The following is a 288358-nucleotide window of genomic DNA, read 5'->3' on the forward strand; positions in this document are numbered from 1 at the left end:
TTAACCTGGACATACAGTACCGACAGGACGAGCCGACCCTCCAGGAACCCCAATCGGAAGCATCCCAGTGGTCGGACACCTCGGAGTCGGACAATGCACCACTGTTGCCTCCCCAAAAGGGTACAATAATTCCGTCTAAATTTAAATTCCAGATAGGAGATAAGACCACAATTATTGACCAAACACGTCGTAACCTAGCACGAAAAACTATAAGAAGAAAAAACCCAGAACCACGAGGCATGCTAAAACCCCTCTGGTCCATAATACCAGACGGCACAATTGTCGATTACACCCCTCACACCATTACCATAGACACTCACAATCGCAAAAATACCGTGATACGTAACAATGACATAGCAATATCATCAGAAACACGCCCTGCCCCACAAGAACCAAAACTACGCCTTATAAATTTCGTAGCTTGCGAAACAATTGGAGAATATAACCGGAACAAACGTAAAATAGAAAAATTCTGTTTTAGGAAAAAGCACAGCTGTTGAAGACATCCCAGATGGGTGAAAACTCAAAGAACCCAAGGCAATCCGCACAACCCAACATTCAACAACCCCGCAAGCGAAAGGTCAACAACGAAGAAACGAGTTCCACAACAAAGACACAACAACTTGAGACGTCTACACCCATCGACGATGTACATCCGTCGCACTCAATGCCAGGTCCGTCATTCAATGTATCCCCGATCCTCACAAGAACAACAGGAGGAAAGAAAAGTTTCAAAAAGAAATCCCCAGGGAAAACACAAAAGGGTAAACAATCATGCATACATAAGAAGGCAACTGTATCAGCAGCCAGGAGAACGGCCAACACAAAATTAACAAAAGCTAAACTCGCAGCCCTGAAACAAAGCTACGCCTTCCAACTAAGTCAGAACCAAGTCAACTTCAACGAACTCAGCAAGAAACCCACGACACGCGTGTTCAAGGAACGATCCCCAGGACACACAAAACCGTTCGTAATAGCCACGTCGTCATCGGCAGCCGACTTCATGCTCGCCCCCAAACGGAGCACCGTGTCAACAATCGCGAAATCACCCCCAATGCGAAACATTCGAAAGTCTGAAGCAGAAGCCACAGTCAAAAAGCTGAACGTAGAGAAAGCCATAGCCAACATCTCATTATCCCCATCAGCGGACGACTCCACGCAAGACCCAAAAGACAAGAACACTACTGTCATCGATCTCGTCGATACTTCCGAGGACAGTCCCCCACAAGTCGCACTAAACATCAACCCGAACTGCACTACTTTCGGACAAGACATAGTCATACTATCCTCAGACTCACAAGACTCATTCCATACCGCCTCCGTCAACTCTGCCCCCACTCGAAACGCACAGCACTCAGACTCCATGGACTGGACCCCCGACGTACCAGACCCCGAATGGGACATAAACACCCAGAACATCACAACCAAGGATACTAACGAGAACTCCAACTATTAACTGCAAATCTGGATTCTCCAAGAGGGGGGGAATGTGGCGAGACACCTACTCACACCGCAACCAAGACCTACAAGTATTAATATGAACTCGTACAAAAGACTATTTATGTTACTATATTATAAATTTTCGTAGTTGTAAATATGTTGCACGCTTTGTTAGTTCAGTTACTGGTTGTACCAGTCATCATTCGTATGCTCCAAACGGAGCGCAAGTGAGAAGCGCACATGGTGTCAAGAGAGATCTTAAACAAGTAAAGAGAGAGTTAATTCTTATCGCGCCAGCCTTTTACTGCCTTAAGCCTAGCAATGCAACAATCTGCACAACGAGACATTGTGCACACAACAATTATTATTATTACTATTATTATTATTATTATTATTATTATTATTATTATTATTATTTTTATTATTATTATTATTATTAGTATTATTATTATTATTATTATTATTATTATTATTATTATTATTATTATTATTATTATTATTATTATTATTATTATTATTATTATTATTATTATTATTATTATTATTATTATTATTATTATTATTATTATTATTATTATTATTAATAGTATTAATATTATTATTACCATTTTTATTATTAATTTTAGTATTTTTATTGGTGTGTTTATAATTATTATTATTATTATTATTATTATTATTATTATTATTATTATTATTATTATTTTTATTATTATTATTATTATTATTATTATTATTATTATTATTATTATTATTATTATTATTATTAGTATTATTATTATTATTATTATTATTATTATTATTATTATTTTTATTATTATTATTATTATTATTATTATTATTATTATCATTAAAAATATTATTATTATTATTATTTTTATTATTATTGTTTTTGTCGAGCTTTGATTTCAATATACGTCATTTGATTTCAATATACGTAGTTATCAATCGAGTTAAACTCACCAGATTTTCTAATTACGTAAAATTATTATTATTATTATCATTATTATTGTTATTATTTTTATTATTATTATTATTATTACTATTATTATTATTATTATTATTATTATTATTATTATTATTATTATTATTATTATTATTATTTTTATTGTTATTATTATTTTTATTATTATTATCATTATTATTAATATTATGATTAATATTATTATTATTATTTTATTTTTGTTTTTGACGAGTAAATTGATTTCAATATACGTAGTATAATCAATTGAGTTAAACGCTCCATACTTGCTAACTACGTAAATTATTATTATCATTTTTAGTGTTATTATTATTATTATTATCATTATTATTATTATTATTATTATTATTATTATTATTATTATTATTATTATTATTATTATTATTATTATTATTAATATTATTATTATCATTATTATTATTTTTTTTATTATTATTATTGTTATTTTTATTATTATTATTATTATTATTAATATTATTATTATTGTTATTATTATTTTTATTATTATTATTATTATTATTATTATTATTATTATTATTATTATCATTATTATTATTATTTTTATTATTATTATTATTATTATTATTATTATTATTATTATTATTATTATTATTATTATTATTATTATTATTATTATTATTATTATTCTTATGTTGATCCCTGGGGAAAAACACTGGCGGTTAAATACTCTATTTCGAGGCTTCTCGATTTATGTCAACTGAACTCAAACTCGTTCTCTCTTCTTTTCACGCGCGTTTTTTCTAAAGCGGCGAGGATTAGACTGAACTTAATTTAGTTATCAGACAGTACCTGCTAACTAAAGAAACAGTAATGTTCCGAAGAACTGAAGTATAAATGAACAAATGCAACGATTTATGGATATATCTACATATAGTTTTAAGAGTGTTTATAATAGTAGGTTCTGATGCTTAGTTGCGATCCCTAGGGATTGAGTTTCTATCAGTGTATGTCTGCTTTGTATTCCTTGTGGAATGCCTCCATAACACACCACCACCCCCCGCTGGTAAGAGTTTTGGGATCAAAATTCTGTCGGATCGTAAAAGTCTCTCGGGCTGATGTCCGAGAGAGTGCTGGGTGTTCCTACTTCGTGCTCTTCAGTTGCGATGGTGGCAAGGGGTTAGCCCCTACCACTTGATTGTCCTCGGCCTTGTTTAGAGTGGACTCCAAAGTAATAACCTCCTCAGTTTGCTTTCCTGTTGAATTTAAGCTATCTAAGTAGACTACTTCGATGGGGTGGTCACTTTGTTCTTGCTTTCGAGGTGTGTTGTGACGCCGGATGCGCTCTACTATTTTGTCAACTCGTGGCTTTACATGGTCTGGGAATTTTTGTCGGATCTGCTGGAGAGTTCATCAAGTCGTTGGCATCTGAGGATGCTGTTATCTTAAAGGTTGGTCCCAAGGGAGTTTCGCGGATGTTGAATGTTCGCGTCGTTAATGACGCTTGCACTTTTTTGGGAGTTGCTTTGATGGATGACTTGTTCTCCGGTGAGCTGAAGTACAGGAGTTTTCTTTTCTCCGATTTGGCTTGTTGACTGTGTTTCAGGGCAGCTGCTTTTGACTTTTGTGCAAAAAACGTGGTTGTCCTGCTGTTGTCTGCCTTTTTGCTTCTTCATCTTGGATTGGGCTTTGATTTCAATTGTTTTGCCTGTTTCTTTTGGTTTGCGTTGGCAATCTTGAGTACTTCTGAATGCCCAGAGTTTCTCGATTCACTGGATTCGGGCAGTCAGGCTGGGTTAGGGCGGCTCTGGTAGCTTGTTCTTCAGGAACGCGCTTGGGGCTACGCAGCGGCGCGTTCTCTGAATCTGATGTGTCCGGCGATAGTGCCCGCGGGATAGAGTCTTGTGTTGGCTCATCATACTTGTACTGGATATTTAGTTCAGGTTCTGAATCGTGGTCGAAATCCCACAGGTTTCCCTGGGGGAGCACTGGTTGTTTCAGTTTTGTCTTGTCTGGTTGTTTTGTTTGTTGTAGGCTGATTCCAAGCTTTGGTAGGACGTCTCGTCCCATGAGTTTTGTCGTGTTTTGTTCCACTATGAGGATTGGGCATCTTTTTGCGCACCAGCTTCCGGACGTGATATCGATAGGGATTACACCTTTTATTTTTATTTCTTTGTTATTAAAGCATCTGTAGTATTTGTTTTCGTTAAGATTTTCAATTTTGACGTTGGGGTTTTGCATCATGATTTTGTTGGCGGTTGTTGGGTTGATGAAGCTGTGGGGCGATCCTGTATCTGCAAGCCAATCAATTTTTCCCGAATTTTTGCAGGTTGTTTGTATCCAGATTTCATCAATTTCCTTCTTGGTTAGAATGATATTTCTTACTGGGCTACTAAATATTCGTGGTTGTACCAAGTTTATATTTGCCCAGTCTTCTGTGAGTTCTTTTAGGTAGAGTGGGATTCGGGGTCTATTGACTCCAACTCGTCGTCTACGTTTGTTTGTTTTACGTCTTGGCTGTGTTCGGTAACGTGTCGCACACGTCTTGTTTGATTACTCCATGGGGATTGGTTGTATGTTTGCTGTGGGACTCGTTGAGGTGGTCGTGGCCTTGGTCTTTCTGGCTTTTTCGATCTAGATAACTTTGCAAAATGTCCCATCTTTTCACATTGTGCTTGTTTTGCTGGTCAGCTATTTTTATGTCCGTGGGTGAATGGAGCTCCACATCTCCAAAATGGTTGTACTCCTTGTGATGTTTGATGTCGTTGTACGTTTGTTTGTTGACGCATCCGTGGAAGACTATTCTGTTGTGTTTTTACGTTTAATTGATTCCAGTTGGATGGGATAGAGCGCAATGTCTCTCTTTGATTTTCTTGGCCTCTCTCCCGTGAGAGGGCAAAATTCAGAACTTGAGCAGGTGTGCGAACCTCGGAAAGCAGCTCCATCTGGATTGCTGTGTTATTCATTTTTGCAATAAAGAAGTCCTTTATTAAATCTTCTTCGAAGTTCCCTAGGACTGCTTTGGAGCCGAGCTTGCGTAGTCTGCTGAAGAATGTCTAGAGATTCTTGTTTGAATTTTGTTGTACAGTGATCAGCTGGAAGCGATCAAATGTTATATTTCATGATCGTGTAAACGTTATTCCCAATTCGTAGATGAGCTTGTTTGTGGAACATCTAACAATGAGTGTGTGGGGGGTTACGTTGGTGATAGATTCGGTTTGCTTCTGATCCGAGGGAGAAATATACAAGGCTTTTGACCTTGATATCTGCTTCATCCCAGGAGTACCGATCGATCATGGGTCCTCGGTTGCGGATGATTCTACATTCGTTTACCCTGTCTACGCGGCGCCTCTCATTACGTATCTGTTTTTTGCCAGTTTCTTCGTCGTTCGCTCCCTCTATTACTTCTTCATAAGAAGGGATTGTGGGGTAAAAGATGTCCGCGGCAGTGGGTTTTCTTTCACCATGACTGCTAGTTTGAACGTAGACAGCCATGACGGCCATTCGTGAGGTGGGTTGGCGCCTGATTCTAAATATAAGGGGACGTCAATTGGCGACTTTAGCGACTCCACCATGTTATGCTGGTCCCTGGGGAAAAACACTGGCGGTTAAACATTCTATTTCGAGGTTTCTCGATTTATGTCAACTGAACATAAACTCGTTTTCCCTTCTTGTCACGCGCGTTTTTTCTAAAGCGGCAAGAGTTAGACTGAACTTAATTTGGTGACCAGACAGTACCTTCTAACTAAAGAAACAGTAATGTTCCGAAGAACTGAAGTATAAATGAACAAATGCGACGATTTATAGATATATCTACATATAGTTTTAAGAGTGTTTATAATAGTAGGTTCTGATGCTTAGTTGCAATCCCTAGGGATTGAGTTTCTATCAGTGTATGTCTGCTTTGTATTCCTAGTGGAATCCCTCCATAACGATTATTATTATTATTATTAGTATTATTATTATTATTATTATTATTATTATTATTATTATTATTATTATTATTATTATTATTATTATTGTTATTATTATTATTATTATTATTATTATTATTATTATTATTATTATTATTATTATTATTATTATTATTATTATTATTATTATTATTATTATTATTATTATTATTATTATTATTATTATTATTATTATTATTATTATTATTATTAGTATTATTATTATTATTATTATTATTATTATTATTATTATTATTATTATTATTATTATTATTATTATTATTATTATTATTATTATTATTATTATTATTATTGTGGACACCAAACCTCGTCTGTGGTGAATGCTTGATAACTTTGCTAAAGGCGTTGAAAATACTAGCGCAATAAGAATTAACTCTCTAACGAACTTCTCTTTCTTTGCTTAATACACCAAGTGCAGTTAGCTATTGCGCTCCGATTGGAGTTGTTTGAGAATGACAACTGGTACAACCAGTTAACAAAAGTAAACAATGCACTTAACGTATTTACAACCATGAATGATGATATATAAAAACACATAGAGTCTTATAAGAGTTTATATTATTACATTTAGATTCTTGGTTACTGTGTGAGCCAGGTGCTCACCACATTCCCCCCTCTGGGAGATGCCACCAGAAGATCAGTGTTGGGATTCTTCGCTAGAGGCGTTGTTTTTAGTGTCGCGGTCGTATGGTTCCCGTTCGGGTACTTGGGGAGTTGGGGACCAGTCCATGGGTGTTGAGTTCTTGGGTTGGAGGGTCCGAGTGGGTAATGAGTGAACAGATGCAGTATGGAAGGAGTTACTTGACTCTTGGGAGTCAGATGAGAGGATTATGATGTCCTGTCCGAAGGAGGAGCAGTTGGGATTGATGCTGAGAGGTGTGCTTTGTTGGGGTTCGTCTGAAGTGTCGACCAGATCGATAATTGTTGTCTCTTTGGTGTTTGTCTGGAGTAATGAGTCGTCGGTTGGGGAAGTGGGTGTGAGATTGGCAATGGCCTTTTCGATATTTAATTTCTTTACCGTTGCTTCGGCTTTAGATTTGCGGACGTTGCGCAGCGGGGGTGACTTGGCGATTGTTGAGGCTGTGCTCTTTTTGGGAGTTGAAATCGTAAAGTCCGCCGCGGAGGAGTATGCTGCAATAATGAAGGGCTTTGAGTGCCCAGGGGAATGTTCTTTGAATATGCGGGTTGTCTTTTTTTGCCCATTTCATCTGTGTTGACCGGGCTTCGGCTTAGGCTGAGTACGTAGCTTTGTTTTAGTGCTGCTTGTTTGGCCTTTGTTAGTTTCATATTGGCTGTCTTTCGGGCTGCTGGCACGGTTGCCTTTTTTCGAATTGAGGATCGCTTGCCCTTTTGGGTTACTTTCGGGGACTTTTTCTTTAGCTTCTTTTGTGCTGGGCTTGGTTGTGCTTTAGTCATTATGGGGCATATGTTGAGTGTTGCCTTTGTTGCTTGGGTTATGCTCTCGTCCTCGTCGATAGGGGTTGACGTGCCTTGTTGGAGGCTTGAGGAGGATGGTCCTGGTGCATCTGCTGTTGCTTTTCGATTACGTGGTTCGCTACTTGGTTGCCGCTCCGCTGTGGCTTCTTTGCCTGCTTTCTTTATGGGTTGTCCCGTTCGGGTCAATTGGGCTTTCTCGGCTAAACAGAGTTTTTCTATTTTACGCTTATTGCGATTATATTCGCCTACTGTTTTACAGGCAAAGAAGTTTATTAGGCGGAGTTTTGGTTCTTGGGGTTTTTGTTCTTGAGGTATCGGACGTTTTTCGGAGGATATGGCTATGTCACTCTTGCGTATTACGTTGTTTTTCCGATTATGTGTGTCGATGCTTATGGTGTGGGGAGTATAATCAGCAATAGTGCCATCTGGTATTATTGACCACAGGGGTTTTAGTGTTCCTCTCGGTTCGGGGTTTTTTCTTCTAATGGTTTTACGTGCTAGGTGTGTTTGATCAAATATGGTTGTCCTATCTCCTATTTGGTATTTAAATTTAGACGGAATTATTGTACCCTTGTGTGATGGCATTAGTGGGGCATTGTCAGATTCCGACGAATCTGACGTCTGGGATGCCTCAGATTGTGGGTCCTGTCGGGCCGGGTCCTCCTTTCTGTATTGTATGTCCAGGTTGACCTCTGAGTTAGTGTCCCGGTCCCATATTGCCGCCGGCGTCAATGTGAGGTTTTGGAGTAGTCGTTTGTCTAAGTGGAAGGATTTTATGTTGTTGTAAGTTAGGTTATTAGTGTTAGGGTTTGTTAGAAGCTTAGAGAGTTCTGTATTTTTTGGTCTACCGAAGTGTTCTTCGAATGGGGGTGTTTTAGTGACCCTGTTAGGGATAAGTCTGATGGATTCGATTATTTCGGAGATTTTCTCTGCTATGGTGGTGTTGTCCCATGAGGGATCGATATTCATAGTTGCTAGTCTTCGCTTTAACGTTTGTATTAGGCGTTCCACTATGCCTGAGGCTCGGTGGTCGTGGGTGGGGGAGAATATGAGTTTTATATTTTTTTTTTGCAAAAGATTTCAAAGGCTCTGGATTTAAATGCCTGTGCTTGGTCGCAGCGGATACTGCGTGGTATGCCATGGAACTTGCAGTATAGGCTAAGGATTTCTATTGCTGTCTGAGTGTCGCAGTTTGTGTGTACTACTGCTGATGGGTATCGGGAGAGCCTGTCTACCGCGGCTAAGATATAGTGTTCGTTGTTAGTGTTTTTTGTATCTACTATTGGTCCTGCGAAGTCTAGTTGTAGTTCTTCATTGGGTTCGCTTAGCTTAGGTAGTTGACCTAGTTTTGATTTTGGTATTAATGATTTTAGGTTCTCACCTTGATCCAGGCATTGTCTGCAGTTTTCTGCCCTTAGAGCGATGGTGCGTTGTATCTGGGGGAACCAGATAAGGTTCGCTAGTCTGATCATCCCAAGTTGGCCCGGGTGGGTGCGATGCACGGCATTAATAACTAAGTTCTGGAGCTGGTAAGGGATAACTAGCTTTCCATCATATAAAAGGCATCCCGATTGGGCCACGGAAAAGTCGTTTCGGAGACTGTAGTAATACTTCGATACTAGTTTTAGCTCTTCTCATTTGTGGGATTTTACAACGCGAATGATGGACTGTAGGTTCCTGTCTTTTAAAGTAGCCTCAGCCAGGAATTATTCGCCAAATACTCGAGATAAATTGCGGCGATAATCGGGAGGGGTTTCATTCTCGAATTCGAACAGGGTTGCACGTTTGGCTTCGTCGATTGGCTCTCGGCCTTGGCCTATATTTGAGGATGGTGGGTTTCCGTCCGTTTGGGTGGCTACAGAGTTGGAGATGTTAGGGGTGGGTGAGTTCATTGCTTTTGTTTTGTTAGGTTTCCTGGTACGTTTTACTATTGGTCTATCGAAAGTGTTAAGATTAGGTTTGTTTCTTGTACCAACGTTAATTTTAGTGCGGGGATTTGTGTATTGATTGGGGAAAATTCTGTAAGATAAAGGTGACTTAAGGTTGTTTGAGAATTGGGGAAGGTTGAAGTTGTTTAATTTAGGAAGATGTTCAATGTTGTTCAAAGTTAGATTGTTTTTGTACGCGAAATATTGATTTTGAAAAGTTGAATTTGATAACGAGAAAGAGTGCGACTGTTTGTGTTTAGGTAAATGGCAAAAAAGCGTTCGCTTTATTTTGTGCTTGTTGAATTTCATCTATTACGTCATGTGATTTGTGTGTTTGTCCGATTGGAGCGTTTTGATTGGTTGAAATGTTGTGCTTTCTTTCTTCGTTGACTAGTGTGAACGTAAATTCTTTTATTCTATTTATGACGAAAAGTTCATCATCTAGGCTTATTGGAAGGGGTTTCAAATGTGGGTTTCTGCTTAAGTAATCGGTAAAACCCATGTCTTTCCCCGGTAAATGCTTGATTGTGAAAGTGTATGGGAGTAGTTTGTCTACCCAACGTATTAGTCTGCTTTGTCGCGATTTATTGGCCCGGTTGGGTTTTAATGCTGAAAGGAGAGCTGTATGGTCTGTGATCAGTTCAAATTTGGATCCTATTTGATAATATTTGAAGTGGTGTGTGGCCCAAAACACGGATAAAAGTTCTAGTTCGTTGGTACTGTATTTCATTTCTGCCTCGTTTAGGAATCGGCTAGCGTACGCGATTGGAAACCATCCTTCTGGGTATTGTTGTTCTAAGAGTGCTCTGAGGCCTGTGTGGCTTGCGTCGCATTTTAGGCGTGTATTTCGCTGTTTATCGAAGTGTTTCTTTTCTGTAATATTTGAAATTTCCGCTTTTATTTTGTCGAGGGCAGTTGTGTGTGAATCTACCCATCGTATCTTGTTGTTTGTTATGTTTTCTTTTTTGAGTAGGGGTCTTATTGGATCGAGTGAGCTGGCTAGGTTTGGTATAACTTTTATGAGCTGGTGTATTGAGCCCATAAGGGAACGTAATTGTTTGAGTGTGTTTGGGCGTTGGAGGTTGAGTATGGAGTCTGTCTTTTTTACAGTTGGGGATATTCCCGATTGGGTAGTTTTGTATCCTAGCCAAGTTATTGAAGGTTTTGCGAAATCGCATTTTTCTAGTTTGATTGCTAGACTTTCCTTGTCAAGTCTTGATAGGACTCGGTATATGTCTAGTTCGTGGTCACTGGGGGAGCCCTTTGTTATGATTATGATATCGTCAAGAACTTGTTGTCGATATTTTCTAGGGTTTTGTCTAATGTTTTTTGGAATGTTGCAGGCATATCACTAAGGCCATAAAATCCGTTTATGAATTGGTATGTTCCTGTTGATTTTCCCCCGAGGATGTTGAAGTTGCAGTGTTTTCTAATTTCTGGATGTAGTGGAATTTGGCTATATGCATATTTGAGGTCTATTTTAGAAAATAGGAAGTTACCTGTCTCATTCTTGTTGTCGGAGATATATTTTGCTACTGAATCCATTAGGTTGTCAATAGATTGCATTTGATATTTATTCTTTTCGATGGCGTCGTTTAGTAGTTTGGAATCTAATGCTAGTTTGATTGATTGGTCGTGTTTTACGTTATTACTACGGGGCTTATAAAAACTTTGTCGGAACATTTTTCTAGCTTTGTTATTTGGTTCGTGTCTAGTAAGTGTCGAATTTCTTTGTCAACTTTGTCCGTGAGATGTAATGGTACTCTTTGGCCCTTATGTTGGTATGGTGTGATGTCTTGTTTTAATGTAGATTTAGCAATGTGATTTCTGGATTTGCCCAAGCGGGAACACAGGTGGGGGAATTTGTTTATGATTTTGATTTGTAGTGCGTTGTCTGAATGGATATTGTGTATATGTGTATCTTTATTTTGGGAGAGTGTGACGCCAAGCTGTCCCAGGATGTCTGGTTCACAGTGTTTGCGTCTACCACTAGTATTTCGTGGTTGGTTGCTACTCGATGTCCTGACCTAAGCTTCAGTTGGATTCTTCCTGCAATTGGGATCTTGATGTTGTTGAAGCATCTGTATTTTGTTTGGCATCCAGTCGGGTCTCTCCATTTGCTGGATTTGCATTGTTGGAGTATTTTTTTTTGCTTCCGCCTTACAGACGAAGGTTCTTGGGCTGCCTGTGTCTGCGAGCCAGTCGATTTCGGTCGTATCTGATGTTGTTTTAATCCAGATTTCGACTGAGATGTTGGGGGAGAGTTTGTGTGGTTGGGCGTTGTGGAATGTTTTTGGGCTGATTAGGTTGACCGTGTTCCAACTGTCAAACACCTCTTGAATGAAGAATGTGTTTTCGAGGTCAATGGTTTCGTCCATGGTATCCGATTGGGTGTCCTGGATTTGGGTCGGGGTTCGTTGTTGTTCGGGTAAAGGTCTGATGTTACATACTCTTCGGGTTTGGGGGATGTTCTGTTGGGGTACATTTTGTTGGGGTTTTATTTGTTGCGTTTGCCACAGTAATTTTGCGGATTGGCACACTCCGCTATAGTGTCCGATTTTTTTGCAGAAGTTGCATTGGACGCTCTTGGCTGGGCATATTTGCAGGTGCTCTGGTGAGAATTGTAGTCCGCATCGTCGGCAAGGGTTGGGGGCGTTGGGTGTGCGTTGTGTTTGGGTGTTCCGAACGGGTAAACGAGGCCGTGGGTTGTATGCTTGGTTTCTTTGGCTAGACATTATATTGGAGATTTGTTCGAATGTGTGTAGAGGGTTGCGATTTAATTGTGTGTTGATCACTTTATGGTTTTCCTGGCCGCGTTCGCGGTTGAGTGCGATATGTAGGACTTGTTGGGCTGTTCGCGTTTCCATAAGTAGTTCTCTTTGTATATCGGTGTTTTTCATAAATGCGATAAAAATATCTTTGATGAGGTCTTCTACGGCTGATCCTAGGCGGCATTTTGCGCCTAGGGTTTTGAGGCAACAGTGGAAACTTTCCAGTTTTTCGTTCTGCTTTTGTCTGCAGGTGAAGAGGAGAAAACGATCGTAAGTTATATTACGTGGCTTTGTGAAGGAGAGGGAAAGTTCATGTGCGAGTTCGAACAATGTTATGAGTTCGATGTCCGAGTGGGGGAATCGTTGTTGGTAGATCCGTTGACCTTCAGTTCCCAGGCTGACATAGATGAGGCTCGTTACTTTTAGGTCCGCTTCATCCCATGGGACGCCGTCCACTATTGGGCCTTTGAATGCGATTTGTTTGCATTCATTGTCCCAGTCTACTTTCCGTTTGTTCTTTCTTAGGTCTCTCTCTCTGTGTGTTGTGCCTGTGTTTCTTTTTCTGTTGGGGGTTCGTATGTGGGTTCTGCTGGGTGTGTGAGGTCCTTTATTGCTGGTTTGTGCTTTAATAGGGAGTCTACATTTATTGAGTTCTTGGCCATTATTGCCAACTTGAGGGTTGCAGACCATATGGGCCATTCTACTGGGGGTTCCATGCCGCTTTCCCAGAAGAAGGGAATGCCGACTGCGGATCATGCGATGGTTACAGTTGCTGACTGCGCCATGTTGTGGACACCAAACCTCGTCTGTGGTGAGTGCTTGATAACTTTGCTAAAGGCGTTGAAAATACTAGCGCAAATACTGCCTTATCTAGCATTGAATACAGTTGTGCGTTGATAAATCTCTTTTCAAAAATAAGCTTAAAAAACCATCATCTAGTAGATCACGTATCACGTGGCGCAGTCCAGGAAAAAGGAAAGACAATTCTAGGTCTCCAACCTTTTTGGGAAAAACCCAGTTCAAACCCACCCATACCATGGGAGAAGTAGAGAAGTCAGCTGAAAACGGCCATCGTCGCAAAGACAAATATTGAAATTGACGACCTCTTAAGAGAGAAACCGACGACAGTCATTTATCCCCAGAACCTGTAGAGGAAAAGCCAGTACATAACCCAACCCATACGATGGAGAATGAAAGACTTACAAGATATAATCAGGCAGCAGCGAAATGGAAAAACGATTGCAATATTTTTGACAGGATAGGTCTGCTATGCGGTGACAAGCCATGGGACATTGCCAATAAGAAGGCAAATTCAATGGTTTACTTAACCATTGGAATAGAAGGACGCAGAATGCATACCAAAAAATACCTTCACACCAACGTCGAGAACATCACGACACAACAATTGTGGGAAGAACTGAAGCTGACGTTCATACGACCACGGAACGTCACATTTGACCGTTACCTAGTGCTCACAAGACGCCAACAAAAGGGAGAAACCATGGAACAATTCAAATCCGCTTTTGAGATCCGCACTAGAATTTTGCCAATTGGGAGCTTTGGAAGATGACTTGCTATGAGACATCTTTACAGCCAACATGACCGACCCGGAATTTCAAAAAGAGCTCTTAAAGGTAACACTAGATCCAGAAAAGGCACTCGAATTAGCCATCAGCATTGAACTCGGCCGAAAGAAGCCAATTAGCTATACAAGCAAAAAATACTACTGACCCCTCCATGGTATCAATCGTAGGAAGATCCGAGCCGGTCCTAGCCATATCGAGCTCCAGATATCGGGGAAATTACAGAGGCAACTTAAGCCAGCCTAGAGGCAACTACAATCCGCCCAGAGGCAATTCAAATCAGTCCAACAGACAACAATTCCAACAACATAATTGTCGGAACTGTGGACAACCCTGGACGCAAGAACATCGGACTATGTGTCCAGCCATCGGACAGACGTGTAGAAGATGCAATAAACCCAACCACCTAGCTAAGGTCTGCAGGTCCAACCTGAACAGATACACCAACAATCGCAACATCAACGAAATAATTGAATCATCAGAAACCCCGAATGAAGAACAAATAGATATGGTTTCATTAAACACTAAAATAGAAAGCATCAGAACAGATTCAGAAGGCGACAACATGGTCAACTTAATTATACAATAACATAGAACATTTCCTTAATAAATATATGTCCATATACGGGGTACCTAGATCTATGCAAATGGACCAAGCTAGATGCCAAACAGGCAATATAATTAGAGAATTGTGCAACAGAAACAACATAAAGATAATATTTGCACCCGCAAACGACCATAGATTGATAGGACTCGTTGAGCGATTAATTCAAACGGTCAAACGAAGACTAGGATGCCTCAAACTAGATCCAAAACAACATCCGTTTAATATAAAACTGTCCCCAAGACAACTCGCCCAAGAACTAATATATGTCGAAAAAAAGCAACCAATATAAGCCGTTCGAAGCGCACTTTGGGCGCCGTGCTAACACCCCGATAACTAACTTAACGTCTACACCTAATAGTAACAATTTAAATTGGCTAAATATACAACCTGACTATTTAGATGACAACATCGTGGGAGAGGACGAACTGATATCCGACGAGCGTTGGGAACAAGAGGACCTCAACAGCGACGAGGAAGTGCGCACATCCAAAGAGAGTATGCATACGGCAGCTAAGAACGACACAGGCGAGGTCCCTCGATCATTCCGGATGACTCCCCATTCAACGTTGGAACCGGTCGCTGAATCCAGCAAAGGTCTTCAACTAGCTAGGAAAACAATTACTTCAACACGCAGCAAGAAACAACTCCAAGGCCTGTGTGAAGCAATACCAGAAGATGCAGCGCTAGTGAAAACCTCTAAATCGACCCTAGCCATTAAGTGCCCGGGGCAAGATAATACCGTTCTACACATGTCAGACTTAGCTAGATTTGGTCACCCGCACAACTCCGAATTCCATCAATCCAATTTGCTGCACGGAAGACGGTCATTAACCATCACGAAAAGTTACAGCGAACAATGAACGTCCACCAAAGGTAACAAATGACAAAATTAAAAGGCGAACGCACCATCCGAAAAAAGCAACAAGACTCTCCCAACGACCCCAACTTAGGAGTCCACCGCACTAATGTTCCTCCCAAAAGGAAATACGTCCAATCACCCAAAAAGGGCGCGCAAAGAAAATACATAGAGAGCAATCCACATCCACACAAGAAGAGGACTACGAAGACGACACAATCCCAGCTCACGAAGCAACTGCCGAAGCTAATCAAAAAGACGTGCACTACGAACAACAAGAAACGGTAGATATTGATGAAAGAACCCATGGCAAGAAACCAGGACGTAGTAGTAGGCCCACAAGGAAGCCAAGGAAATACGGACAGACGGAGACTCTATCCAAGGATGAAGACATTGATGAAGCTCATACAAGCACCCCGATCAAAGGTCCTAAATGTATCGCAAGTTTTCAACCAGGTCCAAGTGCGCAGGACGTTTCCACGCAAAGACAAATAACAACCCTCGAGAGGGCCACCCATTCCAAGGTCTAACGCAAGACGGAGCGGAGACCAAGTGCTAGAGATATCAGTATAATCTCAAGAAGAAAGAGAGAGAGAGAGAGAGAGAGAGAGAGAGAGAGCTAAGCCCTCACGAGTTATAGACTTAGATCTTTTTAACAAACCTCGTTATTCCTCTGAGGGAAAATGTGGTACATGGTACTGCACTTATAGACAACCTCATTTCATGATGCAGCAAATTAAAAAATCCTTCCTGTATTATGTAAATCTTAACATTGTTAAACACCTGCAATCGTCCGGCGACTGTGTCTTATGTTTAATGTTGACTGGTACCACGTACTTAATGTGCACACTGCCAAATGTTTAATTGCAGTTCTGCCTTATCTAGCATTGAATACAGTTGTGCGTTGATAAATCTCTTTTCAACAATAAGCTCGATTCATCATCTAGTAGATGACGTATCACAATTATTTTTTTATTATTTTTAGTATTATTATTCTTAATATTATTGTTAATATTATTTTTATTATCAATATTATTATTATTTTTATTATCATCATTATTATTATTATTATTATTATTATTATTATTGTTATTATTATTATTATTAATATTATTATTATTAATATTATTATTATTATTATTATTATTATTATTATTATTATTATTATTATTATTATTATTATTATTATTATTATTATTATTATTATTATTATTATTATTATTATTATTATTATTATTATTATTATTATTATTATTATTATTATTGATATTAATATTATTATTATTAAATTTATTTTTTTTGTTTTTGTCGAGTAGTTTGATTCCAATATACGTAGTATAATCAATTGAGTTCAACGCACCAGACTTGCTAACAACGTAAATTATTATTATCGTTTTTAGTGTTAATATTAATATTATTTTTATTTTTACTATTAAATTTATTATTATTATTATTATTATTATTATTATTATTATTATTATTTTTATTATTATTATTATTATTATTATTATTATTATTATTATTATTAGTATTATTATTATTATTACTATTATTATTATTATTATTATTATTATTATTATTATTATTATTATTATTATTATTATTATTATTATTGTTATTATTATTGTTATTATTATTATTATTATTATTATTATTATTATTATTATTATTATTATTATTAATTTTGTGATACAGCAGTATCCAGTGTGCAGGAGTTAGCAACCAAGCATTAAACTATTTATCTATGCACACGTATTGCAAATGTTATCTAAATGCTGTCTTTGTACATACGTTACCAGTTGGTGTGAATTAGTTAAAGTGTTAGTAACACATTGGAACTGTGCAGACGAGTTAAAAGATAGATATGATACAGTCGCCTCGTGGCCTAATAAACGTTGCTGCACAATCCGATTTTCCTTTGCAAGTTACTGAGAACTATATGAACCAGGAGTTAGATAATACTCATACTTCATCTTTACACTTGAATAACACAGAAATAGATAACCAAATGGTGTGGTCAAATCTTATTCACAATAAATCCATTAATCACACCCCAATTGTTATATTTGGATACGCTTCTTATCATGGCGCAGTCAGCAAAAACTCCATTAGGAGTAAACCTGTTTTAGGATTCAGTAGCGACACCCCCGAAGATTGGAAACACTAAAGATTTTCCACACTAAAAGTGGCGATAATGGCACGCGATATCATTGAAGTAGACAAACTACTCAAATTGAAATCCCAACCCAGAGACTTATTCTACCCCACACTACCCACTTACGAAGAGGAATTTGAAGGAGAAACGGAGGACGACGCAAGAAATAGAGAGCAGAGAAACAAAAGAAGAAGAGTAGATTTCAAGAACGAATGTAAAGTAATTAAGCGAAAACGAGCACTAGTGGACAGAATACCGGGGGACGAGGTGGACAGAAGTGTTGGTACAAGTCGAAAGCCTCATTTACTTATCACTTGGAGCGGAAGCTAGAAGAACTTATCACCAGAAAAACCCTCACACACAAATAAAAAAATGCACCACACACGAATTATTACATGAACTCAACATCACATTCACAATCCCACGCTACACCACTTTCGACAGGTTCAAATTCTTTAAATCTATGCACACGAATCATTAGAAACATTCTTTAGCAGAATAAGAGAGGCAGGCGCACTATGCAAATTCAAAGATCTGGAAGAGGATCTAGTAAAGGACCTTTTCATATCAAACATGAATAACACATCCATCCAAATGGATTTACTCTCAGAACTAAGAACGCCTCAACAAGTGCTTAACTTCGCCATCAACAGGAGAGGGGACAAGCAAACCAACAAGAAATACTAAGAGCTCACACAAACAACAACGGTTGGTCTCAAGTATCATACATCAGATACGGACCAAGACCTCCCATTCCACAACTCACTCTACAACAACCAATGCTCCCTACACCAACAATTGGAAAGATAGAACCATGTTACAAATGTGGCCAACCATTCATAAAGAACCATCTGAACATGTGCTGGGCTCAAAACTTCACATGTAAGATATGCAAAGAGATTGGCCATTTCACATCAATTTGTAAAGCACCAATGCCCGAACGTAGGAATCCACCGTTCAAACAAGACATCAGAAAAACACACCAACAACAAAGCACACCACAAACAAGAAGAGTACGGCATATAAAAGAACAACAACAATGCGAAGAAGAAAAAGAAACAGAAGAGGAAACAGTTGACGCAGAAGCCGCACTCTACATGAAAGAGCTAATGGAAGATTGGTCATCAGTGATAACAATCAGACCAACTGGATTTAATGAAGTAAACAACGTATCGTTAAATAAAGAAGCTGGAGGAGAATTCTGGGTAAAATTGAACTGCAATAACATAGAGTTAGACTGGCTAGCAGACACGGGCTCGACAAGATCGTTCATGCAGTATTCAAAAGCACAAGAGATTGTAAGTAAAAACACGCAAAATAACAACATTCAAAGAGAAAACAAGATACAAATGTTTCAACAACCAGGATATGAAGATAACAGGCGTACTACACACAACCCTCAAATCGGGATCATGGACTGCCAAAAATTGCAACATCCTACTGATGAACAACCTCCCCCAAAATGTGATGGGTAGAGACATTCTCCAACAACTAGGAATTCACCTCACAGCCACAAAACCAACTGGTAAGACGATTGGCCTAATATCAGATTCATCAAGAGAACAAAATATCATAAAATGGATTTTCAAAAAATATCCACACTTATGCACTCGTCTAGGCCGCTCAAAAAACCATACGGCAAAATCAACATTCAAGGAAAACTTCACCCCATCACAACACAAGGGTAGACGAGTACCCCTACATTTAGTGGAACGCGTGGAACAAGAATTAGAAAAATTAGTTCAGGACAAACAAATAACAACACTCGAGAAATGCTCAGACGAGTATTTAATAAATCCAGTAGTAATAACAGTTAAAAGGAACAAAAGTGTCAAAATAGCCCTCGATTCAAAAGAATTAAATGACGCAATACATAAAAACAAATACCAATTGCAAAGCATCGACCACCTTATAGACGCAGAAGCAAACTACGTCTCCGAACGGAGCACAGAACAAGGAATATTTTATTTGTCGAAAACAGACATTAAATACGAATATAGCCAAATACCATTAGATCCACAGCTTCAAAAACATTGGAATTTTAACATTCGAGGAGGAAAGACAACAGTTACATACAGATTCTTAAATGTTTTCTACGGGCTAACAGATATGCCAGCAACATTTCAAAAAACCATAGATGTCACAATAAAAAACTGCCACAGCAAATTTGCATTTCTCGACGATATCATAGTAATCACAAAGGGTAGCATAGCGGACAAGAACTTGACAAGGTACTATACCAACTGGACAAAGAAAACCTAGCAATAAAGCTACAAAAATGCAAATTCGCCAGAAAAACGAATAACTTGGTTGGGTTACCAAATAATACCAACTGGTATAAAACCAACGAAAAAGAAGTGTGAATCAATAATAAACTATAAATCCCGAAAACACTAAAACAATTCAGATCGTTTATGGGATGAATTCATCGCCTAATAAAATTCACACCCAGACTAGCGCAACTTTCCAAACCACTAAGACCACTATTATCGAAAAACAGAACAAAAGCACAAAATAAACTATATTGGAAAGAAGAACACACAATCGCATTTGAAAACATCAAACAACAAATAATAAACATCTCGGGGAACAAACGTTTTGACATAAACAAAAAGACCAGAATAAAAAGCGATGCCAGCAAAAAAGGATTAGGCGCTTGTCTAGAACAAAATCACGGACATAAACGGAAACCAGTCGCATATGCAAGCAGATTTTTGAATAGACTAGAGAAAAGATACAGCACATACGAATTAGAACTATTGGCCATAGTGTGGGCACTAGAACACTTCAAATATTACCTGTATGGAAATAAATTTACTCTACAAACAGACCATCAAGCATTACTCTCAGCACTTAAAAACAACAGAGGAATTAAAACATATCAAAGCAGATTGTCGAGACGTGTAGACATTTTACTACCGTTTAATTACACGATAGAACATATACCGGGGGAAAATATGGGGTTTGCTGACTACTTAAGCAGACATCCATCCGGCACCCCTGTACCAACAAATGAGGACATCGAAAAATTCTTCATAAACTTAATACATGAATTAAAGCACGCTATTTTAAATCAAAACTTTACTCCACTTGGTTCAATTAAACAAACTGATAATTTTAACCAATCGGAGAGCAACACTCAAAATGAACGAAATGACGTCACACACGATAAACGAAACACCCGCACTAAAGAAAGCGCTTTCGCCATATTAACTCCAAAAACAAGTTGTTTCATTCTTCTTAATCTTTACTAACACAAATTCAACCAAAATTGATTGCCATTACAACTCGTTCTAATCCTAAAACAAACACGTCTGATAAACCAAATCAAAACACGCTATCGTGCCCCCAACAAAGAATCTCCCAATGTAGACACAACCCCCAAACAAATTAATGTGCGATACAAGCACACAAACTGATCCGGACTCAAAAAAAGGCAAAGGCCTTAGTGCACTTGATACAGAAAAACATGTCAATTTGTTTACGGCAACCGACAGTACAAATACCCCTGAATATTGAATGAATTTTATGAGAGTGTTTAATGAAGAGTTTATTGCCAAAAATTCTAAAAAGGATCTGGGTCCAATTATTGATTTGGTATTAAAACAAGATTTGTTAACGTTAAAGAAAATGAAGCCAATTTTTATAAAATTTATCGTGACTTATCTGTTACGCCAACAGGCTGCCTATTATACGATAACCGACTGGTTATAGCAGCCAAACTGCAACCAATGGTCCTCGAAACCATACATAGTAAACACCCTGGTCAAGTGGGAATGCTTGCGTTGGCAAAATTAGTATGGTACCCTCACATACACAGTGAGATCGTCGCACAGGCGCAGAGCTGCAAACACTGCATTGATAAAGGTAAAAACCTAAAACCTCTCATCACAAAAAAACAATCTAGGTACACAACCCACATTAGTAGAACCAAACGAAGAAATCCAGATGGACTTTGCAGGTCCAATCCCATATAAGAACAGCACACAAAACAATTACATTTTAGTAACAGTCGATAGACTTTCAAGATACCCACACGCGGAAACTTTTAACAATTGCGATACAAACACTGCAATAGAATATCTCGAAAATTATTGCAAAGTACACGGAATACCACGCTCCATTAGATGTGACCAAGCACAAGCCTTCAAAGCAAAACAATTTGACATATTTTGCAAAAACAAAAAATAAAACTAATACTCGCACCAGCTGGCGACCACAGAGGTACTGGTACGGTCGAAAGATTAATACAAACCATAAAAAGAATACTATCTGTATTAGACATTGATCCCAACTGGTCAAACACAACAATAGCCAATAGGATAACAAATTTAATAGAAAACATCCGGCTAATACCTAACACCACAACAAAAATTTCTCCAGTCAAAGCATTATTCGGAAGAAAACCAAACACTGAAATATCAGACATCACAACAAAAGCATCACATAAAATACTAACATACAAAAACTTAACAAAGTATTGTTTAGACAAAAAGCTGCTCAAGCGAAAATGCCCTCAAAATGGAGGAAATCTGGAAGCGGGAAGGAGAGTCCGAAGACGACCTAGACTTCAGCTACAGAAGTGGAAGTGACGACGAAGGACCACAAACATCTCGCAATGCAATTCAGCACCAACCGGCAATCAGGACCAACCAGAAGTCATAACCAAAGATGACTCCGAAAACATGCCCCTAGCACTAGCGCCCAGAAACAGAGATTCACCACGTAAGATATATCCATCAGAAATCCAATTCACAATAGGTGATAAAACAACAAAATTCATAAAATCACGCAAAAATATCGCACGATACTCACTCGCAAGAAAAACAAAAGAACCACGACACACACTTGCACCACAATGGAACATAATACAAGTCGGCGCAATCACGGGATGTACACCACACACCATAACAATAGACACACCTCTTAGAAAGAACACAGTAATATAAAAAAGTGATCTAATCATAGTAAACGAACAAAAACCAATCCCAGAAACAACCAAAGAACAACAAAAACCAAGACTAATACACATGGTCGCATGTAAAACAATAGGTGAATGTAAAAAAAAGAAAAGATTAAAAATTCTGTTTAGAAGAAGCGAAACAATTGAAAGGAGCAAACAAAGTACAACCAATTGGTAAACCAATACATCAACAACCGAGCACTAGAAACACACGATCCGCAAACAAGTCAATCAACTGGAACCCAGCCAAGGTAAGGAGAGTAGCTACACAAAACCAAAGGAAGCCATTCCAGAAAACAAAGATCCCTACAACTCCGAAAAATACGACCAACTGGCTAAAACAAGGCGGAGCAAAGAAACGACCCCGCACACCAAAAGTAAGCCCAGGAGAGATATTTGAACAACACTCAAAATTAGTGGCTTTTCAAAACAGCGAAGAATACGAAACCAATAGATCTTTTATTCAGCTCGACATAGATTCAATCCAACAAACTGATCACACGGTGACATATGAGATCGAAAGCGACACCAATACACCTCAAAAAATCATAGCGTCAAGCGATCCAAACGAGTTTATGGTAACCTCTCCGGACAGTCCACCAGTCCCGAACAACTAAGAAAAACTCGACAACAAAGTAAACGAAAGCGTCCACTTCGTATCCAGTAGGTCAACACGAAAGATTGACAGAGCTGTCAAAACGATTCAAGCCCTACAAGATGACACGCCAAAACACAACAACCCCCAGGTCAAATTTTTTGATCCAGACAATAACGAACAGGACGAACAAGAGCACTCCAAGGCTATACAACGGGAACAAGATAGACTGGAAAGGGAACAGGCAAACATGATCTCAATAACTCCAGCACCACAGCATACTACACAGGTCGAACTCGCCAAAGCTCACACATTCGAAAAAATGGACAACCAAAAGACTGACGACACAAACAACACGACAACCAAGAACAACATAAATGACTCACAAGAACTAACCGACATCCCACTAGAAGAAACAATTACAGAAGATGCGAACACAAAGAACACTAAAGACAATGAATTCCAACTAGTAAACATACTCCAAACAAAAACTCAGAAATCTATCACAAGCAGCACCACCTCTCAAGAATACTGCACGCCGCCTCTATCTCCAAACAGTGATATATCGGACATAAACACAGCAAAATTAGAAGAACTAAATGAAACACTGTAACACAGCGTTTCTTCTCAGAGACGAGAAAATGTGATACAGGAGTCCAGAAGTTAGCAACCAAGCAATAAACTATTTATCTATAAACAAGTATTGCATATGTTATCTAAATACTGTCTTTTTACATACGCTACCAATTGGTGTGAATTGCTCACTTCAAGCAAACTGTCAGTTATTCAGGTAAAGTGTTAGTAACTCATTGGAACTGTGTAGACGAGTTAAAAGATAGATATGATACAGTCGCCTCGTGGCCTAATAAACGTTGCTGCACAATCTGATTTTCCTTTGCAAGTTACTCATAACTATATGAACCAGGAGTTAGATACTACTCTGACTTCATCTTTACACTTGAATAATAGATAACCAACTGGTTTCGTCAAATCCTTTTCACAATACACTAAATCCACAAATCACACGCCAATTGGCATATTCGGATACGCTTCTTCTCATGGCGCAGTCAGCAAAAACTCCATTAGGAGTAAACTTGTTTTGCGATTCAGGAGCGACACCCCCCGATAAAATGGAAACAATGGTTTTCCACACTAAAGATGGCAATAATGGCACGCGATAGCATTGAAGTAGACAAACCACTCAGCTTCAAACCACAACCCACAGACTTAAATTACCCCACACTACCCACTTACGAAGAGGAATTTGAAGGAGAAAGGGAGGGCGAAGCAAGTAATAGAGAGCAGGGAAACGAAAGAAGAAGAGTAGATTTCAAGAACGAATGTAAAGTAATTGAGCGAAAACGAGAAAGTAATTAAGCGAAAACGAGAAAACGAAAACGAAAGATGGAACCATGTTACAAATGTGGCCAACCATTCATAAAGAACCATCTGAACATGTGCAGGGCCATTTCAAAAAGATTGGCCATTTCACATCAAATTGTGAAGCACCAATGCCCGAACGGAGGAATCCACCGTTGAAACAAGACATCAAAAAAACACCCCAACCCCAAAGCACACCACAAACAAGAAGAGTACGGCATATAAAAGAACAGCAACAATGCGAAGAAGAGGAAACAGTTGACGCAGAAGCCGCACTCGACATAAAAGAGCTAATGGAAGATTGGTCATCAGTGAACACGATCAGACCAAATGCATTTAATAAAGTAAACAACGTATCGTTAAATAAAGAAGCAGGAGGGGAATTCTGGGTCAAAACGAACTGCAATAACATAGAATTAGACTGTCTAGCAGACACAGGCTCGCCAAGATCGTTCATGCAGTATTCAAAAGCACGAAAGATCTTAAGCAAAAACACAACAAGCAAAATAACAACATTCAATGAGAAAACAAGATACAAATGTTTCAACAACCAGGATATGAAGATAACAGGCGTACTACACATAACCCTCAAATCGGGATCATGGACTGCCAAAAATTGCAACATCCTACTGATGAACAACCTCCCCCAAAATGTGATGGGTAGAGACATTAATCTGAGTGGACCACCACAATTATTATTGTTATTGTTATTATTATTATTATTATTGTTATTGTTATTATTATTATTATTATTATTATTATTATTATTATTATTATTATTATTATTATTATTGTTAATATTATTATTGTTATTACTATTTTTATTATTATTATTATTATTATTATTATTATTATTATTATCAATATTATTATCATTATTATAAATATCATATTTACTGTTAATATCACCATTATCATTTTTTTAAATAATATTTTCATTATCAACTTTATTGTTATTTTTTTATTATGATTGTTATTATTATTATTATTATTATTATTATTATTATTATTATTATTATTATTATTATTATTATTGCTATTATTATTTTTATTATTATTATTATTATTATTATTATTATTATTAATAGGAGTAGTAGTAGTATTGTTATTATTTTCTTTATTAATATTATTATAATTCCTTTTCTTATTAGTAGTATTTTCATTATTATTATTATTATTATTATTATTATTATTATTATTACTATTATTATTATTATTATTATTATTATTATTATTATTATTATTATTATTATTATTATTATTATTATATTTAATTTTTTATTAATTATATTATCATTATTGTTATTATTATATCTATAATAACTAATATTTTTTTACTATTATTATCATTATCATTAAAATTATTATTATTATAATTATTATTATTACGATTATCACTACTACTAGTAATAATATTATTAGTATCATTGTTTTTTTTAATTTTATTTTTTTAAACTATTACTATTATTATTGATTTTTTATCATTAATAATATAATCATTACATGATTATTCTTATTATTATTATTATTATTATTATTATTATTATTATTATTATTATTATTATTATTATTATTATTAATATTATTGTTATTATTATTATTATTATTTTTATTATTTTTATTAATATTGTTATTGTTATTATTATTAGTATTTTTTTGTTTATGATTATTATTATTACTATTTTTATTCCTATTTACTCTTCCTTGAATTTTTTGTTATTATTTAGCTTAATTTTAGTGATAATATTCTCGTTAATTTTATTAGTCTTGTCACACCGTTATCTATACTCGACAATCTAATGTCCGGTAGATGCGAGATTGTCCACTGGAGCAATTTAATCTAGGTCCGAATAGATTGGGAACAATAGGGTTAATAGGATTTGTACTAGGATAATTGTCAACACCGACTAGCTACGTATGGAACTCTTGATATCCTTTTTCCTCCATATCCGTTTGTACCAAGTTAGCGTTCTCCGAACTACATCTTATAAGTGCTCGATAAGATATGTCAAAAGAAGCTGACACACTTATGAGCACACTTATGAACATATATATATTTATATGTACATATATATATATATATATATATATATATATATATATATTTTGTTATAATATATATATATATATATATATATATAACATATGGTGTACACGTGTTTATAAGTAGTACTTCTAAGTGAGTGGTTACTAAACTTATCTCCAGTGGAGAATCTCCGTATCACACTCAACCTCATTTAAATGCCCTCCGAAGGAATTGATTCGAAATCCCTTAAATCATCGTGGTTCAAATCTGAAACTGACTCCGTTTGAGGTTTGTTCGATGGTGTGGCATAGACTGTTACTATCGAAGATCCTGTGGTGTGCTGGGGCGTTGATTGGTGGCTGGTAAGGTTTCCCAGCTCTACGTGAGCTTGTATCGGTGGAATAGATCTTTGAACAAGTTGAGTTCTACTGGAAGTAGTTGCTGACCCGTTTTGTCCTGTTTCTTGAGGAATCGGTATTTGTGATCCGTTGGATCCTGCATTCTTTTCGCTACGCTCCAGTATTGTTTTGTTTGCTTTGACTACTCCATTCGAGTCTGTCTGTGGTATGTCCTCTTGAGTGTAATCCATGGTTTTGACTTTCGGTAAATATAGATAGATTACTTTTGCGTATGATGTTGGTTCACTCTGGTGTGGGGTTGTTTTACGCGATAGTTTTACTCTACTGTTTTATCCATTTTCTTGGTTAATTTTGTAGAGATTAAATGGTTTGTCTTATTTGTTGGCGTTACTGGTGAATTTGATTGCGAGATTTGCTTAGAGGTTTTTGGGACGTCACTTATGTGTATTAGCCTTTATTCTATGTTCGCAGAAATTGGGGATACCTGAATAATTTGTGCGGTGTTGTCCTCGTCAATTTTTTCTGAATCTAATTTAAGGAAAGATCTCTTGACTGGACTTATGGCCGGTTGGTTGCTGGTTGATGAAATTTTAAATTTTTTGTATTCTGACTTGGAGATGCGCTTTTTTCTGTGTTCGGTTGTTTTCTTAATTTGCGGTTGCTGATTGATATATTTAATCTATCGGCCTTTGTCTTACTCTGTGCGTTATCCATTACTGCAGCTTATGAGTATGTTTGGTTAAATGAATTATAATGAAAAGGCTGTCTTTGTTCTTCTGTCGTTTTCTTGGTCGTTTTTTAGTTGATGTGTGTTGTGGTTCCTTATCCTTGCTGGTTGTTTATGGGTCTCATCTTCTAATTTGAGGATCTTGTTGTGGTCCCATCATGTATTTTGTTCTTCTTTGTTCCATTGTAGATATTTTTGTCTAGTGTTTGTTCTAGATGGCTGTGTTGGGTTGGCCGATTTCTTCTGCTGAGCACAAGTTTCTTCTAAGCAAGTTTTTCTTATTTTTTTTGTAATGGTTAAACTCTTCTACTGTTTTCCAGGCCACCACATCGTTTAGTGTTGGTTTTTTCTCGATATTAGTTTCTGAATTAGGTGGTGTGAGTGCTCGTTGTTCCTTGACTAGTGCTAATATTTTTTTTCTTTAGACTGTATTTTTTCTAATGGTGTATCTATTGTTATTGAGTGGAGTGGATATTCGGGTATCTTCTATTATATTCCATAATTGGGCTAGAGTAAGGCGTGTTTTTTTTATTTTTGCTCGATCGAGCTTTTAGCAATATTCTTTTTATCATAGTTTTTTTGTGGTTTTGTTTCGAATGAAGAAAATGTATACAGCCGGTTTTATGTTACTTGTTTGATTAGCTAGAGGTTCATCGTGGCTAGATGTTGACTCGTTCTCAGTTCAATTTCCAGTATGTCAGATGATACAATGCCAATGCGCGTTGATGGACTATCAACGTTTTTGATACCTAAATTATCTTCACCTGATCGATCCAGCTTTCATAACACTGCTTGGGTAAGCAACGGTTTTTTTCAGAACTGTTTTGCGTAAACAGTATGATTTTAAATTTTTGTAGTCAAAATTACTTGGGTTTGGATTGATTAATAAATCGGGTAATTCAGTTTTTGGCTTTCTTCCGAAATGTGCCTAAAACCGAGTCATTTAGTAGTTGTGTTAGGTATTAATCTAATGTTTTGTATTACGCAATTTTCGAACTAAGTGATTGGTTTGACCAATTCGGTCTATTCACAATTATGGTCTGTAACATAAGATCAAACGCTGGTGCTAGAAATGGTTTTATGGTTTTGTTTTAGCAGAATATTACAGCAGTGATGAAACATTCTGCCAATGTTTATCCTGATAGTCTGCCTACTGTAACTAATATGTAGTTATTTAACGGTTTGGTTAGCGTTAGTGGTCCAGCAAAATTCTTTTGGAGTTCTTCATTTGGTTCTTTGAGTTATTGCAAAATTTTTATGATGTATGATTTTGGGATTATAGGTTTTGACTTTTTACCAGTTTTAATGCAATATCTTCATTTTTGTCGTCCGCAACGAGTTTTGTTGAAAATTGGGGAACCAAAATCAGTTCTGATAATGCTAGCATTTGCGTTTGACCAGGGTGTTTCTGGTGTACCGTATTGATAACTAATTGTTCGAGTAATCTGGGTATTACAGTGTGTTTGTTGAAAATGATTCAATCCGTTGGAGTCACGCTTAGGTCTCGTTTAATTCTGTAGAAAGTTGGGCTTATGAATTTCAGGGTTTTCCCGTCTCTTTCTCTGAATATGTTTAGGTCTGGGTTTATGTCCTTTCTTTTTGCTGTCACGATTAATTTCTCGTAAAACACCTGTTTCATTTTATCTCTGTAAAGTGGTGGGAATGGTTTGTCGCAATATTAAATAGTGGTTCGTGTTTCGTGAGGTGGAGTGCGTTCAGTCCCTTTTCTTTTATTTGATGTCGATTCTGTTTGTCGAGCTGTGGATACTTGGTTCAAGTTGAGCGGTTGTGGGTATTTGTTTCTGTGGAGAGTCTGTGTGATTCTCCACTGTGTTTTTGTTTGGGGTTATATGTCTCTTTTTGATTGGAATATCGAAGGTTTCTTTCTTTGGGCTATTTCTAGTAGTGATAGCGATGGTTTTAAGGTAAAGAAGTTTGAGAAATGTTTGTTGAGTTAGGTTTAGCTGAATGTTTATGTTGAGTTCTTTTAGCAGGCTGTGAATTAAGAGAGAACGACTGAAATTTTAAGTGAAAATGGCAGAAAGTGTTTGAATTAAGCGTATTTAGTCATTGCGTTGTTCAATTGTTAGTTCTTTGTTTTGACTGGTTGGATTACTCCACATTAGTCATTCTTTAAAAAGCTCTGTTGAATTTGTTCGATAGTGTTAATGACAAACCAATGGACTAACTTTGCCAGTTGCATGCCAACATGAGATAGTCTGCAAATCCCATGCTTCTCAGCTTTTTTATGTAGATGTACTACTTCAAAACGAAACGGCTAAATTCTTGCTGCCGAACGTGTTAGTCAACCTTGATAAGCTTCCTTGTTTTTGAGGACTAACAGGAGTATGTAGGAATTTTGTTCCATTAATGTTTTTTTGAAGTGTTCTAGGAAGGATACTACTGCAAGAAGCTATAGTTTGTTAGTACCATATCTTTGTTCCAGTTGGTTAAAAAAGCGGCTAGCGTTTACTAATGGTTTCTAATCGAAGTTAATTCAGGTTCTAAGCACGCGCCTAAACCTGATTTGCTTGCGTCGCAACGTACTCCTACTTCTCCTGATACGTCGAAATGCTTTTTTGCTTATGTTTGATACTTCAGTTTTTATTTTTTGGAATGCAATGTTATGTTTTGGTTCCCATTTTGGTTTGTTTCCTGCTTTTTTATTTGATTGAGATAATAAAGGTCTTAGTAGTTAAGATAGAGATGCTATATTTGGTTTAATCTTTATTAGATGATTGTTACATCCTGTGAATGATCTTAGTTGTATTAAAGTTTCTGATGGCTACAATTGGAGTATTGTTTCACATATCTTTGTTCCGGATTTCCTGCCGTCAGGTGTTTTTCGGCAACCATCCCTGTTTGAGAGTTTTTCGCCGGTTCTTCTTTTTGTAATTTTATCGCTACGTTTTCTTTTTCCAATAAATTTAACATTTTTTTTATTTGTTTCTCGTGTTTTGTTGGGGATTCTTTTGTGCGTAATAGTTTTTCGTCTAGAAAAGTACTTTTTGTTTTAATTGATACCAAAATTCAATCAATAGTTTTTTGAAATGATGCTGACATATCCATTAGTTCGTAGAATCCGTTAAAAATCTGTAAATTACCGTTGCCGATCCACTGAGTATGTTAAAGTATCAATGTTTCTGGAATTGTTCGTCTAAAGTGATTAGGCTGTAAGCGTTTTTAAGGTCTCGGTTTGAAAAACTATGAGTTCTCTGCAATTGTTTTTTGTTCCGAAATGTACTTTGCTACTGAGTCTATGCGGTGATCTGTGCTATGCAATTGGTATTCGTTTTTGTGTATTGCGTCGTGTAGCTTTTTAAACTGTAGGGCGATTTTTAAATTTTTTTCATTTTGATTGTAAAGAGTGCTGCGCCTATGAAGTTCTTCGTCGGAGCATTTGTCCAGTTTGATTATTTGTTTTTCATCGATTAGTTTTTTCAATTCTGATTCTAATTTTCCCAATAAGTGTACGGGTACTCTTCTCCAATTGTGCTGAAATGGTATGAAGGTTTCCTTCAATATTAATAAAGCCACATGACTTTTTGATCTGCGTAGAAGTGTGCATAGAAGTAGATGTTTTCCTGGGACCCATTTAGCAATGTTTTTTTTCTGTTTCCTTAGTCGAGATATTGTTGATTTTCCAGTTTTTGTTTGGTTTTTATGCTGATATGTGGAATCCTATTTTTTGTAGGATATCCGGGCCCATGATGCTGTTAAGTTTTTCGCCATCGTGTGTTAACCATGTCCCTGACTTTAGCGGATCACTCTTTCTATATTCTTGTCATTGTTATTGTAGAATTTGTATTTGTATGATTCGTTGTTTGTTAATTGTTAATTGTTGTTGGTGTGTTTTTTAATTTGTTGTCTAAATCTTTTGCGTTTTTATATTCATGAAAAATCTAGGCGAATTTTTGGCTGCTAACCAATGTAATTCAATGCATTCACAATCTCGTTCTTGATTTATTTTTAGGTTTTTGGTACTTTAAAATGTTTTGGAAGTTAGCTATTCATCGGCTAATTTTTTTATGTAGAGAGTTGCCTCTGCATCTATTGGTTCGTCTTCTTGCCCAGTGTTTTGTGTTTCTGGTTTTTAACGTGTCAAAATTTTGTTTTTGGGGAGTTTTTGTTGTAAACAGTTGGTTGTTGATTGTTAGTTTGTTAAAAATGAGAATAGTTTTGTTTTCTGGATGCTGTACAAACTTTGCAGTGGTTGCATGTTGATGATTTTGCAGGACATATTTGTAGATGGTTTGTATCGAATTTGTTTCCACATCTCCGGTAATGTGTTGTTTCTTTGTTGCATTCTATATTGTTGGCTTTGGTTATTTAAATTTTGAAATCTTTGTTTTGTTATTTTTTGTACGTTACTGGAGACCAAATGGTTGTGTTGTCCGCTTTCAAGATTTCTTGTTGATTTACTTGACCCCGTTCTGTTTACTGCGTAACTGAGTACTTGCATTGAATCTGATATAAGCTCCATTTGGATATTTGAGTTTTTCATGTCAGCAATGAATAAGTTTTTTTCACATTATCGTTTAGATCTCTAAAACCACACCGAGACCCGAGTTCTCATATTCGACTGTAAATTGTTTCGAGTGATTCATTTGATTGTTGTGTTGTATTGAAAAATTAGACATAGTCGATTGTAATATCTCTTGGTTTCGTGAATGTGATGTTTAGTTCTTGTACTAGTTCGTTTGTTGTACATTTATCTATTCTTGTGTGTGGCTTTCATTGATGAAATATTCTTGTTGCATCGGCACCCAAAGATAGATAAACGAGACTTTTCACTTTGACATCTGCGTCGTCCCAAGTGACTCTGTCTACCATTGAATTCAATTGCTAAGCATTCGTTCAACTGCTAAGCATTTGAACGAATTCTTAGCATTCGTTCTCCCAGTCTACTTCTCATTTTTCGTTACATTTTTCTCTTGCACTGTATTCGTTTTCAGTTTCAATTTTCGTTGGATCCTCCTATGTTGGTAGAGTGGTAAAAAATAAATCTGTTCTTCCCAATTTTATCTTGAGTAGTTTGCCAACATGTAATTTTTCTCTGGCCACTTTTGCCAGTTTTTGTTTGCCCAGCCAATTCGACCGCTCTGTTTGGGGTTTTGAGCCGTTGTTCAAGAACGGAGTTAGGCTTGGAGGTGTTTTCTTTTCTTACTGCGCCATGTTATATCGGAATCTATATTTGCTAAATTGCTGTCTGGTAGATTCAGGATTCTGCTCTGTAGCAGTGTTTATTTGTGATCCGAATGAATCGGGAGCAAAAGGATTAATAAGATTTGAACAAGAATGTTTGTTAAAACCGACTGGCTCTGTATAGAACTATTGATATCAACTTTCCTCCAGATCCGTGTGTACCAGGTTAGGGAATTCCGCGAACTATTGATGATAAAAGCTCAATAAGATATGTCGGCGGAGGCTAACAAAAAACAAGGTTTGAAATGTGAATTATTTTTTTTGTTTCCGCTGGCCAACTTTACTGTTCGGTTTCAATACATGCGTCTGCCATGCAAGTATGCGATTCATTGGTATAATGTGATGAGTCTGATTTTAAACATAAATGAAAGTCTACAGTACAACTGGGAATGAGTAATTGCTATGTAAAAAAGAAGAAATATATATATTTATATATATATTTATATATATAACATATGGTTTACAAGTTCTCAAAAGTAGTACTTCTAGATGATCCACTGGATAATGTCCGTTTCACAAGTTTTATTGTTTCTATTATTAATATCAATTATATTAATGTTGTTATTACTGGTATTTTTGTTCATTTTTTTAGTATTCATTAGTTATTCATTTTTTAGTATTCATTAGTTATTCAATTTTCTTATCATTATCATTATAATTTTTACTATTATTATTGTTTTTATTTTTATTATTATTATTATTCTTTTCTTTATTATTATTATCATTATCATTATTATTATTATTGTTATTATTTTTATTATTATTATTAGTATTATTATTATTATTATTATTATTATTATTATTATTATTATTATTATTTTTATTATTATTATTTTTATTATTATTATTATTATTATTATTATTATTATTATTATTATTATTATTATTATTATTATTCTCAGTATTATTATTGCTTCTATTAAAATTTTTGTTCTTATTATTTTGAATTTTTTTCATATTAATATCATTATTATCTTTATCATTAGTATTATTATTATTAATCATATTTTTATTATTTAATATTAGTAATGTTTTCGTTTTTATTTTGAATTTTCTTATTATTGCGATATTGTTTATTATTTTTGTTATAACTATTATTATTATTATTATTATTATTATTATTATTATTATTATTATTATTATTATTGTCATTATTATTATTATTATTATTATTATTATTATTATTATTATTATTATTATTATTATTATTATTATTATTAATAATGTTTTTTTTATTATTCTCATTATTATTTTTGCTATTATTATTTTTGTTATTAATATTATCATTATTATTCTAACTATTATTTTTATCATTATTATTATTTATACTTTTGTTATTATTTTTGTTACAATTATATTGTTTTTATTGTTATTATTATCGTTTTTATTATTATTATTATTATTATTATTATTATTATTATTATTTATTTTTACTATTAATATATTTTATTTTATTATTTTTATTTTTAATAGTAAAATTATTATTATTAATATTATTATTATTATTATTATTATCATTATTATTGTTGCAATTATAGTGTCAATATCAAATTGAATGAAGAGGTGGTGAATATGCTTACAATTCTAAGAAGTAAAAAGGCAAGCGCGGCAAGAGTTATTTGAATTGAATAAGATTCATGTTAAATAACAAGTGCGCTGTTTCAATCAAATCGGAACATAGGAAAAGCTTTGATTGTTGGGGAGTTCGTGATTCTATAAAACGTTCGCGTGGTATTCCGGCGCTCGACATGAACGCGACGAACAGGTGCTTTATCAGGTCGTCCTCAGCTGTTTCCAGACAGCTTCTGGCTCCTAGTGCTTTAAATCTGCAGTGGAAGGTTTCAAGCTGTTTGTTTTCTTTCTGTTTGCATTTCAACCGGAGGAAGCGGTCGTAGTTTGTGTTGCAGGGGCGTGTAAAAGCAAAGGAGTGTTCATGCGCTAATTCGTAGGCAGACGTACGATCGATGTTAGAATGGGGAAGCGATGTTGATATATGCGTTCGACTTTTGCTCTTAGGCAGAGGTATATGAGACTTTTGACTGTGGTGTCGCCTTCGTCCCGGAGGATCTCGTCTACTTTTGCTCCCTGAAACTCAAGGCTTTTGAATTCATTCTCCCAATCCAAAATTCTCATCGTTTGCCTCTGGTCCACGTCTCGGTGGTATGCTGATGTTTAATTTGCGATTGGGGGTTTGTATGTGGGTTCTGCCGTGTTCTGCCATTGGCTTTTGGTTTTTGCCGCAGCAGGGAATTGACGTTGATGGATTCATTCCCATTAATTCGAGTTTCAAAACGAATGCTAATTCAGGCCATTCTATGTGTTGGTCCAACCAGCTGAGAGAGATTGAATGTTGACTGGGTTGTTGCTGAATTTGAAGGCCTTCGTTTGTTTGAGGGCTCCTGACTTGACTTCTGAAGGGCGTAAGGAGGTTGTTTTCCTGGCAGTGGAGAGAGTTGTCCAATTAGATATTCCTTTTGTTGGCTTGGGTTGTTTGCCTCTTTTGGCTTGGCGAGTTTGCTTGTTGGAGTCTTTCTTCTGCAGGGTTCTATTGGTGAGATAGAGTTTGAGGATGGAGCTGAATTTTTGAGGGAGGGTCCAAGATTGTCGATGGGTATAGAGGTAGTTTGGGTTGGATCCGACTTTGATGATGACGGGCCAGCTTCTCGGGTTGCCTTCTTTGCACAAGCTTTTTCGGCTCAAAAATGTTTTCAATTCGTTATTGCGAATACACTTGCCAACAGTTTTGCGGTCAATAAAGTTTACAAGGCTTAGTTTGGCTTCAGGAGACTTACGGCGTGTTCTGTTTGCTATGGATGAGTCATTTGACCGTATCACCGTGACTTCTCCATTTTGTGTGTCAATATTCACAGTGTGTGGGTTATAATCGACTATGGTCCCATCTGGAATAATTAACCAAAGTGTTGTTAGGCTCCCTCGGGGTTCTGGATCACGTCTCTTCAAGATTTTACGTGCTATGTTTTTTTTTTGTTTGATCAATTACCGTGGTTTTGTCTCCTAGTTGAACGGTAAATTTTGAAGAAATTTTTTTACCCTAGTTGATTGATTCCAGTGGGCGTTGTCGGAGTCTGATGTTCCGGATGGAGCTCCAGGGAAACAAAACAGGATTGTACATTGGAAAATCTGACAAAAAATTAGCGGCAAAAGACTTAAGTTGCTTTTATGAGTGGCTGTGTGGCCCGAGGTTCGGATCTGATGAATCTTCCCGGTTTGGGCTACTTTGGGAGATTGAATGTTGACCGGGTTGCCGCTGAATTTGAAGGCCTTCGTTTGTTTGAGGGCTCCTGACTTGACTTCTGAAGGGCGTAAGGAGGTTGTTTTCTTGGCAGTGGAGAGAGTTGTCCATTTAGATACTCCTTTTGTTGGCTTGGGTTGTTTGCCTCTTTCGGCTTGGCGAGTTCGCTTGTTGGAGTCTTTCTTCTGGCAGGGTTCTATTTGTGAGATAGAGTTTGAAGATCGAGCTGAATTTTTGAGGGAGGGTCCAGGATCATCAATGGGTATGGAGGTAGTTTGGGTTGGATCCGACTTTGATGATGACGGGCCAGCTTCTCGGGTTGCCTTCTTTGCACAATCTTTTTGAACTCAAAAATGTTTTTAATTCTTTATTGTGAATACACTTGCCAACAATTTTGCAGTCAATAAAGTTTATAAGGCTTAGTTTGGTTTCAGGAGACTTACGGCGTGTTTTGTTTGCTATGGATGAGTCATTTGACCGTATCACCGTGACTTCTCCATTTTGTGTGTCAATATTCACAGTTTGTGGGTTATAATCGACTATGGTCCCATCTGGAATAATTAACCAAAGTGTTTTTAGGGTCCCTCGGGGTTCTGGATCACGTCTCTTTAAGATTTTACGTGCTATGTTTCTTTTTGTTTGATCAATTACCGTGGTTTTGTCTCCTAGTTGAACGGCAAATTTTGAAGAAATTTTTGTACCCTAGTTGATTGATTCCAGTGGGCGTTGTCGGAGTCCGATGTTCCGGATGGAGCTCCAGGGGAACAAAACAGGATTGTCCATTGGAAAATCTGACAAAAAATCAGCGGCCAAAGACGGAAGTTGCTTTTCTGAATGGCTGTGTGGCCCGAGGTTCGGATCCGATGAATCTTTCTGGTTTGGGCTACTTTTGAGAGAATGAATGTTGACTGGGTTGTTGCTGAATTTGAAGGCTTTCGTTTGTTTGAGGGCTCCTGACTTGACTTCTGAAGGGCGTAAGGAGGTTGTTTTCCTGGCAGTGGAGAGAGTTGTCCAATTAGATACTCCTTTTGTTGGCTTGGGTTGTTTGCCTCTTTTGGCTTGGCGAGTTCGCTTGTTGGAGTCTTTCTTCTGGTAGGGTTCTATTGGTGAGATAGAGTTTGAAGATGGAGCTGAATTTTTGAGGTAGGGTCCAGGATCGTCGATGGGTATAGAGGTAGTTTGGGTTGGATCCGACTTTGATGATGACGGGCCAGCTTCACGGGTTGCCTTCTTTGCACAATCTTTTTGGGCTCAAAAAGGTTTTTAATTCTTTATTGCGAATACACTTGCCAACAGTTTAGCAGTCAATAAAGTTTATAAGGCTTAGTTTGGTTTCAGGAGACTTACGGCGTGTTTTGTTTTCTATGGATGAGTCATTTGACCGTATCACCGTGACTTCTCCATTTTGTGTGTCAATATTCACAGTGTGTGGGTTATAATCGACTATGGTCCCATCTGGAATAATTAACCAAAGTGTTTTTAGGGTCCCTCGGGGTTCTGGATCACGTCTCTTTAAGATTTCACGTGCTATGTTTCTTTTTGTTTGATCAATTACCGTGGTTTTGTCTCCTAGTTGAACGGTAAATTTTGAAGAAATTTTTGTACCCTAGTTGATTGATTCCAGTGGGCGTTGTCGGAGTCCGATGTTCCGGATGGAGCTCCAGGGGAACAAAACAGGATTGTCCATTGGATAATCTGACAAAAAAACAGCGGCCAAAGACGGAAGTTGCTTTTCTGAATGGCTGTGTGGCCCGAGGTTCGGATCCAATGAATCGTTCTGGTTTGGGCTACTTTTGAGAGATTGAATGTTGACTGGGTTGCTGCTGAATTTGAAGCCCATCGATTGTTTGAGGGCTCCTGACTTGACTTCTGAAGGGCGTAAGGAGGTTGTTTTCCTGGCAGTGGAGAGAGTTGTCCATTTAGATACTCTTTTTGTTGACTTGGTTTGTTTGCCTCTTTTGGCTTGGCGAGTTCGCTTGTTGGAGTCTTTCTTCTGGCAGGGTTCTATAGGTGAGATAGAGTTTGAAGATGGAGCTGAATTTTTGAGGGAGGGTCCAGGATCGTCAATGGGTATGGAGGTAGTTTGGCTTGGATCCGACTTTGATGATGACGGGCCAGCTTCTCGGGTTGCCTTGTTTGCACAAGCTTTTTGGGCTCAAAAATGTTTTTAATTCTTTATTGCGAATACACTTGCCAACAGTTTTGCAGTCAATAAAGTTTATAAGGCTTAGCTTGGTTTCAGGAGACTTACGGCATGTTTTGTTTGCTATGGATGAGTCATTTGACCGTATCACCGTGACTTCTCCATTTTGTGTGTCAATATTCACAGTGTGTGGGTTATAATCGACCATGGTCCCATCTGGAATAATTAACCAAAGTGTTTTTAGGGTCCCTCGGGGTTCTGGATCACGTCTTTTTAAGATTTTACGTGCTATGTTTCTTTTTGTTTGATCAATTACTGTGGTTTTGTCTCCTAGTTGAATGGTAAATTTTGAAGAAATTTTTGTACCCTAGTTGATTGATTCCAAAGGGCGTTGTCGGAGTTCGATGTTCCAGATGGAACTCCAGGGAAACAAAACAGGATTGTACATTGGAAAATCTGACAAAAAATTAGCGGCAAAAGACTTAAGTTGCTTTTATGAGTGGCTGTGTGGCCCGAGGTTCGGATCTGATGAATCTTTCCGGTTTGGGCTACTTTTGAGAGATTGAATGTTGACCGGGTTGCCGCTGAATTTGAAGGCCTTCGTTTGTTTGAGGGCTCCTGACTTGACTTCAGAAGGGCGTAAGGAGGTTGTTTTTCTGGCAAAGGAGAGAGTTGTCCATTTGGTTACTCCTTTTGTTGGCTTGGGTTGTTTGCCTCTTTTGGCTTGGCGAGTTCGCTTGTTGGAATGTTTCTTCTGGCTGGGCTCTATTGGTGAGATAGAGTTTGAGGAAGGAGCTGAATTTTTGAGGGAGGGTCCAGGATCGTCGATTGGTATGGAGGTAGTTTGGGTTGGATCCGACTTTGATGATGACGGGCCAGCTTCTCGGGTTGCCTTCTTTGCACAATCTTTTTGGGCTCAAAAAGGTTTTTAATTCTTTATTGCGAATACACTTGCCAACAGTTTTGCAGTCAATAAAATTTATAAGGCTTGGTTTGGTTTCAGGAGACTTACGGCCTCTTTTGTTTGCTATGGATGAGTCATTTGACCGTATCACCGTGACTTCTCCATTTTGTGTGTCAATGTTCACAGTGTGGGGATTATAATCGACTATGGTCCCATCTGGAACAATTAACCAAAGTTCTTTTAGGTTCCCTCGGGGTTCTGGATCAAGTCTCTTTAAGATTTTACGTGCTATGTTTCTTTTTGTTTGATCAATTACCGTGGTTTTGTCTTCTAGTTGAACGGTAAATTTTGAAGAAATTATTGTACCCTAGTTGATTGATTCCAGTTGGCATTGTTGGAGTCCGATTTTCCGGATGGAGCTCCAGGGGAACAAAACAGGATTTTTCATTGGAAAATCTGACAAAAAATCAGCGGCCAAAGACGGAAGTTGCTTTTATGAATGGCTATGTGGCCCGAGGTTCGGATCCGATGAATCTTTCTGGTTTGAGCTACTTTTGAGAGATTGAATGTTGACTGGGTTGTTGCTGAGTTTAAAGGTTTTTATTTGTTTGAGGGCCGCTAACTTGGCTTTTGAAAGACGTGATGAGACTGTTTATTTTGCGAAGGAGAGCGTTGTGCGTTTAGATACTCCTTTTGAAGGCTTCGGTTGTCTTTTGCTTTTTTTGGCTGGGCGGATTTGCTTGTTCGAGGTCTTCTTCTATCAGTGTCTTATCGGTGAGATAGAGTAAGAAGCAGGAGCTTAGATATTGGAGGAGGGCCCAGGAATGTCAATGGGTATAGGCGTAGTTTGGATTAAATCCAATTTTGATGAAGATCTGCCAACTTCTTGGGTTGCCTTCCTTGCACGTGCTTCTTGGGATAAAAAAAATGTTTTTATTTCTTTATTGCTGTACACTGGACGACATTTTTGCAATCAATACTGGTTATACGGCGTAGTTTAGTTTCAGGAGATTGAGAGCGTGTTTCGTTTGCTCTGGATGAGTCATTCGAACGTATCAGCATTTCTTCTCTATTATGTGTGTCAATAGTCACAGTGTGTGGGTTAACCTCAACTTTGGTCCCATCGGGGATGACTGACCAAAATAGTTTTAGGGTCCTTTGGGTTCTGGGTTACGTCTCCTTAAGATTTTACGTGCTAAGTTTTTTTTGCATAATCACTTATCGTGGATTGTCTCCTAGTTGAAAGGTAAATTAAGAAAGAATTATTGCACCCTAGTTGACTGATCACAGTGGTCGTTGTCGGAATCCAATTTTCTGGAGTTTCCGGACAGAGTTCCTGGGGAACAGCGTTGTCCATTGGGCAGTAAGACATAAAATCAGCGGCCAACGACGAAGTTTGCATTTACGAATAGCTTGGTGTGGCCCGGGGTTCGGATCCTATGACTCTTGATGTTTGGTTTGTTTTTGAGGGACTCAATTTTGACTGGGTTATTTCTGAGTTTAATAACCTTCGTTTGTTTGAGGGCAAGCACTAACCTGGCTTTTGAAAGGCGTGTGGAGACTGTTTTTCTCGCGTAGGAGAGATTTGTGCGTTTAGTTACTCCTTTTTTTGGCTTTGGTTGTTTGCCTCTTTTGGCTGGGCAGATTTGCTTATTGGTGGTTTTCTTCCGGCAGTGTTCTATCGGTGAGATAGAGTATAAAGCAGGAGCTGACATTTTACAGGAGCGTCCAGGGGAGTTGATGGGTTTGGAGGTAGTTTAACTTGGATCCCATTTTGATGAAGTTGGGCCAGTTTTGGGTTGCCTTCTTTGCACGTGATTTTTCGGCGAAAAAAAACTTATTTTTTTTATTGCTGATGTATTGGCCAACAGCAATGCAGTCAATGAAATTTGTAAGGCGTAGTTTAGGTTCAGGAAATTTAGGATGTGTCTCGTTTGCTGTTGATAGGTAATTCGAAAGTATCACCGTGTTTTCTCTATTATTTGTGTTGCTAGTCACTCTGGTGGGGTATACTCGACTATGTTCCCATCTGGTATGATTAAGCTTCAACTTTGGTCCCATCTGAGATGATTGACGAAAGTTGTTTTAGGATTGCTCGGTGCTCGGCCTTCTGGATTACGTCTTTTTAAGATTTTACTTGCTAAGTTTCTTTTTGTTTGATCTATTATCGTGGTTCTGTCTCCTCGTTGAAAGGTAAACATAGAAGGAATTGTTGTACCCTAGTTGTTTGATCCCAGTGGGCGATGCCAGAGTCTCATTCTCCGGAGTTTCTGGCTAGAGTTCTGGGGGAGCGGAGTTGCTTGTAGTGCAGGTTCAAGTTGGTTTCAGTGTTGGATTCCCCGTCCCAGATGAATTCAGGAGTTAGTGGTGATTTTGGAGGAGTCGTTTATCTAGGCAGAAGGATTTATTTTTATTATATGAAAAGTTGTTTGGAGTTGGGGTGGTCAACATGTTGGAAAATTTGCTTTTACGTGGGCGTCCAAAGTGTTAGTCAAATAGTGGTAATTCTGTGATCCGATTCGGGCTTAATATTATTGATTCTATTATCGTCGCAATTTTATGTGATAGAGATTTGTTGTCCCGAAGGGGGTATAGGTTCATGGAAACAAACTGCCTCTTTAAAGTTTGTATGAGTCTGTCATCCAAACCCGAAATTCCATGGTCTTTTTCAGGGGAGAGTATAAGTTTGACGTTCCTGCTTTTATGGAACAATTCGAATGTTTTTTATTTGAATGCCTGTGGTTGGTCGGATCGAATGCTTCGTGGTGCACCGTGCAAAACGCGATATTGTTTCAGGAAAGTTTTGGCCATTTGTGCATCCTTATTTATTGGTACTAATGCTGCGAGTAATCAGGAGAATCTTTCATCAGATAATAGAATATTTTGGTTGGTATTCGGTTTTGTGTTATCTGTTATTGAGCCAGCGCGCACTAATTGGATTTCTTCTTTTCTCGGATTTCATTAAGTTGGTGAGTGTTTCAAGGTTATATTTTGGGGAACAAGGTTCAAGTTTCTTACCTTGAGCCAAACGATATCTGCAATTTTCTGCCTTAAGCGCAATTATTCTTTGTATATGTGGAATCGAAATTGAATTTGCTAAACGAATCATTCCCACTTGTCCCGGAGGGGTTGCGGCGTACTGCGCTGATAACTAAATAGGGTAATTGATGAAGAATGACAAGCTTGTTGTCTTAGAGTAAGCAACCCGATGGGGCAATTCCGAGATCATTTCGCTAATTATAGAATTATTTGTTTGGCAGTTTGAGTTGTTCCAGTTTCTCTCCTTTACTAATTTGATGATTGTTTGTAACACCTTATCTTCCATAGTAGCCTCGGCTAAGCATTCTTCGTCGAAATTGCCAGTCATGTTAGTTCTGTTTTCTGGATAGGGTTGGTTCTCGTATTCGAATAATGGGGGATGTTTACTGTCATTAATCGGGAGCGGCCAACGCCTATGTTGGATAGGTTAGTGGGATCTATAATTTGGGTTCCTTTGCAGTTCATTTCAATGTTGGGGATAGTAATGAGGCAGGAATTTGATGTCATGGCATTGCGTTTTTCGAGTGCTCTATAACATTTGACAATGGGGATTTTGAAAGCCTTATAATTTGGTTTGTTTCAGGTGACTACGTTAAAGTTGTTTCGAGAGTTTGAGTAATTATGTTTTAATGAATCTGAGTGAGAATAAAAAGAAGTGAATGATTTAGCAGGCAACTGTTTTTTACGCAATTTATGGCAAACTGCGGGTGGTAAATCTTATGTTTGATTAGTAATGTTTATTGCGTAATCTGTTTGCTGTGTCTCTACAGATGGAGAGTTCTGATTGGCTGCAATTGTGTGTGTTTTTTTAATTTCTCCCTCTAGAGTGAACAGAAATTTTTTAGTTCTGTTTTCTACGACTAAGTCATCCTATTTAATGGTGGGTTGATGTTTACAGTATGGATTTCTACTTAAATAGTCGGTGAAGCCCATGTCATTACGTAGGATGTGAACTATTTTAAACGTGAAGTGTAGTGAGCGATCTATCTATCTTGTTATTCTGCTTTGAAGGGATTTGTTGAACCTATCGGATTTAACGACTGACAGAAGAACTTTATGATGATCGTTATTGGTGATTAGGTTAAAAGTTGTCCTCTACAAATCTATTAGATTATCGACTAATTGCATCTGATACTTGTTTTATTTTCGATTGCGTCGTTTAGTAGTTTGGAGTCTAGTGGACTTTTGATAGAACTGTCGTGTTTTACTGTTAATACGACGGTGCTTACGAATACTTTGTCAGAGCTTTTTTTTAATTCTATAATTTGGTTTGTATCAAGAAGGTATTTTGTTTCTCTGTCAACTTTGTTTGTGAATTATAGTGGAACCTGGCGTCTTATAAGTTGGATGAGGTTGATATCCGGTTTTATTGTGGATTTGGATATTTGATTTGCCTATTTGTGAAAGTAGAATTTTTGGATTATTCGTAATTGAAAGGGAAGGCGCTGTTGTATATAAATTTTGTGCCTACCTTTTTTTTGTGTTTGTGTGAATCCTTGTTTAGTCAGGACATCTCTGCCTACTAGGCTCACTGTTGAGGCAGCTTACACGAGAATTTCGTTGTCTCTAGCAATCAAGTCTCTTGAAGTGAGATTCAGACGCATGGATCCCATAATTTGGATTTCGACTAAGTTGAAACATCTGTATTTTGAGGATGTTTTGTTAGGTTGTATCCAAATGGAGTTTTTTTTGCAATTTCGGAGAATGGGTTCGGCTTGTTCGAGTTCGAGTTCGAGTATTCTGGTCTGTAGGTTTGTTGCCTCTGTCGACCAGCTCCTGCGTGTTGTCCCTTACCCTAGGACAATTCGCGGAACATCCTGTGTTGCCAGTGTCTGTCAAGTCGTGTCTTGAAGATATCCAAGCTTTCACTTGACACGACGTGTTCTGGTAACTCGTTCCAATCTTTAGGTCATCAACTGAGAAAAACTTGGGATTTGTTTACAAAGCTTTTTGGACTGTCTGTGTCGGCGATCCATTATAGTTCTTGGTTGTTTGAATCTAATTTTTATCTTTAATTGAGAGGTAAAGTTTAGAAGGGGAGTGCTTTAGATTAATGAAAATTTAGAATCATTAAAACATGCAATTTTGATTTCCGCATTGTAGGCAAATTTTAATACATGATTCAAAAGGAGCCGCTGTACGGTTAAGCACTTTATTGTCGTCGGCGTATACTTTGACGGCATCAAGCAAGTCATTAAGAAAACAGAAAAACAACATGGGGCTAATTTTGAGCCCTGTGTGACTGCGCTAGTTACTGGTAAACGGGTAGGCAGGCAACCGTCAATGCTTGAGAACGACCAGTTAAATACGATGAGATAAGTTTTAGGAAATTACCCCTTATGTCTAACTAGCAAAACTAGGAGTTTAGAATTGTCAAATCACTTGTGCTCAAAGAATAGAAACGATAATACCAGTGACTTGTGTTCCATAAAACAACACTGTGAGTTAGAAAGTTGATGTCTCACGATCGAGTAATGATTTTAGTTGATGATTCTCTCAAAAGCTAGTGAAACCGTTGATGGATTGCATTTTTTACTGATTGGTCTATAGAAAGATAGGTAAACTTTCTCGTCTGGTTTGTGTATTGGAATTTTTTATCGACGCAGTTTTGCAATGAACTGGAAAAGTGAAGTTCTCACTTTAATAGAATCAAATTAAAGATTAAAAAAGCATTTTTTCTTAGAAACTGTGCTAAGGAATTTTTCTGAAAAATTGTCCAACCGAAAATCGGGGCTCGAACCACTCTATATCGTAAATGTCAAAATTTATTGCTTTATGGGCTCTATCTGACTATCTGAGTAGTCATTAAAAACGTGATCGCATTTCGTTAAGACCGAACGGAGGAATACGTTAAAGGGTACTACTTTTTCTTAGGGAGTTACCAACTTGCGATTCCAGCATCGCTGAAGATAGCACTGGTCGCATCGAGTCCGCATCTCTCTTATTAAGATAATTTATAATTTAAGTGAGCTATAATAAGAAGGGTAAAGCAGTCACTTCTTTCTCTTGTGGGAACAAAAAGGAGGTAGCGTACATTAAAGTCCTCAAATCACTGATCAATATTGTATGGCGAATCGATCTTGTTAGCAGCAAAAAAATCGGTTCTTGTGACGAAACCGAACGGCTGAAAACTGGAGAAGGGTAAAACATACTTCTCTTCGAATTGAGTTCCAGCCATCAAGAGGTTTATTAAAATCTCGTAATTAAAATGCGGTGTCTTTCGAACTTATCAACGCTGTTTACAAGTGAATTTAAAATAACAAATATTTTTCCGATATTTTCTGCGTGTGGTAGGTGATGAACATAAACTACAAGTAGAGGAATGCTCAGGGAAAAGGACGCATATTAGATGGTCTTCGTAAAGTTTTCACGGGTGTAAAAGCGGTCGAAGTTTTAGAAAGAAAACAAGCTCCACCGTGCAAGCAATTTGAACAATCGGATCTTGGAGCTATACTATATTTGGATGTATATTTTTATAATTGTTATTATATATTATATTTTATTTGTAATGCATTCGGAAGATCCATGTTTATTGTCAAACCATGTTTCAGTTTGGCGCGGCTCCTGGAGCCTAAAATATCGCAAGTTCAAGATACAGTGCGTTCTTGCGGTAAATTTAAATTTTTATGGAAGACATTTGATAAAACAAATTTTATTCCTTGCTCCAATCTGGGGATCCGCTTTGTAAAGTTTCTCCTATTTTAATCTGAAATCTTTCGATTCCAAAGAATCCGTGCTATTCAATTTTTTCAGTTCGTACTTTTAGCAGAAGGTACATTTCGGGGTCATGTACTTCGTATCAGCTGATTTCATTCAGACAGGAGTCATCAAGCATGTTTAGTCTAATCTATTGTAAATAGATAAGCCACCAACAATTAATTATTGCTGTTAACATCAATCAATGCAGTTCTAGTTGACTTTTCCAAATCCTTTTCAATATTCGTATTTTGTCCTCATATTCATCTATTTGTGTTTTGGAAACGTTTGAAAAATGTAGAGCTTGGACGATCACTGACCAACCAATTTTCACCCAGTGTTAAGGAGAATATATTTTAATTGAAAGTTATCTTTTTAATCCTTTGATGTGAGAGATCCGAAATCAGTCAAGTTGTCGCTGTAGCTTCCGATGCTAAATTCTTACCCTTTCTCTAATCCTTACTCGGCTAAACTCTATAGCTTTTACAGACTTGTTCGGTGTAGTTCGTCAAACGCTGGTCGCTAACGTGCACTAGTTTTAGCGCAATCCATTTTAAGAATCGTTATGTCAACTAGCATAGATGATGATTGGTATATTCCAAATAGCGATGATGAATCTTTGGAGACAATTGAACTATCGAAAGAGCAGATTTTGGAATATATCCTGGAGTTGGATGAAACTGGAACTCTTACTCTAGAGTGGAAGTGCCCGGGAAGGAGGCCACCTACACCCAGAAAACTTTCTGAACGAGAGAACTTGCCTGTTAAATCTGAAGTCAACCGGATTGCTGTAGGCGTTCCTAACAACCAAAAAAGTACTCATTAAAATTACTGTTTGCTGCTTTACCATTTTTTGACTAGTGTCCCAGAGTCCTGAATGCAGAGGAGAGAGCTCCTTAGGAGAGCGAAGCTGATCGTTGTCCTTAGATATGACATGCACGCAAGCACAAGCGGGCAAACGTTGCTTTCCCAATATTAATTATTCTTTGTTCATATTTGTTCTTAGCGTAATTTGAGTAATTGCTGATTGTCGATGAATGTATTAATTGTTTTATGACGTAAACTGGTATTCTAAAGTAAAAGTCTAGTCACTGCTAGCCACAAAGCCGAAGAAGCTAAAGAATACTCCTATTTTTAATTGATCTCTGGGTAAGTTTGTTACAACTGTCGCGTTAAACTTTTCATGCAATCATTGTACGGTAAACGGGATAAAGATAAATCCCGAGGGCATTAAATTGCTGATCAGGTCTCTTAGAGTCTTGTTAGTCCCGTATTATCCCCCCCCCCCGTGACGAAAGGCTCCCTTAGCTTAATCTGGCTACTACTTAACACCAAACCTCGTATGAATGCTATCCGTCAGAAGTTAGATGTTTACATAATGATTCTTTAGGCGCTGGGGGAACGGCTGGCAGCAAAACTGCCAAGAATGTCTCGGCAAACGATTTTGACTTTAACGATATGGGTGACATTTCGGACGCAGGTAATAATGAAAAATGTAAAGACCGTTTTGAAGTTCTATATTACAGTGTTCTGCAATAACAATTTTTTTCCGCTACTTTTCAGATAGTCATTAATTCCCGTCACAAGTCCAACCGTCTCAGTCTAATTCAGTTGTTTGATAGAATTCGACGATAGAGAAACTAGACTTGAATTTAAATACAGAAATAAAAAAAAGACGCAAAATTTACATTGAACCGTTAAAATGGTTTTGCCTCTATCTTCTTTAATGAAAGTTGCTATTGTTTTTCTGCTTACTTGATTAGAAAATAATTGGTCGTGTTATCTAGGAAATGCCTTTTTAAAGCAAACTTTACCTTGAACTGTAGCAACAAAACAATTGGTGGCATCGTAAATGAAACTATTTTTGTGTTATTGAAGATTTTGTGCTTGTTTGTTTGGTTCTCTGTGACGGTTCTCTCTTGGAATACGTAATTACAGCTCTTCATATCTTTTGAAATCATAAAGGGTGCTGAGACCCTGTACATCATATCTATTGCATTAAAATACGCTGTACGAAATTTTTAATAAACAGGAATTTGGGAATGTTATCAGCTGTAATTTTTCAAGGGAAAATTTCCTTCCTAAACTAACAAATACCTGCATTATAAAAATTAGTTTTTCGCCCTTTTCTGTTCAATTGTATACTTAAAGCTCAGAACAATAATGCTATGTTTTTACTGAAAAAACCTGCAATCTTTTTCGACCAGCTATTTTACTGTTTATCTCATACGTTGCCCAATAGGCCCTTTTTATAATGTTTTATTATAATTTATCGAAAAGCGGTGTTTTTGATTTTGTCGTTTCCCCCGACTGATTTCAATACTCACTTATTGTTCTTCCTCTCCGGCTTATTATCGGTGTGCGCCTTATATTTGATTATGCTTATTGAATATACTAATAGAGCAAAAAATTTTCATTGTTTATGTGCTCACTCATTCATAGGTTTAGAACACATGAAAATTGGTGGCCTTCGAGATCCTTTCGACTTGATTTTTTTTCTGCAGAAAACTGTCAGGCCTGTATCAGGTCTGTAGAAATCTATCATGCAAAAACAAAAATTTAGTTCCCTGGTTAAAATTACCTTTAAAAAGGCTTTTGTCAAGCCTTAAATTTTCATCAGTTCAAATCATGGTATCAGATAATCATTTGGAAAACATTTTGGACGTATAACCCCACAGTTGAGCTTTCAATTCCAACAAATACATTCAATTAGGATGTTCATGAGCCGTGGAATTGAGTCGTATGCAGTTGATTTTCAGCTCTTCTTGCTCAATGGACAAGACAACGTAATAATTGCTCAGACAAAATTTGTAAAATTATATTAGTCCTGCGGTCTTGTTATATGATTGTTTGCTAGACCGATTTTTCGTCTGACTCTTTACTTTTTGTCCTCAAAAACGAGATTAAACAGGTAAAGCCCTGACGGCATTGAGTGACTGAGCAGCTATCATACAGCCTTACTAGTATCTAAGTATGCGCTTCAAGGGGAGGAGACAATTTGAGGATCCTGTTTTGAGGAGACAATTTCATGGTGTAAAGGGCGGCGGCTCTTAATCCCAAAAAGTTTGACCGCCCTCGGTCAATCCACCCCCTTTCAAACTCCCCCGTCAACCCTCCTCTACCTGATGGTTTGGGCACTCCTTTTGTCTATACCTCACAACCCTCCCCCTTCGTTTGACCCTGTCCCCACTCTGCTAACCCCCAACCTCTAATGTTTGCGTCCCTAAGCTTCAACCCCACCCTATCGCTTGACCCTCCCTGCTCTGCTCACCCCTTCTAATGTTAGCATCCTCAAGCTCCATTTGACTACTGCTGAAGCCAACTGCTCGCCGGTAGTTTGAGAGCAATTTGCCAGACTCTTATCGTTCATGTTTAAATTTCTATTTTTTTTCGAGGATACATGATGATAAAGATCGTTGTTTCAAATTTCTCTTCTCCTTCTGTGATAGTATGCGAATAAAAATTAAGTTTGCAGGAGCTCTGGCTAGGAGCTTGAGTGAAATATCTTGGATAGGCCATCAGAAGGAAAACTCGTCATCCAATTTTTTCGCTTAACGTTCAAACTTTGTCATTGTCAACATCTAGTTTTCTCAATGGGTGTTGTTTCATTGAAATTTGCCACAAGGGTAGTATTAGCCACGATTGCTTGATTTTAAAGCGGTTTATGTCCTCATTTTTTTTATTTCTTCGGAAAAATAAGGATTCGTTCTTCAAGAGATACTGCGATATTGAACCTATATTGCATCATTTTATGCCATGTGTTGCCACATAATTTGTAAACATAATTTTGTGTTACATATTTTTATGAACTTGCTTAATTGTAGCACCAATTTTAATCCAAGAGGGCCTCCGGATTTTGTGAAAATTCATACACCGAAAATTGACGTTTCAATATCCTGTCTCTTTGATGCTATTTGCGTGATGATAAGACCTCGCTTGACCATCACTAGAGCTAAACAAATCTGAAATGCAATTGTGTGATATCACGTGAAGGTTCAAGGTTCAATAAAAGATGTGGCCACAGAAACCGAAAAAGAAAACTGATGTTAACAAACAAAAGTCTTGAAATGTGTTTAATAAAAGGACAGGTGAGAACAAGAAGCTATTGGTCTTATGCTAAAATCGAGCAGAAACCATTTTTCATTTGCCCTCAAAGTTCCTAGCAATTATTTAAATCCTGATGGTTTTCTTTGCATTTTTTCCATATGACAAAATGTTTGTCTGACCGTTTTTTGGACTGAGCACTTTTCATGTTACTTTTTCAACTTAACTTGATTTTTTATCGTGTTAAATTGCGGTTTTATGCAGGTTTAATTACGGTAATGCCCCGCCGCCTGCTTGGGGTAATTTTGAGCGCCGATATTAGTGAGTTATGTAACTATTTGATCGATTTCAGTTGCCGTGACAGTTGGAAGTGCAGGAGTGCACAAGAAGTTTGGAGCAATGTCTGCTTCTGGTAACAGGAGACACAAGTTGAAGAGTACTGACAGTGGAGGTAGTGGGTCTTCTGCTACTGTGACTGTTGAGAAAGTGATGAGTGATCTGATGCGACAGGAGAAAGAGGACAAGAGGAACATTGACGAGGACAGAATTGCGAGAGGTAAGCTGATCAGATCAAATTTAAGAGGTATTGTTTTGATTGCCAATGGAATCCTCAAAAAATAACACTTAACGCACAAAAAAGTTTTCTTAATCGAACGAAGTTGGAAGCAATTACTGTAAACGTTCGTGGCTTTTTTTTGCAAAATTTTTGCTTGACCGTTTGTGCGTTTTTACTCTAGAACATTTTATGACTTCTTAAGATTGAGTGACTTTTTAACGCTTGAGTTCTTCATTTTTAGTGAATTAAGTTGCCCCTTTCTTTTTAAAAAAATTGTTGCTAATATAAAAGCGATTATGAGCGAAAAGGAATAACGGCCAGTGTAACTTAATGGTTAAGATGTTGGATTGGCATTTTCGAAGTGCGGGTTTCGAACCGCAGTGGGTCCGGCGTTTTTCGCAACCATAAAACATTTCTAATTTACACCCTCTCTAAATTAAATTGCCCCCCCCCACCCCGCCTGTCACTCGAGAACAATTCATCTAACATCAGTCGGTTTACGATTATTTAATTATGCAAAACTTTGCATCCAACCTTATGCTATCAATCCGGGATCATAATTGAACATAATTTTATAAGAGTTGATCGATTTAGGATTGACTGCTCTGGCTGATGATGAAGAGATAAGGCGAAAGAGAGAGCATAGAGAAGAAGCATTCCGCCAAGTGGCCAACAGTGTTGTCTCCGTCGCTTCATTACGTCAGCAAAATGCGGCCAAAGAGAAGCAGAAGAAAGTAGCCAATGAGATAACACCTGCGGACCCAATCAGTAGAACCCAACAGCAGCAACAGGAACCTCATTCCGCTCCTTATTCGTCGTACTCAATTGCATGTCTTTCGGCCACTGACGACAGAAAGGCCACTTCGAACTGTTAGTATTTATTATAGCTGCAAAGTTGATAGCTGAGTTTAGCTATATTGCTGTGATCTTTAGTTCGAAAGGATTTACATTGTATTATGGCGTTGTCTTTTACAACTCGAAGATGACTATTGGTGGAGAATCGAAGAGGAATTATGTTGCTCTTTTAATCGGTGAGATATCGTTGAAACGGGATATCTAAGTCAAGCCTTACGTGAAAACAAATGTTTTGGTCAATCTGGTGAACCAGTGTCATAAGAAGAGAAAAAATTAGAGTGGTTTCTGTTCAAGCATTATCCGAAGGTAGCAAAAAAGTAAGAGCAAAAGAAGTTTCGCTAAGCGAGTAGAATTTTAATGTGCAATATTTTAAAGCACTTAAGTTACTCGAATTCTTTTGGCCGGAATGTTTATTCCCGCTTATATTGATAAGCAATTGGACGTTTTGGATTCTTTCCGTCTCTTATGAGTACATAGTTGACTTTTAGATGCAATTCGTCATTTCAACAACTTTGTATCGGTTTTTGTTCAAATATTTTAGTCTCTGGGGATTTTTTGTTCGGAGTGAGTGTTTATGCTGGCTCTGTTGTTCATGGTTCGAGGCGATTAGTTGCTTGTTGCATCTAAATTTAGTCGAACTGTCAATTTTTGGATGCTTTCTGACTATTTTCTGTGCATTTCTGATATTTTTCCAGTTTTCTATTTCAACCCATGCTATATTTTTTCTATTGAATGAAGCAATGAATAGGTTGACGTTTTAATTGTTTTTCTGTTTATTAGAGTTGATCGTGTACCAGAGGCCAATCAAAATTAATAGTTAAGGGCCTTGAAGAACAATTTTTGGAACGTCGAGCAATTTATGCAGATATTTAATAGCCGCCCTCATCTTCTCAGCCGGCTATTATTGCGCTCGTATTTTTTTTTTTCTACTTCGTCAAACTTTTTTTCGCTTTACCATTTTGCCGCTTTTTCGACATTTTGCGTGAAATCTTTTTGACTTCTCTAGGCTAGTTTCTCTCTTCTCTCATTCTGCTAAAAGTGAATTTGAACATCAGTTGCTAAGCAAAGCAATTCAAAATGAACAGAGTCGGTATAAAAAATTGAAGTCAAAAATAGAAACGGGATAAACAAAAATGGAAACGGGCCCAATTTTAGATGCCCGCTATTTGAACGTCGTTCCTATAAGTCTTAGTTACCACCTCTAATGCTTATCGGTGTTGATAGTAGCCCCTGTAGCCTCTCTCTAAGAAACAGAAGTATGTTCAACTACGAAATGCCATCAAAATAAAACGGACTTAATCTTTTTTATTCAATATATTCTATTCGTTCAATCCCAATCATGCTTATTGGAATCAACGGCGGCTATTTTCCGGCAATCTGCCGGTTATGTTTTCTTATTTTAAACAGTATTTGTTATTTTCTTTTTCCCCTATTGTCACATTTTTCTTAGTTTCAATCGTTATTATTTCGAGTGTCATATTGCTAGTCATTGTTTCAATATAAATGGTATAGAATGAACGTCGAGAATAATTTTTCAAATTTGCAGTTTCCACATTTTTTTAACAGCGACAAAGCGGTAGCTGGGGGGTCTCTAGTTTTTGGTCACTCGTGACTTACCTTACCTCATTTTGGAACATGACCTTCCTAACTTTCAAAATGATCGTTCTTTTTGTGTGTATTAAGAGAGGAAAAACGGAAGTTCCGGGAGTGAATAAAGTTTGAAAAAGTTGTATCGGCGGAGAAATTTGAAAATACGAGAAAGGAGAGAGTTTATTTTGTTCCTTCCTTCTTTTCAAACAGCGAGAATTGTAGATGTGAAAAAATTTTCTTTCCGTTTTTTGTTTGTGTCGCTTTCTTAAGTTTTTTCAAAATTTTTTGTTGTCCCTAAGGTTTTTGTAGACTCATTGTTTTGCTAGCGTTTTAAAGCTTTTTAATAACCGCCGTCACTCTCTGAACGGCTATTATTTAGGCGCTCTCCTTTTTTTAAATTTGCTTAACTTTTTTTCGTTTCACATAATTCACGATTTTCACGCTTGACTTTTGGCTTCACTTTATACCTCACTCACTGTTTCAACTGAATGGACTTTAAATTCTTTCATGTATTGAATTACGTATTTTAGTGAATACGGTCAAAGTCAAGAGCAAAATCAAAAGAAACAGGATAAACATGTAAAGCCCGATCATTAAGTCATTTTGCATTAGTTTTTCAAATTCATTAAAGCGGTTGGTAGCTAGCATTAGTATTATGACTAAGAGCCTTCAGTTTAGAAGCTGAACAAGGAAGCTCGGTAATGTGGCAATTCAATTAAATTCTTCGAGAAAGTGGTGTCGAAGCCGTTTAAACCATAATTTATATCCTTAAGGATTTTAATAATATCAATTGTGCCTTATTTTGAGAAATATAATAGTTTAATATATTAAATTATAATAAAATATCAATAACGCAATAGTGTGTCAAAGCCAGAAAACCATAACTTAAGCCGTAAAGCCACAAAGAGATTTAATTTTAAATCTTTAGAAAGAAACAGCACTCTTTCTTTGCTGACACTAAGCTATAAGTTGACAAATTTAAGTAAAGAGTAGTCAAAGTTCATTAAGCCGATATTTGTTTAAAAACCAAATATTTTTTAAAGTCAAAACGACCATAGGCTTTCACGCGAAAAAACTAGATGCACTAATTTAGATTTAATTAGCAATCTACTTCGACCTATCACTACAGAGCTTTGATTTGAAATGTTCCGTTCTTTATTTAATTAATATAAAAAGATAGACTGATTTAATTTCTAAAATACCGACTGATTACAATCCGAATTATTTTTGGGTTGTAAGAGTCCAAGATTGGTCCAAAACTAGACCTGTTAATGCTGTTCGACCATTAGGGAAACTTATTTTTTCGAATGCTTTAGATATAGAATATTTGTTTGTTAAAAAATAAAAATAATGCTGTGTTTTTGATAATTAACGAGAAAAGTTAGCAAAAAACGGCGAAGTTTTAATTACAGAGCACTCTCAACGGAGGTTGCAGTAAAGATAGCCCCTTTTTGCGTCTACAAACGTTGTGTTAGTAGTGTTTGGATGTGTACTTTCTGCAAACTTAATCAAAGTGGACTAATAAACTTATTTCGTGCTGTTTTTGATGAAGTCTGAATTTTGAAATATTTAGCTTTTTGACAAAAAAATTAAATAATAATAGTCGACAATACTTTTTTTGTCTTTAAATGCAAAATCATTAACAATTTCAAAAAAAAATTTAACACATTTTAGCAAAATTGACGAAATTTTTGGTGAAACATTCCGGAAAATGTAAATAAAATCCCCGGAATTCACTCTATTTTCTCAAAAAGTTAACCTCGATAAGTCCCTGTAAAAACAGAAAATCAGAAAAATCTTTTTAATTCCAAATTTTACGCTGGACAATCTTTCTAATGATACCAGTCTCAACTCTTTACGATGAATATATCGATCGGCCAAAATTGTAATTGTCTGAACAAACAAACCCATCTGAGTATATAGTTCTTACCCCCTCTAGAGGGGTGGGAACAATTAAGTCTTATTATAGAATCTAACCGAATATGCAGAATCTACACACCAAATAAAAACACTTGACACTTGGAAAAATTCTGTCAATTTCTAATTCTCTTATTTTTTCCTTTTCTGTTTCAATTCCAATGTCTGTCAAGCGAGTCAACGGCGGCTATGTTCCGGCAATTTGTCGGCTATGTTTAGTTATCAAAAGAGCTTTTTCATTTTTTGTTTCCATTGATATTATGGATTTTCAGGCTATTTCAACAATGTTTGGCACACTGTATTGTTTTATTGCGTATATTTTTAACTGACTTGAAGGCTGATGCTCACAGGTTTTTTATTATCAATTGAATTAATCGCTTCAAAGCAGTCTTATTCTATCAAATTTGACAAAAAATAGAAGTTTGTTACATTTGTGCTTTCGAAATTCTTTCCAAGCTCTTTGAGATGACTAGGGTTTTCCTGATATATATTGACCAAACAAATTTGTTTAGTTATTAATAGCCGCGAAGCGATAGCGGCTATTATTGGGGACATCGTGGTTCTTTAATTCGTCGTCTCCATCGATGATTCTTACGACCTGACTTCTTGGAATTGACCTCTTGGAATTGACTTTTTCACTAACTTCTATTGCTTTGCAGTTAAAATTTGTGTGCGTGACGTCATTTCTGCTTTTAGGCCAATTGTGTGACTTACCTCACTCAAAAAAATGACTTCTGAACTCACTTATGGAAGTTTAATTTTTAAATTTTATGAACATTTTAGTTAAAGATCAATAGTGTGCATCTAAGTAGTGCCAAACTTATACGCCCTAATTCTTGAGTATTAGTCTTGAGTTTTTGATTTCGAATATCAATTTTGAAAAATCTCTCTGAGCACTTTTTCCCTATAGACCGTATGTGTCATAAAATTGACAGTCCGAATTTATCCCAAGTGTTCTATTTAAGGACTGGTGGTTGATCTATCTCTTATTTCTTTGGTTGTTTCAGTTCATGCATGGCCACAAGCGTCTATCGCGGCTATTTTCCGGCAATCTGCCGGCTATGTTTGTGATATCGTACTATAAGAAAAAATAAAAGAATGTTCGCAATTTCCTAGATCGGCCTAATCGTTGAGCATATTTCTCCTATGTTATTTAAAATTGTTGTTTTCTCCGCTTGGTTTCAATCATGCGTACTGTGTATTTGGTTCAATGGTTTTGACGAAGACGATTTCGATTGTTTCAGGAGTTCTTCCAGCTATGTTTTATCAATAATATTTCGGGTTATTTTTGAAGCGGAGCATTCATAAATGTGTTTAGCTGCCTATCAAAATTTTGATCTGAGAAAAGGGTGAGCAATTTTTGAAAGGGAGCGAGAAAAGAAGAGGTAAAAAGGGGAAAGATTTTTTCGTGTTGCATGAAAACGATCTGTTCCTTGAGCGCAATTTTCGTAAGAAGATTATTAGACTAGGCTGCTTTAAATTGTTTCATAGTGGTTATGATCATTTTTGTAGTTTGTGGTCTTTTTCTGTTATATTCAAAACTTTTAAACTACTCCTGTGACTTCGACGCGTTTTCTTATCTGTTTTTTGTCGTTATCTTTTGTTTTTTTTACAAATGGGTTGAATGTCAAGCATAGTTATTTTACATGGTTTTTAATTCGATTTTCCGTACTACCAAATTTCGGTCTTCTCGATTTTTCATTGGACCATTTGGCTTGGTCCTTAAAAAGTGATCAACAGGTAAAGCTCGGAAGGCATTAGGTTCTCGTAGAGCCTTTTAGCTCACCAGTCTCCAAGTATGCGATTCACAATAACTTTTAGATACGTATACTCATGGTGTGAAGGGCGATTTTTAACAATTGACCCCCTCGCCTCATTTCACCACTCCCACATCAGCCCCCCTCACTTCACATCAGCCCTTCCGTAGGGCCTTGCGCATCGTTCAGACCCTGAGGATGTGACCTCATGCAGCCAAAGACCCCCATCGTTGCCCCCATCAGTCCCTTCGATGCAACCCACGCCACCACTACGCTCACCTCACGCCACTTCATTTGACTTTAAGCTAACCTGACTTAAAGTAACTACCTACTGACGAAGCCAAACGCTCACCGGTCGTTTCAGAGCAATTTTCTCGACGTTAGTCGGTGATGTTTGTTTTGTTTCTTCTGACACTTCGTCAATTTAGAGTGGTGATTTGAGTCACGATGGCGTTTTAAAAGGAGCAAAGAGGGAGCACTTTTAGGGCGTTAAAATATTTCAGTTTGCAGAGTGAACTGAGAAACAGCGTTTGAACTATTTTTTTCGTGCGCGCAATCGCGTCTATTTTATTTTATTTTTCTTGATTTTTCTTACAAATACTATTTAATATAATTTAGTGTTCTAGCGGTGCTAAATTCGAGTATTTTTGAAGCCCTCATGAGCACTGGTGGGATATTTTGACTTTGACATTATTTGTTTTAATAAAATAGTGAATTTCTGCTTTACCCTTGGTTTTTTGGCATTAATGAGTCATATTATGTATGTGAGCTGATTGTTAATGTTTTCATTGAGTTTGACACCTATTCATAAGATATCGACTTTGATTCTGTCCGTTCTTGGCGTTTTTGATCTCAGGTTTCCTAATCCTAATAATGACAGGGCTAACCGGCTTGCTATTGAGGCATAAGAGCGATTCTTAGCTCTATAATTTGTTTTCATCATTGCTTCAAGTTTTCACCGTGCTTTTATTTATTTTTACCCGAACTTATAAGTCCGCAGCTCTTTAGGCAATCCTCAACTATGGAATTTGTATTGTTATTTATTTTCCTGATTTCTGTTATTGTTTTATCCAAATTTTTCTCTGATTTCCATAACTAATTTGCTTGTCTTGCTTTATACTTTCTTATGGATGCGAATTAAACTAGACCTATTTGTTTTCGAAAACGGCCTTTGGTTTTGTAAATGAAATTTTCCAAAGTTAATTAGTAAGTTAAGTTACATATCTAATAAGTGTATAACCGAAGGAATTCTACAATATTTTATTTCAGCTACTACAAAATCGAAAGGGAACGATATCTTCACTTTGTCAGTGGGCACCGTAAACAGTAACCCAGGAGTAGGTGGAACTGTGGCCTCAACTAGTGTAATCAATCAACAATCCCAACCGCCTTCTTTATTAGCCAATAGCATCTCAAACGCACAGCTCCAAGAAAGTGTACGTGCCACAGAGTTCTCTATTTTTTTTTAGCCTAATAGCGGCTTAAGTGCTAGTTCCATTCCAATTAAGCCTAGAAGTTCTGGCTAAGTACTTCGTTCAAAACATCCTCAATTTAAATTTAAAAAAAAACACCCTAGTGCATTGTGTTTTGAGAGTTTAAAACCGCTACTCCAATTTATGTTCTTAAGTAGCACCTACTATATACTTGAATTAGGCTGTCAAAATCATCAAACAAAAAGAACTGAATATATAAAAGGCAAATGATAATGGGGGTCAGAATCACAATCGATCCGACTTGAGTATGACATTTTAAAGTTTTGAGGAAATTAAAATACGATTCGCATTTTTAACTGAGGTCATGTTTACTGTAAAAAAAACAGCGGCTAAAGATCTGTCCAATAAATGGTCAAATAGAGGTGATTTTGGTATACCGATGTCATCCAGTTATAATTCCTATCCGAATTAGCAATTTTTAACAAGACTGATTATATTTGTGTTATCGCAACGGCTATTGAATCTTAATGTCCAAACCGATTGTGTCTTCACAACACTAGCTAGTTTAAAAGATCTTGATTCAAGTATCCTTAACCGCGAAAAATTGTTTTGGCTTTAATTAGCATGTGTGAGCAAACTAATGCACTGATTATCTTGATTTCAATAGTCTGGTAAGAAGCGGGACTGGCATTCTCAAGTTACTATTATACGATTATCAAGTTGTCGAATAACAGTTATAGATGGTCAAATTATTGTGAGGGGGGGGGGTGGGGGGGGGGTAGATAGTGGGTAGTTCGATGACAAGGGGGGTAGTTCCGTGACTCTTATCCTCATAAAACTGAAATCAGGGTTGTTATTTAACTCCGACGCCATCGGGTTTTCAAAAAGTGTTAATTGTTTCAGCTACAACAACAGTTGATGCCCAACAGTTTTGTGTCCGCCCTGGACAACCTCCCCACCACCCTCTTCAGTGCCTCTTCCTTAAACCCATCAGCCATGGCCGCTGCCCTCCAATCATCCACTTCTCTCTTACCCACCAATCAATCTCTACCCACAGTACCCCCCACTTGTACCTCGTCCCAGGGTATTCTATTCGCATCTAACACCCACCCTTCACAACATGTGAACAACCAGTTGGGTACCTCAGTTGCAGCCCTGACCAACCAATTGCAATCCCAGCCGCATTTCTTTGCGGACAGTGACGCGTCTATGCTTACCAATGCATTGTCGGCTGTGCAATCACACGATCTATTAAATTTGCCAAATTTTCCCTCCGATTTGACGTCATCTTTTGACAGAGGAGGTGATGGAACAAACTGGAATTAATTTGGCCTCTTCGTTTTCAGCAACTTGTTCTTTAGCAACCTTATGCAATATTTTAACATTTATCCTTCTCTAATATTACTATGATGTTTATATTAGTTCGTTTATATTAGTTGGCAGCTGCGGGAAAATTAATATTTCTAGAGTAAATTATAAAGGTTGACACACTGATCGTCTGAGATGATTTCGGTATTTGAAGAAGTGCCAATTTCTCTGAGAGAATTTGTACAATACAAAAATGAATATAAATCGTATCTCGTAGAGGACAGAAAGACGGGGTCATAGAGCCCAACAAGATTGAGCCTCTTACAGTTCTCATTCAACGTCAGGTGTTAGTAAGCAGTTTTTTTTTGTTAGCAGTTTTTTGATCTTGAATAAAATCAGAACAGAACATTTCTGTTCACGCGGCTCGGTTGTAAACGTCACCTCTCAATTCTTTAAAAAGAACAACAATGTCACTCATTACAGTGTGTTATTGCTATCAATTTGTTCATTGTCCTGACGCGTAATTAGTAAAATTTGGGGTGGTCTAACGCAAAGAATATGGCGCCCTTCACCGATTACAGTGTAGGCGTCCTTCTAGGAGTAAAATAGTGAATTTAAAGGAGGTTCGGAGGTTCGAGACTGGGTTGGGATGGATCCTATATCTGTACAGTAGACCGCCCCAATTTTTTCTTTCATGGATCCATTACAGTTTACAAAAACCACTTTAAAAATTTTAAATTAATAATTGTTGATGGTCGAAAATAAAATCAAGGAAGGACGAAACTGTTCTTTACTTTTAATAAATTGATGATGCTGATGTGACTTCAGATATAGGATGTGATTCTCTTCTAGCCCTCCCCTCTCAAGATGATGTCCTCATTGATGGGTTCGGCCGTTTCTACGGTCAGCTTACTCACTCAAAGCTTTGAGGGCGCAAACTCCAAACTTAAAAACATGACGGCAGCCACAAACAACAATATATCACAGAGTCAGCCAAATGTCAGTGCTGCAACAGCTTCCAGCAATGCTTACTCCTCAGTTAACAGGGCCAGTTTTTCAACAACACCCAATCTTCTTCCAGGAATGCAACCCAAAACCAACATCCCAGTGTCTGGCAATAACGTTTACATACCATATCAAAGTGCATATTGCACTACAATTGCTCTGGCGCAAAAGGTACCAGATATTTCAATTACGTCACCCCCCGATGGGGAAGCAAGGCCAGCGACTGCGATTGGACACATGACTGTGGACAAAGCAGGTTCTGCTGCCAGTGAAGCACCAGAGATGCCGGATTTGTCAAGTCTGTCGGAGGAAGAAAGAAAGGTGATCGAGGCTGTAATGAAGCGGCAGGAAAACGAAGACAATGCAGCCAAAAATCAAATCGAGTTAGTGTTGCAACGGCTCTTTGTCTGCCAGCTGTTGTTAATTGATCTGCAAGGAAGTGGTGCAATTTTTTTTTAGTCCTGCATGTCTTAAGCAATTTTTCGTGAGACCAAATTTTTGCCTGAACATTCATTTAGCCTTGAGAAAGAGGACAAACTAGTAAAACTCGAGGGCATTAAGTCGATGCCAAGCTCTATTAGAGGCCTACTAGTCTCTACGTATACGATGTACTTAAACTGCTCAAGAGACATAATTCATCCTATGAAGGGCATTATTGTAAATTTCACCGCCATCCTTCATTGCCTGATATTTTTCTCGCCTCTCACTTTTTTCACGCCTTAAATTAAGCCAGCCATTGCCGAAGCCAACCCCTTGTCAGTCGTATTGAAGCAATTATTCAATATTTTTGTAGGTTAGAATTTTTATGGGCTCCGTCATCTTCTCAGCGGGCTATAATAATGGGCCTAATTCTACTTGCTCTCGAAAAAAGCTTGAAGCAATTATTGTCGCTTTCTTCTGGAACATTTTTTCGATTTCACTTCTCGTGAGACTTTTTCACGCTTTCGTTTTACTTAAGTCACAATTTTCACCCTTGACTTCTGACTTACCTCACTCACTGTTTCAACTGAATGGATTTTAAATTCCTTCGCGCATTTAATTTTGCAATGTAGTGAATACGATCAAAGTCAAAACTGCAAAATCAAAAGAAACAGGATAAACCGATAAAGCCCGGTCTTTAAGTCATAGTGCATTAGGTTGTCAAGTTCATTAGGGTGATTGCAAGATGATATTAGTATTAAACTTAATAGCTTTCAGTTGTTAAGAAGCTGAATTAAGTAGTTGTAGAATCTAACTGAAACTGCACACCGAAGTCGGAATATTTTTTGAACTTAGGAAAAAGTTCTTTCAATTCGTTTTTTGCGCCAGGAACGTCAACGGTAGCGATTTTCCGTTTTTTTTTCTGTTTCAAGCCCAATGTGCGTCAAGAACGTCAAGGGTGGCTATTTTCAGGCTATCTGCTGGCTGTTTTGTGATTTGAATTGCGCGCATTCAGAATTTGACTCTTGCTATAATAAATTCGATTTTGAGAGATGAACTTACATAGACCTTTAGCTTAGAGGTTTAAGTGCCCGATTCTCATCCAACAGGTTGCAGGGTTGAACCCCAACGACTTACTACTTTTCGCACCATAGAAGTTTCTATAGCGTATGCCTGCCCCCTTCTAAATTGGTTGCCTCGCCAGTCGCTCGAGGTCAATTCGTCCAAAATTAGTCGGTTTATGTTTACTTCTACTTTTTAGTTGAAGGATGCAGGCCATAGTTGCACCACCGCGCGTCGTTGGGGAGCAATTCGTCCGGCTTTTGATGGTTTATGTTTTACAATTACTTCTACTTTTTAGTAGAGGGATGCAGGCCATAGATGCACCACCGCGCGTCGTTGGGGAGCAATTCGTACGGCGTTTGTCGGTTTATGTTTTACAATTCAGAGTTTGAATTTTTTTGGGGAACGCTGTCTTTGTTATTTTCAGTATTTTTAATTGCTCTGGAATTAAGTGTGGGGCAATTATTGAAAACATGTATCTTTTTGGTTTGCCAAAGTTTTTGAGCTTTGTGCTAGAACATTCTTGGATGACTTTTTCATGCTTGAGTTTTTCATTTTTGAGTGATTTGCTTCTTCTAAATTGTTTTTGGTGCTAATTTGTTGCATTTACTTTGTCGAGCAAAAAGTGTGTGTCACTATACATTCGATATATTTTGTTTAACTGCTCACGAATGAAGTTTGAAGCACTTGTTGTAAATGTGTGTCTTTATGCAAGTTTTCTGTTTGACCTTTTTTTTTCGCTTTTGATCTAGAATATTCTGTGACTTATGGAGTAACCTTTCCACTTTTGGCTAAATGGTTTTCCCAATCCGTGTATAGTCCGTTCTGGGTCTAGCTAGTTAATTCGTAATTGAAAAATCTTTGAATTGTATGCGAAGACTTGACCTGCTGTTTTGTTTTTACTTTTTCGATCAAAGTTTTGTTTCGCTTTACCTTAGATCACAGCTTGTTCAACATTTTGCATGAAATATTTTGGACTTCCCTAGGCTGGTTTCATTCTTTCCTCATTCTGCTCAAAGTGCTTTTAAACAGCAGCTGCTCAGCAAAGCTATCTAAAGTGAACAGAATCAGCATCGAAAAATTCAAAATAGAAGCGGGATAATCCCATAAAGTCCAATTTCAGATCAGATATAACCGGACATGATTTTTTGTTTCAGCATGCAGAAGCAAGAGCTACGAAACTTGGAGCACCAGATCAAGTCTCTTCAGGAAAAGACGAGGGAAATGGGTCTTGAGGGGGCTATATGTGAGATATGTCACAAGACGAAATTCACACCCGATTCCTCTTCTGCCCCCTCGACTGGGAGTGCGATTGTTGGGGGAAGACGGTGCCACTACTGCCAGCTCAAGTTCTGCACCAATTGTGGACAAAAGCAGACTATGCAATCCAACAAGGTAGGAATTCAAAGAGATTTTCAAAATTGTTCAGAGATAACGGCTGGAGAATATTGAAAAATCGGGGTCAATTCAAAAGTTTTATCAATTGCCACGCACTGATAGCATAGGGATTACTTTGATCTTATTATGGATCATTTTATTGTAGTGTGGCTCGTCATATTGTCTCATACTCATGCGAAGTTTGTGTGGTAAATTAGAGAAAGTTAGAAAAAAGTTATGAGTCAGTTGTCGGTTTTCGAGCTCAAGTTTTTCCTCATTCGAGGTTATTTGACTTCTTTTTCGGATGTATTTTTCGGTTGATTTTGTTATAAATCGAGGTTTTTCATTAGTGTGCATTCATGCCAATGCTTACGTAGAGTCAGATTAAAGTTATGAGATCTGACAATCATAATTCTTTGAAATAGAAACTACGGGCTTATTTTTGAGGGCTTGTCATTTTGTCAAGGCAACATGACGGGGATCGGTTAGATAACGCAGATTTAAAATTTGGCTTGCAAAATCTCCAACTTGTTTTCCATCAAACTATCGCACTGTTTTGGGGTCTATGCAGGTGCAACTAATGTGAAAATGGACCAGTACTGGATTCGAACCAGCATTCTTACTTGCAAGCCTAGTGTGCTACCCATTTATACCAAGTGGTCTCAAGCTCTCGAACTTGGGCATCTCTTATAACCTGTACTCACGTTCTTTCTTGTTTCTCAAGGCTTCATTTCTCTAGCTAAATATACGTTGAACAAGTAGAGTTTCTTGTCAGGCTATGTCACGCTTATCTTATGCACAATTTACATTAGGTTCTTCTCAACTTTCTAACAACAAATTACCAAACCAAAACAGCGGACACAAAGACGCACAAATATCTGGACTATGATCTGGAAAAAATCTCATGAGGGGTGAATTTGTTCGGTGACCTCTCCCTGAGACAGGCTATACTCAGAACATAAAAAAGACTTTATCTAAAATTTTATTATCATCGTATATTGCAAAAACATACTCAAATAGTTCCGTAATCATTGTGCTGTTTCCTAATGAAAGTATCCGATCAAACGCCTTGTTTTCTCAGCCAGTGTTTACAACAGTAGAAAACATTCATAACGGTAGTAGTTTTTTCACATGCGGCATTTTGACATTGATTTTTAATAGCCGCACAGCGATAGCTGGGGCTATTATTGGCCTTCTCTTGGTTTTTTTTATTTCGTCGTCATGATTTTTGTTACGACCATATGACGTCGCAGCCACTTTTTGTTCATTCGTTCATGCAATTTCAACTGAATTGCATGTGTGACGTCATTTTTCGCTCTTAGTGGAGCGAGTTTTTTTGTTCATGCGCGTGATTAAATTTTTGGTCACAATTGACTTACCTCACTCTCAAAAATGACTTCCTCACTTTTAAATGACTTTTATTTACTTTAATTCAAAGAGATAAGGTCAAATGGGTGTGTGTCACTCTAATTGAAGGTTATTTGAGATCAGCTAATAGAGGCAGCAGTAACTTATACAGATTTTTAATCAAAATATAACAGATCAGCCTTCAATGAAAAGACGAGTTTTTTTGGTCTGTCTTTTTTACTGTTTTTTTAAGACTGCCGATCTACAAATCTATTGCGGCTATTTTCTGGCAATCTGCCAGCTATGTTCTATTTTTTTAAAAAAAATTTTTTTGATCTGATTTTTTTAGAAATGGTTTTCCCAATTCACTCATAGTCCGTTCTAGGACTAGTGTTTTGTTTAGCCAATGAAATTTTTTTAAATTGTACGTCAGGACTTGTCCTGCTATGTTTTTTTACTTCGTCGAATAAGCATTTTTTTTGCTATACCTTAGTTCACAGCTTGTTCGACATTTTGCGTGAAATCTTTTCGACTTCTCTAGGCTAGTTTCACTCTTTTCTAATTCTGCTCAAAGTGCTCTTAGACATAAGTTGCTCCGCAAAGCAAATCAAAATGAACGGAGTCAGTATTAAAAAACGAAATCAGAAATAGAAACGGGATAAACCCATAAAGCCCGATTTTAGACGCCCGGTACTCGAAATTTGTTCTTAGTTTGCATCTCTAATGCTTATTGGCATTGATACCTAACCCTGTGTCTCTCTACAAAACAGGGGTATGTTCAGCTCCTAAATGACATCAAAATATTTTGCACTTTAACATTTTTTTTGTACGAAAATCACTTTTTCTCTAGTTTTTTCTTTCAATCCGAATCTTGGTTATGGGAATCAACGGCGGATATTTTCCGGCAATCTGCCGGGTATGTTTCCATTTGGTAGTTATCTACACAATCTGAAGTTAGTTTGCTGACTAGTTCTCATTACAGCCTTTCTAGTCTCTTCGTGTTTTATGTCCTTAAGTTACCTGCACTGATCTCTGATTTGGACTTTTAAAGAAGGGATCAACTCTAACCGTTTAATCTTTCTTTTGATCTTTAAGTAGTTTAATCGATCTTTTTCATGCTGCTAACTATTTCGTTCGCATCGCGATTGCCACTTATTAAGTGTAGTGTATATATGACTGACGTCGCTTAATGGTGCTGGGGGTAGCTTGGGATATCAAAGGGGAAGTATTAGGGGTATAATGCATCTTCCCCTTTTCACTCCTAAGGGTTGTATGCTGCTTTGAAAGAGACCCACGACTGTCTTTCTCTTCCATTTTGGCTCTTAAGTCCCGCCTTCTTCATACCAAGTGGTGTTGTAACAATTGTTTATTATTGTACTGTGAAGCATTGTTTTATGCTTCCCTTTTTCCCTCTCAATTGTTGTTGTCACTGTGTTGGCTGTTGTATGAAGATAGTTAAAAATGGCAGCTGCGCTCTGATGATGCGCATGTTTGTCATACGCTTCCTTTGGATGACTCTTAAACAGGTTGATACACAGATCCGTTTTTGTAAAGAAAATAACCAAAACATGAAACAGATGCTCACATGAAAATTTGATACCTGTTGACTGATAACCGGATGACTGTTTGCAATTTGCACCCGTTACTCTTAGATGTCTCTGTGATTGCTCAGATTGATCTCTACACCATATTCAAAAATGGTCGAGAATAAGAATTAACATCCAAATGAGCAAGCTAGCCCTACGCCAAAAGTCATTACATCCCATGTTGAGATGAGATTAAAGACGGAAAAACTTCGGGTTCAGATCTCTCCGTCTAAGTCAGCTATGAGGCTGGATTGAATAGACGCTGCCATGCACGAAGTGTATCCGATTGGCACAACTGAACTGTTATCAGGATACATCAACCCTCTGCTAAGGTCATTCTTGAGCTCTCTGTGCCAAAACTAAGAACTACCGTCTTGAATGTGATGAAAGCCCGTACTAAGTATACCACATATTGAATAGCAAAAAGGCCCAACTGACCTCAAGATCATAGACCTGTTCTAAAGACCAGTTAGGTAGCAAACTGGCTGGACATAATAGCAATATTCAAACATAAGCGAGCACTCTTCTCAAAAAATCCGGCGTCCTTGCGCTTATCCCCCAAAAATTGATGTCCCCTGTTAGTCCACCTGACTCGCGGAAAACTTTTCACCCACCACGGTGTTGATGCAGAAAGGTAGCCCCACCAAACTCACAAGTTGAAAGGCAATCTCTTACTTTAGTCAGATCTTACTTCATAAAGACTGTGCTTACTTTTCTTGCCTTGAATGACTTGTGAAAGAGTGTACTTGTATTTGTGGATGGTGTTTGTATGCATCATTGCGTGTATGAGTATGTGGGCTAGTGTTTTATGTGCGTGCTCGCGCGCCTCTGTATGAGTGTGTCGTGGGATGTTTTAGGTCGAATAACCTGTTTGAATGATGAACTGCATTTTGACTTAATTCAACTTTGTTTTTACCTATAAATTTTCTCTTTAGGAGATACATTAATTTTATTTTGTCTGACTGATATTGAATGGAGTTTCTTGTCTTCTCGTAATCTGTAAATGCAATGGTGTTCATCAACTGCTCAAAAACGAAGTTTTTTATTCAAACCGTTCCGTTTCTGGTAGATCATTTTTTAAAAGTATTTTTCGCTTGCATTTCGTCGTTTTCTTCTGAGTTTCTCTGTCTTTGTGAAGCAGTGGTTAGAATTGTGCTAGGGCAATTCTTCAGACATAGTGAATAGCCTACGTCAACCTCTCAGGGGCTATCATTTAGGCGATCTCCTTTTTTACAATTCAAAATCTCACGGATTTGGAGTGTTTTGGTTCGGTCTTCTTTTAAGATCTGTTCACAAATTTTCATGCTTGTTGAAGTCAAATTGGAGAAGTTATTTTCACTCCTAAACAGAAAGTTGGGCAAAAAATCGAGTGGTTTTGCGGTGTGAATTTTTTTACCTCAATTTCAAAGTGGAGTGAGAAAACGGTGTTTGAACAAAAATTCGCTTTCTCGATAGTGTTTTTTTGTTCACATGGGGGCACTTTAAGTTTTTGCTGTTTTTATCAACCTTTTGATGGAATTTTTTTCTAAGTTGTTTTACTAATCTTTTACTTGTCAATTCTAGCTGTAGTCTCTTGTTTAGTCTATAAAATTTTGCCGCGTCAGGACTTGTCCTGCTATGTTTTTTGTTCCGTCGTCTGACGCTCTCTTTTGTTTTAGATTTGTTCTAGAACATTCTTCCGCTTGATTGTTCAGTGATTTTTTTACGCTCGATTTCTTGCTCTTCGTGTGACCTAAATTAGTTGCATTCGGAAATGTCTGTTGCCAAAATAAAATCGATTGTAAGATGATTGGTGACAAAAGGCCTTATAATCGATTGTTTAAGTTTTCCAAATTTTTGGCCTTTTGTTTTTATTTCGTGTTGTCTTAATACTTAGTATTATTAATAGCCGCCCTCATCTTAGCCGGCTATTATAGCGCTCGTAATTTTTTTTTACTTCATCGAACGAAAAAATGTTTCGTTTTATCTCATTTTGCCGCTTTTTCAACATTTTGTGTGAAATCTTTGACTTTTCTTGGCTAGTTTCTCTCTTCTCTGATTCTGCTAAAAGTTATTTTGAACATCAGTTGCTCAGCAAAGCAATTCAAAATGAACAGAGTCTGTATAAAAATTGGGGTCTTTCCCATTATAGCCCCCCCCCCCCCCCCATGAAAGTATAGCCCCCCATTATGGTATATTTATCATGATTGGGGGGGGGGGGGGGGGCTATAGGTTATCTGACCACTAAGCTGGGGGGGGGGGCTATAATGGGAAAGACCCAAAAATTGAAGTCAGAAATAGAAACGGGATAAACCCGTAAAGCCCGAATTTAGATGCCCGCTATTTGAACGTCGTTCCTATAAGTCTTAGTAATCATAAGCTTATTGGTATTGATAGTAGCCCCTGTAGCCTCTCTCTAAGAAACAGAAGTATGTTCAACTACGAAATGGCTAAACCAGTAAAGCCAGTAAAGTATTCAGAGTTTTCTAGTGTACTGTTAACTGGTTATCGTCCTATTTGCCGGCTATAGGCGGAATTTTATTGAATCTAATGAAACTGCGAACCAAATTAGAACACCTCGAAAAAAATTAGACTCGTCAATTTTGCTTGTAGATTCCCTTATCAAAGTTCCCTAGAGTTTACTGCTAATTGGTTTTATTGTTAATAGCCGCTGTCAGTCTCAACGGCTACTGTTTAGGCGCTCTCCTTTTTTAATTCGCGTTACCTTTTAACCACGTTTTTCGTTTTTCATAAGTCACGGATATTTCACGTCTGACTTCTGACTTACCTCACACACTGTTTCAACTGAATGGATTTAAAGTTCTTTCACATTTTGAGTTACCCAATGTAGTGAATATGGTCAAAGACAAGAGAGCAAAATCAGAAGATCAAAAGAAACAGGATAAACATATGAAGCGAGGTAATTAAGTCAGTGCATTAGGTTATCAAGTTCATTAAAGCGATTGATAGCTGGCGTTAGTATTATCCTTAATAGCGTTCAGTTTTGAATCTGAATTCAGTGTATTTTTAGAATCTAACCAAATATGCAGAATTTGCGGAACCAAATAAAAAATTTTGACATTTAGGAAAGTTCTATCTCTTATTCTATCTCTTATTATTTTATTTTTTGTTGCAATCCGAATATGCGTCAAGCGGGTCAACGGCGGCTATTTTCCGGCATTTTGTCGGCTATGTTATTAAAGTTAGAGCTCCCTAATTTAGAGGCTGAATTTGTCATTTTTATTAAGTCGAATGAAACTCTTGTCCTAATTAGAACAATTTTTCACACTTAGAAAAAATAGGCTGTCGTCAATGTTCCTCTTTTTTGCAATTTCTTTTTCAATCCGGGTCAGTGGGTTTAACGGTGGCAATTTGCTAGCTATGTTTTATTTTGTTAATAAAATGATTTTTTAATTGCTCTCCAATAAAGTTGAGAACCTTAATTTTGCTGCTAGATACTGCCAAAGGCAAAATGGGTGTCAAGCGAGTGAATGGCGGTTATTTGCCGGCTATGTTTTTAATTTCTGCAATCTTTCTATCTTTTTTGCAATCTTTCTAAAATTTTATTTCACCGAAAATTTATGTGAACGGTCGTCATGGGAACAAGAGTTGATTAAAGCTTGCAGAAACGTGTTTAGTGGCGAGTCGTGTTTAAATGCTGTGCTCTGATTTGATTTAGTGACTTCTAATCGCTTATCTGATGTTTTTTTTTGAAGTAGTGTTGGGGTGAGTGTTGGAGTTAAATATCGAGGGATCAATATCGCTTTTTTGGTGGATATTACGAGGGAGGGGTTGCGTGTCCATGAGAGGAGAGGGGAGGGGTGGCTGTTAAGTGTTGAATGAGGCTAAGAGGGTATCCATATGCAATGTAGGCTGTTGTTGAATTGAATAATACTATTATGACTACTACTGCCTTTGTTGGGAGAGGATTGGGGGGGGGGGGGGGGAGGGGTGTAGTGGGGTGACAATTCCCTTTCCCGCTGGTGCTCTGTTTGCTCTCTTTCTCTCTCAGTATCCGTTCAAATTGGTGGTGTCTGTGTCACCGGACGAGGGGATCAATACAAGCAGAGATATTAGAAGGGTAGAAAAATAGAAGTTAGATGGATAGAGAAGGAAAAGGAGTGGAAAGTAAGGGAGAGAGAGAGAGAGAGAGAGGGAGAGGAGGTTGGAAAATAAGGAAGGATGGAAGCAACTCAAGTGATATATTTTTGTGTAAACAGAGCACTAATATCACAATCATCGCCACCAACTATGAAAACAACACCACCCTTTATATTTAAATTTTGTATGCCGCTCTTAATATATTTTATATCTCTACTACTATTGCACCCTTCAATCTGATCAAATTAACTGCATGATTATTTCAAATATCAAACAATCTTGACCTGAACCATGCGTTTGCAAAGAAACCCACCCCCCCCCCCCCATCCCAAAAACTCCCAGTTGTATTTTTGCTGCTGTCATGTTGGTTCCACAAAATCTATTTCATTCTGAGTTTTGGTCAAGTTATCGGAAAGTGACTACGTGAGCTTTACTAGTTATGCTATATAGATAGATAGATATGTACTCTATGTATTTGTACGTACGTATCTGTGTATGTGTGTTTCTGTGTGTGAAAATAGGGGGGGGGGGGGGTGGGGGTTGAGTATAGTGTTGGCGTATTATTGGTAACAGTTACAAAAATAGAACGCCAGTCCCGATTAGAGTGAGAAGGAGAGCGATGGAGAAGGGACGATAGAAAGGGTAAGGGAGCAGGAATAATTCCATGCTTATTTGTATACCGATACTAGGGCTGCTGTTCTAGTTGCGTTACCGCCCAAGTGGTTTCCCCCCTCTCTCCTCATTCTCTATTGTGGTATCCATCCATTCAATCTGCCCGCTATGCTACTGGTCATGGAAGCGATCATACATACTCACACACATACACCTATACACATACACATGCGTGCATGCGTACTCTACAATAAGACTTTACTGTGTCGCTATCTGTCTATCTATCATTGTTAGTATCTGGGGGTGCTGGTCTGCTCAGCAGATAGGTTTTGTCGGCGTCCGTTTCTGACAACACTAGTTATAGATAATAGCGGTGTAGTGGTGGTACTAGTAGTAGTAGTACTACTAGTAGTAGTATTGATATTAGTAGTAATAGTTAGTACTAGTTGTGGTGTTATTACTAGTGGTGAGGTAATAGTAGTATTGATACCCATAGTATTAGTAGTAGAAATATTAGCAGTAGTGATGGTAAGAGTGAATGTGGTGAGATCTGCTGGTGTCGTTTCTTTCCTCCCCTAATTTTTGCTTCTGCTTCTGCAATATGATAACGTGCGCCTGGCTATTTCATGTTCACGCTTTGCTAGTCAACCAACCATCCCATATACGAAACACATGTTCACACTTACCAACCTGCACCCACGCACACCTACACGTTCTACCCCACCCCAAAACCCTGTTTATAGCGAACCCCTTCGCCCACTGTTGCTGTGCTCATGATCACAATAATCATATAAGTATTATAAGGCGGTAAACTAGTCCGAAATGCCACCCAATTTATGGTACCTCTGTTTCTCCCAAAACAAACAAAATGAAGTGCCTTATTTGATGCTCATGCTAATAATTATGTCAATTTACGGGAACCACGTAAAGTGTGTGGAAATGAACACTATTTTTGGCTATTACAACATTCTCATGGCTTAAATATTTTGGGACCCCAGTGGAACTAACTTGTTACAGATTGCTAAGAAATGTCAAATCTAATTGAAGCATCTTGCCGAGAACTGGGTAAATCTTGATTTCATATTGATAAGGTCTTGGCAAGATTTTCAATAGAATTTTGTTGATACGACATTGAAAGATCTTTTCAATTTTGACTTTTGAATGAAATATGAAAACCGCTGGTATGCTTCCTCCAACCTTCAACATTTCCTTCCCTATTGTACGATTTTGTACAGTTGAAAGGATTGTTAGCATCTTTGTATATGTCCGACATACGCACCAACACGCGCCAAAAATGGATCATTTCAAGCGACTGGCATAACAAGTTTTTATCTGCAGCTCTTGAAAGAATTTGATAATTATTTGCATCCTGTTGATGTTTGTATGCAATGTTACTCAATCATTTTTTAACACGTTTGGCTTTTTCGATATTGAGAAATGGGCTGAACTGGTAAAGCCAGAAGGCATTGAGTTGTGCATTAGAGATTCTATAATCTCAAAGTTTACAGTCTGCAGTCCATCTAAATTTCTGAGGAGGCGATAGAACCCTCTAATGACTTTTTTGACAACCCCCCTCGCACCTCGCCAGTTGTTTGAGAGCAATTTGCTCAACGCTATTTGACTATGTTTAATAGCAGCCCTCATCTTCTCAGCAGGATATTATTGGGCTCCTATTTTTAGTACTCGAAGACGAGTAATGATGACCTATTTTTTATTCAATGACTTCTAATTTTAGATGTGCTTTAGAAGAATTCAATTGCTGCACGTGAAAAGAAGTGCTTAGGTCAATCTGCTGAACAAAAGAAATAGTATGTTTGGGAACTTTTGAAGCAAATCTTAAACTTTTAGATGAAAATGTAAGCTATTTTGGCCTGTTTATGTTGTCTTTCGATTCTGTTGATTTTTAAAAAAAAATCTGTTAAAGAAAATGGATACTTTCAATCAAATTTTGGCCTATTATAGTTTATTAATTGCTCTTGAACGCAGTAAAGCTTGTTGCTAATATAAAATCAGGAGGTCAGTGGTTCGAAACCCGGTGGGGTCAAGGTTTTTTGCACCCATAAAGAAAAATTGATCTATACTAAAGACCATGAATTAAATTGCCTCGCCTGTCGTTCAAGAGCAATTCTTCCGACATTTGTCGGTATATTTTTTTAAACTTTTGTCTAATTTTATTCTGCTTTTAAGCTTTTCTTTATAGCTTTTCTTATCCACTCTTTAATCTAAAGCTATTATATAGGTATTAAGGTGTATTGTTTCTAAGAGTGGGCTCTTCAAGTTTATACATAGCCATTTTTACTGAAAATAAATGTAAATAGGTAATTGCTATCTGGGTTCCCTTTTTGATGATTAGCATATTTCGGACTAGCTTTGCGTTTTTCATCGACTGAGCAGCAGAATGGTTTAAAGATTCCCCGGAATAATTGTCGTTGGTAGCTTTTTAACTTTGTAGCGTTTTTTTTAATTTCTCCGTTCCCTTTCCTGAGTTTTCTATGTATTGGCGTGTCTCCTGCTTTTTTTTATCAGATGTTACTCATTTATTGAATTGTGATTTTCTGTATTGCAAGTTGATTCGCCGATAGTTGTTTTGGAGTCGCAACTTGTGAACGTTCATCAGATTTTTTCCAGATATCAGCTTTGACTTCTCATGTTTTTCACTTTCCTCAGTTTTTTCAAAATTATTAGTGAATTGTTTTGTAGGCTCATTTCAGTTAGTGATTTGATGGGCAAGTCGTTAGTGAATGTCTGCTTCGAATCGGTTCCGGAGTCTTCTCGCTATGTTTTTTTTGTCGATCAAAAATTTGTTTCGCTTCACCTCATTTTTGCCGCTTTTTCGACATTTTGCATGAAATCCTTTTGACTTCTCTAGACTAGGTTTCTTCTTCTGTCATTCAGCTCAAAGTGTTTTTAAACAACACTTGCTCAGCCAATCGAACTAAATTAAACAGAATTACTATCCAAACAAGGAATAGAGACGGGATGATCCCAAAAAAGCCCAATTTTAGATGCCCGCTACTTGAAGTTTGTTCTAATAATTCTTTCTTTCCATCTCTATTTCTTATTGGTATCAATAATAGCCCATGTATCCTCTCATTAAGTAACAGGAGTATGTCTAACAACAAAATGAAATCAGAATAGTTCGCACATAAAAAATTTTTCTTAAATCGATCAGTTTTTTCCGTTTTTTTTTCTGTTCTTTCAATCCCAATCGGGGTTATGGAAATCATTGGTGGCTATTTTCCGGTAATGTTCGTTTTTTCTGCGAGCTGTAAGAGCCTCATATTTTGCTGTGATATTGGTTTTTGTTTTGTTCGCCTTATTGCTTCCCATTTCTGACGGCGCAAACCTCTAATTTATTTCACAATTTTATTATAACGCTCTAAATTTAAAGAACTGTTTACCGTATTATTATAACTATATCATTTAAACTTGGAGTCTTCACCGTCTAAGTATCTGTCTATCATACGCACTCGCAGTATATAGAACTCCCTGGTAGTCGGTTGCAAATTTAACCTTTTTTTGAGGGCAATGTTGAGTTAAAGCCGCCACCAACTTCTGAAACGGCTGTCATTTGGGGTTCTGTAAATTTTCTAATTTCGAAGAACTTGGATCGTTTTTGGCTCTTTTTTTCAAGTTATTTAGAAGTCAAATTTAAGAATTGATTTTAAACATGCCCAAGAGGTGAATTGAGCGGAAAAAAAGTGTGTTTCTCAACGTCATATAAACGTTAATTTCATCTGTTTATGCCTTTATCTATTGCTTTTTCTCGCCTATAGTTTAGTCGTTGTTGACAGGTCGCAATCTTTTTCCAGGAGAGTGTAGATGCAATTTGAGTTTTTGTAAATTGGAACCCTCCTCTTAACGAGGGTGGCTGGCTTCCCTAAGCTAAAGGTATTTGCAGCCAGAGTGGACCCATCGAATATTATTCGAGAGCAATTTGTTTAATGGTTGTCGGTGGTGTGTGTTGATACAAAAGCGAAGAGCGTCTGTAACTTTGGGACCAAATATGGAATTTTAGTTTGCTCGCGTTTTCTATTTTATTCTTATGCAGAGTATTGACAGTCAGTAAATTTGTTCTTTTGATACAGTGGAATATACTTGAAAATGGTGCTATTCGTTTTCAAAGAATTGGACATCATTTTTCAAGGGTTGGTGAATTTTTCATTTTTTTGTTTGTTTTTAATTTCCTGTTTGCTCCCTAAGCCGCAGGTGGCTACTAACGAAGCCAACCCCTCACCTGTCATCTAAGAGCAATTCACCCGACGTTACTCCGCATGTTTTCTATTTTTTTAGTCAAAGTTTTAAGAGTTTTTTTTAGAACCACCGCCAGCCTATCAACGGCTTTTATTTCGGCGCTCTTTTTTGCAACCCAAAGAACAACTTGTATTGTATTAAGGTACTGTTTTTTAAGACCCGTTAACACTATTTTTCGACTTTTTGAGGTCACTGAGAAGTCAAATTACAGGGGCGATTTTAGCTACGCTGAAGTAGTAAAAGGAGCGAAAAAGCGAAATTTGGAGCGTAATTTTTCAAACTTTCTTTAAAGTGGAGTGAGAAAGGTTTTCGAGGAAATTTCTCTTTTTAAGAAATTTTTCTCACGTGCTGCAATCTGATTTTCTTTTTTATTGTTTCTTGAGTGCTATTTAAATGCTACAATTGTGTTCTAATAGTGCTATTTACAATTGTTTATATCCCTCAATGAGCAGCTAATGCCTTTTTTTGACTTTGGCTCATTAATAACTGGTCTCATCGGTTGCTAAAGAGGCATAATTGATTTGTTTTAAGTGTTTCAGTTCAAAATTATGGTTTCTATGTCTTTGACACTTTCTGTTTTCAAAAAGTTTTAGCGAATGTTTCAATCCTCCCCATTTTGTTCTTCTTTTTGAAAGATTGAATGAGTGGTTCGAGTTCATATCTAGTAGTTTTCATGACTTTCAGACTAATGCTGTTCAAAAAATTATATACGAATTTTGTTATACGAGTTCTGTATATACGAGTTTTGTTCTTGCCCGTTTTTTTTTTTCGTTGTCTTATAAATTAGACTGTCTTTTGAGAACTATTCGTCGGGTGGTAGTCAGTTTTTGTTAATTTATAACGAATAACTGTTTAGCATTGAATCCATTTGTTTATCAAAAATTATAATGCTTATTGAATTTCGCTTGCATTTTAGTTCGTCTTTTCTGCATCATTTCGCTTGCATCTTTTCTTTTGACATAAGGCTAATGTATAAAAATAACTTTTTTATAAGAATTGGACAACGTGCGGTGGTTATTTGGATTTTCAGATCTTCTTTTCTGCTTTGTTATATTTAATAGGTGATTTCATAAGTGGTTTTTTTTCTCAAACGAAGTTTGCAATTATATTAGTCCTGTTGGTCTTTTTTGATGCAATTTGTCGCTTGACCGATTTTTTGTCTGACCCATTTGACTTTTCGTCCTTAAAAACGGAATAAACAAGTAGCGCCCAGTGGGCATTAAGTTTCATTAGAGGCCCTTAGCCGCGTTTAGTAGTCCTTCAAGTGCTTAGTGTAGTGAAGCTACTGGGAAGGCCGTAGTTTAAGATTGAAAGGTAATTTTTAGGAGTTTTTGAGCAATTTTTGATGTTTTTCGTCATTTTTGGAATTTTTTGTTGGACCACACTGAAATTGAGGCTGGTTAAAGTTGATTAAGGTCTTTTGCAAGACATGAGTACTTTTTTTGTTCATTTTAAGAGCTATATGTTTTGCTTATCCAATCAAAAATTTGCCATTTTTTGATTTTTTTCAGCCCTAGGTGTCAAGGAACATCCTCTAGCGTTAGATAATAGGTTACTGCATAGTTTCTAGTGGTAAGGGAATGCTTTTCAACATTTGAGCATAACGAATTTTAGCGTTTGCCCCCCCACCCCCCTCATTTGATTTTTCGTTCTCAAAAAGGGGATAAACAGGTAGCGTCCAGCGGGCATTAATTTTCATTAGAGGCCCTTGGCCGCGTTTAGTAATCCTTTAAATGATTAGTGTGTTGAAGCTACTGGGAGGGCCGTAGTTTAAGGTCAAAACTTCTATTTAAGGATATTTTGAGACCAAAATGTTGCAATTTTTCGTGTTTTTCGTCATTTTTTGTTGAACCACACTGAAATTGAGGCTGGTTAAAGTTGATAAAGGTCTTTTTCAAGTTATAAGTACTTTTTATGTGCGTTATAGAAGCTGTATTTTTTGCTGATCCAAACAAAAACACGCAAATTTATTCAAATTTTCACAATTTTGAGCTCTTGAAAGTTTTTGCCATTTTTTGTGTTCTTTCAGCCTTAGGCTTCAAGGAGCCTCCTCTAGGGTTGGATGATAGGTTACTGCATAGTTTCTAGTGGTAAAGGAATCGTTTTCAACATTTGAGCGTCACGAATTTTAGCGTTTTTTGGTTTGCCCCCCACCCCCACTGTTGCCTCCATCAGCCGCCCGGTGCACCCCCCCCCCGCTCATCTCACGCCCCTTCAATTAAGCTACGTTAGTACGTTGTTATATAGTTATTTCTGTTAACGAGAATAATGCTCATCGTATTTAGGGTTCCGGTATAACGTTTTTTACAACAATTCATGGGTTTTTAAGAGCACTCGGACCCCCGCATCAAAAAATCTATCTTCTCTGAAGAAAATCAAGGATATCATTTCATAGCCTAACTGATTAATAGCCGCCGTCTGCCTCAAAATACTTATCTTTTAGGTGCTCTCCTTTTTGATCACGTTTTTCGTTTTTTATAAGTCACGATTTTCACGTTTGACTTCTGACTTACTTCCTGCACTCATCATCAAGCGTGTCAACGGCAGCTATTTTCCTGCAATCTGCAGGCTATGTTTATAGGGCGTTTTTAAATTCCTTTTTGTTGAGAAAATGATGATTTAAAAGGCCAGTTTTCCCTATAATTTTTTTCCTAAATTTCTAAAAAAAAAATAAGGAAAAGTTAACCTGTAGTTCTGAGTTTGTTTAGTTTTTAAGATTCTTCATTACTATTCTTCCGTATGCAGCAGAAGGCTTAGTTACCATAGCTTCTCTTTAAGATCTTTTTTTTGCAGATATGAATTTAAAGCATTCGAAAACAAGGATGCTCGTTATTGTGCGTTCGCACATGATCTTCCGACCCGAGCTCATCTACAATTTTGACTTAATTGTCAACCAAATGAGATAACAAAAATAGCTGCTTGAGTTTGAAAAATCGTTTAAGAAACTAACTACTTATTGAATTACCTAATGCCATGCCTCATTACAGCGCTGATAAGATCTGTCATTGAAAGAACTACGAGAAAAAAACACACAACAAAATAAGCAAAAACAAAAATTTCACGGCAAAAACTAAATATCTAAATTTGAACGCACCTAGTAACAACGCAAAATGCAATCGGATAAAACCTCAACTAGACAAATTTACTTTGTCCTTACTATACAGCAGATGGAATTCTTTTTAAAAATGAGACTAGGTATCGAAGCCGACAAAAGGAAATATTGGGGCGAAATTCAAAAATCAATCAAGATTTTTTAAACCAAATAATTTCTGAAGTCTTAAAAATCCTTAGCTTTTAACAAAATAAATTTTAATAAATTTACTAAACATTCACTATGAAACCATTAGGACCTGTCGTTGGTTAGACTAAGCCATAGGAACGGACTACAGAATCAAAAAAACTCAAAAAATTAAATTTGCGAAAACACAGATTATTGAAGTCAATAAAATCATTAGCTATTGTCTGAATACTATTTATTCTTCCTTCTGTTTTCATTCAAACTAATTCAGCTACAATTATACTGAAAGATTAAATAAGTTAATTTGGACCACATTTGAAAATCATTGGGATCTGTTATTACGCGAAAGAAAAACAAGTACACCACTAAAACTTTTATTTAAACGCATATTGTCCACAAACAAAACCTCAGTTACGACATGATATCACTAGACATTTAACTTTATCACAAACAAGAAATTGAATGGGACCTCTCAATGATGACAATAAGTTACAAGTTGACGAAAAGAACAACAATAACTGAAAAGTTTGAAAAATCGTTGAAAATGTATAATATCATAAACATAACACTATTCGCAATAAAATGACTGCCTATTGTAACCTCAATCCTTGAAACCTCAAGTACAAGCTTCTGAGACCGGCCAGCATTTTACGCCTACCTATAGATTTAAAAAAAATTGCAAAAACCGCAAATTCAAGAAAAATTGAGCGAGAAAAGTCTCGAAGCCATTAAAAAATAGCTTTTCGGTAAAGACATTTCTATTATCACTTAATTTTGCAACAGCATGTCATTCTTTTCATTAATTTGACTTCAAAAAAATCAACAAATATGACCAAATACCTTAAAACCACGAAATTTCTGAGAAAACCTGTAGTATCAACGCTATTAATTTCATTTGCTTTCAACGGAAGGCAGTAAAAGCGCTCGATGGGAGCATAAAAGTTATGCCTCGATGGGACAAGGATGTTTGTCATTGTCAAGTCATCGATACGATAAGACTTTACAATAAATTATTGACTATGAAAATAACAACAAATACAGGCATAACCAAAAATTCAGTAGAAAAGTGCGAGAAGAATGTAGAAACCATTTAAACCATAAGCTTTTCTTTGGAAACTTTATCTAAGATTAATTGAACGTCTTCTCTAAGCCAATGGGAATTGTCAAAATTAGGATACTAAAATAAGATTTCAAAAAAAACTAAAATTACGAAAAGATATATACAAAAATTTAAAAAAATTTGAAAACACGTGCATCGAAGTCAAAAACCAGTAGTTAGAAGATAATACCGCTAACTAGATAAATTTGTGTTGAAATGGAAGGAGAGGGGTTCTGTCATTACTGAGACTGACTTCTTACAACTCATGAAAATTGGTTTCAGAAGAACCAAAAACATATCCAAAAATTTTCCAAATATCCAAAAAATTAATGAAAACTCTTGCATCGAATTCATCAAAGCAATAGTTAGAAGATAAAGCTGCAAACTAGATTAGTTTTGTTGGAGTAGAAACGAAACAGTTCCGTTAATAACTGAGACGTTCGTACAGTTCACGAAGATAAGTTTACGTTGGTTAATGTTCAAAAATTTTTTTCCGAAAAATAATTTTCGAAGTAAATTCAATTAACAGGCAATAAATTCAATAGCTTTTAACAGAAGTCATAGATACTCTCAGTTATGACTCAATAGAAGTGTTTCATGTGTTTTTCATGTATGGGTAACAATAAGATATCACATTAGGTCTTATGACTGTGGAAGCAACAACAAATACAGGCAAAAACCAAAAAAATCATTTTAGAAGTGCTAGATGAAAGTGTCAAAGCCATTCAAACCAAAAGGTTTTCTCTGAAAACTATCCTTAATCCATTGAAAGTCTTTTTTAAACCAATGGGAGCTATAGATATTAGGGTATTGTGATAAGATTTCAACGGGAATCAAAAATACGAAAATATCCAAAATTTTTTAATTTGTTTTTGAAATCTTGTGGCATCAAGTCATAAAACCAATAGATAGAAGATAAAACCGCTAAACAGATTAGTTTTGGTTGTAGTAGAAGGGAGGGGAGTCCTGGCAGTACTGAGACTGACTTACAGTTTACAAAAATAAGTTTCTGATCGGTTAATATTCAAAAATTCAAAGCCATTAGCTGTTCAATCAAAGCACTAAATAGCCTCACTAATGCTCATTACGAAACCTATTGCATTTTTAGTCAACGAGTCTATGACATTGGGCTCCAAAAATATAGTAAAACCTCAAAAAAACAATCAAAATTTCATCAAAAATTACAAAAACTCGGAGTCGAAGCCAAAAAAACACGTGCGATTCCTTCAAAACGAGTCTTTTGTTCATTAGGCTTCAATTGACTCTAAATCAGGTTTACCATTAAGCAGACATCGATATGAAAAGTGAGCAGTCTTTAGGTGACCTAAAAAATATGAAGTTCTCTAAAAAAAACAGCTCTCAAATCTTCCTTGAGACCAGAACTAATTTTTTATCACCTTTCGTGTATTAGGAATACAAAATTGATTCATTTTGAGGCGTGAAATGTACTTTCGAATTAAAATTTTTATAGAAAAGATCATAAATTGAAGAAAAATTACACTAAAAGTGAACGAAATCATGCCAAATATCACGTGTTCACACAAAACTTCAATCCTCGATAACTCGAAAAAACGAAATTCAAAAAATCTTTTTAATTTCAAATTCTACGCTGGATGAGCTTTTTAATGATACCACTCACATTTCTCTACGATAAATATATCGATCGGCCAAAATTGTCTGGACAAAAAAACCCATTTGAGTATATAGTTCCTCTAAACGTATTATTTTTTCTCAGTAATTAAGTTCGCATGACTCATGATTGTATATTTGCTTAAAAAATTTTGGTATAGGCTTGAATAGTTTCTATACATTAAGTTTTTCAGGTAAAAGAGTGTTTTAGAACTGGTTTTTACCTTTTAAGGCTTTATTGATTGCTGCTTATTTTTTTCAGAAATGTGCCCACTTTTCGTTTCCCCGATAAAATGGATTTGAGTTTTGTGCCAAGATCTGTTAAAGGTTGTCAGGGTGATTGGGGTACCAGTAAAAAGATCGGTATTAACAATTTTGTAATTGCCTGGGAGGGGGTAGGGGTAACGAGAAAGATGCAAGATATGCATGGGTAACAAACAAGTAGAGTGTGACAGGAATTTATTAATTTTGATTCCAATTTGCTTTCAAATGCCACCACTGGTTTAACCTTTACCTGGATTAGTGAATTATTAATATTGCTTTGATCTGTGTTAATCAACTTAAACGATACAAAAACTGAGCTTTGTTTAAATTGAGACAACTTGATATTTACTGCATGTGGTAGAAGTTCGCTACTAAATCTCTTTTAATCAATTATACTTTCCTCGTTTTCCACCAATTATATTCTCTCTTGCTTTAAATATTATTTCATACTGATGAATATTTTTGCAAGTATTAATGTATTTCACACGTTTAACAACATAAATATGGTCTCTGATAGATTTTTTTGCTTTGCACGCAATACATTATAGGAAACCCAATGTAAATAGTGTGAAACAATTCCCAGTAAATTTAAATACGTTGCTTTTCGTTTCAACGGGTTGAATATTTTTCCATGTTTTATTATTAAATCCACTTGAAGCTTCGGCCCGACATTTAAGGAAACGTTCATACTAAATTATTCTTCAGCACAGCACTAATTTAAAATTTTAATACATTTTTCAGAATATTTCATTTTGCCTTTTCAAATGCTTCAAACAGAAAGCGTCTTCTAATTATTTGATCAAAACAACAAAGAAACGCTTTCACTGCTAACAATGGTTGCGAAGAGAAACGTGAAAGTGGTTGTTCGGATATTTTCAGGTAATTAAAAACCCATTGCCTTTGTTTCTATTGTTGTTTATTTTCACTTTTGTCTCAGACCTGATATTCCAAATATTTCATTTCTGCTTTTTCATAGCTGCCCTTTACACAAAGAGGGTTTTTCAGAAATTTGCCCGCTTCTTTCATCGTCAAGTATTTCATGTTGGCTGATTTGCTAATACGGTTTGTAATGTTCGAATGCTCGTTAATGTGCATTTGCATGTAATGTCCGGATCCCCTTGCGTTCTGAAAATTTTGATCAAAGAACGCAGGTACTAATCTTCCGGAGCAATGAGATGATTAATTTCCCTCAAACAAAATTTGTAGCATGGGTGCCAGTACTGTCAGTCTTTTTAATGCGATTTTTTTACTACCGATTTTTAGAAAATTTGTAATAAAACCATTTGAAACCCCTTAGGTACCCCCTTTTTGAAGCACTGTTTAATTCAGAGCAATTGTTCCGAGATTAGTCGGTTACGTTTTCACAGTTTGCTGTTTTCATGTTTAGTGTTTATATAAATGACCTTCCAACTGTGCTTGAAAACCTAATATATCTTCGCCGATGACACTAAAGTTAAAGGAGGTTTCAACAATTTGATATCTATTCAAAACGGTTTGGACAGAGCAATCAAATGGTCTATACAAAACAAAATGGACTTCAATGTTACAAATGGTTTCGAAGTTAAGAGAGCATGAAAGTGATCAAATTTTTTGCACAGGATATTGAAATTCCACTCAAATCATATGTGGCAGATCTTGGATTAATTCCTCACACATGATTAAACTGGTCAGATTATATTAATCAACGAATCTCAAAAGCGCACCAAAAATTCATATTCTTGAAAAGAAATTTTCCTTATTCCACCAGCATAAGATCGAGAGTAAACCTTTACGAAGTTATATTTTGTCCATTCTCACTTATGCCTTAAATATATGGTTTTCGAATTGGCAAAATTGCAGCAAATTGGAGAAAATTCAAAGACCTGCACTGAAGTGAGCATTGAATAATAAATTTTTCTCAGATGATCAATACAAAGAAAGCGTTAGTAGACAATGTTATTCCTGTAAATAACTAAGTTATTCCCACAATCCCACAATTTAATTATAATAATAATATTGTAGTTTAATTGTTTCTCAAAAATCTCATAGCACAATTGTTACCTTATTTTTGATTTCATAACACATTTCAGCTCTCAAAACATTTCTTGCTGTTCTTTACAAAAGGTAACAGGTCCCAAAAAATCATGGAATAAATTGATTCCAAATAATTAAGTCTTTGCCAAAGATTTTCAAAAATGGATACTTAAAAAAACTTTTGCGAAAAGTACTAGAAATGTTGTGATCTCATGTTGTGTTTGACACAGAATTGAGTAAAAAATATATATACCTTGTTTTCGATTTCATAAGATATTTCAGCATCTAAAAAGTTTGCATTACTAAATAAATCAGATTTAGTACTTCTTACAAATTATATACCTGCCGTCTTGTACATTCATTCGCGAACCCCGTTTTTTGACATTGAAAAAATGTATAGACCAAGAAGTTCCAAAACCACAATTTAATCTTTAAGATTGGTTGAAGAACTTCGTCATCTGAACAATCTGAAGCAGTTAAAAATGTGTCGAAGTAAATTTTTAAAAAAAATTCAATGTTATCAGAAATTCTAGCCTTCTTTCTCAGTTTAAGACAGTTTACGAAAAGTAAAAAGGAATTGTTGTGAAAAGGAAAACTGCCTCCATTGAAACTACATAAGCTAAGTGGCATGAATTATATCATGCCTCCTCGTGTACCCAAATTCATGTATGTTCTATAACTTTGCTCGATCCTAAAGGAAAGAGAAAAAATAATGACGAATTTCAATTTCCAAAAAGAACACTTAAAAAAATCGATAATATTATCCAAGAAATTTTGGCGTAGATTTAAATGGTATGATCCATTAAGACTTTGACATAGAGCAGCCCTAAGTTGATAAATTGTAATTGCCGATCCCGGAACATTCTATTGAATGAATATGTTCAGTTTATTTGCGTTGGTATATTGTAAGAAGCAATTAATTTTGTTAGGGGGTATACACAGGCGCAACTACGGAGAAAATGGACCAGTACTGGATTCGAACCAGTGTCTATTGTTTGCAAGCCTAGTGTGCTAACCTTTGCACCAACTAGCCTTAAGCTCTCGAACTTGGGTATCTCTTATAACCCATTCTCATGTTCTCTCCTGCTCCTCATAGCGTCTTTTCTCTAGCAAAGTATATGCTGAACAAGTAGATTCATCTCAAGCTTTTCTTATGCACGATTTACATTAGATTGTTGTCTGTCAATGTTTCTAACAGAATTTATCCAATTAAGACAATTTGTTCCCTGCCCCTATATGAAATAGAAAAAAAAATTTTGAGCTCTGATAGATCTGTTTTAAAGAAAAGAATATTTCGACAATTTTTAATAGCCTCACAGCGATAGCTGGGGCTATTATTGGCATTCTCTTATGGTTTTTTATTTCGTCGTCAAGATTTTTGTTACAGCCGTTTGGTGTCACAATCATTTCAAATCTGATTTTTGTTCATTCGATCATGCATTTTCAACTGAAATGCGTGAGTGCGTCATTTTTCACTCTTATTAGAGATTTTTGTTCATGTGCGTGGTTACGTTTGTGGTCACACATGACTTGCCGCGCCCTCAAAAACTTCTTGACTCTGAAAGTGAGTTTTCTTTACTTTAATGCAAAAAGAGATAAGGTCAAGTGAGTGCGTGTCACTCTAAATGAATGTTATTGGAGAGCAGTTAATAGAAGCAGCAATAACTTATACATATTCGTAATCAAAATATAACATCTCAGAATTTAACAAGTTTATCGTTGCTCGGTTTCTGTTACTATCTTTTTGAGACTGCAAATCTACGAAGCTATCGCGGCTATTTTCTGACAATCTGCCTGCTATGTTTTAAGAGTGGTTGATAACTGTGGTTTATTTTAATCCAATATTAATACTTGTTTTCCTAAGTATTCGTATCTCTCATTGCTTGTACTTCCAAGGAGCCTAAAAATTATAAAGGTCCTTTATATTTTGTTAAGTTTTTCAGGTGTCAACAAAACGATAGGAAATTTTTGTTTAAATTATTGTTTAAATAAAGATGGTTGTTACTTCAAGTCTGTGAAATATTGAATTTTGAATGTGGCTGAGTGTAAGATTTAGCAACTCTATTGTTTTAACAAATGTTAGCACTGTTATGGGACAGTTTGAAGCAACTGGAAAGAAACGTAGATCTTTACTGACGGAATAAGATAACTTAAATAACCTGAACTGAATTGACTTCTAATTTTCGGTGTTTTGCACTCTGGCTTTTGCTCGGTGTGATGCGAATACCGGAAAGGACCCCAGATGGTCTTTGTACCGATGCTCTAATTTACTCTGGCTTGGAATTTATTCCTCTAAAAGTCAGTAGACTAAATACCTGCGGCTTGGGCCAGAGGGGAGGTGCACCGGAAATGATAAAATAGGATTGCAGCAAATAGTTCAACGTTTAATATTGGTGAAAGTATGAAATAGCGCATTAGTACTACCTAAAAGTACCTGAATTTGACCAAATTGACACGAAATAACATTGACATCGCGTAAAACTTAGAGCTTGATAATTCCTGAAAAGAGTGGAATTTTAAAAAAATCCGGGATTAATATTTTTAACGCTTGGTGGCCTTTCTAATGATACCGCTCATATCTTCCGGTGTTTTTTTCTGAATATTAGACTGTTGTCAATTTTTTGTTACAAATTCAATCCCAACGGTCAGTGGAGTGGACTGTGGTTATTTTGCTGCAATTTACCGGTTTTATTTAATTGTCAGCGATTATGTCGCAAGGTGTGTCAATTATGCTTGCGTAGATGGTTACTCATCTCATTTTCTTAGTATAAAAATGCACTATCTAAAATAGCGATAGCGGTATGTTTTTTTCGAGAGGCAATGCTTTAAGAAATTGGTTTTTTAAACCTTCCTCTTTTTTGGTATATCAGTTGCAGCTACACAATTTAACAATATTATTTACTTGTACTATAGAGTGCTCGTGATTTTCTCTTGATTTGATGCACAGCTTTTTGATTCTTGATGTCTCGGCAGAAATCAGCTAGGAAGCCCTTATTTGTAAGTGAAATGAATAATTTGGATTAAATGAGAATTTGGGAAGACTTTATTCTAACACCCAGTGGATCTTTGAGTTTTTGTAGCCTTTAAAATCAAGTTCTTACTGACACAGGGTGTTGTCTTTTTTGATCTGGACCGCTTATGCTTATTCTGACTGCTTAGATTTGATTTGCTGACGTAACTTTTCTTACGCTTAGGTTGTCCAATTTTGTTTACTCCTCAGCCGATCGGGGAGTCATTGAAAACGTCTTACTTATTCATCAGATTTTAGATATGATTGATCTTAGTAAGTGTATTGGTCTATACTGACCTCCGTCATATTTTTTCTGTCTTTATACCCCCAATCCAGCTCTAGCCGATAGTCCACTGCTTCCACTGAAAATATATTGTCCAGTTTTATGAAATGTAATTGAAATATGATTTCCATAAATTCTACTTGTTTCATTAGTTCGACAGAGTTTTTGAAGTTCTAGTTTAGTTTTTGAGATTATGGACGGAAGTTTGTTTTGTGAAAAATTTTTCAAATTGAGGAAAGTATGAAAAATTCCAAACACTTCCTTTGGATTTTCTAATCAAACTTTACTGCAAAGACTGCATCTGTAATTAATTATTTGGGGCACATTTTGGATATTGTGATTTTTGATGAACTTGATCGCTCTTGTTTTCTTTTGTTTTCTTTTACCTCAGTTGCTGATTCGTCCCTAATCTTAAGCATTTCAGCTCTCTCATTCACAATTTTGAGCAGCTGAACTCAATTTGCGACAGTTTACGACTATGTCATTTGAAAACCTTGTCCATATAGGATTAATTTCTCAATTTAAATCATTGTTATCACCCGAAATATTTTAATATTTTGAATCCCGTTACTGCCTCTCCCTTCCCCTTTGAAACAGGCTGTAATCAACTCCAACCCCACCCGCGGCGCTAAAGATCAATGCAACTATCAGAAATTTTTATAAAGGATTTTTTAAACAAGATCTCCTCACTTCGGCTGTTCTTAGTTTTCTGTTTTTAAATAGCCGCGTAATCTTACCTGGCTATTATATCGCTCAGAATGTTAATACGTCAAACGTTATTTTTCGCTTTACCAACTTCAGTAACTTTTTAATAGCCGCCCTCATCTTTTCAGCCGGCTATTATAGCGCTCCTATTTTTACAATTCAAAGAATTTGAATTGTATTTGGGCGCTGTCTTTTTTTACGACTCGAAGAGGAGTATTGGAGAAGTCCTTTTTTTAATCAATTTTATTGGAGTGATATTTGAAGCGGGAAATGAAACGCGTGCAAAAATTTGGAGTGATTTTGGCGCTGAACAAAAGTGGAGAGCGGAGCGAAAAGAGAGTGGTTTTTGTTCATACCGCTGTTTTTGAGAGAGCGAGAAATTCATGTGTGAAAAAATTTTCTCTAAGCGAGCGAAATTTTTTTGTTCAGGTGCGGCATTTTAAAGCAGTTTTTTTTCATTTATTTTGGTTAAGAGGTTCGGTTATGATTTTGTTTTAATTTTAGGCTGATTTCGGTAGTGGTTTGAAGGTTTTTGGAAATTAATATGAATTATATGATAATTCGGATGTTTTTAATGTATTTTGCTGATTTTTGGGCTAATTTTTTTGCGTTTTTTTGACGATTATTTTGTTTTACTGGCTCAAATGGGTATTGAAGAAACCCCTTCTACTTGAGCATTTTTATGATAACAATTGGTTACAGTTTTGTGGGTAAGAGTCATTTTTTTGTTGAGAAAAAAAATGGCAAAAATTGGAACTATTTTTCTTAATTTTGTGCAATTTTTCGTTTTTTCTGTTTTTAGCTAAGTTTCTTTGCCTATTGTGACTTGCCTATTGTTTTGCGAGTATCTGGATACACTATTGGCTGATGGGAATTTTTCTTTGGATTTATATGTTTTTGAAATATTAAAAAACTTAGTAACTTTTTCCAGTTTTTCAGTGAAAGTTGTTTTTAAGAGCTTTTTTTTCATAAATTTAGCCTGAAGTATTTTTTCAAAAATCACATAAGTGGTTTTTGTAAGTACTAGTTGTTTTGTTGAATTTATTTTGGCAGAGATTGTTTTTTCGGGATCTCAATTTATAACAAAATTTGATCAAATTTTTTATCATATTTTAACAGATTTGATTTTATTGTTTTTACTTTTTTGTTTCATGACTTTGTTTCAAGATAATCATAAATTAGTGGAGGCACGTTTTGTTTGATGAGTAGTGTGATGGCGTTTAAATGGATTTTCACTTCCAGTCGTTTCCGGAATTCTTCAGGCTATGTTTTTTTTTAAGATCTGTTCACACATTTTCATGATTTTTGAAGTCAAATTGGAGTAGTGATTTTGGGCACGCCGAAACAGGAAGTGGAGCGAAAAAGCGAGTGGTTTTGCGGCGTGAATTTTTTTGCTCCAAATTTAAAGTAGAGTGAAAAAACGGTGTTTGAACAAAAATTCGCTTTCTCGCTAGTGGTTTTTTGTTCAAATGCTGCAATTTGACTTTGATATTTACTGTTTTTTCGTTTTTTTTTGGATCGGATTTTTTTTCTAAATGGTTTTTCCAATCCATTCATTGTTCATTCTAGGCATATATTATTGTTTGAACCAAATTTCTCTTTCTCGCTGGTGGTTTTTTGTTCACATGCGGCATTTTGACATTGACTTCGTTTTATTTAATCTTTTTTTGGAAATGGGTTTCCCAATTCACTCATAGTCCGTTCTAGGTCTAGTTTTTGTTTAGTCAATGAAAATTGTTCGTCAGTACTTGTCCTGCTATGTTTTTTTAATTCGTCGTCTCCATCGATGATTCTTGGGACCTGACTTCTTGGAATTGACTTTTTCAATTTCAGTGACTTCTGCTGCGTTGCAGTTGAATTTTGTGTAGTCATTTGTTCTGCTTTTAGGGCAATTGCGTGGCTTATCTCAGTAAAAAAAACTAGGGCTTTTTCCTTATAGAAAGTATGTGTCTCATAAAAATGACAGTCCGAATCTAACCCAAAAATCCTAGTGGTCTATTAAGGGACTTGTGGTCAATCTGTCCATCTTCCTTCTTTAGTTGTTTTATTTCATGGAAGGCCACCAGCGTCTATGGCGGCTATTTTCCGGCACTCTGCCCGCTATGTTATAAAGATATGTTTGCATTTTTTCCGATTTTTGTTAATGAAAAGTCTAAATAAATTAGTGGTTTTAGTCACGCTGGAGTAGTATATAGGCAAAAAAGGGAATAGGCTTGAATTTTGTTTTATAGTCAAACTGACTTCATAGTGGAATGAGAAATTGGTGTTTGAGCAAGTTATAGGGCTTGGAAAGCTCGTTTTTTGATGTGCAGTAATTTGACTGCAATTCTGGCTTCTTTCTGTCTTTCTGCCTAACTAATGGTTTGAACTGTTATCCGTGTTTCTAATGTACAATTTTTTAGTTTGGGAATTTATAAACGGGCAGTTGATTTTTTACACTTTTTGTTGATATTTTATACAGACTGTTGGTTTTATGTTGATTTGTTGAGTTTGCTTGTTTTTGTTTTTTTCTGTCTTGTTTCTTGGGTTCATTAATAAATGGTCACTTTAATGAGACGTAATGGAAGCTTTTTAATGGTTCAACTTTAAGAAAAACAGGTTTTGTCGTTTTTTTGTTCTATTACTTAATCTGATTAATGACAGGTCTAACTGGCTCTCGTATATGGCTTAGTTGTTGTTTTTTTGCTGGTTAAATGTTTCTTCGTCATTGACATTTCTTCTTTCCGAGAGAATACCAGTGATTTTTGAGCTTTGCCGCTTTTGTTATTCTTTTTGTTGTAATGTCACTTAGTCGCGTTAGTGACACTCTTTTTGGCAATTTAATGAACACTTTTATAGTTTCAATTAATATCGAAAGTTTGTTTCGTCATTCAGTTAATTACAGGTCTCACTGGCTCTCATGTTAGATATACGAGAACATTTTAATAGGTTCAATTCACATTAATCTTTTTGATCACTTTGACACTACTTCCGTTCTTAAAATATCGGCAATTTTTTGTTTTGTCTGTATTTTTTTTCTTCTGTTGCCCGGTGACTTGCTTCTCGTTATTGAAGGAAGTCTCCTGGCTCCCTTATGTGGCATAGTCAAAAGATAGTAGTGACTTTTTGTTTATTTTCCTTGTTTTTATTCTAATGAATGCCGGGTTTCATTGATTTTTTGAATAATTCAAAACAACGCAAAATTTGTTTTGGTTTAAGTTGGATTCTATTTCTTAGACTTCCATTGAGACTCTTTGCTATTTTGTCAGAAATGCAGTTATTTTCCCAATTTACACCGTGCTTGTTAATGTATTTGGTTTCTTGTCGCTAAGTCTCACTATTGACAGATGTCATTGTTCCTTCTAATTGAAACGCGATTGAATCTATTTGTGTTCTAATTTGCTGCGAATTGTTTGTTTTTTTTTGAAACCATTCGTTTGAAAAATCATATTAATGAGTTTTTTTTTGTCTGCATTGTATTTAGTTTTGCTACAATATTTTTTGATTTTATGTGTATCGTTTTTGAGTCCTTTTAAGCGAGCATTTGTTTCTTGGTTGAACAATTAGAGGTTATGGTGCGTGTTTTAATGATTTTTGGGCCACTTTTGCTATTTGAATGTGCTATCTGTTGTCCTCTTACTGTGTCTCTTAATTGATTTCTACAATTGTGGTGTTTACCGTCTACGTTCTTGTTTTGTAAATGTTTATTTAATATCTTGTTAATAGTTCCAACCTTTTGGTTATTTTTTTTAAAAAAATTCAAAAATTGTTTTTTGAGCTCTTCGTAATTTTCTTTTAATATCGTGTTTGCAATGTTTTGTTCTATGGCGACTTTTAAAAGTTGTTCTTCTACATAGATTGGCCGTCAGGTTTTAGGTTTGTTTAATTGTTTGAATTGAAAAACAGGACTTGTCCTGTTATGGTTTTTTATTTCATCAATTTTTGTTACGACCATACAATGGCACGGTCACTTCAAATCGGCTTTTTGTTCATGCATTTTTGAGCGAATTGCGTTTGTGACCTCGCGTTTCACTCTTAGTGGAGCGAGTTTTTGTTCATTCGTGTAATTAAAATTTTGGTCAATTGTAACTCTCTCTCATTTCGTTACTTTAATTCTAAGAGATGAGGTCAACTGAGAGTGCCACTCTAATTGAAGGTTATTTAATTTAGTCCACCTAAAAGAAGCAGAAGTAAGTCATACAGATTCTTAATCAAAATATAACATCTTAGCAATTTATAATTTAAAAAACTCTCTGCGTCTGTTTTTTAACATCTTTTTGGAGTCTGCAAATCTACGAAGCTATCGCGGCTATTTTCTAAGGAATAGCTATGTTTGGCAATTGGATGATTTTTTAATTGTTTTAATAGTTTGGATGTTGTTTGCGGGGTTTTTGACCACAATAGGAAGTGAAGTGAAAAAATTGAGTGGTTCGCTGCTTGAGATTCTGTTCATTGTCCTTTAGTTCATCGATGAATAAATTTTCACGTTTGGCTATTTACCTCCAATTTTTAAAAGTCGAGTATGTATTTTGATCACTTTTCTAACGGCGATGTCCAACTAGTTTTCAAAAGCTGCTCAAATGGTATGAAACTGGTTGAGTGAGGGCATTATTTAATGTAGATCCTTTTGACAAAATGAGCAGGAAATTTAGATTTCTTGAATGTCAGTTCATATTATTTACAATTTGTATAGGGATTCTATTTTAAATCACTTTTCCGCTTAAACTAAAACGTAACACATTTTTTTCAGCTAAACTGCTTTCAAATTACACTGTCAAGAAATGTTTCAAGAATTTTTATCCTTTTATAAGATAATCGTTTCACATTGTATACTTCTGAGTTTAAATCAAATCAATGTTACGGCAAAATGAGTAAAAAAAAATTGTGGCCTATGCTTACGTTAAGAACAAGTCTACTGGGGGGCGCATTTTTGCAAGTGGGTCATTTTTTTAATTTTCCAAGAAGCTTTTGTAATAATTTTTTCAGACTACGTTTATTTGTGTGTTCACGCTATATGAATCTTAAAAATGAAAAAAAAATCGTGTAGACATCCTGCATCATGAATGGTTATCTCAAAACAATTGAACAGTATTTTTCAAGTTTGCCGAGAGATATAGCATTATTACTCCAGCTCTCGGCAAACTTGAAAAATATTGTTTAACTGTTTTGAGATAATCATTCATGATGCAGAATGTCTACGATTTTTTTTTCATTTTTAAGATTCATACGATCCATTTCAGCGTGAACATACAATGAACGTAGTCTGAAAAGTTGACTCAATGCTGCTCAGTTGTAATACAACCAAAATTATAATTTTATATTTCCTTTGTGAGTTAACACCAGGTAAGAAATATGAAGGAATGGTTTAGTGCAGGAAAGAATTTTTTAGAGAACTAATTATTGAAAAATGATTTTTAACTTTACCCACTTCTGTCAAACTTCAAAATGGAAATATCGCAGTGGTTTGACCAAAAACGTTGCTTGAAATTAGGTACTGGAAGTAGCCCGGTGCGTTTGCGGGTTTTGATCAATTGTTTTGCATGAGGGTTTGGAATGGAACACTGTGATAACGCACATTGTCGATTAAATCACACTTTTGATTTTACGATTACTTAATAAATAATCTCAAAATTCTTTTCAAATAAAAATTATTACTGGAGCCTCAGATGACTCATTCGAACTGTCCACAGTGGTAGAAATCCACCTTTTTTCAGTGGAATTTGGATAATGAACCAACAGATTCCCTATTTTGTGTCGTTTTTTCTCAACATTTTGCTCTCATTTTTTGCTTCGTTTTCGAATCTGAAACCTATAATTTATTGCTAATGCTGTTTGTCGTCTCGCTACTCTGAAAAAAATTTTTGTAACATTTATTTTTCTGTAGCTTTAGTATGCGCAATTTTGTAATCATTCTAACTTTTGTGTCCGTGAGTTTTTGAGTTTCTAGTGATCTAGATTGCTCTCATTTATAATTTAAAGAAGTTGAACTAAATTGGTAGTTTGGTGGAGTGATTTTGTTCACTCGCGTGATTAGTTTATTGGTTACAATTGACTTTTTTTACTTTATTTCAAGGAGACACAATCAAGTGAGTGTTTTTCACTCTAGTTGAAGGTCGTTTGAGGGGGCTAATAGAAGAAGCAATTAGTTATATACATTCTTAATCAAAATGGAACTTCTCAGCAGTTTTAAAAAAAGAGGAAGTTTTTTGTCTGTTTTGTGAGACTGCAGATCTACAAAGCTATCGCTGCTGTTTTCTGGCAATCTGCCAGCTATTTTTTTGCTGGATTTCTGCAAATTAAAATAAATGGCAAGCAACAAAATTTGTACTGAAAAGCAATTTGAAACAATTGCAGCATCAAGTTGACTTGGGATTAAATTTTAGCAAAGATTAGTCTGTCCTAAATTTTGTTTTGTCGGAACAGAAGAATGCGGATGACAGAGGTGGGAACCTGATGTGCAACCACACATACCAATCCTCCTTGTACTTTGTAAATATTTATTTGGTTTTTATAGTGTTTTTAGTGCTTCCTTATGTCGTGCGCGCCCGCTTGTAGCTTGCAAGGTATTCTACTAAAAACAATTTGGTTTTCATCCGCTGTATTGTATAAATCTACGCGTTTAGCAATAGTCAAGTTGCTTGATCTGTTTTCCCAACGCTTAGTTTTGTCTAACGCTGAGAATTCTTCCCAATCAAGAGCTCATTAATGGCGTTGAGAAAGTGGTAGATAGGTAGTACCACAGTAACGTATTGTTCCTCAGGATAATTGGGCTTGGTTATGTTGTGTTGTATGTTGTGTGAGGAAGTGATAATGTAGCATTGTGGGGGTAATAACTTGTGTATAAATCGTTTTGACGACCCTGCTCTTCTAAATTGAACCTAGAGATAACTTGGCCTATTATTCTGTTACTTTACTTACTACTAATAGTAACAGTAGTAATGGTAGTACTAATGTCACCACCATTACATTTCAGTATATTTCCAATCTATTACCTTGTCCCTTTGGTCTCTTTCAAATCTTTCTCTCTGCCGCTAGTCTTCTCAACTTACACCCCTTCCCTCAGCAACTCCCCGCCCCTCCCCAAGTTCAAACTCACTTCTCTCTCTTTCTTTCTTGGTTTCGTTTTTTTAAGTTTACTGTGATTGGAGGTTGTGTGGGAATTTAGTGTTGCGTGCATAATTTTATGGCTCCTTAATTTTTTGACGCTGAGCCTTATGTGGTGTTGTGGTTAAAAGTCAGTACAGCCGTGGGCTAAATTGATGTATTCTAATGGGAGTTTATTATTATGGCAGCAGTAGCAGAGGCAGAAATAGTATTAAACAGACGAGTTATTACTTTGCCCACATTTACAGCTCACATGCCTGCCGGTTAGGAAACTCCCCTCCGTTTAAAGAACTATTTATTTTCTTACCTGACTACGATATATACCCTCTCCGCCCCTTCCCACCCCTCCCCTCCCCCTTTTGCCCTACCCTACCGTCTCCGATTTTAACACTTTCTCCATTTATATGTCTTGATGCGTTCTTAGTTCCCACTGAAAGATTTTCGCCCCTCTTCCTGTGAACAAATTGTGAGAGCTGTTTTGTTCGCAGTACTAATTTGTCTCTAATCTTATTTCGACTGACTTAGGGCCATTTTGAGCTGAAGTTGTACACATATTTAGTTACAACGGCAACACTGTTTTTTTCAATTTGAGTATTGATTTTGCTTTTCCTACATCATAACTTAGTCCCTTTCACAGGGAATATTAAGTTTTGTGAGGTAGTATAACCTAGCGCATTTTGTGCAAGCCATGAGCCAATTAGCTAATAATGCTCTTTATTTGTGAATATTTTGCTTCCAATAAGGAATTGTTGCTAGGTATTAATTGCAAAGAGAATTTGAACTGATTTTTGTGCGCCGCTGTTTACAAGACAAGGCTTTAAATGATATTGGGGCTATCTAACCCGAAGAGGGCCCTGTTCATCCCGTTGTTGATGTTGTGACCATGTTTGTTGACGTATGGCTTTCTTTGTCCTGTTTGATTTAGTCATGGTCAAATCCATTTCCAATTAGCCCAATCCATCTTGTTATCTCCTCTTGTCTTCTCTGTCTATCTATCACTACATAATTATACTCCATCTTTCCCATACCCCTCGCCCTTTCCAAACAAAGTGTTGCCCATGCCTCCTTTTTGCTAGCCTTTAAGTATCTATTTTCAATAAACAAAGCTAGCAGATACTTGTACGCGTTTTCCTTATCTGTCGCTGTGTTCTCTCGTTTATGTGAGTAAATTGACAAGCGTGCTGTTGGCCAAGTTAAGGTAAGTTTATATGAGTTGCTGAGCAAAATTGCAGACGTTGGTTATTATTCAAGTTTGGAATCGTCAGTTTTTTTTAATTTACGTCGAAGTTCATAGCAATTATTGTAAAGGTGTGTGTCTTATGCGAAATTTTCGCTTGACAATTTTGACTTTTCGAGTGACTTTTTTGCCCTTGACTTTTTGCGTTTCGCGTGATCTAAAATTCTCTCTCAATCACAATTTCAAGCAGCAGAATTCAATTGGCGGCAATTTAATACTAAAAGTCAAATGAAAAGTGCGCCGAATCTGGTGCCGTTTTTTACTTTAAAATCTTAATAGTGGTATATGTTAACCTGTAATGTGGTTATTTGAAGCCCACTATTGAACTTCTTAGTCCCATTTAGGCTCCCCCGACTGCAGCAGGCTGCAATTGATAAGAGCTCCCTCTAGTCGTTCGAGAGCAATTCTTCCGACGTTTTGTCGGTTATGTTTGTCTTACTGATTTGGCTTTTGTCCGACTCTCATTTTTCGCATGTTCGTCAACTCTTTCGCGATGAAAAATTAACTCATTTTCAGGACTAGGTTGATCAATTTTTTTGTGGTCATGTCAAAGGTGAGTGAGTAAGAAACATAATAACAGCTATAAGAGCACGCTCCACCCAATTTTTTTCTTATTTTTGAATTTCCCCGCCAAGTCGTTCACAACTCGGTTTTTAAAATATCTCAGAACTCAAAGCTTTTCCAAGGACGCCAGCTCATCACACTAGCGACTAATTTGAATTTTTCGGCGTCACAATAGAATTAAGATTTTTTTTGATCGGATCATAGATTGGTGATAGAAGCAAAATTACTAGCGAAAGTTCCCTTCTTTTCTCTTTTTTTCAGTGTACCGCCGCATCGTTTGTTGGTCGGTTTTATTCAAGTATCCCGGAGAGCAACGTTCTGTAGATCAATTATTTTCCTTTTTAAAATGTTTTCAAGATGGCTCTTATAGCATAAAGGGGGGGGGGGTCACTGCATTAGTAGTCAAAAGCAAAAATTCATTTTTTAAAAATTAACCCCCCCAATGTTTGATATTTTCCCTAAATATCACACAAGCTGCTGCACAAGGCGGTTGCCACAGAAATTTATAACTGGAAAATTTTAACTTTTAATTTCTTGTGATTTTTTTCCAAAAAACTGACACTGATGATATTCTCTCCAATCAAATGGTTAAGATAATAGAAGATATGAGAAGATATCAACAATTACCTATACTGGATATCTAAGATAACCTAGGAGATATCAAATTGTATTTATAAGACTGAAGTTCTTACACATTAACACATTCAATAAATTTCACTAATGATGCGCAGCGAAAATCGTTGTAACTAAAATTTTGTTCTCGATTTAATATTTTGCCCAAAAAAATCAGCGAAGACCCATAGATAAAGTCCTTTAGCTAAAGCAGTTTTTGATTGATCCCACGACCGCTGGCGTTGGAGAGCAATTTGTCCAGCATTTTTGGTTATGTTTGCTAGAATTGCCTTGATTTGTATTGTAAATTGTTTAGTAATTAAGCGGAAGTCCTTGTACTATCAGAAATATTAGAGCTTATGGGCTAGCTGCTGAACAATTAGCCTGAGCGCTGGTCCGATTTCCAAAACCAGGATAATTTTTCTAAGATTTGGTCTCATTTACTTCCGTCCTCCCTGTTTTGTTGATTTTAAAGATAATTTTAATGTAGTGTCAATTCTAAGCGCTGGATTGTTGTTCTGCAAAGGTCAAGGAAAAGTGCACCGATCCGATGAATTTTATTAATTGCTCTCGATCCTTGTTTGAAGTATTTTTTCTAAACGTGTAGGTTTTATGCAAAATGTTTACTTGACCGTTTTGTCTTTTCGAGTGACTTTTTCGTGCGCATGATCAAAATTTCTCTCTAATTAACAATTGTCAGCAGCTGAACTCAAGTGGTAGCAATGTACTGCAAATAATCAAGTGAAAAGTAAGCCAAAATGGGGGCATTTTTTAATTTAATTTTTTAGTGGTTATAGGGGTACATAATAACCTGTAATGACGTCATTCGATGTGCACTTAGTGCATTTAGTTAATCCTTCCCGACTAAAACTGAAGCAGGTTGATATAGAATTGAGCTCCCACTAGTCGTTTGGGAGCAATTCGTCCGAAGTTAGTCGGTTACGTTTAAATGTTTCATATCTTTGGACCCATTTTCTTAACACGAACAAAATAATTGCCATTGATTGTGTTTTCTGACGTTACATAGGTTTGTTTGAGGATTTATAGGTGCGCTTTGAGAACAACATTGGATGTCGAGATACTTTAACAAAAAGTTTTTTACAGCTATTCCTAAAAATTTCTCTTCCTTGTATTTAAGGAAATGATTTCAATTTTTGGTAGTAATTTTACCACAAGAGTTTTAATCAAAATATTAAATTGTTAAAAGCAGAATTTGGTATTCAAATTATAATGCACACAAATTTCTCAATAATGAATTATTTTGCTCCGAACTTTTATGATACTTATACAGTTCTAATAGGTATGAATATTGAAGAATGCTCAAAATCTACTGGTGGAGATAAGGAGGTGTATGTAGGTTGCCCGTTTGACCCAAGAGGGACAAGTCTTAAAAAAGGACAATTTTTGAAGAAATGGCGAACAAATTTTGCACCAAAATTTTTTCTCCTTCAGACTATTTTGAACGAAATAATACAAATGGTTGTGGGCAGGACATTTTTAGTGTTAAGTGTATTAAGCGGTTATTAAATTTTAAGTGTTACAGGGTTGGTTATAGTGTTGAAAATGAAAGTTAAATGAATTGCTCAAAAAACTTTCAGATGAGCAAATTAATGCAAATTGTGTGACTGTTCTTATTGCATCATGTTTAAGAAGGTGTGGTGCTCCCATTATTTTTACGGTTGCTGATGAACCATTTCTCCTTATTTTAGCGGAATTTCCATGTGGTTACTTTAAGATTCCTTAACAGCAATGATAAAAATTTTTTGACTATTTTCATTATTTTCTTATTATGGAGAAGATTAAGTTTGTTGTTTTTTTTTCGAAAGATGTCCTTTGTTGCTTTTTCGATCTGTCGGAAAATGATCGAAACTCATTAATTCTACACCATATTTGAAAAAAAACTTTAATTGTTGAGTTTCAATTGGTGTACTTGAAATATAGCCCCTTTCAAGTAATGACACAGTATGCTTGGTATTGAGTATTGAATTGTTTTACTATCGTGGCTGAATATGGTACTGGTTTGTTTGAGAATTGTTGTATGCTGCAGTGATAGCTTTCTGATACCTTTCAATCCCAATAATTGTTTGAATGATTGGAGGCTAGAATGTGTCTGTTGCTGCTGCTGCTATTTTGTGGCTGGCACGCAGTAATGGTCCCTAATTTGATGTATTTATCTGTCGTGGTCTAATGAATACAGTACAGTACATATGATTTGGTTGGTATGACCGTGATATATCCTTTTATGGTAGTACCAATATAGATAGATGGTTAATATAGTATTTTTCCTCTTTCTTTCTCTCGCACTTATTATGCAACCGATTTTTTATGCACGATGTGTATGTATGCATGCGTGATGCGATGTGGTGTGTGTGTGTGTTGAGATGGTAGTTTGTTCTTCCCTGTGCTTTTGGCCATTTAGGCGGCATCTTTTCTTTTTATTGCATTTGAAAATTTGAAGCCTTACTGTCTTTGTGAGAAGAGATGTCTTTGCTTTATTATTTTTGACTCCTTACTAACCTCGCATTTTTTACCACCACAAAAGTACACCAGTGTGAAATCATATTTTGTTCACCCCCACCCTTAGCCTAGAGTTATTTCACCCGTCTCGAATTACGTACCCGCGCAGCTTACACTACTAGAGCCTACTAACATGATTTGGGATAAATTTTCATATTGCACTATAAATTGTGTCTCTTTTTTAGTACGAACTTTGAATTTTTGCCTCATTAATTCGACTCTAGCATAAAGTTCATTCAAATTTGGTCTGTCTGCAGGATTTGTTATTGTTTGTATTTATATATTGCTTTGTTTACTCATAATACTCCCAAATAAAGAGTAGGCTTTTTGAGCAGCGGGCTTTTGATTGTTTGAATAGGGTTGCAAAATGCGTTGGTAGTGGTAGTGGTGGTGGTGGTGGTGCTTTAAGGTGACTGATACCAGCATAAGCACCTATTGTGTGTACGTGTGGTAGCTTCTGCTAGCCAAATAAGCTAGACGGTCTCTGTCATAAGTCTAGCCACCTACTAACTTTTCCCTCTTTTCCCCCTCTCTCTCAAAGTCGCTGGGGTGTAAAGACTTGTTGTTGGTGCTGTTGTTTGTTGTGTTGTTGTTGTTGTTGTTACTGCGGTTCAAGTTCATACATTGTCGCTCTCTTATGACCATTTCGGTTCATTTTTGTTTCTAACTCTTATGCTCTCTCTATCTTTCTCTGTCCCCTCCTCAAGCGGGTGAGACGCAACTTTGCGGGTGTGGGGGTATGCGATGGCTAGTGTTATGACAAGTGCATTCGTTGATTAGTCCGTAGTCTTAACTCACCCTCACCTCAACTAACCCTACCACTCGTCCAGTCCACTGTAACCTCTAACACTTGTCATGCATTATAAAAACTAGTTCTCTCCTCGTCTACAATTTGCGCGTATTAGACTGCTGGTGGTTGTGGTAGTAATAGTAGTCTAGTGTCTTCCTTGTAAAGTGGATAAAATTCGATTATGGATCAATTGAAAATAGAAGAAGAGCCTGAATCGCCCATACAGAAGAGAAAAAGAGCAGTAGTGGTAGTATAAGCACTGCTTTTAGTCTTGCTATTATCTACTCGAAGTGCTGTCTACACCTCCCCCTTGTTTGTTATTAACACAAAATATGGATCTACCAACCCTAAGAATGTTTCTCTTTATTTGCCCTTCTTAACGCCCTTAGCCCCGACCTGACTGCTTGCTGTTTAATATTTTACGACACACAGGACAGCATTGTGGGTAAAGTCTACTGCGCAGATAAAAAGGTAATTTGCCTGACAATTTTGATCTTAAAAAGGGCACTAATTGTTTTTAATATATACATTTTCACCCCGCCCAAAACCCTGTATCGCTCATTTTGATTGGTCATTATATCTTTTAATAAAAAGTCAAAATCGGGGTGAACGGATAGAGGTAATTAATAGTAATATAATCTAGTACAATAAAGCGTTTTATTGGAAGATTAATAGGTTTGAAATCTTTCATACGTTAATGCAGGCTTAATTAGTCCGATTTTTGTTCCGACCCCACTTGTGGGGGAAGGAACTATATACTCAAATGGGTTTTTTTTTTTTTTGTTCAGTGAATTTTGGCCGATCGATATATTCGTCGTAGAGAAATGTGAGTGGTATCATTAAAAAGCTGGTCCAGCGTAGAATTCAAAAGTAAAAAGATTTTTTGAATTTCGTTTTTTTCGAGGAGTTATCGAGGATTGAAGTTTTGTGTGAACAATGGGATCTTTAGCATGATTGTTCACTTTTAGTACAATTTTCTTCAAACTAAGATCTTTTTTACGAAAACATTAATTCAAATTTCTATAAAAAGAATAAATTTTGAGTTCGTAAAAGTTGAATGCAAGGCGATAGAAAGACTAGTTCTGGTCTCATAGGGAAGTTCACTATCAAAAAAAAATCGAACTCTAATTGAGAGCCCTTTTTTTAATAAAACTTTTCTCTTTTTTGCTTTTTTAAGTCACCTAGAGACAAGTCACATTTTATATGGACGTTCTATTAATGACAAAACTCCTTTATAGTCGAATGAAGCGCAATGAACAAAAAACGTCGTTTTCAAGGAATTGCTCATGTTTTTTTTTGGCTTCGATTCTGAGTTTTCGTAATTTTGAATGAAATTTTGAATTTCTTTTTGAAGTTTTACTATTTTTTTTGGAGTCCTATGGTAGGGATTCATTGACTAACAGTGCAATATGTTCCATAATGAGCATTAAGTGAACATGTCTATTTCATTGAGGGGGTGGCTAATGGCTGTTAAGACTTAAAAAATAATTTTTCGAATTTTTTTTTGAATATTAAAGAATCATAATCTTATTATAGTGAATTGTAAGTCAGTCCAGGGGTGAGAGCACCCTCTTCCTTCCTACTGCAACCAAAATTAAACTGGTTAGCGGTTTTATCTTCTATCTATTGGTTATATGACTTCAATGACAAAAAATTTCAATTTTTTAAAATTTTTTTTGGATTTTTACGTATTATTGGTTACTTTTGAAATCTTATCACATTATCCAAATATTGACAGTTCCCATTAGCTTAAAAACGATGTTCTGTGGATGACCAATAAAAATTTTAAACAAAAATTTATGGTTTAAATGGCTTCGACACGTTCTTCTTGCACTTTTCTACTGATTTTTTGGTTTTCTCCTGTTTTTTTTTGTTGTTTTAATAGTCATTATACTTACTGTGATCTCATAATGAATACCTATGCATGACAAACATAAATGTACTGCCACCGGGGCATCTTTGAGCGTTTTTATTGACTTCCGTTGAAAGCTATTGAATTTAATGTCTGTTAAAATAAAAATCATTTTTCGAAAATTTTATTTGAACAATAACAATTCCTAAATTTTTCTTGAACTGTTAGTGAGTTTCAGTATTGACTGGACCCACTTGCTTTTTACTGCGACTAAAAATATTCTGTTTAGCTGTTTTATCTTCTAGCTATTGGTTATATGACTTCAATGACAAAGATTTCAATTTTTTTAAATTTTTTTTTTGGATTTTTTGAATTATTGGTCACTTTTGAACTCTTTATCACATTATCCAAAGATTATTGTAATCCAATTGGCTTAGAGAGGACGTTCAGTGGATCACAGAGAAAGTTTTCAGAGAATAGCTAATGGTTTAATTGTCTTCGACACTTTCTTCTCGCATTTTTCTACTGAATTTTAGTTTTTGCTGTTTTTGTTATTGTTTTCTGTCATAAGACTTATTGTGATGTCTTTTTAACTATCTATGCATGACAGACATCATTTTCCTCCCTATGGGTTATATCTGAGCATCGTCATTGAGCTCCGATGAAAGATTGAGTTTACTGGCTGTTAAGGGTTTAAAAATAATTTTTCGAAACTTTTTTGAAATTCAACCATTCCTAATTTTTTTTCGTGAATACTCTTGGTCATTGTTGGTTCTAACAGAATCCATTTCCGTTCTACTATAGCCAAAATTAATCTGGTTAGCGGTTTTATCTTCTACCTATTAGTTTTAAAACATCAATGCCACGAGAATTCATATTTTTTTTGGGTACTTTATTTTGTTTTTCGATCCTTTTGAAATCTTATCACATCATCTTACTGCTGAGAGTCCCTATTGGTTTAGGGAAGAAGTTCAACGGATCATAAATAAAGTTTTCAGGGAAGAGCTTATGATTTGAGTTGCTTCGACATTTTCTTCAGGCACTTTTCTACTGAATTTGTGGTTTTTGCCTCTCTCTGTTGTTGTTTTCATAGTCATTAACTTGATGTAAGGTCTTATTGATGAAATACGATTGGCAAAAAAACTTATTGTCCCCTCGAGGCATCATTTATTGTATATACTGGCTTCCGTTGAAGGCTAATGAATTTAATGGCGTTGATAATACGTGTTTTCCCGCAATTTTCGTGCGTCTAATGTATTTGTTTATATTTGTTGATTTTTTGAAATTATATTGATAAAAAAGGTTTTCCCATTGCTCCTGAAAAATTAATTTAAAAATGAAGAGTGTTTAGTGAAAAGTTCATTTTTTAATGCCTTCGACCCTTTTGTCGCTCAATTTTTTTTCCTGAATTCGCTGTTTTTGTTCTTTAGGTAGCCGTAAATTGCTCACAGATCTCATAGGCTTGTAATTGAGGACTGAATGAATGATGTTGCTCGAAACATTCAGTATATAGCGAATAGGTTCCTTTCGTCAAATTTAACTTCTATTCATCAATCAGATGTCCCATCGAATTTCGTGTATTTCAAGAAATAACATATATATTGATATTATGTGCCACTGTTGTTTCGTTTTTCTGAACGTTTATTGAATGGCCATTTTTTGCGTTTCTTTTTCTCTTCCTTCAGAACAATCGCGTAATAACAGATCCCAATGGTTTTTAAATGTGGCCCAAGTAAACTTATTTAATCTTTCAGTATAAATCCTTCAACTGAAATAGCAGAAATAACAACTGAATTAAAAATACATATTCAGATGATAGCTATTGATTTTAATGGTAGCAAAGGTTTGTGTTTTCGCAAATCGTTTGTAATTTTTTGAGTTTCTCTTTAGTTTGTTTCTATGGCATAGTCTGACCACAGACGGGTGCTTTTGGTTTTGTAATGACTTTTTAGTAATTTATCAAGGATTTTTTTATTAAAAACCAATGTTTTTTAAGATTTTTGAATTTTCTTGGTGCAAAAAATGTTGATTAATTTTTAAGTTTCGCCTCACTGTTCGTTCTTTTTGTCGGCTTGTTACCTAGTCTCGTTAAGAAAACTTTTCATCTGCTGTATAGTTAGTAAAAGGTAAACTTGTGTAGTTAAGGTTTTATCTGACTGCATTTTGACGTTGTTACCAGGTGCTTTTAAATTTAGATATTCATTTTTTGCCGCCAAAATTTTGTTGGTGCTATTTTTTTTCTAGTCTCTTCAATGTCAGGTCACGATGGTGCTGTAATGAAGCATGGCATTAGTAATTCAATTAGTAGATAGAATGTGTAACGATTGTTTTAAACTCAAACATCTATTTTTGTTATCTCTTGATTTGGTTGACATTTTAGTCAAAAATGTAGATGAGCTCGGGTCGGAACATCATGTGCGAACGCACATTAACGAGCCGCCTTGTTTCCCATTTACCTTTGTTCAGATTTTACAGGAATGTGCCACAATCCATGTATTATAAATTTTTCTCAAGTGAATCGACAACGAGGATATTTTGATCAAAATTGATTTGCTTTTTCTGTTGCTCTAACAAATTTGCAGCAATTAGTAGCGGAGCCTTCTAGTCTCTAAGTATTCACCGAAACTGCTGAGCAGACTTAAACTCGGAGTGTGAATAAAAAAAATTCTTGGGAGTTTTGGGTGTCATGTCCCTCATCCTCTCTAAGGGGCCTCCTCCATGTGCTGAGAAATTTATGATCTGAAGGGCAAGTAAGAGGTTTATACCACCGCCTGCTCCTTTTACCCTTCCTCCTACCATTTAAGGGTGCATTGGTTTTTGACCATGTGTGCCTATTTTTGACCTTTAGTCTAGATTGAGATCTAGTAAGTCTCATTGTTCAAAAAACCAGGTCTCAAAGATCAAGAATTCAGCGAGAATAGTCTAATTTAGGGTAGAAGGAAGTTCGTTCTTGCTCAAATATGAAAAACAATACGAATGGCAATTTAGTCACATTATGTCGTCGGCGATCTTTCGACTCATAACTGGATTTTGTTTGAGAATTAAATCTTTCTTCCTTTCTTTTTAATGAAGTTTTGGTTGGCTGTCGAGTAGCGGCTAATTCTTGGCTGAGGGTCTGCATGTATTGTTCTAGAGAAGTTTTAAATTGCTCTTCGATACCAATATTAATTTATGAAGGAGGTTCCATATTCTCGAAAAAAATTGATATTGATTGGAATATTAACTTGATTAAACTGTTTTAATTGATTTCCTATTTTTCGTTTTCCTTGTTCTAGTTCGTCTCAAATTTTCGAAAAGAACTGTAGTAACGAGCACTGATTTTTTTTGATAGATCTGAGCAAAAATTGAACTGATCGTAAATATTTTCCTTTAACGGAATTTAGAATCAGCAAACAACGATTATAACGGCAGTTCTTTTACCTTATCGGTAGCAATAGCAAGTGTACGGTTAATATTCATCGTTGCTGTGCTAGCTTTCTGGTTCGTTATAAGTTGAGACTTGTTTCAGCTGATTTGGTTGTGCAATCTTTGCAAGAAGAAGCAAGACTTGTTGGCCAAAAGTGGGAAATGGATGCGCAATCCTTCTTTGCCTGATCTGGATCCTCTTTTCCTCCCTACCCAACCACAGCAAACAGATCCAGCTCTGTCCCAACAAAACAGTCAAGATACTTCCGGAACCAACATGCCCGGGGGAAGTAGTGGTTCTCAACAGACTGGATCCCAAGGACAAATGACTCAGGGTTCCTCCTCCAATTTTAATAATAACATGCAAAGTGGAGTTCCCGGTTCCATGATTGGGGGTAACTCTGGCAACTCTATGGCGATGATGAACCAGAACAATCAGTACATGGGTAGTGGCTCTAATCTGCCCTCTGGAATGCAGTACCAGAACCCAATGGGAGGTGGCAATTTGGGCAATAATCCCCAAATAAATCAGTCACCTTTCCCAGTGCCTGGATCCCAGCAACAGCAGCAGCAATCTATTGGTCAGAATTCAGGTATGGGTGGGGGAGGAGTGGGGATGGGTAACAATAGTCAGCAACTGCCAAGTGGGAATTCGATGGTTGCTCCTAATCATCCTGTCAGTCAGAACCCGAATCTGAAGTTGCAGTCTGATTATGGAGGCCATCAGATTCAACCCAATCCGAACAGCAACATGTCCAACTCTCAGTTCTCTGGTCAAAGTCCAGGAGGCGATGGATTCTTCCAACAGCAGCAACAACAAGGCAACCCTAACTCTCAAAACATGAACTTCGATTTCAACAACAAGGTTGCCAATAATTATAATATGAATCAGTCTGGTACCTATAATAACCAACACTCCATTGGGCCCAATAGTAACTTCAACAGAGCCACGACGGGAGGTATGGGTACAAATGTCAATAATAAAAGTGGCACCGGTTTATACGTGTCACCGTCTCCTACCAGTAATTTTGGATCCCAGCCAAATTTATCGGCACAATATGGGACAAACAACGCCCAAATGCACAATAGCAATAGTAACCTTACCTTAAATAACCCCAACATGGGCAATGCTAGTAACCAGCAGTTCAACATGACCCAGTATCCACAACAACAACAACACCCAAATCAACAAATGCAACAACAGTCCAATTTTCCAAATTTCGGAGCTTCCAGTTATCCTAACCCAAATCAGGATTCCAACTTAACAAACAGCAACATCGGCATAACAAGCTCAAACTCCAATTTGAACTCAAACCAAAATCTCCCGAATTCAAATCAGAATCAGTTAAACTTGACAACTGCCTCAACAAATCAGAACCGCAAATCTTCGAATCAACTACAGACGCCGACATCTTCAGACGGTAGACGACCATCGGCTGGAAATTTATTCCAAATGCTCGGACAGAAAATCTTACCAGTTGTGGGTGGAGCGACTAAAAATTTAACAAACACAACCAGTCAGCAGCAAACTAATCAAAACATGACGAACATGAATCAGCAACATATGATGCAGAATCAGCAAGGTATGATGGGAAATAAAAATCAACAAAACTCTAACCAACCTTGGATGGGGCAACAACAGCAAAACCAGCAGGGAACTGGATTTTTTCCTCCGAATCAGATGGGATCAAACCAGTTTGGCAACGTTCCCCCGATTCCTGCCAGGCGAGGAATTCCCTACAGAGGAAGGGGTTTCTACCCCAAAAGGGGTGGATTCTATCCTGGCTATGGAATGCAACGAATGAGGCACTCTTTACCGGCTGATCAGGTTAGATCAAATATTTTCATCAAGTTTCAAATATATCAAAGCCACGAATAATGAGCAGGCAAAGATTTTGATGCTCGTTTTCATTTTTATAGCTGCGAAGCTGTAAGCTGAGTGTAGCTATATTGCGGTGCTCTTGGTTTTTTACAATTCAAAGAATTTGAATTGTATTGGGGCGCTGTCTTTTTTACGACTCGAAGAGGAGTATTGGAGAAGCCCTTTTTTTAATCAATTTTATTGGAGTGATTTTTGAAGTGGGAAATGAAACGCGTGAAAAAATTTGGAGTGGTTTTTGTGCTGAACAAACTTGAAGAGTGGAGCGAAAAGAGAGTGGTTTTTGTTCATACCGCTGTTTTTGAGAGAGCGAGAAATTGATGTGTGAAAAAATTTTCTCTAAGCGAGCGAAATTTTTTTGTTCACGTGCGGCTTTTAAAAGCAGTTGTTTTTGCTACTTTTGATGGTTACGAGGTTTGATTATGATATTGTATTAGTTTAGGCTTGTTTTAATAGGAATTGAAGGTTTCAAGTAGTTAATTCTGAGTTTGATGCTAATTTGGAGGTATTTGATCAGTTCTGCTGATTTTTAGACGAAATTTAATATTTTTTTGCCTGTTTTTTTTGTATTAATGCTTTAAGTGGGATTTGAATGGAAGCTTGTTACTTAGGGAGTATTCAGCTACCAATTGACTAAATTTTTATAGGTGTAAATCATTCTTTTCTTCGGAAAATTGACAGAAAAATTGAGAAATTTTAAACCATTTTTCTTATTTTTTTGCAGTTTTTTTCTTAGTCTTAGACAGGTTTCTTAGCCTATTATGACTTGCCCATTGTTTTGTGAGCTTTCCATTGCCCTAATTGGAAAGGAATTTTACTCGGCTTTATGTTTTCTTGTACTATTAAAAAAACTCAAGTTTTAAAAAAAACTTAAGTTTTTATAGTTTTTTTTTGTTCAATTGGTTTTTGAATGCCGTTTCTTTATTTCCTTAATTTTTTATCGCATTTGTGGAGGCTCAGGGTTCACAATTGTTTTCCAAGTTGTGTAGCCAAAGGTATAGTAAATTTGAGTTTAATGCTACTTTGTAGATTTTTGATCAGTTTAGCTGATTTTTAGACGAAATTTAACGATTTTTTGCCTGTTTTTTTTGTTTTAATGCTTTATGCGGGTTTTTGGATAAAAGCGTGTTAAGAAATATTCCGATATCATTTGACTGAAGTGTTCTTGGTATAACTTATTTTCTGAGGAAAATTGACAGAAAATTTGAGAATTTTTAAAACCATCTTTCTTATTTTTTGAAGGTTTTCTTTTTTAATCTTAGGCAAGTTTCTTACTCTTTTTTACTTGTCCATTGTTTTGCGAGCTTTTCATTGCTCTAATTGCAAAGGAACTTTATTCGGCTTTATGGGTCCTTGTACTATAAAAAAATTCAAGTTTAAAAAACTTAAACTTTATAGTTTTTTTTGTTCAATTTGTTTTTGAATGCCGTTTCTATTCTTCCTTAATTTTTTTTGGCTTTTTTGGAGGTTCAGGGTTCACAATAGTTGTTCAGTTGTTTAGTCATAAGGATGGCCAGTTTTCTCCTTCGAGTCGTTTCCGGAATTCTTCCGGCTATGTTTTTTTTAAGATCTGTTCACACATTTTCATGATTTTTGAAGTCAAATTGGAGTAGTGATTTTGGTCACGCCGAAACAGGAAATGGAGCGAAAAATCGAGTGGTTTTGCGGCGTGAAATTTGATCTAATTTTAAAGTAGAGTGAGAATAAGGTGTTTGAACAAAAATTCGCTTTATCGGTAGTGTTTTTTGTTCACATGCGGCAATTTCACTTTGATTTTTACTGTTTTTTCGATTTTTTGGATCGGATTTTTTTCTAAATGGTTTTTCCAAACCATTCATAGTCCGTTCTAGGTCTAGTTTTCTGTTTAGTCAATGGAAATTCTTTGAATTCTACGTCTGGACTTGTCCTGCTATGTTTTTTGTTTACATTTGTTCACACAGCAAAGCTCAAAAAGTCAAATTTTCTGAATGACTTCTTCCTCTCACTAACGGCAGTGGTGCGCGTGACGTCATTTCTCACTCGCTTTAGCGAAAATTTTTAGGTTATTTGCGTGATTAGATTTTGATCATACGTGACTTACCTCACTCAATAAAATGACTTTTGCACTTTAAAACTTTAGTTTTAATTGAGTTTGTTTAAGGTCAAAGGAACTCATATGTGTAGTAAAGGTCCCTAATAAGAGGCTTCTGTGGAGTGACTTTTAACAAGCTTTATTATTTTATCGCTGAATGTTTTTAGCCTAGTTTTTTGAGCGGCGTCAATTTTTTTTATCAATTTAGATCTGTATCTGTTTCTATCTCTATGTGGCTCGGAGGTCTATTCTTTCGCAGCTATTCCGGCAATCTGCCGGCTATGTTAAACTCATTTTATGCTCTTTTGCATCACAAGCATAATTGAGCCTTAGTATTCTATCGTTTTGCAACGAATTAAATTGGAATATTACGGCGATAAAGAAGTGTGATTAAAAGCCGCCGTCAGCTTCTCGACGGCTATTATTTAGGCGCTCTCCTTTTTTTAAGACTCGAAGAGGAGTATTGGAAGCCTGAAGGTTTATTTTTACCGGAAGGACTGGTCGTTCAGACGGCGTTTTGACCTAAAAGGGAAAGAATAAAATTGTCGTATGAACTAATTTCTGAGCGATTGAAGTTTTCTGATCATGTGCTGCGTTCAGGAAATGGCTTTTCGACTTTGAAAAGTGTTTTGACATTGGTGCATGTAGATAACTGTTTTGACCTTTTTTCGTACATTTGACCCATTTTTTTTACTTGTAATTTGTTTAATAGCCACCGTCAGCCTCTCAACGGCTATTATTTAGGCGCTCTCCTTTTTTAGTTCGCTTAACCTTTTGATTACGTTTTTTGGTTTACACAACTCACGGTTTTGACGTTTGACTTATCTCATTGGTTGCTAAAAAAGGCTTCAATTAAAGCAAGTCATAGCTATTGCTTTTTGTGACTTATTTGCTTGTTCATTCTTTAAAAAAACGGAACAAGCGTATAGTGATTTTTTAGTTTTGCTAGTATTTGTTGTACTTATTGCTGTCTTATCACTTAATCTCATTGATGACAGGTCTCAACGGTGTTCATTATAGACTCAATTAATTGATGTAATTGTATCCTTCAATTGCTTTGGCGTTCTGTGACTTTTATACTATGTGTTTTCAAAAAGTTGCAGCGAGTTTTATTGCGATTTTTTTGTGAGGCTGTTTTTGTCTTATTTAATATAATTAGTGAGATGACCCATCGACATTTAATGACAGGTCGTTAATGAGAGATAGAGGAATATAGTTGGCAGTTTCAGTTCATCGCAGTTGTTTTTGAATGTTGATCCTGTCTTTTCAAAAAGTTGAATTTTTTATCTTGCTTATTAATAGCCGCCCTCAGCTTCTCAGCCGGCTATTATAACGCTCCTATTTTTTTTCGTCGAATTTTTTTTCGCTTTACCCATTTTACCGCTTCTTCGACATTTTGCGTGAAATCTTTTTGACAACTCTAGGCTAGTTTCACTCTTTTTGTCATTCTGCTCAAAGTCCTTTTAAACAGCAGCTGCTCAGCAAAGCAATTCAAAATGAAGAGATTCAGTATAAAAGATCAAAGTCAGAAATAGAAACAGGATAAACCCATAAAGCCCATTTTTAGATACCGAGTACTTGAACTTTGTTCTCATAAGTTTTAGTTACTATCTATAATGCTTATTGGTATTGATACTAGACCCTGTAGCCTCTCACTCAGAGACAGGAGTATGTTCAATTACGAAATGTCCTCACAATCAAAATTTTTGTTGATATTTTCTTTTCTTTCAATAGAGTTATGGGAATCAACGGCGGCTATTTTCCGGCAATCTGCCGGGTATGTTTCTTGTTGTTCTTGTTTTGTTTTATTGCTTAGTCTTTTTACTAACAGCTCTCATTTGCCTTTAAATGATTGTCAGATCATAAATTAATACAATTCTTCTCCTGCTATGTGTTTTTAATTCGCTTTAACCTTTTGATCACGTTTTGCGTTTTACTTAAGTCACGATTTTCGCGTTGGACTTCTGATTTACTTCACTCACTCTTTTAGCTGAATGGATTTTGAATTCTTGCATGCATTGAATTATGCGATATATTGAATGTGGTCAAAGTCAAAGGAGCAAAATCAAAAGAGACGGCATAAACCGATTAAGCCCGGTCATTAAGTCATTGAGAATAAGGTTATCAAAGTGCATTAGAGTGTTTGCTAGCTAACTTTGGTATTAAGCTTATTAGCTTTCAGTTTAGAGGCTGGATTAAGTATAGTTTTAGAATCCAATTGAAACTGCGTGCCAGATTAGAACACTTTTGGACACTGAAAAATCTCAACACAAAAACTCGGTCAATTTATCTCTTCTTTTTTTCTTTTTCGGTTTCAATTCTGATGTGCTTCAAGCGCGTCAACGGCGGCTATTTTCCGGCAATATACCGGCTATGTTAATATTAATGTAAATGGGAGTCAATGGCGGCTGTTCTCTGTAATCTGCTGCGTATGTTGAAACGATGAGTCGGTTGTTTTGAAATTCGAAGTCTGGTGCAGTTGCGATCTTTTCACCCTATATTCTTGTATAAATGGGGAGCTGTGATTGAACTTATATCTGATAATGGAATGTTTTGATACGAAAAATTTCTACGCCTTAGTATTATGCAGTATTAATGAATGAGAAGAATGTTTGCAGAGGTACATGCGAGGCGGCATGGGATCAGTTTACGCAGGATACGGTCGAGGCTCCTCCATGCCTACGTCCCCCAGTGACATGCACAGTACTCGCAAAGTGTCAGCACCTAGCTTCCCAATGGGCTACCAGGACCAATTTGGAATGCCCACAGGCCACATGTACAATGGGCCAGTGTCCAGACCTGGTAGCATGCCAGATAGTCCACTCCAGTCTGCTGGGTTGTCCAGGCCAATTTATCCGATCGCAGGTATGGCAAAACTGCGTGGGTTCGAATTCCACCCCTTCTGCTGCAGGTTTTAAATATCGAAACTTTTAATGCAATTCTTTGCTTCATCGTTTTTGGCTGAATAATCTGACTTTTCGTTCTCTGAGACGGGATAAAATGTTAAAGCCCTAGGGTTTTAATTTTGTTTGCAGTCTTCTAGACTTTATCTGAAGAGAGGCTTATATTGATGGTATGATGCAGAGGACAATTTCTGTAGTTTTGGGCCCTCGTTTTTGCCTTAACCCGACCCCTCCCTTATCGGTTGAGGCTAGTCAAACCAATCCTCCTTTTTGTTAAATCAAAAATTGTTTCCTTGATTTTCTATATAGGAAGTTTTCTGTAATGAGGGTAAAAATGTGGGTATTACTCCGTTAAACGGTTTTCTCTGAAACAAAACAATATTGGTTATATTACTAAGACAATTTTGGAATTTTTGGATTAGATTTATCATCACTTTGTTCCTAGTGAGTTTTTACGGTGTATTGAAGGCGATATTGAAATGGACATACCAGAGACTGTAAGAGGAATGCGTAGTCACAGGTCCGCGAGTGGCAGAAGGAATCTACCCAAAAGGGCAATGCTTGACAAGAATGACTCATTCAGCTCAGATCTGTCAGCGGGTGACTGGAGGCCTGGCATGGCTAAGAACACAGTGCCAGTGCACTATTACCATCGGGGCAAGAGGTTTGTCTGTAACCATTACTAGCGACATGATTACCGCCTAACTTGATCGATTCTTTTGAGCTTAAAAACGAGCCAAAACACTTAATTGTTCAAAAGTAACTGATATGAAAGATGACATTGAGAGCATTAGATTTTAATCTTTACTTTTAATCTTCATGATGTACATATAAAATTGTCAGAACATTTTATGCTCGCATTTTATGCCATTTTTTACTAATGCAAGGTCAAATTTTTGGTCAAGTAATTTAATGATTTTATAATTTTACATATTGTTATATTCTTAACTTTACATTGCCTCTTTTACCATTTGCATTTTATTCTTATGTGTATCAGAGGAAATTAACAATGTTCTTTTTTTGTTCATGTTATTAACAGTTTTAACAAACTGATGGAAAGGTGGAGCAAGTGTGGTACGTATAATTAATTAATTTAGTTGAACAAAAAGGTACAGGAGCCCTAATTTGATCTCTTTGATGGTTGTGCCCGTAATTAACGACCACGTCGGCAATTAACAGCTCGTGTATTTGGATGAACTGTATCACCCGCTTTAAACGAAATGGGGTGCGAAAATGTACCATTAATCAGGATCGACTTGCAAGTATGCTATTTTCCGTAAGTTGGGTTTACCCGAATGTATCTTGTAATGATTTGTTTAATCATAAGTTTGCAAAAAAACGGTTATTTTTAGCCATGAAGCGATAGATGCTCTTTGAAAATTTGCGTAAGTTTGCTCAATTCAGCGTTTCAAAGCCATTCAAGTCGGATAATGTTGTCTTCTAAGGTCTTGAAGTCTTACTGGTTTTTGGATAAATTGAAAAAGAAGCAAATGGGCATTGGGATGTTGATGTTTAGGTCCAACTCTCTGCATTCTACGTTGCGTGACTCCCGGATGAAAGCAGTGACTGGACATGAGTTGTTTGGCATCTTCAGTCGATCCTTCAGCAGTAGCGGAGAAGAGGACGAGTTGAGGTCCACCACTGAGATATCAAGTCTCGCGGACGAGTTCTTCGATGACTCCGACTACAGCATTCACTCCGATTCCGGTGAGAGAGATTATTTCTGCTTCCTTATCATTTGTGTTTAGGGGTCTAAGCTAGTGCAATTATCGTGAAAATGTACCAGTACTGGATTTGACCATAATGTCCCACATACAAACCTTAACACTAACCGTAACACTAACTGGTCGGAAGCTCTCAAACTCTCTTGTAACCCATTATCTTGTCCTATCTGGAAAAAGTCGGGAAATCAAATTATTAATAGCCGCCCTCATCTTCTCAGCCGGCTATTATAGCGCTCCTAATTTTTTACAATTCAAAGAATTTGAATTGCATTGGGGCGCTTTTTTTATAGCTGCGAAGCTGTAAGCTGAGCGTAGCTATATTGCGGTGCTCTTGGTTTTTTTTGTTTCGTCGTCTGACGCTCTTTTTTCGTTTTACATTTGTTCACACCGCAAAGCTGAAAAAGTCTAATTTTCTGAATGACTTCTTCCTCTCACTAACGGCATTTGAGCGCGTGACGTCATTTCTCACTCGCTTTTGCGAAAGATTTTAGGTTATTTGCGTGATTAGATTTTGAGCATACGTGACTTACCTCACTCAATAAAATGACTTTTGCACTTTAAAACTTAAGTTTAATTTGAATTTGTTTAAGGTCAAAGGAACTCATTTGTGCAGTAAAGGGCCTAATACGAGGCTTCTTCGGAATGAATTTTAACAAGCTTTATTAATTTATCGCTGAATGTTTTTTACCTAGTTTTTTGAGCGGCGTCGATTTTTTTTTCAATTTAGATCTGTATCTGTTTCTATCTCTATTATATGGCACGCAGGTCTATTCTTTCGCAGCTATTCCGGCAATCTGCCGGCTATGTTTAAGATCTGTTCATACATTTTCATAATTTTTGAAGTCAAATTGGAGTAGTGATTTTGGTCACGCCGAAACAGGAAGTGGAGCGGAAAAGCGAGTGGTTTTGCAGCGTGCAATTTTTTGCTCTAATTTTAAACAAAAATTCGCTTTCTCGCTAGTGGTTTTTAGTTCACATGCGGCAATTTCACTTTGATTTTTACAGTTTTTTCGATTTTTTGGATCGGATTTTTTTAATGGTTTTGCCAATCCATTCATAGTCCTTTTTAGGTCTAGTTTTCTGTTGAGTCAATAAAAATTCTTTGAATTGTACGTCAGGACTTGTCCTGCTATGTTTTTTTTACTTCGTCGAATAAAAAAATGTTTCGCTTTACCTAATTTTGCCGATTTTTCAACATTTTGCGTGATATTTTGACTTCTCTAGGCTAGTTTCTCTCTTCTCTCATTCTGCTAAGAGTCATTTTGAACATCAGTTGCTCAGCAAAGCAATTCAAAATGAACAGAGTCAGTATAAAAAATTGTAGTCCGAAGTAGAAACGGGATAAACCCATAAAGCCCAATTTTTGATGCCCGCTATTTAAACGTCGTTCCTATAAGTCTTAGTTACCATCTGTAATGCTTATTGGTTGTAGCCCCTGTAGCCTCTCTCTAAGAAACATCAGTATCTTCAACTACGAAATGCCATCAAATTAAATCGGACTTAAAAAATGTTTTTGTACAAAAATTTTTTTTTTCAATATCTTCTATTCTTTCAATCCCAATCATGCTTATTGCAATCAACGGCGGCTTTTGCGGCCATCTACTGGGTATTTTTTAATAGCCGCATAGCGATAGCTGGGGCTATTATTGGCCTTCTCTTGGTTTTTTACGAATCGAAGAGGAGTATTGGTTTTCTAAGGTTTTTTAAACAGAAGTACTATTGAGGTTTTAAAGGAAGTACTATTTGTTCAGACGGAGTTTTGGCCTAAAAGCGAAACAGTAGAATTGCCATGGGAACTTTTGCCATGCGAAACAGTAGAATTTCCTCTGGCTTTTTCTGAGCCAGAGGAAATTTTGTATATTGCGCTTTGATCAGTGAATGACTTCGACTTTGAAAAGTGTTTTTTTTTACAGAATGCCGCATAGAGAACCATTTTAGCCGTTTTTTTGTACAATTAGCCTAATTTTTTGCTTATTTATTTATTTAGAAATAGTTTTCAATAGAAGCTATTTTAATATGCGAATTTCTGATATTGATACCACAGTGTTTTTGAGAGTCTGTTAATGCGTTTTAAGTTCTAAATTAGCACATGTTTCCCAATTTATTAACTCTTTTTGGCTTTTTAAAATTAGTTTCTGCTATTTTAGATCTACTCTAGAAAGCAATTTCTTTTTCAAAATTCAGTGCATGAGACAATAAATAGTTGATATTGCATGCTTTGAATGCATCTTGATACCGTGAGGAATTTTTGTTTTCTAGAATTGTATACATGCTTGCCCGATTTTGGCAGTTTTTTTTGTCCAATTCTGTTTTTTTTTGGATTAAATTTCTAGAAAAAGTTTTTTTGTGCACTGTCAGGGATGCTTTATTACTTTTTCTAATAATCGAATAATTTTGTGATGTTTAGTATTTGATATTCTGCAAGAGTTTTCATAAGTGCAATTTTGAAAAATTTTTTGACAATTTTAATGCAAAATATTTGTTTTCAATCTTTGATCTATATTTCTAATTTTTAATCAATACAGGTATATAACTATATAATTTTAGGCTAAATAATGAAATGTAATTGTTTTACTAATTATTTTTTTCAATTTGATTTTTAACTTCTAAAAACTAACCAAGTCTAACTTCTAAAAACTAACCAAGTCTTTTCGTTTTTATCTGTTTTTGTTTCTGTCCCTATTCTCGGCATTCTAGCATGTATTGGTGTATCATTTTCTTGACACCTATGGTTCTTATGAGCTCTGCTTTTGTCGTTTGATAAACATAGTCATTTCAATAGTCTTTTTCTGTGGTTTAATAATCATTAATAGTCTTTTTCTGAGGTTTTTTTTGTTGGCAATTGATTTCATTTGACATAGTGCGGCACTGAGAATTTGCTTGAAATGCGGTTTAAACGTTTTGACTGATAATTACTTACTACGAATGGTATTGGGGTATTAGTTTTTGTTTTAAACGTTTTTTGCCTGGATATCCTGTTTCTTTTGTCTTTTTGGTGATTAATTTGTAAATTTTTAACTTCTCTGCTGATTTTCCAAGTCTTTTTGCATTTTTTGGCTCATTGTATTGTTTTGTTGATTTTTTCGTTGATTAAACTAAATCCTCATGACTGTGGGCCTTTTGTACTGTGACGTATACGAGTTTCATTTTCTACAAAGTTGCCTCTTCCTATGCAGTTTGACAAAAAAAAATTGATAAATTTTACACAATTTTCTTATAATTTTTTCTCCTTTTCAAAAATCGTTTCTCCTTTTTCTCCTTTTTAACAAGATGTCTGTGAGCTCTTTAAAGCGTGACTGATACTTTGTGGTGTGATAACTAATTATCATTGCATAACACAACAGTTTCCGTTTGTATGTGTACTTGTACTACATGAAACATAAATCTTACTTTCCTAAATTTTTATGTTTATTTATTTATTCCGAAATTTTTTTTCGTTGTTTGACTTAAAATTGTTGTTTTCACTGCATTGATGCTTTCTAAAATGAGACATTAGCTATTCGAAAAACCAGTTTTTTGGGTGGATACGACTTCAAGTCATTTCCGGAACTCTTCCGGCTATGTTTTTTATTTCGTCGTCAAGATTTTTGTTACGTCCATATGACGTCACAATCAATTCAAATCTGCTTTTTTTTATTTGTTCATGCAATTTCAACTGAATTGTGTGCGTGGCGTCATTTTTCACTCTTATTTGAGTGAGTTTTTTGTTCATACGCGTGATTAAGTTTTTGGTCACACCTCTCTCTCAAAAATGACTTCCTCGCGTTGAAATCGACGTTTATTCACTTTAATTCAAAGAGATAAGGTCAAGTGAGTGCGTGTAGCAATAACTTATCTAAATTAAATTTGAGAACATCAGCAATGACACCGCAGAATTTATGTGATTTTTTTACTGCTCATTTTTGTGATTAAGTTTTCGGTAATGTGTGACTTACCTCGCTCTCAAAATTGACCTCCTGGCTCTAAACTGACTTTAATTCAAAGAGATAAGGTCAAGTGAGTGTGTGTCACTCTAAATGAAGGTTATTGGAGAGCAGCTAATAGAAGCAGCAAGTGTATGTGGATTTGTAATCGAAATATAAAATCTCAGATTTATTAAAAAAAATCTCTTTGATCTGTTTCTGTTAGTATCTTTTTGAAACTGCAGCTCTACAAAGCTATAGCGGCATTTTTCTGGCAACCTGCCAGCTTTATTTGTTATAATTGTGGTTTCTGTGTAATCACAGTGGAACAGCATTAGGCCTGTTCTTAGCTGCCCTTTTCCCAATAATTTTTTAATGATGTTTGTGAATGTATGGCTTGTTTTGCTTGCCTTCGTTTGGATGAAGGTTGGGCCGAGTCACTGATGGATGATGACGTTGTATCTCTACCTGCTGGTGTGTTAGTTCACACCTCTGCCGGTACAGCCACTGCCTCAGGGGGACACGCGTCGCCCTCTTTAACCTCTCTCAGGGTACAGCTCAGTACACCACCCCAACCCCCGCCCCCTACTATTCAGTCACTTCCCTCTATGTTATAGTAATTTTAGATCACAAGTCAATGTATTTTCACACAATATATTTTTATATCTGTAATGTTAAGTTTTCACCTCTGCCGCTCAGGAGCTAGGAATTTTAGCCGAATGGGGGTTTACCAGAATGAGAAAAATTGGTTCAATTTGAGTAAGATAAATACAACAAATGGCGAAATAAATCAGTCGCCGTCTTCGCTTGATTATCTGGTGGCGTGTGCTCGGTGAACATTCAGTACGCTATTCAATCCAAAATTTTACAAAAAACTGGTTTTTATATAATGCATTTAAAATTGACTATTGAGAGCGGTATTTTTTCCCATTCTGCTAGACGCCCATTTGGCTAAATCGCCGTGTTCCCACGCCCCAGAAGTGCTGTATTTCCCATACAGTAGTGTACTATGTTAAAGCTCGTATTTTGTAGTTGGTGATCATACTGAGGTAGCCGTAACACAGTAGATCAGAATATTTCTGCTGCCAAAAATAGTTAACCGGACCAGAATTGTGCGAGATTGTTTGTTTCTATCACAAGACTTGAGAGGATTTTCAGATGCACCCAGTATTGTAACGAAAAAAATGGCGAAAAGTAGGAAATCTGTTCAGACTTTCTGTTAGTCAGTTGAGTTTTTGGACTTAAAGGGAGTGAATGGTCTCCACAATTCCTCTGATTGGTAATTGATGTTGATTTCAACGAGAGCCATTTGCACGCTTCATATTCTGCATGTTCTTACACCTTGTTGGAACCAAAATTACAGACTGTGGAAAATCGCATGAATTAAGTACGGTTGACTTCGGATAAGTCAATGAGAATTCTGGGCTTTTGTCAAGAGCCGCGTAGCGTTTCAATCAATATTTAAGGCAGAATTTCAAATTGACTTCAGCTTTAACCTTAGCATAGCAAGGTAGCCATTTTCATTTATTCTCGTTGCGATAACAACAGTTGCATAACTTATCTATCGAATAACGTGTTAGCGACCAATGAATACTACAAAAACCTGAAACAGTAGAGAAGCGCTGCCCTGCCTTAAGAATATATTTTCCCACCACTCTTCTTATAGCTACAATGACCAGGAAAGAGTGACTGAAAAAGATAATCTAATCAGATGCAGTATGTCGTAAGTCATACAGCTGTTGTAACCGCCATGAGAATTGATTAAAAATATTACCAAACGGTTGTTAGCTCGCTCTCGTAAATTATTCAACAACTCAGCTCCGACTCGGAGTTCTCGATGTCATAACTTCTCGATGTCATAACAACCGTGTGACTATTCATTAAAACACTTTATTATTCTGAACGTCAGAAGTAAGTTAGCACCGCTAGCTTTACGAAGTAAAATTCTATTTTGACACAATTTATTTCCACTCTCAACAATATTTTGTAAACAATCTTTATGCCATCGATCCCCTATGCTAGCGCACTTGCTTACCTTTGAGATTCAGTTAACACGAAATGGTAATTTGCCAGAAATCATAATGTTGAGTTGACGCGCTTCAAACAAGTTTCAAAGCATACTGAACGGCAAAAGTAAGTTAGCACCCCCTATTTTCACGAAGTAAAAATTCAATATTTGAGGCAATTTTACCCCAACGTAAAATCACGTCCTCTTACCTACCTATGAAATTTAGATAAAACGCAACGTTCACTTACCAGAAATCCCAATGTAAAGTTTCACAGTAAACATAAAGTCGTCACAAGATGTGATGTCTTTTCAGGTTTGTTCAACTATTGCTAAGTTTGTACTTGTGAAACATTAGAGAGAGAAAAGATGTGATTAAATTGAGATCTTATGACAACTTTCTTTTTACTTTGAAACTTGGATGAAGTTGATCAACTTTACTCTGGGATTTTTGGTATGTGAACGTTTCGTTCTATCTAAATTTTCTAGGCAGGCGGAGGGACTAGTGTAGGATCAATCGATTTAAAATTGCTTTCAGAAGTGATTTTACGTTAGGGTAATATTGCCTCAAATATTGAATTTTTACTCCGTTAAAATAGGGGGTGCTAACTAACTTTTGACGTTCAGTATATAAAAGGTCAATACAGTTAAACTTCTAGCAGTTTAATATCTCGGTCTACAGACGTTCGGTTATTTCAAATCTTGCACGTGTTTGTTCTACGTGAGATAATTTTGCATATTTTGTTAGAAACTTCGATGCTTGAGTTTACTTTCTTGATTGTTTTTCTTTCTGTCGAAATATTGTGTTTATAGCCTTCTGTGCACTGGTTACCCGATCCAGAGACTAACAACCTGATTGGGCGAATGGTGTTGCCCCGGACACGGACGGGTGAGCTTGGTCTGAAAGTGCGAGGGGGACAGGTGATCACTCCTGGACATTTGGGTGCATTCGTAATTAGTGTAAAGCCAGGCTCTTCTGCTGACTTGATTGGCATGCTAAGACCAGGTAGCGTCAACGCAACTCCTCTATTTTAAATCAACAAATTTGTTGCACCCTTAAGAATAATGTTTTCACACCCACACATGCTCGCGCAAATTTTACGCATAATATCATATCACAACACATAATTTGACACCAACTCTCATTGGAGATCAAGGTCTTCCGAGGCCATTGTAAGTAATTTCAAAGTTGATAAGTGACGAGTTACGGGGAAGTCTCATTTCGTTTGAGACGAATCAAGATAATTCAAAACTTTTGAAAAAAAAATTATTAATAGCCGCGTCCTCAATTCTAGGCGGCTATTATAGCGCTCCTAAATTTTTTTTACAATTCAAAGAATTTGAATTGTATTGGGGCGCTGTTTTTTTAAGATGTGTTCACACATTTTTCAATGACTTCTATCTTTCAAAACGGGATAAACAGGTAAAGCCGAGAGGGCATTAAGTTTCATTAGAGGCCCAAAGTGGGCGTTTGTAGTCCTTCAAGTGCTTAGAGTGTTGCAGCTGCTGGGATGGCCTCAATTCAAGGTTAAAAGGTCATTTTTGGGCTCAAAATGGTGCAATTTTTCATGTTTTTTTGTGATTTTTTTTAGTTTTTTGCTTGATTAGTCTTAGTTTGAAGTTTTTAAAAGTTGATGAAGGCCTTTTGCGAGACAAAAGTACTTGTTATGACAATTTTATGAGCTATATGTTTTGGTACTACAAACACACAAAATGACACTAGTTTTTGCAATCTTTTTCAAGTTTTTTTTGTCATTTTTTGCGTTTTTCCAGCTTCAGGGGCCAAGGAATCTCCTTCTAGGTTTGATAATAGGGCACTCTATAGTTTCTAGTAATAATGGAATGTTTTTCAACATTTTAATGTCTCGAATTTAGAATTTTTTTTTATAAAATCTGAATTTTTTTTTTGAGGTTTCCGAAAGTTTTGTCAAATTTTGATATTTGTCCATTCTCAAGAGCCAGGAAACCTAATCCACGGTCTGAAAAAAGTTACTGCATAATTGTTAGTTTCAATGGATTTGTTTTCAACAATTTAAACTTTCGAATTTTGAAAATTCTCTGTTTTTAATTTTTTTTTAAACATTTGTCTTTTATTCAGTTTTTCTTGCCTGCGTAGCCAGATAACCTCATACAAGGTTTGATAATTTGGTATTAATTAGTTGCTAGGGGTAATTGGATGGTTTTCAACATTTTAAAAGAACGAATTTCTGTTTTTTGAAATTTGAAATATTTTATAAAAGTTTTTGCCTATCGATCTTTGAACCAATAATTTTTTTAAGGCTTGGAATTGTTTTACTAGATAGTTTTTAGAGACACTAGAATGATTTCGTAAGAAATGATTTTTAAGATATGAATATCACCATTTAGGCAACATTTCATTAAAATTTCAATTGGTATCATTTTTAATTTCTGAAAATTTTCGAGTTAATCGATCTTCAAGGGCCAATGAATTTTTTCAGGCCTTGCAGATATAATGCTGCACCAATTTCAAAAACAAAATTTGGTTTTGAACAAATTTTTGAAATAGGTATTTCTAAAGGGATCAAATTTTGCTTTCGGGGTAAAAGCTTCAAAGTTTTATCAATGATTCTATATTCGTTTAGTTTGTTGGATTGTTTGTTTCTCAATTTTTTGAGATGTTTTTGTTTGTGTTTTGGCTGGCATAGTTGAATTGATCTGCTGGTCAGGTAGAGTAATTCTAAGTTTTTTATTCAATTCTTTGAATTGTATTTCAGGACTTGTCCTATGTTTTTTTTTACTTCGTCGAACTTTTTTTTGGCTTTACCCATTTTGCCGCTTTTTCGACATTTTGCCTGAAATCTTTTTGACTTCTCTAGGCTAGTTCCTCTGTTCTGTCATTCTGCCCAAAGTCCTTTTAAACACAGACATTATTCCAAAGACATTAATATCACGATTTTTAGCAACATTTCATTAAAATTTGGAATATGTTTCATTTTTTTTAAAATTTTTCCGTCATTTTCAAGTTAATCGATCTTCAAGGGCCAATGAATTTTTTCAGTCCTTGCAGATGTAATACTACACCAATTTCAGAAACAAAATTTGGTTTTGAACATATTTTTGAAATAGGTATATTTGAAGGGATCAAATTTTGCCTTAGAGGGTAAAAGCTTCAAAGTTTTATCAATGATTATATATTTGTTTAGTTTGTTGGATTGTTTGTTTCTCAATTTTTTGAGATGTTTTTGTTTGTGTTTTGGCTGGCATAGTTGAATTGATCTGCTGGTCAGGTAGAGTAATTTTAAGTTTTTTTATTCAATTATTTGAATTGTATTTCAGGACTTGTCCTGCTATGTTTTTTACTTCGTCTAGCAGATTTTTGTTTCGTTTTACCGTGACTTCTTGGAATTGACTTTTTCAATGACTTACCTCACTCAAAAAAATGACTTCTGAGCTCACTTATGAAATTTTAAATTTTATGAACATTTACTTATTAAAGGTCAATAGTGTGCATCTAAGTAGTGCCAAACATATGCCCTAATTCTTGAATATTAGAGTTTTTGATTTCGAATATTAATTTTGGGATCTTTTCCGTTTGTGCCTCACCCCAAATTTTGCACGTGCATCTGGAGGGTGCAAATAATTTGCGCCCACTAAACTGAGGTGGCACAAACGGAAAAGATCCTAATTTTGAAAAGCCCTGTTAGGGTTTTCTCCTTATAGAGCTCATGTGTCTCATAAAAATGACAGTCCGAAGCTAACCCAAAAAGTCTAGTGGTCTATTAAAGGACTGGTGGTCGATCTGTCTATTTTATTTCTATAGTTGTTTCAATTCATGTAACGCCACAAGCGTCTATCGCGGCTATTTTCCGGCAATCTGCCGGCTATGTTTGGATAAGGCTGGAGCATCCACATCAGTCCTGTAGATTTTTGTATAGTCGACTTCAGTCCATCAAGAAAATTGCTTATTTTAGGGTCTTTTTGCTGGAGCCATTTGGACGTAGATTTATCTGTTTTCAAAAATTTGTTTTTTTATCATGCTTTTTCTCCCTGTAAAGTTAATTTTTGGTTGAAAGCTTCATTGAGTCCTTGAGTTTAAATTGTTTTACTGATCTATAATAATTTCCAATAGAATTAACAGAAATAAAATACCTTTCATAAATTATAGTCAACCGCGGTCGTTTGAAAGATATCTTTGGGGGTAATGTTTTCCCATATCAATTCCGTTTCCAACTACAGCAAGTAGGTCTGTTTCGCAGCTTCGGCAATCTGTCGGCAATGTTTTGCAGTTGTTAATTGTGTCTGCATTTTTCAGGAGATGAGGTGTTAGAATGGAACGACCAGCCTCTTCGCAACTTGAGCAGATCAGCCGTGACAGATATTGTACTGGAATCGAAACGAGATACACACGTGAAGCTCGTTGTCTGCCGAAGGTGCGCATATATAAATTAGTACCACACAAAGCATGCTGATTAAGCTCTGATATCATATCTTTACACTGATTTGCAACTATCTCGAATTGGTTCTGAGTATTCATTCTAAAACGGGCTTAATTTAAACTTGATCTGCTGTGATGAGATTATTTCAAGTTTTTTTGTACTCTTTGAGTTTGCATTTGCAGAACTGACCTGTCTTGGTGTTTCTTAATCGTTATAATAACAGTTCAATTCGTAAATTAGTGCTAGCACTACTGCAATGACTAGCCCCCCACCACGTTAGTTGAGGTTCTAGTCAGCCTTTGTTCCTACTTATGAGTACGAATTGATCTGTTATGTTGTTTAAAAACACGATTAAGAACACCAAGGTGTTGTAGTTGTTAATACGACTTTTGAAAATCTACAACAGGGTGGGAAATTTAAAATTTTGTCAGTTGCTATGGAGTTAACTGTAACTGAGGTTCTGTTGCAGAGACATCGATGTGCCAGTGGCGCTCCCATTTGATGACCCAATGCCAGACATGGCTGCTGGAGGGAGAGGAGGTGGGGGTGGTGGTCGCAAGGCTCTCATTGGCCAGAGCAGACATCTCTCACTACAGGTCACAACTAGCATTTCACGTTGTAGCATATAGATGGCTGATGAAAACATTGTAATTAATTAATTGAGTCACAAACCAGAAATGAAATTTGGTTCCTGTCACTCAGAGTACTGATTGCAGCTACGTTTATATAGCTGCAAACGTGTAAGCGGAGCGAAGCTATATTGCGGTACTCTTGGATTGCTCCCGGAAGATTTTTGAAGGAATTATTGTAAACATGTCTGTCTTCGATGGAAAACTTTTACTTGACCGTTTTCTTAATTTTTTTTTAGCTCGATTGAGCGGGTTGACCTCTGGTCAATAGAAACTGGATAAACTGTTGGTATAGCCCGAGGTCATTAAGTCTCTGAACATATCTCTTAAAGGTTTCTGAGGGTGAATGGCTCAGCAAAGCTGCTGAGGAATGCTTGAGGAGGCCAACATTCATGATTTGAGGACCTCTGCGCTTTTATATTCGCCCTCAGTGGCTGGCCTAACTATGCTAAAGCTAGCTGCAACTAACGCCAACCATCGTTTGAGAGTAATTCATCCGACATTTGAGAGTACTTGTTTCCTCTTCTTTTGAAAACGAAATGGGAGAACTATGCTAGCCTCACATTTTTTGTTTAATTGCTCTCCAACGAAGTTTGTAGCAATTATATTAGTCCTATCAGTCTTTTTTAATGCGATTTTTTGCTTGACCAATTTTTCAATAATTGACGACATCTAGCAGTTTATTCGAAGCGGTATCTTTAAAAAAAAGATGTTCAATCATTTTGTTATCTCCATACAGTACAGAAATACGATAAAAATTGGGTTTTTGGAAAAAAAGTTGCAACATTTTCCTAGCCGATTTTTTATGAGTTTCTAACCCGTCCTTCACATGTTTTGAACAACTTATTCGTCAACGTTCAGCTGGTTGTAAATCCTTGTTGAAGTCATGATAAAGAGGGAGAAAATCATTTGAGATCTATCTTTTAGTGGTTAATTGTTCCAAATTTTTTGAATTAAATTTCGAAGTTTTTACAAATTTTTCGAAAAGAATTTTAAGATATTGAACTTTAAAACTCAAAGTTTAAGTGTTAGCATGCGCTTTGTCCGCATGCATAATTGACTTAAAACCAATCAAAAATGACTCATTTTGCATATTGAACTTTTTTGGACTGAACTGAGATTTGAAAAAGAAATCAGATGCTTTATTTTACATTTTTTATATTTTGATCACCTTTTGTGCCGCTATTGAAATAGTCTTCCATTTTTGTGTCTTTTTTTGAACTAACAACACTTATAAGTTGTTAGGAGAAACTCCAAGAACTCAGACAGCTATTATTGATTTCCAGTTTCTTAAAATCGATTGTTTTTAGGTTCAGACTTTCTTTAAAAACAAATTTTGATGATTTCGAGGTCAATTGGTTGTCGAGTTTGAGAGGAAAGATCAGGTGGTAGAACGGCTTAGTTTATCACACTGAGGGCGCACAGAAAACGAAAAAAACATTACGTTAAGGGCGCTGATGGCTCAACTTGAGATAGAGAAATCAGGTTTTCGCGAGTTTTTGTTCACTAATCGTGCTTTGACTGCTGCTATAAGTGGTATCCCTTTTCAATATTAGACTCCCTTACGGCTCTTACTAAAGAGTAAAAAATGAATTCCAGTAGCGCTTGGTTTTAACTGTGTGAATCACTTAGGATTCGGGAAATTTTCGGGAATTAGAATTTCGAAATTAGGAGTTCGGGAATAGCCGCACAGCGATAGCCTGAGCTATTATTGGCCTTCTCTTGGTTTTATCTTTTTTCGTCGTCAAGATTTGTGTTACGAGCATATGAGGTCACAACCCCTTTTAGTCTGCTTTTTGTTCATTCGTTCGTGCAATTTCAACTGAAATGCGTGCGTGACGTTATTTCTCACTCTTAGTTGAGCGAGTTTGTTCATTCACGTGATTTAGTTTTTGGTCACGTGACTTATCTCACTATCAAAAATGGTTTGTGTGCCTTTCTAATTGAAGGTACTGACAGAGCAGCTATTAGAGGCTGCAATAAGTTTGAGATTCTTAATCAAAATGTAACATCTTGGTTTGTTTCTTGTTCTATCTGTTTGAAACTGCAGATCTGCGAAGCTATTGCGGCTGTTTTCAGGCAATCTGCCAGCAAGGTGTTATTATTTTTGAGCTCTTATATGACTTCAATACTTGTTTTGAAAAAGCTTGAAATTTAACTCTAGTTCTATTCATAGCCTTCTTTTGCGGCACGCCTGGTCATCATTAATTAGAAAAAGTTTTTTTGAAGAGGTTTTTTTGTGGGTTGAGTTCCACTTATGCTCATGAAGATCACCTGCTTGGACACGACACATTTTTCGAAACAGAATATTTTAGTTTTGAATTTTCTGACATGTTTGCTATCTATTTTGCTCTGTTTTGCTTCCTGATGTTGATAGATTCGTTGAGTTTTCATATTCAAGCATTTTGAAACAACTCGGATTTCAGCTGTTCCGTCTCTGTTAACAATTTTAACGTCGTGTTTTCACTAAATGAAATATAAAAACTTTTTTGAACTATTAAAAAACTTTTAAAAATTGTTTTTAAAGAAATATTGATTAACTTTTTGTCATTCTGTCCAAAACAAACAGTTAAGAGGTCTGAAATGCGTCTTCTAGTAAAGCGTATCGTCTCCCAATTGACCCTTCTTGTACGTAGCTTATGGTTCTATCCATTTATTTTTTTTTGATTTTTTAGATTTGATGATCTACAAACGTTGAGTTTTTTTAGATTTGATATTAACTATAACATGTTCCTTCAGGAGTGTTAAAACCAAAACCGCAGCATAAAGTTATAAAATTTTTCAAGCTGTCTTTATAGCTTCTCCAGTTAGAATCACAGGTTCTTAGGTATATAAGCTACCAAAACTTCCTTCTTGTTCAGTGTTTTCACATAGAAAAACATCTCAAGATTTGGGGAAGAAAGTTGAGCACTTTTTGATTTGATTGTCTATTTTGTATTTGGAGATTTGGCGTTGAGTCACAACACGTTTTAGGAAAACTTTTTTTGCTAGGAAACTTTGGAAATATTTTGTCATACTTTAGCTCAACAAAGTATTTCGTACTCAGATTTTCTGGTTCCTCTGATAGCTCAAATGTTTTTCCCTGTTTTTTTTCTGTTTCAAACTTCAGCTACATAATTAAGTTTTTTGTAGAAGCTGGATAAAAACAATGTCTGGAAAAAATAGTTTCTTTAATATAATTTTTGTTATATTGATTTGATGTTCTGTTTTCAAACGCAAATGTGGGAACATGCCGTGCCATCTAAGCGAGCCCTCTTGTTTTTTACATTTGAAGTGTGCTAGAAAATGATGTCAAATTCAGATGTACTCTTTATTGGAATTATATGCGGGCTATTCTATTTTGGAGCTAGACAAAGCAACCTAGCGGTTATGACTTAATAGCAGCGTCGTCTTCAACTCGCTATTGTTGCGTTCCTATAATTGCTCCGTTTATTAATTGCTCTCAATGGACGTTTGTAGTAATTTTATTAGTCTGGATTTTTTTAAAGACGTTTCCTCTGACCCTTTTGTACTTTGGTCCTCATAAACGTACTCAGATTAAAACTTACACGATTAAAACTTCGACTGGTCAGATCTTAACGATAAAAAATTTTCCTCAAAAGATCTTACAAAAAATTGCATCTTACACGATAGACGATCGGGAGTCATTGAGAATGTGTTAACCGTCTGCTACTTGTATGTACTATCAATAACTAACAGTACGAACTCTTATCTGATTTGATAGATGTTGCGTGCGATCATATTTTCGTTTTGGTGTCATATCCATAGCATGCTAGATGTCATTGACCTCATGCAAAAGGTTGCGAAGCAGTATGAAGCGGTTTTAATTGTTCCAGTCATATTTTTAATCAGTAAGCAGGAACGTTTGCACTTCGGGGTGTTAGTTTTCAGCCAATATAACTCATAACGAGCTAAGTTTAGTGGGATTTTTTTAAAAATAGCTCCAGAACCAAGTTTGAACCAAATATTGCAAATGTGCTGGTCTTTTGTCATGCAGTTTTTTCCAGTGATTCTTACCCCTTGACTTTTGCATTATCAGTGATCTAAATTTTTCTCTCGTTCACAAGTGTCAGCGGCTGAATTCAGGTCGCTGCCAATTTCACTACTAAAAGTCAAATAAAAAGTACGCCAATTTTGGTGTATTTTTTTAATAGACGCCGTCAGCCTCTCAACGGCTATTGTTTAGTCGCTCTTTTGTTAAATTTGCGTTACCTTTTGAGCCAGTTTTTTGTTGTACATAAGTCACTTTCACGTTGGACTTCTGACTTACCCAACTCATTGTTTCAGCTGAATGGAAATTCTTTCACGCATTTGAATTACGCAATCTAGTGAATACGGTCGAAAGAGCAAAATCAAAAGAAACGGGGTAAACCGATAAAGCCCGATCATTAAGTCGGAGTGCTTTAGGTAATCAAAGTTCATTAGAGCGGTTGCTGGCTGACATCAGTATTAAGCTTAATAGCTTTCAGTTTAAAGTCTGAATTAATCATTTTAGAATTTAACTGAAACTGCACAGCGAATTAGAACAGATTTTGAAAATTTGGAAAAAATTCTGTCAATTCTATCTCTTCCTATTAATAGCCGCCTCAGCTTCTCAGCCGGCTATTATAGCGCTCCTATTTTTTTAATTTGTCGAAAAATTTTTTTTGCTTTACCTTAGTTAACAGCTTGTTCAATATTTTGCGTGAAATCGTAGCTTTTTCTCTAGGCTAGTTTCACTCTTCTTTCATTCTGCTAAAAGTTGTTTTAGACAGCAGTTGCTAAGCAAAGCAATTCAAAATGAAGACTCAGTATCAAGAAACGAAATCAGATTTAGAAACGGGATGAACCCATAAAGCCCATTTTCAGATGCCCGTTACACACTTTGTTCTTAGTTACTGGTACTAGCCTCTGTATACTCTCATTAAGCAACAGGGGCATATCTAACAACAATTTGAATAATGAAATCAAAATAGTTAAAAAGCAAATTAAAAAACTTTCTTACATCAATCTGTTTTTCCGTTCTTTTCTTTCAATCCCAATTGGGGTCATGGAAATCAACGGTGGCTATTTTGCAACTATCTGCCGGATATATTTTCAAATATTTTCAAGCGTTTTACTTTTTAAATGTGCACAAAGTTTTCAGCGTTTATATTTGTCCTTCGGTCTTTTTTGCGATACGTTCAAGTTTTCATCCTAAAACCGCGATAAGCTGGTAATTCCAGCAGGGCCTCAAGTCGCTGAACAGCTCTCTTAGAGCTACAGTGGTCTCTTACTATACATTTCACCGATCTTGCTTTATAGACTAAATCATGGTGCAAGGGCGATCTTTTGGTAGTTTGGAACCCCTTTGAAACTCAGCCCCTCCCACGCACTCTTATTGCGCCCATTGCTTACCTCCCTATGCCTAAGCTATTACCAGCAAAGCGAACTGCTCGACGGTCGATTGAGGGCAATTCGCCCGACATCAGTCGGATACGTTTAGTTGCTCTCGAGCGAAGTTTGAGGCAATTATTGTATTCTAGTGTCGTATATTTACGTGAATTTTTGTGCTCGACCGTTCTTTCTCTTGAGAATGTTCTTTGCTCGCTTAAGCTATTGCTCTTCTCGAGTCGATTCTCCACGCTTTCCTGTTTATTCATAAGTCCTGTTTATCTAAGTTGCTCTTATTTAGAATTTATGCTGCTAACTTAATTCGCGGCAGTTTAGTGAAGTTTTAGTTAGCTCTAGTGTTGAGCACTTAGAAGGTAAATCTGCTGAGCTCTAGAAGGCCAGTCTGTTGAAAAAATCCAAAGCACAGAGAACAAGAGAGCAGTTTGCTGTTTGCGTTCACGCATTCAGATGGTGCTTTAAAAGTGGGTGCTTAAAAGTATCGCTAAGTTATCACATACGTCTTCTCCAAAACAGCTTTTTATATATATATATTTCCTGCTTTATTAACAAAAAGTTGTTTTCACTGATGAGTTTACAATAGATTGTGCGTTGGGGACCCTTCAGAGCGGTTAATAGACTTTTAGAAGAGAGGTTTAGCTATTTGTTTGTCAGGTTAAGTCTAATTTGCAGCTGTATTGGTCAGTGTGCCTGCTATTTTTGTTTTTTTATGGGCATTGCTTTTAATAGCTGCGATAGAGAGCAAAGTTTTTTTTGGTCTCAATCTGTCTGTTTGTTATTTGAGACGACAGGTTTATCAAGCTACAGTAGCTATTTCCTGGTAATCTGTCAGCTATTGTTATTGTTTTGTCTGTTGTTTTTGTTGTTCCTTGATTGGTCCCAAGTTGAAAAATAAGATTGTAAATTGAATGTCATTTTTGCAAATTTACGCTACAGAAAAAAGTTGGTATTGGGATCGAATAATACCCAGCGTGAGTCTAAACCGGAGAAATTGACAATGACGCAAAATTGCGCTCAAATATCCCTAGATGTACAGGAATTCCAAGATGTGCAGGAGTTTACATTAAAATACTGAAATTTAATTTGTTGCAGGACTCAATAGCTGCGTCGGTGGGTTCGAAACTGCAGCTGAAACTGTGGTATGACAAGATGGAGTCCCAGTTGATTGTGACAGTGATCGGGGCATTCGAGTTGACTCCGCGTGATGACGGTTCACCCAGAAATGCATATGTCAAACTGTATCTCTTACCTGACAGAAGGTAAAGTTACTTCTGCTGACCTTTCCTCGAATAGATTACTAGAAAGAAAGCATTTTAACAAATCTGATTGGCTGAGAAATTGAACAATATAATTTTAACGCACTCTATTAACCATGACCTAACTAAATCAGAATGATCAACTGCATGTCTCACATTTAGACATAAGATTAAGAATACTCAAAATGCCACCTTTTTTGGTTTAACGCGATTCCTGGGCAGATTTAAATTCGCATTCAATCTTGAAACAAAAATGGGAGATGGTGAAGTATTCGATCCAATCAGAAAATGGAAAGTCTAATTCTACGATAACACAAAATTCCATGTGTGATATAGGTTGCTGCTATTGGATTTGATTTTTTATCCAAGGTGTGGGTGACATACAACTTTTTCGCCGTTCTGGAATTAAAAGTCGTTACTTTATTAATTGCTCTCATAAAGAAGCAATTATTGTAAACGTGTCTTTTTTATGCAAAATTTTCGCTTGACCGTTTTGACTTTTCGAGTGACTGTTAAGCCCTTGACTTTTTGCGTTTTGCGCTAATCGCATTTATGCTACCACCTCCCCCAACCCCCCCCCCCCCCCCACTGAAGCAGGCTGCAATTGATTAGAGCTCCCACTAGTCGTTCGAGAGCCATTCTTCCGACGTTTAGTCGGTTATGTTTCTGCCATTAATAACTAGTATCCAACAGCAGTAGCGTACGTTTCTTTACAAGCGTATGTGATCTTGGGGTCCGATTTAATTTCAGATTCATTATAGTATAGTTTTATCGGCCATTTGAATTATTAGACAGTTTTTCAATATAAAAGGACGCAGAAATAACTTAATAATAAATGAAATAATTTATGCATTTCAGCGATGAGTTAGTTGGACGAACTAGAACAGCCTTGCACACTTGCAAACCTATCTGGAATTCGACGTTCGCCGTGGACGTCACCCTTGAGCAGATGCAACTTGACCATGAACTGGAGCTGACTATTTGGGACCTCTATCTCAAGTTCCAGCGTAGACAGTTCCTAGGAGAGGTTAGTCAGTCATTTGTTAGCAGACTTATCGAGGGGAATTCGTTTGACAAGGATCGTGATTTACTATTGGGGGGGGGGGGGGGCAGATCTAAAACTAAGCTAATGATTTGTTCTATTCATTGCGAGTGTTTCAATTCACATCCTGACTACTCTCAAAATCGTTTATCGATGTTCTAACACCTTTCATAGGACATTAAATTTTAAGATGCATAGAACATATTTCATCTGACTGTCTTACGCAAAAAATATATGAGATTTGGGTTGATTTCTTGGACACTGCCAGCTACAATTAATCCACCTGGCTGAAACAGGGTAATCTAGAATCGAAAACCTCCTGACGTTTGAGAGCGACTCGTGCGACGATAGTCGGTTATGATCAGCCATTGCTATCGATACTCAACTACCTTGTGAAACTAGCAGCTATAATTAAATCTGTGTAGGTGGTGCTGAATTTGGAGCGAGCACTACTAGATGACGAGCATCACACGTACGAGTTGCAGCCGCATGACGAGCATGGTCCATCTCTGCCCCCACCGACTCCTCCCCCCTCCGTCCCCGGAAAGAATCCGCCAATGCTAACTAGTTAGTAGAGCATACGATTGTGGCGACACTTGACAATTTATGCCGTCAGTTTTAAAGAGAAGATAGTTGTGATCTGACAGACTTTATATGATCGTGTCCGGACAAAACAGTCCCACAGAAAACATTCCCAAATTTTGAAAGATTCCCAGACAAAATAGTCACAGACAAAATTGTCCCAGAACTCCTATTCATCGTAGTTCTCGAACTTCATTGTAGTTATTTTCTGTACCAACCTTTTTTTGATTTTAAGATTTGTTCACATGTGGCTCATCTAGAGAGAGTGGGCAAAAAATTGGTTATTGAGGTCTCTTTAATAGCTCTGGAACGAAGTTTCTAGCAATTATTGTCAAGTGAAAACCAATTGCAAGTGTAAACACGTTTCAAACAATTATTGTAAACAATTGTAAACAAATTAGTGTGAATTTTTGCTTGACCGTTCTACTATACGAACATTTTTTGATTTCAAGGGGGGTTCGAGCCCCTCCTTGGTCCGAATTCTTTGCACCCATAAAAAGTTCAAGGCTACAGGCCCCTCTAATTTAAGGTGACCCGACTGTCGTTCGAGAGCAATTTGTCGGACGTTAGTCGGTTTATAGTTTCATGATGAGATAATGATCGGACAATTACTTCAATTAAAAACATTTTTTGTTGTGTTTAGGTATTGGATGGGATGAATACTTAGAGGATTCATATGGTAAGTTAACTTGATTGATCTTAATTGTCATGAAGGATTAAAAAAGTTATTCGTAAATTGAATTTGTCTAGTATCATTTAATGTTCTATTGTGGCCCAAATACCATAACCAACAACATAGCATTGCATGGTCATTTGAAGTTGAGAATAAATTAATACCGGCTACAAATTTTTGGGCGAGGGGAATAAGAACTGTTTCCCCGTGAATAATTATTTTTTCGTAACTTTTCTAACTAAAATAGTGCGTGTTAGACACTCTTTCAACGCTGATATTTTCCTAGAGCCAGATAAGAGATGGTGCTATTCATTACAAATAATGAGTACAAAGCTAAGTTATAAAAGCGTTCAATTAGTACATTTAAGGGTTAATAAATTGTGATATTCTACCCGGAGGAGGTGTTTTAAGGGAAGTCGGGTGGTGTTTTAAGGGGAGCCGGGTATTCTACCCAGCGAGGCGGAAACAGTTCCTTTAGGTCTAGGGTTTTGGTTCCCCTAAGCTGATGACCTTTTGTGGGTGATGGCTTTGGTTGCTTGGCTGCGGGTGTACCTTGTGGTGATTGGTCTTTTCAGGCGAGATCAGCTGGACTGCAGTTGATAAGTTGCTCAGCAACCTCCGTGGTATACCACTGCCTGATTTGGGCAAGCTTCAGGGCCTCATGCAAAGTGTGTACTAGTCTAATCCCTCTGGCTCACTGTGACTCTCATTCTAATCCCCTCTAGAGTTTTATCGTTTATGATCTGATAGGTTTCGGAAAAACTCAATTACTGGACTACAACTTTGTCCGATAAGACAGTTTATCTGGTCTCATACGATGCGAATTCATGAAATCAGATGCTACACGCTGAAAATTTTAACACTATGTTAAGTTCTCATAGAGTAAAGAATTCCGTTTTATAAGATCTCACCGCGATTCAATCTAATCAGAGCTTACACGATTAAAACGTCGACCGGTCAGATCTTAACGATAAAAAATTTTCCTTAAAAGATCTTACACGATTTAATAAAATTGCATCTTACACCATAAAAGATCGGGAGTCCTTGAGAATGTATTAACCGTCTGCTACTTGTATGTAGTAGTAATAACTAACTGTACAAACTCCATATCTGATTTGAATTGATGTTGCGTGTGAACATATTTTCAGTTGTTAGTTTTGGTGTCATATCCATCCGAGCATGCTAGATGTCATTGACCTCAAGCAAAATGTTGCGAAGCAGGAGGAAGCGGTTTTGAATTGCTCTCAAACGAAGTTTGTAGCAATTATATTAGTCCTGTCGGTCTTTTTTTATGCGATTTTTCGCTTGACCGATTTTTCGTCTGAGGCTTTTGACTTTCCGTCCTCAAAAACGGGATAAACAGGTAGCGCCCAGCGGGCATTAAGTGCTCTTAGAGCCTTTCAACTCACTAGTCTTCAAGTATGCGATTCACAGAATCTGTTTTGGAGACTTATACATTTGGTGCGGTTCTTCGAGAGGGAGATTGCCCCCACTACTGCCACCCCATGAGACCCCTCCACTGTTGACCCCCCTCAGCGCTGTTACCGCCACTCTACCCCACTGTTGCGCCACCCCCTCCCCATCAGCCCTTAGTGCACGCCCCCCCCCCCCCCCCCCCCGCTAGGGTGCACAATCCACCCCTAGGTGGAAGGGGGCAGTGTTTTGTAAATTTTTGGACTTTTTCGATTTTTATCAGCCCTCGGTGTCACGGAAACTTCTCTAGGTTTTAATAATAGGTTACTACATATTTTCTAGTGGTAATGGAATGGTTTTAACCTTTCAACATCACGAAGTTTAGCATTTTTTTGAGAAAACGTGCAATTTTATAACTATACATTTATTTTTCCTTATTCAGGTTTTTCCAGACCCAGGGGCCAGAAAACATCCTAAGAGGTTTGATAATAAGTTACTGACAAATTTTTATTGGCCATGGAATAGTTTTTCAACTTCTTGATGTCACAAATTTTTGCAATTTTTTTTTATAAAACTTGTCTTTCAAGTTTTTAAAATTTTTCGTCCTTAGGTTTTTTCAGCCTCAAGAATGAAGGAAACTCCTGTTGGCTTTGATAACAGATTACTGCATAGTTTTTATATGTAATGGAATGTTTTCAAGATTTTTAGTATCAGGAATTTTCCCGCACCGGGGGCCAATTGAGTTGAGTTTTAGCAATGTAATGGAATGTACTGCAAGATTCAAAATCTTGAGTTTTAGCATTTTTTTTTACAAATTTTGCTTTTTTTGTAAAATTTTGATATTTATATTCATTATTCAGGTTTTTGAGCCTCAAGGTTCAGAGAACATCCGTTAGGGTTTGATAATAAGTTACTGGAAAATTTTTGTGGTTTATGGATTAATATCACAAGTTTCATCAATTTTTTTGTAGAACTTGTAACTTTTTAAGTTTTCTCAAATTTTTTGTTCGTTTCTAAGTTTTTCTAGCCTCAAGAGCCAATTAACATCCTCAAGGGTTTAATTTGTTACTACATAGCTGCTAAATGTAATGGACTATTTTTCAAGATTTTATTACGAATTTAAGCAATTTTTTATATGCATTTTTTCAGGTTTTTGGAATTGTTTCCGGTACCAGGAGCCCTGGCACCGCCTCCAAGGTTTGATAATAAGCTGCTGTATTGCTTCTATACTTAAAGGGATGATGATCAATATTTTTTATAGATTTTAATTTCACAATTTTAAAACATTTGCAATTTTGCAAGGTTTCCGGCACAGGGGCCCTGAGGGCTCTTCTAAAGTTTGACAATAAGCTGCTGCAATGTTTATAGACTTAAGGTGATGTTGACAATGTTTTTTACGACTCCAGTTTCAGTAATTTTGGATAAAATTTGAAAAAAATGCAATTTTTTGGAAAATTTTTTATCATGTTCCAAGTTTACGGAGCCAGTGAAGCTATTTCAGTCTTGAAACAGGTGTACTAGATTTTCTCTGGAGACAATGAAATGGTTCTTAAGATATTATTATCTTGAATTATAGCAAGATTTTGTAAAAGTTTGCAATTTTTTCTGAAGTTTTTTATATAAATTTTGTACTTTTCCGAGTTTAACAATTACCTGCCAACGAAAATTAAGTCTCAGAGATGGGTTATTTGACAGAACTTTTGAGACAGAAAAGGGTTTTGAACTTTACTGCGAAGTTGAAAACTTTTTTTCAATTTTGCCTTTTTCAGTTTTTTGTATGATTTATTTACTTATAAGGGTAGAAAACTAGAAATTGCAGAGTCAAATTTGATCATGGAAACTATTCCTATCTCTTTGTCTCTGTCTGTTAGATCTTCTTTCCTTGTCTTTCTCGTTCAAATTTTTTCTCTCTCTCACTATCTCTTTTTGTTGATTCCGCACTTCAGCTGCTGTTATGTGGCGTAATATCATCATCTCTGATCCTCATCAACAATGAGTAATAGAAGAAATGTTTTTGCCACAAATGAATTAACAGGCACTTTTTAGGAAATCATTGTTAATTGTTCTCAAAAGCAATTTGTAGCGATTTTATTAATCCTGTTTGTCTCTTTTATGCAATTTTCGTTTTGCAGACTTTTTGTATGACCCATTTGATCTTCTTCTTCAGAAATGAGATAAAGAGCCCAGTTTGTATTAAGTTCTGTTAGAGCCGTTCAGCTCACTAGTCTTCAAGCATGCGGTTAACAGAAACTGCATTGGAAACTTAGCATTATGGTGCGAAGGGCGGTTCTTAGAAATTGATCCCACACCGCACCCACCCACCCATCGCCCCCCACATCAGTCCCCAAATCCAATTTTGCACCTCTGCTGCGGCGCACCCCCGCTGTGCTCACTTTACGTTCTTTCAATGAATCTAAAGCTAGCCTCACTAAACCGTGGCTACTGACGAAGCCAACCGCTCGCTGGTCGTTTGAGAGCAATTCGCCCGATGTTAGTCGGTTTATGTTTATTGTTCCAGCCCTATTTGTATTCAGTAAGCAGTAACTTCTGTTTTTTGCGGTGTTTGTTTTCATTTCAGCCACTATAACTCGTAACGAGCTAAGTTTAGTGGTATTTTTCTAAAATTGCTCTAGAGAGTTTGATGCATTTATAGTAAACGTGTTGGTCTTTTTTATGCTAGCTTCTCCAGTGACTCTTACGCCCATGACTTTTTGCTTGATCAAAATTTTGCCCATGCACAAGTGTCAGCGGCTCAACTAAATTAGCTGCAAGTTCGGTACTAAAAGTTTTTAAAAATGTGCCGAGTTTGGTGTATTTTTTAATTTTAAATTTAGATATAATGGTATATAATAACCTCTAATGACCGATATGGATTTCTACGAAGCTCCCACTTTTTTTTCGAAAGCAATTCTTCCGACGTTGGTCGGTAATGATTAATGTGTGACCTCATGTCTTCACTATTAATTGCTTGGTAAGTTTTTTGATAACCTCACTGTCTGAGTTCATTGGTCTAAAGCAATTTATTTGGATCATGCTGGTCTTTTTATTCATTTTTGCTTGATCGAGTTTGCGTCTGACGCTTTTGATTTTTGGTTAAAACAGGATAAACAAGAAAAGGAGAAAATTAATATGCTGATCAGCTCTTTTAGGGTTCTGCTAATTTCTTAAATGCACACTCAACGAAGCCGCTGAGAAGACGTGAAATCAGAGGTAAACTCCTGTTGACCCCTGTTTTCTGGCATTAGTCGGGTGTTTATTAATAGCCGCACAGGGATAGCTGGGGCTATTATCGGCCTTCTCTTGGTTTTTTATTTCGTCGTCAGGATATTTGTTACGATCACATGACGTCACAACCACCTCAAGTCTGCTTTTTGTTCATTCGTTCATAAATTCAACTGAATTGCCTGCGTGACGTCATTTTCTCTCTTAATGGAGCCGGTTTTGTCGATCATTGCCGTGATTAAGTTTTTGTTCACACGTGACTTACCTCTCTCAAAAATGACTTCCTTACTCTGAAATTGACTTTGCTTTAGTTTAATTCATAGAGATAAGGCCAGGTGAGTGTATGTAACTCTGAATAAAGGTTATTTGAGAGCAGGTGATAAAAGCAGCAATAAGTTATGCATATTCTTAATCAAAGTTTATAACCTCGGCCCCTAGTGAAAAGAATAAATTTCTTTTGTGATCTGTCTTTTTACTTCTTGCGAGATCGCAGATCTACGAAGCTATTGCGGTGGTTTTCTGGCAATCTGCAAGCTACGTTCCCTTTTGATAATGAGTCGTTTTAGTCAATTTTTAACTTCATTGTTACAGGATTTGTTCCGGTAATTTTTTAATGCTTCAACAAGAAAATTTACTGTCACAAAACGATTAATTGTTTTAATCTCAGTCTGGATCTTGGCATCTACTGAGGTGATGTAATTGTTATGTTTATGCTGGAAAGCTGAGCGCTGTCATTTTTTGGTTGTATTGGTTTTCTTAGTTTTGTCGTCTCATATTTTTTTCGTTTCTACTTGTTTTGCTGCTAAAATCAATTGAGCGGTTTTTTTATGAACTCATGTTTTTTTAACTTCTTGTATCTGCGGGAAGGGCATTGAAGATTAGCTGTTTATTTTGGGCTAAATTTTTCAGAGCTTTCTAACAGAACTGAGGAAAGCGTTTAATAGTTTTGTGCTGGTCGCTTCTGCGTCAATGCTGTATCTTCTGCTCTCAATTAACCATAGCAATGCAGTCGACTATATTCGCGAGAAAAAACACCATCCCAACATGAGACCAATCCCAACTTTTAAATGTACAGTTGCTTGATTAATTGTTGTTTCAACCGGAAAATTGTAACAAAGTTGTATTAAATGAGATGTCCTTGTGAAGATTATTTGAACCTGTGATAAACTTTGATCAATTTTTAGTTAGTATTAAAGTTTGATGTCGAAGTATGGCATTTCCTGAGTGCGTTCCTAATAGATGAGTTCAATTTATGACTGCGTTTACTATCATTGTTTTTTGGTGCAAATGAAGTAGAGATTTAGAGAGAAATTAGTCTATTTTTCAGTTTATTCTGTGCATAGTATTCGCAATGCTGCTTGTAATGTTTTTGGTTTATTCTTTCTGTCCGTGTGTTAACCATGTGTCTGACTCTTTGTGTATTTAGTTAAGAAAATGTCCTACAAATCACGTCGGTGTTAACTTTGTTTCAGGAGTTATACTCAATGGGGGAAACTTGGCTAGCAATTCGATTGCAGACCTCAGAGTCCTCTCGGACAAGTTGGCACGAGACGGAGTGTCAACTATTGGCTTCCCCGGACGAACAGCGGATGCAGGGGAGGACGAAGACGATCCGGAAATGGGCTACGTGGGCAACTCCGCTCGCTTCCTTTCCAGGAACTTTGAGCGCTTCTTTCCATTGCGAGACTTGAAGGGATCCAGATTCGTGTCAAGTTAGTAAGCCTTAGGTCAAAGATTGACTGATTTGTACTTAAGTGATTGCGTCTAATACGAACATGTTAAGAGTACAATAGACCGATTGATGCCTTCCGACCCATTCAGACATAAATGCATTAAAACGAGGCCGATTTGCCCAGTGAAACCATTTAAAACGTATGTCAAATATCAGTAGTCTAATGTGCTTAAGTTAGGAGTGTGCGTTTTTTCTGTCGCGTTTTCGTCTCTAATTTATTCTAGATAAATTATGTTTGAACGGTATAATTGAACTGGTTTACTCGTACTCCTATATGGGACAAAAATCATAAACATCAATAGGTTAATTATGCGCGCGTTCACTGGCCTTCTAGGTACACTGGAAGTGTACAGGAAATGACGTCGTTTTTATCGTTTATGAGAGGCTATTTCTTGGCTATAAGATCTGTAAAAAAAGTTCCAGAACAAAACTCTTCTTCTAATTGTAATTTGAATTGGTACAGAATTTTAACTTTAAAGATTCGAGCTTTCTACTTCAACATCTTGGTGGAAATTTATTTCAGGTCTGGCTAATCTGTACAGTGGTGAAGGGTTCCGGAGTGGGGAAACAGGACAGGACGGACTTCCGACAGCCAGGGGAGGATCAGGAGGAGGAGGAACAATGACAGTTCCCAATACTCCCAAACACCTTCGCAAGAGTTACATAGGGGGCTTATCAAACCTGTTTCCCAGACGGAACTCGATTGACTTGTTGGAATCCACTGCAGTCTCGGGTCTGCATGGACATCCACTGACTCCTGCCAGCAACTCGCCTCTGGACGATAGAGGACATATCCCACATGTATTACAGCACCATAGAGACCACTTGTATGGTACCATGAGAGACTCGGCATCACCAGGTGCATACGACGAAATGCTCGACAAACAACTCACTTCGAGGTCAGCCATTAGTTTTATTATAGCTGCGAAGCTGTAAGCTGAGCGGAGCTATATTGCGGTGCTATTGGTTTTTTATGACTCGAAGATGAGTGTTGGTTTTCTTAAGGTTTTTTTTTACCGGAAGTACTATTCGTTCAGACGATGTTTTGACCTAAAAGCGAAAGTCAGTGAAATTACCGCGTGAACTGATTTTTTCTGAGCGAGAGAGGTTATTTGATCATGCGCTGCGTTTAGTGAATGACTTTTTGACTTTAAAAAGTGATTTTTGACTGAATGGGACATATAGATAACCGTTTTTAGCCGCTTTTTCGTCCAAGTGGCCCAGTTTTTTGCTTGTAATTTGGTTTTTGTAGAAATATATTTTTTTCGATGCTATATTGAAATGTAAACCTCGGAAATTGATTCCACAGCGTTTTGCAGAGCCTGAAAAGGCGTTTGAAGGTTAAAATTGGCACATAATTCGTGATTTTGTTGTTAATTTTTGGCTTTTTTTGCTGTAATTTCTTCGTTTTTGGATCTTTCAGCCGTCTTTTTGTCAAAAATCAGTTAATATAGCAAGCTAATTTTGATAATTCATGTACTCAACGCCTCTTTCTACCTCGATGTAATTTTGTTTTCCAAAATTGTACATATGCTAATCCGATTTTGGTAGTTTTCCTCCAATTTTTCTCAGTTTTTGTTTGTATTTTGATTTCAATTTCTAGAATTAGTCTTTTTTGTGCAACATGAGGAACTTTAAGTTTGTTTCAATAAAATTTCAATTCTTTTTTTGGCTCTAAGTTTTTGAAAAACAGTTTAAATGTTTTTTTCATAACTGCAGTCTCAAAAATTTGTTGAACATATTTTTGCAAAGTATGTTTGAATTCTGTTTTTTTTTCTATTCAAGAGGGTGGATGTTTGTCTGGATGACTCGTTGTCTTTTCTATGTCTCGAATGCTGGACAATGAAATTTATTCATTTTTCTTGTATTTTTTAGTTTGATTTTTAACTTTCAAAAATCCAGAATTTGCCTTTATGTTCCGGTGTTCCTTACATTGTGTCCATATTCTTCATATTCTAGATTGTATCATTCTAGTTTTGTCTTGACACCTACATTTTTATTCGTTATATTGATTTTTTCAGTTGTAAAATTGAGCGATATCAGCTTTATTTTAGATTTTCGTCATTTCTTTGGTTCGCAATTGATTTAAATCAACAGGGCAGTACTGAGAGTTTGCTAGAAAGCCTATCCAAAATATCTATTTATTGCTTTTTGTAATTTTCTTCATGCTTTGGTATTGTTTTTAAACAGTTTTTTATTATTCTGCTGCTTATGTGTTTTCTATGATTAATTTAGTTTTCGAATTGGTATGAAATCACGTTGCCTAGAATATATACATCAAGGAGGAAGTATGTGTTTTTTTCCTAATTGCAGGGATTAGAATTCTAATTGTAGTGGTTTTCTGATTCTTAAATTTGAATTTAATGGGGGAAATAATGAGTTAATGGTTTAATACAAAAGGTAATGGCTTCAGCTGCATTAGCCGTTTTTTGGTGAAGCTTTGATGCTTCGAGTCGCTTCCGGAATTCTTCAGTCTATGTTTTTTGTTGCGTCGTCTGACGCTCTTTTTCGTTATACATTTGTTCACACAGCAAAGCTGAAAAAGTCAAATTTTTTGAATGACTTCTTTTTCTCACTAACGGAGTTTGCGCGCGTCATTTCTCACTCTCTCTAGGAAAAGTTTTTGTGTGATAAAATTTTGATCACAAGTGACTTACCTCACTCAATAAAATGACTTTTGCACATTAAAACTGAAGTTTAATTTGAATTTGTTTAAGTCAAAGTAACTCCTATGTACAGTAAAGGTCCCTAATAAGAGGCTTCTGCGGGATGAATTTTAACAAGTGGTGAAGGGTTCCGGAGTGGGGAAACAGGACAGGACGGACTTCCGACAGCCAGGGGAGGATCAGGAGGAGGAGGAACAATGACAGTTCCCAATACTCCCAAACACCTTCGCAAGAGTTACATAGGGGGCTTATCAAACCTGTTTCCCAGACGGAACTCGATTGACTTGTTGGAATCCACTGCAGTCTCGGGTCTGCATGGACATCCACTGACTCCTGCCAGCAACTCGCCTCTGGACGATAGAGGACATATCCCACATGTATTACAGCACCATAGAGACCACTTGTATGGTACCATGAGAGACTCGGCATCACCAGGTGCATACGACGAAATGCTCGACAAACAACTCACTTCGAGGTCAGCCATTAGTTTTATTATAGCTGCGAAGCTGTAAGCTGAGCGGAGCTATATTGCGGTGCTATTGGTTTTTTATGACTCGAAGATGAGTGTTGGTTTTCTTAAGGTTTTTTTTTACCGGAAGTACTATTCGTTCAGACGATGTTTTGACCTAAAAGCGAAAGTCAGTGAAATTACCGCGTGAACTGATTTTTTCTGAGCGAGAGAGGTTATTTGATCATGCGCTGCGTTTAGTGAATGACTTTTTGACTTTAAAAAGTGATTTTTGACTGAATGGGACATATAGATAACCGTTTTTAGCCGCTTTTTCGTCCAAGTGGCCCAGTTTTTTGCTTGTAATTTGGTTTTTGTAGAAATATATTTTTTTCGATGCTATATTGAAATGTAAACCTCGGAAATTGATTCCACAGCGTTTTGCAGAGCCTGAAAAGGCGTTTGAAGGTTAAAATTGGCACATAATTCGTGATTTTGTTGTTAATTTTTGGCTTTTTTTGCTGTAATTTCTTCGTTTTTGGATCTTTCAGCCGTCTTTTTGTCAAAAATCAGTTAATATAGCAAGCTCATTTTGATAATTCATGTACTCAACGCCTCTTTCTACCTCGATGTAATTTTGTTTTCCAAAATTGTACATATGCTAATCCGATTTTGGTAGTTTTCCTCCAATTTTTCTCAGTTTTTGTTTGTATTTTGATTTCAATTTCTAGAATTAGTCTTTTTTGTGCAACATGAGGAACTTTAAGTTTGTTTCAATAAAATTTCAATTCTTTTTTTGGCTCTAAGTTTTTGAAAAACAGTTTAAATGTTTTTTTCATAACTGCAGTCTCAAAAATTTGTTGAACATATTTTTGCAAAGTATGTTTGAATTCTGTTTTTTTTTTCTATTCAAGAGGGTGGATGTTTGTCTGGATGACTCGTTGTCTTTTCTATGTCTCGAATGCTGGACAATGAAATTTATTCATTTTTCTTGTATTTTTTAGTTTGATTTTTAACTTTCAAAAATCCAGAATTTGCCTTTATGTTCCGGTGTTCCTTACATTGTGTCCATATTCTTCATATTCTAGATTGTATCATTCTAGTTTTGTCTTGACACCTACATTTTTATTCGTTATATTGATTTTTTCAGTTGTAAAATTGAGCGATATCAGCTTTATTTTAGATTTTCGTCATTTCTTTGGTTCGCAATTGATTTAAATCAACAGGGCAGTACTGAGAGTTTGCTAGAAAGCCTATCCAAAATATCTATTTATTGCTTTTTGTAATTTTCTTCATGCTTTGGTATTGTTTTTAAACAGTTTTTTATTATTCTGCTGCTTATGTGTTTTCTATGATTAATTTAATTTTCGAATTGGTATGAAATCACGTTGCCTAGAATATATACATCAAGGAGGAAGTATGTGTTTTTTTCCTAATTGCAGGGATTAGAATTCTAATTGTAGTGGTTTTCTGATTCTTAAATTTGAATTTAATGGGGGAAATAATGAGTTAATGGTTTAATACAAAAGGTAATGGCTTCAGCTGCATTAGCCGTTTTTTGGTGAAGCTTTGATGCTTCGAGTCGCTTCCGGAATTCTTCAGTCTATGTTTTTTGTTGCGTCGTCTGACGCTCTTTTTCGTTATACATTTGTTCACACAGCAAAGCTGAAAAAGTCAAATTTTTTGAATGACTTCTTTTTCTCACTAACGGAGTTTGCGCGCGTCATTTCTCACTCTCTCTAGGAAAAGTTTTTGTGTGATAAAATTTTGATCACAAGTGACTTACCTCACTCAATAAAATGACTTTTGCACATTAAAACTGAAGTTTAATTTGAATTTGTTTAAGTCAAAGTAACTCCTATGTACAGTAAAGGTCCCTAATAAGAGGCTTCTGCGGGATGAATTTTAACAAGTGGTGAAGGGTTCCGGAGTGGGGAAACAGGACAGGACGGACTTCCGACAGCCAGGGGAGGATCAGGAGGAGGAGGAACAATGACAGTTCCCAATACTCCCAAACACCTTCGCAAGAGTTACATAGGGGGCTTATCAAACCTGTTTCCCAGACGGAACTCGATTGACTTGTTGGAATCCACTGCAGTCTCGGGTCTGCATGGACATCCACTGACTCCTGCCAGCAACTCGCCTCTGGACGATAGAGGACATATCCCACATGTATTACAGCACCATAGAGACCACTTGTATGGTACCATGAGAGACTCGGCATCACCAGGTGCATACGACGAAATGCTCGACAAACAACTCACTTCGAGGTCAGCCATTAGTTTTATTATAGCTGCGAAGCTGTAAGCTGAGCGGAGCTATATTGCGGTGCTATTGGTTTTTTATGACTCGAAGATGAGTGTTGGTTTTCTTAAGGTTTTTTTTTACCGGAAGTACTATTCGTTCAGACGATGTTTTGACCTAAAAGCGAAAGTCAGTGAAATTACCGCGTGAACTGATTTTTTCTGAGCGAGAGAGGTTATTTGATCATGCGCTGCGTTTAGTGAATGACTTTTTGACTTTAAAAAGTGATTTTTGACTGAATGGGACATATAGATAACCGTTTTTAGCCGCTTTTTCGTCCAAGTGGCCCAGTTTTTTGCTTGTAATTTGTTTTTTGTAGAAATATATTTTTTTCGATGCTATATTGAAATGTAAACCTCGGAAATTGATTCCACAGCGTTTTGCAGAGCCTGAAAAGGCGTTTGAAGGTTAAAATTGGCACATAATTCGTGATTTTGTTGTTAATTTTTGGCTTTTTTTGCTGTAATTTCTTCGTTTTTGGATCTTTCAGCCGTCTTTTTGTCAAAAATCAGTTAATATAGCAAGCTCATTTTAATAATTCATGTACTCAACGCCTCTTTCTACCTCGATGTAATTTTGTTTTCCAAAATTGTACATATGCTAATCCGATTTTGGTAGTTTTCCTCCAATTTTTCTCAGTTTTTGTTTGTATTTTGATTTCAATTTCTAGAATTAGTCTTTTTTGTGCAACATGAGGAACTTTAAGTTTGTTTCAATAAAATTTCAATTCTTTTTTTGGCTCTAAGTTTTTGAAAAACAGTTTAAATGTTTTTTTCATAACTGCAGTCTCAAAAATTTGTTGAACATATTTTTGCAAAGTATGTTTGAATTCTGTTTTTTTTCTATTCAAGAGGGTGGATGTTTGTCTGGATGACTCGTTGTCTTTTCTATGTCTCGAATGCTGGACAATGAAATTTATTCATTTTTCTTGTATTTTTTAGTTTGATTTTTAACTTTCAAAAATCCAGAATTTGCCTTTATGTTCCGGTGTTCCTTACATTGTGTCCATATTCTTCATATTCTAGATTGTATCATTCTAGTTTTGTCTTGACACCTACATTTTTATTCGTTATATTGATTTTTTCAGTTGTAAAATTGAGCGATATCAGCTTTATTTTAGATTTTCGTCATTTCTTTGGTTCGCAATTGATTTAAATCAACAGGGCAGTACTGAGAGTTTGCTAGAAAGCCTATCCAAAATATCTATTTATTGCTTTTTGTATTTTTCTTCATGCTTTGGTATTGTTTTTAAACAGTTTTTTATTATTCTGCTGCTTATGTGTTTTCTATGATTAATTTAATTTTCGAATTGGTATGAAATCACGTTGCCTAGAATATATACATCAAGGAGGAAGTATGTGTTTTTTTCCTAATTGCAGGGATTAGAATTCTAATTGTAGTGGTTTTCTGATTCTTAAATTTGAATTTAATGGGGGAAATAATGAGTTAATGGTTTAATACAAAAGGTAATGGCTTCAGCTGCATTAGCCGTTTTTTGGTGAAGCTTTGATGCTTCGAGTCGCTTCCGGAATTCTTCAGTCTATGTTTTTTGTTGCGTCGTCTGACGCTCTTTTTCGTTATACATTTGTTCACACAGCAAAGCTGAAAAAGTCAAATTTTTTGAATGACTTCTTTTTCTCACTAACGGAGTTTGCGCGCGTCATTTCTCACTCTCTCTAGGAAAAGTTTTTGTGTGATAAAATTTTGATCACAAGTGACTTACCTCACTCAATAAAATGACTTTTGCACATTAAAACTGAAGTTTAATTTGAATTTGTTTAAGTCAAAGTAACTCCTATGTACAGTAAAGGTCCCTAATAAGAGGCTTCTGCGGGATGAATTTTAACAAGTGGTGAAGGGTTCCGGAGTGGGGAAACAGGACAGGACGGACTTCCGACAGCCAGGGGAGGATCAGGAGGAGGAGGAACAATGACAGTTCCCAATACTCCCAAACACCTTCGCAAGAGTTACATAGGGGGCTTATCAAACCTGTTTCCCAGACGGAACTCGATTGACTTGTTGGAATCCACTGCAGTCTCGGGTCTGCATGGACATCCACTGACTCCTGCCAGCAACTCGCCTCTGGACGATAGAGGACATATCCCACATGTATTACAGCACCATAGAGACCACTTGTATGGTACCATGAGAGACTCGGCATCACCAGGTGCATACGACGAAATGCTCGACAAACAACTCACTTCGAGGTCAGCCATTAGTTTTATTATAGCTGCGAAGCTGTAAGCTGAGCGGAGCTATATTGCGGTGCTATTGGTTTTTTATGACTCGAAGATGAGTGTTGGTTTTCTTAAGGTTTTTTTTTACCGGAAGTACTATTCGTTCAGACGATGTTTTGACCTAAAAGCGAAAGTCAGTGAAATTACCGCGTGAACTGATTTTTTCTGAGCGAGAGAGGTTATTTGATCATGCGCTGCGTTTAGTGAATGACTTTTTGACTTTAAAAAGTGATTTTTGACTGAATGGGACATATAGATAACCGTTTTTAGCCGCTTTTTCGTCCAAGTGGCCCAGTTTTTTGCTTGTAATTTGTTTTTTGTAGAAATATATTTTTTTCGATGCTATATTGAAATGTAAACCTCGGAAATTGATTCCACAGCGTTTTGCAGAGCCTGAAAAGGCGTTTGAAGGTTAAAATTGGCACATAATTCGTGATTTTGTTGTTAATTTTTGGCTTTTTTTGCTGTAATTTCTTCGTTTTTGGATCTTTCAGCCGTCTTTTTGTCAAAAATCAGTTAATATAGCAAGCTCATTTTAATAATTCATGTACTCAACGCCTCTTTCTACCTCGATGTAATTTTGTTTTCCAAAATTGTACATATGCTAATCCGATTTTGGTAGTTTTCCTCCAATTTTTCTCAGTTTTTGTTTGTATTTTGATTTCAATTTCTAGAATTAGTCTTTTTTGTGCAACATGAGGAACTTTAAGTTTGTTTCAATAAAATTTCAATTCTTTTTTTGGCTCTAAGTTTTTGAAAAACAGTTTAAATGTTTTTTTCATAACTGCAGTCTCAAAAATTTGTTGAACATATTTTTGCAAAGTATGTTTGAATTCTGTTTTTTTTCTATTCAAGAGGGTGGATGTTTGTCTGGATGACTCGTTGTCTTTTCTATGTCTCGAATGCTGGACAATGAAATTTATTCATTTTTCTTGTATTTTTTAGTTTGATTTTTAACTTTCAAAAATCCAGAATTTGCCTTTATGTTCCGGTGTTCCTTACATTGTGTCCATATTCTTCATATTCTAGATTGTATCATTCTAGTTTTGTCTTGACACCTACATTTTTATTCGTTATATTGATTTTTTCAGTTGTAAAATTGAGCGATATCAGCTTTATTTTAGATTTTCGTCATTTCTTTGGTTCGCAATTGATTTAAATCAACAGGGCAGTACTGAGAGTTTGCTAGAAAGCCTATCCAAAATATCTATTTATTGCTTTTTGTATTTTTCTTCATGCTTTGGTATTGTTTTTAAACAGTTTTTTATTATTCTGCTGCTTATGTGTTTTCTATGATTAATTTAATTTTCGAATTGGTATGAAATCACGTTGCCTAGAATATATACATCAAGGAGGAAGTATGTGTTTTTTTCCTAATTGCAGGGATTAGAATTCTAATTGTAGTGGTTTTCTGATTCTTAAATTTGAATTTAATGGGGGAAATAATGAGTTAATGGTTTAATACAAAAGGTAATGGCTTCAGCTGCATTAGCCGTTTTTTGGTGAAGCTTTGATGCTTCGAGTCGCTTCCGGAATTCTTCAGTCTATGTTTTTTGTTGCGTCGTCTGACGCTCTTTTTCGTTATACATTTGTTCACACAGCAAAGCTGAAAAAGTCAAATTTTTTGAATGACTTCTTTTTCTCACTAACGGAGTTTGCGCGCGTCATTTCTCACTCTCTCTAGGAAAAGTTTTTGTGTGATAAAATTTTGATCACAAGTGACTTACCTCACTCAATAAAATGACTTTTGCACATTAAAACTGAAGTTTAATTTGAATTTGTTTAAGTCAAAGTAACTCCTATGTACAGTAAAGGTCCCTAATAAGAGGCTTCTGCGGGATAAATTTTAACAAGCTTATTAATTGCTCTTGAACGAAGTTCATAGCAATTATTGTAAATGTGTGTGTCTTTTTTTATGCAAAAATTTCGCTTGACAATTTTGACTTTTCGAGTGACTTTTACGCCCTTGACTTTTTGCGTTTCGCGTGATCTAAAATTCTTTCTCAATCACAATTTCAAGCAGCTGAATTCAATTGCCGGCAATTTAATACTAAAAATCAAATGAAAAGTGCGCCGAAACTGGTGCCATTTTTTACTTTAAATCTGAAGTGGTATATATTAACCTCTAATGTGGTTATTTGAAGCCCACTATTGATTTTCTTAGTCCCATTTCAACCCACCCCCCTCCCCACCCCGACTGAAGCAGGCTGCAATTTATTAGAGCTCCCACTAGTTCGAGAGCAATTCTTCCGACGTATAGTTGGTTATGTTCAATTTATCGCTGAATGTTTTTTACATAGCTTTTTGAGCGGCGTCGATTTTTCAATTTAGATCTGTCTCTGTTTCTATCTCTATTATACGGCACGCAGGTCTTCTTTCGCAGCTATTCCGGAAATCTGCCGGCTATGTTTCCATTTTTTATCTGCCCTCGCTCTCTCCTTTTTCTCGTTGTTGTTCAGCTCGTTATTGTGTGTAAAATTGCACGTGTGTATGGAGCCGTAACTTTTATATACCTCCTCAGGTGGAGGCATAGATCACCTTGTGTATCTAGGTGTGTGTGTATGTGTGTGTGCTAAATTTGAAAATAATTATTATTGAGGTGAAGCTGTAAGCTTAGCGTAACTGTATTGAGACACTCGCGGATTTTAACAATCCAGGAATTTGCATTGTTTTGTTGCATAGTCTTTTTTTCGAAAGAAATTCACCTGATTGATGCTTTATCTTTTGAAACGGGATAAACAGATGAAGGCCGGAGACTTTAAGATGCAGTGAAGTTCCTGATTAGCTTTACTAGTCTTATAAGTGCTAAGTTTGATGAAGTTGCTGGGAGGGCATGATTTCAACCGTATCCCAAGACGATTTTCGACCCCAAAATATTCGGATTTTTTTCTGCCTTCATTGTAATCTTGTTCTTCGTTTGGTGGGACTTTCATTTGATCTGGTGTTTGAGTCAATTTGTTAAATTTCTAATGATCAAATATGTTTCTTACAAGTTTGTCGTTTTGCTATGTATTCGTCTTGCTATGTATCTGTGCTTCTGACGCTTATTTTTTTTGCATTTATTTGTTCAATTGGATCTTCGAAGTTCGAAGCAATTATTGAAAACAAGTTGGTATTTTGTTCTTCCGACCGTTTTGACTTTTCGTGCGACGTTTGCGCCCTTGACTTTTTCTTTTTGCGTGATCAGCTGAAATTAAGTGGCGGCAGTTCACTAATAAAAGTCAAATGAAAAGTGCGCCGAAATCGATATATTTTTTACAATTCAAAGAATTTGAATTGTATTGGGGCGCTGTCTTTTTTTTACAACTCGCAGAGGAGTATTGGTTTTATTAAGGTTTTTTATAGCTGCGAAGCTGTAAGCTGAGGGAAGCTATATTGCGGTGGTCTTGGTTTTTTTGTTTCGTCGTCTGACGCTCTATTTCGTTTAACATTACTTGTTCACACAGCAAAGCCGAAAAAGTCAAATTTTCTGAATGACTTCTTCCTCTCACTAACGGCGTTTGCGCGCGTGACATCATTTCTCACTCTCTGTAGCAAAAGTTCTTTGCGTGATTAGATTTTAATTACAAGTGACTAACCTCACTCAATAAAATGACTTTGCACTTTAAAACTTAGGTTTAATTTGAATTTGTTTAAGGTCAAAGGAACACATACGTGCAGTAAAGGTCCCTAATAAGCGGCTTGTGCGGGATGAATTTCAACAAGCTTTATTACTTTATCGCTGAATGTTTTTTACCTAGATTTTTGAGCGGCGTCGATTTTTTTCAATTTAGATCTGTCTGTTTCTATCTCTATTATACGGCACGCAGGTCTGTTCTTTCGCAGCTATTCTGGCAATCTGCCGGCTATGTTTTTTTTACCGGAAACACTACTCGTTCAGACGCTATTTTAACTTTAAAGCAAAAGTGAGTAAAATTGCCGTGTGAACTAATTTTTTCTGAGCGAGAGAAGTTTTTTGATCCTGCGTTGCGTTTAGTGTATGAATTTATGACTTTGAAAATTAGATTTTGACTGAATGGCACATATAGATAACTGCTTTTTAGCCGTTTTTTTTTTTCGTCTAAGTGGCCCAGTTTTTTGCTTGTAGTTTGGTTTTTTGTAGAAATAAGTTTTATTGCTATATTGAAATGTAAATCTCAGAAGTTGATGCCACAGTGTTTTGCAGAGCCTGAAAATGCGTTTCAAGTTCAAAATTGGCACCTATTTCGTGGCTTATTAGTTAATTTTTGGCTTTTTTTAAATTAATTTCTTCATTTTTGGATCTTTCAGCCGTCTTTTTGTCAAATTTCAATTAATATGGCATCTCCCTTTTGATAATTCATATACTCAACGCCTCTTTCTACCTCGATGTACATATTCTTATCCGATTTTGGTAGTATTTTTTTCCAGTTTTTGTCAAATTATTAATTGACTTTTAAGTACTAGAAATAGTCTTTTTGTTCAACATGAGGGACTTTTGTTTTGTTTCATTAAAAATTAAATCAGTTTTTGGCGTTAAGTTTTTGAAGAACAGTTAAATTTGTTTTCATAAATGCTAAGTTTTTTGACCAGTTTTTGCAATATGTTTCAATGTTTCGTGTGTTTGAGTTTTGCTTTTTTTCTTTTGTTCTGTCCAGGACGATGGATCTTTGTCTCGGACTCTTTGTCTTTTCTATGCTTCGAATGCTGAGTAATGGAAGGTCTTCGTTTTTTATTTTTTAAATTGTTAACTTTCAAAAATCCAGATTTAGTCTTTTTGTTACGGTGTTCCTTACATTGTGTCCTTGCTTTTCACATTCTAATTTGTATATTTCTAGCTTTGTCATGGCACCTACATTTATATTCGTTTTTTTTCCAGTTTCTAGAAAATTGAATGATTTCAGCTTTTTTTTTAGATTTTTGCCATTTCTTTGATTTGCAATTGGTTTCATTCAACATAGATCAGTACTGAGAGTTTGCTAGAAAATCTTTTCCAAAATTGCCACTTATTAGTATTTTTTGCAACTTTCTTGCGGCCTTGGTGTTGTTTTTAAACGACTTTTTCCCTCTTATTTTTTTTCTGTTGTTTTGTCTTTTCTATGATTTCAGTTTTGGAATAAATATGAAATCATGTTCTCGGACATATATACAACAAAGAAGGAGTATTTTTTTGTTTTTGTCTCAATCGCAGTGTTTTGAAATCTTTCTGTAGTGGTTCTCTGTCTCCTCAATTTGAGCATTCTTTTATGAAAAATTTAACTTAAGTTTCTAAGTTCATTGTCTGCCGTTTGCTTTCGCGATCTTTTTGAGACTAGAATCATGATTTTTTGAGGGCAATTCATAGCCCTGTCAGTTTTTTCAGCTTATCAGTATTTTGACCATCCTAATGATTTCGGACATTTTTAACGTTACCAAACGTTTTCAATAAAAAATTGTGCTGCATTTTGTTTCTTTTCGTGGCCGTGGTGAAAGTTTCACCAATATTTATATCAGACCTGGTGAGGTAATGAGTTAACGCTTTATTACGAAAGGCAAAGGCTTCAGTTGCAATTACGGTTTTTTGTGAAGTTTTTACGCTTCGAGTCGCTTCCGGAGTTCTTCCGGCTACGTTTTTAAGATCTGTTCACACATTTTCATGATTTTTGAAGTCAATTGGAGTCGTGATTTTGGTCACTCCGAAACAGGAAATGGAGCAAAAAGTGAGTGATTTGCGTTGTGCATTTTCTCAATCTAATTTTCAAGTAGTGTGAGAAAACGGTGTTTGAACAAAAATTTTGGATCGGATTTTTTTCTAAATGGATTTCCGAATCAGTCCGTGGTTTATTCTAGGCGTAGTTTTTTATTGAACTAATTTTCAATTTCTCGCTAGCGTTTTGTTCACATTTTGACATTGATTTTTTTTCATTTTTTTGATTTTTTTAGAAATGGTTCTCCCAATTTACTCGTAGTCCGTTCGAGGTCTAGTTTCTTGTTTAATCAATGAAAATTCTTTGAACTGTACGTTAGGACTTGTCCTGCTATGTTTTTTTCACTTGAAATTTAGTGGTAGACATTAACCTCTGATGACGATATTTGAAGCCCCCTCAATGGATTTATTTAGCCCCCCACCCCAGAGTGAAGCATGCTGTAATAGATTTGAGCTCCCACTATTCCTTCGAGAGCAAGTCTTCCGACGTTAGTCGATTATGTTCTTTACTTTCAGAGAAATCGACTTCGATGACCTGGATGGACGAGAGAAGTTGTCACCGATGGATATTTGGAAAGGAATGAAAGGAGTTTCCTCTCAGTTGCCCTACATGGGTATGAAAGACAGCCAAATATCTCAGTCAAGAAGGCAGTCGGAACCCTTCGTGAAACAGGATGAAGATCAAATGGAGTACCAAAACTACGCGAGTGGTCGAATTTCTGCAAGACGGAAGAACGTCAGTGGTGGCGTTCAATCTCGTTTGATACATAGAGCAAACATAGGCGATGATTTTGTGCCGAGTGATCGTGACGAACGCTTCAGTGATTTTGATGAAAGGTTAAGTGATAGGGAGAGAGTGGCAAGGCGGGGTCCGGGGTTTGATGACTGGGATACAGTGAGTGAGCGTGGTGCATTATCAAGGAGCCACAGGTCCACAGGTGGAGGGTCAGGGAAAAGACGCAGAGCTTCCGAGGCTGTCAGAAGAAACAATTATTACAACAGGTTCGCAAACAAGGGTTGTTTCTACTCGCTCTCATACAAAGTTGATGGCAACTTTTTTTTGGACATTTGGGACTTTTTGGCAAGTTCATCTGATCGAATTGACTAATCGTGGAAAGAAACTAAGAAAAAGTTGACCTGACACAAGATCAATAAGTCTTAGCGCAATAAATCTTGGTGTCAAGTTCAAAGTTCACTGAAACTTCTGGGACCGCATGTAGAGCGTGATTTTTGAAATTCTGAATAATAGTGGTATTTTTAATAGCCGCGTCAGCAATTCCAGGCGGCTATTATTGCGCTCCTAATTTTTTTACTGCGTCTAACAGATTTTTGTTTCGTCTTACCGTGACGTCATTTCTGCTTTTAGGTCAGATGCGTGACTTACATCACTAAAAAAATGATTTCTGAACTTACTTATGGAACTTTAATTTTTATGAACATTTACTAGTTTAAGATCAATAGTGTGCATCTAAGTGGTGCCAAAATTTATGCCCTAATTCTTGAGTAGTAGTCTTGAGTCTTTGATTTTTAATATCAATTTTGAAAAAGCTCTTTTAGGGTTTTTTTCCTTATAGACCGCATGTCATAAAATTGACAGTACGTATCTAACCCAAAAAAACTAGTGGTCTACTAAAGGACTTTTGGTCAATCTGCCTATCCTGTTTCTTTACTTGCTTCAATTCATGGAAGGCCACAAGCGTCTATCGCGGCTATTTTCCGGCAATCTGCCGGCTATGTTTAATCAAAGCAGAAGAATTTCGGTTAGACTCAACAAGCAGTACAGGGAGTGGTCATTTGAGGACTCAGAATTAGTTCAGAAACTGAAATAACTTGCTGAGTTTTTCTATGAAAGTAAAAACTAATATATAATTCAAGACTTACCGTTAAAACTTTATGTCGGGATTTTATTCGCAGAGTGATGCATGAGTCGTTCTTTGGCAATATAGCTGAAAAGAATAGGTTAAAAAGGCTGAATATTCGTTTCAGAAATGACGGCTATTTTTCTCCAATGGGATCTTCCGATCGTTCCACGCCTACCCATCTATCCACAGCGCCCATCCGAGGAGATCCAGGTGCCTCCTCCTCCACCCTGACCCCTCCACTTCGGGCAGCCAGCCAAGGGGCAAACTCATCCGGGGGCAGCCTCCAAAGCAGGAGGTACAACAGACACCCGGGTGGTTGGGACGGGGGAGGGGGAAGTGGGAGGAGCAGTGACATTCGGAGACGTAATACCACTGGAGGATCTCCCAGAAGTGGAAGCAGGATCAAAGACAGAATAGCTGAGGAGGATGACGAGTTTCCGAATCGACCATTAAGGGATCGAGGTAATGCTTTTTCTGTCATTACTTACTCTAAAGACGGCTCGAAAGAGCTGTTCGCAGCAGTCCATAGCTGTGAGAAAAAAAGATAGATGTGAGAGACTGATGCGCATCTGTTCCCATCTAAGATATGCGGCCTCCAGCAGGTCTGCTCTGCACTTAGCATGGATTCCTGTCGGCACAAATGACCATTTCAGTAAATATTTGTACACATTGAACATTTCTCCCTCGCTGTGAAATCATTGAACTCGAACCCCAACTTCAAATCTCCAAACTGTTCTGTGAAACTTGATCTAAAATTCGGCAAAGCCTCCGCCAAATTTTTGATTGAATTATTTGAAGTATTTATTGAAATGCTCGGCACAAGGAAGCTCAAAAAATTTATGGAAGTCGTGTGGTTTTCGTTCAAAATTTTCGCCTGACCGTTTTGATTTTTCTGGTGACTTATGTCCTTTACTTTTTGTGTCTCATGTGCTCTCCATTCACATATTTTAGCAGCCCTACTCGTTTGGAGCCATTAAATTAGTCTTGCGGTCTTTGTGTATGTAATTTTTTGCTTGATCAGATTTTCTTCTTACTCTTTTGACTTTTGTCCTCAGAAATCGGATAAACTGGTAAAGCCCGGAGGGCATTGAATGTCCTAGCTCCTCTCTTAGACCCTATAGCATTACTAGCCTGTAAGTATGAGATTCATCGAAACTGTTGAGGAGATAAACGTGTGGCTTGAAAGGGGGATGTTACCGACGCCCCCTCTGTTGTTCCCTCAAACTGACCACTCACCCAGTCCACCCTCCTCTACCTGGCTATTTAGAACCCCGCCCACTCCCTCGTCTACCTTCCAACCTGCAACCCGAAAAAACCCCACTACTACGTTCACACCCCCTCAGAAAATTAGAATAGTTACACAAAAAATATATAGAACAGTTATACCAAACGTACTAGAAAAATCACGTCCCAAAAACAATTTGTAAATATAATATAATCAATTGAGTTATTGTACAACAAATCAATTTGGACTACATTTTTCCAAATTGATTTGGAATTATTTGATTGAATTATTTGAAGTATTTATTGAAATGCTCGGCACAAGGAAGCTCAAAAAATTTATGGAAGTCGTGTGGTTTTCGTTCAAAATTTTCGCCTGACCGTTTTGATTTTTCTGGTGACTTATGTCCTTTACTTTTTGTGTCTCATGTGCTCTCCATTCACATATTTTAGCAGCCCTACTCGTTTGGAGCCATTATATTAGTCTTGCGGTCTTTGTGTATGCAATTTTTTGCTTGATCAGATTTTCTTCTTACTCTTTTGACTTTTGTCCTCAGAAATCGGATAAACTGGTAAAGCCCGGAGGGCATTGAATGTCCTAGCTCCTCTCTTAGACCCTATAGCATTACTAGCCTGTAAGTATGAGATTCATCGAAACTGTTGAGGAGATAAACGTGTGGCTTGAAAGGGGGATGTTACCGCCGCCCCCTCTGTTGTTCCCTCAAACTGACCACTCACCCAGTCCACCCTCCTCTACCTGGCTATTTAGAACCCCGCCCACTCCCTCGTCTACCTTCCAACCTGCAACCCGAAAAAACCCCACTACTACGTTCACACCCCCTCAGAAAATTAGAATAGTTACACAAAAAATATATAGAACAGTTATACCAAACGTACTAGAAAAATCACGTCCCAAAAACAATTTGTAAATATAATATAATCAATTGAGTTATTGTACAACAAATCAATTTGGACTACATTTTTCCAAATTGATTTGGAATTATTTGATTGAATTATTTGAAGTATTTATTGAAATGCTCGGCGCAAGGAAGCTCAAAAAATTTATGGAAGTCGTGTGGTTTTCGTTCAAAATTTTCGCCTGACCGTTTTGATTTTTCTGGTGACTTATGTCCTTTACTTTTTGTGTCTCATGTGCTCTCCATTCACATATTTTAGCAGCCCTACTCGTTTGGAGCCATTATATTAGTCTTGCGGTCTTTGTGTATGCAATTTTTTGCTTGATCAGATTTTCTTCTTACTCTTTTGACTTTTGTCCTCAGAAATCGGATAAACTGGTAAAGCCCGGAGGGCATTGAATGTCTTAGCTCCTCTCTTAGACCCTATAGCATTACTAGCCTGTAAGTATGAGATTCATCGAAACTGTTGAGGAGATAAACGTGTGGCTTGAAAGGGGGATGTTACCGCCGCCCCCTCTGTTGTTCCCTCAAACTGACCACTCACCCAGTCCACCCTCCTCTACCTGGCTATTTAGAACCCCGCCCACTCCCTCGTCTACCTTCCAACCTGCAACCCGAAAAAACCCCACTACTACGTTCACACCCCCTCAGAAAATTAGAATAGTTACACAAAAAATATATAGAACAGTTATACCAAACGTACTAGAAAAATCACGTCCCAAAAACAATTTGTAAATATAATATAATCAATTGAGTTATTGTACAACAAATCAATTTGGACTACATTTTTCTTAACCCGAAATTTTTTTCTTTAATTGTGCATTAAATGTCACATTTTGTAAGGAAACTTTCTGAAAATGCTATTCCCGCCTCCCTTTCAGATTGCTCAAGCAGATAAATAACAGTTTGACGTTTAAAGTTTTCCATTCTTTTTCATGTTACACCAAAGTAAGTTCTATATAACTAAGGCCATCCAGTCAAGAGAGTGCTCTTCACTCCTCAAAACCACTTCTAGTATTCGATCCCTAAATTTAGTAAAAGTCGGAAACTGATCTGAAATAACGTACTGGTAAAAATTTTTTTAGCAGTCTTTAATCTATTATAGTTTTCTTGTGAAGAAACACGTTTTTAACTCTCAGTTTAATGGTTTCTGACGATTTAAAATGATATTTTGATTAAGAGTCTGAATAGGTGTGGCTGAATAGTGGCTATGATTCCTGAAGAGCCTTGAGTATTAACTTACTGATTTTATATAGAATCCTACCTCTAAATGAAAAGGTTGCTTTAACGGCACTTGCTTAAATTGTGTTTTGTATCTGATCTGGACGTAATTCAATTGTCGTGGACGCTCAAATTTTTTTAGGCAACATGTTCCGGTCGTCAGCCTCTCAGCGGCTATTATCTCTTTTTTTAAATTCGCTTTACCTTTTGATCACGTTTTCGTTTTACGCTTTTCACGATTTTTACGCTTTTCACGTTTTTTCTTATTTTCATTCTTGACTTCTGACTTACGTCACTCACTGTTTCAACTGAATGGATTTTAAATTCTTTCAAGAATTGAATTACACAGTGTAGTGAATACGGTCAAAGTCAAAAGAGCAAAATCAAAAGATCAAAAGAAACAGGATAAGTATATAAAGCCCGGTCATTAAGTCATAGGTCATTATGTTATCAAAGCTCATTAAAGTGATTGCTTGCTGGCATTAGTATTGTGCTATGTAGCCTTCAGTTTAGAAGCTGAATTAAGTGTAATTTTAGAATCTAACCTAATATGCAGAATTTGCACACCAAATTAAAATAATTGACAATTAGAAAAATTGTGTCAATTTCTCTCTTATTTTTGCTTTTTCTGTTTCAATCCCAATGTGCGTCAAGCGGGTCAACGGTGGCTATTTTCCGGGTATTTGCTGGCTATGTTTTGTATAATTGAGCTGACATGTGTTGATATTCATCTTTATTCGCTCAAATTTTAAGTGTTCACAGAAGTGTGATGAGGTTTTTTGAGCCGACGAAAAAAAATCAAAAAAATTATAGATTTTTCTACGTATTATTTGAGTGGATTTCTTCAAGAAGCCAAAACAGATAACTTGTCAACTAAACAATTTTTGATTTTTTCAGTTTATTATTTTGGAATTTCTTCAGTTTGGCCCAAGTGATCAAAACTCTTGCTCTTAACTGCACCTGGGCAATCATTTTCTTGTTATCGCGTGCAACACCGCCATGATTTTTTAAAAAAGTTCTTGTAAATTATTTTTTATTATAGAAGGAGGCAAAAGTAGTCGGGACTCAAAGTACAAGCGAAGTGTGAGTCAACTATCGCCCCCCTACTCGCCTCCACTGGAGAGGGAGAGAGATGGTCGAGACAGAGCAGGAACAGACAACAGAGCCAACAGGGAGTACTGGGACTCTTCTGTGTATCAGCCTTCCAGAACCAGATCAGGAACCACCTCAACCAACGCCTCTTCCAACTATAAGACTACAGGTGACGACTACGACCACGTTTCTAGCCCTCCAACTAGACCCTCAGACTTAGGGGGAGGGTCTGTATTTGGAGGCAACAGCGCCGGTGGGGACAGAGAAACGAACAAGAAAGTTCTAGATGCTCACAGTATCTTCTCGGAGGAGAGCAACGTCTCTAGTTTGAGTGCTCAGTCGGCGCCTGTGGCCAAAACGACCTCAACAGTCTCAGTCTCTGAGCATAAATTGGACCTGATTTCGACTAACAGTGCGAGTGCATCTGCCAATATTAACACTCCAAACTTCACCAATGACGACAACCAATCAAAAGAGTAAGTACCCTCATAATCCTTAGTCATTATATTTTTAACCCCCTGGTGTTATTAATTGCTCTCAAACAAAGTTTGTAGTAATTATATTAGTCCTGTGGTAGACGTATACTCATGTGTGAAGGGTGGTTCTTAGAGTTTGACCCCCACTTCACCCCCCCCCCCCACTCGCCGGTCGTTTCACAGCAATTCGCCCGACGTTAGTCGGTTATGTAACATGTTAATGTTATTCTGAGTAAAAGTAGAACATGCACTTGTGGGGAGATAAAGGTTGTATACACACTACCGTGGGAGATAATTACTAATTGTGATCCGGAAAATGGATGAAGTTTAGGAAGAGCGTTGAATTTTGTGTTTAGCGGTGCCTTGAACACTTCGCTCTCAGAGCACAGACTGACTGCCTCACTGAACGAGGAGGGACGAAGTCTCTCTTTCAACGAAGAGGATGTCTCTATCATCAATGAAGACGGATCTGTCGAGAAGCGCAAGGTCAGCGATCTCGGTACCTCAGGAACTGGAGGCCTCAATGATCAGGTCAGTTGCAATAATAAAAAAAAATGGTACACTTTCTGTAATGCGTTTGCTGGTGAAAAGTTGAACACGACGTTGGATAGTATTTCACAATCGTTATTTGTCTTGTTTTTGCATAACTTTCTTCAGTTGCAAGTTTTATATCCATTGACTCGAAGTTTTGCTTCTGTTTCAATGGCCACAGTCATCTCAAACGGCTATTATTGCGGGCCTAAATTTTCTTTACTTCGTCAAACAATTTTTGTTTTGCTTTAACAAATTGTGCCGCGTTTTTTGAAATTTAGAGAAATATTTTTGACTTCTGCAGCAGCAAGCCGCTCAAAGTGTTTTTAAACAGCGGCACTTTGAAGCAGTTTTTACTTCATTTTTGTGGGGAAATTGGTGTCAAATTGCTCTCAAATAAAGTTTAGCAAATTTATTTGTCCTGTGGTCTTTTTCAATGTGATTTTTGCTTGACCGATTTTTCGTCTGAAACATTTAAGACTTCTCGTCCTGAAAAACGGGATAAACAGGTAGCGCCCAGAGGGCATTAAGTTCATTTATAGCCTTTCATCTCACTTGTCTCCAAGTATGCGATTCACAGAAACTGTTTTGGAGACGTATAATCATGGTTTAAAGAGTTTGACCCCCACCCCCCCCCCAAACACACACACACACAACTTCGCCCCTCTCATTACCCTCCCCCCGCCCCCAATCCCCAACACTGCACATCGTTCAGGCCCTGAGGTCGTGGCCACATGCAACCAACCCTGTGCATCAATCCCCCTCTGCACCCCTTGCCCCGGCTATGCCCCCCTCTGCAACCATTAAGCTAAAGCTAGCCTCACTAAACCGTAGCTATCTACTGACAAAGCCAACCGCGAAACGGTCGTTTGAGAGCAATTCAATCGATGTTGGCCGGTTATGTTTAATAGCCGCACAGGGATAGCTGGGGCTATTGTTGGCGTTCTCTTGGTTTTTTTTATTTCGTCGAGATTTTTGTTACGACCATATGACGTCACAGCTTCAAATCTGCTTTTTGTTCGTTCGTTCATGCAATTTCAACTGAAATGCGTGCATGACGTCTTTTTTAGCCCTCGTTGGAGCTAGTTTTGTTGTTCATTTGCGTGATTAAATTTTAGGTCACACTTGACTTACCTCACTCTCAAAAATGACTTCCTCACTTTGAAATTGACTTTTTTACTTTAATTCAAAGAGATAAGTTCAAATGGGTGTGTGTCACTCTAAATGAATGTTATTGGAGAGCAGCTAATAGAGGCAGCAAAAACTTGTACAGATTTATATTCAAAATATAACATATCAGCCTTCAATGAAAAGAGTACTTTTTTTGGTCTGTCTTTTTTACTGTTTTTTTGAGACTTCAGATCTACGAAGCTATTGCGGCTATTTTCCGGCAATGTGCCAGCTATGTCTTGAATTGTTCTCTCATTCACAATTTTGAGGCGGTAAACTCAATAGGCGAAAGTTTACAACTAAGCGAACGATGAAAATTGGGCCTAATTTCACTTCTTATTAATAGCCGTACTCATCTTCACAGCCATCCATTATAGTGGTCCTAATTTTTTTACTTTGTCGAACAAAATTTTTTTTAGCTCTACCTCATTTGCCATTTTGTCGACCGTTTCCATGAAATCTTTTTGACTTTTCTAGGCTAGTTTTTCTTTTCGCTCATTCTGCTCAAAGTGCTTTTAAACTGCAGCTTCTCAGCAAAGCAATTCAAAATAAACTGATTCAGTATTTTATTTAATGACATCAAAATTGTTTACACTTTAAAATTGTTTTTTTTTTTTTGCTAAAATCAGTTTTTCAGTATTAATTTGTAGCAATTATATTAGTCCTGTCGGTCTTTTTTTATGCGATTTTTCGCTTGACCGATTTTTCGTCTGACGCTTTTGACATTTTTTCATCAAAAACAAGATAAACAGGTAGCGCCCAGCGGGCATTAAGTGCTCTTAGAGTGCTCTTTTTCAGCTCAAATTGTTTTGGAGACTTCTACTTATGTTGTGAAGGGCGGTCCTTAGAGGTTGAAGACACCCCACTGTTCACCACCCCCCAATTGCCCCCCCCACCGCGCTGTTGCCCTCCCCACCCCACTGTTGCCCACCCCCTCCCCAACAGACCCCCGATGTACAATCCCCCCCCGCCTCCCGTGGCTACTGACGAACAACCGATCGCTAACAACACGCAATTTTATACTAATTTTCAAATTTTTGAAAATTTTGTCATTTTTTGTTTTTGTCAGCCCCAGGTGTCAAAAACCTCCTCTAGGGTTTTATATTAGGTTACTGAATATTAGGTTACTACCGATCGCTAACAACACGCAATTTTATACTAATTTTCACAAATTTTTGAAAATTTTTGTCATTTTTTGTTTTTGTCAGCCCCAGGTGTCAAAAACCTCCTCTAGGGTTTTATATTAGGTTACTGAATATTAGGTTACTACCGATCGCTAACAACACGCAATTTTATACTAATTTTCACAAATTTTTGAAAATTTTTGTCATTTTTTGTTTTTGTCAGCCCCAGGTGTCAAAAACCTCCTCTAGGGTTTTATATTAGGTTACTGAATATTAGGTTACTACCGATCGCTAACAACACGCAATTTTATACTAATTTTCACAAATTTTTGAAAATTTTTGTCATTTTTTGTTTTTGTCAGCCCTAGGTGTCAAAAACCTCCTCTAGGGTTTTATATTAGGTTACCGCATAGTTTGTAGCGGTATTGGAATGGTTTCAACATTTTAACATCACGAATTTTTGCTTTTTTTTGACAAAACGTGCAAATTTTTCCAATTTTTTTGACATTTATTTTTTTATCCACTTCTTTCCGGACGCAGGGGCCAGAAAACGTCCTTAAGGGTTTAATAATAAGTTACTGAAAAAATTGTATTTGCCATGGAATAGCTTTCAATATTTTAATTTGACAAATTTTATTTTTTTTAAATAAAATTTGCATTTTTTTCAAGTTTTTGTTGGTTTTTATGGTTCTCCAGCCTCAAGACTGGAGAAACGTCCTCTAGGGTTCAAAAGTAGGTACTGTAAAATTTTTAAGAGTAATGAATTGTTTTTCTTGATTTTAACACCACGTATTTCAGCAATTTTTTTTTACAAAACTTGCAATTTTTAAAATTTTAACATTTATTGTCAGTTTATTATCGCTATTATCAGTTTACTTGTCATTATTGTCATTTATTCTGGTTTTTCAGCCTAACATAAAATATCCGGTAAGGTTTGATAATGAGTTACTGAAAATTGTTTGTTGGCCATGGATTAGTTACAACTTTTATCACAAATTTTAGCAGTTTTTTTGCAACTTCTTTTTTATCAATTTTTTTGAAATTTTTTGTCATTTTTTTTGGCTTCTACAATCTCAACAGCCACATAACCTGCTCTAGAGTTTAAGCTTATGTTACTGCAAAGCGTTTAGATGTAATGAAAGGTTTTTCGAGATTTTAAGATCAGCTATTTTTAAAATTGTTTGCAATTTTTTTTCAAGTTTTTTTGAATCTTTTTGAGTTTTTATCTTTTTCTCCGTCACCAGGGTCCTAGGGACCTCCTCTGAGGCTTTATGAAACATCTGTTGCATAGTCTTTAGGTTCATGGAGTTGTTATCAATATTTTATTTACTCCATCCTTAGCACTTTTTGATAAAATTTAATTTTTTAATTTTTGAAAAATTATTATCATGTCCAAGTCTATGGATGTTTTTGAACCAGTAAAACTTATTAAAGCTTGATATGGCGATACTGGATAGTCTCATGAGACAATGAAATGGTTTTGAAGATTTTAATGTTTTGAATTTTAGCAAGATTTTGTTAAAAATTGCGATTGTTTTCAAATTTTTCGATTGTTTTTGTCCATTTCTGAGTTTAACTATAATTACTAGCCAACGATGTTTTTCAAGTCTTGCGGCTATATTTCGGTGATCTGCCGGGTATATTTGGTGAACGATGTGTTATATTAAGGTCATTTTAAACTGCTGTCATTTTAAACTAAAGCCCGCCAGTCCTGGAGCAATTGCTCCGACGTTATTTGGTTGTTTCTATGTTTTTAATAGCCACACAGCGATAGCTTTTCATTGCTCACTGTTAGTGGAGCGAGTTTTTTCGTTAATTCGCTCGATTAAGTTGATGATCACACCTCCTCACTCTCAAAAATGACTTCCCCACTTTGAAATCGACGTTTCTTCTTTTTAATTCAAAGAGAAGGTCAAGTGAATGGGTGTCACTCGAAATGAAGATTATTTGAGAAAAGCTAATAGAGGCAGCTATGTTTTATGCAGATTCTTAATCAAAATATACCATCTCATCCTTTAACGAAAAGAGGAATTTTTTGGTCTGTCTTACTGTTTTTTAGACTGCTGATCTACGAAGCTATTGCGGCTATTTTCTGGCAATCTTCCAGCTATGTTTTTGACTTGCGTCGACTATTATAAGTTTAATATGTAAGATCAATCGGCCACTATTAGAACAGTCGATGTTGATTTTATATGAATAAAAAGAGCTTTGCTCAGAACTTCAAAGCTTTTTGAAATATTGCAGATTTTTTATGACGTCTGACTTTTTTGTACGTTTCAGGGATCTCTTAGTGACGGAGGGGTAGAAGCAGTGGCTGGTCTCAATGGTAACCAGGACGAGTCTCAAGGAGGAGCTAACGATGCCAACAGTGCTGCCAACAGGAAGAAAAGGAGACAAAGTGCCGCCAGCAAGAAGTTTGGCGCTTTGGCCAGATTCTCAAAGAAGAGCAACAGTCTCAATAGCTTAGGTAGATTAACTATTTTAGTTTTTTGTTCATGGCAACCTAAGTAACTTTTTTCCACATCTTACCCCGAGCTTCCGACCTAGCATAACTTAAATTTGAAATAAGTTGCTGAACTTAATTCGCTGACCAAAGAAGAAAAATTTCAATTTAATAGGTTTTGTCATAATTGTGCGAAAATTGCATTTTTTTAACTATACTCTTGTTTTAAAAAAGTTATATGCCTAGTATTCTACTAGGAACTGATTCAACTTACTGACGGTAATAGATAGTTTTGTCAGAAACAGGAAATGAAGCGGGTGGTAACAACTCCGCTCCTAATCTCAGTAACTGTAAATATGGTGGCCGTGAATTTGATACTCTGAGCAAGGTAAGCGAGGATTCCCGCGAGAATGACAATCAAACAGATGACAACTCCTCCAGGAGATCCAGCGAATCTGGACCTGTGATCAGAATGTACAGAAAGTTATCTCTGGTCGGCTCAGATCTGGCCAAAGAGAGGGCACAAAGCAAGAAAGGTCCAGAAGTTTTTTGTGGTTTTCTTGTTTTTGTTGTGAATCGTAACCTTACATTAGGATTGAGATATCATCTAAAGACGCTTGAAAACTGGGATTTATTGTATTGTAATGAACCATTTCCTCATGAAACTAATTTTATCTTGATAATTTTGTCATATTCAATCATAACACTGGCTTTGAAATTTTTCGTTTGATTTAACAGTGATCATTAGATCCAGCCGGCACAGAAAATCAAGTGCCGTGCAGGTAAAGAAACTTCGAAAGAAAATCAGGCCAAAGTCAGCAAAACGTAACGTGTCTTTTCAAAATGTGGGCCAAATATCGAATAAAGCAGTTCGAAATGTCATACGTAACAGAGAATATCAGAACAGATCTTTCAGCGGTGAAACTGAAAATCGGACATTCGCAGCCTGTAACTTAAAAATGTCAAATGCTGCACAGAAAATGGCGACAGATGCTGCGAGTAATGAAACTATGGGGAAAATAGCGAATGGCCTATATGACACGCGAGGAGTTAAAAAGATAAGATGGGTTTCACTCATCCTTGATCGATACAAGCAGACTAAGAACGTCCACCAAAGACAAAGAATCCGCCAATACCATCTGCCGAAGCCACCCGAGAAGCTTCTGTTTGATTGTAGATATTCATAGTTAATCTATAGCTGTCTACAATAGATATGTAAAAGCTATTACCGGGTTGACACACAATTTTATTTTTTCAGCGGCAGTCATTCAAGGATCAAAGAAAATAGGGATCTTTTCCGTTATTGAGCCCCTCCACCATCGATGTCAGTGACCCCCTTCAGCAGTAATAGTATAGCGTGAAGTTCTATGAGTTCCGACGGGTTCGTTCTTGGAGCATAGTAGGAACTTATTTGAAATGTTTGATATCTTTTGATATCCTTGAATGAAGCGTGAGAATTGTCAATCCGGGTTGTGTGATGAAGAGCCTTTTGTTCTACATTACTATGTCATGTGTTTTTTTGTTCAGATCCAGCATTTGGTCTTAACTATCACTCCATGCTTTTGTACGAATCTGTAATTGTGCGCTCTATTGAGTTATGTGATCCGGAATCCTTTTGAGGTACCTAAAACATACATTCAAAACACTCACTTCAAAATTACTATTGGCTTATATAGCTCTTATTAAAATCGCTCTTCTTGATGAACATATTGCTTCGCTCTCGCTGCTGCTATCGACCACGCATCAAATAACAAAACGGGAAGCTATAATGTTGATATTATTAGAGTTCTTGCCATGAAATTATTGATCGCCGACGGCAATTGTTTATCGCTCTATTGTAGTAAGAATTGATTTTTCGCGAGAAATTTGAAATAATTTTTACAGTCGTTTGTCTTTTTATACAAAATTTTTGCAAACCTTTTACTTATCGAGCGACTTTTATCGAGCTTGTTTTTTAGTAGCGATAGCTAGGGCTATTATTGGCCTCCTCTTCGTTTTATTACAATTCAAAAAATTTGAATTGTATTGGGGCGCTGTCTTTTTAAGATCTGTTCACACATTTTCATGCTTTTTGAAGTCAAATTGGAGTAGTGATTTTGGTCACGCCGAAACAGGAAGTGGAGCGAAAAAGCAAGTGATTTTGCGGTGTGTGTTTAACTCTAATTTTAAAGTACAGTGAGAAAACGGTGTTTGAACAAAAATTTGCTTTCTCGCTTGTGGTTTTTTGTTTACATGAATTTCACTTCGATTTTTACTGATTTCCAATCCATTCATAGTTCACTCTAGGGCTAGTTTTTTGTTAGAACCAAAATTTCATTTCTCGCTAGTGGTTTTTTGTTCACATGCGGTTTTTTTACATTTTGTTTTTTAACTTTTTTTGATCTGATATTTTTAGAAATGGTTTTCCCAATTCACTCATAGTCCGTTCTAGGTATAGTTTTTTGTTTACTCAATGAAAAATCTTTGAATTGAACATCAGGACTTGTCGTGGTATGTTTTTCATTTCTTCAAGATTTTTGTTACGACCATATGACGTCACAACCACTTCAGATCTGCTTTTTCTTCATACGTTCATGCAATTTCAACTGAAGTCCGTGCGTGACGTCATTTCTCACTCTTAGTGGAGCCAGTTTTTTGTTCATACGCGTGATTAAGTTTTTGGTCACACCTCACTCTCAAAAATGACTTCCTCGCGTTGAAATCGACGTTTATTCGCTTTAATTCAAAGAGATAAGGTCAAATGAGTGCATGTAGCATTAACTTATCTAAATATAATTTCAGAACATCAGCAATAACACCGCAGAATTTAACAAAAAGAAGTCTCTCGTTGCTCTGTTTTTGGTTACTGTCTTTTTAAGACTGCAGATCGACGAAGCTATTGCAGCTATTTTCTGGTAATCTGCCAGCTATGTTTATTTTGCGCCTTCTTTATAATTCTTTTGTCCATAATCTTAAGTAGCTGAACTCAAATAGCCCTGCTACAAATTTACAAAACGTCAAATGAAAAATGAAACGAAATTCTTTTTGAAACGAATCTTGTTAATAATTGCTCTCGAACGAAGTTTGAAGCATTTTTTTGTAAACCTATGTGCCTTTTAGAAAATTGTTGCATAACTGTTTTGTTGTAGAAAATTCGTTGTGACTTTTACCGCCTTGACTTTCCGCGTTTTGAGTGATCTAAAGTTCCCTCAATTACAATTTCAAGCAGCTGAACTCACTTGGCGGCAATTTAATACTAAAAGTCAAATGAAAAGTGCGCCAAAACTGTTGCCATTTTTAACCTTAAATCTTAGTGGTATATATTAACATTTAATAAGGGTATTTGAAGCCCCCTAGTGAATTTTTGAGCCCCCCCCCCACCGACTGAAGCAGGCTGCAATTGATTAGAGCTCCCACTAGTCGTTCGAGAGCAATTCTTTCGGCGTTAGTCGGTTTTGTTTTCACTAATTATCAGATTTTTAGCTGAACTGCTGGGTTAATTTTTGATAAAAAATCAGCTTACCTCACTCTTTAAATGACTATCACTAATTTTAAGGTAATCTGAGGTCTATCTAAACCATTTAAAGGGCAGTAAAGGACTTATATAATTATCGCTGTTGTTCATAATAAGGCCTTGTGAGTGGGGATGAAATGAGCAACCGAACTTATCGAATTGTTAAATAATTCCTATAGATTGCATTGGCACTCTCCGACTTTTCGTCAATTTAGCTGACAGCTATGTTTTTGTTTTGAATAGCCTGTTTGAATTTTTGATTGGTAAAAATTTTTTGTTGATAATTTCGTAATGGGGATTATTGGGTGTTTTTTTTCACATGAGTGAATTGTCAAAACATCAACAGTTACTATGTAATTAGTTAGAAACACTAGGCTGCGTAAACCGAGAGCAAATGAGTTGAGTTTTCGTATTGTTGCAACGGAGCCTTGACCATAACAGAACGTAATCGACATCAATTCTGAACAATAGTTCGGACTCGTTGATCAATTCATCTATCAATCCGAATTGTGCCTTTTAATTGATTTGTGTCTGTTTTTGGTAACAAAGTTAATTACATCAAAATGTTAGACATTTATTATGCGTATGTGTGTTAGATCGTAAACAAAAGCTGGCCATTCAGAGGACGGAAGAGGTGGGATTCCACACAGAAGAGAACTTCTTGGAGAGGATGGGAAGTCAGGAGAGCAGTGATGTAGCAGTCAGGCAATCCGTAGCCTCTGATCCGTAAGTTTAATAAAGTGTCCCGAAGATGAGGTGTACAATTCAAGACAATTAGGGGCCAGATGGCCTTGGGTTGTAGGCAAGAGGCTGCGGCTCGACGAGCTCAAAGTTTGGACAAAGGTTTGATCGCACTCTTCCTTCTGGCCCATACTTGTTTTGGATCAAGGACCTCAACCTGGGCCAGCAATCAATGTACTCACACCAATTTTTGGTTCCTCCGAAACAAAATTTTGAGATAATACTTTTTTGAAACTATTATGCGCTATTGTTAAATAATTGTTAACTCCACTTTTCATCAGTTAATACGATGGCAATTTGTGTTAACTTTTCTCCAAAACAGTGACTTTATCTCAATGAGTTTATGCTGTCAGTGCTATCAAATTTTTTCTTTATATGTCTAGAATTGTCCATCAATTTAGCGTTTTCTGCAATTCAGTCTAACAAAAAGCATGAGTGCTTTAGCTGAACTAATTTTGGCAGATTTATTTTTTTCCACAATTTTTCTTTTAATTTCTAATTTTTAATAGCCGCCCTCAGCTTCTCAGCAGGCTATTATTGCGTTCCCTTTTTTACTTCGGTGAGTAAAAATTTGTTTCACTTCACCTCATTTTGCCGCTTTTTCCACATTTTGCGTGGAATCTCGTTGACTTCTGTAGGCTAGTTTCATGCTCCGCTCATTCTGCTCAAAGTTCTTTTAAACAGCAGTTGCTCAGCACAGCAATCTCAAATGAACAATCGAGTCATAAAAACGAAAAAAATAGAAACGGCGTAGAGCCCAATTTAGATGACCGGTACTTTGTTCTTTTAAGTCTCAGGTAACATCTAATTTTTAATTGCATTGACGATAGCCCCCGCATCCTCTCATTAAGTAACAGGAGTTTGTCTAACAACAAAATGAAATCAAAGTATTTCGAACTTCTAAAAATGTTTTCATCATTTTTTTTTCTAAAAATGTTTTCAATAAACGTACATCAATTTTTAATAGCCGCACAGCGATAGCTGGGCTATTATTGGCCTTCTCTTGGTTTTTTTTATTTCGTCGTCATGATTTTTGTTACGACCATATGACGTCACAGCCACTGTTTGTTCATTCGTTCATGCAATTTCAACTGAATTGCATGTGTGACGTCATTTTTCGCTCTTAGTGGAGCGAGTTTTTTTGTTCATGCGCGTGATTAAATTTTTGGTCACACTTGACTTGCCTCACTCTCAAAATGACTTCCTCACTTTGAAATTGACTTTTATTTACTTCAATTCAAAGAGATATGGTCAAATGGGTGTATGTCGCTCTAAATGAAGACTCTTTGAGAGCATCTAATAGAGGCAGCAAAAACTTATACAGATTTTGATCAAAATATAACATATCGGCCTTCAATGAAAAGATGAAATTTTTTTGGTCTGTCTTTTTTACTGTTTTTTTAGACTGTCGATCTACGAATCTATTGCGGCTATTTTCTGGCAATCTGCCAGCTATGTTTTACATTTCTTCTATTCTGTCAATCCTAAACAGGGTTATGGCAATCAGTGCCATGGCATGTTTTACTATGTAATGGCATATGATCTGTAACTGAGGGAGCATAAAGTATTGGGGTGACAATCGGAGAAAAGGCGTTTTTTCCTGAATAGCTTCAATATCAATAGCTGAGCGGAGCTCTATTGCGGTGTTCGTGGTATTTTTGGTTTTGTCGTCATCCGTTCTTTTTTCGTCGTTTTTGCCTTTAATCACACAGCAGAGCTGAAAGTAAAATGTTCTGAATGACTTTTTCCTCTCACTAACAGCATTTGCTCGCGTGACGTCAGTTCTCTCTGCTAGTAAAAGATTGTTGTCATTTGCGTGATTAGATTTTCATCATGCGTGATTTCCCTCTCAGGAAAATAATTGTTGCACTTTAAAACTTAAGTTTTTTAAAACTTAATTACTTTTGTTCTTTAAAACGCTAATAAAGAGATTTCTGCGGATTGAATTTTACAATCTTAGCGTTTTACTTTGTCGATGGATGTTTTAAACATAGATTTTTGAATGGCGTCAATAACTTTTTTTCAACCTATATCCGTATCTGTTTCTATCTCTATTATAGGCACGAAAGTATTTCGCAGCTATTACGGCAATCTGTCGGTTATTTTTTTAAATAGGTGTCATATCAATAGCTAAGCGGAGCTATTGTTGGCCTGGCCATCTCGGTTTTTTATTTTGCCTATGCACGCTCACTTCAATTCAGCTTTTGTTTATTTATGGCCGCACAGCGATAACTTGGGTTATTATTGGCCTTCTCTTGGTTTTTTTATTTCGTCGTCAAAATTTTTGTTACGACCATCTGACGTCACAACCACTTCAAATCTCTTTTTTGTTAATTCTTTGAAGCAATTTCTTTTGCAATTTCATTTGAAGTGCGTGCGTGACGTCATTTTTCGCCCATAGTGGAACCAGTTTTTTTGTTCATTTGCGTGATTAAATAGTTGTTCACTCGTGACTTGCCTCACTCTCAAAATGACTTCCTCACTTTGAAATTGACTTTTATTTACTTCAATTCAAAGAGATATGGTCAAATGGGTGTATGTCGCTCTAAATGAAGACTCTTTGAGAGCATCTAATAGAGGCAGCAAAAACTTATACAGATTTTGATCAAAATATAACATATCGGCCTTCAATGAAAAGATGAAATTTTTTTGGTCTGTCTTTTTTACTGTTTTTTTAGACTGTCGATCTACGAATCTATTGCGGCTATTTTCTGGCAATCTGCCAGCTATGTTTTACATTTCTTCTATTCTGTCAATCCTAAACAGGGTTTTGGCAATCAGTGCCATGGCATGTTTTACTATGTAATGGCATTTGATCTGTAACTGAGGGAGCATAAAGTATTGGGGTGACAATCGGAGAAAAGGCGTTTTTTCCTGAATAGCTTCAATATCAATAGCTGAGCGGAGCTCTATTGCGGTGTTCGTGGTATTTTTGGTTTTGTCGTCATCCGTTCTTTTTTCGTCGTTTTTGCCTTTAATCACACAGCAGAGCTGAAAGTAAAATGTTCTGAATGACTTTTTCCTCTCACTAACAGCATTTGCTCGCGTGACGTCAGTTCTCTCTGCTAGTAAAAGATTGTTGTCATTTGCGTGATTAGATTTTCATCATGCGTGATTTCCCTCTCAGGAAAATAATTGTTGCACTTTAAAACTTAAGTTTTTTAAAACTTAATTACTTTTGTTCTTTAAAACGCTAATAAAGAGATTTCTGCGGATTGAATTTTACAATCTCAGCGTTTTACTTTCTCGATGGATGTTTTAAACATAGATTTTTGAATGGCGTCAATAACTTTTTTTCAACCTATATCCGTATCTGTTTCTATCTCTATTATAGGCACGAAAGTATTTCGCAGCTATTACGGCAATCTGTCGGTTATTTTTTTAAATAGGTGTCATATCAATAGCTAAGCGGAGCTATTGTTGGCCTGGCCATCTCGGTTTTTTATTTTGCCTATGCACGCTCACTTCAATTCAGCTTTTGTTTATTTATGGCCGCACAGCGATAACTGGGGTTATTATTGGCCTTCTCTTGGTTTTTTTATTTCGTCGTCAAAATTTTTGTTACGACCATCTGACGTCACAACCACTTCAAATCTCTTTTTTGTTAATTCTTTGAAGCAATTTCTTTTGCAATTTCATTTGAAGTGCGTGCGTGACGTCATTTTTCGCCCATAGTGGAACCAGTTTTTTTGTTCATTTGCGTGATTAAATAGTTGTTCACTCGTGACTTACCTCGCTCTCAAAAATGTTTTTCTCACTTTGAAATTGACTTTTTTTACTTTAATTCAAATGAGATGGGGTCAAGTGAACGTGTGATACTCCAAATGAAGGTTGTTGGAGAGCAGCTAATAGAGGCAGCAATAATTTATACAGATTCCTAATCAAAATATAACATCTCAGCCTTCAATGAAAAGACTATATTTTTTGGTCTGTCATTTCTTCTGTTTTAGATCTACAAAGCTATTGCGGCTATTTTCTGGCAATCTGCCAGCTATGTTTCATTCGTGAAATTTTAAGACTTATGTGCGTGACATCAATAAATCCCATTTTTACGCTTGAACTCCGACGTACCACACTCACAGTTTCAACTGAGTGGGTTTTAAATTCATTTTGAAGTTTTACTTAATGGAACGAATATTGTCAAGGTCATAAAAGCAAAATAAAAAGAAACGAGATGACAAGCAAATAGTCCTAGTCCATTATCAGAGTTAATTAGACCAACTGCTAATTGGTATTATCTTCAGGCTAAATGGCCTCTTTGGTCTAGAAGCTAAATTCAGCAGAAAGTTATCAAATTGACTAAAAATGCGCTCTCTAAATTAGAAACTTTTTACCTTTTTAAAGATGTCTATCAGTTTATCTTTTCTTTTCGATCCCAATGGATATCAAGGTGGTCAGTCGCTATTTTTGGCAATCGGCCAGTCCAATGAGGGATTGGCTTAATTTTATTGCAAAAGCCCACTTTGTAGGATGCTACAATCGCAGCTTCGTCTGCCACCGGAACACAAGCTGACCAATTTCGTAGAGGAGTTGGGTCCAGGGCAACTGGTCGGCAGACAGGTGCTGGGGTCTCCTTGCCTTGGGAGTATCCAGGTGGGGTTTTCAGTCAAGAAGGGAATCCTGGAACTGGAGATCATACGTGCACGAGGTCTCATGGTCAAACCCGGAGCCAGGAACTACCCAGGTACATCCAGCTAAACCTAAGCATGCTGTAGATATCAGTTAGACACGATATCCTTTTAATCGGTTCATCCTTATAATTTTAAGTTGGAAAAAAGATTCCTTTTGGGGAATCGTTTGGAAAAAGGGAATCGTTTCCTTCCAAAAAAATTGCTCACGGGCGAAGAGGGAGTGAACAATTCAGAAAAACGAAAAACGGCTTTGCGGCCTTGAAGTGTTAATCAGATGATCACTTAATCTTCCGGTGACATTGTTGAACTAAAATAAGCTCATATGGATTGGTAATACTAGCAATGGGTATATAATATGAAGTGTTACACAATTAGTGATTTATTAATTGCTCTTGAACGCAGTTTATAGCAATTATAGTAAACGTGTGTGTCTTTTTTTATGCAAAATTTTCGCTTGACGGTTTTGACTTTTCGAGTGACTTTTACGCCCTTGACTTTTTGCATTTCGCGTGATCTAAAATTCTCTCTCAATCACAATTTCAAGCAGCTGAACTCAATTGGCGGCAATTTAATACTAAAAGTCAAATGAAAAGTGCGCCGACACTGGTGCCATTTTTTTACTTTAAATCTTAATAGTGGTATATGTTAACCTCTAATGTGGTTATTTGAAGCCCACTATAGAACTTCTTAGTCCCATTTAGGCTACCCCCCCCCCCCCCCCCCCCCCACCGACTGAAGCAGGCTGCAATTGATTAGAGCTCCCACTAGTCGTTCAAGAGCAATTCTTCCGACGTTTAGTCGGTTATGTTTTTGATTGGCAAAAGACTATGTGTTATGTTGTTAGCTCCTTTCGTGAAAGTGTACCTGATGAAGGGGAAGGTGTGTGTGGCCAAAGCAAAGACAAAGTCAGCCAGGAACACCCTGGACCCTCTCTACCAATCCCAGATCACATTCGAAGAGGATCCCCAAGGAAAACTGATACAGGTAAGCTGACTGTCGTCGATACGCGCATAATTAATAGCAATATCTGAACTATTACTGGCCTACTCTTGGATTTTTATTTCGTCAAGATTTTTGTTATAACCTTATGATGTCACTCACTTGAAGTCAGCTTTTGCTCATTCAGTCATGTAATCTTTGGACAGATTTGCGTGTACGTGACGTCATTTTTCACTCTTATTTGGGCGAGTTTTTTTCTTCATTCGCATGATTAAATTTTCGGTCAAACGAACTACTCACTCAAATGGACTTTTCCTATCTCAAATTGGTTTTGTTTACTTTAATTGAATGCACTGATGTCAACTGAGGATATATAATTGAATATTATTTGAGGACAGCTGTACAGTGCATCAATTAAAGACATTACAATTAGAAAAAAAAATTTAAATTGATTTAAGCCTCGTTCTTTCGTAGAACCTTGAGGATCAGGGGCTACAAAGCTATCGCCGCTGCAATTTTCTGGCAGCTATGTTACCCAAGTATGTGTCTTTTCTCATATTGACAATGACACTTAACTGAAAATTGCTGAGAATTACATTAGAGAAGCTCTCTTCTTGCAGAAGCTTTTTGTTGCGAGCAACAACACTCTGGCCACCTGACTCTGCAGTGTAGTCAACTCAGCCGGCTATTATAGCGCTCCTATTTTTTTTTTACTTATTCGAACTTTTTTCGCTTTACCCATATTGCCGCTTTTTCGACATTTTGCGTGAAATCTCTTTGACTTATCTAGGCTAGTTTTACTCTTCTGGCATTCTGCTCAAAGTCCTTTTAAACAGCAGCTGCTCTGCAAAGCAATTCAAAATGAAGAGAGTCAGTATATAAAAAAATCAAAGTCAGATATAGAAACGGGATAAACCCATCAAGCCCATTTTTAGATGCCCGGTACTTGAACTTTGTTCTCATAAGTTTTAGTTACTATCTATAATGCTTATTGGTATTGATACTAGACTCTGTAGCCTCTCACTGAGAGACAGGAGTATGTTCAGTTACGATATGACATCAAAATAAATCGCACTTAAAAATGTTTTATACAAAAATCAATTTTTGTTGATGTTTTTCTTTCAATACCAATAGAGTTATGGGAATCAACGGCGGCTTTTTTTCCGGCCATCTGATGCCAACTGAGGATATTCAATTGAATATTATTTGAGTACAGCTGTACAGTGCTTCAATTAAAGACATTACAATTAGGAAAAAATTTTGAAATTGATTTAAGCCTCCTTCTTTCTTAGAACCTTGAGGATCAGGGTCTACAAAGCTATCGCCGCTGCAATTTTCTGGCAGCTAGGTTGCCCAAGTATGGGTCTTTTCTCAAATTTTTTATCAAAAATATTGACGGTGACACTTTACTGAAAATTGCTGAGAATTATGTTAGAGAAGTTCTCTTCTTGCAGAAGCTTTTTGTTGCAAGCAACAACACTCTGGCCACCTGACTCTGCAGTGTAGTCGACTCCATTAAATGGCGCCCGCTTGTTGTTGTTTTTAATTGCTGTCGAACAAAATTTTTTGAGCAAAATTTTTGCTTCTTTAACAGTGGCCTTTAATCCCGTGATTTTTTGCGTTTTGCTCAATCTAAATTTCTCTCATTCATGATTAATTGCTCTCGAATGAGAAGCAATTATTGTAAACATGTGTTTGTCTTTTGTGCAGATTTATCAATTGGCCGTTTTTGCGCTTTTTTTGTACAATTATCTTTGACTTTTTGTGATTTTTTCACGCACTTCTTGATTTTTGAGCGATTTCAATTGCTGTCAATCCAAAATAAAGTTTGTTGTGCAAACATAACCGATTGTTAGAGAGATGATAAAGATGATGATAGGGCCGTGATAGTGGATTGCTCAATGCGTCTGTCGGGGTGGTGGAAGATGAATCAGGAGCTGAATCAGGATGTTCGTGATTTTTTCGCGCACTTGATTTTTGGGCGATTTCAATTGCTGTCAATCCAAAATAAAGCTTGTTATTCAAACATAACCGAATGTTAGAGAGATGATAAAGATGCTGACAAGGCCCTGATAGTGGATTGCTCATTGCGTCTGTCGGGGTGGTGGAAGGTGAATCTGGAGGTCGGTGTTCGAACGCTCCCTTCATCTGATGTTTTTGAATCCATAAAGAAAAATTTATCTAGGCTACAATTAATTGCCCCGCCTGTCATTCGAGAGCAAGTTTCCCAATCTCCCACTAAAGCAGGCTGATATATATGTGAGCTCCCTGTGGTTGTTCGAGAAAGATTCTTCCGACGTTAACTGGTTATATTTTAATCCTATCGTCGGTCAGTGGGGTCAACGGTGGCCATTTCCGGCAACCCACCGGCTGTTTTTATTTCTATTGACTCTGATCAATTTTTTATAGCTGCGAAGCTGTAAGATGAGTGGAGTTATATTATGGTGCGCTTGGTTTTTACGACTCGAAGAGGAGTATTGAGATTCTACAGGTTTTTTTTAGCAGAAAGCAAGTTTGTTCATGACTTGAATTTTGACTTCTTTCTGTTCCAGCGTTTACCTCCCTTTTTGATTGTTGTCTTCTGCTTTCGAACGTTGGACTTTAACAGTAGCTTTGTTTGTAATGTATAGTAATTAGGAACTGCTGGTAATGTTCAAGGTGAAGAGGTCATTTTGAGATTTTTTATTCCTATATAAGTCACCCCTAATTATCTAAACTACACCGCACAACCCCCCCCCCCCCCCACCACCTATCTACCCCCCCCCCCAACACCTACCTACCCGCACCCCCCCCCTCCCCAACTTACATCCACTTACCCCCTTCCTTCACCTAGCTACCCCCAACTACCCCAGCACTACCCACCTCCCCAACCTATCTACCCACCCACCCCACCTAGCTCCCCCGCACCTAAAAATTGTCGGCATTTTTAAAATACTTTAATGTGGTTTGTTGGGCTACTTTTGTTTTTTTTCTCTTGTCTATTTTGATGTTCTGATTTCGGTAAGGTTAGGTTAGAGATTATAATGCACAATGATTCGAGTCGTTTCGGGTATTCTACCGGCTATGTTTTTTGTTTTGTCGTCTGATGCTCTTTTTCGTTTTACTTTTGTTCACACATCAAAGCTGAAAAGTCAAATTTTCTGAATGACTTCTTTCTCTCACTAACAGCGTTTGCTTGCGTGACGTCATTTCTTACTCTCTCTAGAAAAAGTATTTAAGGGGTTTGCGTAATTAGAATTTGATCATACGTGACTTACCTCACTCAATAAAATGACTTTTGCACTTTGAAACTGAAGTTTAATTTGAATTAGTTTAAGGTCACAGGAACTCATATGTGCAGTAAAGGTCCCTAATAAAAGGCTTTGTGAAATGAATTTCAATAAGCTTTATTCATTTATGGTTGAATGTTTTTACCTAGCATTTTGAGCGGCGTCGATTTTTCAATTTAGATCTGTATCTGTTTCTATCTGTTATACGGCACGCAAATTTTTTTTTTTTCGCAGCTATTCCGGCAATCTGACGGCTATGTTAAAATTGTTTTTTTTTACTAGTTTAGATAACTTTTAGAGTATGAATCGATTTGCTGCTTACAGTTTTTCGATGGAACGATAACAGTCCGAGCTTCTCTTGTGTGTTAAGAAATATCTTTGTGCTCCTGTTATCTGAGAGTTTATTGTAGTTGAGGAAGGTATGTTTTGTAGGGGTAGTTTGCTGTTTGCTCAAATTGAAAGTCAGAAGAGCAGAGCTATAATGAGCTGATCGTTTTCAGGTGCAGGTGCAATTTTTAGTGTAGGAAAATTTTCTTAATGCAACGACAGTTCTTATTGCTTTTGTAGTAGATACTAGCAGTCCCGATTTTCTGTATATATTGTTAGTTTTTGTTGAGTAAAATTGGTTTGGAGCTTTTTATAATTCGAATCTTCTGTGCATTTCTGGAGTATGGGGACAATTTTTTCAAGTGGCAGATTGGTTAACCGTCGCATTTGACCTATAATAAAAAGAAGTCAAACTGGTTACTCAAAACTTTCGTGACTTGTTCTAATGACGTTTCTTTCGCTCTTTATTTCACGTTTGATTGAGTAATTATGGTCGTACTAAAAGAAGGGCAGCAAAGTACACCTCTACTGCAAACCTCATTTTTCAAGGACCTCATTTTTCCCTAATTCCATTTTTTTAAATGCTTATTTGTACTTACTTTGGTGCAGATTATCTGGAAGCACAATTCTGGGGTTTTAATATTTTTCTTTGGAATGTGAATACTGGCTTAAGGTGTTAAGTTTATACCAACCGATGTTTCGTTTCCGGAGTCTTCGGCTATGTCTGTTTAATTTACAGCCACTGTTTTAAATTTTTGATACTTGAATTCAATGGCAATATTTACATACAACCTTGGCGACAGCAAAACATTTAAACATCTCTCTGAATTCATCAGACCTTAATTAATATTTTGTTCAAAGATTTGTTGTTGAGGATATTTGTAGGTACGCAAGTGTTATGTTCACGAGGAAAAGGAATTATATATTATCCTGGTACTATTGGGCTGCTGTCAACATTTTCTATGTATAGTTAACCTGTTATTTATTGCAATTTCAAAAGTTCGAGGATAGAGCGTTTGTTAAATTTTAAGTCATTTTGCAATGCTATATAGAATTGAATTATGGGGTGTTCGTAGTCACAACTGAATTCGTCAAATTTTACTGCATGCAGTTTTTTTGTCTTTTATTTATGAAACAATGGGAAGCATATTTTTGTATAGATCTCAGTGTGGGGAGACTACGGGCGAATGGACAGACGCTACTTCATGGGGGTGGCCCAGGTAGCTCTGGACGAACTGGATCTGAGTGGGATCGTGATTGGTTGGTACAAGTTGTTCACGACCTCCTCCCTCGCCGAACACAGACATCATCAAGCATCATCATCATCATCAACTACAGCAGTCTCTTCTACCACCATTACTACGGACACCCTCGCCACAACTAACACGACCAGTGCTGCTCTTGTTACTACTCCTACTAGATAGAAGCACCCCCCCCCCCTCCCTCCTCACTACACGACACAAACAACGTCGGATAGAGTATAAACAACCTCGCAGACCCTTGGACGGAAACTGTCACTCAATACAATACGACTTCTACAGTTAACCAGCAAGTCGTTCATTCTGCCTTCGACCAAAAAGAAAATTTCTATATTCACTCTGCGAATTGAGAAGTTAAAATGCATTATGTTCTCCTGTCATTTAATCAGGCGGGTACCGAAATGAATGAAAGCATTTTACAGAGTTGCGATTGCTCAACGATGGGAATCTTACTCATGTATATTATGTCATGTCGTGCTGTGTTGAATGGTTTCGTCTGATAACATTGTCTTTTCATCGGTAAAATCCGAAAATATTGGGAGTATAAGAATGGCTGCAGTGTGGACGAATAATGAGAAAATCAGCGTACAGTTTCATCATTCTAGAGGCCTAATTTATCAAATACATCAGCATTCGTGTACTTCTCATAATACGCAGTTTACACCTACTTAGTACGTACAATTTGACAATTGATTACGATAGACGACATTACAAGAGATTATTCAAGTAGAAAGATACAAAAAGGGAACAAATTGGCGTGAAGTAACAGACGAAAGAAATTTCTGGATCAGGATTCAATTTGAATGTGATTTTTTAAGTTCATATTTGCAATTATCAATTTTCGTTAATACATTCAATTGTATTGGGCTCAATACTAATTTTCCATTGAGTTTACTTTCATATCATCCGATAAGCTTCTATGTCAAGACAGCAAATAATTGATATAGTTGATTTTAGTGGGCATAATTCAAAGAGCAAGGCCTATTAATTGATGTGTTTTGCAGCCTCGACAGCAACATTTATTCGGCGGCTAAAAACTATTTCCGTGAAAACTCTGTTTTCAAAACCATGCGTGAAAAAACTAATGCGTGTTTTGCAATAATATTGTTTCACAAACCTGATAAGAACAAGGGGGTACTAGCCACAACAATTCTTGCATTGATAACGGCCTGATAACAAAACAACAGAAAGTACCAGAGGGCTAATCGTTTAAGATATCATGTGAACATTTTTTGCTTTACGTTTGAAATAATAACAAGCCTCGCAGCAAACTAGTTGCTTAAAATTTTCTGCGTGAGTTTTTTAATTTACAAGGTAAAACAAGGATTTTAAAAAGTTTTTGAAAATTAGAAAAAAAACATGGTAACTTGACAAGATGTTCTAAGTTTAGTTTCGGAACATATGACAGACCGGTTGTCTCGGTGAATTTCTCTCCAAAAAAGTTTCACAGAACTGCTAATAGTTTATTCAGTTCTAAAAATTGAAGTGCGATAAAATTATTCTATCGGTGAAGTTGTGTTTCCAGCGAATAAAAAATTTTACCCAATAAATTGGGCGATAACTGGAAACTTAACGTGATTGGTTTTCATATATCAGCCAGTAATGCAACGTTGAAAAACATGATATGCCCTGAAAATGAGATTTATGTTTGCTTTGGTTCAGGTTTAAATTAATTTTCAACCATTGTTTACACAAGTTGGTTTTAAAGAATCCCATCCAGAAGGTCACTATAATAGTTTGTGCACTTTCCCACAATAAAAAGTTATGAAATTTTCTATCAGGTACGTCGCAATCATTTTCCTCTATTGTTCCGACCAATGAAAAGTGGGTTAGTTCAATCTTTCTTCGAGAAACGTTTTGAATTATTTTAAATTAAACTCCCGCACCGTGAATTCCAATAATTTTTTATTGATCGGGTTCGGTATCCCGCTTTTCACCCCAAATTGTTTAACCCCTATCATTTTACTCCGATTTTTTGACCCCTCTATCAATTAACACCTCGGTCATTTCAGCCATTTTAATTTTTTTTAATGAAAACAATCACTTCCGCATGCCTCAGCGCGCGGTGCGACTTGAAATGAAACTATCACAACCGAACATTTGATTAACTTATTTGCCAATTTATGACAAGGCATGACTTAAATGTCAAGTTCTAATCGGCGAGATGAAACAATTGAGGGGTGAATGACATGGGGTTAAGATATGCGGGGTCAAATTAATCTGGGTGAAAAGAAGTAGAACCCTCGCATTCTTGCCTAGTGAGAAGTTGAGAACTTTTTTTGCAACTTTGACAGATTTCAGAAAATCTGTAAGAACAGTAAAATATTGAAAAACACGTTCTGATGTTGAAAAAGAGTTGCCCGAGAGAGGAGTAGTTAAATTAAAAGAAAAAAATACCCGAGGTATCTCTTACCTACATGCCAAAGAAACTCGATAGGTGGCCCTTCATTTTCAACTTAACAGTGAACTAATAAAAGGTAAATAAAGAGCTTGTCATGTCAACAGTTTTTCACTATTTATGGAACAAAAATATCTTTAAATAATTTTTGTAAATGATATCTATATCTAATTTATTTAATCTGAAAAAAATGGGAATGGGTGTTTAACTGGCTTCGATTATTTGGATCTTTTCCGTTTGTGCCTCCCCCAGCTTAGTGAGCGCATATTATTGGAACCTCCAGACGCACGTGCCATGCTTTTACATAATGATTTACTACGTAATGGCACGTGCTCTGTAACTGGGGCGCGCAAACTACGGGGGGGGGGGGGGGGCTAGGCACAAACGGAAAAGATCCGATTTTTTTAAATCAAGAAAGTAGCTGGAAGTTCCAAGACGATGGGAGGATCAATCAAGTATTGGTGAGTATTTCGTTGAGTATGTTCTTTTTTTGCTCATATTTCCTCTGCCAATACAAATATCCAAAAGAATTCAATGAAAATTTGCCTAGAGCACCAACCGTTTTGCTAGTGCTTTCAGCAGAGGAAAGGCTATTCTCAAATTAAACAAAAAACTTGGAAAAATAGAAACAAGTTGAGGGTCGAACCATGGAAAACGCGTGAGTTTAAGATGTTTTCCTTTGAGTAGATCAGAGTACTTTTTTTTTGCTTCATAATAGTAGAATGTTGAAGCAATTTCATGTTCGACAAAAGCAAATTTGTCTAGTCAATTGGTAGTCAATTTTGAGGCGTTCATAAAAATCGTAAGCTCTTTGGACTGAACGTTTCGACTGAAATTAAAAAGAATACTCGAAAGCTCTGATTGATCTGATTTTTTACTTTGTAATTTTTTGTTGACGCACTGACCAAATCTTTGACAAAAACAATAGGGAAAATAAATTGATGAGGAAAAACGACAGATCTGCTTTGCTCAGTGGCTCCTGAAAATTTGTTGTTATCTCAGTTCGTACTAAACGTTTAAGAAACAGGTCGTTCTGAACGTTTAAACGCATTTCAACAATCAATCTGTTCGTGAGTCCTATAAATGTTTTCCTTTGAAATGCTCTTCAACTATGAATTAATTGTTAGTATACAACAATTCACGGCTAAAAACCGCAATTCTTGCTTAGATTCATTGTTTTCAACGCTGCCGCTTCGCTAAAAGATGCGGCGGCTTTGTGGCCAATAATATTTTCTCGCGCTAATCACCAAAATTCTTACATTTTTTTATGGTGAAAACTTCGAACCAGGTAACCACATTCGACCTTTAATTATAGCCATTAGGTAAAATGTGCACAAATTAAAACAATGCTCGCAGAAACCAAAAAGCATAAAAATTAAATGATTTGTAAATTTATAGCTTAAAATTAACAACTTAGCAATTTTAAATATTAGTTCCGTGAAGGGACTGAATGTTTTCCATTAACAGTTTTGGAACAACGTTTAAAAGCAGATCATAACTAAGAAGCTGAAAAGCTAGTCCATTCTTGTTTAAATGCTCTTTAAACCCCAACGGTCGCCAGCTTCACTTTGATCTTGTCAGATACTGCAAAGCTAGTCAATTGTAAATTAAGTCGATGTTGTACAAATTGAACAAAACGCCGAAGTTGCCAGACTGGTTACTCGTAATTGAAGAATTAAGGGTACACCTAGGAATTTTTTAGGGTAAATGAAGCAAAATTAATTATGAGCAGCGGAGAAACATTGGAAGCCGAAATAGAAAACTTGGAGCCAAAATAAAATGAAGCAAAGTTAATCGGGATACTGAAAAAAAATGAAAAAAGAGGTGATCTATGCGCCTGCTCCTTTATTGATAAAATTGTGCATTCCTCAAATATAAAACAATTGATAAAATCTCCGCACTCACAGAGCACGTGCCATTACATAGTAAATCATTCCATAAATAATAGCACGCACGTCTGGGGTTGCAAATAATATGCACCCACTAAGCTGGTGGGGGGGGGGGAGGAGAGGCACAAACGGAAAAGATCCCGTGCAATGTGACTGAGAGCATAGAATATCAACAAGGAGGCTCTGTAATGTGCGTTGGCACAAAGTTCCGATCCCGCTCATCCGCATTTTTGAAATAAAGGTCTACCAAATAATGAACAAAATGTGTTTAAACAAAAGGATTGCCTCCAACGCAGATAACGCAGAGGAGAAAAATGCCACATTAGTTTGATTCAATCAGCTATTATTAAGAAAGCAAGAAAAGACGAACAACAAAATTAAACAACAAAAGCAACAAACATTAATTACATCCAAAACTTTGTCCAGAACCAAAAACCAAAACTTATTAGCAAGATCAAAATAGTGTCAGATAAAACTGAAACTTGTTTCTCACTAGAAAAGATATGGGACCACTCCATAATAAGGCTCGGTAACAATTAGACAAAAAAGAACAAAAAATAGCAAAGTTAAAAAATTGGCATAAATTTTTAAAAACAAATGGTTTCAAAGTAATAAAAGCCATTAGCTGCAAAATGAAATAATTAAATAGGCTCGTTTATTCATCCAGAAGAAGCGCTTGAGACCTTTAGTTAACTAAATATGTCTTATGTCTACAAAAAGAGCGTCAAATTTAGATAAAAATCAAAAATTAGTGTTTACCTGTATCGAAGCCAGAAAATTTAAAACGAAATCTTTAAAAACATTAGATTTTGTACACTTGAACCTTTGTTTGACGAGAACAATGTCATATCTGACCTCTAATAAAGGAGACTACGTATTAAACAGACGAAAAATAAAAAAATGTTTTTAATTTTGAAAATTGTTTTCGAAGTCATGAAAGCTGTCAGCTATCTACTCAAATCAGAATTTAGACTCCTTTGTTCCTCCATAAAAAGCCAATGAGACCTGTCAAAAACCTGGAAATTTTATACGAATAAAGAGACAAGATGAAAACTACAGTTAAAACAAATATAAAAAATTCAATCAATGTCTTAAAGAAAGGGGTGTTCAAGCCGTGAAAACCATAATCCATTCTTTTAAAGATTTTTATATGTTCAATTGTACCTTATTTTGAACGCCAAAAATGTAATATGTGAACTTTCAATAGTGTGATAATGTGACAAATTGAGAAAAAAATACGTGAAAAATGGGCCAATGCCTAAAAAAATGAAATTGTGAAGTCTAGTAGTATCAAAGTCAGAACACCATAATTTAACGCGCAAAAAAGATTAAAATTTAAAAAAGTATAAAGAAGAGGAGGAAGAAGAAGCATTTGTTTAAATTGTTTTGCTTTAATTTACAAAAAAAGCGATATTTTGTTTAAAAAAGGCCGACTGATTACTATCAAAATTGTTTTTGGATTGTAACAGTCCAAAATTGGACCAAAACCAGCCTTGTTATTGCTGTTGGTCCATTAAGTACACTCCATTTTTCAAATGTTTGAGATCTAGATAATTTGTTAGTAAAAAGATCAAAAATAAATGCGTCGTTTTTAATAATCTTAGAGTAAAATTAGCAAAAAACGGCAAAATTTTAATTCCAGAATACCCTCAATGGAAATGGAAGTAGGAATAGCTTTCTTTGTAGTCTGCGATGATTAAACTTTGTAGTTGTTTTGTATTTGATATCTATGTTCAAACAGTTTTTTAAATAAGTTTGCTGCTTTTCAACATAAAAGTTTTAATAAACTTAATGTACTTTTCTTTTTGCTTCATTTTCTATTTTCTCTCATATTGTTTTAAAATATTTGTTGTTCGATGCAATTAAGTGATTGACTGAAAATCGAATGTTAGAAAATGGGCCTCATGTCATCGCGACAGTTTTTGGTAGCCACAACGACAATTCACTATTAGAGCGATTGGGCTGCAAATACAAAGCCCGGCATCAACTGAAGCATGTGTATATTTTCGTTGTAGTCAATGAGTGGATGTCAGGAGAGCTCTACATAAAAAAGTATGTGGAAACTACGAAAAACAGTATACACACATCAAAACTTTTTTAGCACAAAACAATCAAAACCCTTTGTACAGTTACTCTCCAATGATCAATCTGCAAAGATCAAATTGCTGCAATAAGTTAGACATTGAAAGTATGAGTTTTGTAATAATTCTGAACGATCATTCTGAGAGCAGGCTAAAATCAACAGATTTTTTACCAAAATTCTTAACAAAAAAAATATTTCTATCAAGTGAGAGCTACTGTCCATCAAAAAAAGGCATGACGGCATTGGTGGAGAGCACTGCAATGATGTGTAATCACATGTCATTTTAAATATGTAACACGGAAATTAAAGTGCGACCAAAGTCGGAGCGAACCTGTAAATGCTATGACCACAATGGTCAGCCGCAGTACTTCAGAAAAAAACTTGATTAGTTCTCAAAGAAACGCCTTTCACAACCAAGTTGCTGGTTAGGTTGTCATTCAAACTGACTTATTTCGATACATACAAACATATTTAGAAAGTCACAAAAAAGAACCACCTTTTTTGAGCTTTGTCAAAACTAAAAGGAGAAAAGACAAATTTTTTTTACCTACCAAGAGAACTGTGCTTTTAGAGTGAGAGTTGACAGAGATACCTTTGCATCAAGTAGTTTTTGGTCAATTGAAACATAACACTTGGCAACACTTGCACAGAAAACTCTTAATAACTAATTGTTTGATCGTCTTGAGTATCTATTCCAGAAAGATTCTTTTTACTATATTGACATCTGGTTAGGAACTGTTTGCTTTTCAAATTATTGAAGTGAAATAACAGCTCCGACGAAACAGAAGTTGAATCCAATTAAGCCCTTAAGAGTATAAACACTTCCTTCTGGGACAAAAAACACACAATGTGTATATTTGACTGCTCCATATTTAAGTTACGCATATTCATTGAAAGCTTGGGACAACAAATTTTTCCATGCTGGTTGAAAGTTGCAAAAGTGTCACATAAAAAATACCGATCAGAATTAAAATTTGACGCATTTTTCAAAATTTTTGTTGAAATAAGGCAAGAACAAATACAATTTTATCTGCTGAAGCATAACATGGTGGGCCCGGATCACTTGGATTGACAACAAATTTATCCAAACTGGTTGAAAGTTGCAAACGTGTCATATCCCTATTCAAAACAAGTGATTAAAAAATACCGATCGGAATTAAAATTTAACGCATTTTTCAATATTTTTGTTTCACGTATTTTTCACGCATTTTTCAATACAAGTTTATCTGCTGAAGCATAACATGGCAGGCCCGGATCAGTTGCATTGTAAAATTTTTTTAACATAGCGATGGCTCATTCTTACCAACTCTTTAAAAGCAAAGCGGCTACAATGGACATATCAGAAACACTTGATTTTATTTCCCATCCGATGCTCTTACAGAAATTCAAGGTAGTTTCATTAAATCAAAAAGAAAAAATTTATTTAGAAAAATTTAACCAATAAGTTTTAATAAGTACCTGCTACTGATGTATGCATTAGTTGGCACCAACTTAAGCAAGTCATGCAGCATAGAACTGTACTCGGTCCGTTATTTCTTAAGTTATACTTTGACGAACTCAAAAATTCATTGAACCCTAATAGACAGAAAATTGCTTGCTCTATTTTGGTCTGAAAACTTCTTTGAAATCTAATACAAATACACATATTAGGGAAATTTTTGCTGGCTTTTTAGTTCATACCCTTAGACTGTATGAATTCAACTTGAACGCAGAGAAAAAGAACACATCAAATTAGATAGGACTAAAGTTGTAGGACTAAAACCAATGAATTGTCGGCTTTGGTATTCGAAAAAAGAATTGTTATCGGAAAAAAGTGAAAAAAAATTGACTGGCAGTTTAATTTCCTTCGGAACGTTTTTAATCAAATGCGTTATTTTTTTTGAGTGACCTTGGTCATAACAATATGCTTACAGTAACCGAAACACTGCTGAACTAAAATGGTAATTCAATATTATAGAACACCACGTTAAGTTTTAGCAATGTTTAGAAAAGATCGCAGATCAAACGCAAATGAGTAAAGAGGCAACTTCTGTAACAAAAAACATAGCTTCTAGAGCTTCTAGAGTGAGAGACGACAAAGTTACTTTTTGAACAAGTAGTTTTCAGTCGGGGTTTGTCAAGTGTGTTTGGTTCAAGTGCAACAAAAAACTTGGCAAAATTTGTTTAGGAAAATCTAATGAAAATTGTTGCATGCTCACCTCAAAAAGAATAAGAAACATTTTTTTAAGAAATTTTCGTGCAACCTAGATAATGCTTTCGTAGAGAGCAATTTATTGACTTCAATGAATGATCATAGCAAATACAGTAAAAAAAATTATGAGAAAGTCTGCTTGGATTCAGTCATTGTTGAATCCGATCTACCTGTAGTACTACCGAACAAGAAAACTAAGCTGAACGATCTGTCAGAAACGCATACACGCTATCATAACTAATGAGGAACTAACTGATGCATATTTTGTTTTGGAGTCTTTAATTGAAATTGACCACTCTGCTTATATTTCCGGTTGAACATCAGAAACAAAGATGCAAAGAATAGTGATTTATACTAATTTCATTGGGGCTAAGAATAGTGACTTATATTAAGTGCAAAAATTTAGGAAATTTTGTATTCTCAACCATGACATACGTGGTATTCTTTCTGTATCAGTGTAGGAGATAATTTTCAACTGTTTGCCAAAAATAAAACTCTCACACTTCAGCAGCCTGCCTCAAGCGAGTCAAAAGTCATTTGTCTAAAGAAAACAATGAACAAGTTGAAAACAAGGTTTTCCAAATGTCAATTGGATTGGGAATGGAAGACGTTAAGAAGTTCTTTTCATCTAAATGAAACCGATCAAGAGATTCGAGTATCAACAAAAATGTTTCTAATATTCAACAGCAATTTTGGCACTTGCTTAGTTTTGTATTATTACGACTACATAACTAACCAGAAACCAGCGTTTAAAAACATTCTGGAACTTCAAAGTGCACATTACCCACCAAAATAGTCGATCAGATTCTGAGGTAATTGATTCCCAAAATTATTACAACAAATATTTGTCATGCCCCGCTAATAAATGGAAAAACATACCCAGATACTTACGAATGTTGAGCAGTAAAAACAATAAAACTGATGAAACGCTTAAAAAGTTTTTTGACTTGGAATGTTTTAGTCCTTCCGAATTCAAGCATTCATATTGTGAAAATTTTTTTGGTGATTGAAAGTTTTCAGAGCAAAAATTGAAAGTCAAAACAGTTGACAGCAATCACTTTTCTAAATAAATAATATTGAGAATTTTTTCTGCCCATTAGTTAAAAATGCAAAGGCTTGCATATATAATACATTTAGTCTAATTAAATTGTGTTTTCTTGTTCTTCTTTGGAGATTCTATAAACAGGAATATGCTTACAATGAATGCCTACTAAACCAGTTTTTGTTAGAAGGTTTTTGTAAATATCACAAACGGCTGAAAAGATATTCGGTAACCTTGAAAAAATTCAAAAAGCTTGATTAACTTTGTACAATGAAGTTTTTGTTGCACCAGCTGTCTATATCTTAGGTGAAAATCTCCCTTTAAACTATTGAGAAAATTAACCGTGAATCATTTGTTTTCAAAAATCTTGAAGTGGGTTGAATGCTCCCTGCAATACGGGAGTTCATCTAACTCAGCCTTTAAAACCGAGGCCAGCTCCCTCCTGTGCAATTGAAGACAAGGTGGTCAAACGCTCCTAGTTAACTTACACATCAAACAAAAGTTTGCGACAGCAAATATATCTCGGCCAGTTGAAAGTTGAATTTGATACTTGATAGTTGTCTTTATTCATAAAAGATGCATAATTTCTATTATAAATAAACCTCCCTTAGTCAATGACGCTTTTTACAAAATTTTTGAGAAAATAATTATCATTTTTATTTTCTGGAGCATAAAATAAATATTCCTGAAGAGTTCGGATTTGGAAAACAGCTTTGTTTAGCTATTCCATACAACTACTAACAATGTCAATTACAAAGAAAGCATCTTTATTAGAGTTATTAATAAAATTTAATTCTATATCTGAATTGAAATTCCTACAAAATTTGAAGGGCGTGTGATTTATGTCATTAGCATCTATTTTAATTTAAAACTAACTTACCAATAGGTATCCACGAGTACGTGTTAATGATGTATATTCTAGTTGGTACCATGTTAACCAACGCATGCCCCAGGGGTCCGTATCTTATACTTTACTTTTTATATCATACTTTAACGATATCAAAAATTCGTTTAATCATGATATCAAGTTTTTTTTATAAACACATATTTGCTTGTTATTTTTTGAGAGACTATCGACCAATTTTCAATTTTAAAAAAATAGAAATGAAATCAAGGATTCAGAGGTCTTAATGGGCGTCAATTAGATGGTCATTAATTAAAATGAATGAAAAAGCCTTGGTATAACAATTGATTATAAACTCCAATTTCAAACAACTGTTATTACAATTTAACAGAGAATGGCAGTGGGAATTAAACCATAAAAAAATTGACGATTCAATTCCCAACTGAAGTTTTGGAAATTCTTTTTTATTTCGGTTTCGATTGTATTGTTGCTTGCATGTTACTCAGTTCTGTTAAATACATCCGTCTAATAAATAAATCCGAATGATTGAATGCCTACTGATCCGGGGATTGAATTTAAAAGTTTTTAGGTCCGAATAAACGTGTTTATATTATATCAATAATTAATATTTTAAGAATTCAACAGCAATACATACGCTATATTTTGGCATAGGCTAAATTTTGTGTTGCTACGGCTACATGGTATATCAGAAACTAGACTTTAATGTAGAGAAAAATTTTAGAAAATCCAAATACCACACAAATAATTTAAAAAATCGCGTTCTGGGATCGTCGATTGACAGGTGTTTTTTTGAACTATAGGGCATTCAGGTGGTAAAAAATTTTTATTTTTCTAAATAAAATTTGGACAGCGCACAGTAATCACTTTACTTGACCTTTAATATGTGTAAAAGGTAATCCAAAACCTATTGAAATTCAAAATACACAATTAATTTTTATGTCAACATGTAACAGTGACCATTGTTTGCTGCACCTGCTATCTTTACCGGACAGAACACTTTTTAAAAAAATTGAGACACCTAATCGAGAACTATTTGTGTTCTCAGCAGTTTGAAACGATGTGCATGTACTCTGCAATATAGTAGTTGATTCCAATTTAGCTTTTAGGACCACCCAAAAATTGCTAATCGGCAAAGAGAAACATAATCTGCTTAATTGTTCATAAGTTACGTATATATTGTACGAATGTTTGCGACAAGCAATTTTACCTCGACAATTAAAAATTGTAAATGTGAGACGCCTCTATGCTAAAAGTATGTTCTGCTAAGTCTTTTAAACTACAGAACTTGCGTTACTGTTTTTTAAAATGAGTTTTAGGCTCTAAAGCCTTTTCCCAGTTTTAATAGGAAAAAAATGTCGAAACAAATGTCTTATTAACTTTTAAATCATTGCAAAATAAGTTCAGATTAGGTTCGATTTTAAAAATATCTTGTACAGCAATGCCTCAGTTTTCCTAATCATTCCAACGCGAAAAAAAAGCGGCTTGATTGGACCTATCGAAAGCAGTTCATCCTTTTTCTGCAATAAATACCTCAAGGGATTGAAGTTTGATTGGCAGTAATCTAAATTGAAAACTATTAGGTATCAGCAAGTACAAGTTAGTGATGTATGTTCTACTTGGTGCCAAATTAAGCAAGCGGTGTCTGGGAACTGTTTTTAGTTGGCTACATTTTAAATTATACGTTCAAAATCTGAAACACTGATTAATTAAAACTGGAAAAGCTTGAATATACCATACTTTGATCAATTTGAAGCGCCTTTGTTTTTTCTTTTTTAGGTTATCAAAACTTTCAAACACGATTTTTTAACGGGCAAACGATTACCCCGGCAAAATTTTATATTGCTCGATTATTTTTTGTTGATCTGGTACAATTACTGTTATTGCTGAGCTTAGAATCTGTACAGGAGAAAAACTGCCCGTTTCACAAATGAGAACATTGATCGCAAATCATTTGCTTTTCAAAACGAAGAAGCGGTGCCGGTTCTCTGCGATAAGTGTGTTGAATACATTTAAGCCACTAAAACCATACTCAAGTCCTGATAATTTATCTCAAAAACGTTTCCCTGCCACTGCTACTAATTGAAGAAATCTGATTAAATATCTAAGGTTGTTTAGCATTAAAACAACAAAGCACAAAAACTAGAAACAACTAATCAGATAATTTCAGACGTCTTAACAAAAATAGTTCAGAATGTAAATGAGATTAAATAAACTTGGAGGAAATGAGAACCAGATTATATTGAATTTGAACCACACTTCTGGCAAATATCCATTGACTTGGAGGTTTTTGTAGTCGACAAAAAACTGTTAACAAAATAATGTGAAAGCAATTAACTTAGCCTAACAATTGATAATCTAATGAACTCTACTTTCAATCTTATGAACAAACAATCATAAAGAGAATGGCAGGTGTAATTAAACCATAAAAACAGGATTCCACTCCCGAGTAAAGTCGCTGGGAACTCTTTTCCTAACTCGATTGTGTAATAGCATTTATAATACTTCGCTCTGCTGAAAATCATTTTGTTGAAGATTCGAAACGCAACATTTTATGTATTGGTTTTCGTATTGTTTAATATGCCTAGAAGGTAATCCAATACCAAGAAATTTAAAGTGCAACGTTATCTTTTTTGCAACCTACTAAAGTAACTTTTTATTGCTACATCTGCCATCTATAACGGAAGGATTTTTTTACAATTGAGACACCTGAGTGAGAAAAATATGTTTTTTCAACAGTTTGAAAATGTACAACATAATAGTTGATTCCAATTAAGATTTTAAGACGACGCAAAAATTGTTACTTGGCAGTGAGAATCATAATGTGCTTAATTGCTCATAAGTTCACGTATATATTGTACGAATGCTTGCGACAACTATTTTTACCCCGATAATGTAAATGTTAGACGCCTCTGTGCAAAAAATTTGACCTGCTAAGTCTTTTTAACTACAGAGCTTCTGCGTTACTGTTTTTAAGATGAGTTTAAAGCCCTAAAAAAATTTCCACGTTTTAATCGGAAAATAATGCCTAAACAAATGTCTTATTAACATATAAATCATTGCAGTGTAAGTTTAGAACAGTTCGGATTTAGAAAAACATTTTGTAAAGCAATGCCGCAGGTATGATACCAAATTCAATGCGAAAAATAATGCGGCTTTTCAGGTCTTATTTTCTAGGATTTCATTCTTTTTCTTCATTACTCAAGGGAAAGAAGTTTTAGTCATTGGCTGTACTATAAATTTGAAACTAAAACGAATCAGCAAGTATAAGATAGTGATAAATGTTCTAGTTGGTGCCAAGTTAAACAAGCGGTGTCTGGGAACTGTTGTTGGTTTGCTACTCCTTAACCTATAAGACAAAATTCTGAAATACTGAATAATTAAACCTGGCACTGCTGAATATACCATACTTTTAGTCAAAATGAATCGCCTTTACTTTTTTCATTAAGCAATATCTTCAAACACGAAAAAGCTTAGATGTATTTTTTCATGTGCAAACGATTCCAAAAAGTTTTAAATGTTATAATTATTTTTTTTCGATCGGGTACAACGACTGTTTTTGCTGCACTTCAAATCTGTACCGGAAAGAAGAAAACTTCGCTTTGCACAAATGAGAAACCTGATCAAAAAAGATTTGCTTTTCGAAACAATGAAGCGGTTACAAGTTCTTTGCGATAAGAGATTTGCATACAATTACTCAAGTTTTGAAAATTTATCTCAACAAGGTTTTCCTGTCTCAGCAACTAATACAAGAAATCTACATAAACATCTAAGGTTATTTAACAATTAACAACAAAGCAGAAAAATTAGGTATCAATGAAGAAGATATTTTTGTGGCTCCAATCTTGCTGGTTCAGCGGAATTCTTAGTTCAAGTTTGACACATTTTTTGGATTTTTTGGGAATTTATTGCATAACTATACCAAAATTTTTTGTGAAGCATATCATAATATGTCTAGAAAAGTGAGAATTTTCACAAATTTTGGTTTCACGATGCTTTTCATTAAATCTTTTACTAAACATTTCAAATAGAAAACGATGCAGTTTTTTTTCAATTTGTCATTTCATCTGGTTCTGTTTTTGCTTCGAAACTAATACTCGAAATGAAAGATGTGTAGTTTATCCAGTGGCTAAAATGGATTTTGAAAACGAATTAATCACTTGGTGTCAGCAAGGTAAATATTAATGTTGCCATTTGTTGGAACCAAGTTAAACAAAGCTTGCCCAAAAAATTTTGTTTAACCCGATTATTCTTATTTTTTCTATAGCGATCTCAAAATCTCATTCAATCCTGTTACAAAATAAAAAAATACAAAGATTATTGTTTGTTATTCGTTATTTATTATTCACAACCTTGCAAATAATTAGATATCTCTTGTAGACAATATTGACCCCTGGGCAAAACAAGTCTTACCGAACGTCTTAACAAAATTAGTTCACAGTGTAAAAGAGATTAACTAAACTTGAACGAATTGAAAACCAGATTATATTGAAACTGAACCACACATCTGGCAAAAAACTATTGATTTGGAGGTTCTTGTAGTCGAAAAAAACTGTTAACAAAATAATATGAAAGCAAATACCTTGGCCTAACAATTGATAATCTAATGAACTCTAGTTTCAATCTTATGTCCAAACACTCTTAAAGAGAATGGCAGGAGTTATTAAACCATAAAAAAACGATTCCACTCCCAAGTGAAACTTCTGGAAACTCTTTTCCTAAATTGATTGAGTTATAGCATTTATAAATTTTCGCTCTGCTGAAAGTCAATGTGTTAAAAATTCAAAATGCAACATTTTATGGACTGGTTTTCTTAAATTTTAAAACGCCTGGAAGGTAATCCAATACCAAAAATTTTAAAATGCACCACTATCTTTTATGTCGACCTACTAAAGTGACTTTTTGTTGCTGCATCTGCCATCCATAACGGAAGGAATTTTTTTACAACTGAGGCGCCTGAGTGATAACAATATGTTTTTTCAACAGTTTGAAAAGGTGTGCATGTACACTGCAACATAATAGTTCATTCCAATTTAAAAAAACAAGTTATATCAATTATAAATCAAGTATTGAAAAATCAAGGATTTGGAAGTCTTAATAGTCAACCATGAAAATGTAAAAGAAAAACGTGAATATAAGTATCTTGCAGAAGATTTGATAGAAAATTTCAAGTTTAGACTCTTGTCAGAAAAGTTTTACACAAAATTGCAATAGAAATTGAATTATGTGAACAATAAGTTTGAAACTCCAAACTACGTTTTGCAAAATCGTTTCTTACTCAATTAGGTTATCGCATTATATCTACTGGGATCTGCGAAATTCAAATTGAAAACAATTTTATCTGGTTATTATTGGGGCAATTAATGTGGGGGACAATTGAGGTGCAATTGATCCAAGCAACAGCTGAAAAATGAAAAAAAAACTAATCGAATCTCTACAAATGTGAACCATTGAAACAACAAATTGAAGGAACCTCTATAAAGATATTTATTCGAATCTGTCTCTTCCATCTTATTGTACTGCGCTCAATTAATTTTGAGAAAAGTTTCTTCTGGTAATTAAAAATTCGACAGAGCACAGTAATCAGTTTTGTCATATGCTCAATTTAAACTTCAGGCCGATTGCCTAAATCAGCAACTGCTTGAATATACTAAAGTTTTATTGAAAAGAAAAAAATCTTTTCTTCTGCGTGTATAGGTCTTCAATATTTTCAAACAAGAAAAGGTTCGGAATTCATCTTTGTTTTTGGCAGAAGATAGTTATAAGTACCTCAAACGGGTACAGGTTAACGAAAAACGTTCAAATTACACTTTATTTTTTGTCGATCTGGTACAATGACTGTTATTGCTGCAATCGAAATCTGTACCGCAAAAAATTTTTTAAAAAAATTGAGCAACCTGATCAAGAATCAAACAATGAAGTGGTTGCATATTCTCTGCGATAAGAAAGTTAAGCCAATAAAACCATGGTCAAGTTTTGATACGTTATTGAACAATTTTTTTTTCTGTGCCACAGCTACTAATTAATGAAATCTACCAAAATCTCTACAATTTTTTAGCATTAAGAAACAAAACTCAAAATTTAGGAAACACTTAAAAAGATGTTTTTGTGGATCCAATCTTCCCAGTTCACCGGAGTTCTTAGTTCAAATTCGAATTGTTTTTGTTTTACCAATTTTTTGGGAAAAGTTGGCCCAAAAATATCAGGTTTTCTTCTGAAGAATAAAATAATTTGTCTAGAACAGTTAGAAATTACACAAACTTTGGTTTCAAGATGCCTTTCATATACTTGTTCAATAATCATCCCAAGTAAAATGAATGCAGCTTTTTTTAAAATTGTCAACAGCATTTGATTCTTTTTCTCCTTCAATTCAAAAGTTATACAAAAAATGACGGGCGTTAGGTTTTTGCAAGGGCAGAACCATTATCTGAAGACCAATTAATCAATTGGTATCAGAGAGTACGTGTTTTTTAATGAATCCACTAGTTGCAAACAAGTTGAGCAAAACCTGCCCCAGAGAACTGTGCTCAGCCCAATCATTCTTAGTTTTTGTAACAATCTCAAAAACTCATTGAATTCTAAATCAAAATAAATAAATACGCAGATTATAGTTTGTTATTCGTTCTTTGATTTCGACAACCTAGCAAATTAAGAGATTGTTTTGTAGATATAACAGATCACTTAGAAAAAAAAGTCTATCTGAACGTTTTAACAAAATTAGTTCCCGGTTTACAAGAGATTAACTAATCTTGAACTTAGAGAAAAACGGATTGCATGAAAATTGAACCACGTTTCTGGAAAATAATCAAGGATTTGAAGGTACTCGTAGTCTACAAGAAACTGCTAACAAACTAATTTGAATGCAACTACCTTAGCCCACCAATTGATAATCCAATGAACTCAATTTTCTATCTTATGTACACACAATTTTGAAAAGAAAGGCCCGAGTAATTAAACCGTAAAAACAGTATTCAAGTCCCAAATCTTACTTCTGAAAACTTTTTTCCTAACTCGTTTGTGTTATAAATGTAATTGATTCTGATAAGGAACTAATCAATTGGTATCAGCAAGGTAATTAATAGTGTGTCCATTGTTGGAAGCAAGTTAAACAAAGCTTGCCCAAGAGACTGTGGTTAGCCCGATCATTCTTTATTTTTCTATAACGATCTCAAATACTCGTTGAATTGTACTTCAAAATAAAAAAAAAATACAAAGATTATTGTTTGTTATTTTTTATTTATTATTGACAACCTTGCAAATAAAGAAGTAATTCTTGCAGACAATATCTACCGCTAAGCAAAATACATCTAACCAAATTTTCTAACAAAAATAGTTCACAGTGTAAAAGAATTAACTCAATTGACCACTTTTCCTGAAAAAAAACTATTGATTTAGAGGTTATTGTAGTCGACAAAAAATTTGTTAAGGAGATAATGTGAAAGCAACTACCTTGGCCTAACAATTAATAATCTGATGAACTCTAGTTTCAATCTTATTTCTAAAAATCTGAAGGAGAATGGCAGGAGTAAATAAACCAAAAAAACAGGATTCAACTACCAATTAAACCTTCTGGAAACTCTTTTCCTCACTTGAGTGTGTTATAGCATTTAAAATTTTTGTCTATGTTGAAAATCAAAATGTTAAAATGCAAAACGCAACATTATAGGGATTGGTTTTCTAAACGATTAATATGCCTAAAAATTAATCCAAAACCAAAAAAATACTTTCAAACAAGAAATCGTCCGGAATTCATTTTTGTTTTTGGCAGAATGTTTTTAAAAATATCACAAACGGGTACACATTAACGAAAAAGTTATTAATTGCACTTTATTTTTTGTCGATCTGGTACAATGACTGTTATTGCTGCACTTGAAGAATCAAACAATGAAGTGTTTGCATGTTCTCTGCGATAAGAGAGCTATACCAATAAAACTATGTTCAAGTTTTGATACGTTATTGAACAACATTTTTTTCTATGCTGCAGCTGCTAAATAATGAAATCTACCTAAATATCTACAAATGTTTAGCATTAAAACAACAAAATTCTATCTGAACGTTTCAACAAAATTAGTTCCCGGTTTAAAAGAGATTATCTAATCTTGAACTTGGAGAAAAACGGATTGCATGAATATTGAACCACGTTTCTGGAAACTAATCAAGGATTTGCAGGTACTCGAGATAAGAGATTTGCATAAAATTACTCAAATTTTGATAATTTATCTCAACAACGTTTTCCTGTTACTGCGATTAATTGAAGAAAGCTGCATAAATTTCTGAGGACAATTAACATTTACAATTAACAATTAACAAAGCAGAAAATTTAGGTAACAATGAAGAAGATATTTTTGTGGCTCCAATCTTGCTAGTTCAGCGGAATTCTTAGTTCAAGTTTGACACAATTTTTGGATTTTTTGGGAAGTTAATGCATAACTATGCCAAAGTTTTTTGTGAAGCATATCATAATATGTCTAGAAAAGTGAGAATTTTCACAAATTTTGGTTTCACGATGCTTTTCATTAAATCTTTTACTAAACATTTCAAATAGAAAACGATGCAGTTTTTTTTCAATTTGTCATTTCATCTGGTTCTATTTTTGCTTCGAAACTGATACTCGAAATGAAAGATGTGAAGTTTATCTAGTGGCTAAAATTGGTTTTGAAAACAAATTAGTCACTTGGTATCAGCAAGGTAACAATTAAAGTGTTCACTTTTTGGAACCAAGTTAAACAAAGTTTTCCCGAGAAAATTTGGTTAACACGATCTTTCTTATTTTTTCTATAGCGATCTCAAAATCTCATTGAATCCTGTTACAAGAAAAATACAAAGATTATTGTTTGGTGTTCGTTATTTATTATTCACAACCTTGCAATTAAAGAGATATCTCTTGTAGACAATATTGACCCCTGAGCAAAACAAGTCTTACCGAACGTCTTAACAAAATTAGTTCACAGTGTAAAAGAGATTAACTAAACTTGAACGAATTGAAAACCAGATTATATTGAAACTGAACCACACACCTGGCAAAAATCTATTGATTTGGAAGTTCTTGTAGTCGACAAAAAACTGTTAACAAAATAATGTGAAAGCAAATACCTTGGCCTAACAATTGATAATCTAATGAACTCTAGTTTCAATCTTATGTCCAAACAATCTTAAAGAGAATGGCAGGAGTTATTAAACCATAAAAACAGGATTCCACTCCCAAGTGAAACTTCTGGAAATTCTTTTCCTAACTCGATTGTGTTATTGCATTTATAAAACTTCGCTCTGCTGAAATTCAATGTGTTAAAAATTCGAAACGCAACATTTTATGGATTGGTTTTCTTAATTTTTAGTTTGCTTGGAAGGTAATCCAAATACCAAAAAATTTAAAATGCACCATTATCTTTTATGTCGACCTAAAAAATGACTTTTTGTTGCTGCACCTGCCATCTATAACGGAAGGAATTTTTTATAATTGAGGCACCTGAGTGAAGCAATATGTTTTTTCAACAGTTTGAAGAAGTGTGCGTGTACACTGCAACATAATACTTCATTCCAATTAAAGAAAACAAATTATATCAATTATAAATGAAGTTTTGAAAAATCAAGGATTTTGAAGTCTTAATACTCAACCACGAAAATGTAAATGAAAAACGTGAATATAAGTATCTTGCAGAAGACTTGATAGAAAATTTCAAATTTAGTCTCTTGTCAGAAAAGTTTTACACAAAAATGCAATAGAAATTGAATTATGTGAACAATAAGTTTGAAACTCCCAACTACGTTTTGCAAAATCGTTTCTTACTCAATTAAGTTATCGCATTATATCTACTGGGATCTGCGAATTTCAAATTGACAACAAATTTATCTGGTTGTTATTGGGGCAATTGATGTGGGGGACAATTTAAGTGCAATTGATCCATGCAACAGATGAAGAAAAAAAACTAATCGAATATCTACAAATGTAAACCATTGAAACAACAAATTGAAAGAACGTCTATAAAGATATTTATTTGAATCTGTCTCTTCCATCTTTTCGTATTGCGCTCAAATAATTTTGAGAAAATTTTATTCTGGCAAACAAAATTGACTGAGCACAGTATACAGGTTTGTCATATGCTCAATTTAAACTTCAGGCCGATTGGCCAAATCTGCAACTGCTTGAATATACTACAGTTTTATTCAAAATAAAAAATCTTTTCTTCTGCGTGTATAGATATTCAATATTTTCAAACAAGAAATCGTCCGGAATTCATTTTTGTTTTTGGCAGAATGATTTTAAAAATATCACAAACGGGTACACATTAACGAAAAATTTTTTAATTCCACTTTATTTTTTGTCGATCTGGTACAATGACTGTTATTGCTGCACTTGAAGTCTGTACCGAAAGAAATGTTATTTTCACAAATGAGAAATTTGATCAAGAATCAAACAATGAAGTGTTTGCATGTTCTCTGCAATAAAAGATTTATACCAATAAAACTATGTTCAAGTTATTATTGAACAACATTTTTTTCTATGCTGCAGCTGCTAACTAATCAAATCTACCTAAATATCTGCAAAAGTTTAGCATTAAAACAACAAAATTCTATCTGAACGTTTTAACAAAATTAGTTCCCGGTTTAAAAGAGATTATCTAATCTTGAACTTGGAGAAAAACGGATTGCATGAATATTGAACCACGTTTCTAGAAAGTAATCAAGGATTTGCAGGTACTCGAGATAAGAGATTTGCATAAAATTACTCAAAATTTGATAATTTATCTAAACAACGTTTTCCTGTCACTGCGACTAATTGAAGAAATCTACATAAATATCTAAGGTTATTTAACATTTAACAACAAAGCAGAAAGTTTAGGTAACAATGAAGAAGATATTTTTGCGGCTACAATCTTGCTAGTTCAGCGGAATTCTTAGTTCAGGTTTGACACAATTTTTGGGAGGATTTTTTGGGAATCTAATGCATAACTATACCAAGATTTTTTGTGAAGCATATCATAATATGTCAGGAAAGTGAGAATTTTCACAAATCTTGTTTTCACGATTCCTTCCATTAAACCTTTTAATAATCATTTCAAACAGAAAACGATGCAGTTTTTTTTCAGTTTTTCATTTCATCTGGTTCTGTTTCTGCTTCGAAATTAATACTCGAAATGAAAGGTGTGAGGTTTATCCAGTGGCTAAAATTGATTTTGAAAAAAATTAGTCACTTGGTATCAACAAGGTAATTATTAATGTGTCCACTTGTTGAGCCAAGTTAAAAAAAGCTCGCCCAAAAAAATTTGGTTAACCCGATCTGTCTTATTTTTTATATAGCGATCTCAAAATCTCATTGAATCCTATTACAAAATGAGAAAATACAACTATTATTGTTTGTCATTCGTTATTTATTATTCACAACCTTGCAGAGCATTTATAAATCTTCGCTCTGCTGAAAATCAATATGTGTAAAAATTGAAAACGCAACATTTCACGGATTGGTTTTCTTAATTTTTAATATGCCTGGAAGGTAATCCTAATACCAAAAAATTTAAAATGCACCATTATCTTTTATGTCGACCTAATAAAGTAACTTTTTATTGCTGAATCTGCCATCTATAACTGAAAGATTTTATTTTACAATTGAGACACCTGAGTGAGAACAAAATGTTTTTTCAACTGTTTGAAAAGATGTACATGTGCTCTGCAACATAATAGTTCATTCCAATTAAAGAAAACAGATTATATCATTTATAAATCAAGTTTTAAAAAACCAAGGAATTGGAAGTCTTAATATTCATCCATAAAACTATAAATGAGAAAAGTGAATATAAGTATCTTGCATATGACTTGATAAAAAACTTTCAGTTTGGTCTTTTGTCAAAAAAGGTTTTACACAAAATTGCATTAGGAATTGAATTATGTGAACAATAAATTTGAAATTTCCAACTAAGGTTTTCAAAATCTTTTCTTACTCGATTAAATTATCGCATTCTATCTACTGGGATCGGCGAATTTCAAACTGACAACAATTTTATCTGGCTGTTAGTGGGACAACTGATGTGGGGGACAATTGAGGTGCAATTGATCCATGCAACAGATGAAAAGTAAAAAAAAAAATTAATCGAATCTCTACAAATGTGAAGCATTGAAACAACAAACTGAAGGAACGTCTATAAAGATTTTTATTCGAATCTGTCTCTTCCATCTTATTGTACTGCGCTCAATTAATTTTGAGAAACTTTCATTCTGGTAATTAAAATTTTGACTGAGCTCAGTAATCAGTTTTGTCATGTGCTCAATTTAAACTTCAGGCCGATTGGCCAAATCTGCAACTGCTTGAATATACTACAGTTTTATTCAAAATAAAAAATTTTTTCTTCTGCGTGCATAGATATTCAATATTTTCAAACAAGAAATCGTCCGGAATTCATTTTTGTTTTTGGCAGAAGGTAATTAAAAATATCACAAACGGGTAAACATTAACGAAAAATTTTTAAATTGCACTTTATATTTGTCGATCTGGAACAATGACTGTTACTGCTGCGCATGAAATCTGTACCGAAAAAAAGTGTTATTTTCACAAATGAGAAATTTGATCAAGAATCAAACAATGAAGTAGTAAGGTGTCCTACTGGGCACGCAACGGGGGGGGGACATTTAGGTGTTACTGTGTTCGCAACGGGGGGGGGACACGAAAAATTTTTTCGAAAAGTTGATAGTTTTTGGCGTTTTGGCAAGAGCGGTGGAAAACGCCAAAAACTATCGCCTTTTCGAAAAATTTTTTCGTGTCCCCCCCCCGTTGCGAACACAGTAACACCCAAATGTCCCCCCCCCCGTTGCGTGCCCAGTAAGACACATTTTGGCAAATTTCTGAATTTTTTGACGTTTTTTGGTAGGTTTGGTTTGTTTTATATGTTAGTCGGGAAAAACCACTGCTGTTCCAGTGGTTGTCATTTTGTAATCAGCCCAGGTGAGCCTCATCAGTAAAAAAAATTAAAAAAAAATTGAAAAAAAATTGAAAAATTCAAAGTGTTAAAATTGCATGAATTGTATTTTGCGCTGGGTTTCAGGTCTCAAAGACGATTTTTTGTTGACCTCATCTCACCTGGTGGGCCTAATCATTGAAAAAAAAACTGAAAATTTTGGGAAAATTCAAAAATTTTCAAGTACTAAAATTGTGTGAAGTGAATTTTGTGCTGGGTTTCAGGTCTCAAAGGCGATTTTTTGTTGACCTCATCTCACCTGGTGGGCCTAATCATTGAAAAAAAAACTTTGAAAAATTTTCGGAAAATTCAAAAATTTTGAAGTACTAAAATTGTGTGAAATGATTTTTGCGCTGGGTTTCAGGTCTCAAAGGCGATTTTTTTTGTTGACCTCATCTCACCTGGTGGGCCTAATCATTGAAAAAAAAACTTTGAAAAATTTTGGGAAAATTCAAAAATTTTGAAGTATTAAAATTGTGTGAAACACAATTTGCGCTGGGTTGCAGCTGTTAATGTTAATTTTTTGTGGACATCATTTTACCTGGTACTAAGATTATATCAAATGTTTTATAACCAAAAACTGTCATCAATAGGTTGTTGACTGTTTGTAGTATTCTTTATGTCTGTTACTATCAGTCAGTACTCTCAAATACTCTTATAACCCTTTATTTGATGATGCATGAGAATAAAATATAGTAATACGCAAGGAGGTGAGTGGTTGTTGCTATGCATGTGTTGTTGTTAGAACTCTTTGTGTCATCAATCTATTTTTAGAATATAATGTATACTATGACTAACTACTATAGTCACTGCCGAAGGTCATTATACACGAGTAGTTGTCGTATTCCATTGTGATTGGGAGACCGATCGACCGAGAGTGTCTATGATTTTTTTTGATTAAGTTTACATGTTCAACTGTCTGCATTGGGTGGTTTTGTTATTACAGTTTAACACAGTACTTGTATAGCAATAGAGCAAACTTATAAGAAATTGTTTGAGTTTCAGTTTGAGTTTGGGTTTGATTTGTAAACAAACTATGCCAGCGGTTGACGATTGTTCCTTCTTTGACTTTTTTCACGATATTACATGTACAGAAAAACGTTATGTAGTTGCTTGTGTGAAAACTTATGACTCTACTGGAACATATATAACGTAAAACTTTTAAAAAAAGATAACTTCAGTGATCAAACCCAAGACAACAGAAACAATTGTAACAGTGATGGTTTCAAGTTCAACCAGAGAATAACACTATCTTTAGCCGAGTTTGAACAATTATCTCAAAGCTACAATTCACTCTGTGAAAAACTAAGGACCGTGAAAAACAATCAGAACAACCTATCAAAAAAGAACACAATAAGATAACGGGAAGGAAACGACGTTATCAGTTTGCGTTCTCACCGGAGACGAATAGCTTTAATTCAACTCAGGTTGCTGGCCGATCAAAGAAGAAAGCGAAGAAAAGTTCTGAGAGCGACACACAGTATTGAAAATGGTTGAGGCAATGTTTGAACGAACACCTGAGTTCTTTCGACAGTTTCAAAAGAAATTTCACTATTTTATCTGCAGAAGTGAGCCAATATTTGATACTAAAGAAATCAACAACAGTTTTGCTTACAGTTTGCATGAGAATAACAGCTTTTGTAGAATAAAAGAACAACACTATCATGTTATTGCAGCTTTGGATCAAGTAACAGAGGCTTTCAAAAAAAATTCTTCAAAACCCTATTCTATACCTTGCCTATACACATGTTTCAGACTTCTACTCCACAAAACACAATCTGTCAACATCACTTTTCACGGTGAAATTTTTGAGAAGTTGCAGCGAGCAGTCATTTACAATCACCAACATCAGCTAGATTTATAAAGCTCCAAAAAAAGCTTCCAAATATCTTTGAACTGGAGACTGTCAAAGAGAATGTTCAAGTTCAAACTGATTTCATACCAACTTGTACTTTTAACAGATTTGTAAGTATTTATCAGAACAGTTCTTATGCAGAATTTTCAAAAATTATTGATATTATTATAAGTGGATATGGCTCCCTGAATGTTGATAATGAGAATGTAAAATGTAACTTTCGATTTGAATTAAAAAATTAATCCTACTTGTTTTATTAAAAAATGAGTGATCTAGCCTCAAGGGGAAAAAGTTACGAATTTATGAAAACAGTTGATGCAAAAAAATTTAAAATGATTGATTTGTCCTACATCATATGCTTAGCAAATCGTAGTAAATCATCATCATTCATGTAGTGTACAAACGGCTAGCTATATGTGAAGATAATATGAGCAATATAAATACAAAAGAGTCCACACAGTTTTGAGTTTGGGCTCTGAATTGGCTGCAATCTGAGACACTGAACGACTTCTTCTTCGAAGTAGAACTGCAGCAGTCGAGTGTATACAAAATGGTAGCAATCCAGTGCTTGCCCAAGTGGATAAGCAAAGTACATTGTTTTTTTATAATTACAAATCAGTAGCCAATGACTACCCGATGATGTTGATATTGAGGCATTGACCACAGCAAAGCAATTTTCTGGCAGTCTTGGAAAATTGTCAGCTGCAAAAACTCCACAAAACTTGTGCTTCAGATGAAAACATTTATTTACTAGATAAGTTATCTCAAAATTATCCATCAACAGGATATGTAATAACCGAGTTTTTGGTAACTTTTCGTTCAGAGTTGACGTAAAAAGTTGAACTTCGTTCGCCTAGGAATAAAATTTCAACGTTGTCACCCAAAGGTGTTCCAAAAGTGAGCTCCACTGAAATTGAACAATTTGTTAATTCAGGATGAATAAAATCGTGTGAAGCCTCCTGTGTTGAAGTAAGGTCAAAGCCCAAAATAAAGTGATTTGGATAATCGGCTAGGGGAATGCCTTGACCACCTTTATCAAGAAAATCTAAGGCTTCAAGCGTGTTGAAGTAGACTCGTTGATCTGAGGTTGTTGAAATTGGTGTTCCAACAACCGGTAGTCCATTTCGATAAATTACTATTTCATTCAAATTGAATTTCTGGTTATGGAAAGGATTCGTTCTGTTAGTTCCTAAATAAGATTGATTGGTTGACATTGCTATAATCATTCTTCGAACTGGTTCTTTGGAGAAGATGTCTTCTTGACTCCAACTGCGGATGCCAGCAGTGGCAAGAAAAGTTCTGGGCAACACCTCCGTGTACCGATAGACAGCTGGTGTTTTTAGCAAAGTTTTTTCTATCGCAAACAACACATGATCAGCCACGGTCATTTTGCGCACGTACAGCTTTGCTTATACAATTTTTACTCTATAATGTTTATTAGATTCGGATATGACGGTAAAATCGTTTGGAGACCTTCTGAAGGAGATGCGTAGTGTAACACCACTGAGAAGATGTTTGTCACAGGTCAATATATCACTGGCCGGTTTTCCAAGTAGAGAACATTCCAGAGAGTCAGCAACTAAAGCTTTTCGCGCAGCAACATCAGTAGCTCTGTTGTCAGCTCCATCAATTTTAGCCGGTTCGTCTTCATAATAATAGCCTTGACAAACTAACCAAGTGCTCTTTGCTGTTCTTCCGGATGAGAATTCTGTTTCTATGAAAGCCTTGTGTGCGTAGTTGCCGTTTGTATTTGACAATTTAACGCCATTTGCCGAAACTGTACACTCTGAAAACAGAGAGTGTAATGCATTATTGCTAAAATACGGCGAATCTGTGTTTGTGGCATCAGTACCAGTTCTCAAATTGGCGTCATTGGTTCTCGTGATTTTGCATTTTATTTCAAGTAGAAACTTTTGCAAATCAATAAAGTTGTTCCTGTCGCCAACAACTTCGAATTCCAGCATTGGACCATCCGGTGAGTATGATGGACCAACCTTTTGGGTAAAAGCATTGTCAAAGGTGATCAGGAGAGGCTGCTTTTCAAACAAGTCTAGAGTTGTGTGTGTTGCCTCTGCTGGCAATAAATTAGTATTCATTTTTCACTTTGGAAAAGAAATCTGACCGACTTCTCAGTAACGGTTGTTTTCTCTGAATTATTTTTCGGGATTTGACAGGACCGCTCTGTTTCTGTTTTTTATAAACATTTCCACCACGAACACCTCCAATTCGGGCTCTTGAGCCACCGACTTGTTTCTTTACCGTTTTCTGAACAGTTGACTTGAGTGCTTCTTTAGGACTCTTCTTTTTGGCTACAACGTCAACAATCTCTGGTGCCGCCTGTACAAACAGTTCTCTTCCAATCTTTTTAGCAACAGGCCACAAAAACTTTTTAGCTATCGGTATGGCCGCCCTACCAATTCCAGCCGCTAAAGCCCCGAACCCACTGCCTCGTTGACGATAGTGTCCTGCAAAGTATGGTGAAACTGATTGTTGTTGATAGTAAGCTTCCATTTAATTAAATTTTTTAAAGTTTAAAGTAAGAATAACTTTTCCTGTTCCCGTAAATGGAACAAATTTGCCAGTTTCGGTTCTCAACTGAACTTCAATACACTGAAAATTGTTTGACAACAATTTCTTATATTCCAAATTGCTAAAAACTATTCTATGCGTAGGTTCAATTTCACAAAGGCTACCGTTTTTCAGGCGTTGTTTTGAATCAGTGATACGAATCAGCGGAGCTTTTGTGTCTCCAATGTGTTGATACTCAATTATGTTGCTGTATACAAATATCAATTGTTTTCCTGCAAGCAGATCAAAAGGGTAATCAGCAACAAAAGCTTTTGCTTCTCCGTCACCCAGTGCCAAATTGTCAAAGGAATCTATCATTTTATAACCAATATGAGTACCTGACCCATCTTTGATTCCTTCAAAGTCCAGAATGCTTGGTATTTCTTCGTCAGGAAATGTAATTCCTTCATTTTTACCAAAAAACAAAACCAAAACGCCTGTGAATTTATTGTACTGATGACTGAATTTAGTTAGACCAGTAGCTGTCTTGATGGCTTTTATCAGGTGTTCCAAGTTCTCATAGCTTCCAGCATTGATCAAGACTGTCTCCCCTTTGTATGGTTTTGAAACAGCACCAGATGGAATACTTCTCTGATGGTTTTTGTTACCTTCAGAGGAATACTTTATGATTCGAGTGTTATTAACCTGGTTGATTCTGGATGGGAAGATAATTTCACTCAAAGCTACTCTCCAATCACCTTGCAGACTGATTTCTTCATTGAAAAAGTTTTTGAAGTTAGCCAAAGTGTTCTCTGGAAAAATGTCCATGGAAGCTGATGAAACTAAATGTATGGTAAACTCATTCATGCTTTGTGAACGCTTCGCTGTTGTCAGCAACTTTCACTAGTTCCAATTGATAGAACTTACCACTGATTGGATTCTGATTCGAATCAATTAGGCTGTATGTTGGAGGGTTTATCGTTGGAATATCGTAAACTTCAAACACTTCGTTGGTAAATGTCTGTTTATAACCTTTTCGGAAGGGTAAATCAATTTTTGATATTCTAACAAAATCACCAATTCGAAATTTGGGTCGACTAACTAATTTCTCGGATGCACTTGCATTTAATGATAACAGATAAGGAACGTCTTTTTTGGTTACTTTGTTCGGAGCTATTTTTGTTACACGGTTGATGCGTGAGTTTATTGTTTGCACAAAATTTTTCAACTGAGAGATGTGTGAATATGTCCATTTTTCTTCCAGATACTTGTAAATAGTTTTCTTTAAAGAGCGGATGTTCCTTTCTGCAAACGCAGACTTCTAGTCGCTGAAAGTTTGATATATTTTAATGTTTCTCCTCTGGCAAAGTGTTTTGAAGTTTCCCTTAAACTCTGTTCCAGCATCCACCCAAACTTTTTTCGGCTGTTTATGCTTAATCATACGTTTGAAGGCTTCAGCTGTTGTTGTTGCATATTTTGATTTGAGTGGTTCGACACGTAGATAGCGTGAAAGACAGTCAACAGCAATCAATAAGTACTTAATACCTGCGTTTTGTTTTGACAGTCTGTCCACGTGTGCCAAGTCAAGAGACCAAATTTCATTAAGGTCATATGCAATAACTTTCAAACTTGCAAAACTTTTTCGAAAGCCCTTATATTTTGTGTGAGCATTCTTGGTCTCTAGAAACTGTTTCACTTTGCGAGGTTGTAATTTTGTGTTTTTTTTGTTAATTTTCAACGCTTCCAAACGCAGCTGGCCCTTTTGTGTACATTGACTGCAGCAATTTTTCTTCACTCGTCGTAAGATTCCCATTGTTTTTCCTTCTGTGCACTTGGTTCGTACGGAGTTTCGAAACCTTCCTCTTCTTTTTCGTCACTACTGCTGTCGTCTTCGGTGAGTAGTGCTCTGCTGGTCTGTTGCTGCTTCTGATTGTCTTGTTTTGGGGGCTTTTGAAACTTTGAACATTTTTGTTTCTGTGATTTATTGACGATTTTTTTTCTTTTTGTTGCGGTTTCTGGAGAAGTTTTCCTGATCGAAGTTTTAGCATTGCTGTTAATTACTTGTTCTTCCTTTATTTGTAACACTTTTAATAATTCAAAATAATCAGGACTGTCAATTTTCTTTGTTGGTTGCTGTAAATTGTACAAGAAAGTGAATGCGTTTATGTCAGTTGGACTGTTGTCAATGAGTAACTTCTCGTCTTAACCAATGAGCACACGATTAGACTTTTTAATTAGATCTACAATATAATCACACTTTAGGTATTTTGAATGAGGCAAGAGAGATGACAATGTTTTTAGGACCTGATCTGCCCGTCTATTTGAATGTTTGAGCCGATTTTCATCATCACCAACACCAGAGTCTTGTTCCGACAGTTTGTCATTGAACTGTGCTTCAATGTGTTCCTTTGGTCGCATTCTATTTATAATAGAGAGCTGTGCTGATTTGTGTTTAATGTCAGGATTCTCTAAGACCCGGGTTTGGTATGGTTGAGTTTTCATATAAACTTTTTTGGGAATTAAAATAAATTCCTCAGCAGTTGTCATTTTCTTCTCTTTTATGATTGACTCAAATACTGGTATCAAAAATGAATAATGAGCCGAACTAAATCAAAACCTATTTTTGTGAGCAGTATGGCTCTTTTCTTTTCAACTGAAACGTTTTTACGAAGAATAGTCTTGATCACGTTTTCATATTGCTCCAAATCGTTAATCTGAACTTTTACATGTCCTCTGATTACGTTGTAAAAACATTCACACAGTACCAATACAATATTGTCGTCGTAAGTGCGGAGAAATTTCCTCAACTCAGAATCAGATAAAAGTACCATTCGCTTCAGTATAAAGAATTTTTTCTCGTTCATTTGATATGTGAGTAATATCGGCTTTGTCTGAAGGTATGTAGAAGACCGACGGTCCAGGCTCTGTAATGTTAGAACAAAATCGTAGACAGTCCGAAGTTTTTGGATCCAGGTCAATCAATAAGTGTCCAAATGTTTCTCTTGTTGCTATTTCATAACAATTTTTTAAAAAATGAGTAAGATTCAGTTGCTTACCTAGAAACTCGACTTGCTGAACGTCACGTGGTGATTTGAACAAAATGATATGAGTTGTGTTTCACATAAATGACATTAATGTTCTTGTGTCGACCTGCGGTAGCCAGCTTGACAAACTCTTTGTCATTAAAAATTTCCTCACAAGAATCATCAAATATAAGCAAACAATTTTCAATATTTTGCAAAAACTCCAAGTTTGTGAATTTTTTGAAAACAATGTTTGAATGCTGGTCAACTTGTGAGTATATTGGTTGCATTTCGTGGTAAAGAAAAATAACATTTTAAAACTTTGGATAAAAGGTGTTTCCTGTTAATATTCTGAAAATTAAACCCGTTTTACCACAACCCGACGGACCTACCACGGCCATAAAGATTCTGTCACTGGTAGGGATAATTTTGTTCATAATCGAGGATTTGGTAAGATATATCCAACTAAACTTGACAAAATCGAAATCCAAACTGATGTTTCCTCACAAGTTGGTTTAAGCACAGTCAATTTCACAATGCAAAGAACTATTAGCATCAAAATTACAAACATTTGAACAAAAAACACAACTTCCGATCGTGGTAATGTTATCTGGTTACAAAATTTCCAAGTAGATTTTCCACTACTTTGCTTTTCGAAAAGAGTTTCTTGCACAACTTGATCAACTGTTACTTGTTCCATCACAAAAGAAAATGTGTATAAAATGAAAATTTATTGTACTTTTTAATGTTTTACATAGAACAGTTCATAACAACTATAATCACTCAAAAATTCATTCATGTGCACCATGATACATGCGGGTAATCTTGTAGTTTTTTCATAGTACACAATTTTTTTGACTTTGTCCGTGTTCACGAGTTCCTGAATTTCTTCAGGCAGCATTTTGTCATTTTGATCTACTTCTTTACCAGTTGGATGTTTCGATATCAATAGAAGTTTCGGAGGCGAGACTTTGCGTTGAGAATCCGACATTTTGTTTTCTCCACTGAATAAAAGGCTCGATGTAAAAAACCAAGTGTGTAATCGAACGAATTTCCTCCTCTGTCAATAACACCCTAACTTTTTTCTGACGAATTTGAGTACCACTTTTTATCGCTTCTCCTTTGCAAATTGAAAGGTTCAGTGTCCCCTCCTTCGTGATCAAGGCGCAAATAGTCGAATTCGCTGACAAGGGTGCTTCCACTTTCGTCAATTCCTCTCTCATTTGTCAACCAGTCGAAATAGAAACAAGCTTTTTCCCGTGCACAATGATTGTTGAAGATACCACGTTGGGTTGAGGTAAAAGAGGTACCACGTTGGGTAAAAAAACTGTAAGATATTTTAGGACACTTCAGAGTATTTAAATCGATTACTGGACAATCGAGCAACTCCGATAAAAGTTGAGACTTTTCAAAACCTTTAGCGTAGTAAACCGCTCTTGGGTTTCTTAAGCGAACGCTTTGGACAATTTGTGTTAGATAAATGTAGGGATAGTTTTCAGAGTTCCAATCTAAGCCATGTAAGTTTTTAGATAACCAACTGATTGAAGTTTTCTGCAGATTTGTCAAATCGGAAAATTTTGATGGTGGTGAAAACAAAACACAATCGTTGTAATCTTCAGTACATATACCAAACTCTTTAACAATAAATTTTTCTTTCCTGTGACGGAAACCTTCAAGGTCTAACACAACTGTTTTACTGCTTAACATTCCAACAAGTGATAAATTTTTGAGAGGAAAACTTTAATATACAAACAAAAAAGAATTCCTGTCAGATGTCCAGTGAAACAACTACTAAGCTTCCAGGGAAGCATGTACGAGTAGCCGGGTCCTTCAGTGTAGAGCTCCTGGATGAAACCACCAGCGTCATGCAAAATTGCGTGTAATCGTAGAATTTTGGAGTTGTTTAGGTATGAATCTAAAGAAGAGTTATCTATTCCAATAAGTCCTCCGTAAGGTCGAAGTTTCAAAGCATTATCATAATCAAAGTTTTCCTTTTGACTAAAGTATTCACTTGCTGATAAGAAATAGTTCATTCTTACTGAATTGTTTGGATATGTTGTGGCTAATAACAAATACTTCTCATGAATGTTTTTCAAACAATATCTACAAACTATTGGTTTATCAAGACGCATTCCGAGTTAGATTGAAGTCGACTGAATCTGAAAAAAATAGACACTTTTGATTTTTTCTATGAAAAAAATAAATCAATCTAATTCATAGAGGAACAGATTACAAAACTAATTGTCTGCTGCAGTTGAAAGCGCTAAAAGTAATTAAAACATTTTTCATGTTTGTCCTCGTTCATTCGTAAAACAGTGACATTTTTATACAAACTCTCTTTCATTAGAAAGTCAAACACAACAAAAAATAATTGGTCTATTATTTCTGTTTTATAGCACCAGTTTGAACATAAGGTATTGTAAATAAAATAACAACCCACTTAAAATGTTCTGTATTGATTCTTAAAATAGCTTTCCGGAAAGATAAGAACTGGCTGGGATTACACGGATACTTTCAAATCTGTCTTTATTTTAGATAATCTGAGTACATGCAGCATAAAAACAGCAGACACTAAAGAAAATATCTTCTCGTCCATATAATTAAATGTTTGTAGAACACAAACACTTCTATTTACGGTAGCAGACCACCCACAAAATGAGTTTTCAGTTCTTCGCTTAAACCAGATTCTTTAGATTCCATACTTTATAAGTAAAATATTTATATTCTGTCTCAATCGTTGGAAATTGTATTGATATAGGTTTAAGCTTTGATAATTCTTGTTGATAACAACTAATCAGATTACTTCAACAGTAATTAACTCATTATATTTACCATATTCTTCTTAGATTTTTCTAACAGTCTTTTTTTTGGTATATTTTACAGTCTTCATCAATTTATTCAAGGCCACTTATACGATTGTAAACAGACGAAGATATCACTGAAATCTTAAAATGTTTCCCATTGCAATTATACTAAAAGAAAATTCTTCTTCCAGCAGTCGAACAATTGCATACGAGACTTTAAAAAAAGAAAATATTGTTATTGTTCAGCAAGAGTATCAAGGCAAAGACTGGAAAACTGTGAAACACATGGCATTACCTGTTGTTACTTTCGATTTCATTCAGTCTTTTAGATGTGAAAAAGCGTCATTTAAGGGAGCTCAATATACTCTGGAATTCGTTGCGGGCTGTACTCGTGAGTTTATATTTGACTCAAACGTTCTGGGAGATGATGTTAGAAGAATTCTCTATGATTACGCTGTTCAAGAAGTACCTATCTACGAAAATCAGGAAGAATATTGGCAGGATTTGGAGCTCATTGAAAACTTTTGGAAAATTCCAGCTATTACTGAAACTCCAGATTCAACAACCAAGAACTTAGAAAACTCGATAACATCTACAACAATTTCAACAAGTTTAATCAAAACACCCGAATGTAGTAGGCTCGTGGCAACCAACAGTCTTGAAACGCCGCCTGTCAGTTCTTGTCTTGCTCCAAAAAAACGTAAACTCTAAACTAGTCTCCTAAAACCTCGAACAGTTATAATCTTTTGAATTGCATTTGCTCAACCTTGATAAACTACTAATAATACAATAAAACATTGTTCGTTGTTTTGTTGATGTTTTAATTGTTTGTTCGTCTCTAGTGTTCTCTCATTTGATGGCTAAAAGTATGTTCTGAAAAAAAAACACTTTCATAATGACAAATTCAATATGTTTTCCTGGCAGGACTCTTGGAAGTTTGCTAGTACAATATGTTTTCCCGGAAGTTTTTATCCAATTAAATTTAAATCTGTTAGTTCAAGCGCAAGACTTAAGCAGATTATTTACTTCCTTAATGTCTCTATTTTTTTAAGTATAAAAACAAGTGTTTACACTGACAGCTACAAAACGTCTTTCTGTACCGCTACTGTCATGAGAAAAAAATAAAAAAGAAGGAACAATCGTCAACCGCTTGCATAGTTTGTTTACAAATCAAACTCAAACTCAAACTGAAACTCAAACAAATTCTTATAAGTTTGCTCTATTGCTCTACAAGTACTGTGTTAAACTGTAATAACAAAACCACCCAATGCAGACAGTTGAACATGTAAACTTATTCAAAAAAAATCATAGACACTCTCGGTCGATCGGTCTCCCAATCACAATGGAATACGACAACTACTCGTGTATAATGACCTTCGGCAGTGACTATAGTAGTTAGTCATAGTATACATTATATTCTAAAAATAGATTGATGACACAAAGAGTTCTAACAACAACACATGCATAGCAACAACCACTCACCTCCTTGCGTATTACTATATTTTATTCTCATGCATCATCAAATAAAGGGTTATAAGAGTATTTGAGAGTACTGACTGATAGTAACAGACATAAAGAATACTACAAACAGTCAACAACCTATTGATGACAGTTTTTGGTTATAAAACATTTGATATAATCTTAGTACCAGGTAAAATGATGTCCACAAAAAATTAACATTAACAGCTGCAACCCAGCGCAAATTGTGTTTCACACAATTTTAATACTTCAAAATTTTTGAATTTTCCCAAAATTTTTCAAAGTTTTTTTTTCAATGATTAGGCCCACCAGGTGAGATGAGGTCAACAAAAAAAATCGCCTTTGAGACCTGAAACCCAGCGCAAAAATCATTTCACACAATTTTAGTACTTCAAAATTTTTGAATTTTCCGAAAATTTTTCAAAGTTTTTTTTTCAATGATTAGGCCCACCAGGTGAGATGAGGTCAACAAAAAATCGCCTTTGAGACCTGAAACCCAGCACAAAATTCACTTCACACAATTTTAGTACTTGAAAATTTTTGAATTTTCCCAAAATTTTCAAAGTTTTTTTTTCAATGATTAGGCCCACCAGGTGAGATGAGGTCAACAAAAAATCGTCTTTGAGACCTGAAACCCAGCGCAAAATACAATTCATGCAATTTTAACACTTTTCATTTTCATTTTTTTCATTTTTCATTTTTCATTTTTTTTTCAATTTTTTTTTCAAAAAATTTTTTTTACTGATGAGGCTCACCTGGGCTGATTACAAAATGACAACCACTGGAACAGCAGTGCTTTTTCCCGACTAACCTATAAAACAAACCAAACCTACCAAAAAACGTCAAAAAATTCAGAAATTTGCCAAAAATGTGTCTTACTGGGCACGCAACGGGGGGGGGGACATTTGGGTGTTACTGTGTTCGCAACGGGGGGGGGGGGGGGGGGGGCACGAAAAATTTTCCGAAAAGGCGATAGTTTTTGGCGTTTTCCACCGCTCTTGCCAAAACGCCAAAAACTATCAACTTTTCGAAAAAATTTTTCGTGTCCCCCCCGTTGCGAACACAGTAACACCCAAATGTCCCCCCCCCCCCCCCCGTTGCGTGCCCAGTAAGACACCTTACTACTCAATGAAGTGTTTGCATGTTCACTGCGATAAAAGAGTTAGGCCAATAAAACCAAGGTCAAGTTTTGATACGTTATTGAACAACCTTTTTTTTTCTATGCCGCAGCTACTAATTAATGAAATCTACATAAATCTCTACAATTGTTTAGCATTAAAACAACAAAACTCAAAATTTAGCAAACACTTAAAAAGATGTCTTTGTGGATCCAATCTTCCCAGTTCACCGGAGTTCTTAGTTCAAATTCGAATTATTTTTGTTTTACCAATTTTATGGGGAATGCATGCACAAAATTATCAGTTTTTTTCTGAAGAATGAAATAATATGTCCAGAACAGTTAGAAATTACACAAATTTTGGTTTCAAGATGCCTTAATTATGTTTAATAATCATCCCAAGTAAAATGAATGCAGCTTTATTGAATTTATCAACAGCATTTGATTCTCTTTTGATTCTCAAAAGTTTGCCCCTGATTCCCTTTTGATTCCCAAAAGTTCGCAAAAGTTTGTGCTTAGCCCAATCATTCTTAGTTTCTTTTAACAATCTCAAAAGCTCATAGAATTCTAATTCAAAATGAAAAAAATCAGCAGATTATAGTTTGTTTTTTGTTCTTTGATTTCGACAACCTAGCAAATTAAGAGATTTTTTTGTAGATATAACAGATCACTTAGAAAAAAGTCTATCTGAACGTTTTAACAAAATTAGTTCCCGGTTTAAAAGAGATTATCTAATCTTGAACTTAGAGAAAAACGGATTGCATGAAAAATGAACCACGTTTCTGGAAAATAATCAAGGATTTGAAGGTACTCGTAGTCTACAAGAAATTGTTAACAAACTAATTTGAATGCAACTACCTTAGCCCACCAATTGATAATCTAATGAACTCAATTTTCTATCTTATGTCCACACAATCTTAAAAAGAAAGGCCCGAGTAATTAAACCATAAAAACAGGATTCAACTCCCAAATCTTACTTCTGAAAACTTTTTTCATAACTCGATTGTGTTATAAATGTAATTGATTCTGATAACGAACTAATCAATTGGTATCAGCAAGGTAATTAATAGTGTGTCCATTGTTGGAAGCAAGTTAAACAAAGCTTGCCCAAGAAACTGTGGTTAGCCCGATCATTCTTTATTTTTCTATAACGATCTCAAATACTCGTTGAATTGTACTTCAAAATATTAAAAAAACAAAGATTATTGTTTGTTATTTTTTATTTATTATTGACAACCTTGCAAATAAAGAAATAATTCTTGTAGACAATATCTACCGCTAAGCAAAATACATCTAACCAAATTTTCTAACAAAAATAGTTCCAAGTGTAAAAGAATTAACTAATTTGAACGAAATGAAAACCGGTTTATATCAAAATTGACCACTTTTCCGGAAAAAAACTATTGATTTAGAGGTTATCGTAGTTGACAAAAAATTTGTTAAGGAGATAATGTGAATGCAACTACCTCTGCCTAACAATTAATAATCTGATGAACTCTAGTTTCAATCTTATTTCTAAAAATCTGAAGGAGAATGGCAGGAGTAATTAAACCAAAAAAACAGGATTCAACTTCCAATTAAACCTTCTGGAAACTCTTTTCCTCACTTGAGTGTGTTATAGCATTTAAAATTTTTGTCTATGTTGAAAATCAAAGTGTTAAAATTCAAAATGCAACATTACAGGGATTGGTTTTCTAAATGATTAATATGCCTAAAAATTAATCCAAAACCAAAAAAATTCAAAGTACAACATTATCTTTTCTGTCAACCTGCTAAAATGATTTTTTGTGCTGCACCTGCCATCTAATTTTTTTCAATTTTTTTTAAATTGAGGCACTTGAGTGAAATTTGTATGTTTTTTTGAACAGTTTGAAAAGCTTTGAATGTACTCTGCAATATAACAGTTGATTCCAATTAAATTTTTAAGACGATGCAAAGTGTTTGTGCTTAATTCCTCATGTTTGCGACAAGGTATTTTACCCCGGCAAATGAATGTTGTAATTGTTAGACGCCTCTGTGCAAAAATTTTGACCTGCTAAGTCTTTTTAACTACGGAACTTTTGCGTTACTGGTCACTAAGATGAGTTTAAGTCTCTACAGCCTTTTCAAATTTTCATGGGAAAAAAATACCTGAACAAATGTCATAATAACGTCTAAATCATTGCATAATAAGTGCAGAACAGTTTGAATTTAGAAAAATATCTCGTATAGCAATGCCTCAGTTTTACTAACCAATCTAATGCGAAAAGATTAGGGCTTTACAGGACTTATATCCTAGAATTTCATTCTTTTTCAATAATACTCAAAGAAATGAAGTTTAAATCATCGGCAGTACTATAAAGTTAAAACTAAACGGAATCAGCAAGTACAATATAGCGATGTACCTTCCAGTTGGTGCCCAGTTAGGCAAGCGGTGACTTGGAACTGTTGTTGATTTGCTACTTTTTACGCTACAAACTAACAATCTGAAAAATTTATTGATTAAACGTGGATACCATATTTTTAGTCAAATTTTTAGTCAAACTTATTGATTAAACCTGGATACCATATTTTTAGCCTTTGCTTTTTTCTTTGGGTTATCAATACTTTCAAACAAGAATAAGGTTGTAGTCTATTTTTAACGGGAAACCGATTTCCAATAAATTTAAGATTGCATAATTAGTTTCTGTCGATCTGGTACAACGACTGTTATTGTTGAACTTGAAATCTGTACCGGAAAGAAAACTTCGCTTTTCACAAATGAGAAACCTGATCGAAATTAATTTGGTTTTCAAAACAACGAAAATGGTGCTTGTTCTTTGCGATAAGAGAGTTGAATACAATTAATCCTATACTCATGTTCTGATAATTTATCTCAACATTGTTTTCCATGCCACAGCTACTAACTGAAGAAATTTACTTAAATATCTAAGGTTGTTTAGCATTAAAACAAAAATGCACAAAGTTTATGAAACAATGAAGAAGATAATTTCGTGGCTCCTATCCTTCTAGTTCAGCAGAATTCTTAGTTCAAGTTTGACACGTTTTTGTTTTATTGACTTTTTGGGAAGGTAATGCATTATTATACCAATTTTTTTGTGAAGCATGACATAATATGCCCAGAACAGTGAGAATTTACTTAAATTTGGTTTCACTTTAAAATCGTTCCTTTCACTAAATCGTTCCTGTTAATTTCAAATCGAAAAAAAAGCACCTTTAATGGATTTATCAAATGTATCTGGTTTTGTTTCCGCCTCGAAACTACTACAAAATAGTGAAAGATGTGCAGTTTATTCATTGGCCAATATATTTTGTTGAAAACTAACTAATCAATTGGTATCAGCAAGGTGTTTATTAATGTATCCACTAGCTGGAACCAAGTTAAGAAAATCTTGCCCCAGGAAACTCTGCGTAACCCGATCTTTCTTAATTTCCCTTAACGATCTCAAAAGCGAATTAAATCCTAGTCAAATTGAAAAAATACGAAATGGCAAATAACAAATAGTTCTTGTAGATAATAGCGAGCACTGAGCAAAACAGGTCTAACGGAAAGTCTTAACAAAATTAGTTCACAGTGTAAAAGAGATTAACTAAATTTCAAAGAAATGAAAACCAGATTGTATCAAAAATAAGTGAATGCAACTACCTTAACCTAACAATTCATAATGTATTGAACTCCAGTTTCAATAAAATATCAAAGCCATCATAAAGAGAATGGCAGAAGTAATTAAACCAAAAAAAACAGGATTCAATTCCTAAGTAAAACTTTTGGAAACTGTTTTCCTATTTCGATTGTGTTATAGCATTTATAATACTTGGCTCTGCTGAAAATCAATGTGTTAGAGATTCAAAAGGCAACTTTATTTGGATTTTTTCCTCAATGTTCAATATGCCTAGAAGGTAATGTAATACTTGAAAAACTCAAAGTGCACCACTATCTTTATTGTCAACCTGCTAAATTGACTTGTTACTGCTGCACCTGCCGTCTATAACGGTTGAATTTTTGTTATTTAAAATGAGACACTTGAGTGACAACTCTATGTTTTCTCTACAGTTTGAGAAAATTTGCTTGTACTCCGTATTATAATAGTTGATTCAAATTAAGCTTTTAAGACGGCGCAAAAACTGTTATTTGGCAGAGAGAAAAATAATATCCTTAATTTTTTATAAGTTATCGTATATATTGTACGAATGTTTGGAACAATAAAATTTACCCCGCCAATTGAAAATTATGATTGTTAGACGTCTTTCTGCAAGAATTAGGACCTGAGAATTTTTTTAACTGCAGACCTTAAGCGTTATTTGTCACTCAATTGAGTATTAGCCAGCCACTAAAGCAAATTTTAAATTTTTATAGGAAAATATTGCCTGAGCTATTGTCCTGTTAACTTCTAAATCAATGCAAACTAAGTGCAGAACGCTTTGGATTTAGAAAAATAGCTTGTTTAGCGATACCTCAGTTTTAAAACCATCTAAATACGAAAAATATACGACTTTATAAGACTCATCGAAATTTCTCCTTCTTTTCTACACTACCTGAAGGACAGATACCTTGGCAGCAATATAAATTGACAACTCGAAAATACCAGCAATTACAAGTCAGTGATATTTATTCTAGTGCAAGCCAAGTTATAAAAATGCTTTCTTAGGGAATGCAGTAGAAAGGTTATGACCTGTTATCATTTAGGAACACAACATTAACCAAAGCATCCTAGCAATGTTAGTTCAAAACTTAGAAGTCATGAACTAAATTTGAAATCAAAGAAAATAGGTTATATCATTTTTAAATCAAGTTTTAAAAAACTAGGAATTAGAAGCCTTAATAGTCCACGATAAAACTGTAAATGAGAAAAGTGAATACAAGTATCTTGCATAAGAATTGATAGCAAATTTCAATTTTAATCTTTTGCCAGAAAAGTTTTACACAGAATTGCAGTAGGAATTGAATCATGAGAGAAATGAGTTTGAAACTCCCAACTAAGCTTTGCAAAATCTTTTCTTACTCAATTCAGTTATCGCAATCTATTTACCGGAATCTGCTAATTTCAAATTGACAACCATTTTATCTGGTTGTTAGTGGGGCAATTGATGTGGGGGACAATTGAAGTGCAATTGATCCATGCAACAGATAAAAAAATTAAAAAAAAACTAATCGAATTTCTACAAATGTGAAGCATTGAAGCCACAAACTGAAGGAACGTCTATAAAGATATTTGTTTGAATCTGTCTCCTCCATCTCATCGTACTGCGCTCAATTATTTTTGAGAAAAAATTATTCTGGTAATCAAAAATTTGACAGAGCACAGTAATCAGTTTTGTCATATGCTCAATTTAAACTTCAGGCCGATTGGCTAACTCTGCAACTGCTTGAATAAACTACAATTTTATTCAAAATAAAAACAATCTTTTCATCTTCGAGCTTGAATATACCATGCTTTCAGTCAAATTGAAGCGCCTTTGCTCTTTTTTGCGTTATGAATATTTTCAACACGAAAAAGCTTGAATGTACTTTTTAACGGGAAAACGCTTTCCAAAAAATTTGAGATTGTACGAGTTGTTTTTGTTCATCTGTTAAACCTACTGTTATTGCTGCACTTGAAATCTGTAGTCAAAATTAAAAAAAATTCTTCTTTCTGTATAAATATTCAAAAATGTCAAACAACAAAACGTGTGGAATTCATCGTTGTTTTTGGCAGAAGGTAGTTATAAATACTACAAACGGGTGCACGATAACAAGAATTTTTTATTACACTAATATTTTTGTCGATCTGGTACAATGACTGTTAATGCTCTACTTGAAATCTGTACCGAAAAATGCTCTTTTTACAAATGAGCAACCCGATCAAGAATCATTTGTTTTTCAAAACATTGAATTGATTGCATATTCTCTGCGATAATAGAGTTGAACACAATTAAGCCAATAAATCCATGTTCAAGTCTTGATATGTTATTGAAAAACCTTTTTCCCTTCCAGTGCTACTAATTAATGACGTCTACCTGATTCTCTACAATTGTTTAGCACTAAAACATTAAAACTCAAAATTAAGGAAAAACTTAGAAAGATGTCTTTGTGGATCCAGTCTTCCCAGATCACTGGAATTCTTAGTTCAAATTCGACTTATTTTGGTTGTACCAATTTTTTTGGGAACGCATGCATAACAATATCAGTTTTTTTTCTTAAAAATAAAATAATATGTCCAGAACAGTTAGAAATTAGACAAATTTCGGTTTCAACATGCCTTTCATTCACTTGTTTACTAATCATCTCAAATAAAAAGATTGCAGCTTTATTGGATTTATCAAAAGCATCTGATTCTCTTCCTCCCTCGATTGTTGGACAAAAAATGAAGAGCGTTAGGTTTATCCCAGTGCAGAAACCTTATTTGAAGACTAACTAATCAATTGGTCTCAGCACGTACGTGGTTTTTTTGAGTCCACTAGTTGGAAACAAGTCAAGAAGGCTTGCCCCAGGGAACTGTGCTTATCTCGATCATATTCAGTTTTTCTTTAACAACCTTAAATGCTTGTTGTATCAGAATTCAAATTTAACCAGTAAACAGAATATAGTTAGTTTTTATTCGTTATTCAATATCAACAACCTATCAAATTAAGAGATTTTTTGTAGATATAATAGAACACATGCAAAAACAAGTCTATCTGAACGTCCTAACAAAATTAGTTCTCGGTTTAAAAGAGATTATCTAATCTTGAACTTAGAGAAAAATGGATTGCATGAAAAATAAACCATATTTCTGGAAAATAACCAATGATTTGGAGGTTATCGTAGACAACAAAAAAATAGGGGAATGCAACTACCTTAACCTAATATTTCATAATGTATTGAACTCCAGATTCGATCATACATCCAAACCATCATAAAGAGAATGGCAGTAGTAATTAAACCAAAAAACAGGATTCAACTCCTAAGTAAAACTTTTGGAAACTGTTTTCCTATTTCGATTGTGTTATAGCATTTATAATACTTGGCTCTGCTGAAAATCAATGTGTTAGAGATTCAAAAGGCAACTTTATTTGGATTTTTCCTCAATGTTTAATATGCCTAGAAGGTAATGTAATACTTGAAAAACTCAAAGTGCATCACTATCTTTATTGTCAACCTGCTAAATTGACTTGTTACTGCTGCACCTGCCGTCTATAACGGTTGAATTTTTGTTATTTAAAATGAGACACTTGAGTGACAACTTTATGTTTTCTCTACAGTTTGAGAAAATTTGCTGGTACTCCGTATTATAATAGTTGATTCAAATTCAGCTTTTAAGACGGCGCAAAAACTGTTATTTGGCAGAGAGAAAAATAATGTCCTTAATTTTTTATAAGTTATCGTATATATTGTACGAACGTTTGGGACAATAAAATTTACCCCGCCAATTGAAAATTATGATTGTTAGACGTCTTTCTGCAGACCTGAGAATTTTTTTAACTGAGAATTTAAGGACCTGAGAATTTTTTTAACTGCAGACCTTAAGCGTTATTTGTCACTCAATTGAGTATTAGCCAGCCACTAAAGCAAATTTTAAATTTTTATAGGAAAATATTGCCTGAGCTATTGTCCTGTTAACTTCTAAATCAATGCAAACTAAGTGCAGAACGCTTTGGTTTTAGAAAAATAGCTTGTTTAGCGATACCTCAGTTTTAAAACCAACTAAATACGAAAAATATACGACTTTATAAGACTCATCGAAATTTCTCCTTCTTTTCTACACTACCTGAAGGACAGTTACCTTGGCAGCAATATAAATTGACAACTCGAAAATACCAGCAATTACAAGTCAGTGATATTTATTCTAGTGCAAGCCAAGTTATAAAAATGCTTTCTCAGGGAATGCAGTAGAAAGGTTATGACCTGTTATCATTTAGGAACACAACATTAACCAAAGCATCCTAGCAATGTTAGTTCAAAACTTAGAAGTCATGAACTAAATTTGAAATCAAAGAAAATAGGTTATATCATTTTTAAATCAAGTTTTAAAAAACTAGGAATTAGAAGCCTTAATAGTCCACGATAAAACTGTAAATGAGAAAAGTGAATACAAGTATCTTGCATAAGAATTGATAGCAAATTTCAATTTTAATCTTTTGCCAGAAAAGTTTTACACAGAATTGCAGTAGGAATTGAATCATGAGAACAATGAGTTTGAAACTCTCAACTAAGTTTTGCAAAATCTTTTCTTACTCTATTGAGTTATCGCACTCTATGTACCGGAATCTGCTAATTTCAAATTGAAAACCATTTTATCTGGTTGTTAGTGGGGCAATTGATGTGGGGGACAATTGAAGTGCAATTGATCCATGCAACAGATAAAAAAAATTTAAAAAAAACTAATCGAATTTCTACAAATGTGAAGCATTGAAGCCACAAACTGAAGGAACGTCTATAAAGATATTTGTTTGAATCTGTCTCCTCCATCTCATCGTACTGCGCTCAATTATTTTTGAGAAAAAATTATTCTGGTAATCAAAAATTTGACAGAGCACAGTAATCAGTTTTGTCATATGCTCAATTTAAACTTCAGGCCGATTGGCTAACTCTGCAACTGCTTGAATAAACTACAATTTTATTCAAAATAAAAACAATCTTTTCATCTTCGAGCTTGAATATACCATGCTTTCAGTCAAATTGAAGCGCCTTTGCTCTTTTTTGCGTTATGAATATTTTCAACACGAAAAAGCTTGAATGTACTTTTTAATGGGAAAACGCTTTCCAAAAATTTTGAGATTGTACGAGTTGTTTTTGTTCATCTGTTAAAACTACTGTTATTGCTGCACTTGAAATCTGTAGTCAAAATTTAAAAAAAAATTCTTCTTTCTGTATAATTATTCAAAAACTTCAAACAACAAAACGTGTGGAATTCATCGTTGTTTTTGGCAAAAGGTAGTTATAAATACTATAAACGGGTGCACGATAACAAGAATTTTTTATTACACTAATATTTTTGTCGATCTGGTACAATGACTGTTAATGCTCTACTTGAAATCTGTACCGGAAAAATGCTCTTTTCACAAATGAGCAACCTGATCAAGAATCATTTGTTTTTCAAAACAATGAAGTGGTTGCATATTCTCTGCGATAATAGAGTTGAACACAATTAAGCCAATAAATCCATGTTCAAGTCTTGATACGTTATTGAAAAACCTTTTTCCCTTCCAGTGCTACTAATTAATGACGTCTACCTGATTCTCTACAATTGTTTAGCACTAAAACATTAAAACTCAAAATTAAGGAACAACTTAGAAAGATGTCTTTGTGGATCCAGTCTTCCCAGATCACTGGAATTCTTAGTTCAAATTCGACTTATTCTGGTTGTACCAATTTTTTTGGGAACGCATGCATAACAATATCAGGTTTTTTTCTTAAAAATAAAATAATATGTCCAGAACAGTTAGAAATTAGACAAATTTCGGTTTCAACATGCCTTTCATTCACTTGTTTACTAATCATCTCAAATAAAAAGATTGCAGCTTTATTGGATTTATCAAAAGCATCTGATTCTCTTCCTCCTTCGATTGTTGGACAAAAAATGAAGAGCGTTAGGTTTATCCCAGTGCAGAAACCTTATTTGAAGACTAACTAATCAATTGGTCTCAGCACGTACGTGGTTTTTTTGAGTCCACTAGTTGGAAACAAGTCAAGAAGGCTTGCCCCAGGGAACTGTGCTTATCTCGATCATATTCAGTTTTTCTTTAACAACCTTAAATGCTTGTTGTATCAGAATTCAAATTTAACCAGTAAACAGAATATAGTTAGTTTTTATTCGTTATTCAATATCAACAACCTATCAAATTAAGAGATTTTTTGTAGATATAATAGACCACATGCAAAAACAAGTCTATCTGAACGTCCTAACAAAATTAGTTCTCGGTTTAAAAGAGATTATCTAATCTTGAACTTAGAGAAAAATGGATTGCATGAAAAATAAACCATATTTCTGGAAAATAACCAATGATTTGGAGGTTATCGTAGACAACAAAAAAATAGGGGAATGCAACTACCTTAACCTAACATTTCATAATGTATTGAACTCCAGGTTCAATCATACATCCAAACCATCATAAAGAGAATGGCAGTAGTAATTAAACCAAAAAACAGGATTCAACTCCTAAGTAAAATTTTTGGAAACTGTTTTCCTAACTCGATTGTTTTATAGCATTTAAAATACTTGGCTCTGCTGAAAATCACTGTGTTAGAGATTCAAAAGGCAACTTTATTTGGATTTTTTTCTCAATGTTTAATATGCCTAGAAGGTAATGTAATACTTGAAAAACTCAAAGTGCACCACTATCTTTATTGTCAACCTGCTAAATTGACTTGTTACTGCTGCACCTGCCGTCTATAACGGTTGAATTTTTGTTATTTAAAATGAGACACTTGAGTGACAACTTTATGTTTTTTCAACAGTTTGAGAAGAAGTGCATTTACTCCGTATTGTAATAGTTGATTCTCATTAAGCTTTTAAGACGACGCAAAAACTGTTATTTGGCAGAGAGAAAAATAATGTCCTTATTTTTTTTATAAATTAACGTATATATTGTACGAATGTTTACGACAAGAAATGTTTTCAAGCCAATTGAAAGTTATGATTGTTAGATGTCTCTCTGCAAGAATTAGGACCTGAGAATTTTTTTAACTGCAGACCTTAAGCGTTTTTTGTCACTCAAATGAGTATTAGCCAGCCATTAAAGCATATTTCAAATTTTTATAGGAAAATTTTTCCTAAGCAATTTTCCTGTTAACTTCTAAATCAATACAAACTAAGTTCAAAAAACTTTGAGTTTAGAAAAATAGCTTGTTTAGCGATGCCTCGGGTTTTCAAACCGACTAAATACGAAAAATATACGACTTTATAAAACTTATCGAAAATTCTCGTTCTTTTCTGCACTACCTGAAGGACAGTTTCTTGGGCAGCAATATAATTTGACCACAGAAAAATACCAGCAATTACAAGTCAGTGATATTTCACATAGTGCTAGCCAAGTTTAAAAAAATGTTTTCTCAGGGAACTGTTGTTGGTTTGTTAATTTTTAATCTAAGAGTAAATAATCTGAAATACTAATTGATTCCGAATTAAAAAATATGCAGTAGACAGATGATGACCTGTTATCATTCAGGAACACAACATTAAACAAAGCATCTTAGCAATATTAGGTCAAAAATTAGAAGTTATGAACCTAACTTGAAATCAAAGAAAACAGGATATGTCATTTTTAAATCAAGTTTTAAAAAAACTAGGATTTGGAAGTTTTAATAGTCAACGATTAAACTGTAAATGAGAAAAATGAATACAAATATCTTGCATAAGAATTGATAGCAAATTTCAATTTGAATCTTTTGTCAGAAAAGTTTACACAGAGTTGCAGTAGGAATTGAATCATGAGAACAATGAGTTTGAAACTCTCAACTAAGTTTTGCAAAATCTTTTCTTACTCTATTGAGTTATCGCACTCTATGTACCGGAATCTGCTAATTTGAAATTGACAACAATTTTATCTGGTCGATAGTGGGGAAATTGATGTGGGGACGATTGAGGTGCAATTGATCCATGCAACAGATAAAAATGAAAAAAAAACTGATTTATTCTCTACAAATGTGAAGCCTTGAAACAACAAACTGAAGGAACGTTTATAAAGATATTTATTCGAATCTGTCTCTTCCATCTCATCGTACTGCGCTCAATTGTTTTTATTAAAACTTTATTCTGGTAATCAAAAATTTGACAGAGCACAGTAATCAGTTTTGTCATATGCTCAATTTAAACTTCAGGCCGATTGGCTAAATCGGCAACTGCTCAAAAAAACTACAATATTAGTCAAAATAAAAAATCTTTTCTTCGTGCTTTAATATACCATACTTTCAGTCAAATTGAAGCGCCTTTGCTTTTTTTGGGTTATCAATACTTTCAAACACGAAAAAACTTGAATGTATTTTTTAACGCGAAAACGATTTCCAAAAAATTTAAGATTGCACGATTAGTTTTTGTCGATCTGGTACAACAACTGTTATTGCTGCACTTGTAATCTCTGCCGGAAATAAAAATTTGCTTTTCACAAATGAGAAACCTGATTGAAAATCATTTGCTTTTCAAAACAAAGCACGTTCTCTGCGAAAGGAGAATTGAATACATTTAAGCCACTAAAACCATACTCAAGTTCTGATAAATTATCCCTACAACGTTTTCCTTGCCACAGCTACTAATTAATGAAATCTACCTAAATCTCTACAATTGTTTAGCATTAAAGCAACAAAACTCAAAATTAAGGAAAAACTTGGAAAGATGTCTTCGTGGATACAGTCTTCCGAGATCACCGGAATTCTTAGTTCAAATTCGACTTATATTAGTTGTACCAATTTTTTTTTGGGAAAGCATGCATAACAATATCAGGTTTTTTTCTTAAAAATAAAATAATATGTCCAGAACAGTTAGAAATTAGACAAATTTCGGTTTCAACATGCCTTTCATTCACTTGTTTACTAATCATCTCAAATAAAAAGATTGCAGCTTTATTGGATTTATCAAAAGCATCTGATTCTCTTTCTCCTTCGATTGTTGGACAAAAAATGAAGAGCGTTAGGTTTATCCCAGGGCAGAAACCTTATTTGAAGACTAACTAATCAATTGGTCTCAGCACGTACGTGTTTTTTTTGAGTCCACTAGTTAAAAACAAGTCAAGAAGGCTTGCCCCAGGGAACTGTGCTTATCTCGATCATTTTCAGTTTTTATTTAACAACCTTAAATGCTCGTTGTATCATAATTCAAATTTAACCAGTAGGCAGAAAACAGTTTATTATTCGTTATTCAATATCGACAACCTAGCAAATTAAGAGATATTTTTTGTAGATATAATAGACCACTTAGAAAAAGAAGTCTATCTGAACGTCATAACAAAATTTGTTCACGGTTAAAAAGATATTATCTAATCTTGAACTTAGAGAAAACCAAGTTTCGGGTCATTGTAGTCGACAAAAAGTGATAGGAAAATAAGTGAATGCAACTAACTTGATCCGACAATTGAAAACATAATGAACTCCAGTTTCAGCCATATGTCAAAACAATATCAAGGAGAAATGCAGAAGGAATTAAACCATAAAAACAGGATCATCTCCTAAATAAAACTCTTGAAACTCTTTTCCTAACTAGATTGTGTTATAGCTTTATAATACCTGGCTCTGCTGAATATCAATTTGAAAAAATTTGAGCTCGTCTTTCAAATGGATCTTCTGCTGGGAATTGAGCACATTTTCTTATGTAAATAAAAATGTTTAAAAATGTGCAAAAAGTATTTTTGTCAACAGCGACCAGTCAAACGCTTGTGTTTCGTTGTTTCCACTACATCACAAATCACAAGCTATTGTTTATAGGTAAATTGAAACTACAAACTGCAAATTACACAACGAACAGTCAAAAGAAGAAAATCATTTTTCAGGACTGCTGTTTGACAATTTTTATAAACAATTTTTTCCATGCCTTAGTTAATAAAAAAGGAATTTAACTAAGTCTGTACAAATGTTAAGCATCAAAAGAAAAGCCAACAAAATACAGAGAACTATTTAAAAAGTATCTTCGTTCTGCTGTATTAAAAATGAGAGAGCACAGGTATCCCCTTTTTAATATTTTATCAGTTGATTATTATTTTTACGCCGTTTGGTTAAAAATGCAATTTCCTGCAAATAATTTAAATTTTGCCAAATTAATGCTCTTTCTTTTTCTTCTTTGAAGTCTCAATACGTTTAAATACAAAACTGCTTAGAAAGTATGTTAAAACAGAATTTGGTTAAAAGGGTTATAAATACCACTAACGGGTAGAAATGATTGAATCCCTTGAAAAATTTAAAGCCACAATTCGTTTTTCTGTCAGTCTGGTACAAAAACTTTTATTGTTGCACAAGATATTTAGATTAGAGAAAACAATCTCCTCTCTTTTTACTGTTGAGACGCCTGACCGTGAGTCATTTGCTTTTAAAAACCTTAAAATGGGTTGCATAATCTATGCGGTATGGCTATGCAGAGTTGTCCACGATTAATCGAAGACATAATGAGCGTGATTTTACTACTGTTAGCTTAGAAATTCAACTAATTTCTACCAGTCAGTTGGTTGTCATTTTGCAAATATTACACGCCTCTATTTATAATCATTATTGACTACAAACCTTTGTCAGACATTAGCGCAATTTCTTAATTTTATGAGAAAAGAATGCCTAAACCAACATGAGATTGTTTTGTGAAGCATAACATAATAAGTCCAGAATAGTTCGGAGTTAACGAAAAAAATTGTTTATCAATGCCTTATTTGGTATAACAGAATGCAGCTTTTTTTGATATATCAGGAGCATTTGATTTTTATTATCATTCGAACTGCCTACAAAGCAGAAGGGAAGGATCGGATTAAATCCATTGCAACAACATTAATTAAAAAATAACTAAACAATTGGTATTCACAAGTGCGTGCTAACATTGTGATTTCCAGTTGGTACCAAGTTAATCGGGGCCTGCCCCATAGAATTATGCTTGTTCCGCAGCTTTCTAATTTATGGATTAGGGATCTTCAAACCTCATTGCCCCCTGAATCACAATAGATTATTATTGCTCATTATTTTTTCAATAGCCTATCTATTGAAAATGCTTCTTGTTTCTAATTTATGACCTCTATAACCAATTTTTTTACCATAATTTTTAAAGACCTATCTTTTTTTAAACTTTCTAAACAATTTGATTCCATTCTTAAAAGAATCATGAACTAAACTTTAATGCAGAGAAAACTCAGGTTTTAAACCAGTTTTTAAGAATAAAACGAACTAGTTGATGGTTTTGGTAGTGGACAAAAAATCAGTTATTGGAAAAAAAAACGAAAACTTTTCAAACACAATTCTAGAATCTCGGTTTTTGCTTAGTTGTCGTGGAAACGTCTTTTGTCAAGCCGTTCTCAAGAAAATTTTACCATTGCTTTTCTGGCTCGTCCATTCTACTGCATTTTCAACCATAACGAACCAAGTTTAATGGCGAGAAAACAGAATATATCAAACATAAAGCAGGTTTTAGGAATAAAACCAATGAGTTGGAGGCTTTGGTAGTCGACATTAAAAACTTTATTGGCGAAAGTTTTGAAAAATTTTTAACATACGTTGGGAGGCTAGGCCTGCTTTTATTCGTCTGTGGAACGTTTTTTGTTGAAATTCTCTCAAACTATTTGTACCATTACGTTGAAAACTCGTCAATCCTATTAGAATATGGACAGAAAGGAGTTTTTTAAAACTATAATTGCGTTTAGTGTGCCGCAGCCTCCTTTTTGAAGACACATTTTTCTCTTCTACATCAAAATATGTTCATAACTTTACAAAGTATATGAATTTGAGTGTAAGATTTCAATGTATGTAAACAAAACAAGACTCTGCGCAACACGGATTATTCCATAATACTTGCAAAATTTGTTAATCTGAGCTTTTGTTCTGAGTCGATAATTCTCTCCGGAGCAGCTTTTCGTGCAAAAAAAGCGTAATTCAAGTTGGTATTACTTAACCAGATAAAAAGCAATTGCGTTCAGATTTATTTTCAAAAGAAAAACACTCTTTCACAGAAACTTAATGTTTTAACAAAACAGCAACTGACTTTTTTCAGTTAACAGAAGAAACGAATTATAAAAACTTGGTCAAATTTTATATCTAGTAATATTTTTAGCACGAGGTTCATTGCAGTTTACTATTAAATCATGAGTCCCATTTTGGTAAAATTTTAACTCTTGTACAATTAAAGGCAACCAAAAAAATTTTTCTGTTCAAGATTCACGTAAACGGACGAAAAAAACTTCTGTAATTTTTAAAAGGATAATTTGACTTTTTTATGTCAATTAACTTATGCTGGATTTAGTAAATGATGACTTCATGATTGAAGTAATGTTGGATCATTAAGAGAAGTTATGTTCAAAAGTCAACCAATCGCTATTTGATAAGATCGAAGTAGCGTCGAGCAACAATTTTTTTCCTTGTCTATTCTCTAATTACTTTTTCTGATGTTTTTGAAGTGTCCACATATGTGATCATTTCACCTAACAGTCAATTGAAACCCTTACTTGCCTGAAATACTTGGTTCTGGAGTTTTTTTTGCAATAATAAGGAATTTTTGTCTACTTCAACATTTTTTTGAGAGTCTTATTTTTTGAGAGTCACAAAAACATCATTGTTGAGAGTCTTATAAAATTGGAAATCCATTAGAGAACTACTTCGGCAGAGCGATTTGGATCTCTTATTAAGCAACGAAAATCATTTTAAAAATTTTGACGCCGGGTTATAAGGAAGAGACTGACTTTATGGAAATTTAAAAGAAAACTTAGACTTGCAAAAGGTTTTGCTATTTGAATTATTTGGTTCCTAATGAATGCGAAAATGTATCAGTGAGTTCGTCAGTTTTTTTCTGATTAGAGTGAACAGTCCACATTAAACCGTCAGAATATCAAAAAAATATTGTAATGTTCAGGAATAGCCAACAAGGATAAAAATGCCCGTTTCTGTTCCTTCCCAAAAAATAGATTCTCTGGCTCTGTTGTATTGTAACGTTCTGTTCTAAAATAGCTCATGTTTTTGCCTCTCGGTGATATTTTTATCTTTTTGATATTGAAAACAACAGCCGTGGGAATAGGTCATATCTTGAGCCTTTAGAGTTTGTTAAAATTTATTTAAAAGGAAAATGGTTGGATCTTCCTCTAAGCCGAAAAAGTATCAGTAAAATGCAAACACTGCCTCCATCGAAGATAATACCCTAAAATACAACGGCACATAAAATGTTTAACTTAGGAAACGAGAGAAACGATCAAAAACAGCAACAAAGTATTTCATTTTTGGTTTGGTTTTTTTTCTCTAGAAAAACTGTTTTTTTTTCATAATTTTCTTTTGCATCAGGAGTATCACAATTAATCAATTGGAGCCAGTTTCAATAAAATAAAGCTGCAAAAAACTCCAAAGTACTTTTTTGCAAAACTAAATTTTGATTTCAAAGAACGAATAGGACTAAAATTTTTTCTCTCTTTTTAAGCTTTTGACATTAAACTTTTATAATGGTAGGTTCGAAAAAGAACTCACGAGAAATTAAACAAAATTCTATTTCTTTTATGTCTTGAATACTTGTTCTTATTAAAAAAAAACATTTTAAGAACCATTGTTTTTTCAAAGAACTATCAACCTAGCCAGAAACATGCCGAAAATCGGCTGCTGTTAAATCTCGAATCATATCAAGCTGAAATAGAAAAAAGGTGGAAAACACTGACAATTTTTTTAATAGTGTCACAAAAAGTTTTGATTTGAAGTGCAGTACCATATACTCTAATTTATGCTTATTTCAGCTTCTAAATTGGAAATTGTCACAAAAGTATTTAAAGGCTATTGATTGCTTAAATTAATATTGATCGTTTAAACCACTCTCAGTAAATGATTTATCTGTTTATCGGGTTCTCTAATTTTGCTACTCTGAGCGTGGCCGTGTTAGCCACACTGCGTAGTTAAGTGAGCAAACATATCTATTATTACTTTAGCAGAAACAGTGCGTGAGGTATGTCAAATATCAAACGTAAATTTAGTGACTTATGAAGATCAAAAAACGTAATCGAAAGCTAAAACGAGTAAAAAAACATAGCCAGATGAATTCAAGTCAACCCTGAGAGAAAACTGCAATTTCAATTAACCGCAACTACTAAATCAGCTAATAAAACTTGAAAAAGATTATTCGAGTTGAAAAATTTAGCAAAAAACCAGTTTAAATAAATGAAAAAGGCCGTCAATTCTTCAGATAATACAATTGAAGCTAGAATCAAATGTTTTTTTTTCAATGCAATCCATGACATCAAACCACTCTTTCTGAAATGAGCAACAATTGATAGTTTTTCGCTACCAAAAGGAATAAAATTGAAATGTTAACTGTTACGTCGAGTCATTTTGTTAGCCAGAAAAATTGCAGGTGATTAGTGATTCATGCGTCCCATATTGGTGCAATATTGAATTTGTACAACTAAAAGCAAACAAAGGAAAGGTTTTTCTTCACAATTTACGTTTACAAAAATATAAATAAATTTTGGTACTATTAATATAAAAAACTTACTTTATATATCAATTAACACACGCTTGAGCACTACCTCAAGCGTATGTTAATTGATATATAAAATAAATTTTTTTATATTAATAGTACCAAAATTTGTTTGTTTTTAATGATTTGCTATTTTAAACATATTTGTGTCAAAAGGAGAAAGCATGTTTAAAAGTCAGCCAAGCCGCTTGTGAGAAGATTTCATTATGCCAAAAAATCTTATTGTCCATCCTCGTCTGTTATCCAAATAATTTTCTGGTGCTGTTACAACGTGTGCTTGTGTTATCGCTTCAACTCACAGTCGAATGGAACTCTTATCTCCATGGTTCTGGAAAGTATTTTGAGCCTACAAAAAGTTTTTTCTACTTAAGGAATAATTTTCTTCCTCCTCTAAAGTTTGAATTAATTTTTTGAAGGAGTCTCATGAAATTTCCGGGCAATTAGATATGAGATCAAAATCAGTATACCAAGACAACAAGAACGTCAATGAGATGGTAAGATTGTAAAGTCTGAGAATTAAGAATAAGCTATTTATTTTTCTTTGTCTCCACAAAAAGTTTTTTGTCTGATGCTTTGGAAAACCATTAGAGAGCTACTGCGTCAGTCAGTTTTGGATATCAATTTAAAAAATCAAATCTAAATGTATAAAGTCTTGACATCGGTTTATAAGGAATAGATTGACTTTATGGACATCTGAAAGAAAGACGTCCATTTTTTTATTTGAATATGTTTGCTTCCTGATGGGAGCAAAAATGTTTTAAGGATTGCCTGATTTTTTTTATTTTATAGGAATGAAGGGTGCGCTGTAATCCAGTAGAGCATCAGAGAAAAATTTCACTTTTAAACTCAAGAATATTTAACAGATCAGAATTAAATATAGCTTTTTCCTCTCTTTTTCAAAAATATAAATTCTTTGATTCTGTTCTGTTGTTTTGTTCTAAGCATCTCATGTTTCATTTGGTTGCGTCTTCAAGTCGAGAAGGTATTAGTGAAATTAAGACACTGCCTCCATTGAATCAAATATCGCACCAAATACCGTCCCCTAAAATATTTAGTTGTTTAGTTGGGGAGTCCCGAGAAATGTTCGTTACAGTTAGTCAATTGGAGTCAGTCAGCTTCAAATAAATAAAACCGCAAACAACTTCAAAGTACTATTTTGGAAAATTAAATAAAGATTTCAGAGGAAGAATAAAATTAATTTTTTTTTCCTTCTGTTTCGTTTTATATATTTTTAGCAACTTCCGTCCAGCTGTCTTTTAAATTTCTAAACAGTTCCTGCTGTTCCGGTTACATCAGATACCTGTTGAACTACGCAGAAATTTTTAATACTTAAACCACTAAAATGGTTAGTAAGAGACAGAAACCATGAAAAAATAAAAAGGTACTCTGTGTTTCTTTTTGTTTTTATGATTTAAAAAAAAACACGCTGTTATTTTTAGAGAAAATGCAACCTAGCAAGCAAGATGCCAGAAAATTGCAGCTGTTGACTCTTGATGCAAAGCACGAAGAAACAGAAAACGAAAAAATTAGAAAGAAACTGACATATATTTTCTCTTAAAAGTCACAATAAGTTCTGATTTTTGAAGTACAATTCAGTTAGAATCAGATTTATATCTATTTGGGCTCCTAAAGTGCAATTTTCTAAGCAAAAAACTGATGGCTAGAAATTGCTAAATTGAAAATTGATCATTTAAAGCACTCTAGATTAATGAACTATAAATTATGTGCTTATCCGATTTCTTTGATGTCGCTCATTTGGCCTTAGACCTGTTCACAAATTTGTGTAATTCAGCGATTGTTTGTATCTAAGATTCATTAAGCAAAAAAATGAGTGAGATAAGTTATATATCAGATTTGAAATTTGTGACTTCTGGAAATCGAAAAACGTGATCGGAAAATGAAGCGTTTTAAAAGACATAGCTTGAAGAATTCGGGGAATTGAATCAAAGAGTCCTCTCCAAGAACAAAACTGCAATTTCAATTAAATGGACCAACACAGGCAGCTAATATTTTTTGAAAATTAGTCAATTAAAAAAATTTAGCCAAAAAAAGAGTTGAACCAAGAAAACAGTAGAAACAAAAGCTGCAACTTATCAATCAAGATGCCGGAAAGATGCAGCTGTTGATTCTAGATGCAAATCATGAAGAAACAGAAATCAGGAAGAAATTGACACATATTTTCTTAAAAGTGTAACAATAAGTTTTGATTTGATGCACAATTTAGTTAGATTCTAATTTATACTTATTTCGGCTTCTAAATTGCAACTTTGTAAGCGAATAACTGATGGCTAGAAATTGCTGAATTGAATATTGATCATTTAAAGCACTCTAAGTTAATGAACTATAAATCATGTGTTTATCCGGTTTCTTTGATGTTGCTCATTTGGCCGTAACCGTGTTCACAATATTGCGTAATTCATCGATTGTTTATATCTAAGATTAATTTGGCAAAAAGAGTGAATAAGGGAAGTTAAATATCATAACGGAATTATGTGACTTATGTATATCAAAAAACGTGATCGGAATATGAAGCGTTTTAAAAAACATAGCTGGAAGATTTCGGGAAAACGAACCAAAGAGTCCTCTCTGAGAATAAAACTGCAAGTTGAATTAAATGGACCAACTAAGGCGGCTAAAATTTTTTAAAAATTAGTCAAGTGAAAAAAATTCAGCCAAAAATAAAGCAGTTGAACCGAAAATTCAATTGATTCTGTGGATAATACAGTAAACCTACCAACAAAAATCTCTCTTCTATGCAATTGAGGACATCAAACTACTCACACAGAAATAGGGAAATCATTTTAAAGCAATAGGAAAGTGTCTCAACAGCTTTTCTATTGTTGAACAAAAATTGGAAATTTCCAATAGAAAAGGTACACAAAAACGCTATTTTAGACCAAAAGAACTGTAATTATCTGTTAACTGAAAACTGCTTTGAACAATAGGCATCCCTCCATTGATTCTCCTGCATGCGATATAAGTCACTACCCAAAGAAATGCAAGTTTAGCATGGAAATTAGCGAAATAGCTGACGAATCACAAAAATACTTTTAGACTCACTGTGAAAATATTATAAAACTGTTTTTTGAAACCCTATTTGGAAAAAGTTTTACAGCCTATTCAAGACAGTAAACCCCCAAAGACATTTGAATATGCCCACATTCCCCGCTCCTGGAAAAAAGAATCCCTGTTTCAAAGAAAAAGAATCGCTGTTTCACTGCACTAACCTAGAACTGGAATTATTAAAAGACCAGTCTCAAATCTTAATTGATTTAAGAAATCAGACAGTATTCATGATATGAACTCTACTTTGTAACTCTGTCAAGAATTGGGCTTGTCATCACTAAAAACGCATCGTGCAATAAGGGAGGACAGCAAATTGAAGAAAAGACTGAAGAAAATGATGACAAAATTATTTATAAAATAAATTATAATTAATATTATAATCAAAATTTATTTCTTTTTTTAAATTCAATTTTCTATAATAAAATCAAATTAATATTGAATTAAGGAAAATCAAATAAATCATTAATTGTAAAAATCAAAGAGAAATACAAACCTGTCAGAGGCAACAATAAAACAAACAAAATTACAAAAAATAAATTTCACTGAAAACATTCTTTTCATTAACAGTTCCGAGCACACTAAAGGAACTGTCGTCTTGAATTGCAAGGGAACTTCTTCGTTTAAAAAATTGCCTATGCTGTATTGAACCTCTTGCCAATTTGCTTCAGAAAGTGTTATATACTTGGCCCATGAGAACTTGTACAGCGATTGCTGGCAGTTGTCGCACAGCCACCCGCTACAGGTTGCCTATAATTTGGTGTCTTTATTATCCTCTGCATCAGAGGCAGCCGTTCCTGGATTAGCTTTGGAGCCAGCTCCGAGGCCACTTGGCGCCAATGCATCGACAACCGTGATGTCTCAAATTAGTTGTCTCCCCGTTCCCAGGGTCATTGACTCAAACACATATATGTCTTCGCAAAGTTTGGCTCATACTCTTAAACCTTTGGCAGTTCGCCAATCAGCTTCAAATCTTTACAACGCTTTATTTTTGACATTTAACTAATGTGAAGGAAACATATCCTGAAAGGAATTAAAACGTTTTAAATCAAATCCTCCTTATTTGGTTATCCATTTTTTTAACAGCATTGTCGTACACGGGCGTCGTCCAGGGATCGATTTGAGAAATGAAACATACAAGAGAGAGACAGATTTAAGGCAGGAAAAAACTGACTTCGACAGGTTTTTAGTAAGAAAAGAACTTGTCTAAACTTTGCGTTATGTCCTCAACGATTTCTAAAGCACTGTTCGAAGTTATTATTACATTAATTTCGCTATTTTTATTATTAAAGAGTAAAGAGAACGAGGAATTGTCAATTGAAAATTAAATTGATTTAAAAAACAAACGTTCTCGAACTTTGCGTTCTTCGTCAGGTTTAACAATCAAATAAAAATCATTTAAAAGTATATAAACTTGTCTTCGACTCTATCTATTCAGTTATAAGGAATGAGTTAAAGAAAAAAGAATTTTTGATACTATTTACAGTTAAAATAACATTTACAACATTTCATATACATATATTACACCAAAATTAAATCAATCTTTATTCTGGAGTTTTTGAAAATCCCGGATGCATTGTTTTCTTTTTCTGAAAAGGGTTTTTACGTTTACTTTTATTTTTTTTTACTTTTTCCCTTTAGTTTTTATTTTTTACATTTTTTTTACATTTAGTCCTATCTGTTGTTAATATTTACTTGTTGGGGTTGCCCAAATTTTGAAATAACATGCACTAGAATAATTTTTGAGACTCAAACGTCAATTTTGTGTATTTGAACTATTACCTCAATGTCAATTCTAACTCCCGATACTCGTCGCGCGTATTTAGTTACGGTTTTAGTTTTTTGTTGCAGATCGCTGCTATCGTCATTAGTTTTTGAGCCTCGCGACATGCATCTAAGACCTCCCATTCAATTTTATGCGTTGTTACACAGCCTTCAACGCGGTGTTGACCCACAGAGAATCTTTTTTTTGGTGCTCCAAAATTTTAGTGGAAACATTTCGGCTAGTTTGGCCAACATAGATGGAACTTAATCCATTACATTTAAACCTGTATACCACATGGGATGTCAGATTTTTATCAAAGGATGATTTCAAGGTGGGCAAGCAAGTAACTAGTGTGCTCCTTGTGAAAATGATTTGAATATCACACAATTTTTCTTTGAGTCTACTTGCAGAATTTTGAGTGATTTTTGCTCTGTTTTTAACTTAAAACATCGGTTTAGTCAAATTTTTGTTGAGACTTTTAAAAGTTTTGTGATGTTTACCTTTTTTGGGGTTTTGTTGCAACATTTACCTTCGTGTCTACTTTATCAAACTTCTGGTTGATAATATTGGATGACATTTTAGATGGATACCAACTTTCAGTCCAGATCTCTTGATTTTTCTTGGGAACTATACCAAAGTATTGCCAGTCACTGGTTGCATTGAAAATCCTATGTACAGTCCCTTGAATCACATTTTTCTTATGTTGTAACGGTGCACAGCTACGGAAATGTAAGATATCCTTTTACGATTTCTAATGGTTTTGAAAGTTATGTTAGACACTTTGAGTTGTTATCACAAATTCAGAAGTGGCAAAGAAAAGAAAAGGTAAACGGAGCGGAAACCGAAATTGTTCAACGGCCGCATTATTTTGTGTTAAGGCTACAAAAGTCGGCTATTGATTTCAATCGTGCACTTTTGTTGGACACTACGAAGAGCTATAATAAGACCATTAAAGCTTGCACACAACATTGTAATAGGAAACCTGTAGTTTTCCGGGGGCGGCTGATTTTCTTGTTGATTTGCAAACTTTAGACTTGAAAGCGTACCCTCACGAGTCTAATGAGATAAGAGAACAGTTGATTTTGAGGGGATTCCGCGAGGGCAAAAAAAATAGTCAAGTGCGACTCGAAATGAGAAAGAACTTGGTTGACGCGGATATGATTTTAGCCAAAGCTTTCAAAAGAGCACTACATATTGAAGCAGTCACGAGAATTGAGGAATAGGATAATGAGCTGCGGGTTTCTGCCATCCAGTCGAATGAAAGCGCTCAACTAGTTTTTTCGATTAACGATTTAGTGCGAACACTGCATACTAACCAATCTAAGAGGAAAGATAATCAAAAGTTTTCATCGCAAGGAGCGAGGCCAACAGAGTTTCTGCATAGAAGTGAGCGTAGTTCAAGAGAAACTGGAGATATAAATAGAAACTATAATAGCTACAACAGAAGCAGCGCTCATAATAGACGAGCCAATTGCGACAGTAGAGCTTGATGGCCAAAACCAGGAGGCGAGATCAGAAGCCGAGATTGGTCGCATTAGAGTCGTGCCGAGCAGTCAAAGACAGCGGTGAGTTTTGAGAGTGAAAAATGTCGCCGTTGCGGTCAGCGAAATCTTGCATCTAAGAAATGAAAGAATTGTTTTGAAAGTAGCAGTCCAAATCATTCTAAACAAAATTGCCCGTATTTAAAGAAAAACTAGCTGAAGATGGCGGGGCTTCATTTTCAGCTAGCTACGTAAAAACTTTGTGTGGCGGAAACACCGCAGTGGAGGCCCGGTTTGCCAAAATAATGATAAAAGACAAACTGATAATGGCCTTAATTGATAGTGGAAGTAGTGTTAATATTTTAAGCGCACACTCTACTAGCAACTGGGAGAACGGAGCCAGATCAGAGTGTGCAATAAAAATATAATGGCTGCCACCAACGGAAAAATGCCTTTGAAAGGGTCAACATATATTCAGGTCCAACTTCATAAATTTTTATCTGAGATGACAGTTGAGTTTCTAGCGACCAAAATTGGGATAACGCCTTGTTTATTGGGCATGGAATTCTTATACAATTTTGACTGCATTTAAAACCCCAGAAAAACGAACTCTTTTGCGGGACAATTGGGAAAACACTACAATTGTCCCAATAACAACGAAGTAATAAGAATCTGTTTTTAATTGCTGCTGAGGATCAAGAAATACCTCGTCGCTGCGAAGGTTTCATTAAATGCAAAAATTGTCGTTGAAAAAAGTAGCTTAACACAGCAGACAGAAATTATAGTCGAAACCATGAAAGAGTTTGAAGACAAATCACATTTTTTAATAGCGAGATCGCTCAAGGACATGGTTGATGATGTCATATGTTTTCGAGCTGTGAACCCTACATTAGAAGCAAAGAAAATTTACAAAAAGGCGAGAATCGCATGTGCGGAAACATTGAAAAAAAATTTCAAGAATACAACGAAATAAAACTGACAATAATACAAAACATAGAGATGAACTTGATTTTGAGAAGCATGTGAACCCAAGTTCAATGAGTTTGTCTTGTGGAGAAATTACGAAAGTGAGGTCACTTTGCACAAAACATGAATTAATTTTTTCGCGAAACTCAAATGATATGGGATTTTGCGACCGAGATTATCATAAAATAAATGTAAAAAAGGATGCTGTGCACTTCAGACGTAGATACGGCACCATGAGCTTCGAGAAACGAAAAGCCATCAAAAAAATTGTTGAAGACTTGGAACGAGCCGACTTAGTCAAACCAACACATTCCGACAGGGCAGCACCATCATTACTTGTACCAAAAAAAGATGGAAGCTATCGCTTGATTGTAGACTACCGGGTTCTGAGCAAACAAATAGAAACAACATGCTGGCCTTTAACACAAATAATGAGATTTTTGATTCACTGGAGAGAAACATTTACTTCTCGAACATAGAGATGTCGGGATACTTTCGGGATACTTTCAGATGGCGATGGAGGAAGAGAGTCAGAATTTATCAGCTTTTATAACGCCTCTAGGCCTGTATAATTGGACAAAACTCTCTATGAGACTGCCATCTGCTCCGGGTGCTTTTCAAAACGTAATGGACTTAATTTTTGCTGGCCTCTCTTCCGAAATGGCTCTAGTGTATCTAGATGACGTTATTGTTTTCTGACGAAATTTCAACGAACATCTGAAACAATTGGAACTGGTTTTCTAACGCTTAGGGAGAATGGATTAAAGATTAAGGGATTAAATTGCAAGTTTTTGCAAAGATGTGTCAGCTTCTTGGGGCAAATTATAACCAAGAGTGGAGTCGGGGTCGACTCCGAGAAAGTACGAGCAGTACAAAGAATCAAAGAACCATCATCCCTGAAAGACGTCAGGGCCTTTCTAGGCCTTTGTTGGCTATAATCGAAAATTTATCCCGGAATTCGGAAAAACGGCAGGATCTTTATACAGTTTACTGAATAAGTCAAATAAATTTCAATAGAGTACAGAGTGCAAAAATGCGGTAACCGAGTTAAAGAAGAAGCTTTTGAACGCCCCAGTTTTAGGATATCCAAACGATAGGGATCCGTATGCATTAACTACGGATGCTTCATTGACAGAAATTGAGCAGTTCTTACCCAAAAGCAAGGAACGAAGGATAGAGTTATTCCATATGCTTGCAAAACTCTGAGTAAATTTAAGCGAAATTGTTCAGCCACTAAGAGGGAATTGTATATAGTTGTAAACAATCAGACGTTATGCTTGCAAGAGGGATAGAGAAACTTGGCAACTTAACTTTGACATCAAACAAAGAGCAGGCAAGAAAATCCCAAATGCTGACCGTTTGTCGCGCATAAACACAGAAGACGATGAAACAACAGCTTTTGTTAAAGGTATTGCGATGGACGGAGAGCAAGACAATACCAACTATGGTAGTCGAGGTTGGCAGTTAGACAAACTGCAGAGAGTAAAACTGCGAGATTCGCAGCAAAATGACAAATTACTCAAAGAAGTATACTCCTGGGTACTAAACAAAAAACTGGAACCACGGTAAATGAGAAATGGAGCATCAAAGGAGTTGTGGAAACACTGGTTTTATTATACAAATCTTTGTCTCATAGACGGGAATTTGTATTGTAGACACCAAAGATAACCAAACTTTGAGACTGTTTACCAAATACTTGTACCATGAGAGAGTGTCCAACGTGCTTGAACTGTTGCATGACTCTCCTAACGCAGGTCACTTTGGGATTGAGAAAGCATATCAAAAAAAGGGTTTGTAAAAACTAAACTTTTATTGGCCGTGCATGAGACGTTACGTAAGAAACTGGATTGAAAATTGTTACGTATGTCTAAAAAAGAAAAGCACAAAGCAGAAACATCGGCATTCACTCACAAAATGGAAACCTAGTCATCTATTCTGGCCAATATCCCTTGATATCATGGGTCCACTTTCCGCGTCTCAAGGAGACAAGTACATTTTGCTTTTTGGTGATCAAAGCAGTAAGTGGTACGAAGCCATAACTTTAACCAATCAAGAGGCAAATACCGTGTCAAGAGCGTTTGTTGAATACTGGATAGTGAGATTCGGCTGTCCAGTCAACCTACACACTGACCAAGGGTCGAACTTTATGAAAAAATTATTTTGAAGTCTTTGCGTTGAACAAAAAATTTAGAGGACATCAACAACGTGCTACCACCCACAAGGGAACGCGATGACTGAAAGAACCAATTGGACAATAGAAAAATGTATCTCCAAGTACAAAGGCCAAAATCAACATGAGTGGATCAAATTTCTATTATTAGTGACGATGGCTTATCGATCATTAATGCATAGTGTAACAAAATACAGCCCAGCGTATGTGGTACTGGTTTTGTCTACCGTTGCATCTATAGCACACCCAAGACCGCAATATATGCAACACCAAGTGACTATGTTTTCACAATGAAACAGAAAATACAGGAAACGCATCAGTTGATGCGAGAATATATGGATGACGAACAGGAAAATCAGAAGATCTGTTATAATCGCAGTAGGTATGGACCGACCTATAAATTTGGCGAAAAAGTGTTAGTTTTCGACTCAACGTTTAAAAAAGGAGAAACAAGAAAATTCACTTCTTTCTGTAGGGGACTATAAATAATAGTTGAAATTATAAACATTTTGAAATTCAAGGTAGAAAATAAAAAGACTTTGAAATCTGTTAAGGTCCATTATGACCGACTGAAAGAAATATAAAACACGAGAAAAACCATTCACGCCAGAGCCTCAGGCGAAATGACAAACAACAGTTAAGGAGCAGAAGAATACTATTTGCACAGTGCAAGCGATGATGATATAGTTGAATTAGAATCATCAACAGACAGCAAAATCATTCTAAACACAGAAAATCAATCCGAAGCTGAGGATGCTAAGGATTCATTAAATGTTACAAATCACACGTCTGAGAATGAAGCTAAAGAATCAAAGCGAGAAACCTTTAAAGGGCAAGAGATGGCAAAAAATGTTGCAGAGAGAAGATGTGCAACTTCTTCAAAACATACAGAGTACACTGGTAAAAAACAGCAGACACAAAAATTCCAAAACCAGAAAAAAAGCCACAGGAATCTAATTGTAAAACAAAGTACTGAAGAAAAGATTAATAGTGATCCCGGGCACCAAAAAAGAGTACAAGGTCTAGCAGTCCATTCAAATTGGTGCTTGAAAATTTAAAGAATTACGTTAAGGAGCAAGATGAAGAGTACTTTAGCGGTGAAGAAACTAATGATGGTTTTGTTTCAGGAAAATCCAGAAAGAAATATTGGAACCGAAAAGAAAGGCAAGTTCGTCCGGGGCATCGTGTGATGGAGTATCACTATGTTGGTTTCTGGCATTGCTATTCATTTTTGCTTCTCCATCACCTTGTATCAATTTATACCGTTATGATTTTGACAATATCATATCAACAAAGATCTATTCTCTTGATCACAGTACAAATTGTGATAACAAAATTCGGGTATCGAAAACTAAAGAAGAAGCTAGTTTGATATATGCTGAGGTTCAGCCTGAGATAAAACTAACATTTTGAATGCTAAAGCGGCATATAAAGTGTCGGCACATTAAAAAAGCAACGTGACAATGTCGTTTTTCACACAGAGAACTCAAGACTACTAAAATCAAAATATACACTTTAAATGAGATAGTTTGTAGGAACATTTGGCAGAACAAAAACTTTGACATACCAGGTTTTGGAGATATGACCTTTAAAGTCAACAGGTTGGTGACTGAAACAATTTTACGACAGGCCAGCGAAACCACTTATGTCGAAGAGCATAGTCAAAGCTTCATGGCAAAAAATGGGCGCGAAGGCGCTATGTATGCATAGCCTGTAGAGTGGGTTTCAGCTAAAGGAGAAAAAATTGTTGGAAATGTGGTAATCAACGCAAAAATTTTCATCGGAACAATTTTGGGGGAATCTGCTACAGAGAAACCTATTAAATTTTGAGGGTGCCTTAGGTTTCTCGAAAACTGTTTTTTATCAAAACCAAATATTTTGAAGACATAATAGTAAAGTTTTTTTCTGAAAATCAAAATGAGCAAACTTGTCAGACGATCAAACACTTTAATTGGGAGAACCCTGCAAAACATTTTGGTAACAACAAAACCATTTTACCAGCGAAAAAATAGTACAAACACAAATATGAAAATTTTGCATTAGAAATCTTAGAGGAAAAAGCAATTAATTTGTGTGGACATCAGTTGAAAACAACCGGAGTGTCAGGTGTTTTTTACTCCGAGGAATGTTCAGAACTGAAAATGGTATTCTTAAAATAACCATGGAAAGTTTCTTTCAAGCGTTGTTGGCAACTTTAATTTCCAAATTCTCCAAGAGAGGGAAATTTTTTAATGAAAATTGGAACGCTCCAATGCAAAATTCAACGACTGAAAATTCAAACAATGATTGAAATATCAAAAAACTTTGTTAGTCCATCAGTAAACGCTCATCGAGAAAGGAACTCACGTTGAAAGAGCAGGATTTGTGTTATATGTTCATAAATGTGCCATGATGGTAGCAACAATAACTAAACTTCCTTTTTGCACAGAAGAAGTTCCTGTGTTAGTAGAGGGTCAGAACTTTTCTTCTATTTGATATATGGACCCTGTTACATAAATTTTGTATCATAATTACACAATTGCTGCATGCAAACCGCTCTATCAAAATGTTGTTAAATTAGAAGACGGCAGTTTTCAACAATATGGAGAAGCCTTGAAGAAATTCAATCTTGAGATATATCAGTGGTCGATGAATAGTAACTTAAATGTAAGCGATAAAAAGCTGCATCGCAGCTTTTTCTCCACATCAGACGTAAAACAGAGTCAAATTGCTCGAACAATTTGCCATATTAGTAAAAGAATTATCAGTAGGGAAGCATTCCGAGATTCTGATGGAAAAAACAGTCATGAAAATTTTATTCACAGGAACACCCAGTTCCAACAAGAATTTTTTCTAACAAATGAAATAACAATTTGTTTTGGAATTTTAGAACTAAAAGCTAATACATTTGGTTAAAAGCAAAGGAGATAACAGTCTTCCTCACTTTTCAATTTGTGAAAAATTTTCCTTCTTTGTTCATCTATTTAGGATTAGTTATTACTGGGGCTTCTTGGCAACAACTTTTGCGGAGTCTTGACCCCATGACGGGAACACGCATGTATAATCAATTACTCAAATTAATAAATAAACGCCAAGAAAAAAATGGTTGAAGAAAGAGAGTCCTTAAAAGAATCAGTTGCTTAAAAAAGAAAGAAAAAGAAAAATAAGTTGTCTTGAGTTCGAGACCAAAAAAACGGAACGTCTCGAGTTCGAGACCAAAAAAAGAAAGGACAAATCTTGCGATCAAGATTGAAAAAATTGAGAAACTTTAGAAGCAAAAAGGGCTTTCTATCCAATATAGCGGGTAACGAGATCCTAACGTTGGTGAATATGTGTACTACATGCCCGAAATGTGGAGAGTTTTTCCAGAGATTTCCCCGGGATTGTAAAGTGTGGATTCTTGTCTGTCGCGGACTTGGAAATTATCTTCGCTAAAACATCTGGCACCAGACAATGTTCGGTCGCGTGCTCTGCAGACCGAAGTGGAACTGCAATACCATTGTTTACAGTTAATGAAGTTGAAGAGTACTACCTCTTCACTTCAAAAAAACCTCATCATGCTTGAACAGGAACTGGATAACTATTGCAGCAAGACCAAAGTGGCAACAAAAGAAGTTTTGGGCAAATGGAGGGCCAAATTTGAGGCGTTACAAGATAATTTAAAGGCAGCAGAAGCTAGAAATGCTGAACAGGAGCAATTGATTGAGGTTTTGAAGCAAGAGTTGGCCGATTTAAATGTCAAAGCTGCTAAGAAGGGTGAAGCCACAAACAAAATGGAGAAATTGGATAAACAATTGAGGTCAGAGTTTGAGCAGCTGGAACAATACAACCAGTATTTGGCCGACGACTGCCAAAAAAAGATTCTGATTGATTGACAAAAAGTACTCTTAGAAACGACGAGGCTTAAACAAAGGCCACGGAAAAATGTTTATCCGGGATTCGGAATGAAAATATTATGAACCGGCCTGTAACGCTATACGGGATTTTGTTGGTAAAAAGTTCTGCTTCAAAAAATAAGATCAAGAAGCACTACCACAAAATGAACCTGTTGACTTGCCCTGATGCTGGTGGAGGAATGAATTCTTCAAGACCATCAAACGGACGTCTCAAACTCTGACAAATAATGCGGCATGGGAATCGTACAACATATTGATGAGGCAGATAAGGTCGATGAGGTGAATAACCACAACTTATAATTAAACTGTTCATTTGAATCTACAAACTTTTGTATAGTAAGACCTTCATATAATAAGATCTGTGAACAAAAATATTATTTGACTTTGAGTGAGTGGTGCACTCTATTGTTGTTAAGAGGGGGCAGTGTGAGTGTCACACGTATATTAAAAAGATGTACTAAAAACTTTGGGTTTCAAGGTTTAAGATTTAGCTTAAAACTTGATTTCTTTCCTGGTTTATGGCTGACACAAAATTGATAGGTGTCAGAAGAGAAAATAGACCTGTAATTAGACAGAGCTCGGGCTTGGAGCGAACTCAACGAAACTGACATGCCTTTGTTGACTTGGTTAATTGACCACGATGATGGAACCAATTTTGGGTACCAACCAAAGCGAAGAATAAATTCATTAATTGAACACCAAAACTACCATTAGGGCTAAACACTCTATTAAATCTCAATCTAATTAAACCAATTCTTCTTCACCCTAATCTACTTAACAATTTAAATTCTAACTTTGCAATTTAACCAAGTACCATGCTCAATTAGCCAAAGACATAGAGTATTGCGCACGGAAGGCTACTTTAATTGTTACCCTTGAGAGAACACACTTTGTCATCCACATGCCCCTTGAAAATTTCAATTCCTGTGTGTCCTCTGTTGTACCCTCTGCACAATAGGAACAGATCCATACGTTATCCTGCATGTTCAGATACTCCGTGTCACTGATAGTTTTGCACTTTGTATGCGACCAGTTTTTGCATGATTTGCACGCAACTCTTTTGCCAGTCAATAGGATGCATTGGTTACAATTGAAGCACATTTCCTTCATGTCAAGAGTTCTGTTCTGCCTTCCCTCACTTGATTTCTGCAATTAATTTTCAGTAGATTTCATCCACAAAGTTGACAAAAAAATCGCCAGGAAAGCACCCATTGTTAAGCCGTCCAATTTTTTGTAACATGTTTTAATACTCTAAAATTGAAGATTTCTTTCGGCTAGTCGCAAAAGGTTCTTCGTAGATAACCTCGGAATCTCAGGAACGTCGTCACTAGAATACAGTTTTTTAAGCGCAATTTCAGCTGCCTCCTCGACTGGTACATTGGTGTACAATATTTTAACATCGAGAGTTACCAATAACAATTCTTCCTCCGAATTGGTAGCCTCTAAAATGGCTCTGGAACATGGTGACCGCTGGAAAAAGGGAGACCGAAATTTATTGAGATTCTCGTTACTGCTACCGAGTTTTTACCAAACCGGCCGATATGGCGTATCATTTTTTGTTTTTTAAAAAGTCCATACAACCTTACCGGATTGATCCAGGTGTCCCAAGCCTGTGATAAACTTTTTTATTTATCTTTCCCTGTTTAATTTTTTGATGCAAACTGAAATTTATCAGTTTCACAGTTATCATCGCTTTCTCCATTACGAGCCTCAACTGAGTGGAACTAAGGATATTTTATTTTATCCGAGTATGTTGTCTCTTTCAAAACACAAAAACCACAACGGTACAGCTAGTAGTTTTTTATCTTCCAAAAAATCATTATTTTTTTAAAATCTATTTATTGTTGTCTCACGTACGGTCTGGTCTTGGCCTACCAATTCGCCTACCTATTTCGCTTAAATTTTCACCATCAGTGTTGTTCTCCCTTAACGCACGAACTAATCTCTATAACCGCAAGGACGTGCAGTTCATTAAATTTGTCTCTAATCGGATGCTTTGGAGCTAATGATAAGACGTCCAGGACAAATTTCGGCATGTCAACACCGACCAATGTAACAACATTATTATGAGCTCCATTCCACAAAGGCCAGTAACTTGTTCTTAAGTCTCTTTCTAATCAATTCGGAGTGATACCTCATTTCCTCTGTAATGCTGTACACAATTGATGGTAAAAGTTCTTTTTTCACCTCTTTTTTGAGAATGTCCCTATCCTCCTCAAGTTTTTCCTCGAACAATTTAAGGCTTTGTTCCAGAAGACTTATTTCTTTCCGTAAGAGTTTACGGTGAAAACAGTTATAAAAAAAACATGGTTTCCCTTTTTCGCTACGATGCCTGAACAAAAAGTGAATATTTGGCTGAAGCAAAAAAAACCAGACTGGCATATATCCCCAATTTTGAAAAAAAATGGAATAACTATTCGGTGGTCATAATTAATTTGATTCGGTATATAGTATATCGATCTGATTGCCATTTTGGAGAGAACATGTTTGAGTACTTAAATCTTTTGCATTTATTTGTTCTGTCTTTAAAATTACGTCTACAGAATAATTGTTCGAAAAAAATAGTCAACCTGTTTTGGCGGTTTTCAGAAATTTTTTATGCCTGCTTTGATCAAGTTCTAAAACTGGCGTTCGCAATGATGTAATAACATCGAAATCACTGAACCCAATTTGGTTCACACCTATCGGCATCATTCTTTAAATATGTTACTACTGTTAAGCTTTTCCGTGTATTAAATGGTTGCGAATTAATGACGTGATTCAGTTACTGGAATATAAAATTTGCCGATTAGAAAGCTGTGAAACCTATATTATTATTATTATTATTATTATTATGACTTCGTGGATATGCCACTGGAATGTTATTTCCGCTGTTAGGTTCTAGGATGTGCACGACAGTTTTCACAGATACAAATGAATGTCCATGTGCAAGGATTCTGCTCATTCCAGTTTCTTTCCAAATAGCTCCACATGTATTCAATGAGTTTCCTCTTCAGTTGCTGCTCACAGAAGAAGTCCATCACTTTCTGGATGACGTTCACTCGAAACCCCGTTCTGTACCAGAAGTTCAGTCTCTGAACCTCATATTTGACCTCTGGGAGTGCCACTCTTTTCCTTCTGTCCTCTCCAACAACTCGGATTTCTGAGAATTCCACATCATACTTGCCGCTCAGAAGGCTACTCAACATCAACAGATCTTTCAATACTTTAAAATAAAGTGGTGGTAGTAGATTCGATTTTAAAATAGCGTCCTTGTAGTCAATACTCCCGCAGATCCATCTCATTGCTTTCTTATGGAAGGATTCCATGATCTGGTATTCAGATTTTCTAAGTTCCCAGCATTCCGATGAGAAGAGCAGGATTGGTGAAATAAGTTATTTATATTGAGAGAGGGAGAGAGAGAAAAGTAGTATGCCATTGATTGTGGTACACCAATTATGGGTCTTTCCCATTATTGCCCCCCCCCCCAGCTTAGTGGTCAGATAACTCATGTCCCCCCAATCATGTTAAACATACCATAATGGTGTGGGGGGAGGGGGGTTATAATAGGAAAGACCTCCAATTATTTGCATTGAAAAAGCTCTCATGAAGTGACAGCTCTCATGGCTGTCCGGCTAACAGGAGTCATTTTGGAACAAAATAGTTTTAGCGGCGTGAAATTGTCAGACTAGTACACATTGACGTCCTTGAATGAGAATGGAACCTAAATGAATATCCGCGCAGTTGTGATCTATGGAAATAATTCTCTGAATGCTGAGAAACTCAGTTGCTCGAGCTTAATGCGTTACTATGGTCGGTTTGTATCATCCGGTGTTCTGTACAGCAATGATCCTCTTGAATGTGCGGAAATCGATTCTTGGTTAACCATTGCCGATGATATTGCGGAAGGAAAATTAACTAATTTTGAAGCAGTTGATAAACGAATTTCGACTCTTACCTATTTGGTAGGGCACCGTTTCACAGTGGCCGACGTGTCATTGGCCAACGCTTTGTATTTTTGCAAAGTTGACATTGAAAAGTTCACTCACATAAAACGCTGGCAGAAATTGATGATGACCGAAATCAGTATGCCGACAAACTTGCCTCAAATGAAAAGTGGTGCTTCAGTAGAAGGTAGTCCAAAATTTGCCGATTAGAAAGCTGTGAAACCTATATTGAGAGAGGGAGAGAGAGAAAAGTAGTATGCCATTGATTGTGGTACACCAATTATGGGTCTTTCCCATTATTGCCCCCCCCCCCAGCTTAGTGGTCAGATAACTCATGTCCCCCCAATCATGTTAAACATACCATAATGGTGTGGGGGGAGGGGGGTTATAATAGGAAAGACCTCCAATTATTTGCATTGAAAAAGCTCTCATGAAGTGACAGCTCTCATGGCTGTCCGGCTAACAGGAGTCATTTTGGAACAAAATAGTTTTAGCGGCGTGAAATTGTCAGACTAGTACACATTGACGTCCTTGAATGAGAATGGAACCTAAATGAATATCCGCGCAGTTGTGATCTATGGAAATAATTCTCTGAATGCTCTATGAATTGGATGGCTGAAATCAATAACAATTGTTTTTCCCCTTCTTCCGAAACAAATAATGGCTAATCAAGATTCCATGGCGCCCCGCATTCAGTTGTGCGTTTTACACCCCGCTACAAGAGATTGATCTATCATTTTGTAATCGCTTTCATTGCCATAGCTTTCAGAAATGCCGGACTGTCTTGTGTAAGCTGTAGGTCTCTCTTACTTCGCTTTCTTGACTGCTATCTAGTTCGGCAATAGTTGAGTCTTACTTTCTATGTATTGCATCAGACGGCAACAAATGTACCGAATGACGTTAGCGCCACATTTAGATATGACGTTATTCAGAGGTGATACATTTAGACTCTCTGGTAGTTTTTTGTTAAGAATCATTTGAAGCGTAGACTTAAAAGCTTACGGTTGTATACAAAGAATTCGTTTTTTTCAGAGATGTTGTCATTGTTACCTTTGTTAAGTCAATATTCACAGTCGCATGGACTCTCGTTCGACGCAAAATTAGAGGGTGATAGCGTTGCTCTGAATGGAACAAAATTTGAGAAACTTAGTTGCTCGAGCTTAATGCGTTACTATGGTCGGTTTGTATCATCCGGTGTTCTGTACAGCAATGATCCTCTTGAATGTGCGGAAATCGATTCTTGGTTAACCATTGCCGATGATATTGCGGAAGGAAAATTAACTAATTTTGAAGCAGTTGATAAACGAATTTCGACTCTTACCTATTTGGTAGGGCACCGTTTCACAGTGGCCGACGTGTCATTGGCCAACGCTTTGTATTTTTGCAAAGTTGACATTGAAAAGTTCACTCACATAAAACGCTGGCAGAAATTGATGATGACCGAAATCAGTATGCCGACAAACTTGCCTCAAATGAAAAGTGGTGCTTCAGTAGAAGGTAGTCCAAAAAAGAAAGCAAAGCAGGAGGACGTTGGTAAATTTGTGGATCTTCCTGGGGCTGAAATGGGAAAGGTGGTTGTTCGATTCCCGCCAGAGGCTAGTGGATACCTTCATGTTGGCCATGCCAAAGCCGCACTAGTCAACCAATACTATCAGCAGACTTTCCAAGGAAAATTGATTCTACGATTTGACGATACAAATCCTGCCAAGGAGAATGAGCACTTTGAGAACGTGATTAGAAAGGATCTGGAAATGCTGGAAGTTAAACCAGATTGCGAAACCAGAACATCGGACTACTTCGACGTTATGCTTGATTTATGTGAGAAAATGATAAAAGACGCGAACGCTTATGCTGACGATACCGATGCTGACACAATGAAGAAAGAACGCGAAGCTAGAACTGAAAGTAAAAACAGGAGCAACAGTGTCGAGAAAAATCTTGCCATGTGGCGCGAAATGGTGAAAGGTACTGATTATGGTCAACAATGTTGCATACGTGCCAAAGTCGACATGAACTCAAACAATGGATGTATGAGGGACCCAACCCTTTACAGGTGTAAGAACGAAAGTCATGTCGCGACTGGTGACAAGTACAAAGCATATCCAACTTATGATTTCGCGTGTCCAATAGTCGACAGTATTGAAGGTGTAACCCATGCATTAAGGACGACAGAATATCACGACAGGGATGAGCAGTATTACTGGTTAATTGAAAAATTGCAACTCAGGAAGCCTTACATTTGGGAGTACGCTAGATTAAATCTGCAAAACACCGTTTTGTCCAAACGAAAGCTGACCTGGTTGGTCAATCAAGGAGTTGTTGATTCCTGGGAAGATCCGAGGTTCCCAACAGTTCGTGGAATTTTGAGACATGGAATGACTGTGCAGGGTCTGAAAGATTTTATCGCAGCGCAGGGAGGTTCAAAATCGATTGTGCAAATGGAATGGGATAAAATTTGGGCTTTTAATAAGAAAATCATTGATCCGATTGCGCCCAGATACACGGCACTCAGCGAGGAAAAATTGGTACCTGTAACTCTCTCAGGAATTGATTGTGAAGAAATGAAGGAGCAGCAACTACATCCCAAAAACAAAGAGGTTGGTACTAAACAGGTGGCTTACTGTAAGGTTATATTAATTGAACAACAAGATGCAGTTTTGCTCAAAGAAGACGAAAGTGTGACTTTAATCAACTGGGGAAATTGCATTATCAAGAAAATTGAGAGATCCGATGATGGGAACGAAGTTACCAGTATCCAAGGACAGTTGAATCTGGAGGATACGAACTTCAAAGCTACTAAACACAAACTAACTTGGCTCCCAGAAAAACACTCACAAGTCAACTCTATTCCAATAATTGCCAGAACCTATTCACATCTGATTTCAAAGCCTGTCTTAGGCAAAGACGAAGAAATGAAAGACTTTGTAAACTGGGATTCCTTAAAAGAGGAAAACTTGCTGGGAGATCATAACATGGCAAGCGTGAAATTAAGAGACATCATTCAAATTCAGAGGAAAGGGTTCTTTATCTGTGATCGCCCGTACGAACCCTTCAACCCTGTTATTGGGAAAGACCTCCCTGCAATCTTTATTTATATCCCAGACGGGCACAAGTCCCAAGAAGACCAGGAAAAACAACAAGTTCAAGTCACTTCAAAGAGTTCGAAGCAAAACAAAGAGTTGAATGATTCGAAGAAACAAAAGCAGAACCCTAAAACAGCGGAATCGGGCGATTCCAAATCAAATCAAAGCTTGGATTTGACGGCTGTTAGGAAACTATTTGAATCTATTTCAGCTCAAGGCGATGAAGTGAGAAAATTGAAGACAGAGAAAAAGCCACAAGAGGAAGTCAAACCAGCAGTTGATAGATTGCTTGCCTTGAAAGTCGAGTTCAAAGCAATGACAGGGATTGATCATTCTCCAAAAGCTATGGAAAAACTCTCAGCAGGAGGTGTTGAAGGCTCTGAAAATCAGGAAAAGCCGAAGGAAAAGGAAGCGAAGAAGCAGAAAGATAACAAAACAGTAGAATTGGGTGACACAAATTTGGTGAAAAATATTGATTTAACTGCTGTGAAAAAACTGGTCGACAGCATTACTGAACAAGGCAATTTAGTCCGAGAGTTAAAGACTGCGAAGAAACCACAAGACGAAGTAAAACCAGCTGTTGACAAGTTGCTAGCGTTAAAGGCTGAGTTCAAGACTTTAACTGGATCTGATTATAATCCCCAAGTTGCTGAGAAATTGCTAGCTTCTAAAGCCGAAACTACCCAATCGAATAACACTGATGTTAACATTGACGACCTTGACCAGAAGATTTCAGCTCAAGGTGAGAAAATCAGAGCTCTGAAGGCCCAAAAAGCTTCAAAAGACAAAGTTCAACCCGAGGTAAATATTCTATTGGAACTGAAAACACAGTTTAAGAATTCAACTGGCAATGATTGGAAACCGAAAGCAGCAGCAGGCGGAGATGGTGGTGATAAGAAATCTACCCCAGCTAAGGAACATGATAAAGAGAACGCGAAAGGGTCGAAAAAGCAAGAGAAAAAGAAAGGCCAAGATAAGCCGAAGGAAAAGCAACAAGGTGGCAATGATGGTGATGGTGGCGACGGTGGGTATAAAAAGAAGGAAACGAAATTGGGTTTGGGAATCACAATGGAAGATAATTACTCGGAGTGGTATACGCAAGTTATCACGAAAGCTGAAATGATTGAGTATTATGACGTATCTGGGTGTTACGTGTTGCGACCTCTTTCATACGCAATTTGGGAAAAGATTCAAAGTTTCTTTGACGGAGAGATTAAAAAGCTGGACGTTGAGAATGTTTACTTTCCAATGTTTGTTTCAAAGTCTGCCCTGGAACGTGAGAAAGATCACATTGCCGATTTTGCCCCAGAGGTTGCGTGGGTGACGCGGTCGGGTAAAAGTGAGTTAGCCGAGCCGATTGCAATTCGACCCACGAGTGAAACTGTGATGTACCCTTCTTATGCTAAATGGATTCAAAGTCATCGAGATTTGCCCTTAAAGTTGAACCAGTGGAACAATGTTGTGAGGTGGGAGTTTAAGAACCCAACGCCTTTCTTGAGAACTCGCGAGTTTCTGTGGCAGGAAGGTCACACCGCATTTGCAACTCGAGAGGAGGCCGTTGAAGAAGTGCACGCAATTTTGGACCTGTACGCACGCGTGTACGAGGAACTTCTGGCGATTCCCGTGATCAAAGGTAGGAAAACTGAGAAGGAAAAATTCCCTGGCGCTGATTTTACGACAACAGTTGAAGCTTTCATATCTCAATGTGGACGAGGAATACAAGGAGCGACTAGTCACCATTTGGGACAGAATTTCTCGAAGATGTTCAACATTGTGTTTGAAAATCCAGATAAGCCAGGCGAGCAATGTTTTGCGCATCAGAACTCCTGGGGGTTGTCAACGCGAACTATCGGAACTATGGTTATGGCTCATAGCGATAACAAAGGGTTGGTTTTACCTCCTAAAGTTGCTCATTTCAAACTGGTTGTGGTTCCCTGTGGTATCACAGATCAAACAAACGAAAAGGAATTGTTCGACAACTGCTCTAAGATGTGCCAGGAGCTAAATGATCATGGTCTCAAAGCGAAGACAGATCTGCGCCCGAATTACAGCCCTGGGTGGAAGTTCAACCACTGGGAGTTGAAAGGGGTTCCAATCCGAGTTGAAATTGGTCCCAAAGATCTCCAGAAAGGTCAAGTCACCATGGTCCGGCGAGATACTGGCGAACGGTCCTTTGTCAAACGTGATCAAGTTATCACAGCGGTCGAGGAAATGCTGGATGTTATCCAGAAAAACTTGCTGGAGAGGGCGAAGACTAACTTGAGCACGCATTTGAAGGTCACAAAGAGTTTTGACGAGTTTTGCTCGTTGCTGGATCAGAAGAATATTTTACTGGCACCGTTCTGTGGTGATAAAGATTGCGAAGGCGAAATCAAGGAAGAAAGTGCCAAAGGTCGAGATCTGGACGCTAATGCTCCGTCTATGGGAGCCAAGAGTCTGTGTATCCCATTCGAACAGCCAGAGGGTGAAGACGTGACCAAGTGCGCTTGTATCAAACCAGGGTGCAAAAATGCGCCAAAGAAGTTTACTTTGTTCGGTCGGAGCTATTAATGAATTAAAGCAATTGATATCAATTTAATTAAATTGATAAAGCTGTAAATTATTTGTTACTCTGTGTTTGTCCTGAATGTCGGAGGGGATTGGTACCAGAGAATCTGAACTGCTTTAATTTGTTTTAAAGAAGTTAAAAAGTCATCAAATTTAATAATTACGCTTTGTATATTTAATAAAGGTTGCTTTTTCCGCTTAGTTCTTTGTGTCTTCTAAAAAGCACCAGATTTATTATATTCATTGCAATGACCAATTTTTGAGTTCTGATCTGAGAGCAATTGATAATTAATTATTACTGAATAGCTTTCGATGTTCGACCCTCCTCATGTTTTAATGACCGGCTTTCATTTCAGTTTTCCATCAAAATTTATTTAAATGGCTTCAGTTTTCACCTTATTTTAGCCTCACTTTCTGTTCGATGCCGTTTTCTATGTCAATAAACCTCCACAGTGCGTTTTTTTAAATCTTGAAGTGCTATATTATATAGGGAATTATTGGAAGAAGTGTTTGGGGGATCTAAAGCATTTCAACTACTGTGAAAGTGGAACGGTACTGGATACGAAACAACACCTGTTACTTGCAAGCTTAGTGTGCTAATGATTACACCACTATTAATCTTGTCTTAATCTCTCGGACTTGGGTATCCCTAGTAATCTATTCTCTTGTTGCTCGAGTCTTTATTTCTCTAGCCAATTATACGTTAAACCCAAGTAGAGCTCATTGTCAAGCTGTGTCAACCCTTATCTTATGCCCAATTTAATCAGATTTTATCTATCGGCCTTCTAACAAGGAACGTTCCTCGTTCCTTATCTATGGAAATTATGTCAAAACACTAGGCTACCGCAAATTCTTTTTCAATTTTTATGGCTCAGTTAACGTTGTTGCAGTGGTAGAACATTTAAATATTAACTAATATGATTTTGGATTTCGAAATGGAAGAGTCTAGCATTCTTCCCCCTCCATATCTGCTGTGTCTATCGTGACCTCCTCGTAATCCTGTTCCAGGGCAGCCAGATCTTCCCTGGCTTCTGAGAACTCCCCCTCCTCCATCCCCTCCCCCACATACCAATGCACAAATGCCCGTTTTGAGTACATCAAGTCGAACTTGTAGTCCAGTCTAGCCCAGGCTTCTGCGATAGCTGAGGTGTTTGTTAGCATGCAGACTGCTCTCAATACCTGTAACTTATGGTATCGTGAACTTTACTTTACTTCAACTTACATTTTAAATGCGTGGATATCGCGCCTTTTTTTTGCTTTTCATCTAATGAAATTTTCTGGCATGCATGCTGTGGGTGGCTTTTTTCAGGCCAAAAGATAAATTTTGAAAAGCCTTGAATTGCTTCCAAATGAAGTTGGAAGCAATTATTGTCGTGCTTTTGGATAAATTTTCAAAGATTTTCGATTGCCTCTTTTCGTTCATGACTTTTTGGGTGTCTGAATTGCTCCTTCATTCGCATTAATAAGCAGCTGAACTCAATTTACTCAATTGTTAATAACTAAAAAGTCAAGTGAGAAGTGCACTGAATTTGATTTCATTCTCTCAATTTAAATCACCGTTATGGTCGACAAAAAGTTCTTTAAAAAATATTCGCAAAGCATCAGAAATTATGCCCCCGGCTGAAGCGAGCTGCAGTATTAACTTCGATTTAAGGCTTCAATTTAAGGAATTGGCTAGCAATTCTTCTGATGTTATTCGGCCACAAGATTTAGCTGACATTTTTTGAGCGCAGCATTTGCAAATTCCACAAAAAATTAAAGAAAAGGCGGAGTTGAGAATGGAAATTGAAAAGGCGGATCTAAGAATGCGGAAAGCTTTACGAGTTTTGCTCTTGGCTAGAGATGACTTTTTGCGTGATCATACACAATGGGTGGAGCCGTATTCAAGTTTTTTTTGTTACAACTTTTTGGGCGATTGATTTTTTTGGTATAAAAATTTACCAATCGAAAAACAATTTTCAAGTGAGACAAAAAATGAGATAGCCTTTTTGAAATCTGAAAATTTTGTAATTCCTTAGAAAAAAGCAAGGGTTTTATGATTTTCAGCTTTCGAAATTCTACTTGCCAGCAAAAATATGCGAATACCGAAACCAGTTAGCATAACACCATTGTTAGTTTCAGCTATGAAAGTTTGAGAATCAGCGTTATTTTAATAGATGAGGAACTAATAGCTGATGGAAACTTAAGAATGATGTTTATTATAAAAGATTACCAACTAATATCATTTGATTTTTTCCTCAAAAAACGGGTTCCGAATAGGTTTCAGCTGAGTTTTGCTTCTTATTTGTTTTTGTGTATGGAATGGAAACGTTGTTTTGCCAAAACGTTGACTTACAGCTTATATGAAAGCTTTGTACAAAATTCAATAATGAAATTGAAACAAATAGTTACGTATGCCCTTGAACGAAGTTTAAAGCAATTACTGTAAACGTGTGTGTCTTTGTGAAAAATTTTTGCTTGACCGTTTATGTATTTCTGTTCAAGAGCAAACTTCGATTTCAAGTTTCATTCAATTTTTTTTCTTGAGTGATTGCAATTGCTCTCATTCCAAAATAAAGTTTTTATTAAAATAAAAGCGATTGTGAGCAAGTGATTAGCAAAACCGTTACAGCTTAGTTGTTATGATGTCACACTGATGTTTGGAGGCTGAGGGTTGAAACCCTAATGGGGCGCGCTTTTAAACTTATAAAAAATTTTTAAGCTACACCCCCTAAATTAAATAGCCTCTCCACGAATGTTGTTTGAGATTAATTCATTGGACGTTTGCTATTATTTGGTATACTAGTTTATTTGATTTAATTTTTCAGCAGAAACCTATACTTTAAACAGTAGCAATTGGAGCTGATGGTTTTACTCTGTACATCTGAGTTTTGGCTTAAATGTTTTCTTGCATGTTCTTTTTTGATCTCATCTGATATTTGGTTTTTGTCAAAAAAAAGGATAGTTTCCGAGGTGTTGTTTTTCTCTCAATTTTGTGGTGTTGTAATGCCAAGTGTCTTTTTAATCTTCTATCTTAGGCCCATAGTTTTAATACAGATCTTTCGCCTCGTTAGCTGTAGTATTAGTAGACCTGGATTTGGTTTGAACCACGGGATTCAGAACCTTCAGTTTCCGGTGTCAGTTTCAAGCCGTCAGAATATTTGTTTAGTTTTTGAAGTTCATTACAGTGTTTACAGGTGCATTTTAGTTGTCATGTACTCTTTTGTATTACAACGGTCGTGTAACTTTTCGTCGCACGTGTCTTTACATAGTAGTGTGCCATTTTATAAATGTATCTAGAACCAAAGTTGACTGGATCTCAAAAATATTGCCCGGCATCTCCGAATTTGTTGCGAAATCCTCGCCCTTCCAAGCAACGTAAAGTTATGGAATGGCGGCCAATAGCTGCACTGGGGAGGTGGGCAAGAATATTATAAATTAAGATTTTGTTTGACTATCTAACCTTTGCTAAGTCTCCGCCTGGTACAACCGTCGGTGGCTGGTAGTTGATGCCGACTTTGAACCCGGTAGGACACCAGTCCACAAAATTGATAGCTTTCTTAGACTTGATATTTGCAATGGCGTAGTTCACGTCTTTGGGAGTGACAGCTCCTCTGTATAACAAACACACTGACATGTATTTACCCTGTCTGGGGTCACATTTCACCATCTGAGCTGCTGGTTCAAAACACTGGTTCGTAATTTCAGCCGTTGTTAATTGTTCGTGGTATGCTTTTTCTGCCGAAATAATCGGCGCGTACGTGACCAAAGGGAAGTGTATTCTTGGATATGGAACCAAATTTGTCTGGAATTCGGTCAAGTCGACGTTTAACGCACCATCGAAGCGAAGCGATGCCGTGATCGCAGAAACTACTTGACCTATCAACCGGTTTAAGTTTGTGTATGTTGGTCTGTCTACGTCAATATACCTTGCGCAAATATCATAAATAGCTTCGTTGTCAACTAGAAAGCAAACGTCAGATTGTTCCAAGCTACAGTGAGTGGTGAGAACCGCGTTATATGGCTCCACGACTGCTGTTGAGATTTGCGGAGCCGGGTAAACCGCGAACTCGAGTTTACTTCGCCTGCCGTAATCAGCGCTTAGTCTTTCCATAAGCAAAGATGTGAAACCGGATCCGGTTCCCCCACCGAATGAGTGGAAGAGTAGAAATCCTTGCAGACCATCGCAAATGTCCGCAAGACGTCGGATTCTGTCCAGAACGAGGTCAACTATTTCTTTTCCCACTGTGTAATGACCTCTGGCGTAGTTGTTTGCGGCATCTTCTTTACCAGTTATCAGCTGTTCGGGGTGAAATAATTGTCGATAAGTACCTGTTCTGACTTCGTCAACCACGGTGGGCTCAAGGTCGAACAGAATGGCCCTGGGTACGTGCTTTCCAGCCCCTGTATTGCTGAAAAATGTCAGAAATGAGTCATCCGTGGGCCAACTTGTAGCCATGAATCCATCGGGGGCTATTCCGTGCTCTAAACAGTACAATTCCCAGCATGCGTTAGCTATTTGAACTCCCGCTTGGCCGATGTGAATTGAAATAACTTCTCTCATTATGTTGACAACTTTCAATGTTTCAACTGGTTGGTTTACTGTTGCCTTGACAATGATATTTAGTCTTCGGTGTATGTAACTTGGTTACTTAAAGACTTCAACGCGTAATTCCTAAATCAATGATCCGAGTTGGGTGTTTATTTAGATCGAATTATTCAACATCTAGAATTGTATCTTATGTGAAAGAAATGTGTGAACTTTGGCAATGTATTGATTAGCTGATTTAATGGTGGTTACGTTGGTTTTTAATGAAGTACTGTGGGATACAGCTGTTGAAAATGGCACGTGCGCTGTTACGATAAAGACCCTTTATTAGTTAAACGCCATTTTGTTTCCGTACTTTTTAATTCTCAGTAGGGTATTTGTCGACTGTCACCACCCTTAATTGATTAGATGATTAAAATTTGGATCTATTCTGTTTCGCAAACACCCCCGCCCCCGCAGTGTTTTTTACGCCCCCCAGTTACAATAGCACGTGCGCCTGGGGGCGTAAAAAATATAAGCTCACTAAGCTTCGCAAAACAGAATAGATCCTAAAATTTAATGATTTCCCATTCCTGGAAGTCAAAATGAGGTTTTTGTCTGATGCTAACGATTTTTGGATCTAGTGCCAGACCTCTTAGCTTTGTGGGTTTCTAACTTCTGCGCTTCCCACGCGGACCTTCATTTTTTGTGCTAAATAAAGGGCATGACTTTCGAATCCTGTATTGGTGGAATTATTTTTAAACTGATTTTATCGACAACACAGACACAAGGGGTGCATTAGTTTTATTGACTAATAACGCTATAAAGATCCCCCTCCCCCTCCTCTGAGATTATTGGTGATATATCTTTCCGGGGGGGGGGGGCATAAAAGCTGAAGCAGATAAGATCCAGCTATAATTATTCTCTGTACTTGTGACCGAAGATAATCAGAGAGGCTCGGTTCGTTGCATATAATTAATTTCAGTCCCTGTTTGAGTTTTCACGTCTTGAACTCAGATGTATTTCCGAGAAATTACTCAAGTGACTCATGCTCCATAATAATTAAGTATCGTGGGAAAATGGATCTTTTCCGTTTCTGCCCCCCCAGTACGTTATGCTCCCCCCAGTGACAGAGCACGTGTCATTACATAATAAATCATTATGTAAAAATATTGCACGTGCGTCTGGGGGTTGCAAATAATATGCACCCACTAAGCTGGGGGGGGGGGCACAAACGGAAAAGATCCGGGAAAATATCTAGATTTTCTAATTCGGAGCGTCAAACGGCTTGGTTGAGTACAATCTTGGCCATTTCTGAGATATTTCAATTTCAACTTTTCGAGAAAGGCAGAATTTTTGGCGAAGCAATGTTTTGTATTGTTTGTGGCAAAGACAACGCGAAAGCCTGCGGAGGCTGTAAAACGTCCCACTACTGCTCTAAGGTCAGAATTTTTCAAGATAGCAGGAATTTCGACTGCGGACTTTTGTTTCTGGGTTAAGTTGATGAAAGCGTTTTCTTGATAGAGCTTAGCAAGTTACTTAAACGATAAATTGAATGTTAAATCCTAGTTTGAATGGTTGGCGTTTTGAAAAAAGCATTCTTCAATTGTTATCCTAACGTTTTCGAAACATGTTTGCATGTTGGGGGGGGGGGTTATAGCAGGCACAACTACTGTAAATGGACCAGTACTGCATTTGAACCAGGGTTTCACTGGCAAGCCTAACGTTCAAACCAGTACACTAACTGGTCGTAAGCTCTCGAACTTAGGCATATCTTATAACCCGTTTTCTTGTTCCTCGAGGCTTCAACTCTCTAGCCAAGTGTACATTGAACAACTAGAGCGTCTTGTCAAGCTTAATTTATACCCAATTTTCAATAGGTTGTTTCCTCTACTTTGTAAAAGTTACCCCTGCTATACCACATTTGTGTATACATTTTTTGCTTTGTCAAGGCATGTCAAAAGAAAGACTGGAAGCTACACAAATTAGTTTGAATTCCCCAAGTGAAACCGGAGCATCCGGACTACCGAAGTTGCGACCCAGTCGTTGAACGTTCACCAGCTTCGCGACTTAAGAAACGAGGCGAAGTCTCAGAAACTTTGATAAATAAATGGTTCCGAAGTAACGAAATTATTCCTGATTTTGCTGCCGAGTACAGAAAAGTATACCCGAATGATGTCGATCATTTCATACGTCTAACGGCTGAGCGGATTTCCATTGTTGAAACTCTCGGAGTGCTCGAGAGAGGATACGAAGCATTCTCGGACGAAGATTTTTTGCCGGATCTACTTGCAATGCGCTGGAAAACATCGGATCCGCAAAGTTTGAAAGCGTTCCTAGGACGAAAAAAATTGAAAGACGGCGACATTTTTGACTGCAACGTAGTACCATACTTGAGTGACTGTGCAGGCAATAATGACGTCATGGTCAATTACCAGCAGGTCTTCAGAAACACTCCAAGTGTTCCTTTAGGGTATGAATTTGGAAAGACCTACGTGGGGATCGGGTTCGTCGACTTGAGCCAGCTGCTCTGGGGAGAATACCAGAATGAAGGAGGAACCCTGCGTTTCTATGGTTACGACCAGGCGGAGGTGACAGTTGGGAGGAGTGTGTTGATGTATGAGATGATGAAGGCAGAAGAGAGAGAAGTGAGTGAGAAGACGATTCTGCAGGTCTGGTTCTCATCCTGTTGGGACAGAGAGACACAAGAACAGTTCTTCTCATTTCTGGACAAACATGTACCCAAAATAAACAACCATCTCCTGTCTAAATACGCCCCCATTTGGAAAGCGAAGAAGGGAATGACTGCCAAACAGGCTCAGCATGCTTTTCAGGAAAAGATAAGATCTGTGGACTTCGTGACCTTAAGCAACCTGAGAAAGAAGCAAGATCGCGTTGCATACGCTCGCTTCTTGTTTACAGGATACGTCTCATGGGAAGGTCTCGAAGCATTAGACGATTTAGAGGCAGTTTGTGCAAATGTTACTATGTTCCCGGGGCATGACGAAGATTGGTGTAAAGCAAAGTTTGAAAATTTTTATGCAACTATTGACATGACTAAATTGTCCCCAATGATTCGGGCGTCTGACAGTTCGATCATATCCTTTCTGCTCGGAGCAACTATGGAAAGATTTAACAGGTTGAGAAACTGGGTTCAAGAAGAGAAAGTTGTTTGCGAGCTTCAGCTTAAAAGTGTCAAGCTAGATGATGCCAAATTTGCCCAAATGATCGGACAGCTGAATCCATATTTGATTGACTGGAGCAATATTCCGGACTACTTGCCAAGGTTAGATTTCATTGACTATGCTATGAAATGTAGTGGACCTGATACAGTGCATAACTTTCACACGATGAACTGGGTTTATTATGTGTTTGGTTCTGTTTATTTGGACTTCATGGGACGACGTGAACTCCTGGAATCAATCTATCAATCCTACCGTTCTGCTTTACAAGCACGCGCAAAAGCACGAGAGTGGTGCATACCGCATTTTTGCCGACTTGTTCGTCATCCAGCTTTGTCTCTACCTTCTAATGAGTTCACGACCATGTCTATTGGGAAATATGGCGACAAATACTTGCGACATTTCTTAACGGACAGAAACGGGAAAGTCGCGAACCACGTGAAGTCTGTCGAATTGCAACCTCATCAAGTGTTTGCAAATTGCTCGTCTACAATTTTCTGCGCGTTCTCATTCGATGATGAAATTGTTTTCTGCAACTACCGAATGTAAATCTTGATCTGAATTTGGATGACTTCAGTAAAGTACAAACTGAGATCTGGAGAGATTTTGCTTGAGCGCCTTGATGACTCATTAAATTCTCTGGTTCTGAGACTTCTTCAATTTGTTTTTGCTTTTCATTTAGATATGATATTTCGACTATTGATGTTTTTGATGCTGTGTTATTTATGATTTTTGATATTGAGGTATTAAATGAATTCTGGAAACTTGAAACTTTGTTTGCCCAATGCAGCTTGTGTGTTCGAATAAACACATTTTAAATGGGCTTTATCGGCATTCATTTTGAATTACTTCCTAATTTGATTAGTTACTTCTGGTTTTTGAGCGCGTAAAATGTGAATCACGTATTGTGGTCGGCGTTCGTTTCTACGGCCCAAAAGAGAGGAATGTTGGTTTTATACAGGTTTATTGCAAACCAAAGGTGAGTATTGGTTTTCCATAGGATTTTACAACTCGAAGGGAGTATTCGTGAAGCGTCCTTTTTGATCAATAATGTTGATGGGAGTAAGTGTATTTGAAACAGGAAAAAATTTTGCGGAGGGAATTAAATTTTTGATTACGTGTTGTTTTTTAAAGCAGTTTTTATTAGTTTTAACTTTTCATCCAAAGTGGTTTTTTCTCAATTGTTTTGAACAGTTTATATACGTTTGGGATCATTCTTGAACATCTGTTACACCAAATGTTAGACTTTTAGAAGCAGTTTTGAGGTTTTTTGAAACCAATTTGCCGGTTTAGGCGATTTTATTGCAGGTTTTTGTATCATTCTTCAAATTTACATAGGATTTGGGGTGGTTTGGTTTAAGTTTTTTTTCAAATGGATTGAGTTATTTTTTATTTGATTGATAATAATTTTGAGCTGTTCTTGTTAAAGAAGGTTAAGTCAAATTGTCCTAATTTTGTTGCTATTCTTTCCTGTTAATTTTGTTGCTATTTTTTTAAGTTGAAGCATAGCTGTCGATGACTTGAGCATTGAGTTTTCTTCGTACGTTGATTTGTTGTCTAACGTTGGGCATTAATGTTGAAAATATTTGATATATTTCTGATGATCAGTTGAGACTACCACTGGTAAGTAATGTTCAAGGTCGGAAGGTCATATTATGAGAAGTCATGATCTCAAAACAGTCCCTCTTCTCTATATCCAAACTATTCCCCATATCTAGACCTCCCCCTAAGCCGCCGGCGCCACCCAACTACCCATCCCACCTACCCTCCAACTACCTCGCCGCCTAAAAATTTTGTCTCAATTTTCAGAAAGACTTTCTTCAGTTTTACTTGGCAATTATTTTTCACTTTTGTTATTTTTTTCTGATTTATGTAAGGTTAGAATAGTGTTCATATTGTTTTCGATAAAATGTGAATCACGTATTGTGGTCGGCGTTCGTTTCTACGGCCCAAAAGAGAGGAATGCTGGTTTTATACAGGTTTATTGCAAACCAAAGGTGAGTATTGGTTTTCCATAGGATTTTACAACTCGAAGGGAGTATTCGTGAAGCGTCCTTTTTGATCAATAATGTTGATGGGAGTAAGTGTATTTGAAACAGGAAAAAATTTTGCGGAGGGAATTAAATTTTTGATTACGTGCGGTTTTTTAAAGCAGTTTTTATTAGTTTTAACTTTTCATCCAAAGTGGTTTTTTCTCAATTGTTTTGAACAGTTTATATACGTTTGGGATCATTCTTGAACATCTGTTACACCAAATGTTAGACTTTTAGAAGCAGTTTTGAGGTTTTTTGAAACCAATTTGCCGGTTTAGGCGATTTTATTGCAGGTTTTTGTATCATTCTTCAAATTTACATAGGATTTGGGGTGGTTTGGTTTAAGTTTTTTTTCAAATGGATTGAGTTATTTTTTATTTGATTGATAATAATTTTGAGCTGTTCTTGTTAAAGAAGGTTAAGTCAAATTGTCCTAATTTTGTTGCTATTCTTTCCTGTTAATTTTGTTGCTATTTTTTTAAGTTGAAGCATAGCTGTCGATGACTTGAGCATTGAGTTTTCTTCGTACGTTGATTTGTTGTCTAACGTTGGGCATTAATGTTGAAAATATTTGATATATTTCTGATGATCAGTTGAGACTACCACTGGTAAGTAATGTTCAAGGTCGGAAGGTCATATTATGAGAAGTCATGATCTCAAAACAGTCCCTCTTCTCTATATCCAAACTATTCCCCATATCTAGACCTCCCCCTAAGCCGCCGGCGCCACCCAACTACCCATCCCACCTACCCTCCAACTACCTCGCCGCCTAAAAATTTTGTCTCAATTTTCAGAAAGACTTTCTTCAGTTTTACTTGGCAATTATTTTTCACTTTTGTTATTTTTTTCTGATTTATGTAAGGTTAGAATAGTGTTCATATTGTTTTCGATAAAATGTGAATCACGTATTGTGGTCGGCGTTCGTTTCTACGGCCCAAAAGAGAGGAATGCTGGTTTTATACAGGTTTATTGCAAACCAAAGGTGAGTATTGGTTTTCCATAGGATTTTACAACTCGAAGGGAGTATTCGTGAAGCGTCCTTTTTGATCAATAATGTTGATGGGAGTAAGTGTATTTGAAACAGGAAAAAATTTTGCGGAGGGAATTAAATTTTTGATTACGTGCGGTTTTTAAAGCAGTTTTTATTAGTTTTAACTTTTCATCCAAAGTGGTTTTTTCTCAATTGTTTTGAACAGTTTATATACGTTTGGGATCATTCTTGAACATCTGTTACACCAAATGTTAGACTTTTAGAAGCAGTTTTGAGGTTTTTTGAAACCAATTTGCCGGTTTAGGCGATTTTATTGCAGGTTTTTGTATCATTCTTCAAATTTACATAGGATTTGGGGTGGTTTGGTTTAAGTTTTTTTTCAAATGGATTGAGTTATTTTTTATTTGATTGATAATAATTTTGAGCTGTTCTTGTTAAAGAAGGTTAAGTCAAATTGTCCTAATTTTGTTGCTATTCTTTCCTGTTAATTTTGTTGCTATTTTTTTAAGTTGAAGCATAGCTGTCGATGACTTGAGCATTGAGTTTTCTTCGTACGTTGATTTGTTGTCTAACGTTGGGCATTAATGTTGAAAATATTTGATATATTTCTGATGATCAGTTGAGACTACCGCTTTTCTATTGTTGAACAAAAATTGGAAATTTCCAATAGAAAAGGTACACAAAAACGCTATTTTAGACCAAAAGAACTGTAATTATCTGTTAACTGAAAACTGCTTTGAACAATAGGCATCCCTCCATTGATTCTCCTGCATGCGATATAAGTCACTACCCAAAGAAATGCAAGTTTAGCATGGAAATTAGCGAAATAGCTGACGAATCACAAAAATACTTTTAGACTCACTGTGAAAATATTATAAAACTGTTTTTTGAAACCCTATTTGGAAAAAGTTTTACAGCCTATTCAAGACAGTAAACCCCCAAAGACATTTGAATATGCCCACATTCCCCGCTCCTGGAAAAAAGAATCCCTGTTTCAAAGAAAAAGAATCGCTGTTTCACTGCACTAACCTAGAACTGGAATTATTAAAAGACCAGTCTCAAATCTTAATTGATTTAAGAAATCAGACAGTATTCATGATATGAACTCTACTTTGTAACTCTGTCAAGAATTGGGCTTGTCATCACTAAAAACGCATCGTGCAATAAGGGAGGACAGCAAATTGAAGAAAAGACTGAAGAAAATGATGACAAAATTATTTATAAAATAAATTATAATTAATATTATAATCAAAATTTATTTCTTTTTTTAAATTCAATTTTCTATAATAAAATCAAATTAATATTGAATTAAGGAAAATCAAATAAATCATTAATTGTAAAAATCAAAGAGAAATACAAACCTGTCAGAGGCAACAATAAAACAAACAAAATTACAAAAAATAAATTTCACTGAAAACATTCTTTTCATTAACAGTTCCGAGCACACTAAAGGAACTGTCGTCTTGAATTGCAAGGGAACTTCTTCGTTTAAAAAATTGCCTATGCTGTATTGAACCTCTTGCCAATTTGCTTCAGAAAGTGTTATATACTTGGCCCATGAGAACTTGTACAGCGATTGCTGGCAGTTGTCGCACAGCCACCCGCTACAGGTTGCCTATAATTTGGTGTCTTTATTATCCTCTGCATCAGAGGCAGCCGTTCCTGGATTAGCTTTGGAGCCAGCTCCGAGGCCACTTGGCGCCAATGCATCGACAACCGTGATGTCTCAAATTAGTTGTCTCCCCGTTCCCAGGGTCATTGACTCAAACACATATATGTCTTCGCAAAGTTTGGCTCATACTCTTAAACCTTTGGCAGTTCGCCAATCAGCTTCAAATCTTTACAACGCTTTATTTTTGACATTTAACTAATGTGAAGGAAACATATCCTGAAAGGAATTAAAACGTTTTAAATCAAATCCTCCTTATTTGGTTATCCATTTTTTTAACAGCATTGTCGTACACGGGCGTCGTCCAGGGATCGATTTGAGAAATGAAACATACAAGAGAGAGACAGATTTAAGGCAGGAAAAAACTGACTTCGACAGGTTTTTAGTAAGAAAAGAACTTGTCTAAACTTTGCGTTATGTCCTCAACGATTTCTAAAGCACTGTTCGAAGTTATTATTACATTAATTTCGCTATTTTTATTATTAAAGAGTAAAGAGAACGAGGAATTGTCAATTGAAAATTAAATTGATTTAAAAAACAAACGTTCTCGAACTTTGCGTTCTTCGTCAGGTTTAACAATCAAATAAAAATCATTTAAAAGTATATAAACTTGTCTTCGACTCTATCTATTCAGTTATAAGGAATGAGTTAAAGAAAAAAGAATTTTTGATACTATTTACAGTTAAAATAACATTTACAACATTTCATATACATATATTACACCAAAATTAAATCAATCTTTATTCTGGAGTTTTTGAAAATCCCGGATGCATTGTTTTCTTTTTCTGAAAAGGGTTTTTACGTTTACTTTTATTTTTTTTTACTTTTTCCCTTTAGTTTTTATTTTTTACATTTTTTTTACATTTAGTCCTATCTGTTGTTAATATTTACTTGTTGGGGTTGCCCAAATTTTGAAATAACATGCACTAGAATAATTTTTGAGACTCAAACGTCAAATTTGTGTATTTGAACTATTACCTCAATGTCAATTCTAACTCCCGATACTCGTCGCGCGTATTTAGTTACGGTTTTAGTTTTTTGTTGCAGATCGCTGCTATCGTCATTAGTTTTTGAGCCTCGCGACATGCATCTAAGACCTCCCATTCAATTTTATGCGTTGTTACACAGCCTTCAACGCGGTGTTGACCCACAGAGAATCTTTTTTTTGGTGCTCCAAAATTTTAGTGGAAACATTTCGGCTAGTTTGGCCAACATAGATGGAACTTAATCCATTACATTTAAACCTGTATACCACATGGGATGTCAGATTTTTATCAAAGGATGATTTCAAGGTGGGCAAGCAAGTTCTCAGTGTGCTCCTTGTGAAAATGATTTGAATATCACACAATTTTTCTTTGAGTCTACTTGCAGAATTTTGAGTGATTTTTGCTCTGTTTTTAACTTAAAACATCGGTTTAGTCAAATTTTTGTTGAGACTTTTAAAAGTTTTGTGATGTTTACCTTTTTTGGGGTTTTGTTGCAACATTTACCTTCGTGTCTACTTTATCAAACTTCTGGTTGATAATATTGGATGACATTTTAGATGGATACCAACTTTCAGTCCAGATCTCTTGATTTTTCTTGGGAACTATACCAAAGTATTGCCAGTCACTGGTTGCATTGAAAATCCTATGTACAGTCCCTTGAATCACATTTTTCTTATGTTGTAACGGTGCACAGCTACGGAAATGTAAGATATCCTTTTACGATTTCTAATGGTTTTGAAAGTTATGTTAGACACTTTGAGTTGTTATCACAAATTCAGAAGTGGCAAAGAAAAGAAAAGGTAAACGGAGCGGAAACCGAAATTGTTCAACGGCCGCATTATTTTGTGTTAAGGCTACAAAAGTCGGCTATTGATTTCAATCGTGCACTTTTGTTGGACACTACGAAGAGCTATAATAAGACCATTAAAGCTTGCACACAACATTGTAATAGGAAACCTGTAGTTTTCCGGGGGCGGCTGATTTTCTTGTTGATTTGCAAACTTTAGACTTGAAAGCGTACCCTCACGAGTCTAATGAGATAAGAGAACAGTTGATTTTGAGGGGATTCCGCGAGGGCAAAAAAAATAGTCAAGTGCGACTCGAAATGAGAAAGAACTTGGTTGACGCGGATATGATTTTAGCCAAAGCTTTCAAAAGAGCACTACATATTGAAGCAGTCACGAGAATTGAGGAATAGGATAATGAGCTGCGGGTTTCTGCCATCCAGTCGAATGAAAGCGCTCAACTAGTTTTTTCGATTAACGATTTAGTGCGAACACTGCATACTAACCAATCTAAGAGGAAAGATAATCAAAAGTTTTCATCGCAAGGAGCGAGGCCAACAGAGTTTCTGCATAGAAGTGAGCGTAGTTCAAGAGAAACTGGAGATATAAATAGAAACTATAATAGCTACAACAGAAGCAGCGCTCATAATAGACGAGCCAATTGCGACAGTAGAGCTTGATGGCCAAAACCAGGAGGCGAGATCAGAAGCCGAGATTGGTCGCATTAGAGTCGTGCCGAGCAGTCAAAGACAGCGGTGAGTTTTGAGAGTGAAAAATGTCGCCGTTGCGGTCAGCGAAATCTTGCATCTAAGAAATGAAAGAATTGTTTTGAAAGTAGCAGTCCAAATCATTCTAAACAAAATTGCCCGTATTTAAAGAAAAACTAGCTGAAGATGGCGGGGCTTCATTTTCAGCTAGCTACGTAAAAACTTTGTGTGGCGGAAACACCGCAGTGGAGGCCCGGTTTGCCAAAATAATGATAAAAGACAAACTGATAATGGCCTTAATTGATAGTGGAAGTAGTGTTAATATTTTAAGCGCACACTCTACTAGCAACTGGGAGAACGGAGCCAGATCAGAGTGTGCAATAAAAATATAATGGCTGCCACCAACGGAAAAATGCCTTTGAAAGGGTCAACATATATTCAGGTCCAACTTCATAAATTTTTATCTGAGATGACAGTTGAGTTTCTAGCGACCAAAATTGGGATAACGCCTTGTTTATTGGGCATGGAATTCTTATACAATTTTGACTGCATTTAAAACCCCAGAAAAACGAACTCTTTTGCGGGACAATTGGGAAAACACTACAATTGTCCCAATAACAACGAAGTAATAAGAATCTGTTTTTAATTGCTGCTGAGGATCAAGAAATACCTCGTCGCTGCGAAGGTTTCATTAAATGCAAAAATTGTCGTTGAAAAAAGTAGCTTAACACAGCAGACAGAAATTATAGTCGAAACCATGAAAGAGTTTGAAGACAAATCACATTTTTTAATAGCGAGATCGCTCAAGGACATGGTTGATGATGTCATATGTTTTCGAGCTGTGAACCCTACATTAGAAGCAAAGAAAATTTACAAAAAGGCGAGAATCGCATGTGCGGAAACATTGAAAAAAAATTTCAAGAATACAACGAAATAAAACTGACAATAATACAAAACATAGAGATGAACTTGATTTTGAGAAGCATGTGAACCCAAGTTCAATGAGTTTGTCTTGTGGAGAAATTACGAAAGTGAGGTCACTTTGCACAAAACATGAATTAATTTTTTCGCGAAACTCAAATGATATGGGATTTTGCGACCGAGATTATCATAAAATAAATGTAAAAAAGGATGCTGTGCACTTCAGACGTAGATACGGCACCATGAGCTTCGAGAAACGAAAAGCCATCAAAAAAATTGTTGAAGACTTGGAACGAGCCGACTTAGTCAAACCAACACATTCCGACAGGGCAGCACCATCATTACTTGTACCAAAAAAAGATGGAAGCTATCGCTTGATTGTAGACTACCGGGTTCTGAGCAAACAAATAGAAACAACATGCTGGCCTTTAACACAAATAATGAGATTTTTGATTCACTGGAGAGAAACATTTACTTCTCGAACATAGAGATGTCGGGATACTTTCGGGATACTTTCAGATGGCGATGGAGGAAGAGAGTCAGAATTTATCAGCTTTTATAACGCCTCTAGGCCTGTATAATTGGACAAAACTCTCTATGAGACTGCCATCTGCTCCGGGTGCTTTTCAAAACGTAATGGACTTAATTTTTGCTGGCCTCTCTTCCGAAATGGCTCTAGTGTATCTAGATGACGTTATTGTTTTCTGACGAAATTTCAACGAACATCTGAAACAATTGGAACTGGTTTTCTAACGCTTAGGGAGAATGGATTAAAGATTAAGGGATTAAATTGCAAGTTTTTGCAAAGATGTGTCAGCTTCTTGGGGCAAATTATAACCAAGAGTGGAGTCGGGGTCGACTCCGAGAAAGTACGAGCAGTACAAAGAATCAAAGAACCATCATCCCTGAAAGACGTCAGGGCCTTTCTAGGCCTTTGTTGGCTATAATCGAAAATTTATCCCGGAATTCGGAAAAACGGCAGGATCTTTATACAGTTTACTGAATAAGTCAAATAAATTTCAATAGAGTACAGAGTGCAAAAATGCGGTAACCGAGTTAAAGAAGAAGCTTTTGAACGCCCCAGTTTTAGGATATCCAAACGATAGGGATCCGTATGCATTAACTACGGATGCTTCATTGACAGAAATTGAGCAGTTCTTACCCAAAAGCAAGGAACGAAGGATAGAGTTATTCCATATGCTTGCAAAACTCTGAGTAAATTTAAGCGAAATTGTTCAGCCACTAAGAGGGAATTGTATATAGTTGTAAACAATCAGACGTTATGCTTGCAAGAGGGATAGAGAAACTTGGCAACTTAACTTTGACATCAAACAAAGAGCAGGCAAGAAAATCCCAAATGCTGACCGTTTGTCGCGCATAAACACAGAAGACGATGAAACAACAGCTTTTGTTAAAGGTATTGCGATGGACGGAGAGCAAGACAATACCAACTATGGTAGTCGAGGTTGGCAGTTAGACAAATTGCAGAGAGTAAAACTGCGAGATTCGCAGCAAAATGACAAATTACTCAAAGAAGTATACTCCTGGGTACTAAACAAAAAACTGGAACCACGGTAAATGAGAAATGGAGCATCAAAGGAGTTGTGGAAACACTGGTTTTATTATACAAATCTTTGTCTCATAGACGGGAATTTGTATTGTAGACACCAAAGATAACCAAACTTTGAGACTGTTTACCAAATACTTGTACCATGAGAGAGTGTCCAACGTGCTTGAACTGTTGCATGACTCTCCTAACGCAGGTCACTTTGGGATTGAGAAAGCATATCAAAAAAAGGGTTTGTAAAAACTAAACTTTTATTGGCCGTGCATGAGACGTTACGTAAGAAACTGGATTGAAAATTGTTACGTATGTCTAAAAAAGAAAAGCACAAAGCAGAAACATCGGCATTCACTCACAAAATGGAAACCTAGTCATCTATTCTGGCCAATATCCCTTGATATCATGGGTCCACTTTCCGCGTCTCAAGGAGACAAGTACATTTTGCTTTTTGGTGATCAAAGCAGTAAGTGGTACGAAGCCATAACTTTAACCAATCAAGAGGCAAATACCGTGTCAAGAGCGTTTGTTGAATACTGGATAGTGAGATTCGGCTGTCCAGTCAACCTACACACTGACCAAGGGTCGAACTTTATGAAAAAATTATTTTGAAGTCTTTGCGTTGAACAAAAAATTTAGAGGACATCAACAACGTGCTACCACCCACAAGGGAACGCGATGACTGAAAGAACCAATTGGACAATAGAAAAATGTATCTCCAAGTACAAAGGCCAAAATCAACATGAGTGGATCAAATTTCTATTATTAGTGACGATGGCTTATCGATCATTAATGCATAGTGTAACAAAATACAGCCCAGCGTATGTGGTACTGGTTTTGTCTACCGTTGCATCTATAGCACACCCAAGACCGCAATATATGCAACACCAAGTGACTATGTTTTCACAATGAAACAGAAAATACAGGAAACGCATCAGTTGATGCGAGAATATATGGATGACGAACAGGAAAATCAGAAGATCTGTTATAATCGCAGTAGGTATGGACCGACCTATAAATTTGGCGAAAAAGTGTTAGTTTTCGACTCAACGTTTAAAAAAGGAGAAACAAGAAAATTCACTTCTTTCTGTAGGGGACTATAAATAATAGTTGAAATTATAAACATTTTGAAATTCAAGGTAGAAAATAAAAAGACTTTGAAATCTGTTAAGGTCCATTATGACCGACTGAAAGAAATATAAAACACGAGAAAAACCATTCACGCCAGAGCCTCAGGCGAAATGACAAACAACAGTTAAGGAGCAGAAGAATACTATTTGCACAGTGCAAGCGATGATGATATAGTTGAATTAGAATCATCAACAGACAGCAAAATCATTCTAAACACAGAAAATCAATCCGAAGCTGAGGATGCTAAGGATTCATTAAATGTTACAAATCACACGTCTGAGAATGAAGCTAAAGAATCAAAGCGAGAAACCTTTAAAGGGCAAGAGATGGCAAAAAATGTTGCAGAGAGAAGATGTGCAACTTCTTCAAAACATACAGAGTACACTGGTAAAAAACAGCAGACACAAAAATTCCAAAACCAGAAAAAAAGCCACAGGAATCTAATTGTAAAACAAAGTACTGAAGAAAAGATTAATAGTGATCCCGGGCACCAAAAAAGAGTACAAGGTCTAGCAGTCCATTCAAATTGGTGCTTGAAAATTTAAAGAATTACGTTAAGGAGCAAGATGAAGAGTACTTTAGCGGTGAAGAAACTAATGATGGTTTTGTTTCAGGAAAATCCAGAAAGAAATATTGGAACCGAAAAGAAAGGCAAGTTCGTCCGGGGCATCGTGTGATGGAGTATCACTATGTTGGTTTCTGGCATTGCTATTCATTTTTGCTTCTCCATCACCTTGTATCAATTTATACCGTTATGATTTTGACAATATCATATCAACAAAGATCTATTCTCTTGATCACAGTACAAATTGTGATAACAAAATTCGGGTATCGAAAACTAAAGAAGAAGCTAGTTTGATATATGCTGAGGTTCAGCCTGAGATAAAACTAACATTTTGAATGCTAAAGCGGCATATAAAGTGTCGGCACATTAAAAAAGCAACGTGACAATGTCGTTTTTCACACAGAGAACTCAAGACTACTAAAATCAAAATATACACTTTAAATGAGATAGTTTGTAGGAACATTTGGCAGAACAAAAACTTTGACATACCAGGTTTTGGAGATATGACCTTTAAAGTCAACAGGTTGGTGACTGAAACAATTTTACGACAGGCCAGCGAAACCGCTTATGTCGAAGAGCATAGTCAAAGCTTCATGGCAAAAAATGGGCGCGAAGGCGCTATGTATGCATAGCCTGTAGAGTGGGTTTCAGCTAAAGGAGAAAAAATTGTTGGAAATGTGGTAATCAACGCAAAAATTTTCATCGGAACAATTTTGGGGGAATCTGCTACAGAGAAACCTACTAAATTTTGAGGGTGCCTTAGGTTTCTCGAAAACTGTTTTTTATCAAAACCAAATATTTTGAAGACATAATAGTAAAGTTTTTTTCTGAAAATCAAAATGAGCAAACTTGTCAGACGATCAAACACTTTAATTGGGAGAACCCTGCAAAACATTTTGGTAACAACAAAACCATTTTACCAGCGAAAAAATAGTACAAACACAAATATGAAAATTTTGCATTAGAAATCTTAGAGGAAAAAGCAATTAATTTGTGTGGACATCAGTTGAAAACAACCGGAGTGTCAGGTGTTTTTTACTCCGAGGAATGTTCAGAACTGAAAATGGTATTCTTAAAATAACCATGGAAAGTTTCTTTCAAGCGTTGTTGGCAACTTTAATTTCCAAATTCTCCAAGAGAGGGAAATTTTTTAATGAAAATTGGAACGCTCCAATGCAAAATTCAACGACTGAAAATTCAAACAATGATTGAAATATCAAAAAACTTTGTTAGTCCATCAGTAAACGCTCATCGAGAAAGGAACTCACGTTGAAAGAGCAGGATTTGTGTTATATGTTCATAAATGTGCCATGATGGTAGCAACAATAACTAAACTTCCTTTTTGCACAGAAGAAGTTCCTGTGTTAGTAGAGGGTCAGAACTTTTCTTCTATTTGATATATGGACCCTGTTACATAAATTTTGTATCATAATTACACAATTGCTGCATGCAAACCGCTCTATCAAAATGTTGTTAAATTAGAAGACGGCAGTTTTCAACAATATGGAGAAGCCTTGAAGAAATTCAATCTTGAGATATATCAGTGGTCGATGAATAGTAACTTAAATGTAAGCGATAAAAAGCTGCATCGCAGCTTTTTCTCCACATCAGACGTAAAACAGAGTCAAATTGCTCGAACAATTTGCCATATTAGTAAAAGAATTATCAGTAGGGAAGCATTCCGAGATTCTGATGGAAAAAACAGTCATGAAAATTTTATTCACAGGAACACCCAGTTCCAACAAGAATTTTTTCTAACAAATGAAATAACAATTTGTTTTGGAATTTTAGAACTAAAAGCTAATACATTTGGTTAAAAGCAAAGGAGATAACAGTCTTCCTCACTTTTCAATTTGTGAAAAATTTTCCTTCTTTGTTCATCTATTTAGGATTAGTTATTACTGGGGCTTCTTGGCAACAACTTTTGCGGAGTCTTGACCCCATGACGGGAACACGCATGTATAATCAATTACTCAAATTAATAAATAAACGCCAAGAAAAAAATGGTTGAAGAAAGAGAGTCCTTAAAAGAATCAGTTGCTTAAAAAAGAAAGAAAAAGAAAAATAAGTTGTCTTGAGTTCGAGACCAAAAAAACGGAACGTCTCGAGTTCGAGACCAAAAAAAGAAAGGACAAATCTTGCGATCAAGATTGAAAAAATTGAGAAACTTTAGAAGCAAAAAGGGCTTTCTATCCAATATAGCGGGTAACGAGATCCTAACGTTGGTGAATATGTGTACTACATGCCCGAAATGTGGAGAGTTTTTCCAGAGATTTCCCCGGGATTGTAAAGTGTGGATTCTTGTCTGTCGCGGACTTGGAAATTATCTTCGCTAAAACATCTGGCACCAGACAATGTTCGGTCGCGTGCTCTGCAGACCGAAGTGGAACTGCAATACCATTGTTTACAGTTAATGAAGTTGAAGAGTACTACCTCTTCACTTCAAAAAAACCTCATCATGCTTGAACAGGAACTGGATAACTATTGCAGCAAGACCAAAGTGGCAACAAAAGAAGTTTTGGGCAAATGGAGGGCCAAATTTGAGGCGTTACAAGATAATTTAAAGGCAGCAGAAGCTAGAAATGCTGAACAGGAGCAATTGATTGAGGTTTTGAAGCAAGAGTTGGCCGATTTAAATGTCAAAGCTGCTAAGAAGGGTGAAGCCACAAACAAAATGGAGAAATTGGATAAACAATTGAGGTCAGAGTTTGAGCAGCTGGAACAATACAACCAGTATTTGGCCGACGACTGCCAAAAAAAGATTCTGATTGATTGACAAAAAGTACTCTTAGAAACGACGAGGCTTAAACAAAGGCCACGGAAAAATGTTTATCCGGGATTCGGAATGAAAATATTATGAACCGGCCTGTAACGCTATACGGGATTTTGTTGGTAAAAAGTTCTGCTTCAAAAAATAAGATCAAGAAGCACTACCACAAAATGAACCTGTTGACTTGCCCTGATGCTGGTGGAGGAATGAATTCTTCAAGACCATCAAACGGACGTCTCAAACTCTGACAAATAATGCGGCATGGGAATCGTACAACATATTGATGAGGCAGATAAGGTCGATGAGGTGAATAACCACAACTTATAATTAAACTGTTCATTTGAATCTACAAACTTTTGTATAGTAAGACCTTCATATAATAAGATCTGTGAACAAAAATATTATTTGACTTTGAGTGAGTGGTGCACTCTATTGTTGTTAAGAGGGGGCAGTGTGAGTGTCACACGTATATTAAAAAGATGTACTAAAAACTTTGGGTTTCAAGGTTTAAGATTTAGCTTAAAACTTGATTTCTTTCCTGGTTTATGGCTGACACAAAATTGATAGGTGTCAGAAGAGAAAATAGACCTGTAATTAGACAGAGCTCGGGCTTGGAGCGAACTCAACGAAACTGACATGCCTTTGTTGACTTGGTTAATTGACCACGATGATGGAACCAATTTTGGGTACCAACCAAAGCGAAGAATAAATTCATTAATTGAACACCAAAACTACCATTAGGGCTAAACACTCTATTAAATCTCAATCTAATTAAACCAATTCTTCTTCACCCTAATCTACTTAACAATTTAAATTCTAACTTTGCAATTTAACCAAGTACCATGCTCAATTAGCCAAAGACATAGAGTATTGCGCACGGAAGGCTACTTTAATTGTTACCCTTGAGAGAACACACTTTGTCATCCACATGCCCCTTGAAAATTTCAATTCCTGTGTGTCCTCTGTTGTACCCTCTGCACAATAGGAACAGATCCATACGTTATCCTGCATGTTCAGATACTCCGTGTCACTGATAGTTTTGCACTTTGTATGCGACCAGTTTTTGCATGATTTGCACGCAACTCTTTTGCCAGTCAATAGGATGCATTGGTTACAATTGAAGCACATTTCCTTCATGTCAAGAGTTCTGTTCTGCCTTCCCTCACTTGATTTCTGCAATTAATTTTCAGTAGATTTCATCCACAAAGTTGACAAAAAAATCGCCAGGAAAGCACCCATTGTTAAGCCGTCCAATTTTTTGTAACATGTTTTAATACTCTAAAATTGAAGATTTCTTTCGGCTAGTCGCAAAAGGTTCTTCGTAGATAACCTCGGAATCTCAGGAACGTCGTCACTAGAATACAGTTTTTTAAGCGCAATTTCAGCTGCCTCCTCGACTGGTACATTGGTGTACAATATTTTAACATCGAGAGTTACCAATAACAATTCTTCCTCCGAATTGGTAGCCTCTAAAATGGCTCTGGAACATGGTGACCGCTGGAAAAAGGGAGACCGAAATTTATTGAGATTCTCGTTACTGCTACCGAGTTTTTACCAAACCGGCCGATATGGCGTATCATTTTTTGTTTTTTAAAAAGTCCATACAACCTTACCGGATTGATCCAGGTGTCCCAAGCCTGTGATAAACTTTTTTATTTATCTTTCCCTGTTTAATTTTTTGATGCAAACTGAAATTTATCAGTTTCACAGTTATCATCGCTTTCTCCATTACGAGCCTCAACTGAGTGGAACTAAGGATATTTTATTTTATCCGAGTATGTTGTCTCTTTCAAAACACAAAAACCACAACGGTACAGCTAGTAGTTTTTTATCTTCCAAAAAATCATTATTTTTTTAAAATCTATTTATTGTTGTCTCACGTACGGTCTGGTCTTGGCCTACCAATTCGCCTACCTATTTCGCTTAAATTTTCACCATCAGTGTTGTTCTCCCTTAACGCACGAACTAATCTCTATAACCGCAAGGACGTGCAGTTCATTAAATTTGTCTCTAATCGGATGCTTTGGAGCTAATGATAAGACGTCCAGGACAAATTTCGGCATGTCAACACCGACCAATGTAACAACATTATTATGAGCTCCATTCCACAAAGGCCAGTAACTTGTTCTTAAGTCTCTTTCTAATCAATTCGGAGTGATACCTCATTTCCTCTGTAATGCTGTACACAATTGATGGTAAAAGTTCTTTTTTCACCTCTTTTTTGAGAATGTCCCTATCCTCCTCAAGTTTTTCCTCGAACAATTTAAGGCTTTGTTCCAGAAGACTTATTTCTTTCCGTAAGAGTTTACGGTGAAAACAGTTATAAAAAAAACATGGTTTCCCTTTTTCGCTACGATGCCTGAACAAAAAGTGAATATTTGGCTGAAGCAAAAAAAACCAGACTGGCATATATCCCCAATTTTGAAAAAAAATGGAATAACTATTCGGTGGTCATAATTAATTTGATTCGGTATATAGTATATCGATCTGATTGCCATTTTGGAGAGAACATGTTTGAGTACTTAAATCTTTTGCATTTATTTGTTCTGTCTTTAAAATTACGTCTACAGAATAATTGTTCGAAAAAAATAGTCAACCTGTTTTGGCAGTTTTCAGAAATTTTTTATGCCTGCTTTGATCAAGTTCTAAAACTGGCGTTCGCAATGATGTAATAACATCGAAATCACTGAACCCAATTTGGTTCACACCTATCGGCATCATTCTTTAAATATGTTACTACTGTTAAGCTTTTCCGTGTATTAAATGGTTGCGAATTAATGACGTGATTCAGTTACTGGAATATAAAATTTGCCGATTAGAAAGCTGTGAAACCTATATTATTATTATTATTATTATTATTATGACTTCGTGGATATGCCACTGGAATGTTATTTCCGCTGTTAGGTTCTAGGATGTGCACGACAGTTTTCACAGATACAAATGAATGTCCATGTGCAAGGATTCTGCTCATTCCAGTTTCTTTCCAAATAGCTCCACATGTATTCAATGAGTTTCCTCTTCAGTTGCTGCTCACAGAAGAAGTCCATCACTTTCTGGATGACGTTCACTCGAAACCCCGTTCTGTACCAGAAGTTCAGTCTCTGAACCTCATATTTGACCTCTGGGAGTGCCACTCTTTTCCTTCTGTCCTCTCCAACAACTCGGATTTCTGAGAATTCCACATCATACTTGCCGCTCAGAAGGCTACTCAACATCAACAGATCTTTCAATACTTTAAAATAAAGTGGTGGTAGTAGATTCGATTTTAAAATAGCGTCCTTGTAGTCAATACTCCCGCAGATCCATCTCATTGCTTTCTTATGGAAGGATTCCATGATCTGGTATTCAGATTTTCTAAGTTCCCAGCATTCCGATGAGAAGAGCAGGATTGGTGAAATAAGTTATTTATATTGAGAGAGGGAGAGAGAGAAAAGTAGTATGCCATTGATTGTGGTACACCAATTATGGGTCTTTCCCATTATTGCCCCCCCCCCCAGCTTAGTGGTCAGATAACTCATGTCCCCCCAATCATGTTAAACATACCATAATGGTGTGGGGGGAGGGGGGTTATAATAGGAAAGACCTCCAATTATTTGCATTGAAAAAGCTCTCATGAAGTGACAGCTCTCATGGCTGTCCGGCTAACAGGAGTCATTTTGGAACAAAATAGTTTTAGCGGCGTGAAATTGTCAGACTAGTACACATTGACGTCCTTGAATGAGAATGGAACCTAAATGAATATCCGCGCAGTTGTGATCTATGGAAATAATTCTCTGAATGCTGAGAAACTCAGTTGCTCGAGCTTAATGCGTTACTATGGTCGGTTTGTATCATCCGGTGTTCTGTACAGCAATGATCCTCTTGAATGTGCGGAAATCGATTCTTGGTTAACCATTGCCGATGATATTGCGGAAGGAAAATTAACTAATTTTGAAGCAGTTGATAAACGAATTTCGACTCTTACCTATTTGGTAGGGCACCGTTTCACAGTGGCCGACGTGTCATTGGCCAACGCTTTGTATTTTTGCAAAGTTGACATTGAAAAGTTCACTCACATAAAACGCTGGCAGAAATTGATGATGACCGAAATCAGTATGCCGACAAACTTGCCTCAAATGAAAAGTGGTGCTTCAGTAGAAGGTAGTCCAAAATTTGCCGATTAGAAAGCTGTGAAACCTATATTGAGAGAGGGAGAGAGAGAAAAGTAGTATGCCATTGATTGTGGTACACCAATTATGGGTCTTTCCCATTATTGCCCCCCCCCCCCCCCAGCTTAGTGGTCAGATAACTCATGTCCCCCCAATCATGTTAAACATACCATAATGGTGTGGGGGGAGGGGGGTTATAATAGGAAAGACCTCCAATTATTTGCATTGAAAAAGCTCTCATGAAGTGACAGCTCTCATGGCTGTCCGGCTAACAGGAGTCATTTTGGAACAAAATAGTTTTAGCGGCGTGAAATTGTCAGACTAGTACACATTGACGTCCTTGAATGAGAATGGAACCTAAATGAATATCCGCGCAGTTGTGATCTATGGAAATAATTCTCTGAATGCTCTATGAATTGGATGGCTGAAATCAATAACAATTGTTTTTCCCCTTCTTCCGAAACAAATAATGGCTAATCAAGATTCCATGGCGCCCCGCATTCAGTTGTGCGTTTTACACCCCGCTACAAGAGATTGATCTATCATTTTGTAATCGCTTTCATTGCCATAGCTTTCAGAAATGCCGGACTGTCTTGTGTAAGCTGTAGGTCTCTCTTACTTCGCTTTCTTGACTGCTATCTAGTTCGGCAATAGTTGAGTCTTACTTTCTATGTATTGCATCAGACGGCAACAAATGTACCGAATGACGTTAGCGCCACATTTAGATATGACGTTATTCAGAGGTGATACATTTAGACTCTCTGGTAGTTTTTTGTTAAGAATCATTTGAAGCGTAGACTTAAAAGCTTACGGTTGTATACAAAGAATTCGTTTTTTTCAGAGATGTTGTCATTGTTACCTTTGTTAAGTCAATATTCACAGTCGCATGGACTCTCGTTCGACGCAAAATTAGAGGGTGATAGCGTTGTTCTGAATGGAACAAAATTTGAGAAACTTAGTTGCTCGAGCTTAATGCGTTACTATGGTCGGTTTGTATCATCCGGTGTTCTGTACAGCAATGATCCTCTTGAATGTGCGGAAATCGATTCTTGGTTAACCATTGCCGATGATATTGCGGAAGGAAAATTAACTAATTTTGAAGCAGTTGATAAACGAATTTCGACTCTTACCTATTTGGTAGGGCACCGTTTCACAGTGGCCGACGTGTCATTGGCCAACGCTTTGTATTTTTGCAAAGTTGACATTGAAAAGTTCACTCACATAAAACGCTGGCAGAAATTGATGATGACCGAAATCAGTATGCCGACAAACTTGCCTCAAATGAAAAGTGGTGCTTCAGTAGAAGGTAGTCCAAAAAAGAAAGCAAAGCAGGAGGACGTTGGTAAATTTGTGGATCTTCCTGGGGCTGAAATGGGAAAGGTGGTTGTTCGATTCCCGCCAGAGGCTAGTGGATACCTTCATGTTGGCCATGCCAAAGCCGCACTAGTCAACCAATACTATCAGCAGACTTTCCAAGGAAAATTGATTCTACGATTTGACGATACAAATCCTGCCAAGGAGAATGAGCACTTTGAGAACGTGATTAGAAAGGATCTGGAAATGCTGGAAGTTAAACCAGATTGCGAAACCAGAACATCGGACTACTTCGACGTTATGCTTGATTTATGTGAGAAAATGATAAAAGACGCGAACGCTTATGCTGACGATACCGATGCTGACACAATGAAGAAAGAACGCGAAGCTAGAACTGAAAGTAAAAACAGGAGCAACAGTGTCGAGAAAAATCTTGCCATGTGGCGCGAAATGGTGAAAGGTACTGATTATGGTCAACAATGTTGCATACGTGCCAAAGTCGACATGAACTCAAACAATGGATGTATGAGGGACCCAACCCTTTACAGGTGTAAGAACGAAAGTCATGTCGCGACTGGTGACAAGTACAAAGCATATCCAACTTATGATTTCGCGTGTCCAATAGTCGACAGTATTGAAGGTGTAACCCATGCATTAAGGACGACAGAATATCACGACAGGGATGAGCAGTATTACTGGTTAATTGAAAAATTGCAACTCAGGAAGCCTTACATTTGGGAGTACGCTAGATTAAATCTGCAAAACACCGTTTTGTCCAAACGAAAGCTGACCTGGTTGGTCAATCAAGGAGTTGTTGATTCCTGGGAAGATCCGAGGTTCCCAACAGTTCGTGGAATTTTGAGACATGGAATGACTGTGCAGGGTCTGAAAGATTTTATCGCAGCGCAGGGAGGTTCAAAATCGATTGTGCAAATGGAATGGGATAAAATTTGGGCTTTTAATAAGAAAATCATTGATCCGATTGCGCCCAGATACACGGCACTCAGCGAGGAAAAATTGGTACCTGTAACTCTCTCAGGAATTGATTGTGAAGAAATGAAGGAGCAGCAACTACATCCCAAAAACAAAGAGGTTGGTACTAAACAGGTGGCTTACTGTAAGGTTATATTAATTGAACAACAAGATGCAGTTTTGCTCAAAGAAGACGAAAGTGTGACTTTAATCAACTGGGGAAATTGCATTATCAAGAAAATTGAGAGATCCGATGATGGGAACGAAGTTACCAGTATCCAAGGACAGTTGAATCTGGAGGATACGAACTTCAAAGCTACTAAACACAAACTAACTTGGCTCCCAGAAAAACACTCACAAGTCAACTCTATTCCAATAATTGCCAGAACCTATTCACATCTGATTTCAAAGCCTGTCTTAGGCAAAGACGAAGAAATGAAAGACTTTGTAAACTGGGATTCCTTAAAAGAGGAAAACTTGCTGGGAGATCATAACATGGCAAGCGTGAAATTAAGAGACATCATTCAAATTCAGAGGAAAGGGTTCTTTATCTGTGATCGCCCGTACGAACCCTTCAACCCTGTTATTGGGAAAGACCTCCCTGCAATCTTTATTTATATCCCAGACGGGCACAAGTCCCAAGAAGACCAGGAAAAACAACAAGTTCAAGTCACTTCAAAGAGTTCGAAGCAAAACAAAGAGTTGAATGATTCGAAGAAACAAAAGCAGAACCCTAAAACAGCGGAATCGGGCGATTCCAAATCAAATCAAAGCTTGGATTTGACGGCTGTTAGGAAACTATTTGAATCTATTTCAGCTCAAGGCGATGAAGTGAGAAAATTGAAGACAGAGAAAAAGCCACAAGAGGAAGTCAAACCAGCAGTTGATAGATTGCTTGCCTTGAAAGTCGAGTTCAAAGCAATGACAGGGATTGATCATTCTCCAAAAGCTATGGAAAAACTCTCAGCAGGAGGTGTTGAAGGCTCTGAAAATCAGGAAAAGCCGAAGGAAAAGGAAGCGAAGAAGCAGAAAGATAACAAAACAGTAGAATTGGGTGACACAAATTTGGTGAAAAATATTGATTTAACTGCTGTGAAAAAACTGGTCGACAGCATTACTGAACAAGGCAATTTAGTCCGAGAGTTAAAGACTGCGAAGAAACCACAAGACGAAGTAAAACCAGCTGTTGACAAGTTGCTAGCGTTAAAGGCTGAGTTCAAGACTTTAACTGGATCTGATTATAATCCCCAAGTTGCTGAGAAATTGCTAGCTTCTAAAGCCGAAACTACCCAATCGAATAACACTGATGTTAACATTGACGACCTTGACCAGAAGATTTCAGCTCAAGGTGAGAAAATCAGAGCTCTGAAGGCCCAAAAAGCTTCAAAAGACGAAGTTCAACCCGAGGTAAATATTCTATTGGAACTGAAAACACAGTTTAAGAATTCAACTGGCAATGATTGGAAACCGAAAGCAGCAGCAGGCGGAGATGGTGGTGATAAGAAATCTACCCCAGCTAAGGAACATGATAAAGAGAACGCGAAAGGGTCGAAAAAGCAAGAGAAAAAGAAAGGCCAAGATAAGCCGAAGGAAAAGCAACAAGGTGGCAATGATGGTGATGGTGGCGACGGTGGGTATAAAAAGAAGGAAACGAAATTGGGTTTGGGAATCACAATGGAAGATAATTACTCGGAGTGGTATACGCAAGTTATCACGAAAGCTGAAATGATTGAGTATTATGACGTATCTGGGTGTTACGTGTTGCGACCTCTTTCATACGCAATTTGGGAAAAGATTCAAAGTTTCTTTGACGGAGAGATTAAAAAGCTGGACGTTGAGAATGTTTACTTTCCAATGTTTGTTTCAAAGTCTGCCCTGGAACGTGAGAAAGATCACATTGCCGATTTTGCCCCAGAGGTTGCGTGGGTGACGCGGTCGGGTAAAAGTGAGTTAGCCGAGCCGATTGCAATTCGACCCACGAGTGAAACTGTGATGTACCCTTCTTATGCTAAATGGATTCAAAGTCATCGAGATTTGCCCTTAAAGTTGAACCAGTGGAACAATGTTGTGAGGTGGGAGTTTAAGAACCCAACGCCTTTCTTGAGAACTCGCGAGTTTCTGTGGCAGGAAGGTCACACCGCATTTGCAACTCGAGAGGAGGCCGTTGAAGAAGTGCACGCAATTTTGGACCTGTACGCACGCGTGTACGAGGAACTTCTGGCGATTCCCGTGATCAAAGGTAGGAAAACTGAGAAGGAAAAATTCCCTGGCGCTGATTTTACGACAACAGTTGAAGCTTTCATATCTCAATGTGGACGAGGAATACAAGGAGCGACTAGTCACCATTTGGGACAGAATTTCTCGAAGATGTTCAACATTGTGTTTGAAAATCCAGATAAGCCAGGCGAGCAATGTTTTGCGCATCAGAACTCCTGGGGGTTGTCAACGCGAACTATCGGAACTATGGTTATGGCTCATAGCGATAACAAAGGGTTGGTTTTACCTCCTAAAGTTGCTCATTTCAAACTGGTTGTGGTTCCCTGTGGTATCACAGATCAAACAAACGAAAAGGAATTGTTCGACAACTGCTCTAAGATGTGCCAGGAGCTAAATGATCATGGTCTCAAAGCGAAGACAGATCTGCGCCCGAATTACAGCCCTGGGTGGAAGTTCAACCACTGGG

General features: G+C 36.2%; 4 protein-coding genes and 1 pseudogene across 4 annotated transcripts in view; 4 read left to right on the plus strand and 1 right to left on the minus strand.

Moving 5' to 3' along the window:
* Positions 1-46540: 46540 nt before the first annotated feature.
* On the plus strand, positions 46541-59624 carry LOC142352987 (uncharacterized). Its single transcript, XM_075405156.1, has 6 exons — positions 46541-46793; positions 47369-47458; positions 50375-50578; positions 51173-51448; positions 57967-58133; positions 59034-59624. The coding sequence occupies exons 1-6, from the start codon at positions 46544-46546 to the stop codon at positions 59454-59456; spliced, it is 1410 nt and encodes a 469-aa protein (XP_075261271.1). The 5' UTR covers positions 46541-46543; the 3' UTR covers positions 59457-59624.
* Positions 59625-60203: 579 nt separating this feature from the next.
* LOC142353273 (uncharacterized) lies at positions 60204-181210 on the plus strand. Its single transcript, XM_075405504.1, has 26 exons — positions 60204-60826; positions 63083-63320; positions 105586-107310; positions 112051-112297; positions 112804-112999; positions 113852-114042; positions 118388-118512; positions 120780-120972; positions 124240-124357; positions 124833-124959; positions 131455-131621; positions 132477-132645; positions 133086-133227; positions 133886-133921; positions 134491-134583; positions 140023-140262; positions 140806-141181; positions 154098-154583; positions 155568-155905; positions 159845-160370; positions 160727-160901; positions 165476-165662; positions 169728-169857; positions 174342-174556; positions 175348-175487; positions 180199-181210. The coding sequence occupies exons 1-26, from the start codon at positions 60306-60308 to the stop codon at positions 180460-180462; spliced, it is 7365 nt and encodes a 2454-aa protein (XP_075261619.1). The 5' UTR covers positions 60204-60305; the 3' UTR covers positions 180463-181210.
* A 71568-nt stretch (positions 181211-252778) lies between these two features.
* LOC142353555 (bifunctional glutamate/proline--tRNA ligase pseudogene) lies at positions 252779-257634 on the plus strand (annotated as a pseudogene).
* A 641-nt stretch (positions 257635-258275) lies between these two features.
* LOC142353556 (tubulin alpha-1 chain-like) lies at positions 258276-262264 on the minus strand. The gene is made up of 2 exons (XM_075405821.1): positions 260876-262264; positions 258276-258612 (listed from the first exon to the last, which is right to left on the minus strand). Exons 1-2 carry the CDS (start codon positions 261974-261976, stop codon positions 258379-258381), a joined length of 1335 nt encoding a protein of 444 aa, XP_075261936.1. The 5' UTR covers positions 261977-262264; the 3' UTR covers positions 258276-258378.
* A 21906-nt stretch (positions 262265-284170) lies between these two features.
* LOC142353543 (bifunctional glutamate/proline--tRNA ligase-like) overlaps positions 284171-288358 on the plus strand; it is a 4859-nt gene continuing 671 nt past the window's right edge. The window contains exon 1 of the mRNA XM_075405804.1: positions 284171-288358. This exon is cut by the window's right edge and continues 671 nt beyond it. Coding sequence (XP_075261919.1) covers positions 284233-288358 — 4126 coding nt within the window. The 5' untranslated portion in view covers positions 284171-284232.

Source organism: Convolutriloba macropyga, chromosome 14, assembly GCF_964194025.1.
Source record: "Convolutriloba macropyga chromosome 14, txConMacr16.3, whole genome shotgun sequence".
Taxonomy (NCBI): Eukaryota; Metazoa; Xenacoelomorpha; order Acoela; family Convolutidae; genus Convolutriloba; species Convolutriloba macropyga.

Bases quoted from the DNA above. Each gene is read 5' to 3' on its own strand.
- LOC142352987 (XM_075405156.1), top strand. From the start codon at position 46,544: ATGTCAACTAGCATAGATGATGATTGGTATATTCCAAATAGCGATGAT. The intron at 51,449-57,966 runs GTTAGTATTTAT...ATTTTATTTCAG, and splicing joins CAGAAAGGCCACTTCGAACT to CTACTACAAAATCGAAAGGG. The intron at 58,134-59,033 runs GTACGTGCCACA...TAATTGTTTCAG, and splicing joins ACGCACAGCTCCAAGAAAGT to CTACAACAACAGTTGATGCC.
- LOC142353273 (XM_075405504.1), top strand. From the start codon at position 60,306: ATGATGTCCTCATTGATGGGTTCGGCCGTTTCTACGGTCAGCTTACTC. The intron at 107,311-112,050 runs GTTAGATCAAAT...GAATGTTTGCAG, and splicing joins ACTCTTTACCGGCTGATCAG to AGGTACATGCGAGGCGGCAT. The intron at 174,557-175,347 runs GTACATCCAGCT...TTATGTTGTTAG, and splicing joins CGGAGCCAGGAACTACCCAG to CTCCTTTCGTGAAAGTGTAC.
- LOC142353556 (XM_075405821.1), bottom strand. From the start codon at position 261,976: ATGAGAGAAGTTATTTCAATTCACATCGGCCAAGCGGGAGTTCAAATA. The intron at 258,613-260,875 runs GTTAGATAGTCA...CATAAGTTACAG, and splicing joins CAGGCGGAGACTTAGCAAAG to GTATTGAGAGCAGTCTGCAT.